General features: G+C 27.0%; 55 protein-coding genes across 55 annotated transcripts in view; 31 read left to right on the top strand and 24 right to left on the bottom strand.

The window, feature by feature from the left end:
• The window catches only part of OCT59_028504 (uncharacterized protein), a gene marked incomplete at both ends in the record, with an annotated part of 5,751 nt that extends 260 nt beyond the window's left edge, over positions 1–5,491 (bottom strand). The window contains 6 exons of the mRNA XM_066147334.1: positions 1–837; positions 905–4,357; positions 4,436–4,769; positions 4,843–5,027; positions 5,113–5,185; positions 5,258–5,491. The exon at positions 1–837 is cut by the window's left edge and continues 260 nt beyond it. Coding sequence (XP_065994050.1) covers positions 1–837; positions 905–4,357; positions 4,436–4,769; positions 4,843–5,027; positions 5,113–5,185; positions 5,258–5,491 — 5,116 coding nt within the window. The remainder of the gene's footprint in view (positions 838–904; positions 4,358–4,435; positions 4,770–4,842; positions 5,028–5,112; positions 5,186–5,257) is intronic.
• A 14,530-nt stretch (positions 5,492–20,021) lies between these two features.
• Positions 20,022–21,633, top strand: OCT59_028505 (uncharacterized protein; the record flags this gene model as incomplete). Its single annotated transcript, XM_066147335.1, has 3 exons — positions 20,022–20,275; positions 20,358–20,415; positions 20,686–21,633. 3 exons carry the CDS (start codon positions 20,022–20,024, stop codon positions 21,535–21,537), a joined length of 1,164 nt encoding a protein of 387 aa, XP_065994051.1. The 3' UTR covers positions 21,538–21,633.
• Positions 21,634–22,502: 869 nt separating this feature from the next.
• On the top strand, positions 22,503–24,456 carry OCT59_028506 (uncharacterized protein). The gene has a single exon (XM_025316662.2). The coding sequence runs from the start codon at positions 22,607–22,609 to the stop codon at positions 24,056–24,058; it is 1,452 nt and encodes a 483-aa protein (XP_025179989.2). The 5' UTR covers positions 22,503–22,606; the 3' UTR covers positions 24,059–24,456.
• Positions 24,457–25,849: 1,393 nt separating this feature from the next.
• Positions 25,850–26,377, bottom strand: OCT59_028507 (uncharacterized protein; the record flags this gene model as incomplete). The annotated part of the gene is made up of 3 exons (XM_025308446.2): positions 25,850–25,969; positions 26,058–26,234; positions 26,312–26,377. The coding sequence occupies 3 exons, from the start codon at positions 26,375–26,377 to the stop codon at positions 25,850–25,852; spliced, it is 363 nt and encodes a 120-aa protein (XP_025179988.2).
• Positions 26,378–29,968: 3,591 nt separating this feature from the next.
• Positions 29,969–31,595, top strand: OCT59_028508 (uncharacterized protein; the record flags this gene model as incomplete). The annotated part of the gene is made up of 7 exons (XM_025325690.1): positions 29,969–29,995; positions 30,060–30,450; positions 30,519–30,638; positions 30,700–30,825; positions 30,899–31,000; positions 31,279–31,374; positions 31,441–31,595. 7 exons carry the CDS (start codon positions 29,969–29,971, stop codon positions 31,593–31,595), a joined length of 1,017 nt encoding a protein of 338 aa, XP_025179987.1.
• A 2,943-nt stretch (positions 31,596–34,538) lies between these two features.
• On the bottom strand, positions 34,539–34,883 carry OCT59_028509 (uncharacterized protein; the record flags this gene model as incomplete). Its single annotated transcript, XM_066147336.1, has 1 exon — positions 34,539–34,883. The coding sequence occupies one exon, from the start codon at positions 34,881–34,883 to the stop codon at positions 34,539–34,541; it is 345 nt and encodes a 114-aa protein (XP_065994052.1).
• A 2,136-nt stretch (positions 34,884–37,019) lies between these two features.
• Positions 37,020–37,925, bottom strand: OCT59_028510 (uncharacterized protein; the record flags this gene model as incomplete). Its single annotated transcript, XM_025331933.2, has 2 exons — positions 37,020–37,697; positions 37,782–37,925. 2 exons carry the CDS (start codon positions 37,923–37,925, stop codon positions 37,020–37,022), a joined length of 822 nt encoding a protein of 273 aa, XP_025179986.1.
• An 8,177-nt stretch (positions 37,926–46,102) lies between these two features.
• On the bottom strand, positions 46,103–47,014 carry OCT59_028511 (uncharacterized protein; the record flags this gene model as incomplete). The annotated part of the gene is made up of 3 exons (XM_025316661.2): positions 46,103–46,716; positions 46,801–46,852; positions 46,940–47,014. The coding sequence occupies 3 exons, from the start codon at positions 47,012–47,014 to the stop codon at positions 46,103–46,105; spliced, it is 741 nt and encodes a 246-aa protein (XP_025179985.2).
• A 4,872-nt stretch (positions 47,015–51,886) lies between these two features.
• On the bottom strand, positions 51,887–52,499 carry OCT59_028512 (uncharacterized protein; the record flags this gene model as incomplete). Its single annotated transcript, XM_025316660.2, has 2 exons — positions 51,887–51,955; positions 52,050–52,499. The coding sequence occupies 2 exons, from the start codon at positions 52,497–52,499 to the stop codon at positions 51,887–51,889; spliced, it is 519 nt and encodes a 172-aa protein (XP_025179984.1).
• A 4,263-nt stretch (positions 52,500–56,762) lies between these two features.
• Positions 56,763–60,638, top strand: OCT59_028513 (uncharacterized protein; the record flags this gene model as incomplete). The annotated part of the gene is made up of 6 exons (XM_066147338.1): positions 56,763–56,996; positions 57,070–57,142; positions 57,232–57,404; positions 57,495–57,825; positions 57,901–59,208; positions 59,449–60,638. The coding sequence occupies 6 exons, from the start codon at positions 56,763–56,765 to the stop codon at positions 60,636–60,638; spliced, it is 3,309 nt and encodes a 1,102-aa protein (XP_065994053.1).
• A 5,776-nt stretch (positions 60,639–66,414) lies between these two features.
• Positions 66,415–67,872, bottom strand: OCT59_028514 (uncharacterized protein; the record flags this gene model as incomplete). The annotated part of the gene is made up of 2 exons (XM_025310678.2): positions 66,415–67,637; positions 67,729–67,872. 2 exons carry the CDS (start codon positions 67,870–67,872, stop codon positions 66,843–66,845), a joined length of 939 nt encoding a protein of 312 aa, XP_025179983.1. The 3' UTR covers positions 66,415–66,842.
• A 1,799-nt stretch (positions 67,873–69,671) lies between these two features.
• Positions 69,672–73,357, top strand: OCT59_028515 (uncharacterized protein; the record flags this gene model as incomplete). Its single annotated transcript, XM_066147339.1, has 6 exons — positions 69,672–69,905; positions 70,242–70,314; positions 70,390–70,556; positions 70,635–70,989; positions 71,067–72,317; positions 72,471–73,357. The coding sequence occupies 6 exons, from the start codon at positions 69,672–69,674 to the stop codon at positions 73,355–73,357; spliced, it is 2,967 nt and encodes a 988-aa protein (XP_065994054.1).
• Positions 73,358–75,234: 1,877 nt separating this feature from the next.
• On the bottom strand, positions 75,235–76,109 carry OCT59_028516 (uncharacterized protein; the record flags this gene model as incomplete). Its single annotated transcript, XM_025310677.1, has 3 exons — positions 75,235–75,686; positions 75,776–75,875; positions 75,960–76,109. 3 exons carry the CDS (start codon positions 76,107–76,109, stop codon positions 75,235–75,237), a joined length of 702 nt encoding a protein of 233 aa, XP_025179982.1.
• An 8,303-nt stretch (positions 76,110–84,412) lies between these two features.
• OCT59_028517 (uncharacterized protein) lies at positions 84,413–89,451 on the top strand (the record flags this gene model as incomplete). The annotated part of the gene is made up of 5 exons (XM_066147340.1): positions 84,413–87,983; positions 88,060–88,235; positions 88,317–88,749; positions 88,826–88,885; positions 88,957–89,451. 5 exons carry the CDS (start codon positions 84,413–84,415, stop codon positions 88,965–88,967), a joined length of 4,251 nt encoding a protein of 1,416 aa, XP_065994055.1. The 3' UTR covers positions 88,968–89,451.
• Positions 89,452–93,353: 3,902 nt separating this feature from the next.
• Positions 93,354–97,119, top strand: OCT59_028518 (uncharacterized protein; the record flags this gene model as incomplete). Its single annotated transcript, XM_025316659.2, has 12 exons — positions 93,354–93,365; positions 93,563–93,569; positions 93,750–93,790; positions 94,231–94,262; positions 94,389–94,410; positions 94,755–94,784; positions 94,894–94,900; positions 95,070–96,099; positions 96,182–96,259; positions 96,329–96,403; positions 96,461–96,520; positions 96,605–97,119. The coding sequence occupies 12 exons, from the start codon at positions 93,354–93,356 to the stop codon at positions 96,891–96,893; spliced, it is 1,683 nt and encodes a 560-aa protein (XP_025179980.2). The 3' UTR covers positions 96,894–97,119.
• A 1,700-nt stretch (positions 97,120–98,819) lies between these two features.
• OCT59_028519 (uncharacterized protein) lies at positions 98,820–101,566 on the top strand (the record flags this gene model as incomplete). The annotated part of the gene is made up of 1 exon (XM_066147341.1): positions 98,820–101,566. Exon 1 carries the CDS (start codon positions 98,834–98,836, stop codon positions 101,564–101,566), a length of 2,733 nt encoding a protein of 910 aa, XP_065994056.1. The 5' UTR covers positions 98,820–98,833.
• Positions 101,567–103,596: 2,030 nt separating this feature from the next.
• Positions 103,597–106,184, top strand: OCT59_028520 (uncharacterized protein; the record flags this gene model as incomplete). Its single annotated transcript, XM_066147342.1, has 1 exon — positions 103,597–106,184. One exon carries the CDS (start codon positions 103,597–103,599, stop codon positions 105,922–105,924), a length of 2,328 nt encoding a protein of 775 aa, XP_065994057.1. The 3' UTR covers positions 105,925–106,184.
• An 894-nt stretch (positions 106,185–107,078) lies between these two features.
• Positions 107,079–107,324, top strand: OCT59_028521 (uncharacterized protein; the record flags this gene model as incomplete). Its single annotated transcript, XM_066147343.1, has 1 exon — positions 107,079–107,324. One exon carries the CDS (start codon positions 107,079–107,081, stop codon positions 107,322–107,324), a length of 246 nt encoding a protein of 81 aa, XP_065994058.1.
• A 2,897-nt stretch (positions 107,325–110,221) lies between these two features.
• OCT59_028522 (uncharacterized protein) lies at positions 110,222–111,923 on the bottom strand (the record flags this gene model as incomplete). Its single annotated transcript, XM_066147345.1, has 5 exons — positions 110,222–110,235; positions 110,312–110,350; positions 110,439–110,809; positions 111,089–111,309; positions 111,405–111,923. 5 exons carry the CDS (start codon positions 111,921–111,923, stop codon positions 110,222–110,224), a joined length of 1,164 nt encoding a protein of 387 aa, XP_065994059.1.
• Positions 111,924–113,270: 1,347 nt separating this feature from the next.
• OCT59_028523 (uncharacterized protein) lies at positions 113,271–113,585 on the top strand (the record flags this gene model as incomplete). The annotated part of the gene is made up of 1 exon (XM_025325689.2): positions 113,271–113,585. One exon carries the CDS (start codon positions 113,271–113,273, stop codon positions 113,583–113,585), a length of 315 nt encoding a protein of 104 aa, XP_025179978.2.
• A 2,318-nt stretch (positions 113,586–115,903) lies between these two features.
• OCT59_028524 (uncharacterized protein) lies at positions 115,904–116,779 on the top strand (the record flags this gene model as incomplete). The annotated part of the gene is made up of 1 exon (XM_025310675.1): positions 115,904–116,779. One exon carries the CDS (start codon positions 115,904–115,906, stop codon positions 116,777–116,779), a length of 876 nt encoding a protein of 291 aa, XP_025179977.1.
• A 539-nt stretch (positions 116,780–117,318) lies between these two features.
• OCT59_028525 (uncharacterized protein) lies at positions 117,319–119,039 on the top strand (the record flags this gene model as incomplete). Its single annotated transcript, XM_066147346.1, has 6 exons — positions 117,319–117,335; positions 117,806–117,864; positions 117,954–118,064; positions 118,143–118,202; positions 118,531–118,683; positions 118,918–119,039. 6 exons carry the CDS (start codon positions 117,319–117,321, stop codon positions 119,037–119,039), a joined length of 522 nt encoding a protein of 173 aa, XP_065994060.1.
• OCT59_028526 (uncharacterized protein) lies at positions 118,640–118,993 on the bottom strand (the record flags this gene model as incomplete). The annotated part of the gene is made up of 1 exon (XM_066147347.1): positions 118,640–118,993. The coding sequence occupies one exon, from the start codon at positions 118,991–118,993 to the stop codon at positions 118,640–118,642; it is 354 nt and encodes a 117-aa protein (XP_065994061.1).
• Positions 119,040–119,481: 442 nt separating the features above from the next.
• On the top strand, positions 119,482–120,203 carry OCT59_028527 (uncharacterized protein; the record flags this gene model as incomplete). Its single annotated transcript, XM_066147348.1, has 3 exons — positions 119,482–119,564; positions 119,641–119,712; positions 119,849–120,203. 3 exons carry the CDS (start codon positions 119,482–119,484, stop codon positions 120,201–120,203), a joined length of 510 nt encoding a protein of 169 aa, XP_065994062.1.
• A 1,765-nt stretch (positions 120,204–121,968) lies between these two features.
• OCT59_028528 (uncharacterized protein) lies at positions 121,969–122,715 on the bottom strand (the record flags this gene model as incomplete). Its single annotated transcript, XM_025308912.2, has 2 exons — positions 121,969–122,559; positions 122,656–122,715. The coding sequence occupies 2 exons, from the start codon at positions 122,713–122,715 to the stop codon at positions 121,969–121,971; spliced, it is 651 nt and encodes a 216-aa protein (XP_025179975.2).
• A 2,023-nt stretch (positions 122,716–124,738) lies between these two features.
• Positions 124,739–125,700, top strand: OCT59_028529 (uncharacterized protein; the record flags this gene model as incomplete). Its single annotated transcript, XM_066147349.1, has 4 exons — positions 124,739–124,754; positions 125,123–125,217; positions 125,296–125,303; positions 125,481–125,700. 4 exons carry the CDS (start codon positions 124,739–124,741, stop codon positions 125,698–125,700), a joined length of 339 nt encoding a protein of 112 aa, XP_065994063.1.
• Positions 125,701–129,458: 3,758 nt separating this feature from the next.
• On the top strand, positions 129,459–130,072 carry OCT59_028530 (uncharacterized protein; the record flags this gene model as incomplete). Its single annotated transcript, XM_066147350.1, has 3 exons — positions 129,459–129,665; positions 129,776–129,857; positions 129,963–130,072. The coding sequence occupies 3 exons, from the start codon at positions 129,459–129,461 to the stop codon at positions 130,070–130,072; spliced, it is 399 nt and encodes a 132-aa protein (XP_065994064.1).
• An 819-nt stretch (positions 130,073–130,891) lies between these two features.
• Positions 130,892–131,583, top strand: OCT59_028531 (uncharacterized protein; the record flags this gene model as incomplete). Its single annotated transcript, XM_066147351.1, has 3 exons — positions 130,892–130,948; positions 131,023–131,103; positions 131,335–131,583. 3 exons carry the CDS (start codon positions 130,892–130,894, stop codon positions 131,581–131,583), a joined length of 387 nt encoding a protein of 128 aa, XP_065994065.1.
• A 2,373-nt stretch (positions 131,584–133,956) lies between these two features.
• On the bottom strand, positions 133,957–134,259 carry OCT59_028532 (uncharacterized protein; the record flags this gene model as incomplete). The annotated part of the gene is made up of 1 exon (XM_066147352.1): positions 133,957–134,259. One exon carries the CDS (start codon positions 134,257–134,259, stop codon positions 133,957–133,959), a length of 303 nt encoding a protein of 100 aa, XP_065994066.1.
• Positions 134,260–143,610: 9,351 nt separating this feature from the next.
• On the bottom strand, positions 143,611–144,550 carry OCT59_028533 (uncharacterized protein; the record flags this gene model as incomplete). The annotated part of the gene is made up of 2 exons (XM_025325688.1): positions 143,611–144,200; positions 144,361–144,550. The coding sequence occupies 2 exons, from the start codon at positions 144,548–144,550 to the stop codon at positions 143,611–143,613; spliced, it is 780 nt and encodes a 259-aa protein (XP_025179972.1).
• An 865-nt stretch (positions 144,551–145,415) lies between these two features.
• OCT59_028534 (uncharacterized protein) lies at positions 145,416–148,847 on the bottom strand (the record flags this gene model as incomplete). Its single annotated transcript, XM_066147353.1, has 1 exon — positions 145,416–148,847. One exon carries the CDS (start codon positions 148,845–148,847, stop codon positions 145,416–145,418), a length of 3,432 nt encoding a protein of 1,143 aa, XP_065994067.1.
• A 2,998-nt stretch (positions 148,848–151,845) lies between these two features.
• On the top strand, positions 151,846–154,641 carry OCT59_028535 (uncharacterized protein; the record flags this gene model as incomplete). The annotated part of the gene is made up of 16 exons (XM_066147354.1): positions 151,846–151,878; positions 151,959–152,162; positions 152,234–152,267; positions 152,338–152,473; positions 152,546–152,688; positions 152,753–152,763; positions 152,852–152,930; positions 153,005–153,262; positions 153,329–153,423; positions 153,494–153,522; positions 153,588–153,620; positions 153,691–153,749; positions 153,815–154,085; positions 154,172–154,302; positions 154,370–154,544; positions 154,614–154,641. The coding sequence occupies 16 exons, from the start codon at positions 151,846–151,848 to the stop codon at positions 154,639–154,641; spliced, it is 1,719 nt and encodes a 572-aa protein (XP_065994068.1).
• Positions 154,642–156,523: 1,882 nt separating this feature from the next.
• On the bottom strand, positions 156,524–157,009 carry OCT59_028536 (uncharacterized protein; the record flags this gene model as incomplete). Its single annotated transcript, XM_025325686.2, has 2 exons — positions 156,524–156,786; positions 156,844–157,009. 2 exons carry the CDS (start codon positions 157,007–157,009, stop codon positions 156,524–156,526), a joined length of 429 nt encoding a protein of 142 aa, XP_025179970.2.
• Positions 157,010–157,264: 255 nt separating this feature from the next.
• Positions 157,265–157,702, bottom strand: OCT59_028537 (uncharacterized protein; the record flags this gene model as incomplete). Its single annotated transcript, XM_025325685.1, has 1 exon — positions 157,265–157,702. One exon carries the CDS (start codon positions 157,700–157,702, stop codon positions 157,265–157,267), a length of 438 nt encoding a protein of 145 aa, XP_025179969.1.
• Positions 157,703–161,103: 3,401 nt separating this feature from the next.
• Positions 161,104–165,122, bottom strand: OCT59_028538 (uncharacterized protein; the record flags this gene model as incomplete). The annotated part of the gene is made up of 7 exons (XM_025325684.2): positions 161,104–161,307; positions 161,382–161,531; positions 161,598–161,748; positions 161,823–161,901; positions 161,973–164,609; positions 164,673–165,027; positions 165,102–165,122. The coding sequence occupies 7 exons, from the start codon at positions 165,120–165,122 to the stop codon at positions 161,104–161,106; spliced, it is 3,597 nt and encodes a 1,198-aa protein (XP_025179968.2).
• A 10,824-nt stretch (positions 165,123–175,946) lies between these two features.
• On the top strand, positions 175,947–176,647 carry OCT59_028539 (uncharacterized protein; the record flags this gene model as incomplete). Its single annotated transcript, XM_066147355.1, has 4 exons — positions 175,947–176,172; positions 176,368–176,412; positions 176,483–176,536; positions 176,613–176,647. The coding sequence occupies 4 exons, from the start codon at positions 175,947–175,949 to the stop codon at positions 176,645–176,647; spliced, it is 360 nt and encodes a 119-aa protein (XP_065994069.1).
• A 1,152-nt stretch (positions 176,648–177,799) lies between these two features.
• OCT59_028540 (uncharacterized protein) lies at positions 177,800–178,087 on the bottom strand (the record flags this gene model as incomplete). Its single annotated transcript, XM_066147356.1, has 1 exon — positions 177,800–178,087. The coding sequence occupies one exon, from the start codon at positions 178,085–178,087 to the stop codon at positions 177,800–177,802; it is 288 nt and encodes a 95-aa protein (XP_065994070.1).
• A 1,763-nt stretch (positions 178,088–179,850) lies between these two features.
• On the top strand, positions 179,851–182,376 carry OCT59_028541 (uncharacterized protein; the record flags this gene model as incomplete). The annotated part of the gene is made up of 1 exon (XM_066147357.1): positions 179,851–182,376. The coding sequence occupies one exon, from the start codon at positions 179,851–179,853 to the stop codon at positions 182,374–182,376; it is 2,526 nt and encodes an 841-aa protein (XP_065994071.1).
• An 892-nt stretch (positions 182,377–183,268) lies between these two features.
• Positions 183,269–184,079, top strand: OCT59_028542 (uncharacterized protein; the record flags this gene model as incomplete). Its single annotated transcript, XM_066147358.1, has 3 exons — positions 183,269–183,293; positions 183,370–183,566; positions 183,801–184,079. 3 exons carry the CDS (start codon positions 183,269–183,271, stop codon positions 184,077–184,079), a joined length of 501 nt encoding a protein of 166 aa, XP_065994072.1.
• A 105-nt stretch (positions 184,080–184,184) lies between these two features.
• On the top strand, positions 184,185–184,940 carry OCT59_028543 (uncharacterized protein; the record flags this gene model as incomplete). Its single annotated transcript, XM_066147359.1, has 2 exons — positions 184,185–184,311; positions 184,396–184,940. The coding sequence occupies 2 exons, from the start codon at positions 184,185–184,187 to the stop codon at positions 184,938–184,940; spliced, it is 672 nt and encodes a 223-aa protein (XP_065994073.1).
• Positions 184,941–188,864: 3,924 nt separating this feature from the next.
• On the top strand, positions 188,865–191,199 carry OCT59_028544 (uncharacterized protein; the record flags this gene model as incomplete). The annotated part of the gene is made up of 1 exon (XM_066147360.1): positions 188,865–191,199. The coding sequence occupies exon 1, from the start codon at positions 188,899–188,901 to the stop codon at positions 191,197–191,199; it is 2,301 nt and encodes a 766-aa protein (XP_065994074.1). The 5' UTR covers positions 188,865–188,898.
• Positions 191,200–193,114: 1,915 nt separating this feature from the next.
• On the bottom strand, positions 193,115–194,840 carry OCT59_028545 (uncharacterized protein; the record flags this gene model as incomplete). Its single annotated transcript, XM_066147361.1, has 2 exons — positions 193,115–194,500; positions 194,584–194,840. The coding sequence occupies 2 exons, from the start codon at positions 194,838–194,840 to the stop codon at positions 193,333–193,335; spliced, it is 1,425 nt and encodes a 474-aa protein (XP_065994075.1). The 3' UTR covers positions 193,115–193,332.
• Positions 194,841–198,100: 3,260 nt separating this feature from the next.
• Positions 198,101–199,820, top strand: OCT59_028546 (uncharacterized protein; the record flags this gene model as incomplete). The annotated part of the gene is made up of 3 exons (XM_066147362.1): positions 198,101–198,357; positions 198,437–198,744; positions 198,982–199,820. 3 exons carry the CDS (start codon positions 198,101–198,103, stop codon positions 199,614–199,616), a joined length of 1,200 nt encoding a protein of 399 aa, XP_065994076.1. The 3' UTR covers positions 199,617–199,820.
• A 4,419-nt stretch (positions 199,821–204,239) lies between these two features.
• OCT59_028547 (uncharacterized protein) lies at positions 204,240–205,007 on the bottom strand (the record flags this gene model as incomplete). Its single annotated transcript, XM_025329797.2, has 1 exon — positions 204,240–205,007. The coding sequence occupies one exon, from the start codon at positions 205,005–205,007 to the stop codon at positions 204,240–204,242; it is 768 nt and encodes a 255-aa protein (XP_025179965.2).
• A 2,095-nt stretch (positions 205,008–207,102) lies between these two features.
• Positions 207,103–208,062, bottom strand: OCT59_028548 (uncharacterized protein; the record flags this gene model as incomplete). The annotated part of the gene is made up of 1 exon (XM_025330309.2): positions 207,103–208,062. One exon carries the CDS (start codon positions 208,060–208,062, stop codon positions 207,103–207,105), a length of 960 nt encoding a protein of 319 aa, XP_025179964.1.
• A 6,307-nt stretch (positions 208,063–214,369) lies between these two features.
• On the top strand, positions 214,370–216,611 carry OCT59_028549 (uncharacterized protein; the record flags this gene model as incomplete). Its single annotated transcript, XM_066147363.1, has 11 exons — positions 214,370–214,379; positions 214,703–214,734; positions 215,078–215,113; positions 215,198–215,218; positions 215,299–215,330; positions 215,413–215,443; positions 215,524–215,552; positions 216,019–216,086; positions 216,297–216,328; positions 216,413–216,517; positions 216,606–216,611. The coding sequence occupies 11 exons, from the start codon at positions 214,370–214,372 to the stop codon at positions 216,609–216,611; spliced, it is 402 nt and encodes a 133-aa protein (XP_065994077.1).
• Positions 216,612–217,263: 652 nt separating this feature from the next.
• Positions 217,264–217,808, bottom strand: OCT59_028550 (uncharacterized protein; the record flags this gene model as incomplete). Its single annotated transcript, XM_025331931.2, has 3 exons — positions 217,264–217,511; positions 217,600–217,672; positions 217,752–217,808. The coding sequence occupies 3 exons, from the start codon at positions 217,806–217,808 to the stop codon at positions 217,264–217,266; spliced, it is 378 nt and encodes a 125-aa protein (XP_025179962.1).
• Positions 217,809–220,514: 2,706 nt separating this feature from the next.
• On the top strand, positions 220,515–221,142 carry OCT59_028551 (uncharacterized protein; the record flags this gene model as incomplete). The annotated part of the gene is made up of 4 exons (XM_066147365.1): positions 220,515–220,542; positions 220,618–220,741; positions 220,809–220,870; positions 220,949–221,142. 4 exons carry the CDS (start codon positions 220,515–220,517, stop codon positions 221,140–221,142), a joined length of 408 nt encoding a protein of 135 aa, XP_065994078.1.
• A 2,060-nt stretch (positions 221,143–223,202) lies between these two features.
• Positions 223,203–224,242, top strand: OCT59_028552 (uncharacterized protein; the record flags this gene model as incomplete). The annotated part of the gene is made up of 4 exons (XM_066147366.1): positions 223,203–223,216; positions 223,700–223,767; positions 223,848–223,966; positions 224,057–224,242. 4 exons carry the CDS (start codon positions 223,203–223,205, stop codon positions 224,240–224,242), a joined length of 387 nt encoding a protein of 128 aa, XP_065994079.1.
• A 261-nt stretch (positions 224,243–224,503) lies between these two features.
• Positions 224,504–224,914, top strand: OCT59_028553 (uncharacterized protein; the record flags this gene model as incomplete). Its single annotated transcript, XM_025330307.2, has 1 exon — positions 224,504–224,914. The coding sequence occupies one exon, from the start codon at positions 224,504–224,506 to the stop codon at positions 224,912–224,914; it is 411 nt and encodes a 136-aa protein (XP_025179961.1).
• Positions 224,915–225,115: 201 nt separating this feature from the next.
• Positions 225,116–226,073, top strand: OCT59_028554 (uncharacterized protein; the record flags this gene model as incomplete). The annotated part of the gene is made up of 6 exons (XM_066147367.1): positions 225,116–225,284; positions 225,562–225,597; positions 225,677–225,700; positions 225,779–225,810; positions 225,904–225,944; positions 226,034–226,073. The coding sequence occupies 6 exons, from the start codon at positions 225,116–225,118 to the stop codon at positions 226,071–226,073; spliced, it is 342 nt and encodes a 113-aa protein (XP_065994080.1).
• A 2,084-nt stretch (positions 226,074–228,157) lies between these two features.
• On the top strand, positions 228,158–231,216 carry OCT59_028555 (uncharacterized protein; the record flags this gene model as incomplete). The annotated part of the gene is made up of 14 exons (XM_066147368.1): positions 228,158–228,210; positions 228,372–228,468; positions 228,539–228,616; positions 228,694–228,966; positions 229,042–229,137; positions 229,202–229,286; positions 229,376–229,455; positions 229,522–229,638; positions 229,901–230,011; positions 230,083–230,172; positions 230,240–230,502; positions 230,781–230,885; positions 231,006–231,112; positions 231,197–231,216. The coding sequence occupies 14 exons, from the start codon at positions 228,158–228,160 to the stop codon at positions 231,214–231,216; spliced, it is 1,575 nt and encodes a 524-aa protein (XP_065994081.1).
• Positions 231,217–232,779: 1,563 nt separating this feature from the next.
• OCT59_028556 (uncharacterized protein) lies at positions 232,780–236,577 on the bottom strand (the record flags this gene model as incomplete). Its single annotated transcript, XM_066147369.1, has 5 exons — positions 232,780–235,478; positions 235,556–235,883; positions 235,956–236,128; positions 236,200–236,272; positions 236,344–236,577. The coding sequence occupies 5 exons, from the start codon at positions 236,575–236,577 to the stop codon at positions 232,780–232,782; spliced, it is 3,507 nt and encodes a 1,168-aa protein (XP_065994082.1).
• A 3,766-nt stretch (positions 236,578–240,343) lies between these two features.
• OCT59_028557 (uncharacterized protein) lies at positions 240,344–241,151 on the top strand (the record flags this gene model as incomplete). Its single annotated transcript, XM_066147370.1, has 3 exons — positions 240,344–240,461; positions 240,543–240,755; positions 240,922–241,151. 3 exons carry the CDS (start codon positions 240,344–240,346, stop codon positions 241,149–241,151), a joined length of 561 nt encoding a protein of 186 aa, XP_065994083.1.
• Positions 241,152–241,717: 566 nt separating this feature from the next.
• Positions 241,718–243,301, bottom strand: OCT59_028558 (uncharacterized protein; the record flags this gene model as incomplete). The annotated part of the gene is made up of 1 exon (XM_025325681.1): positions 241,718–243,301. The coding sequence occupies one exon, from the start codon at positions 243,299–243,301 to the stop codon at positions 241,718–241,720; it is 1,584 nt and encodes a 527-aa protein (XP_025179958.1).
• Between the last annotated feature and the right edge of the window lie 492 nt (positions 243,302–243,793).

Here is a 243,793-nt window from a genome sequence, read left to right on the forward strand (position 1 = left end):
CTCCTAATTTATATAATGCCATTTTATTATCATTTTCTGCTGATTTTTGATACCAATAATTAACTTCATTTAAATCTTTTACTATTTCTTCATTTTTATAGATTGATTTAAGACAGTCTAGTACATTACTATTTCCTTTTTCAGCCACTTCGTTATATAATTCAAACCCCCTTTTTCTGTTTATTTTTGTTCCAATTCCGTTTACATAGCAATACCCAAGATGAAATTTTGCATTGATATGTCCCTTTTCGGCTGATTTTTCATATAATTCAAATGCTTTAGTTTTATCTATATCTGTACCTAGTCCTAATTCATAACATATAGCTAAGCTATTATATACATATTCATCTGCTGCTTTCTGGAGCCAATAAACGGCTTTTTTAGGATCCCTTTCAGGTACTTCGCCTTTCATGTATAGATAACCAAGATTAAGTTGCGCTATTTTATCATTTTTTTCAGCTGCTTCTTTATATAATTCAAATGCCTTTGGTTTATTGATTTCTGTTCCAATTCCTTCATCATAACAATAACCAAGACTAACTTGAGCAGGTAAATACCCTTGATCAGCTGCTATTTTATATAATTCAAATGCTTTTTTTTTATTGATTTCTATTCCAATTCCTTCATTATAACATCTGCCTAAATTATATTGTGCTTTATTATATCCACTATCTGCTGCTTTGTTATACCAATAAACAGCTTGTTTTGAATTCTTTCTAGTTCCTTCGCCATTTTCATATAATATTCCTAAATAACTTTGTGCAATTTTATTTTCTTTTTCAGCTGCTATTTTGTATAATTCAAATGCTTTTGTTTTATCAACTTCAGTACCAATGCCTTCACAATAACAATATCCAATTAACTTGAGCATCTAAATATCCTTGTTCAGCAGATTTTTCATAACATTTAAATGCTTTTCTTTCATCTTTTTCTACACCAATTCCATTTTCATAACATCTGCCTAAATTATATTGTGCTTTATTATATCCACTACCTGCTGCTTTGTTATACCAATAAACAGCTTGTTTTAAATTCTTTTCAGTTCTTTCGCCATTTTCATATAATATACCTAAATAATTTTGTGCAATTTTATTTTCTTTTTCAGCTGCTATTTTGCATAATTCAAATGCTTTTGTTTTATCAACTTCAGTACCAATACCTACATAATAACAATATCCAATTTTAACTTGAGCATCTAAACATCCTTGCTCAGCTGATTTCTTATAATATTCAAATGCTTTATTTTCATTTTTTTCAACACCAAATCCATTTTGATAACTTATACCTAGATTATATTGTGCCAATACATTTCCATTTTCTGCTGCTTTGTTAAACCAATAAATGGCTTGTTTTAAATCCTTTTTTATATCTTCACCATTTACATATAAGTAACCTATTTTATTTTGTGCTATACTATCACCTTTTTCTGCAGCTTCTTTATATAATTCAAATGCCATTATTTCATTAACTTTGGTTCCAATTCCTTCATGGTAACAACAACCAAGTTTATGTTGAGCATCTAAATATCCTTGTTCGGCTGATTTCTTATAGTATTCAAAGGCTTTTCTTTCATCTTTTTCTACACCAATTCCATTTTGATAACATGTAGCTAAATTACATTGTGCTACTTCATATCCATTTTCTGCTGCTTCATTATACCAATAAACAGCTTGTTTTGAATTTACTTCTATTCCTTCGCCATACTCATAAGAATATCCTAATGCATTTTGTGCAGCAATATGTCCTCTCTCAGCTGCTTCTTTATATAATTCAAATGCTTTTGTTTTATTAATTTCTGTTCCAATCCCTTTATCATAACAATTTCCAAGTTCAAATTGTGCGCTTAAATATTCTTGTCCAGCTGATTTTTTAAAATATTTAAATGCTTTTTTTTCATTTTTTTCAACATAGCTGTAATGTATGCCTAAGTTATATTGTGCTATCTCATCTCCATGATTTGCTTTTGCATTATTGGTTGTAGTATTAAAATAGCAATATCCAAGCTTAAATTGAACATTTAAATATTCTTCAGCTGAATTTTTAAATTCTCTGGCTTCATTTTTTTTAATTTGATAGTGTCTATCCAAATTATATTGTGCTGTTTCATTTCCACTTTCTGCTGCTTTATTATACCAATAAACAGCTTGTTTTATATCTTTTTTTGTCCCTTCACCTTTTTCATATAAACATCCTAAACAATTTTGTGCCCAACTATTTCCCTTTTCTGCTACTACTTTGTATAATTCAAATGCCTTTGTTTTATTAATTTCTGTCCCAATTCCTTCATCATAACAAAATCCAAGTTGAAATATAGCATCTAAATATCCTCGATCTGCTGATATTTTATAATACTCAAATGCTTTTTTTTCATCTTTTACAACACCATTTCCACCTTCATAACATCTGCCTAAATTATATTGTGCTTTATTATATCCACTATCTGCTGCTTTGTTATACCAATAAACAGCTTGTTTTGAATTTTCTTCTATTCCTTCGCCATACTCATAAAAAGATCCTAATGCATTTTGTGCAGCAATATGTCCTCTCTCAGCTGCTTTTTTATATAGTTCAAATGCTTTTGTTAAATTAAGTTCTGTTCCAATCCCTTTATAATAACAATATGCAAGTTGATCTAATGAATTTAGATTCATATATTTCATTGATATTTTAAAATATTCAAAATCTTTCTGATTACTAATTTTATTATTATTATTAGGTACTAGACATTTTGTACTTTCATTGGCAAGTTTTTCAAATAACTTAAATGCCTTTACCTCATCTTTATCAACTCCTTCTCCAGTTCTATAGTGCAAACCTAATAAATATTGTGCATGTTTATATCCTTTCTCAGCAATTATCTTAACTAACTCATATGCTTTCACTCTATTTGTTTCAGTTCCTAACCCGTATCCATAGTAATAAATAAGCTGAGATTGTGCATTTATGTATTCTTGCTCAGCTGATTTCTTATATAATTCAAATGCTTTTCTTGCGTCTTTTCTCACACCATGTCCCAATTGATAGCATCCACCTAAATTAAATTGTGCAAATTTACATCCATTTGCTGCCGCTTTTTGCAAATAATAAAATGATTTTTCACAATTTGATTTTAATAATATTTTACCAATGTAGTATAATCCAAGTTGGCTTAATCTTTTTGAAAATAATGTTTTGTAAAATCTAATTTTCTTATGCTTGTCTATCTTAGAACTTATTGTTTTGTTATAATAATTTTTAAGATTATTTTTTGCTACAATATTTCCATTATTTGCTGCTTTTTCATACCAATATTTTGCCTGCGTTGTATCCAATTTGGTTCCAATTCCATTATAAAAACAATCTCCAAGTTTTAGTTGAGCATCAACAATTTTTTTATTAGCCAATGTTTTATAATATTTAAATGCTTTAATTTCATTTTTATCGATTCCTCTTCCTAATCTATAGCAGTTTGCAAGATAAAGTTTTGCACTTGTATTACCACTTTTAGCTGCTTTTTTATACCAATAAACTGATTCTACTTCATTATTTATTGATTCATAAAGTTTTCCTAAATAAAATTGGCCAATAATACTTCCATTTTTTGCTGATTCTTGATAGTATTTAAAAGCCAAAGGATGGTCTAAGGTTGTTCCATATCCATCATAATAACATTTGGCAAGATAAACTTTAGCAATCAAACAATTATCATTTGCTGCTTTTGAAAACAGTTCAAATGATTTAATGCTATTTTCTTCTTTTTCATCTACACCAATATTATAATAATAAAATAATCCAAGAAGCCATCCATATTTTGATTCATTTTTATTACTTGATAACCAATCTATAAGATTATTAAAAATTGATTGCAACATCTTTTTGGTAAGTAGTTGTTGAACTTGATCAAAGGTATATAAGAGATTGTTAAAATCTTGATATATTTTTTTAGTAATTATCAGTTGAATTTGATCGTCAAAGGTAATTCCACCATCGTGTTTTGTAATTATATAATCAATTAATCCATCAACTATTGCACCAGATTTCGTCTCGTTCATATCTATAGATTTTTGGTCTAACGTGTCTGACAAGCTTGATAGATTACTTTTAGACTCCATAATATCCGTATGATTTTGTGAACTTGAGTTACTTTCATATATATTATTTTCTAACGATGCAATATGTGAAGTACTAGTAATGTTTAGGTCTTTATTTATATCCACGGTCACATTGCTTGACTTTGAGATTGATCCGTATTTTGCCGATGATGAATAAGTACCTTCATTGAAACTATAACTAGTAATTTCAGAAGGAATGGATTCTTTAAGCGTTAAAATAACTACTTGCATATTTGGACGTTCATTTGATTCATTTTTCCAACATTCTAACCAATTAATAAATAAAATTAATAAACATAATGTATACTAAAATACAGTATTAATCATATAATTTAATTTGTTACCTGTATATAAATCTCTATATTTATCAGGAGTTCCATCAATAACTTTTTCCCTTTTACCATTTATTAAAGATAAACTAAAATTAGCATCATGTTCAATACCTTCACCGGAAAATGGTTTGTGTCCACTTGAAATTTGCCACAATAAAACTCCAACGCTATACACGTCTGATTTTTTATTTAATTTATAATTTTGATCATTGAGTCTCTTCGGATCCACGTAGGGTATTACACCACATATTCTCGATGTGAAACTTGATGTTTCAGTAACTTTTTTTGATAAACCAAAGTCTGCTAATTTAATACTTTTTTGGTGTATAAGTATATTCCCTGAATGCTAAATTGTACAAAAAATTTCATTAATCATATAACATGTTACAATAAAAACAATAATGATTAACATATATTACCAGATCACGATGAACAATATCATTATCATGTAAATATCCTACAGCATTTGCCAGCTGTAACGCTAAACGAAATTTATCATTCCAATCCAGATTATTAAAATTTTTGTCTAAATAAGTATTTAACGTACCACCATTGGCATATTCCAGTACTAATGAATAATTGTTTATATGTTGAGTTGGATCTGCTAAATAATAAATATTTTTATATGCATTTAGTAAGGAAAGTATAAAATTAATTTATTTATTTCATTGCAAATTTTTAATACTTACTGATTTCTATTTTTGTGATTCCATGAAATCGTATGATGTTTCCATAGTCATCAATACTTCTGTGTAACTTTAACTGTTGACGTATTACATAAAGTATTATTAATTATCATTAATTAATTCATAGTACCGACTATTAAATATTTACCTCTTTTATGATTTCTTCAAGAGTTTGTTTATCATTACTAAAAGATTTCAAGGCGAAGAAATGATCATCAGTATTTTTCCAATTAGCACGATTGACTTCTCCATAAGAACCATTTCCTATTGGTCGAATATTTTTGAAGTCTGAATATTCATAATATTTGATATGTTCATCGGCAATTGACCTTTCCAGCCAATCAATATAATTATTTGAATCTTTTAAAGTTTTAACTGTCATGTTTTTATTTATTTATTTTCCGGATTAAAGTTGAATGTGTAAAGTTGGACGTATTTGCGTATTCTTTTATATTCAATGATAGATCGGCGAAAATTTCGTTACGAAATTGGCAAATCTAAATGGTCATTGTTCTTAATAGGAAATCATCGCCTCAAATTATGTTACATTCGTAAAACATAGTACAAAAATGCAAATTAATTTTGGAATATTCCTAACTTCTTATTATTAATAGAATATATAAATTTAGAATATTTTTATTTATAATATAAAATACATAAAAAAAGAAATAAATTCTTTCATCGGTGAGAAAACTCCGCACGCATAATATGTAAACAAATAAAAAAAAAAGGAAATTATAATTAGATTTTTTTTTCTTTTTTTAAAGAAAAATACAATCAAATTTGATACTCTTTCATGAATATGGTAAGTATTACAATAATTATATATAATATTTCGATATTTCGCTGCTGGATTTCAAGAAAAAAAAAAATTATGAATATTGTGCTCAAAAATCGCTAAAATAAGGCATAGTACAACATAAGGATTTTTCTTGATATTTTTTAATTTTCCAAATTATTTTTTTAAAAAAAAATAACGAAATTAACAACTTTAAAAGATTACGAGCCGAAATTCTAAAATTATGCTGAATGATATTTTATCTCATAAATCATAGAATTAAATTAAATAAGAACTAAAATTTGAAAATAAAAATTGAAAGCAAAAATATTTTTTTAACGTTATCTGAACATTAAAAAAAAAAATTTTCATACGTACCATTTCAAAAGTTATTTTAGACATCCTAAATTTATAAAGATCGAAACAGAAGTTTATGCTCTATTTTATTCACAAATATGTATATATATATATATATATATATAATATTATCACTCAAGTATAAATCATTATTGGTATCTTGGTATCTTTTATTTTGTTTTTAATTTATAACTAGCAGCCCGTTGCTTCGCATCGGGTTGTATAAATTGATTGATCGTCATTTTTGATCACACGTTTATCAAATTTAGATCTTTGCTAAAGAATTTATAACGTGGGGGGTCATTTTAATTTTGGGAGAAAATTGCAAAGGTATAATTCCGGCCCAGAATTATACAAATTTCCTTTTCCTGCACATTACAGCATTAGTAATTAGAATGAATTTGCCGATCAAGTGGTCTTAACTATTAAGCATAGATCAGGCGCAAACACATTAATAGATCATATTAAATGTTACACAATATTAGTAATTAATAATGTATGTCTATAAGAAAAACGTAATAGATCAGGTGTTAGAGGCGCAAAAACACATTGGACAATTCAAAGATTATTTATATAGACTAATCTAAACGTTAGTCACACAAACACAATTTTTTAATTATATAGATAAAGAATATTTTACAAATTTTCTTATAAAACGTTATTTGATTTTTTAATCATTTTTTAATAGCAAAAACATTTATTATTATAGATATATTTTTACAATTAGTAGTACAATACTAAACAGCTCTGATTGTTAGATATCTCATAAATTTGATGGCAATTTTTGTTTTAAACGTATCTCTGACAATTCTTAATTGGAAAATCAAGAAAAATGTCTCACAAAACTCGATCATTCATTATAAACAAATAAACACCAAATAAGCAAACAAATAACTATCCGTTTATCCGGTTAGATTGACATCAAGCAACACATAAAAGAATGTGTAGATCCTCATAATGCATTACATAATTCTGGCCCTGAAGAGATAATAGTAAAATGAGTGCGTTATCAGCGGAACGGCCGGATTAACGAACTTGTCTTTTACACTGTTACACGAATTTTTATTTTAAGCTAGACTCAGTTCTAGGGCTCCACTTTTTTCAGGTTACTCAAAAGACCCGGTTTGACCTGAAAAATTTGGGGTTTTGATCCTAATTGGTCCATTGAAAAAAAATTTTTACATCAATAGATTACTTTGTGAATGATCTATTTATTTTGGAAAATTTAATTAGAGAAATTTAATTTAGAAGAATATTGGATGGATCTTGGACATAAATTATTAATTCTTTATTTATTTATTTTTTTTTTGGTAAAATGAGATACTTTCTATAAATTGAAACTTCTTTCCATACTGCAACTTAATACAGGCAACCAGCTATAAACAAGTATAATTTTAAAGTTTCAATTTATAGCAATATTTTGGGATGAAATCGTAAAACCTTTCGTAGGATTCTTTAATATGATGTATTTAATGGTAATCAATTTGTGTAAATATAATAAAATTTTGGTTTTAAAAATTTTTTTTTTAAAACCGAATATATGTTGTCGAAATAATAACTTCAGAGCCGCAGAAACAGATTGTAGGTTAAACTGTCGTTTCATGCGTCTACATAATTTGATCAGATCAGGCCAAGAAAGTAAGTCGTAAAGAACGTAATTTTGCACGCATATGTACTACTTAATAAATACTCATGTTGAATATTTATTACATTTATGTCAAATTTATTCATCTCTTTTTCTTTTATCGATGATGCTGTAAATATTTATTAATATTTTGTGATAATTTGAATAACCAAACAGGGAGAAGGAATTATTTTAAAATACACATCAATCTTCTTTTCTCGTTAAAAAAAGCGATTTTTTCTGACACTACGGTCTATTACCACTTTTTATAAATGTTACATCCAAATTGAACAATAGTCATTCTATATTTTACAGAAAGAATACTAGACGGCTAAGTACTTGGGAGAGAAAAACGATATTTTAATGTAATAGAAATCGAATTATTTAAATAATTGTTTAAAAATTTTGTCAGATAATAACATTTCAATATGTGATCATGGTAGATGAATGACAACTATAAGAGCCATAAAATTGTTGAAGGTAATTTGAATTAATAGATATATTTAACATCAAAGATTATAGAATGTGGAGAAATCAATTAATAAATAGGAAAGTTTTATTTTTATGTCAAATTATAGAACGTGATAAGGTCACACTAGACATTTTTGTGTTGAAATAAATCCATCGTTAATAGGATGAGAACCTAAATTAATAAGAAATTAAAATCGTTAACGTGTAAAGATGATAGTCGAAAATTAAAAGATAATTTTATTTTAATTCAGCAAAATTAAAGAGAATAAAGAGCGAAGAAGAGGGAAATATAAAATATAATAAGAATAAGGTGATTCATACTTAGGACGAAAAATATAAAAGAGAAATCCAAAAGTAAAAATCATGAGGCGATAGTAGCGATAGTAGGGATGGCAACGGTCACGGTCATTAACCGATTATGACCGGTCATGACCGTGACCGATATCGGTCGGTCAAGACTTCTGACCGACCGTTTGACCGATCATTATTAGTCCGGTTTTTGACGTTTCCGCAACATTTTTATTTAAAAAACGTTGCGAAAACGTTTTTTTATTAATAATTTAACGTTTTTCGCAAACGTTTTTAATTAATTTTACAAAAAACGTTGCGAAAACCTTTTTTATTAATAATTTAACGTCTTTCGCAAACGTTTTTAATTAATTTAACAAAAAAACGTTGCGAAAACGTTTTTATTAATAATTTAATTAAAAAAAAAAACGTTTTCGCAACGTTTTTTAATTATTTTAATAGAAAAAAAAACGGTTTCGCACGTTTTTTTAATTGCCTTAATAAAAACGCTGCGAAAATGTTTTTTATAATGATCGGTCAAACCGGTCGGTTAAACGGTCTGTCAAACGGTCAGCCATAGCGATCGGTCAGAACGGTCGGTCGGTCAAAGGTTCTTGACCGGTTATGACCGACCGATGACCGACCATGACCGACCGTTACCATCCCTAGGCGATAGGTACTCATTAATAGTTGATCGTAATTGTTTATTTGAAAATTCTCCATGGTTATTGAAATATAGTGGATGTGGTATAGGGAAAGTGAATGTTTGATCTATTTACCATCAGATGAGGCCCTATAAGAAATATGTATACGGAAAGGATACGTTTTGTATACATTTTTTGTACGTTTCTATAGATTCCGTATACAAATTCCGTATATTTAATAAGCAATTCATTTTTGAACATTTTTTAAAAAAACTAATGTATAAGAAATGTATACGGAAAAAATTAATCATGCGGAATGTATACGGAATTTTTAAACTTAATATTTTTAGAAGATAATTTTACAAAAATCTCGTATCATAACACGAGATCACATGATTGTTTATTGTTTTGTTATGATACGTTTTTTGTTTTTTATATAAACCCTTACTTTGATCTTCCGATCTTCCTTTCTGTCTTTTCTTTCCTTTCTCTTTCTCTTGTCTTATTTTTGTTGTTTTTTCTAAATTTTTCTTCTTTCTTCGTCACCCCCTTTTAAAAATAATTTTTTTTTTTCGTACCTCACTTTAAAAAAATTTTTTTTTCGTCACTCTCCTTTGAAAAAAATTTTTTTTTCGTCACTCCCTTAAAAAAAAATTTTTTCTTTTATTCCCACTCTTCTTTTTTTTTAAAAAATTTCTTCTTTCTATTTCTATTTCCTCTTTATAAAAAATTTTTTATTTTTCTAACTTTGACGTCCTCCCTTTAAAAAAAAAATTTTTTTTTAACTTTCCTAACTTCGTTACCCCTCTTTTTAAAAAAATGTTTTTTTTGGTTTATTCTTTATTCCCCTTTCTTTTTTATTTATATTTAATTTCATAGGCCAGCAGATTTTTTTTTGTGAGAATATTCAGTTTCTTTTTTCTTTTTTGTAGATCAGTTTGGGAGTCCTTTTTTTTTTGTAGGATGATTCAGGATTTTTTTCTTTTTTTAGGTCAGTTCAAATTTTCTTGTTTTTTTTGTAAGTTGGGTTCAGATTCTTTTCTTTTTGTAGGTTGTTTCAGTTTTGTTGCTTCAGAGTCTTCTTTTTTTGTAAGTCAGTTTTGGATTTATTTTGTTGTTTTGGTTTCTTTTCATTAGACGCCTCATAATTCTTTTCTTTTATGTAGGTCAGACATTCTGGAGTTCTCTTTCTTTTTTTGTAGGAATGCTGACCTTTGGTGACTTGGACGATTGCAGATACTATATGGGGGTTTGTTTCCAATTTTTTTTTTTTGTTCTTTTAGGTTGTTTGACTCCAAATGAACCTGAACTTATAGATAATTTTGGTTGCAATAGGTGGTTTTAATAAGGAGGGAATTTTCATAATGTATTTGTACTTTGTTTATTTATTTAATTTAATAAAGTAAAATTAGATTTATGTAAATACAATTATAGTAAACTGTAATACAAATAGTAAATTCAGTGACCAAATCGTATAAATTTCGTGATAAAATCAGTGATCAAATCATGTAAATTCCATATAAATCCCGTGCAAATTCCGTATCCAAACCATATTTTTAGTGATACGGAATTGTGCATTTTTCCGTATCCTATTATGATACGTTATTTCTAAGGAAAAAAAATCGTATAAAAACTTTATAAAAAACGTATCCAATTTTTTTATAGGGAGGTAGCAAGAATATCTTAACGAGGAAGAAAAAAGGAGACGAGAGGACGAAAAAGAAAATCAAACCATACGAGAGTCTTAATAATATAATTATTAAAAATAATTATGTTTTAAATACAGTTTATGAGAATAAAGGAAATACAATAGTTGATGATATGGTAGTTGAGAAATTGTGGTTTGGGTTGAATTATTATGTACAAATTCGAATTTGTAGTATAAGTTGGGAAAATCTAATTAATTTTCGTGAAAATTTTAATGTTCAGATTTTAGAATTGTAGGTGTAACAAGAATCGAGGAGTGATTTGAATATACAGTCGTTTTTTTTATAATGAGATTAAATTCGTGACTAATAAGGTGGAGAAATTTAAATCAACAAATTATATGAAAAATATTAAGGGAGCTATAGTGGGATTAATTTTTTGTCTGATTATTATTCCAGATAATAATAGCGTCAATATAGTTATTAATCATAAGTATATTGCTGTTATTAGACATTTTTTTGAAGAAAGTAGCTCGAGAAGAAATTAGATTATAAAAATCATACGCTGTTAAAATTTTTGAAGCAGCTGATAAAGGAGAAAAAATCAGCAACTACGTTCTTGACGGATGAGGGCGAAGATTTTGGTGTCAAAATGGAAGCAATGAGAAAATAATTGTTTGATGATAAATTGTGTCTTAATGGTATAGGTATAATCTGGAATAGTTTGCTAGTTGACGAATTTAATTTGAAATGAAATAATATTAATAATAGATGGGTATTATAGAAATTGGGCGAAGAATTTATGTAATGAACAATGCGGAGTAGATTTATTTGTTACTAGTATGTTTTATAGTATTAATTGGAAGATATCGTTTAAATTAATAATAAACGAAATAGTAATGGATAAATTTATGACTAGTGGTGATACGGGAATAAGAGAATTTAAATTAACAAATTTTATGCAAACTTTACATTTTATTCAAAAGAAAGGTATTTGGTATTGACTCAAAAACTTGTGGTAGATGTCATATGGATGATGGAACATGGGATCATATTTGGAAATGCTCGAAAATCAGCGTATCAGAGTCAGAAGTAAATAGTTAAAAGGAATTTAAAGATAATTTATCTTTATTAAACATTTTTAATCGGGACAGTCTAAATTATTAAAGTAAAATAAAAAATATTATACTTTTAATAGAAATAATAGTAATAGTTGTATCAAAAGTAATTAATTTTTACGGCCCTGCCACAAGGGACTTCCGAAGAAGCGCACTATGCTCCTCCCAAGAAAATTACGCATAGCACCATGCCGTACCACAACCAACCGGTCCTATCGTAGGACTGCAGCAGAAACTGGTACCTACGAGCTTACTAAAAGTAAGCGCCTATGCTCCAACCCTCGCATAGTACTATACCGCTCCAAAAAAAATTCCCAACCAGCCCTACTGTGAGACTGCAGCAAAGCTGGTACTCACAGGCTTACAAAGTGAGCATGCTATGCTCCCACCCATGCATAGCATCATGCTGCTCCAACTTAAAGTACCCAATAAACTTACCTTTGGCCCTACTCACCCGCACATAGACCCTAATTAAGAAAATATGAGTAAAAGTGGCAAATAATAAATTTGAAAGAAAAACTTAAAAAAAGAAAGTTGTAAGCAATTCGTATTGCTATTCAAGCCTGGGACGAGGTTAATGTTGAAATGATTCATTCATAACTGCTGGTTTCACGCGAAAATCTTCATGATGTAACTGTTGATTTGATAAATAATTCAGAGGATATTCGTTAATGAAAACATGATGCTTACATAAAAATTCAGAAAATTCAGTATAAAAAAATCTGTTATAGATACTTTGCCTAATTAAATATTATACCAAATTTAATTTAATCAAGTTCAGTTTTAACGAGGTTATGAGGTTTTTTTTTCATAGTTTTATAAGGTATTCCGTCCGAGTTCTGATAATAATCAACAAGAATTTTTAAAAAATCCTAAAAAAAATATGCCAAATAGGAGATTTTCTAATTATGAACATAAACAAAAAAGCTGAATATGTATGGAATTCACTGCGAAATCATATAAAATCAAGAGAAGATATATCGATAGCAAGAGAAATAGATAAAGAAGTTGAAAAGGAGTATTGATCTCGCGAATGCATTAATCTCGACCAAAAAAAAGAACTAGAAAGAAAGACCGAAAAAAAGAGAGAAGTCCTAAAAAGAAAGATTGAAAAAAAGAGAAAAGTCCTAAAAAGAAAGACCAAAAAAAAAGAGTGTGAAGTCCTAAAAAGAAAGACCGAAAAAAAAGAGTGTGAAGTTCTAAAAAGAAAGACCAAAAAATAGAGAAGAAAGACTGAAAAGTAAAGAAAGACCGAAAAGTAGAAAAGAAAGACCGAAAAGTAGAGAAGAAAGACCGAAAAATAGAGAAGACCGAAAAATAGAGAAGAGAGAAATAGTTTTGTAAAAATAAAAAAAAGGAAGTGAGTCTTTTTATATTTTTTTGTTATCTAATCAGAATGACTCATGACTTATTTTGAATGACTCATGTACTTTAAGATCCGATTAAATAAATCAATATAAGCTCAGAAGCTCAGATAGTATATGTAACACATGATTACTTTGCCCCGTCTTGATCACACTTATGAGCAGATATTGTTTATTGTTATTATTTTTATAGTACAATGTACGTAATACGAAATAAAATACGTTCATTTACTTTTTTTAAAAAAAGAAAGCTGATGTCATTTTTAAACAAATACACAAGTTTGGAAAAGTTATTAGTTAACTAGAACGCGTATTTCAACGTATTTCTTAATGAAAAAAATCGGCATTATTTTGTATGTTCTATTGCTACAAGGATTCCTTGTAATCAGTACACCCTATTAAAAACAGTGTCATGGTTTTTTATTATGTCTTCAATATCTCACATTATGCAAGTTTATTCAGTATTAAGAGAATTAACAAGAGGCCTTACCAATTATAAATTATATCGGATATGGAAGCCAAAAAAAAACAAGCTAAGATTTTTAAAGTTTGTAACGAATATTTAGATGAATTACGTCCACGAATTTGGTTAGTTCCTTGTGAGGAGGTGATAGAATTTAAGGGTTAGATAGGAAAGATAAAGGGAGATTGCATAGTGTTAGTAATGCTTCAGATAATAATGGGGAAGGAATAGGAAGTTTAATAATACCAAAAAAAATTTTACTATCATTTTTTCAGCCGGTATAATAAAATCTCAGTAGGAATTATCACAAAAACAAGTCATATGGTTTTTCGGAAAAACGTTTCTCCAGATACTCCATCAGCGCTCATCTAAACATGGAGAATGAAATAAAATAATTACGTCTAATAGGATGTCTCCATTTTTATGAATTACTCTGTTCATTTCATTTCAATCTCTTTCATTGTATTCCAGTCGGTTTAGGCGCATTTTTCTTCTTTCCAATTCCATCCATATAAAAAATTTTATCCGTTATTTCTGTAAAAACTCCGTAAAAATAAGCCTTTCACGGATGATATTCACGAAAAATGTAAATAATTCGATAAATTCCGTGATATAAGGTTATTAATTCCGGAAATATGAGCCTTTTATGGAAAAGAGATAGAATATAAAAACGGATTGACTTTTTTTACAGGGCATGTATATGTACATTTTCCTTTGTACCGGTACCAATAGTCCTCTAATTCCCATTAGTTTACCTCTGCATTAACTTTTTCAAGAATTTTTTCATAAAATATATTAACACCATTAAAAATATATGCAAGGAGAATGGGTTGAAGTCGAGTTGCTATTTGAATTATTTCTAGAAGTTGTCTTTATTATTTTGTACTTTGAGAATGAGTTGTTAAGTAAGTTGAGTTTTTGCCAGCATTAAATTGGAATTATTGATTTTAATGCATTTTAAAGTACTTGTCAAGATTTGCAGAGTGGAGCTATAGGATCTCGGTTAATCGGTTATAATTAAGATACATATTTTCTTGTAGATAAAACTATTTATTAATAATATCCTGAAGTTTCTATTTATATTTGGCATTTAGTTTGGTAACAAAATTAATTTTTTTAGCTTTGTATATTAAAATTTCTTTTTTAAATATTTCATTAATATTTTATGAGAGTAAAAGGAAAAAAATTAACAATTATATAATTAAAAATTTATAATGATAACAATAAAATTTTAATATCGTGCCTTATTATTTTTAACAATTTTTATTCATTGTGGTTACATATAATTGGTTGTATTACAACATGGGCTTGGATGGGTCTTGTGGGGCTGTGAAAATATCAGATAAGGAGCAAAACATCTGGAGGTATTATGGGAAGTTTTTTTATAGTAACAAATATCTAACAAGTATTATTATTTTTAGAATAGTAATCAAACTACTCTAATGATTTAAAATTCGAACGAACATTTATTAACCATAAATATCGGTTTGGCTTATCAAAATCACATGTAACCGGCAGCAAATAAATCCGGCTAACATTTTTTGGTGGCGATGCTAAGGTTGTACATAAGATAATTTATTTCCAGTCTGTGGCAGACCGAACCGTAACCAATTTTTTTTAATATTTTTTGTTTGGCTAAAACTGAAAAATTTTTTTCCAATATTTTTTATTTTTTTTCGACTTTCTTTTTCTAATACTGGAATTTTTTTTCACCATTTTTTTACTAATATAGTTTTTTTTTCGGGTTTTTTTTAACTAATTTTTTCAGTTTTTTTTTTAAAACTGATCTTTTTTTTTAAATTTTTCGTTTCAAAATTTTTTAGTTTTTCTTTTTCGACTTGGTCTTTTTTAAACTGATTTTTTTCCCTTTGATAATATATTAAATTTTTTTATATAATTTTTTGAATGATTTTTAGACTTGAATCTAGATCAGAATGACGCTATATTATTACAGTAAGCACCTTTTTTTATTAATAATTTTTTCTAATTATTATTTTGCTAATTTTTTTTCATTCTTTTCACCCTTTAAATTTGGATCAGTTGCTGCGATGTTATATTAAGTGTCTTTTACTAATTTTTTTAATAATATTTTTTTCTAATTATTTTTTTATATTTTTTTTGTTCTTTTACCTTTTATGTTTGGATCAAAGTTAGTGCTATAATATAATAAATATAAATATATAAATTTAGTTAAAATAAATATATTTTTTTACTTAGTAAAAAAGTCTTTAATTCCTACTATCTCGGATTGAATAAAAAAAAAATCTTCCTACTTCGAAAAGTGAACGATTTATTTACTATTTATATTATAATATAATTTGACTATTTGCAGTACAATTTGTTATGTGATTTTATATAAATGTAAATACACAGGCAATCTCGATAAATCGGATCAGTTGGTTCTAGTAAAAATATCCGATATATCAAGACATCCGATATATCGAAAAAATCTCGCCAAACCGGATTTATATAAAAATATATGAAAAATCCGAAATACCAAGAAATCACGTGATTTTTCGTTCAAAATTTTCAAAATTTTATTCAAAAATGAATATGATTTTATTATTATAAAAGAACTATCTGTCATACATTAAAATCAAAATATTCATTTAGTTTACTTTGCCTTTTTTCATTTATATTATCAAAAAAGATCCTTTTTTTCAATTTAATTAAATTTTTCATTTCTAAATTACCAATTTCTAAATCTTTTTGTTGAATATATTTAATTACATTTTCAATGCTATTTAACGCAACTATTGTAGAGATTCCATCTTGCTCCTCTTCCTCTTCAATTTCCCTTTCATTTGTTCCCTTTACAACGTCAACAATTTCTTGTAATGATAATTCCTGTTCAGCAGATGCTCTATTATCAATATTAATATAGTCATTCACAGCTAAAGGATCTACGAATCCTAACTCATCAATTAATGATTGTAATTCATGTCCAATATTATCTTCTTCATAATCGGAATTGTCTGAACATTCAGAATCTTCCATATTATTATTGGGAAGGATCCAGCTTTAGCCCAACTGTTAAGAATTGTTTTTTGAGATACTTTTTTCCAGGCATCAGCAATTAAATTGATTGAATCAAAAATATCAATTGGGGTGGAATGGGGTCTCCCTCTTCATAAAAATCATAAGCTTGAATACGATTTTGACATAGCAATTTGCGATATTGTGCTTTTAAACTATAAATAATGCCTTGATCTAATGGTTGAAGAAATGATGTTGTATTTGGTGGTAAAAAATGAACCTTAACATTTGAAAGACTATTGATGTTCTCAGATTCATGACATCTAGCATTATCTATTAGTAAAATAATATGCCGATTTTCTCTAAGCATTTTGGAATTTAATCTTTCAAGATAATGTTTGAAAATACTTCTTTGCATCTAAGCTTTAGAGTTCCAATAATACCAAACAGGGAGAGATCTTTTTTCAATTCCCTTTAATGCACGTAGTGTTTCATATTTATGAATAAAAACTAAAGGCAATCTTTCATCACCAGAAGCATTACAAGTTGCCAAAATACTAACATGTTCTTTAGGACGTTTTTTACCAAGTACAGGATCGTGTGCTATTGTTTTGGATGGTTCTAAACGCCAAAAAAAGAGCAGTTTCATCACAGTTCCAGATATCTTTCAGTTCATATGCTTGAAGAATTTCTCGTAATTCAGCTCTCATTTGTGGAAGTTCATCAATAGGAGCACTGCCAGCTTCTCCTTTTTTTTTATATGTATGCAAATGCAAATTATTTCTCTGTTTAAAGTTGCTTAATCATCCTGCAGAAACTGAAAAGTTGGTGATATCAAGTAAGTTAGCACACTCTACTGCTTTTTGTTGGATAATAGGCCCATTTATAGTTAAATTTCTTGAAATTTGTTGATCAACCCAATGCTCATTACTTCTTCTAGTTGTGGATAAACACTAGATTTTTCACGAAAATTATTTGCATTTGGTAAAGTGGTATCAATGGAAAGCCGATGTTCTGATCTTTTTAAAATATCAGAAACTGTGCTAGTGGAAATTCCATATTGTGCTGCTAATTGAACACCACTAAGTTTTTGATCTCTTCATTTTTCGCAGAGTTCTTTCTTTTGAGCTAATGTTAAAGATTTCTTCTTTTTATTATTCGTATCTTTGTTTTCTCTCATGCTAAAGTATAGTTTGAAAAAAAAAACAGTGAGAAAAATTGTTTGCCTAATTAATAAATGATTGACATAATTATTTCGGACTCCGAAAAAATTAATACGTCATATCAAGATTTTTTAACTATAGTTGATCTAGAATAAAATCCGATTTACGAAATATTGAGATTTTACTAATATTAAAAGTCCGATATATCAAGACTGTTTTAATATAGATGATTTGGTTCCAGAAGAAAAATCCGAAATAGTGCCAAATCCGGTTTATCGAGGATCCGATTTATCGAGATTGCCTGTGTATTCGTTCGCCTATAATTAAACAAAATTAGAAATAATTAACATTTACAATAAAATTGTTTATATGTTTATTACCAGTATTAAACTGTATTAACCTAATTAAAAAATAATTTTATTATTAATTTTTTTTTAAATAAATCACCCAATATTATTAAACATGTTTTTTTGTATCATGATTTGATTAGTTAGATTGACATTATTTTTTCTATAACTTTTTTAAATTTCCATTTAGATTATGTGTTAACTATAATTGCTATATTTGCAAATCTTATTATTTTTTTTCATTAATACAATGAAAATACCTCGATCTCCTAAATCTATATATTTGAAACTTTAATAAAGGAAGTCCATCAACCTAATCTAGTTGATAATTAACTTTAACAAAGAGCCTAATGTAGAGCCGAATCATCCATTTTTTTAATGTGTCACATGTCAGAAACTATTCATATTTATTACTTTCTTCGTTATTTTCATTATTATAGACATTTTAAAATTTGATGCAACTTTAAAATATAAGAAAATAGACAAGGTAATCCTATGATTCCGAATATATTACGATATCCAAATTTGGAAAGAAATTTTTTATTTGGATAAAAAAGAAAGAATTTTAAAAATATTTTGTTACTTTATATTTTCAAGAATCAGTATACAGGAGGCACGTGAAATATAAATGAATAAAAAAAAAGTAGTTAAAATAGAAAAATAATTGCCACTTTTGTTTATAATATAAAAAATAAAAAGTTATAGCGTATACAAGTCATTAGACTTATTTTTTTTTATTATTAATAATTTTTAACAAAATAAATATTGGTTCTATCTATATTATACTCTATATATTCTATTATTGATTATGGTATGTATATGTATTTACAAACGCATATGCATATGATTCTAAGATTTTAAAAATGATAAATTAAATATTAATAGTTTTTTAGTCCTTAAAAATTATGTTATCCGCAAAACTATAAAAGTTTATCATAGCGTTTATAACCTTCAAAATGCTGTCTCTAAATAAATAATGTTGAATTGTGCAATGTATAGTTGTCTGCGCCTGATCTATTGCGATGAACAAACAATTTGATCGGCACATTCCGTCCATGATGATTACTAATGTGTAAAAAAATTTAACTGCCGTTACTAAACACTTATATTAGTTTAAACCAACTCACTAACTCCGGTGCAAAGCAACGAGCCGCCACTAGTAAATCTATAAAATGAGAATGTTTTCTTAAAAATAGCTCTTAGATCCTAGTACTTAAATTTAGAGTACATTTTTTCATAAATAAATCAAATCAGATTATTAATGATATTCAAAAAATTTTTCAGCGAAATTTTTTTGCGATTTACCAAATACTGAAATATAAGTTTTAAGGAGTTCAACTAATATCGAAAAGTAGTAAAGATATTTCAACTTATATGATTTATAATGTGGAAGACGATTTAGTTTAATTCGTTTGGTGTCGCTACAATATTGGCTCTGATATATACTGTAATTCATGATAACTGTAGAATTTGGGCAAAGTACACGTCTAAATGGACGTCAATCAAAAATAACTCCAATTTTTTTCGTTTTAAATATATAGATCGGCACTGACGTCAACATTATGTAATGACCAAAAAAGGAAAAGACCTTTCATATATAGTTTGGAGTCCTATTGTACAACATTTTAATTTTAACTTTCTTTTTATTTTTAAGAAAAAAAAAGACGAAAAATATGTCTAATCAATTTTTTTCGAAATTAAGTCAAAATTACATTGAATTATTAGAAGACGATGAATATTATGATATTACGATTGAAGTTGGTGAGGACCCTAATGTAAAAATCTTCCGTGCTCATATGAGTATTCTATGTTGCCGTTCTCCGTATTTACGAAGAACTTTGACTTCTAATAAAAAGTATAAAGATAATACTTTAGTTCACATCAAGTTACCAAATATATCACCGGAAATCTTTCAAATTATTTTAAAGTAGGTTTGCATACAAATAATACATTATAATACCAGCAAATTTTATTCATATTTAAATTCAAACTTAACATTTTTAATTTAGATATATTTATGGTGGTATTTTCCCATTGAATGGGCGAGATGATTCAGAAATTATTAAGGTTATGTTGGCTGCGGATGAATTTCTTCTTCAGGAACTTGTTGATTATATACAAAATTATTTAATTGAAAATAAATCCGAATGGATGGAACAGAATTTTGAACTTATTCATCGAACAAGTTTTCAATCAGATTCTTTATTACAACTTCAACAATTTTGTACAGATTTTATGGTGAAATCTCCAGAGAAAATATTCAAATCATTTGATTTCACTTCACTTCCTGAGAAATCTTTAGTTCAACTTATTAAAAGGGACGATTTACAAATGAAGGAGATTGAGGTTTGGGAACATGTATTAAAATGGGGTCTCGCACAAAATCCTACACTCCTTCCAGATCCTAATACTTGGTCAGATGATGATTTCAAAACAATGGCGAATACATTACAACATTGTTTATCTTTAATTAGATTCTTTAGTTTATCATCTAAAGAATTTTTACAAAATGTTCGTCCTTATAAAAACCTTTTAAAACGTAAACTTTACGAAACTTTGTTAAATTTTCATTTGGATCCTGACTTTAATTCAACTGACAATATTTTACTTCCTAGAAATCCTAAAATTGATGGAATTATTGATTCAAAAATTGTAAATAATTTAGATATTATTTCAACAATTTCAAGATCTATTGTTGATGTTAATAGCAAAATTTCACATGTCAGAAAATTTCATTTACCGTACAATTTTCAATTATTATTAAGAGGAAGCCGAGATGGCTTTACTCCTGAAAAATTTCACGAATTATGTGATAATATATCTCATACCGTTACATTTATTAAAGTAAAAGGAACAGATGAAATTCTTGGAGGATATAGTCCGTTAATATGGAGAAGTTCTTTTAGTGGTTGGGGTAGAACTAAAGATAGTTTTATTTTTTCTTTCAAAAATAATGATATCAAAGATGCAATTATTAGTAATATAAAAGATACAGATTGTGCAATATATTATGATAGTAATAGTGGTCCGCGTTTTGGTGATGATATTATCATGCATGCTTCTTGTGGGTATGGCACAGATTACAATGATATTCGTTGTAAAAAGGCGCGTTATGAAAAAAAGATAAAAGATACCGTGCATAATTTTTCCATTGATGATTATGAAGTATTTCAAATAGTAAAGAGATAAATGCAGTATTATCAAATAAGTTGTATAGATCTTATTTGAAATGATACTTTTATTATTTAATATGTTTCACTTAATAAAAATTATATTTGCGAAATCTTTTAACTCGACTTTAAATTAACATTTCATTTATAAATTAACGTTTCATTTGTAAATTAGATTATTATTATACCTAATAAATTATTTCTAAAATTCCATTTAGGAAAAAAAAAATATAATGCTGCATTATAGTGTTACTTATTAAAAGTATTATAATATTTTTTTTCTATATTTCTTTTTATAAACAGAATACTTCGCTAAATTTAAGAAAATACATATATACATTCATTTTTTGTTAGTAACACGTACAGTATTTCTTTATTAGTAATAATAAATAAGATTAAAACAAAGATTAAAACAAACCTTTAAAGTTTGATAACATCGTAAATTCGTTAATGAATCATGATATCGTAATTGTTTCAATTTAGGGCAACACGTCGGGTATGTGTGACAGAAATTTTCTCACATATACGAAAAATTAATAGAATGAATCCTCAATACTAACAAAAACCGGTATTAACCGAAGATATTTACTACTATTACTTTGAAATTACTTTGGGAATTTATTAATTGAAGGGCGCAGTATTATATTTAGTTTAAGTGTATAAAATTTTAAAGTAATATACCGTAATTGTGAAATGTTACATTGTTAAAAGTGTGACATCCGTAATGATGTAAAACTATTCTTGTGTTCATATTTATTTTTAGATTTAGGAAAGGGAATTAAGATTGAGGAATTACTAAACTAAGAAAAGAGACTGAAGATCGAAAAAGAGAAGGTTGATATGTACGAAAATGAGTAAAATTTGAAAAAGTCAAAATTTATTTGATTTTGTCGAAATAAAAAAAAAAAGGAAAATTCAAAACACAGAATTATTTTTACAAAAATCGTTTTAGTATAAAAAGAGAAAATATTTGATTAATGAAAAGGGATTTTGGAGGAAAAACTCTTTCTGCTGATCCTTTGTACCAAAATTTCAGACGAAAGGAAAAATTTAAATTTTTATTATACAAATAAACAATATACATAAAAATGTCGGCAGAAAAGCTAACAAAAGAACAAGAGTTTGTAATAACTCACATAGAAAGCTTTATAAGGAGTTTTGCGGGACTGGAGTTAGAATATTTAGGAGACTTTTACGACGCAGACTCAAAGAACGAGACTTTTAAACTATCAGACGCAGAAGTGAAAAACTTTCCTGAACATACATCTGGATATACACCAGGGAAATTTCCAACGACATATATCTCCAAAAGATGTAAGAATAAGAGGAATACAAATATTCTTTTCGCCTCTATTTTTACTATCAAGTTGGGAGCGGTATACCTCAAAGAAATTTTGGAAAACATTTACCGTGAGAATTTTTCAGAAGGCGCAGCAGACAAACAACCAATTGAACCTACCGATTGGCCACAAGAAAAGCGCAATCTATTACGATCAATTGAAGACAAAGATATTTTTCTGGCAGAGTTCGATGAAAGATTAAAAGAAACAAAAGAGGAATTATCAGCTGCAAATAATCAAATTAGGAAAGATGAAGAACAAATAATATCGCTGAAAAATGATTTAAAGATAGAGAGAGAACGAATAAAATCTCTAGAAAATGAGGTGATTAAGTTAGAAAAATTAGAGAAGAATAAGACAACGAGTGAGATTACTAATTCAAGTAAGCAGAAAAGTAAAGCAAAGACAAATGATCGACGCAGAAAATCCAAAAAAAAGAAATCATCGACACAAGAAATTAAAAAGGGGAAGATCACCGAAATTCCGGTTAAAACAACTTCCGATGATAAATATTTGGATGATCATTTTGCCGCACAATCACGTGATCTGAAATTTTACGACTTTCCTGCTTACTGGAAAGATGAAATGATCTATGAAATGATGAAGAAGGTTGGGTATATAGAAAGACTAGAAGTTAAATGGAATTACAAATACAAAACCATTCGAGCTAGAATTCGCTTAACAAAAGAAATGGAAGAAAAATTTCAACAAGGCGGATCAAATATAGCGCTAACAAAAAACGATCGAATGTATTTTTTCAGGATGTTTGATGCAAAACTAGATAGTTCAGTGATCAAAAGAAGATATGGATGGCAAGCATACAGAAAACTAGATAAAGAAGAAATAGAGAAGAAGGATGATGAAATAATCAAAGACTATAATAAAACCTTCGGTGGTCATTTTGCAAAATTAATCAAAATAAACAAGATCAAATATATTTTGATTTACTTCAACAATGAAAACGATCTAATGAAGGCAATTTATAAGTCAACAATGGAAGAAGATCTAGGAAAAGGTTTAAAAATAAAGTTACAAGACGAACTGATCGGAGAAAAAGGGACGTACAAGCGAACAACAGGTATAAACAGATTTAAAGTACCAGCACAAACAAACAAAAAAGACAAGTTTGTAGATGCTAGATCTGATATTCTTTCAACAATACCAAGAATGAAAGAAGAACACCAAGCACTTGACGACTAAACAATAATTTCAGCGAAAGATTGGACAAAATAAAAAGAAATCAAGCTTGCCAGAAGAGAAGAATAGAAGTAAGGACGAAAAAGATGAGATTAACAAAATAAAAAACGCGTAGTGACAACGCAAGGACAAAGAGAAGATTCTGACGACGAATAAACAAATTTGTCTAGAAATTATTTTACAAAATCAAGGTTTCTTTTCGAATCAAATTTGGATCTACCGAAAATAAGATGACTAAATAGAGAATTTTAGGCGATATTTGAGGATTTTCATAAATAGTATAGTTTCAGATTAGAAATTTTCTTGATGTCAAAAATTTTTTTGAAAATTTTTTATTTTTACAATTTTATCTTTTAAGTATTTTTAGAATTTAGTAAAAGTCTCCTTTGTTTTGAAAATATGAAAATTACAAAAACATAGTAAAAGTAGTATAGTAATGTAGTTTTTTTTTAGGAAAACAATATTAATTTTAAATCAAACACAAAATTTAGTTAGATTTTAAATTTTAATACAGATACGATGACTTAGTTATAGAGAGTAGGAAGATTTTTTTTTCTTTCTTCGCTCTAGGTGCTTTTGTATTTAGTTATCAGATCATTTATGATCGTATATAATTAATAAAGCGCATTACTATTTAAAAAAAAAGGGGGGATTTTGGAGAATTCTAAATTTTTTTTTTAGTATTACATTATTATATTAACCAAGCATTATATTAGTTATTACCCGTGATCCCAAAATGCGGTGCTGTATCACTTCATTAAAAATACGGTGATTTTTTTCTTTAAAATCGTAAATGTGTGACATCCCTTACATTTTTACTATTTTACTATTTTAACTTATAATAAACCGAAATCTGCCATTTCTCTATACTAAATTTACTCATTATAAATAGAAAAAATCATTTGTTTATTCAATTTTATTTAAGAAAAAGTTGGATTTAAAAATTAATTTATTTTAACGAAGCTTATGAGATCAACAATTTGTATATTTATAAGTTGAAATCATTTCTTTTTACATTAACATTCACTTAAAAGATCTTTTAAAAGCATGTCAAACTCCCCCATAAAAATAACCTCTTGTTAATTATATTAAATTAAAATTACGTAGTACAGCAGAAAAATTAAAGTAAATCCATTGATAAAATGAGATGCAATTTTCAAATCATCTACTTTCCAATATGAAAGCGTCACTTGCATGTAACTATCATGTGGCTATTATCACATACTAGGATATCAACAGTATGTCTATTATGATAAACATTTTTTTAATTACCATGGCGCTGTCAAATGTATAGACCGAACAACTGGGCAATAAAAAACTATTATGCTAAAAAAATTTGACCGGTTACACTACCTCCCGTCTTCCAAAATCATTAAATAGTATGTGATTTTTTTTTTACATACTTTTTATAAATTCTTAATTATTATTATAATTTCATATATTTTTATGATATTTAAATTTTATTTTCCTTTTATATATTTAAATAGTTTGATTTTCATTATTATAATTCATTGTATTGATTTTATGACTAGAACGGTCACAATTCACAAATCGTATACCATTCGTGAAAATAAATATAACGACAAATAAAAGAAATTCCAATTTGATTAAATAATGATTTCTGTTTTTATTAATTATTAAATATTATAAACATTCGGCACTCTGACCCGCATTAAATGCCTAATTTTTACTATAAAATATATAAAATACTATATTTTAATATATGATAATTGTTTAATGTGTTATCTTATTATAATAACGCAGTTTAGAGAAAATACAATGTACTCTTTTAATCTATACGACTACAAAATTATGGTTAGTTTGATCGGATGATTCATTTAAATTTCTAACAGCTGCTGCTTCTTTTTCCTTTTTTCTACATGCATAAGCTGAAATTATTAAAGCAGAGTACACCTAATATCATAATAGAAAATAAATATATTTTTAGTTCATAAAAAATAATTTTTTTCTTAAAAAAAAAAAATATTAAATTAATACGTACCGTCAAAAGAACTTCAAAAACAATTTCGTATGGTGCTAATCTACATAAATACGAATTTTGTCCTTTTGCACATCCGAAAACTATTGAATTAATAATTACTGCTATACCTATTATAACTTCAATTACTGTCACGATTAAACCAAATGTAGAGTATAACTTCAACATTCTATACGTTTTCTAAATAAAATTATGTTAAGTTTTAGCTTAATTTCACTCTAAAAAGAGAAAATTCTTTAATTTCTTCCAATACATACCGAAAAAATTACAGCATACAACCCAAATGCTGTTCCGAGCGTGACAAATGCATTAAGGACTATCATTATGATAACAGATGTAAAGGTAATAGAGTATTCCTCTGCTGAAATAATTATTTTATATTCTTTTTAAAAAAAAAAAAAATAATTTTGAGCGAATGATTAAAATAAAGGACTTACAAACTTCTTTTAATTCTTTATCCTGCATATACAGTTTAAGGCTCAAAACTCTGAATATAATTAAGAATAAAGCTACGAACTTTTAAAATGACATAAAAAAAATAAAAAAAATAATTTTGAATGTATTATTAATATAAAATTCAATTGCTATTGAACTTGATAGAAAAAATTGTGGAAATTTACAAGCCAAAATAATGATATAATTATAACACCAGCTTTCAACGGAATGCAGAAACAACATTTAGTTATTTGTAAACCCATTTTTTTTTTATTGTCTGTTATTAGTCGAAATGTATTTTCTTGAGGAATTTTTTTCGAAAATGTTGCATTTATATACCCATATAAATCGAAATAAACTTAATAAACTTCTAAACTTACTACTAGAAAGTAACAATAAAGTATTAACATATGTGAATTGTCTTACAAAAATATCTCGGCCCGAATCGGTCAGTTACAAAGATTACTCCGATAAATCAATAATAAAAAAATTATTTCTTTCAACTTATTATAATTCATTAGATAAATTATTACCTAAAATAGAACAATTTATTAATGCGCATTTAATATTGTTTTAATTTTGATTGAGTTTTCAAATCCACGACTATAAAACTAGATGAGATCTACTAAATTTGGAATTAAAGGAAATGCCAATTGGTAGCTTAATAAACTAATTCTCTTTGAAAACGGAATTTATAATCCTTGTGATTGAGATAATGAAGATCAATTTTAGTAAACAAAGTATATATATGTTAATTGTCAATTATACAGTTATACTCGTAGCCGAAACCCCCCTAGTTTCGACCTAGTTTTGGTTTCGGATTCGGACAGATTAGTCATTTCCCGAAACCAAAACAGGACCCCCGAGCAATACTGAATAGGTAAACGCAAAATAACCATGAAAATCTTTCCTTTTTTAGATAATTTTCGATAATGTTGGTCGGAATTTTATTACTTATTTTAGTGGCTGACTGACATTATTATAATCCCGGCCCTGAAAATGTGTAGGGGCCATAGTACCCGGGTATCTTGCAAATTTCGGAGGTTTGGTCCCCTTATTACGCGAATTTTTACTATTAATAGAGGGTGTTTAAAACTTATAAAATAATTAGGGTATAATTGCACGTCACACAAGATATTTGTTGGATTATTTAAATAATAAATCAACAAAGAATGTGACTTCTCCTTATTCTCTTACACTAATGGTATAATCTATTAAGGACTTAATTAAATTTTTTAGTTAAAAGTTGATCTGTTCTTTAAAGAGGGCATCTTATTAGCAAGATATGGGAATGTTTTGGCTCCAGAACGTGAAGATTTTATACTGAGGTATTAATAACCAAAGAAGTGGATGATAATGAAATTTAAAATTCACAGTTATAACTTTTTTTTATTATAGTAAATAAGTAGTAAATAGTAATTTAATTTTTACAATTTAGCATTTTAGCGCACTAATAATAATAATGCATAAATTTGATAATTAATTAATTAATAAATAATAATATCTGCTGTAATAAAAATAAATGTATGTTATTTATGTTATTAAAAAATGGTTTTGTAATTTTTGGACTTTCAGCCTATATAAAGTTTCGGCAAGGGTTTCGGGATAGCTAAAGTGGGTAAGTGACTCTGCAGCACCATATAGTTTTCTATGAAGTGACCATACAGATGGTGGTTGTATGGTATACTTGTAGTGACCATACATACGGCCCTATGAAAAAAAATTTCTTTAAAATATACTTAAAATGTACTTATATATTTTAAAATATATCTAAAATGTACTTAAAATTTTTAAATGTACTTATAATATACTTAAAATTGCAATTTTAAGTATATTTAAAGTATAAAATTTTATACTTAAATTACATTTAAAATATACTTAATTGCAATTTAAATATAATTTAAGTATAATTTAAGTGCAAAATTTTATACTTTAAATATACTTAAAATTGCAATTTTAAGTATATTTTAAGTATATTTTAAAAATGTTAAGTATATTTTAGGTATATTTTAAAAATATATAAGTATATTTTAAGTATATTTTAAAAAATACATAAGTATATTTTAAGTACATTTTAAAGAATTTTTTTTTTATAGGGCGGTAGTGACCAAATTGGTATACCTCGGCCACTCTTATGCTCATGACTACCTACGGAATAACAGAGACTAGGTAACCTTCGTCTCAACATCCAAACCTACTCACCCGCGATGATGGTTACTTCTGATCTTGTTACAATATTATATAATTATCAGGATTTATTAATTTATTTAATTTATTGTAAAAGTCATGACAAAATATTTTATTAAATTTATTAACACCCTTTTATTAATTAAATAATCAAATACGTTTAATGAAAAAAAATCGGATTTAGGTTCCTTAATTTCTATAAAAAATCAGGTTCTTTTAGGATTCTTTAATTTTTTTTTTTTAATAAATGGGGTTTTTTTTGTTAATAAATTATCTGTTCATATTCAACGTATCAAAATAAATTGATGAGAATCATGCAATAAAAAATTTTTGAACGATATATAATAACAGCGGAAACACCAGGAAATCGGTAAATCTTGATTTGCGAAAAAAAAAAAAATATTCAATCATGAAATCATGAACATTAAAAATCTATTAAGACGCTTTTGGTTAATAAAAATTCCATATTAGGAAACATAACGATCTATGATGTAATGATGTAAAGTCGTACTATCACATGCACGAAACAAAGCAAAAAAAAATGATCAACATGATGAAAAGTTCATGAAAAAATCGTCTTGAAACAATTTAAACATGATGAAGTTATCATGAACCATTGAACCATGATGAAAAATCATGATTTTTTTTTTCAACCTTTTTTAGACTATATCAAATTTCCTGAGCAATTTGGGTACCATAAACAAAGCTGCGGTACAACCAGCAAATTCATTCTTTAACGGTTTAAATCACTTTCTCGGTGTTACGGAGTAATGATTTTTTAAAAAGGGGACCCGTTCACATTATCGACAATCATATTACCGACAATCATTTTACCGACACTCATATTACTGACACTCATTTTACCGACACTCATTTTACTATCAACACTTACAGTATTTATTACTATTTCACTACCCACTTCAGTTATGAAAATTAAAATACATATTTAATATAAAGGAATTTACCATAATATATAAAATAAAAAATTGATTAATATATAAGTATTAGTTATTTGATAGGGGGGTTAGAATATCACCGAACTGCGAAGCAGTTCGGATGATATTTTAACACTCCTATCAAATAACTGTGTTATCCTGCAGCCGCTGATGATCATACTATATTAAACTATTTTTGGTTTAGCGCGTCCTTTTAGCCTTTTTTAAACTATTTCTGCTTATAAATACAATATTAAACTATTTCCAGTTTAACACGACGCGTCTTTTTAACCTTTTTTAAACTACTTCCTCTCTTTTTCTTCATTTATTTATTTCTTTCACTTATATTCAAATAAAATGCCACGATTAGGTTCAAAAAATAAGGTATTATTCATTATTGCTTTATTTTTCTTTCTTTATAATAACATTTTGTATTGTCTTTTTTTAGGAAAAACTAGAAGAGACCACTACTCCAGTAAAAGACAAGGTTGACTTTTATCGTGAATTTTCAAAAGTAAAAAATACAGTTAAGGTAACAGATATACGGATAGGCTTACTAGAGAAGTTTCGAGATGAACAGTTATATATAGGAAAGATTCAGGAAGTGGAATCTGAACAAGATTTAATTGAACAATTATGCTCTTTTTTTGCTAATATGAAGAAGAAAGATGGTGCTGACTATTCTGTTAATTCTATTAGAGCTTCTCTTGCAGCTGTTAATCGTTTTCTTCAAGAAAAATCAAGAATTAAAAATATTGATTTATATAATGATTCTCGTTTTAAAGCTATAAAAGAAGTTGTTGATGGAAAAATTAGATTTTTATCTAAAAATGGGAAAGGTGAAACTAAAGGAGCAGATTCACTAGAAGCTAACGAAATTACCAAATATTAAATCATAGATTATTAGATGGTACCACACCTGAAAGATTATTGAGAAGAGTGTTCTTTATCAATGCAATATATCTATGGCTTCGTGGAGGAGAACATGCATTATTTAATGGAACTGATTTTGTTAAATGTGATGATGGTGGATACAATGTTTTTATTTATTGTTCCAAAAACAACCAACGTGGTCTTACTGAAAATAGGAAAGGCAGACAAATTGGTTTTAGCAAATCATCCAGAAGTTACTCCATTTCTTGATAAATATTTATCATCACGTCCCTATGGTGCAGATCCTGATTTCTACCTTCAGGAAGTTGAAGAAGAATTTGGTAATATATTTAATAGTAATAGTAATATTTATAAATATTTATTAATAAAAATTAATACACTTTATTATTTTAGCTTTGAAAATGGGAATTTGGTATAAACCAAAACACGTAGGATTCAGAAGATTAAATTCATTTTTAAATGAAATTTGCAAAATTACTGGCATTAACTTTAGTGGTAGGAAAATCACTAACCATTCTGGGCGACGTGCACTTATCCAAAATTGTGAAAAAATGGGCATTCCTAAAGAAGAAATAAAATTACTTTCTCGCCACCACTCTGATGCTGGATTATTATCATACACTTTACCTCCCGATGATAAAAAAGATGAGATTATTAGAAAATTTATGGATTAAATTCATGGAAAACCAACTTTAGGTATAGAATTTATTCAATTATCATAATTACTTAATGTTTTAACTAAATATATTAAATATCTGATTTTTATTTATTAGATAAGGCGAAAGTACCAGATATATTAAATGGTCAAGTTTCATATAATGAACAAGTAATTGGAAAAGAAAACAATAATATTAAAACTGCAAAAGAAGGTAATATTTTATTTATTAATATGTTTTATTTTGTAACTTATTAATTTGTCTAATTTATTTTTTTAGTATTTTACGAAAATCAACAAAATTCTCTAAAAAAGCCATTAGATTTAACTGACATAAATCAACAATTAGAAATTTCAATGAATATTGATCAATTTAAAGAGTTATTTAATTGCGGTTTAATTTCCAAGCTTAAAGGAAAGGTTAATTTGTCATAGCAAATTTATTATAAATTAAAATAGTATCTATATTTGCGGTATAATATTTAGTACATGATATTTAGTACATGATATTTATGATATTTAGTATGATATTAAGTATGATATTTAGTACATGGTATTTAGTATTTGAAAAAATATCAATAATAATTATGCTATCGTAGTTTATTTATAGCTTAATAAAAAAATATCAGCACGCATGATCCTATTTGGCTGTAGGATAACAAAATGTAAAATACTATGATATTTATATATACTGATAAAATAACTTAAATTTAATATTCAATTTTATCAATTTTATTTTTTAAAAAATTTATTTCAGCTTCATAATATATTGTACTTAAAATTGTTCTTAATAATTTTTATATAATTTGCTTTTTTTGTAACTTAAAAATAATTATTATTTTGTCGGTAAAATGATTGTCGGTAATATGATTGCCGGTAATGTGAACCAGACCTTTATTTTGAGGTTATGTATTTACAGTATATGTAAATAATACCATGTTTAGTGTCGCAATACATGGAATAAAATATTTAAACCAATTTATCTTTTATCCGTCCTTCATATCTATTATTGATTTTTGAGTGTTAAACTATTCATTAATTTTTGCATAAATTATAATAGTAACAAACTAGATGTAACCCGTCACGTTGCGGCGGGAATGATACTTGCCCATCAAGTAAGAGAGTAATAAAGAGAGTAATAATAACACACATCTCCCATCACTCCTCTTCATCTTCTCATCAATTCTTTACGTCTCCCATCACTCCTTTTTACTTCCCATCACTCTCCCATCACTCCTCTTCGTCTCCCATCACTCCTTTTTACCTCCCATCACTCCTCTCACTTCTTTTCGTTTCCCATCACTACTTTTCATCTCTCATCATGTCCCATTTATCCTTTTTGCTTCCTATCACTTCTCATTACTCTTTTTTTCTCTTTCATCTTCTATTACTTTCCATTACTCCATTGTTATTTCATTTTTTTATTAGCATCTTTTCCTTGGTCATTGTAATTTATTTATCTTTTTATTTATTGTTATTGTTTAAATACAGTGATTTTTTTCTTTAAAATCATAAATGTGTGGCTTAAATTTTAATATTTGCAAATAAAATTTTATCAAATAAGATTATTTTGAATAAATATGCAAAAAAATTTTTTTTATAAATATCTTCGCAATAAAATTTAAGTTTAACCGATCAAAATAGCCAAGTTAAAAAATCAGCCATCAGCCGACTAATAATTTGTACATCATGTGACATATTTGAAAAAAAACCCAGGCGGTGATCGCCCAGGCGACAGTTAGCAATCCTCCCAAAAAAATATTTCACAATCCCCCAAAAATGAATTATAAAAATCTATTGCTATGAAAAAAAATTTCCCCAATTATAACAATCTATTGTCATGAAAAAATCATCCCCAATTATAACAATCTATTGTCATAAAAAAACATTTTTCCATAGACCGATCTATTGTTACAAAAAATAAACAAGTAAATTATTTCAGTCTATTTATATTGAGCCTAAAAAATAATTAGGGAAAATATTACTAATAATAATAAGAATCGGAAAAAAAGGCAATTACCGTGGTGCCACAGCGTCAATCCGATCACCGATCTGAATCTAAATGGTTTAAATGGTTTAAGAATGTGGTTCGGGAAAAAAACTCGATTTGAAAAAAAAAAGCCAATCCGAAAAACGAAAGTGAAAAAAGAATTTTTGGATTGGAAAAAAAACCAACTCGAAAAAAGAAAAAGGTTTTAAAGAATTCGAAAAAAAACCGAAAAAAAAATAACACTAAAGAAAATTTGAAAAAAAAACGAAAAATAAAATTTGGGGGAAAAGAAAAAGGATAAAGAAAGAAATCGGAAAAAAAAGGAACCCGTAAAAAAAAATAAGTACTGAAAAAAATTCTGAAAAAAAAAGGATAATAATCCGGTCCAAAAAGACTGAAAAAAAAAAATTAATAATATGGTCTAAAAAAAGACCGAAAAAAATAATAATATAAAAAAAATCGGTCTTAAAAGACCAAACAATAGGATTATTTATAAAAAAAAAATTTTCAGTTCGGGAAAAAAAACCAAAAAAATTCTCGGGTTGGAAAAAAAACCAAACCGAAAAAGAAAGAGGAAAAAAAAATGAAAATTTTTTAAAAAAAGGAAAAAAAAAGGAAAAAAGGTGGTTCGAAAAAGAAAAGAGGAAAGAACCGAAAGTAAAAGATCGATTCAAAGAAAAAAAAGAGAAAATTAAAAAAAGGGAACTGAAAGAATTTAAATCTGAAAAAAAAATAAATCGGTAATCTAAAAATTCTGATTCAAATTTCATTAACCGGAATTGGATTATTAGATATACAACATTACTTGCTGATCAAGCGGGTCTTAGCTATAAAGAATACGGATCAGCAATTCAAAATTAATTTATACAGGCTAATCTAAACGTTACGATTACACAATGTATTTTTTTAGTTATAGAATATGTGCAAACTTCTAAAAAAATCGTAAATCTTACATTTTTTATAATGTCGGGTGGTAAACTACCTTTTTTGGACACGACCTGCAGCAAAAAATTTTGTAACCTTCATATAATATTTCGAGTCTTTTTATACCTTTATATTATGGGCTTATCTACAGTCACAACCCGATATAACGAAGTAGGCGTCTGGGCCGATCAGACCTTCGTAATAGAATAATTCGGTAACACCATAACAAATTCTTCATTATATTATAACGAAGAATTCGGTATCATATATAGTGAATATTTTTTACATTTTACTAAATATTCGTTAAATTTTTAATAACAAAAATTTTTTATAATAGATTATTTTTTTTTTCATATTTTTAATTAAGCATTTCGAAAAATATCATTTATTGAAAATCGTAAACACTACAAAAAAAAATTATACTATATATGCCGTTAAATTCCTAATTTAACAATGATTTTTGCTCATTTACTTTCGATAAAACTATCAATATTAATTTGCTTTGCAGAAATAAAACGTTGTCTCAAAGCTTCTTTCCTTAACTTCTTAATAAATTTCAATTCCTCCTTTTTCTTATCATAACTATCTTCCTGTTGCTCCAAATATAATATTACCTTATCATAAGTTTCAATTGCTTCACTATGAGTAACGAGAGGTAAGGGGTTCAAAAGTTCTTCCGCTTCCTTTTCTTGATTATCAGGAAGAACAACCTTCAAAATTTCATCATTAGATAAAATTTCTGTAGTAATTTCTGCACTATCATATTGAATATATTCATCGGCAGTAAAAGGGCTTTCAAAATCAAGCATATCAATTAACTCCTGAACCTCTCTTAGTTCCTTTATATGCGTATGATAAACTTGTGCATCAGGGTCATAGTCGTTTATATGAATTTCGTTTTCACTATTATATTTGGGCAAAATATCTGCTTTCAGCCAACAATTTTCAATTGTAGTTGATGTAACATTCTCCCATGCACGTGCAACATATTTGATGCACTTTTTGATGTCGATTTCAACAGGTTTGGTACCATATTCATTATAGTTGTCAAATACTTTAACTCGATTATGTAAATACAACTTCCGGTACTGTGCCTAATAAAAATTAATCATTTTCGTTATATAAAAATCTCATTATCAAATAACAGAAAATAATTAACTCACCTTAAAACTATTAATTATCCCTTGATCGCACGGTTGCAAGTGAGCCGTTGTATTTGGGGGTAAGAATTTTAAAGTGATATTTGTAAGATGTGTTGTTTCATATAGGGCATGACTTGGAGCATTATCAATAAGAAGGAGAATATTTCGACCTTGGTTCCTCATTTTACTGTCAAGCTTTTTAAGATATTGATTCCAAATCGACACTTGCATCCAGCTTTTTGAATTCCAATAATAATCAACTGGAAAAGTTTTTTTATCAAGATTTTTGAGGGCCCGGGGATTTTCATACTTATGTATTAATAATGGAGGCAATTTTTCACTACCAATTGCATTACAGGTAAGTAAAACAGTCACACGGTCTTTTGACTGTTTTGTTCCTGCAGTTGGACCATTAGATATTGTACGACTGGGCCGCATCTTCCAGAATAAACCCGTTTCATCGCAATTAAAAACATCTTTAGGGTCATAATCTTTTAAAGTTTGACGAATATCTTCACGCATTGCTTCAAGATCCTGAAGTGGTGCACTTGCAGCCTCCCCATGCATATTATATTGCTTAAGATTGTGACGCTTTTTAAAATTGTCTACCCACCCGTTTGATCCCTTAAATTTCTCTTCTTTACACAAATAGGCAAACTCTAACGCCTTAGTTGAAAGAATATTATCAGTAATAACAAGACCAGCTTGAAGAGCATTTTCTACCCAAAGAGTTAAAGCATCTTCAATAATAGGAAAAGGTATTTTTTTTTCACGCTTCAAACTAGCTTGATGAGAATTGTCATCTATAGCAAGCCAACGGTCTCTTGCTTTTAAGATATCACTAATCATTCCCTCACTTACATTATATTCTTTAGACAAGTCTATTTGCTTTAAAGAAGGCGTTGATATTTTTTTTAAACATATTTCTTTTTTTTGCGCAGCAGTAAGTGACCTTCGTTTATTTTTAGGGACGACTTCTTGATTTTTAGGGACTTCATTAAGTTGTTTTTTAGGGTTTACTTTTGGCATTTTCTTATAAGGAAACAAAATAAAAATCGCGAAACACGAAACACGAACATCTATCCATTATTAATTTTGTTATAAAGACTAGACAATATGTGAAATTACTATATTGAGAAGAATTTTTGTGTAAAATGAATGTCAAATTATCTTTTATAGTATCGCAAAAACCTTCGTTTTAATTAAAAAAAACTTCGTTGTAAAAAAATTTCGTTACAAAAGGGGTCATTTTTATATGCAAATTTGTATATTGTACTTCGTTAAACGTTATACTGCATTTAATTAATAAAATTCGGTATAATAAATTTTTTTTTATATGTAAAAATCTGTACCCAATTGAAGATCCGTTATATCGTATAATTCGTTTTATCAAAATTCGTTGTAAGGTGAGTTGACTGTATATTGCTTATCTATAGAGAAACTAGTATCAATTGGAAACTGATAAATATACTGCAGCGAGGTTATGAACCAAATTAGCATCATAACTTAAAGCAGTCTTAAAACAGTCATTTTTACTGAAATTATTTGTGAATTTAATGAAAAGAACAAAAGTGATTATTGGAATTTTAAAACTAAACAAAGGAACCGCAGTCTGCAGATACGAATGACTTAATAGCGATATGTAAAAAATTAAAAGTAATTTACTGTAATTTAACTTATCATAAGTAACAAAGATACTTTTAACGCTATTTGATATTTAATAAATGTCCGTTATCAAATGTACTTAATAATTATTCATAATGTTGGCGACGAAAAAATTACAGAAACTTCAAATGATAATTATTATTTCCCCTGATTTTGCATCAATTCTTGTCGTACAATTTGAGTAATATAATCTTTTAAGTTATTATTATCATTATTTTCAGGAATCGTAATTACTTCTTGTCCATGATTATAAGTATTCGTATCATTATGAACCTGGTTCTCATTTACAGAAATTGTAGTTGCCTCTTGTCCATTATTGTAACCCTCCGTATTATTATGACCTGGTACTAATAATATATTTTTATTTTTATTATAATTTTTAAACTTTTTGTATAAAAAGAAGAATCCAATTGTTAATAAGCTGCCACCAATCAGTGAACCTATTATTGCACCAACCATATTTGGAGTATTGCTGGTATTATTATTAGCAGCAGCAGAAGGAGAAGCAGTAGAAGCACTGCCATAAGAAAGAGCAGCAGCAGTAGCAGGAGCAGCACCACCAGGAGGAGCACCCCCGCCGATTAGTATAAGAGTACCTGCCATACCACCAGTTCCAGGTGTACAATGACCAGGAACACCACAAAAGAACCATGTTTTTCCACCAGCAGCATCATATGGAATAGGTATTGTCCATGTCTTAGGTGCCATAAATGCACCATCAGAAGTGAAAGCGTTAGGTTTTTCTGATTTTGCGCAGGCTGTTAACGAATCAGTTTCTATAACGCTATGTTTACCAGAAACCCAAGTGAAGACAACCTAGTAATATATTGAAATTTATCTGAATAAAAATAAATTATTTTAAGACAAAAAAAAAATAAATAAAAAGATTGTTATGCATACATTATCACCAGGTAGGGCCAATATTTTTGCTGGTTCGAAAACATTTTCTCCTTTTGCATTACCAACATTAACCATAACATCAGCTGCATGAACGTATATAATAAGTCCCAAAAGGAATAAATATACAGCAAAATTTTTATTCATTTTGATTGAATTTTTTTTTTGAAGGTATGAGAGAAAATTTTTTATTAAACAAAAATTTTTTATTTTCAATATATTTTCGTTGGAATGTTCTGTAAGGTTAATAAAAAACAAAGAGAAGTGTTATGTTACAATAGGGGTGCATTAGTGGTTGCGCCATGCACTCCCTGTGTGTGCGCGGTTTTATATGATCACGTGAAATTTATTTATACAGTTTACAGTAGGATCATCCACTCTATTAGCATTAGACATTAGTTTAATATTTATATTTGCTTCTAGAGAAAAGATTAATGGATATGTTAGCTGACATTTCTGTTTTCTTATCATTATGGTAGTGCTTTAAAAAAAAATTAAAACTTGAAAACACATAAATGCATGTGTATCAAGTCAATAATTATAAAGTATTTCATGTCAAAAGTTTGAAAGTCTAAGGCACACTGACTTTGACGCCAAAAAAAGTCTGTTACAATTGTTCGTTAAAAAAAAATTCACCCATTTTATTAAATTTGGTATTAAAAGCAATAAAAAAATATATATATTTTTTATTTTACAAAAAGTTCTCTTCCATTTTTTTTTAAAAAAAAAATGAAAAAAAAATTGGTTTTCAACATTTTCTTCGTTGTCTTTACCATTTAAAAGGGCAAAAAAAAAAATTTAATGTCACAAAAACCGAGATGGTTAGTTAATTTGGTTTCACAAAAACGTGATTGAGATTAAGCTCAAACTTTACTAATTGGACCGAACGATATTAGCCCTATCTGTCCTTTATATAAATAATTAAATAGAGTATATAGTAAATTAGTACAGTACAGTAATACAAATTAGTACGAACGCTCAAAAAAAATATTTTAATTTTTCCGTACTCAGACAGACCTTTAAAAATAATTTTCGATTTTCCATACTAATAATTTTACATCGTAACATCATGTGATCAAATTTGCACCTTTCCGGCGTCCCGTTCTTTTTTTATTTTTATCACACCAAGGTGACATCGTTCGACTGGTGATTTGGTTTACAGTTTTTTCTGAATTACTTCCGATTTTAGTATATAGTTTCTTTGTAATTTGTTCTGTAACTTTGTTAGTGTAACTTTGTTCGCTTTGAGAAATAAAAATAAAAATAAAAATAAAAATAAAATCCATAAACTTTTTTTTTGACTAAAAAAATTATTTTCCAGATCGTTTATCCCTGGGCTTTTTTGTTTGAATGCCAATCACAAAGATAAATTAAAACATTATTCACTTTCTTGTGATGTTCTTCTTGGCGGAAAAGTTTAATTTGATTTAATATTTTCTCTTTTATTTCTTGGAGTTGCGCTAGATTGGAGAATTTGTTAATATATGTATATTTTCACTCTTCATTAATTTTTGTTTTCTTCTCCCTTAAATGATCCCAACGTCAGAGTTTGGTTTTTCAGTTTGGATTTTTGCTTCGACTTCTACCGTTTTTATAAAAATCTTCAAAAACAATTCTTCATGGAAGAAATAACTTCTTGTCAATTCGACTAATCAAAGGATAAATGAACAATTGACAATTTAAGTTGAGCAGCCAATTTAATTACCTTGAGGATAATGTTTGATACGAAAATTTAAAGTACGAAAATATTTTAAACTTTCGTACGTACTAGTATAATTTTTATTGGATTGATTAAACGTACGTACAATCAAAATATGAGGGCGTACGACCAAACTTGCATCAACGTACAGTACTACTTTACTTATTGTCTAATTAAATAGATCTATTATACTGTACATTAAAGATAAATTAGATATATATTTTTATCTTAATACTTAAATAATAGTGTTTCGGAGGGTTCTTACTATTTTATTTATTAATGAATTTTGAAAAGAAAAAAGTAAATAAATAAATAAATAAACATAAATAAAAAAAAAATTAACAAAATGTACTTTATATTAAAATAATATTCGTTAAACAATGTACAGTACTTCCGGAAAATTCCATATATTTATAATAAGGTTTAAAAATTTTTTCATTTATTTTTCAGATATGATTAAGAATGATACTAATATCTACCAAGAATTTGCAAATACGTAGATATTACTCTTACTATAAAAAAAATTCAATTAAAAGTTTCGTTATTACGATTTATTAGTAACCGTTACTTTTTATATATTTTGTTCTAATTTTAAATTATTGTACCTTGAAATATAAATTATGTATTAAAAATCACAACACTTTAACTTATTGTAAAAAAAAATTTATTTGACTAACTAGGTAGTTTCGTATAATAGGTACTGCAGTTGCGTTGATGAGTAGCCGATGTTTAGTGTTAAGAATTAACATTAACAGGATGAGTTTTGGTCATCATTAAAATAATTAATTGAATTGATACACTTCGAAAAGTTGCTTATTAGTTAGCCAGTACATTTATCTATAGATCATTTATGAAAATGATGTTTTTTAAAATTCGCTGTTCGCCACGAAACATAAATTTATAGCTTTACCTATATTAAATGGTAAAGAGAAGAAATTAGTTTTGATAAAACTTCTGTCAAATATAGCAAGTTTATAAAGATGAACGAAAAAAAAGAAGGGGATAAAGAAGAGCCAAAATAAAAATGATGATGAGAAATGTAAAAAAGTAAGGGGAATGAAAATAAACAAATAAAAGTAAATGGAATGAAGAGGAACAAAGATTAATAATAAAAAACTACTACTCATGAAAAAAAAGAAAACTAGTTAATATCGTTTAAAGCAGAAATAATAAAGGATACAAAGGAAAAACGCGAAAAATAGGAAAAATGACAAAACAACAAAATAACCACCTTAAGAACCACGTATTGTCATGTGATTAGAGGGCGAATAATTTACCATAACTTTTTTCTAATAGGATAATATATTATAAATGTTACTATCTATTTTTAAATTGTCATAATTATAATATTTGTTAATTGATCAAATATTTCTAGTTTCATTAAATTTATTAATAAATATTGAAATTTATTAATACATTGGATTAATACTTTATTATTGTAATAAATATGATATGATATAATGTAACTATTTAAATAATAAAAGAAGAAATTTATACTGTGTATTTAAATTTTTTAACACTAATACAAGTTGAATCAAAAGAGATTTTATAATGACTTTTTTATTTTTACTCCAATAATTATTAAAGGATTAATTATTGCTTCTGTTGTAAAATGTGAATTTGCAGTACTTTTTAGCTAGTTCAATTATCAATACATTTTTTGTATAAAATTGTAAACATTAAGCTATAATTTGAGATCCATTTCATGTGTTCAGAGAACCATTTGATAAATAATACACTTGGTATAATGTCATTGTTGATTATTTTTCAATAAAAAGAAAATTTCTTTAGGCCAGACAAATTGGATTTACTGTTTAACAAGAGTTTTTATTAAAAAAAAAATTCTTTCTTTTTTTTTATAGGTTCGGGTGGGCTTCCGAAGAACGAAAACCTAAAGATAAAGATTCGTAAGTACGAATCTTTATATATTTTTTATTTTTATTTTTTTTTATCATTTTGGAACGGTTTACTAACCGTTCCTTTCTTTTTTTTATAGGTTTGGGCGGGCTTTTGTGTGGAAAAACCAAGATTCGTACTTATTAACTATCAAATTTTGAAAATATGAGGTGTAGAAATAGTATGTTTTGGTTTTGGAGTTTGCATTAAAGAAGTTTTTTGATTTTGTATAGCTGATTATATAGCAGCAGGAAGTGAAATATAATTAAAAAAAGATCTATAATACTGCTAACAAACATTAATATTAATAATTAAGAAATTTATTTTGGATAATTTAAATTGATCAAACAAAATTTGTCTTTTATATCTTCCTCACTTAAGTGATTTCAACTGCATTTCTTGAAATATTATGTTGATCAACTAAAGATAATGGAGATTTTATAGAGAGGGATATTTTATAAAAAATTTTTTTTTTGTATCTATATAAATCAAAATATTTGAGGGAGGGGAGTGGGAATATTAAAAAAACATTGATAAATTTTACTATTATTGATGTATGTCTATATTATATGTAGAGTTATACTGAGAATGCAAGTATCTCAAGAATTTTTGTCATTACTTTATTCTTTTGATTATTAAACTTTATCACATAATCTTGTGATAAAGTTCTTAATATTTCTTTTATTTCAGCATAGTGTATGGAAAAATTTTGGTAAATATTAGATATTATAATAATAAACTTTAGAAATTTTGAGAGGTTTTCTCAAACAGAAAATCAAATTGGTCCAGCCTTATTAAAGCCTTTTTAACATATAAAATCATTATAATAGCAAAGTATTAAACATAATATGTAAGAGTATATGAAAATGATTTCATATAATCCATTCTTGAACTTTGTATCACCTTCCACCTCATGCCCTGTTCCTCCATTCATCAACAATCCTAAAAATGTTAATACTAATAATTTTTTTTTATATCAATAATGAAACTGATAGCAGAATCCTATTATAATAATCATCATTTCTATTCCATCTTTGCTGGTCATGCCATTGAGCTAATTCTGAAGGATGATGTCGATGGTGGTGGGCATTTGAGTAGTATTTTGCAAATTAATATCAATTAAAATCAGATTTAAAGGTTTGTAGAAAGAAAGTATATGAGTGAGTTATTTAAGCAAAAAATCTTACAAAACATACTCTCTTTTATGAGTTTTTCTGCACATGCTCAAGAAATATGCTTTTGCCTCATTGTACACAAGACAATTGTAATTCTGCTGTTAATATAAATGGAGTAGCTTGAAGAGTTGTGACAGGTGAAGTAGTTGAAGCAAATTAAAAGAAGTTTTGAGGATGTATATACTTTTTGCCTTAACATGCAGAATTATTGTTACAAAAATATTTCTTCATAAATAATATATTTTTTTTAAAAACAAAATTAATAATATTTTCCACCTTCCTTCCAGCCTTTTTATTTTTGAAAAAAAAACTATAATTGGGAAGAGTGTCATTGTGTACTTTTATTGAAAAATAATTAATTATCAATTATATCACATAACAGTTTATAATGATTTATAATTCACTTAAATTTTATGCACCGTGGAAATATAATAATTAAACTTATCACAAAACTTCTCATGATTAATCGACAGTATTTGACTAAAATGTGAATTTATTTATATGTAGCTTTACTTGTTAATCATTATTGAAGGTCTGAATTGGTTAAAATTTTTTTGGTTATTAATCTTTTTTAATCGCAGCTTACTAGCCAGTTTATGCTGCAAATTTATCAAAGGAAAAAATTTTTTTACGATTTTTTTTATTAAATATAAAATTAATTTTTAAAAAAAAATTGAAAATTCGCAGCCATCCACTAAATATATAAATCATTTATTCAAAGTACCAACTGATATATCAACATTATTATTATATTGTATAAGGAAAATTCATGATCATGGTTATATTAGTCATGCGGCATAAAATTTACCGAAGTGTACACGAAACAATCTTATAACATGTTTTCGCCTGAGTAATTTGATGACTATACATCCATGTGGTAATATATACAATTATATTGTTAGCGTTTTATTAATATTTCTCTTTTCCCCTTTTTTGTAATATAATGGTAATATATATTTAAAAAAATATTGTGAAATACAATATGATCTAACTATCAAAGTAAATTCATTAAATCATTGACTCCCCTAATAAAATTATATACTTTATATATAGAATAATAAAAGTTGTTTATTGGATTTTGATCTTCCTTCTCTACTTATAAAATGAAAATATTACTGTACAAATACAGTACCTATTATTTATGTTGAAAAGCAAGTTTTTGTGGTTACATAATTTTGCAAATATTAGTTTTCAAATAATGAAATACTGCAAGCAACGATAATTATTCAGTTCGTACTATTTGTATTTCGTCATGTTATCAAATTGATGTAATGAAAGAAGGTTGGAACCGATTTTGGAATACCGGATTTCTTGATTTGGTGTTGTGGTTCCGATCAACCGATTATATTTAAACAAGTTCAAACCGACTAACTGGTTAAATTAAACTTGGTTAAACCGATTAACGATCAACTTTTTTTCCGATTAAATTTTTTTTATTTTTATTTTTTTTTTTAATTAAAATTATTTAAAATATATATAGTGTTATGTTATTACATAAATATATATAAGCAAATGAAATTAGTGAATAAATTACAAGCGTCAGTGTCAAATAATAATTTAATAAGATTAGCCAATAAGAAAAATTCTTGTAAATTTTCTGATGATATCAGATTTATATCAACATTTTAACATTAAAATGAGTAGTTACAATTTTCATAATATTTATGTAACAATATTAGCTAGTAATTCTCTACTTTCTTCCTATTCTGTATTGGTTTTATGCATTTTAAAATGTAATACTAGACATAAAAAGAATAATTTCTATGAAGTAACCGTTGAAAGGTTTTCAAGGTATATTCTAGATTCTACTAGACGAATTAGGAAAAAAATTTTGGTTATTAAAATTATAAATGTTATTATTTATAATCTGAATCCAGTAAATAGTGATGATAATGGAGTACATATTCCTCCTAAGTCCTAGTTCTAATCCTAGTAATATTAATCTTAAATCAATTACAATTAAATATTATAAAGTAACATCCCATTTACATACTACTGGACTCATGTCCTATAAATATTTTTTTTTATTCATTTATTCAATAAACAAATATGATATTAAAACTCATATATCATTTTATATAATGTTTATAGCATACTGATACATTGGCTTTTTTTTTTTTAATTTAAAAAATTGAATTTAATAATATAGCCATGGCTGATTAGATTGAATGAAATAAAATATTTCATATAATATTACATAATTTTTTTTCATAATTATCTTTCATATTAATTAAAATATTATCCATTTATTTCATTTTTTTATTTTATTTTAAGTGTATGATATGGATCATGAAGTTGTGTGATAAAAATTCTCATGTATGGTATTTTTCTACTTCTTTCTATTCAACTATTTCTATTTTTTTTTTTAATAATAAATTTCAATTAATTTATATTACAGCTGTTTGCAAAAATAATGAATCACCCGATTCATTGAAGCTTCATTACTCAGTTATACGGATCGGCATAATTTTGGCCAATTTATAATTCCGGCCAAAATTAACGTATGTAGATCATTTCTTTTTCTAAAGTTTGTAACCATTATTAATCATCAAACCGCTAGCTAAAATAGCTTGTACAAAAAAAATGCATTTTGGCTGAACCTGTGTGACGACTATGACGTAGAAACAATAACTTTTTTAACTTAATCTATCTGCTATTTATAAAGTACATTTCCTCGAATACTTTTCTGGTAAAAACTCGGTAATAATTATATAAATTAATATTAAAAGTTTAAAATTAATTAATACCCAAAAATAATCAAATTATTTATGGCTTAACAGTTAAATGAGATACTTATAGTACGAATCAATATTCAAATCAGTTCAAATAATTAAATGACGTTTAAAAGGTAGGTTTTTATTATTTCAATTGGCTAAATGAATTTACTTATATAATTAACAAAAATGCTTTTTAACACTTGTCTACGAAAAAAAAAAAATTTTTTTCTTTCTCCGAAAAGAGCGATTTACTCTGATTTTATTAAAATCTATACGCTTCCATAATTTAACGGTATAAAAGATTACATTTCAAACATCTCTAATATATGAAATATACTTTTATAATTTCACTTGATGTTTCAAAATTTATGTCGTCTGAAATTACTACGTTAATCACGTGATGCTATCAAAATGTCAAAATTTGCATCATCGTTCTCTTATTGCATAAGTATTAGTAAATTATGACAACAAAAGTAAAGAAAATAAAGTTCTACTTAATTTAAAGTTTTTAAACATGTATTATTGTTATATCTTTTTCATTGATCCCACTAAACTGAGAGAATCTATCCGATATTTTGATGCCTACGAAGAGCATCATAGCATCATGAATAGTAACCGAAGTCAGGAATCGAGTCATATTTAGTTTCATACCCAATTGTAGATAAATTTACAATTAAAAGAAAACAAGAAAAATGTACAGTGAAAAATGGTAAAATTTAAATATAACTATGATATGATACTATGAAAATAAGTGGTAAATTTTAAATATAACCATGTCTAAAATCTAAATCCTTTTCTATATATAAATAAATATTCTCCATTAAAATTAACTCCATATTATTTATTTTGATTTTTACGACTTACTAGGTAATATAATTTTTTTAAGCCACTAGTATCATTATTTTTAGAAATTGAAATTGATTCTTCTCGTCCGTTATTAGACTGATTAGCTTCCTGTTCATTATAAACTTCTATATTACTATCGCCATGATACTCATTATTATTTTCGGACATCACATAGTTTCCTGGTATTAATATTACATCTTGATTATTCCTATTGTCTTCTGGTACTAACATTTTATCTTTATTGGTTTTATTTCTTTTATATAAAAAGACACTTCCTATTGTTAATAAGATACCACCAAACAGTCCACCTATTATCGCGCCAATCGTTGATGCCTTATTATCGGTATTCTTATTATCAGGGCCATTAATTCCGTCTGAAGAAACTTTACCAGCTTTACCAGGACCAGTTTTGCCAGGAGCATTAGGATTCCTAATTATAAGGGTACCTTCCATACCACCAAAACCAGGTGTACAATGACCAGGAACACCACAGTAAAACCGTCTTTTTCCAGCAACGTCAACTGGTAAAGTCCATTGTTTAGGTGCCATGAATGCACCACCAGAAGTGAAAGCGTCAGACCTTGATGACATTGAGCATATTTTTGCTGCGATGTAAAAAAAAAATAAAATTATGCATATTATATAATAAAATTTGTAATAATAGCCGTAATAATAGTTGTAACAAATACCTGCATCGGATTCTATAATACTATGTTTACCGGTTTTCCAAGTAAAGACAATCTAATAATTTATTAAAATTTATCTGAGTTGATATAAATTATTTTTAGGACAAAGAAAAAAATAAAAAGGTTGTTATACTGTACATACGTTATCACCAACGGTGGCCAATACGACGTTTGGGATGAAAGCATTTTTTCCTTTTGGACCACCAACCTCAACCATTATATCAGCTGCATAGGCGTATATTATAATTCCTAAAAGGAATAAATATATAGAAAGTGTTTTATTCATTTAATAATTTTTTTTTCTTATTATTTTTTTTTTTTGAAGGGTGCGAAGTGAAAGTTTTTTATTTTATTTATGAATGTGTAGATCCTTTTTATTTGAGGCGTTGAATAATAATTCCGGCCTAAAGAGCCTAAAGAGCTAATAATAGTAAATTTAGTATCTTATTAACTAATTATATTTTATTTTATTGGACAAATGTGTAACGCCCCTGCATCAAATAATTAATTAGTGCGAAAATCGCGTGATTTACCGCAGTTAAATACAGTATATGATGAATTGATGACCGAATTCACCAAACCAAAAAAGATTTTGATTCTGTGTACATTATTAATAATATATTAGTAATTTTTTTTTTAAATGTTTAATACTATGATCTTGTTGCGAAGAAAAAGAGTTATAGAAAAAATTACTCTACTCTATTTAATTATTTTTAATAAAAATTTTATAAAATGTTTTTTATCCTTTTTTTTTTAAAAAAAAAAAATTGTTAAATCTTCAAAAAAGTTCTCTCGTTAGGGGGATTGACGTCAAAGCAGGAATTCAAAATATAGCGTGGTACAAGATTTGACATGTAATTACAACATGTGACAATATAATCCTTTTTTCAACATCTTTTTTTTTTTAAGGATAATAATGAAACTTTAATATTTCTCCTAATCAGATTTAGACTATAAGAAATGATTAATTAACTAAATTTGGGAAATAAATTATAAGAATATTTTTATTTAAATTCGTGATCAATTAAGACTAAATATTTGATCGATTCAAATATGGTCGATAGAAATTTGGTTAACTGATCATAAGTTTTTATTTCCTTTATAAGTTCATCAATTTGTAACCGAATCGTATAATTTTTACTGGATATTCTTTAAACCTTTTTTATCCAAATATTATAAAGTATTTTATATAAAATTCAAAAATCTTTCAAATCCGTCATGAAATGTTTTTTTTCATTCTATTTATAGTTATACTTAAATGTCTAGTATACTAAAAAGTTGTGCATTACAATAAGAAGTAGTGCGCCAAAATACTTATATCATAGTAGGATTAGATCAAAAAATTCGTACGGCGCTGCAAAAAATGTGAGTTATAAAGCAAGACTTGAACAATTTAATGGATTAAATAGCTTTCTAGAACAAATTGTTCAGTCATTTGAGTTTCTCTCATACAGTGAATTGCGAAAAATTGGTGGTTTATAACATAAAATTGATTTAAATAAAAAAAGAAAAATATATTCATTTACTATGAAATAAAGATAACAATATGTTTTATTTTCTTTATATTTAATATATTTTTTTTTAAAAAAAAAGATTAATTTGTCACTTTTCTTGTAATAACTTTAAAAGTGCAACAAATACTCTTAAAATTTAATAATCATTTTTTGACTAAATTTTGTTATTTAGCTAGCTGTACCATATAATTAAGTACCTGTTCGATATTTATAATGGTCCCGTGAGTAATATCAAGCAATCTGATTGGCCTCTTAAGTATTCTTTCTAATTCTGCTCATATGTAATATAATCTGAGCATCTTTAGTTTATATATACAGTACTTCAAAATTAAAAAAAAATTAAAAATGAATATATTTTTATTGATATATATAAACTTATCTATATTGAGTTATTATATTCCTTAACTGTTAAATATATAAATATTAAATAGGCATAACTAATTATAAAATAGAAATAAAATGTTATCATAAAAGATTAAGAGTAATATCAATGAAAGTGTATAATATATCGATCGTATCGTTTATAATTATTTATAAAAATTCTAATAATCTCTTTGTTTCGATTTCTTTCTTGTATTTTTATAAAATCAAACGATTAGCCCTGTAAAAAAAAAATGTCCGGAAATTGTAGCTAAAAACATCCGGAAAATATCCATGTGTCCGGAAAACGTCCAGAAAATTGCAATATTCCGGACACTTTCTGGACGCTGGGTCTAAACCCTCCTAGACATTTTCTGGACATTTTCTGGAAAATGGAAATTTTCCAACGTCCAGAATATTGCAATATTCCGGACATATTCCAGACAAATAAACATTTTCTGGACGTTTTTAGCTACAATTTCCGGACATTCTTTTTTTATAGGGTAGGCCACACAAATTCGAATTTTCGGTTCACTTCACCCGGCCGGGTCACTTTTTCAAATTTCAATAAAAAAAAGTTTATATATAAAAAATTTATCATTTGATCAGGACGTAATTTTATTAGCGGGTAAGTTTATCACGCGGCTGAGAATTTCTAGAGCGAAAATAAATTCCTCCCTTTTAAAAGTCAACCAATCAAATGTCACGATTTTATATATAAACTTTTTTTACTAATAAACAATAAACTCCGGGTCCCCGGGTTGATTTTAAATTTCAATGTTACGTGAACCGAAAAATTGAATTTGTGTGGCCTTATATGATCAGAATATTGTGAATGTTCAACTTTTTTTTTTGTCAATCAACTCCATACAACACATCATCGGAAATTGGTAATTTTTTATTACTATGCTTCTCTTTAAAAATGGTTTGCGAAAATTTTTCTGTTAATTCTTCGTTAACCATATTTGCTGTTGTCAGCGAAATTTTAACTTTCGACTTGTTCGTTATGTACAGTACATTATTAGCAGAAGAACAAATCTTAGATTGAGAAATATTTTTTTATTAAATCATTATAATTGATTTCTTACATAAATAGAAGACTTTCTTTTTTTCTTGTTAATATAAATTTTAATTTGTGAATGTATCAACGTACTGTACATATGTGTACCAGTTCTTTCAGTAACGGGTTTTAAGTTATATCCTTCACGACCAATTAATTATTAATTTCAATATGATGAGAAATTGGAATGGACAAGTTTTCATTTGCTTTTTCATTTTGTAAAGAAATAAAGGCTTTAGATATTTTCAAACGACAATAGTCAATCAAAAGGTACATATTTATAACGAAAATTGTCCCACAAAGACATTATGATCATCACACAACATAACAGATAATGTTTTTGTTAATATATTAAACGTTATTGTTACCAGTTTAGAAAAATTAATAATTTCCAGATACATCTTACAATAACAAAAAAATCAATGACTATGTATGAAATCTTTCACGCTTTTATTGCCATTTGAGGTAAAAAAAAAACCAAAAAAAAAAAAAGTACAAAAGAAACAGGATAAAATCCTGAATATGTACGGAAAATGCCCTATAAAACACATTTAGTCCGTAAATTCTTTTTATTTTCAGAATTTTTTTTGGGAATTGATTTGTGTTTTAGGTTAAATCCTTCATGAACGTAAAGTTTATAAAAATAAATTTCTTTATTCGTGAATAAAGACTTTGTTCTCATTACTTCAAACGCTTTCTTACGTTATGAGATCGACACAATTACAGTACTGCTGATCATTTTATTTCTACGAAGTTGCGCTAACTTTTTTAGGGGTTTGAAAGGGAAGGTATGTTAAATGAAGCTATTTGTTGGAAGCAAGCCCATTTAAATATATGAACTTAAGAAGTAAAACCGGTCAAATAAAATTTAGATCTTTGTAACATAAATTTTTTTAAAAAAATGCAGTCACCGGCTTTTATTTTATGCATGTAAAAATCAAAAAACCTAATAATATGAAAATTTTTTGTGATTTTATAATAAAAAACTTTTTACATTTTTCAAAAATTTGACGCAGACAGGGTTACAACTTACAAGAATCTAAAGATTTAATTTTTTCGTCCTAAGATTATTATAATTGCCAAGTTCTTTCATCAATCCTCTAGTTATCAGATATCTTCTAATTTTGTAGAATCAACACTACACTCATCACTTCCAACCCGCTAATAAATGAGGCTCTTTACAAATCACCAAGACAAGTAAGTCCCCGAAGGGTATGATTCCTTGGAATGCACGATCAACTATATTATAAAAAAAATCTCAATTGATAATGTTTTATATATAACTTGACATACTTTTGATTTACAATGACAATATAAGTTAAAATTTTAATATTACAATAATGCAAATTAAATATAATGATGATAATTTCTATAATGTAATAATGATAACGCAAATGTTTAACGATCCCGCATTTGAGAAAAAAAGCATATAAAGATTAAGATTAACAAAGTTACGAGGCATTTCTTGCATTAATAATAAAATTCCTAAAAAATTAGACCTCAAAGGTAGAAAAACTACTTTCACTCTTACAGTTCAAATTGCAAAATAACTTCCTAGTAAATATAAAAAAAGGCTTCGTAACTTTGCAAATATGGATTGGAGAAACTTTATAAGTGTGAAAATATTTGAGAAAGAAGAAGTTATTCGATCTATGCATCTAAAAAAAACGGGCCATTTTTTATAATAATTTATTATGAAAATTTCGTTTATCAAATTTAAACTCTAAAAATATTAACTATGTAAAATATTAGGTAACTTGATATACTTTTGATTTACATAGTTGACCGCGCACTCCAAAGATTCCTGTCAATCGCCAGGAATTCGAATTGTAGAAAACAAGGATCAACTGCCAAGATTTCTATCTATATTTAAAGAAAAAGTTCAAATTGAAATTTGGAAATCTCTGGTAATTTAGAAAAGATATGTATATTTTGTATCGCAAGTTTCATGAATTCTTTATTAAGAAAAAACATAATCCTGTTTACAAGAAAAAAAATATGTTGTATATATATATACTCTAATAATAATGAATTTTATTCTTTTCTATAAACTATTTTTTTAAAAAAAAAAATGCATAATTGATAGTAAAATAATGAAAAAATATATATATAATTGATAATAAATAAAATTAAATGAAAAAAGAAAAAAAATGGATTAAGTAGATCGATTGTAATTCGTCTGATTTACAGGAACATTTCTTCTAATGTTTTTCTTATTTTGTGACTAAATATTTATCAGAGAAGGTGAAAAATATTTTATATTAAAAAAAATTTATCAAATAAAAATATTAACAAATTTATATATTTTTGTAACTTACTTGTCGTGCTTTGGTCGCATTCGGCATTCTTCGTTTAAATCCTTTTCTTTTTTCTTTCAGATCATTATCTTTATGGTTGCTTGATGTTGTATGTTGATGATTACCATTATCTGAAATTCTACTATTTTTTTTCTCTTTTTCTATATCTTTTTTTCGATTTCTTATTTCAATATCTTCTAGTAACTTGTCTATTTGACATATCGCTTTATCGATCCACTCCCAAAGCGAAATATTTTCATCTTTATATTTATAATCTTTATTTATTTTAATTTCAATTTGTCGAGGGTTTACTTCTGTATTAATGTAAATGCATGTACCAGTCCCTTTTTCAATGGGTTTTATGTTACGTCCTCCACGACCAATTAATTTACCAACTTCAACATTTTCGGAAATTTCCATAGTGGTTGAAATAGTTGAGTATCTGATGGAATTTTGCATTTTTGTTTCCATTTTTATGAAGAATTTAAAGATGATATAATGTTGTATTTTTTTTATTATTATTATTAAAAAAAAGGGAGGAAAAAAAAATATGTATTATTTTTTTTTTGAATTTTTTTTTGAAAAATGCAAACTCAAAAAAGGAGAGTATTTATAATTTAGCAGTTTTATTGCGAAGTTATGTTACTTATGTATAAAACAAAAACACATCGTAAAATCATTTTATTAACATAAAACCACTAACAAAATTTTTATATTTGTTATTATTTTAACAAAACCATTTTTTAATTAACAAAACCATTTTTTAATTATAAACAAAGACAATGTTTTTGATGACGAGCCATGAAAAAAGAATCTATTTTTAAATCATGTTTTTATTATAAAAGGTTTTTATTCTCTTTTAAGCATGCATGAAAAGAATGTTATTAAAGGATATTCGTTAATATAATTGATAGTCAAGACTATCACAAAAAAAGGGATAGCTGGATACCTTTGTCTGGATCACCCGGTCTTGCTCCACAAATTGTGTTATTCAAAGAAATGTTTTTGTTATCAATTGCCTACTGCGCTATTAACTATCAATTATTCATAAAAAATTAATAATTAAAATGTTCAATATTATATACTAGTTATTGGATAAGAGATATCGGTCGAAGACCGATATCCCCCATCCAATAATTGAGTTATAGTTCGGTCATTAGGAATACTGCGGCGATTTATAGGAATTAATGCTACTAATAACGATTTCAATATTGGATGACTCAGGAATATGCGGGATTTTTAGATAGTCAAGAATTCCCTTTAACTCTGGTAATAGAAACGTGAAGCCATTTGTATTATTATGTGAAAATATCGTCGTTCACCACAATAAATTATTGCATCTTATGTATAACTATTTTATGAAACTATTCAAAAAAATTACGAGCACATCAGAAATATAGTCGTAGACGGACATGGTCGAATCAATCATTTTTTTATTCTTTTTTTAAAAAAAAAAAAAATTTAAAATCTAAACTGTAAACATGCGGAAAATCTTCTACGATTTTACCATAAATTCGGTCTTATCTATTTTCATAATAAACAAGATGGTGTCATCATACAAAACTCGGCTGAAAGCTCTAAAACATAATGTTAAAAGTATAAATATTTGTATAATTTTCGTGAAAAATAAAATTTGCTTAGATATATCTTTTAAAAATTAGAAATAAAGCAAACTATCTGATAGCAATAGATATAATAGATATTAATAAAATTATGAAAATTTGAAAGTAATATAGAGGATAATGAATAAAATAAAGTGAAATTTGTGTATTATTTGTTGATAATGAACTGAACCAAGAAATCTATTAAAGAATATTTTTTTTAAAAAAATAACTGTTTAAATTAAATGCGATCTTTGCTTAATTTTAGTCCAATTTTTGGAACCGTAATCATGAAATAACGTACAAGAAATAAAGATCACACTTAAAGTCCGTGTAGTATCGATACTTGACAAACAATAATATCCTACCCTTTTTGCAATTTTCTTAATTAAGGCCACACAAATTCGATTTTTCGGTTCACTTCACCCGGCCGGGTCACTTTTTAAGTTTATCACGTGATCAATACGTAATTTTATTGGCGGGTAAGTTTATCACGTGGCTGAGAACTTCCGGAGCGAGAATAAATTCTTTAATTACCCTCTCCTCTAAAAGTCAACCAATCAATGACACGATTTATATATAAACTTTTTTTTATTAATAAACAATAAACCCCGGGTCCCCGCCTCGTGAACCGAAAAATTGAATTTGTGTGGCCTAAGCAATATTTTTTTTTCAACAAAATAAAATATTCATAAAAAATTAACTAAAATATTTTTGAACACAGTTTCACTTATATGAAATTTTGTGCTAATAGTATAATTATAAATATTTTTTTTTTTTAAAAAAAGTGAAATTATAAAAGCAATTTTTCATCAGCAGCAAAATTCTAGCGAAAGTTGGATAAATTCCTAAAAAAAAAGCAGTAAGAATTTGAAAAGATCATCTATCCTAAACATGTCATTTTTTGTTACACAAAGTAATATATAAGACGCAGTAAGACTTCCCCAATTTCCCCAGTATCACCGTAGAAAAATGTCACATTCACGTGATCGTTTTTTATTCATCACAACCGTCACACCCCACTGCTCTATAAGTATCTGAGGGACTTAGTTTTTTTCGAGTAGGCAAAACCTTATTCATCACCCCTTATTCGTCACTGTTTATTTTCACGTGTTAGTGCATAACGCCGTAATGCGGGCCAAATGTGACATTTTTCTACGGTGATACTGGGGAAGTTGACTTCCCCAGTATCACCGAACGGATCATATATCACGATCTATTTACATCATCATGAACTGCGCTTCGTTAATTTTTCTCATGAACACTACTAACGAGATTAATTATTCCGAATAAAAGAATAAAAGAATTAACCAATCAATTAAGTAAGTTTGGGTTTTCAAAAATGACGACGATATAAATAGCGACTCTAAGAAATTTTTTTAAAAAAAAGATTTTAAACGTAAAATATATACAATATAAAAACACGTATGAAGCAGAAATTATAGTGAAAGGATGTTTTTTTTTCGGTTTGATATTGAACATTTTTTATTTAGGAACATACAGTATATTGAAATTGCGCCGCATATCGGCCCTTCCGAAAATTTTTGAGGCGTAGTAAATTTTCAAGCCACATCAATCGAAGGTTGAGGTGAAAGGAATTTAACAAAAAAAAATGGCCAGAATTAATGTTAATTTTGGCCCGAATTAAATGTTATAATTCATTTAAAAAATTATGGCCTAATTTTCTTCTAATTTTAACCTAAATTATATGTTGGAAAAAAAAATTGAAAAAGAGGCTTACAATAATCTCAAAAGTCTCATATCATATTCATTAATCGAGTTTAGTGTTGCACAGATGATGATTGGCGTGATTATCAAAGTTCAAACGCAAACGGGATCCGGAACCCGGAACCCGGAAACCCTAACCCGGCCCGGACCCGGATCCGGGCTGGCAAATTTTCTTCAAAATTCACACGGGCCGGGTCCGGGCCGGCACATGAATTTTCGTCAAACCCGGATTTTCGTAATTCTGGCCAAAATTAAGTTAGCCGATTTTTTTGTTTTTATAGTACAACAAAATGATAAAAGTCCGGGTCCGGTCCGGGCCGGGTTTTTGATATATTACAGCAAATTTCAAAATATACGGGACACTTGAGAAATTTGATTGTCGGGTTGTCGGGTAGCCGGGTTACTCGGCAGTAGGTTGTTTATTAGAAAAGTATAAATAACACGTGACGAGTATAATGAATAGTAGTATATCAGATTATATAATAACCTACTGCCGAGTAACCCGGCTACCCGACAACCCGACAATCAAATTTCTCAAGTGTCCCGTATATTTTGAAATTTGCTGTAAGTCCGGGCCGGGTTGTAAAATAGTGGTCAATGCAGACCTCTAGTTCAAACACTGTTCAAACACGTAATTAAAATTTTTTTTTGCCTAAAATTACGTAAAATATAAAAGATCAGAGTCATGTATATATAATCAATCGGTCTATAGGCATAATTCAGTGTCAAAGTGAAATAGATAAAAAAAGGGAACTATTATGAAACCAATTTACTCAATTTTTTTTCTCTAACAAAAAAGTACCAAATCGCGTATATATAATGAAAAAAAATTTTCGATATTTGTTCAAAATAATCGATAATTAAACAAAAAAAAAAAGATTTATTTTTCGCCGTTTTTGTGTAATGATTTACGAGACGACAGTACTAATTTCGTAAATAAAACAAGAAATAGTTTCCTTGGTCGTCATAATAGTTTATATTATTGTTCACTCGGTTAGGAATATGCGGGATTTTAATGACCGATATTTTTATGAGACATCCAATATTGAAAACGTTATTAGTAATATTAATTCCTATTGGCCACACAATGATTGAACTATAACTCAGTTATTGGATGGGATAACTCTCCCCTAATAAATCTTGTTTCTTATATTTCTACATTTATTATTAATTTCACCAGTATAGTAGGTCCGGATGATCATATTTCTCGATTTCCCAGAATATCACTCGCAATTAATTTATGCATGTTAATTATGTACATAAAATTTTATTGATGGTGCAAAACAATAAATTTTGTTTAAAATTGATGTACAAACTCAATAAGTTACCATATTATTTTTTTGTCGATCGATTATTAAATATAAAAGAATAATTTCAATCTTAAATTAGAAAATAATAAAAAAAAATGTCAAAAAAACCCATCTTAAAAGATTCAAACCGTTATATTGAATGGTTAGAAAAATCAATTATCGATGAATATATAAACTACTATGAATATTCAGACTTCAAAAATATTCTACCAATAGGAAGTGGTTCTTATGGAAATGTCAATCGTGCTAATTGGAAAAATACTGGTCATTTCTTCGCTTTGAAATCTTTTAGTGATGACAAACAAACTTTTAAAGAAATCACAAAAGAGGTAATCATAATCAATAAAATATTTAAATTTATTATTCAAAATACTAATAATACTTTTATGATATGTGCCGCAGTTAAAGTTACATCGAAGTGTTGATGTACATGAAAATATCATACGACTATGTGGAATCACAAAGGTAGAAACCGGTAAGTATTTAAAAACTTATATAATGTAATGAACACTTTTTCTTATAAATAATTAATTGTAATAAAATAATAAATATTGATTTGATTAGACGAAATTCAAAAATATTCTTTAGTCTTAGAATATGCTGATAGCGGTACGTTAAATACTTACTTAGGCAAACATTTTAATGAACTGAGCTATAAGGATAAATTCCACCTAGCATTACAACTAGCTAGTGCTGTAGAATTTTTACATGCTAATGATATTATTCATCGTGACCTGGTAAGAATATTTTTTTAAAAAAATTTTTGTTTATTTTAATATATATTAATATATAAAGAGATTAACACAATTAATTATTGTAAATTGAAGCATGGAAATAATATACTTATACATCAGAAGAATATTAAATTAGCAGACTTCGGTTTATCAAAAAAAATTGTTGAAGCATCAAGTAATATATCAAAATTATTTGGCGTAATGCCCTACGTGGACCCAAAAAGTTTCGATGACAAAGAAAATTATAAATTAAATAAAAAATCTGATGTATATAGCATTGGAATTTTATTGTGGCAAATTTCAAGTGGATATAGACCTTTTAGTGAAGTTAATTATGGTCCAAGTTTAATGTTATCTATATTAAATGGTAAAAGAGAAAAAATCATTGATGGAACTCCCATTGAATATGGTGACTTATATACAGGTAAATAATTAAATAGTAAATATAATATTTCGATATAAATAACATGAATATTAATTTTATTTACTGATTGATTAGCATGTTGGAAATATGAACCAAATGAACGCCCAAATATACAAGAAGTTGTTTTAACACTTAAATCAATTATTTCTCCTGAAATTATTATTTACAAAGTCAATGACGACAAAAAGAGTTCTGTTTCATTGGGAAAATATAAACCAAATTCAGAATCAAGCAAGGTAACAATGGATATAAATCACGATTTAAGCCTCAATAATAGTTTAATATTAAATACTATGCTAAATCTAAATACTACTATGTCAAATAACATTACATCTTTCAGCATTAATTTATATGAAAGTAGTAATGTATGTGAAAATAGCACAAGTTCACAAAATCGGTTAGATAGTCCAATTAGTCCATCATCAATTGCATCAGCTGATCAAACATCGAGTAATCTACTTGGGTCGATATATGACGCAGTCGCTGATAAGTTAATTAATTATATAATTAAGAAACATGATGGAGGAATGACTTTTGATCAAGTTCAACAAAATTTTGATGATATAGTATTACAATTAGATCAAAATTTAAGTAACTTTATAGATTGGTTATCACAGAATCAAGATAAACCACAATTTAATTGGTTTCTTGGATTATTTTATTATTATATTATTGTTACAGCAGAAGAAAATTGTAGCATTAAAGCATTTGAATTATTTTCAAAAGCAGCAAATAATAATTGTTCAATCGCTCAAGTTTATCTTGCAAAATGTTATTATGATGGATATGGTATTAATTGTGATAAAAAGTTGGCATTTGATTGGTACAAAAAATCTGCAAATAATAAAAGTATTATCGGAAAATTTTATCTAGGATATTGTTATGAATTTGGTATTGGAACCATGAATAATGAAAATGAATCAGCTTATTGGTATAATGAAGCAGCTAGAAGTGGAAATACAACTGCAAAACTTTATCTTGCTAATTATTATAAATTAGGAAAAGGAATTGATAAAGATGAAATTAAGGCATTTAAATATTATAAAATATTAGCAAAACTGGAAATTTCTGATGCACAATTTGAGCTTGGTAATTGTTTTTATAATGGAATTGGAACAAAAGTTGATAAAATGCAAGCAAAATATTGGTATGAAAAAGCAGGAAAGAATGGAAATATTATAACAAAAAATATTTTTAGTGATAAAATTGGAACAAAAAATACTAATAGAGAAAAAATTTATAATATATTATTTTCAAAAAAGTTGAGTCGACTTGGATTATATTATGTAGGAAAAATATTATTTAAAACAAATTATGAAAAATCATTTTATTATCTACAAAAAGCAGCAGGAAATGGATGTAAATTTGCACAATTTAATTTAGGTAAATGTTATCAAATAGGAACAGGTGTAAGAAAAGATACAAGAAAAGCCTTTGAATTATACAAAAAAGCGGCTAGAAAAGGATATATAAATGCACAATTTCAACTCGTTTATTGTTATGATTTTGGATATGGAACCGAAATAAACAAAGTAAAAGCATTTGAATTGGTTAAAACGCTAGCTAAAAAAGAAGATAATGATGCATTATATTTGTTAAGTATGCATTATGCATTTGGAATAGGGGTTGATGCGGATAAGAAGAAAGCTTTTGAATTATTTAAAGAATTGGCAGAAAATGAAAATAAGATTAACAAATATTTATCTGGTGATAAAGGAATCTTAATAAATAAAGTACATGATTGGTACTCTCGAATATTAAATGAAGAAAAATACATGAATGCAAAAATTTTGCTTGGTATTTCTTATAAATATGGATATGGAACTGAGTTAAATATTAAAAAAGCATTTGATATATTTAGAAAAGTGGGAAAAGATGGAAATGCCATTGCACAATTTTATTTGGGAAATCTTTATATTGAGGATAATAATGAAGCAAAAGCTTTTGAATGTTATAAAAAATCAGCTGATAAAGGATTTATGGAATCTCAACTTCAAATTGGAAAATGTTATTCTAAAGGAATTGGAACAGAAACTGACAAAGTAAAGGCTATTGAATTAATTTTAGAATCAGCTAAAAAAGCAAAAAATGGTTGTGCACAAAATTATTTAGGAGAATTATATGAATTAGGTAGGGATGTAAATAAGGATTTAAAACAAGCTGCTTACTGGTATTGCAAAGCGGCAGAAAATGGATGTATGATAGCAGATTATAATTTGGGTAAATGTTATGAAAATGGAAATGGTGTAAAAAAAGATGAAATAAAAGCATTTGAATATTATAAGAAATCGGCAGATCAAGATTATTTGGTTGCACAATTCAAACTTGGAAATTGTTATCTTAATAAAATTGGAACAGAAGTTGATAAGACAAAGGCATTTGAGTCATATAAAAAAGCATCTGATCAAGGGTATTTATGTGCTCAATACAAACTTGGAAATTGTTATCTTAATGGAATTGGAACAGAAGTTGATAAAGCAAAGGCATTTGAGCTATATAAAAGAGCAATTGATAAAGGGCATAAAGTTTCACAAGATAATTTAGAATTATTATATGAGAATAGTGAAGGTTCAGAAATAAATTCGGAAAAAGACGTCTACCAGCATATCAAAGCAACAGAAAATAGAAATGAAATAGCACAAGATGATTTATGTGCATGTTACGAATCAGAAAATGGTGTAGATGAAATTGAAACACTTGAAGAAGCTAATTTTCAACTTGGATATTATCCCTATAAAAAAGGAATGTCCGGAAAATGTCTGCGAAAATGTCCAGAAAATGTCCATATATATTTGAGTATGTCCGGAAAATAACCAGATTTTGCCCTGAAAAATAATTGAGCACCTGCGCAAAATTTCATGTCCGTAATATGTCCAAAAAATTTTTATTAATTTTCATGTACAGAAAATGTCTAGAAATTGTACAGAATTTTTTTCCTGAAAATTTTGATATGAAAAATGTCAAGAATATGTATAGGAATACAAACTCTAGACAAGTTCCGGACAAATTCAGAAAATATCTTGTAAATAAATGAATTATTAAACTTCTTTTAAATTAGCATTGTTCATTGCATCGGTGATAATTGCATAAACAACTACTGCAGTTTATTAAAGTTGATCTTTCGAAACTTCATTTTTATTTTTTTTTTATAATGAAGTTTTGAAAATTTTAGTTTGAAACATTTTTATTCAGCCCTATAAAAAATTATATACGGAAATGAGACGTTTTGTATACATTTTATATATGATTTTAAAAATTCCGTATCACAATTCCGTATATTTCATAAGTAATTCATTTTTTGAAGATTTTTTAAAAAATTAATGTATACGGAATGAATATTGTGTATACGGAATTTATACTGAATTTTTAAACTTAATAATTTTATTATTCCGCATTTCCATTCCGTATACTTTCCGTATCATAAAATGTGACCACGTGATTGTTTATTGTTATGATCTGTGATACGTTTTTTATTTATTTAGATCACCGATCTTTTTTTTATTATCTGTTATTCCTGCTTTCCCCCTTTTCTTTTCCTCTTTTTCTTTTATATTTACCCACTTCTTTTTTTATCCCTTTTTATCTCACTCCTTTTTTTATTCCACTTCGTGCTTTTGTTTTAAAAAAAATATTTTTTTTTCTTATAGATTCCACCTCATTCCCTCTTTTTTAAAAAATTATTTTTTTTTATATCACTTCGTTCCCTTTGTTTTTTTTTAAAAAAAAAATTTTCTCATTTATTTCCACCTTATTGTTATTGTCTTCTTCCTTATTAGAAGTTTTTTAAAAAAATTTTTATAATTTTTTGGATTTTTTGGTTTCCCTCTTTTTTGTAGGCGGTCTGATTTCTTTTCTTGTAGGATGACGTGTAGGACGCTAGGACTTCTTCTTTTTTTATGACACTGAGCTTTTTTTTTTATAGGAATGTTGCCTCTTGGAGACTCAGACTTTCTGTATATATTAAATAGAGGGAAATGATATTAATTAGAAATGTAGTAACATTTCTTCTTTTTTTAGGTTGCTGGACTTTTGGAGACTTAGATGAGCCTGAGATACTGTAGGTACTATATAGGAAGGAGTTTGAGTAAAAGTAACGTTCTTTACATTTCTTTTTATTTTGTTTTTCAGGTCGTCAGACTCCTGAAAAGTCAAACCTGGACTTAGGTCTAATTCTATAAACTTTTAAATTGGGTTTTTATTTGCATAAAAGTAACATATTAACATTTCTTTTTTGTATATTTTATAAGAACAGGTTTTTCCTTAGGACTACTTCAAATATCTTATAGAAACGTTGGTATGCATTTCATTTTTATTTTAATAAAGATTTTTGGGAGGGAATGTTTCATATTTGTATTTTATTTATTTTTATTTTATTTAATAAAGTACTAGTAAATAATAGTAATTTAAGCAGTAAATTCAGTAACCAAATCATTATAAATTTTGTGACTAAACCATGTAAATTCAGTAACAAAATCAGTGTAAATTCCGTGATAAAATCGTGCAAATGATACGTTTTTGTGATATGGAATTGTGCATTTTTCCGTATTCTCTCATGATATGTTATTTCTAAGGAAAAAAAATCTTATAAAAACTTTATAAAAAACGTATCCAGTTTTTTTATAGGGCAGCAAGCAAGTTTGATCTTTATGATAAAAAAATTTAAGAAATTTATGTTTCAAAAGTTTTGATAAAAACTTTTTTATAAATTTTAGTTTTTTATAATATAAAGTTTTGGTCTTTTGAAACTCTTTTAAACATTCTTTTTATCGCAATTTTCGAATTACTGAGAACAGTTTAAAGAGGAAAATAAAATAAAAAAAATGATTTTTTTCAAAAACCCACGAAAACAGTAAATTTTATTGCATTTTTAGATAGAGAAGGTGCGATTATAACCTGAAAATGTTAATTTTAGAGCAGAAAACTTAATTTTTCGGTAAGTTTGCATATAAGCGACTTTTGAGATTTTGTGTAACCTAAAAGTTCTCTATAAGTAAACTTACCAAGAGTTGGATTTTTCATCCTAAAATCAAGGTTTTCATGTTATAATTGCACCTCCTTCCAAAAATACAATAAAATTTACTGTTTTCGTGGGTTTTTGAAAAAAATCATTTTTTTTATTTTATTTTCCTATTTAAACTGTTTTCAGTAATTCGAAAATTGCGATAAAAAAAAATTTTTATCAAATTTTCTTGAAACATTTTTTTAAAAATTTCTTTAATTTACAAAATAAAAAAATCCCACCTTTTCCTTCCAGTTTCTCAGCTTCTTTTAAAAAATTAAATGGATAGAAAATTCAATATTTATGATATTATTACTCTTAGATTCATCTAAGCAAGATGAAGCCAATGAGATATAAATTATTAGTTTCTAATTATTAGATTATAGGATAACTCAAGTAATATTTTATACTACGTTTTCATCAATAATAATATAAAAAAAATGTTACGAAACGTTTTTTTATATTAAAACAAACGTTTTACAACGTTTTTTATTAATACTAATATAAAAAAATGTTACAAAACGTTTTTTTATATTAAAACACAGAAAAAAACGTTTTTATCAATACTAATATAAAAAAAGTTACAAAACGTAATTTTATATTAAAACACTCAGAAAAAAAATGTTTCGCAACGTTTTTTATCAATAATAATATAACAGTCAGAGGAAATGTTTTTTTATACTATGTTTATTATAACAAAATTTTTGATATAATATTGACTTTCAGTTAAATATCAAGTACATGATTTAAAATTGGCTAAAAGTTTATTAAATTTCTTTAAATTGCCAATTATTAAATCGTAATTCTGGCCAAAAATTTCTTAATGCTGGCCAATTTTATAATGCCGGCCTAAATTTTGTTAATTTCAAAAATTTTAATCAAGAATAACATTATGTTTATATAATGTAACATTTTTCTTGATATATGTTTTATTATTTATAGAGTTCTTAAAATATTTTTATAACTTTTAAATATTAAAAATTTTAGTCTATATACATAACTGATAATATTCTTTTTAGCGTTATTTTATCATTAGTATCAAAAGTCTTTAAAGCGAAAAAACCATCAATATTTTTTCATTTAGCACGAACGACACTCCCATATGAACCGCTTCCTAACGGTTCCAAATTTTTAAATTCTGAATAATTAGTAGTTGATGTGTTCATCAGCAATTGATTTTTCTAACCAATCAATATAAATATTATGATTCTTTAGGGTCATTTCTTTGACATTCTTGGCAATAGTTTTTATCAGAGTATTTTCTAAAGTGAAGCAAATAAAAATGCATGTGTAACTTGCACCACTATAAGAAATTCGTATTAAACTTAAGGAAATTAGTAAAATTTTATTAATGGCTTAGTAAGGTACATAAAATGTAAATGACTATCTAAATTAACGCCAATCCAATATGACTATCCGCTAGACTGTGACTAAAATTAGTCTAGGAGTTAAAAGAAAAATATCTGAATTGCATTCAAACTATTATCTGATCCTATCATATGCTCTACTCGTCATGCCTTCAAACATTGATATAGCACCTCCTAAATCACCGGACTCTCTCAAAATAGAAAAATCACCAAGTCACCAAATGTTAATCAATTTTCCAACGCTCCCTACCCAAAGAAAGATTGAAAAAGAGAAAAGTCATAAGTAATAACCCAAGAAAATCCCAGTTAAAACTGCGAAGAGATGTCTGCTTGGTGTCTTTTCCCTACTCAAGCAAGAAAATGAAAAATTCACTAGTCCAAAACTAATGACAACTAGTCAATTTTTTTCAAAATTCAAAAACATATACTTTTATGTGTTTTACATAAGCTTAAAAAATAAAAGGAAAGAAGCTACTTCAAATAAAGGAGAAAAAATGTATGTTTTATAAAGTTTATAAAGAGAGAATAGCTAAAGTCTTCTTGTAAAAAAAGCACTTTTGCGCAAAGCTTTAAAGTTAAATTTTCTTCTCGAGATCTACTACTTTTATTTATTTGTCACGGCATTAAGAAAACTGATTTCATCAAATCATAACCGAATTTGTAAATTTGTAATTTTATTTCGATTATCGCCGTTTTCAAATTTCAATTTGGCGGCTTGTCGATCAGTTATAATAAAAAGACCGAAAACTCGTAATTTTGTTGAAACTGTACAAAGCATCACGTTTCACATATGAACATATAAAATATTTTGATATTGAGGTGTTCTGTCATTATACTATATTAAGAGGACCCGAAAAATACATAAAAAGATCACATTTGGGTTTGCTTAAAATTTTCATGAAAAACTTGCCTTTTTTAGATAGTGCCGGCCTCAATTTTATTGTCTGTTTTGGATACTGGCCAGCATTATTATAATTCCGGCCCTGAAAAGTGGCTTATTTTAGGCCAAAATCTTGCCGATCATTTATGACCTCCTTATGTATTTTTTGGGGTCCTATCATCAAGTCCTATAGTAAAATTTACTATGGAATTTTAATCAGTATTAAACTATGTAGTAATATAGTTTAAATCAGCTTATAAGAAATCTCTCACTAAATAGGTGCATTTTTTATATACCTAAATAAAATTGAAACTCTCTCTTATTCTCATTTCAAATTCATAAAGGTGTTCCAAATACTTATCTTTTTTATAAAATATCTTGCTTTTTTTAAAAAAAATAAAAAAGAATCCATTTTTATAATAAAAAAATTGGTACCTTTGAGCATAGTTTCATAGGAAAAAAATTTTTCTACAAAAAAATGAGGTATTTCAAGTTTCTTAAAGTTATCATGTAGTTGGTTAAACTTTTAGTATTACATAAATGTTATCGCCGTTTTTAAAATGGTGTACGCAGTTTATTTGTGACTGTATATTCGAATACCAATATTCGCCCGGTTTTCATCCGTTTTTTGTCCATATTTCGTCCGGTTTTCGTCGTTCGGTTTTCGGGTTTCTTTTTTTTATTCAAATTTAACTGCGTACATCATTTTGAAAACGGCGATAATTAGTTGATAATACACCCTAATAATTCATGTTAAAATAGCAATGTTCTCTTATACAAAAATGATCTTTACACATATGAAAATGCATTTTGGGCTGAACCTGTAGTCAGACTTGAAATGTTAATATTTGACTTAATCTGTATACTGTAAATCTCCCCAAATACTTAACTCGGTAATAATCGTGTAAATTTATATATAATAATACGAATATAAATAATTTAATCATTGCTCTTAACGGCTTAAATAAAAACAAAAAAAAAATACTTATGGTACGAACCAATTTTCAAAATCAATCAAATAATCTGTACATTTAAAGGTAGTTTTATTATTTCAATTGATTATTATTATAAACTTAATAGAAAAAAATGCTTTTAACATTTGTCTGCAAAACAAATTTCTCCTAAAAAGAACGATTTAATTAAATCTCTACATTTCAAAGTAAAATTCTTAATTTAACGATATAAAAAATTATTAAGATTATTGTAAGAAGCATAGTAATATATGAAATAAACTTTTATAATTTTACTTGATTTTTCAAAATTTATGACCGAACTCTATCGAACTTACTACGTTAATCACATGATATTGTCAAAATTTTTTAAGCAGATCATTGTTTTTCTTCAAAGTTCTTAACAATTATTTTTGAAAGACTTTAATCGTATTGTTCCCTTATTATATAAGTATTGGTAAGTTATGTGATAACTAAAAAACACAACGATAATACAACAAGAGAAAAAAAAATAAAGAAAATAAAGTTCTACTTAATTTAAAGTTTTTTTTTCAATATGCATTGTTTCTATATCCTTTCATTGATCACACCAAACTGAGAGAATCTATTCGATATTTTGATGCCTACGAAGAGCATCAGGAATAGTAACCGGAGTCAGAAATCAAGTCATATCGCCCAATTGTAAATAAATTATAATCAAAAGAAAACAAAAAAAAGTGTTCAGTAAAGTTAAATATAACTATGATACATGTCTAAATTCTATTTTATATCTAATAAATATCCTCTTTTAAATTAAATAAATTATTATTAATTATATTAATTTATTTTGGATTTTGCTTCATTTCTTGTCTTACGATTTGAGTAATATAATTTTTTAAGCTAGCAGCATCATTATTTTCAGGAATTGAAATTGCTTCTTGTCCATGATTTGCTTCCTGTCCGTGATTAGCCTCTCGTCCACGATTAGCTTCTTGTCCATAATTTGCCTCTTGTTCATGATTAGCTTCCTGTTCATCATTGTAAACTTCTGTATTACTATCGCTATGAAACTTATTTTTATTTTCGTACATCTCATTGTTTCCTGGTATTAATATTATACCTTCATTATTCCTATGGTCTCCTGGTATTAACATTATATCTTTATTGGTTTTATTTCTTTTAAACATTTTATATAAAAAGAAACTTCCTATTGTTAATAAGATACCACCAATCAGTGCGCCTATTATCGCGCCAACCAAAACTGGCGTATTATTGGTATTATTATCAGAAGAAGGAACAGCTTTACCAAGATTAGGAGGATTAGGGGTAACTTTAGGATTAGGAGCAACTTTACCAGGATTAGGAGCAACTTTACCGGGATTAGTAGTAGGAGCTTTAACAGAGGAATCGTCAATTATAATAGTACCATGCATGTCATCAAGAGTACAATGACCGGGAACTCCACAGTAAAACCATGTTTTTCCAACAATATCATCTGATAAAGATAAAGTCCATGTCTTAGGTGCCATGAATGCACCACCAGAAGTAAAAGCGTTAGGTTTTAATGATTTTATGCATGATTTTGCTGCATCGGATTCGATAACGCTATGTTTACCGGATATCCAAGTAAAGACAATCTAATAATTTATTAAAGTTTATCTGAATAAATATAAATTATTTAAATTATTTTAAGATAAAGAAACAAAATAAAAAGATTGTTATACATACATTATCACCAACGGAGGCAGATACGATTTTTGGGGAGAAAATATTTTCTCCATTTGGGCCACCAACATTAACATTGATGTCAATCGCATGAACGTATGTAATAATTCCTAAAAGGAATAAGTATACAGTAAGAGTTTTATTCATTTTATTTTAATTTTTTTTTTTAAATTTTTTAGGTGCAAAGTGAAAGTAAATTTTTTTTTTAAAAAAAGTAAGGATCTCAAACGTGAGTTTTGCAATTTAACATGTAGATCCTTTTATTGGAAAGATTAGTAATAGTATGGTCAATCTCTTTGTTAGTTAATTATATCTTATTCGATGAAACAAAATAAAAAATTAAAGTCGTGTAACACCCCTGCATCAAATAATATTTAGCGCGAAAATCGCGTGATTTACCGCAGTTGCAATATAAGTTAATTGACCAGTCAAAAAAAATTTTGAAGATTTTTTGTATATATATATATATTAATAACTTTTTTAATAAAATTTAATATTATGACCTGTAGAAACGAACTGTGGCAAAGGCTACGCTATTATATTTGATTATTTTAATAAAAAAAAAATTTTATGAAAACTTTTCTATCATTTTTTTTTAGAAAAAAATTATTCAAAAAATTTTTTTTTTTTTTTAGGAAAGCGTGATACAAGATTGACGTCAATAGCAACTTTGAAACTTAAATAACTTAACTAAATAAATAGTCAATAGAAATTATGAAACAAAGATCATAATTACTATTGGCTAATTTATCATGTTTATTTATAGATTTTAGGAGTTTTAACCATGCTATAACATAATATCCTTCCTAATTAGATTTAACTAATATTTTAAAAATATATGTTCTTATTTTATTTTATAAATGCAGGGTTTGATTGGAAGATCATTTAGAAATTAATTGCTGCTGATCCGAATATGATCGATAGAAATTCTTTATTTCCTTTATAGATAAGTTCATCAATTTGTAACCAAATCGCATAATCCAAATATTTAAAATATTTTTTATAAAAAATTCAAAATCCTACAAATCCGCTAAAAAATCGTAAGACATATGAAATCTTTTTTTTTCCTCCAAACTATGTGATTAAATTTTTATTGCACCTATCTTAGCTAACTTACGTCATTAAATGACGTACGCTTTCTAAATTTTTTATGATGATAATTATTTGTTGATAGATATAATTTAAAAATTTATTTTTCTATTAAACTTGATAACCAATTTTCATTTTCTTTATGATTTAATTATTATTTCAGAAATTTTTTTCCGTTACTATCGGGGTAGAGGAGATTTACGTCATAATCTATCTAATTAAAAAAATTGTCATATTTAGATTACCCATATAAATAATATGAATTGTGTAACATTCAAAAGTGTGATATTCTTAGATCGTCACGTGACCACAAAATCAACGAAAAATTCAAACCGCCATATGAATTTTGTTATATACACACTTAAAAAGAAGATAAATATACACTCAATTTATGTATTAAAATATTTGATTCTGGAATGTACTGTGTATAATAAATAAATTAAATAGGGCCCCAGACTTTTTAACGGATATTTTTAAGTGAGTTTTGAAAAAATATTGAGCGAAGCAAAAAAAAAAAATGATCATCTTTTTTTCCATATGCAGTATAACGTAATACACTCTACCCTAAATCAAATTTTGTCAATTTTAAAATGACATGCCTCTGTTAACTCCGAAAAATAAAACATTTAGGGAAACGATATGATGTCATATATCATCAAAATTTTATTTGTTTTGCGGGTACAAAATTGTTTTACAAATATCCTTTATTAATTATCCATTAATGTCAAGTCGTACTATGACAATGGAGTACGTAGCACTAAAAACGTAGCACCCGATATATTAAATGCAATTTCGCCGATCAATAACGGTGCACATTCTTCTAAATTCCGTTAAGTGAATATTAAACTATTGTCAAAATGTCAAATAAGACCGACCTTAAAAAATCAAAGGATTATATTAAATGGTTAGAAAAATCAATTTCTAACGAATATTTCAATTTTCACGATTATTCAGAATTTAGTAATTTAAGCCCGATAGGAAGTGGCTCATATGGAAGTGTCGTTCGTGCTAATTGGAAAGATACTGATAAATTTTTCGCTTTGAAAACTTTTAACCATGATAAAATCACGTTAAAAGAAGTTGTCAACGAGGTAATTTATAATATTCTTAACTATAGTTGGGTGCCGAAACATTTCGGCATATAGCAATTGCCGAAACTATTGCCGAAATCCCAAACTATTAGACCATTACTAAATCTAGATATAGATTAAATTTTCAATAAAATTAGGATTTTGGAAATGGCTTAGGATATTAGCAATGGGTTTAGGTTTTCAGATTTGGCAACTATATATACTAAAAGCTGAACTACTTTCAGTATATGGTCAATAAATTTCGGCATATGAAGAGTTTCGGCACCCAACTATATAATCTTAACATAATACTTTTGTGCATATCCTAATTAAATAATATTCAAAAATTCTTTATAGATAAAATTACAAAAAAAAGTAGATTTTCATGACAATATTTTACGACTATGTGGAATTACAAAGATAGAAGCTGGTGAGTTGCTTGGTTTTAATAATATTGTTAGTACGATTTTATTTTTTAACATATTGTCTTGATATGGGTATACAGAGAAAAAATATTCTTTAGTTCTGGAATACGCCGACAGTGGTACTTTAAAGACTTATTTAAGTAATCATTTTAATGAACTATTTTGGGATGATAAATATCAATTAGCATTTCAGTTAGCAAGTGCTGTTGAATATATACATAATTTTGATATTATTCATCGTGATTTGGTAATATATTAAAATTTTGAAATTTATTTTATTGATAATTTGATAATTCAAAAATTAACACTTTTTTTTAAATTAAAGCATGCAAATAATATACTTATACATCAGAAAAATATTAAGATAGCGGATTTTGGTTTGTCAAAAAAAATTGCTGAATCCAGTAGTATGTCAGAAGTGTTTGGCGTTATCCCTTATGTGGATCCAAAAAGTTTTAATAATCAATATAATAATTGTAATAAAAGTAAAAATTATAAATTAAATAAAAAGTCTGATGTGTATAGCGTAGGAGTTTTAATGTGGCAAATTTCAAGTGGACGTCGACCATTTTATGCAAATGATGTGAAATATGATATAGGTCTGGCTTTAGCTATACAAAAAGGTGAAAGAGAAAACATCATCGATGGAACTCCCGTTGAATATAGTAGAATATACACAGGTAATTGCTGTATATTTTTCTTCATTTAATAGAATATTATTAAGAATATTAATATATATATATTATTTATTTAATAGAATGTTGGAAACATGAGCCAGATGAACGTCCAAATATGCAAGAAGTTGTTTCAATTCTTAGATCAATAATTCTCCTTGACCAACATCATATAATTGAAGATTATAATGATAATAATATTAAAGAAAAGGAAGATAGTTTGTTGCGAAAATCTTTAGATAGTATAAATGATGATTTATTCTTGGATAATATATTAGATGCCATTAATTATGGAGATACAAGTTTACGATCTATTCAATCAACCATTATTGATGATGATTCTATTCAGACAAAATCAAGAAATTCATTTGATTCAACATTCATTAATAACATTAATAATATCTTTGTTGATAAATTAATTTCAGTTATTATCAAAAAACATGATTCAGGTTATACTTTTGATCAAATCCAAGAACTAATTAATCAGAAAATATTACAATTGAATCAAATTACAAATAACCTTGTAAAATGGTTTAAGGAAAATCAAGATAAATCAAAATATATTTGGTTTTTCGGATTATTTTATTATTATGATATCGAAATAGAAGAAAATAATAGTATTAAAGCATTTGAATTGTTTTCAAAAGCAGCAGATGATAATTATTCAATAGCTCAAGTTTATCTTGCTAAATGTTATAATGATGGATATGGAATTGAAGAAAATAAAAATCTAGCATTTAATTTGTACCAAAAAGCTGCAGAAAATGGAAGTATTATTGGGCAATTTTATTTAGGATATTGCTATGAATTTAACATCGGAACTGAAAAAAATGAAAATAAATTTATTGAATGGTATCAAAAGGCAACTAATAATAAAAATACAATTGCAAAACTTTATCTTGCAAACTGCTACAAATTAGGAAAAGGAATAAAAAAAGATGAACTTAAAGCATTTGAATATTACAAAGAATTAGCAGAAATTAAGATAGCTGATGCTCAATATCAACTTGGAGATTGTTTTTATTATGGAATTGGGACAAAATCAGATAAGAACCAAGCACTATACTGGTATGAAAATGCAATAAATAATGGAAATATCATTGCAAAACACATTCTTGAGCAAAAGTATAATAAAATAATTGATATTAAGAAAACCAAAAGTATAGAAATTAAAATTCATAAGACAATATATTTTGAAGGATTAAGACAAATTGGAATTAATAATTATAATAGCCAAAATTATAAAAAAGCACTTTATTATTTTCAAAAGGCAGCAGAAAATGGAAATAAATTTGCATTATGTAATTTGGGTAATTGTTATAAAAATGGTGAAGGTATTGAACAAAATAAAAGAAAAGCTTTTAAACTATACCAAAAATCAGCTGAGCAAGGGCATATAAATGCACAATTTGAACTTGGATATTGTTATGATAGAGGGGTTGGAACTATTATTAATAAAACTAAAGCATTTGAATTATACAAAATAGCAGCAGAAAAGGGTGATAAATCAGCACAAAATAATCTTGGTGTTTTGTATGAGAATGGTGAAGTCACAGAAAGAGATCTGGAAAAAGCTATTAAGTGGTATAATAAAGCAGCAGAAAATGGACGTGAAATACCGCAATATAATCTAGGTAGATGCTATCAATCTGGAATAGGTGTAATAAAGGATGAAGTCAAAGCTTTTGAATATTATAAGAGATCAGCTGAAAAAGAGTATTTAGACGCGCAATTTCAACTTGGATATTGTTATGATAAAGGTATTGGAACTAAAGTCAACAAAATAAAAGCAAATGAATTATATGTAAAAGTGTTTGAATTATCTAAAATAAAAGCTAAAGATGAGGATAGTCAGGGACAATTTTATTTAGGTTATTTATATTATTATGGTTATGGGAAAAAGAAGGATCTAGAAAAATCTATTTATTGGTACAAAAAAGCAGCAGAAAATAGATATGATGAAGCACAATATTATCTAGGTGAATGTTATGAACTAGGAGTCGGTGTAGATAAAGATGAAAGTAAAGCTTTTGAACTTTATAAGAAATCAGCTGAAGATGGACTTATAGTGGCAAAATTTGCACTCGGATATTGTTATGTAAATGGTATTGGAACTGAAATTAATAAAAGAATAGGATTTGAGCTATACGATGAAGCAGCCGGTAAAGACGGTAATATACAAAATAATTTTGGTGAAAATAATGTAGAAATAACAAACGAATTAGATAAAGTAAATTACTGGTATCATAAGGCCGCGGAAAATGATAATAAATTTGCGTTATATAAATTAGGTGAAATTTATGAATTGGGAAAAGGCGTTTATTTCAATGAAACAAGAGCATTGGAATTTTATAAAAAATCAGCTGATCAATGATTATACATCGGTTTTGATACCGATATTAATGAAAAGGCTGCTAGAGAAAATGTCAATGCTTATAATATATATACTGTATATACAACAAATTATATAGTACCAGCTGAAATATAATTTATTTTTTAAATTATTATCTATAAAATAGATAAAAAATGATTCTCATTTGAAAAATTAAAAAAAATTCAAGAAACTTATAATCTTTTTATAACGACACATTCTATTATATTTGCTTTATATTTTATTCAGTAAATTTCTTAATTGCGCATAAATTCTTTTTAAAAAATTTGACATGAATTATTATAGACTTTAAACAGTTATTTAATGGCAAATTATTCTTTAAATTGTTTATGTTGTTCTAATAATTATATCCTACAGGTTGCAGTGATTCGGCGGAACTACATTCTTTCTATATTATATTACTTAATGTATAAATATTAAATCTAGTTGAAAAAATTTTATAATATTCAAATAAAATTAAAAAAATTTTTTTAATCGTGAAATAAAAGAAATAAAGTACAAAAATACATGTAAAAATAATAAAACGAATTATTTTTTTTGGATATGTTGGAACTTTTTTTAATTCTCTGATTTTTCCTTTTTCTTCTTTTTCTTGACGATTCTTTCATTAATTTATTAAATTTATGTTTGTATTTACTAAACGTTCAATTTTATAATGAAAATATGTGAATAGATATGTGTAAATTGTTATATGATTATAATTTTATATCATTATGACGCAATAAATCATAAATCAATATATACCAAGAATTTAAATATAAATCTGTCTCTTAATGACTTGCGTAATGAACAAATTACCTAATACTAAGCATGAAATGTCAATTAACAAATTATAGCAATATGTTAACATTTACAAGATAAATGTAAGTAGTAGTAGTAGTTACTATAGCTTTTAATTATTAATTAATGTAGCCTAGATATTTATGCGACTTGATGACTTAACATTGAGTTAGCTCCCTACAATTAATTTCCTGTTTAATGTTAACTGCATTTTTATAGTACTAAGAACACCGAAACCGTAGTTGAACAGCTATGAACATATACTGTATGTTTTTATATACTGAGGAGTGAGAATACACCATTAGAACTGATGTAATAGAATACGAAATCACAAATTGCGGTTTGTGGAACAAAAATATTTTGATTACAGTTTATTTCAGCCACGTGAACATACTGTAAATCTTTTAAGATTTTTAATATATTTATTTATTTGTATCTGTTGTTATTCTAAAAATCAAAATCAAAATAAAAATATTTATTTGACTACTGTTAAAAGTTGATACAAATCGAGAAAAAAATATATTCTTTCTGTTCTTTCTTTCAAAAGGACATGTCCGAAATTATAAAATTTTATGCGATGCTATACTTAGCTTATTAATAACTGCGGTGGATAATTTTTCCGTATAAGAATTAGTTTAATTTTCAGCTATATATATAATAGTAATAGCGTCAGTCACACGTGACCATGCTATTATTATGGTAAATTGATAATAGATTATGGTAAATTGGTAATAGTATATAAAAAGTATAATTAAACTGTAAAACTTATTAAAGGATTGATATTTAGCCGATAATAAAAACAGTCATTAACAAAAAATATTGGTCCGTCAAAATCCGCATGATCCAATAGTTAAGTAAAAAAAAAAGTTTATTTATTTGATCTTATCTAAATAAATTAATTATGTCTAAATTGTATTAAAATTAATTTTAAGATAAACATTCCTAAACATTTAAGCTATATTAATATAAAAATGTTATTTAATGTATTAATCAAAATTTTGTGGTTGTAAGTCTGCTCAGAAACGAATTATGTATTAATATTTATGATCACACATCATAAAATACAATAACACTGCTTACTAATAAACTTCATTTGAACTATGCTCTTTTTGGTTTTGCATCATTTCTTTTCTTACAATTTGGACAATATAATTTTGCAAAGCGTCATTTTCAGAAATTGGAATCGTCTCTTGTCCATGATTGTAAACTTTCGTATTTTCTGAAATTGAAACTGCCTCCTGTCCGGGATTGTATACTTTTTCTGTATCTTGATTTTCACTCTTATTTATTTGTTTAGAATCATGATAATTATTTCTATTGCTATCTGGGATGAGTATAATATTATTTTTATTAAACCTTTTGTATAAAAAGTAGCTAACCGCTGTTAATAAACTAACACCGGTTAATAATCCTATTGCTTCTCCAACTATAATTGGTGTATTGTTCGTATTATTTGTTGCTTGTAGCCTTAATAGGATTATTTGGAATAATAGAATTGGGAGATATTTTATTAGTTCCATACATGCCTTCCCTACAATGTGTAGAAACACCACAATAGAACCATATTTCTTCAGTAGCGTTTAATTTGGACGGTCATTGTATTAGGTGCCTCAAATATACCATTTGAAGCGAAAGCATTAGGCTTCGATGATTTTATGCAAGTTCCTGTTAGATTAGATTCGATTACGTTATGTGCTCCACTAATCCACTTAAAGATGATCTATAACGAAAAATATGTAAATAATTTAATTATTATCTTTTTAAATTAAAAAAAAAAAAGTAAAAGGACTATTGTTATACATACTTTATCACCAACTTTGGCATATGCAGTTTGTGGGTCAAAAATATTTTCTCCATTTGGACCACCAACCTTAACTAACACATCATCCGCATAAACGTATGTACATGTAATAAGTCCAAAAAAAAGTAAATAGATAGCGAAAGTTTTATTCATATTAACTCGATTTTATGGGTATGAATTGAAAGGATAAAATTTTTCTAGTATTTTATATTTCCAAAGAATAAGATTATTTTTTGGTATTATGTTTCATTTTTTCTTTATTATAAGAGATCTGACGGATGATCCGATCTCAATCCGCCATCTGATCCGTTAAAAAATGCTCGTCTGATCTATGTATTACACGAGGATATAAAATAGCAGCTGAAAAGGGTATATTATTGCAAAAAATTACCTTGATTTGTTGCATGAAATATAAAAGAGCTAGCTTTTAATGGTACAGACAGAAAATTAAATTTATCATTGTTATATAGTAACATATGATAAATAAACGTATATTTTAAATGTTTTCATTTTAATAAATGGTTCAAAAAATATAATTAACAATGAATAATAAAAAATGGCCAATGACAATAACATAGTGTTGAGGAGAAAAAAAAGCAGCATTTTTCTTAAGATATTATAATAATAAAAAATGTTTTATTACTTTTATAATAAGATCATTTAACAAATTATTCTTTTATAGTTTTTATTATTTTATTATCGCAGTTTTCAGAATTCTGTGTACGTTGTGATTACTGAATGATTATAATTACAGGGACGATTACAGGACAACATTGTCCGATTTTTGTCCGATAAATCGTCCTGTAATCTAATAATTTTTTTATCAGATGATTTATAGGTGGGTAGCACAATTTTGAAAAGCACGATAATTAATAAATATCTGTTTTTCGTGTTTTTCGTTAAAATTTGAGAAAAGCTAATAATATATGGATGTTTTTATACTTGTTAAATAATTCTACTTGACTAAAGAGTTAGTAATATTAAAAAATCTATAAAAAACACGTGTATAAAACATTTAAATGTATAATAATATTCCATACTTAAACTTTCAAAATATATTTTTTTTTTTTTAATTACTTTAGAATTTTTTTATTGTTTTAGTAAAATTTTTAAAAATGTTGTTAAAATAGAAAAATGGTAAAGAATAACCAAATTAATAAAGCTGATCGCGCGTCGCCACACAAACCAATCGTCACATTTCAGACGTGCTAATAAATAGACCATATTACATAAGAAAAAAGTTATAAATGTTACAAATTTTACAAAAATGAAAAATAAGCTTCAAAATATTGATTACAAAACTTCAAGTGTTCAAAATTGAAGCCAAAAGGAATCTACAAAAAGAACCAGTATTCAACGCTATATTGAAGCTAGTTAGTTGGATTTTACAAGAAGAAAGTGAATACCAGAGCCCGGCTGAAAACCCAAAGGGAGGTTATTATAAAGCAAACTGAAACAAAAGTGGAAAAAATGAATATTAAATTCAACATACCTGACTTTTTGAAGAACCGATCCAGTTGAAACCTAAAGAAAAGAAAGAAAATACATATTGGTATTAAATAAAAAAGTAAAATTACAAATAAAAAACTGAACTTATCGACCTTAATAAAGAATCTAGCTGAAAGTAGCTGACCAAACCCTAAAGAAACAGGTTATTAGTATAAAGGAATTGCAAAGAATGATGAACTTGTCTGTTTTCTTTCTTAAAGGAAATTGCCCAACTGAGTTTCCAAAAAAAATATAAAGCTTATTTTATTGAGGAAAAAAAAGATATTTTCATTTTTTACTTATTGATCTTTTATCAAAATGATATATTCAAAAAAGAAATGAGGCACTACTTTTTTTTTTAAAAAAAAAAGTAACGAAAAGAGCATATTTTTTTTTATTGTCAGGTTTATTAGTAAAGCACAAAAGCGGTTTTTAATTAAAATGTAATGTAAAGTGCCGTAACTGATAACCTATAAAAGGCGCAGTAGGTTTCTTTTAACGAATTTTTCAATTATTGCAAAAAAAAAAATACTTATATATTATTTATAATAATCTAATAGCGGCACGTAGTGCCGCGTTAGACTATTATATAGTTTAAGTCTTCCAATAATAATATTATCGGTTTGGCGGGCCAATAATTTTATGATTATGCTACTAATACATAGTAATTGTTTTATTATAAAATTTCCATATTTATTTATTTTTTTTTTTAAAAAAAGTTTCGAAAAATAGCTTAAATTTGTTCAATATTGGTAAATAAATCTATGATGAAATTATACTTGCACTAGATATAGTACAGTAAACTTAGTTGGATAGAAAGTTTCTTTTTTACAAATATTATAATTATTATCTTATTATTATTAAAATTCAGGGACCCGATATCTGGTGTATTTTGAAAATTTATAAAGGTTTTTATAGTAAGAATCTTTATTATATCTTTTAGAGATTTACTATAAATCACAACTTTTTAAATAAAAACACGAATCATAGCAAATGATTAAATAATTCAGGTAATTAAGAAATTTCATAAATTTATCTATTTTTAAAGCTCACTAGATTTAATTATTTTATTACTTTATTTATGTTGGCTATGTTAAATTTTTTGTAAAAATAGAAGTTATATTAACCAACATAAATCCAACGTTAACTTTGCTATGATGACTTTTTAAATTTCATGTGTTAGTCAAAACGTTTTATTCAACAGAGAAAGAGGAATCTTATAATATGTACTGTATATATGATACTGATGAATAAAAGATTTGTTCATGATAAGCAGATAAACTATTTTCAAAAAATAAAAAAATCTTGTCAACTATAAATGTTATAATTTGGTTAGTTTTAATTTGGTTAGTTTTGTGTGTCAATATTTTTACGTTTAAATGTTTTACAGAATACCTAAGACCGCAAAGTTCGATATACTATTTATAAATATTTCTTCTATTTTCTCATTTTCAAATTTCGTTGACATCTGAATAATTAATATATTTAAATATGAATAACTGAAGATATGGGGATGGCCAAAAATGACGTCATTTCTTGTTGTCACACATTTCTATTTTTAGCCACTTGTAGTTAATATAATTCTGGCCAGAATTGTTTTAATTTTGCATGATGATGACATCATTGACATGGGGGATTAAAAATCATAAAATTTAAATTACATCATTTCTGGCCATCCCCAAGCTTAAACTTCCCAGTCTTTTGCCATCGATTAATTTATTATTGAGAATTTTTTTAATACTTTCCCATTTTACATTAAAATTTGATTTCGTTAAATTCAAATATTCACCTATTATATATATATATTTTTTTCTTAAAAAAAAAAAAAATTGCACTGCATTTCTTTCCTTTGAGTACATATCAATAGTGCTTCGACCCAGATGAAAACCGTCATCCGGATTACACAAAAAAAAATCCAGATTATATCCGGATTGACCCGGATTTTGAATCCGGATCAGATAATCCGGATAGAAACCGGAAACCGGATTGGATTTACAAATGATCGGCAATAATTCTGGCCAGAATTCATAACGCCTGCCAGAATTACAAATTGTGTAACATTAAATTTTCATGCCAGCCGATAAAAAATTTTTTGCCCGGTGGCTAAACTATTTTTCTGGTGTCACGTGATGTTAATTTCGGCCAGAATTAACAAATTTGGCCAAAATTATCCAAGACCACGAAATTTACATAATTCCAATTTCATTAAATACTTTTATTTAAAACAACTTCTTTTAAACAAGATATTTTTATATACAGCTAAAGATTACTATAAATAGATGTGTTGGGTTAGTAAGGTAATTTTTTAAGGATTTGTTTCTTCTTTCAAAAATTAAAGAATCATTTGAATCAAATTATATAACACTAGTTTTAATTTTTTAAAAAAGTTGTTATAATTATATAAATTTATAATATTGAACAATTTTTCATTTAAAACAATAATTATTATTTTGTTGTAACAAAAATAATATAAAGTTTTTTTTCTTTTGAACGTTTGAATGTAAAATCTAAAATTATTTGTTATTTGTTAATGTATAAATTTAAATAAACAAATCTGATACAAACTTCAATAAATAAATTATAATTGAAAAATCTTCTTAAACTTACTGTATTAAAAAGTTTAATATAACAAATATAAATTTAATAAATTTTAATAAAAAAAATTGGTATTAGGCGCAAAAATAATTAGCCATAATATCATTTAGATATAGATCTTTATGGATCAGCAAAATTATTATCAATAAAAAAAAAAATAATAAAAATTTCATCCGGATTCCGGGTCAAACCGGATATTTTTCATCCGGTTTATAATCCGGATGAAAACCGTGAAAATCCAGATATCCGAAAAAAAAAAATCCGGATCAATCCGGATTGATTCGGATACGGGTCGAGGCACTACATATCAAAAATACCTAGAACCACAGATCGCCTATTATACTATACTAATTCCATAAAAGCTGATATAATACGAATTATTGTCATTTTCTGCAGCTTTATAATCAATTTTCTTCATTTTTATTATTATTATTTTTTTAATATTCAAAATTAAAATGATAATAAATTTACAGATTATATTTTATTTTCTCATTATGTAAAAATATCTGATTCGTTTATAAGATTTCAGATTTCATAATGAAACTTTCTTTTAACGAAGTAGATGAATTTCAGCTTATTATTTATTTATCATTATTCCCTATAAAAAATTTTATCCGTTATTTCTGTAAAAACTTCGTAAAGATGAGCCTTCATGAATCATTCAAGGAAAATCGGAAAATGTAAATAATTTGATAAATTCCGTAATATAAAGCTATTAATTCCGGAAATATGAGCCTTTTACGGAAAAAAAGACGGAATATAAAAAGTGGATCAACTTTTTTTACAGGGATTTAATCTTAAACCATATTAATATTCACATTTTTTTGGAATGCTTTTCTTCAACCCAAATTTTTATAACACGCATATTTTTAAAATCTTTATAACTAAATTTATTATTATGTGGCGCAGCCTTTTTGAATTTTCTTAGTTACACCGGGATATTTGTTTTAACTATACGAAATAAATTTTACATTCATTTACTTCTGGCGCTGAAATCATACTATAAAAGTTTAAATTGAATATTTTGCTCTCTCCTCCCACTGATATTACTGTCCGTCTCTGCCAGAAGTTGGTGAAGAAAAGTATGATTTTAACTTTGAAGCTTTGTAAAGTATTTTTGTTACAAGAAGACTTTAAATATACTCTCTTTATAAATTTTATAAAACATATATTTTTCTCCTTCGTTTGAAGTAGCTTCTTTCCCTTTATTTTTTAAGCTTATGAAAACATATAAAAGTATATGCTTTTGAGATTTGAAAAAAGATCGACTAGTATACATTAGTTTTGAAATTTGAACCAGTGAACTTTTCATTTTCTTGCTTGTGTAGGGAAAGACACCAAGCAGACATCTTTTTGACACCTCAAGCTTTTACCTTCGCAGTCTTAACCGGGATTTTCTTGGGTTATAACTTATGACTTTTCTCTTTTCTAGTTATTTCTCGCTTTTCTATTTTTTTATATTTTCTTACTTTCTTTTGGGGTAGGCAGTTGGAAAATTGATTAACATTTGGTGACTTGGTGATTTTTCTATTTTGAGAGAGTCCGGTGATTTAGGGAGTACTGTACCAATGATGATGATGATGATCAGTTTTTATATAATAGGATAATAGTTTATAGTTAAATGAATGCAATTTGGATATTTTTCTTTAAACTCCTTTTTGGAATCAGGCTAATTTTAGTTACAGTATAGGAATAGTCATATTGGATTGGCGTTAATTTAGATAGTCATTTACATTTTACGTACCAACACTATGCCTTACTAAACTTTAATAAAATTTTACTAATTTCCTTTGAGTTTTTTATAGTTGTACAAGTTACACATGCATTTTTATTTGCTTAATAAAGCTTCACTTTAAAAAATACTCTGATAAAAACTATTTCCAAGAGTGTCAAATGAATCGAAAGAAACTGACCCTAAAGAATCAAATATTTATATTGTTTGGTTAGAAAAATCAGTTGCTGATGAACACATCAACTACTATAATTATTCAGAATTTAAAAATTTGGAACCGTTAGGAAGTGGTTCATATACTGATGGTTTTTCGCTGTAAAGACTTTCAATACTAATGATAAAATAACGCTAAAAGAAGTTGTTAATGAAGTATATTATGTATAACAATATAATTTGAACCTTATTAATTCTTATTTTTATTAATCTTCTTGAATTTTTATAGTTTTTATTTATTTATATATTTATTTACTAAAATTCTTTACTGATAAGATTACAAAAAAAAGTAGTTGTTCGTGAAAATATTTTACGAATCTATGGAATTACAAGAAGTGAAACTGACAAGTATTAACATAAATATTATTATACTTATACATGATATAATTACTTATTTTCTTTGTGTATTATATTTAGATAAAACATATTCGTTAGTTTTAGAATATGCTGATAGTAGTACATTAAAAACTTACTTAAGGAAGAAAATTAATGAACTCATTTCAACTAGCTAGTACTATACTTGCCGCCCATTTAAAATCCCCTCCCATCCCCTCCCATCCCCTCCCCTCCCAGCCCATATCCCATCCCATCCCAAATCCCATCCCTCCCATCCCATCCCAAATCCCAATCCCAAATCCCATCTCATCCCAAATCCCAAATCCCATCCCAAATCCCAAATACTTGTGTAACATTTCTCCCATTGGCCAATTATCACGTGACGTTACACAAACTCCAAAAAAGGAAATTTTGCCTCCCGCAAAAAATGGGCGGATTTGGTTTCACAAGTATTCCAAAAAAGGAAATTTCTATGCCGATCACATAATTCCGGCCGTAATATTTTAGTTTTCGAAGTCTAATGTTAATTCAGGTCAGAATTTAGTTTAAATCCTTATCCTACATACCCCAATTTTTAAGAGATTTACCGATCAGATTTTAATGAAATTTATATCATTGGATTTGTCTCGATGCAAGGAATTTAATGGAAGTGAAATTATATTCCCAACATTAATATTGACTAAGTTATTATAAAAAATGTATTTTATAATATATATTATTAAATAACATGTATAAAGCAAGCAATAATTGGTTACTTTTAATATAAAAAGTTTTTAAAATATATTTATTCAATTTATTATTTTATATTTTTTATTACAATTTAACTTTGAATTAACTTAAACCTATCTATTAATTCATCAAAAAAAGTTTGATTATTTATTTCTAATATATATAATTTGATAGATATTATTATTATTGCATAAATATTTAATAAAATAATATTTACAAACCAGGAATTAATTAACTGTTAATCTAAAAAAACAATATCAGCAGATATCATCAAAATTATTAATTCAAATAAAATAATCAATATATTACTGAATACTAACTGCTAACATGTTACTTTCAAATAATATATAGTATAAAAATACATTTTTTATAATAAATCAGTCAATATTAATTTTAGAAATATGATTTCACTACCATTTAATTCCTTGCATTAAGACGAATCCAAAGATATAAATTTCATTAAAATCTGATCAGTAAATCTCTTAAAAATTGGGTTTGTAGGATAAGGATTTAAACCTTTATAATTTGTAATTCCGGCCGGAGTTAAAATATAAACTTCGTAAATCTGTTCGGGATCTTAATTTTGCTCATATTCTGGTAATGGATGCAATGCTGGCCAGAATTATATGATCGGCGTAAAAATTTCCTTTTTTGGAATACTTGTGAAACCAAAATCTCAATTTTTGCGGGAAGCAAAATTTCCTTTTTTGGGAATTTGTGTAACGTCACGTGATAATTGACCAATGAGATTATTTGGGATAAGGGATGGGATAAGGGATATGGGATATGGGTGGGATTGGGATTTGGGATTGGGATGGGATTTTGGCAAATGGGAGGGGATTTTGGCAAAAGGGATGGGATATGGGATGGGATGGGATAGGGGATTCTCCCATCCCATTTAATATGGGTGGCAAGTATAGCTAGTACAGTTGCATTTTTATATGAAAATAATATTATCTGTTATTCACCGCGATCTGGTATAGTTAACATTTTTAAAAAAATATATTAATTTTTTTTAATGTGCTGAATAAATTTTCTTATTTTAACCTTTTTATATAATTTTTTTTTTTAACCAAATTCAAAACATTATTGGCCAAGTTTTAAAAACTAATTATTAAGCGTTAAATGATCGGCAGTTATTTATTGGACAATTAGAACATTTGTCGAATATCATGTGATCGCTGATCAACTTTTTTTTGTGCGACATCCATTTTTAATCAACACATCTATTACACAAACTTGTGACCTCCTGCAATGTAATAACGCCCACAAACATAACTTGTGACTTAAATAGTTTTTTTATTCATAGAGAAGCCCCAGGTTTACTTTGTAATATTTTGTAAGCAAAAAAAAAAAGTTAAAAATGTCTGAACAAAATGAAACTGAATTATTTCATCAAAATAAAAAAGAAGCAGAAAATGGTAATAAAGCGGCTATGTATTGGTGGGCTGAATGTTATGATTATGGAGAAGGAACAGAAAAGAATTTAGAAAAAGCATTCTATTGGTATCAAAAAGCAGCAGAAAATGGTAATGAAGATGCAATGAATATGTTAGCCAATGGGTATTACAATGGAGAGGGAACAGAAAAGAATTTAAAAAAAGCCTTCTATTGGTATCAAAAAGCAGCAGAAAATGGTAATGAAGATGCAATGAATATGTTAGCCAATGGGTATTACAATGGAAAAGGAACAGAAAAGAATTTAGAAAAAGCCTTCTATTGGTATCAAAAAGCAGCAGAAAATGATAATGATGCAATGAATATGTTAGCCATATGTTATGACAATGGAGAAGGAATAGAAAAGAATTTAAAAAAAGCCTTCTATTGGTATCAAAAAGCAGCAGAAAATGGTAATGAAGTTGCAATGAGTAATTTGGCCAATAGATATTATTTTGGAGAAGGAATAGAAAAGAATTTAGAAAAAGCCTTCTATTGGTATCAAAAAGCAGCAGAAAATGGTAATGAAGATGCAATGAATAATTTAGCCAATAGTTATTATAATGGAAAAGGAACAGAAAAGAATTTAGAAAAAACCTTCTATTGGTATCAAAAAGCAGCAGAAAATGATAATGAGATTGCAATGAATATGTTAGCCAATGGGTATTACAATGGAGAGGGAACAGAAAAGAATTTAAAAAAAGCCTTCTATTGGTATCAAAAAGCAGCAGAAAATGGTAATGAAGTTGCAATGAGTAATTTGGCCAATAGATATTATTTTGGAGAAGGAACAGAAAAGAATTTAGAAAAAGCCTTCTATTGGTATCAAAAAGCAGCAGAAAATGATAATGAGATTGCAATGAATAATTTAGCCAATAGTTATTACAATGGAGAGGGAACAGAAAAGAATTTAGAAAAAGCCTTCTATTGGTATCAAAAAGCAGCAGAAAATGGTAATGAAGATGCAATGAATAATTTAGCCAATAGTTATTATAATGGAAAAGGAACAGAAAAGAATTTAGAAAAAACCTTCTATTGGTATCAAAAAGCAGCAGAAAATGATAATGAGATTGCAATGAATATGTTAGCCAATGGGTATTACAATGGAGAGGGAACAGAAAAGAATTTAAAAAAAGCCTTCTATTGGTATCAAAAAGCAGCAGAAAATGGTAATGAAGTTGCAATGAGTAATTTGGCCAATAGATATTATTTTGGAGAAGGAACAGAAAAGAATTTAGAAAAAGCCTTCTATTGGTATCAAAAAGCAGCAGAAAATGATAATGAGATTGCAATGAATAATTTAGCCAATAGTTATTACAATGGAGAGGGAACAGAAAAGAATTTAGAAAAAGCCTTCTATTGGTATCAAAAAGCAGCAGAAAATGATAATGATGCAATGAATATGTTAGCCAATGGGTATTACAATGGAGAGGGAACAGAAAAGAATTTAAAAAAAGCCTTCTATTGGTATCAAAAAGCAGCAGAAAATGATAATGAGATTGCAATGAATATGTTAGCCAATGGGTATTACAATGGAGAGGGAACAGAAAAGAATTTAAAAAAAGCCTTCTATTGGTATCAAAAAGCAGCAGAAAATGGTAATGAAGTTGCAATGAATAATTTGGCCAATAGATATTATTTTGGAGAAGGAATAGAAAAGAATTTAGAAAAAGCCTTCTATTGGTATCAAAAAGCAGCAGAAAATGATAATGAGATTGCAATGAATAATTTAGCCATATGTTATGACAATGGAGAAGGAATAGAAAAGAATTTAGAAAAAGCCTTCTATTGGTATCAAAAAGCAGCAGAAAATGGTAATGAAGTTGCAATGAATAGTTTAGCCATATGTTATGACAATGGAGAAGAAATAGAAAAGAATTTAGAAAAAGCCTTCTATTGGTATCAAAAAGCAGCAGAAAATGATAATGAGATTGCAATGAATATGTTAGCCAATGGGTATTACAATGAAGAGGGAACAGAAAAGAATTTAAAAAAAGCCTTCTATTGGTATCAAAAAGCAGCAGAAAATGGTAATGAAGTTGCAATGAGTAATTTGGCCAATAGATATTATTTTGGAGAAGGAACAGAAAAGAATTTAGAAAAAGCCTTCTATTGGTATCAAAAAGCAGCAGAAAATGATAATGAGATTGCAATGAATAATTTAGCCAATAGTTATTACAATGGAGAGGGAACAGAAAAGAATTTAAAAAAAGCCTTTTATTGGTATCAAAAAGCAGCAGAAAATGATAATGATGCAATGAATATGTTAGCCAATGGGTATTACAATGGAGAGGGAACAGAAAAGAATTTAGAAAAAGCCTTCCATTGGTATCAAAAAGCAGCAGAAAATGATAATGAGATTGCAATGAATATGTTAGCCAATGGGTATTACAATGGAGAGGGAACAGAAAAGAATTTAAAAAAAGCCTTCTATTGGTATCAAAAAGCAGCAGAAAATGGTAATGAAGTTGCAATGAATAATTTGGCCAATAGATATTATAATGGAGAAGGAATAGAAAAGAATTTAGAAAAAGCCTTCTATTGGTATCAAAAAGCGGCAGAAAATGGTAATGAAGATGCAATGAATAGTTTAGCCATATGTTATGACAATGGAGAAGGAATAGAAAAGAATTTAGAAAAAGCCTTCTATTGGTATCAAAAAGCAGCAGAAAATGATAATGAGATTGCAATGAATAATTTAGCCATATGTTATTATAATGGAGAAGGAATAGAAAAGAATTTAGAAAAAGCCTTCTATTGGTATCAAAAAGCAGCAGAAAATGATAATGAGATTGCAATGAATAATTTAGCCATATGTTATTATAATGGAGAAGGAATAGAAAAGAATTTAGAAAAAGCCTTCTATTGGTATCAAAAAGCAGCAGAAAATGGTAATGAAGATGCAATGAATAGTTTAGCCATATGTTATGACAATGGAGAAGGAATAGAAAAGAATTTAGAAAAAGCCTTCCATTGGTATCAAAAAGCAGCAGAAAATGGAGATAAAGAAGCACAATTTAATTTAGGTGTTTGTTATGAAGAAGGAATCAGTATTGAAAAAGATGAAGTTAAAGCCTCTTATTGGTATCAAGAAGCAGCTCAACAAAGATTTAATAATGCACAATATAAACTTGGATTTCTTTATAAAATTGGCAAAGGAGTAGTAAAAGATTTGGAAAAATCTATCTATTGGTTTAAAAAAGCAGAAGAAAGTACTTTAAATGCAACTGAGTGGATTGAAAATGCATTAAAATATGAAAAAGTTAAATTTATATCTTATGAAGAGCTAAAAAATGCAGAACCACTTCATGAAGGAGGATTTGGGCAAATAGAAAAAGCAACTTGGACCAAAATTAATAATTATGTTATTTGCAAAAAATTGAAAAATACAAATTATATTAAGAATGATTTGTTGGATGCATTTATTCATGAATTAAAAATGCACCTGCACCTTAATTATAGCGATAGAATTATACGTTGCTTTGGTATTAGTTTAGGTAATTTGAAATATTTTATATTGCATTTTTTACATTTATTTTACTTTTTTTTTAATTTCATACAATTTTTTTTTAGATCGAAAAACAAATGAATATCTTCTTATAATGCAATATGCTAATGATGGAGATCTTCAAAGTTATCTTAAAGTAAATTTCAAGAACTTGACTTGGAATGATAAGAAAAAATTAGCATTTCAAATTGCAGATGGATTGAATTGCTTGCATAATGAAAATATTCTGCACAGAGATCTTGTAAGTATTAGTATTTATTATTTAATATCATTATAGTACCAAGTAAATAATAGTGTATTTATATAATTTACTTTATTTTAGCATTCTAAGAATATAGTTATTCATGAAAATAACGCTAAAATTACGGACTTCGGTATTTCAAAAAATCAAAATAATCAAACTTCAACAGCCTATATTGGCAATTTTGGTGTTGTTGCTTATATGGAACCAAAACGTCTTATAAATCCAAAATTTCCATATACTAAATCTTCAGACATTTATAGCTTCGGTGTATTAATGTGGGAAATTTCTAGTGGATGTACTCCATTTAAAGATTGTTATGGAAATGGCCTCGGTATTTCTATTTATAATGGTGCTCGTGAGGATACAATTCCTGGGACTCCTGAAGAATATGAAATACTCTATAAAAATTGTTGGAATAAAGAACCTGAAGAAAGACCAACTATTAATAAAATATTGGATGAATTTAAAACAATGGGTTTAGGAAATATTGTCACAAGCAATTTAGTTAAAGGTATCATATTTATTTTATTCCTTTATCTTTTATCTATATTGATAATATTGAGAATAAAATGGTATATTTATTATAGATTTAGATAATTTAACTTTGGAATCGCAGACCAGTGATCAACTCAATCCAGATTTCTGTAGTAAGTTAATTCTTTACTTATTAAGCTAAGATATTTATATTGAACTAATATTTATATTTTATTATATTTAGTTGATGACTGAAACAATATATAATCTAAAGATTTGAATGATTGTATAATTAAAGATATAAATAATTAGGTATTTATAGTAACATACGTATATAATGAAAAATTAATTTTGCAAATTAATTATGTGAAATCAATTTTATTTATTTAATTATTTAGATATTAAAAAAAATGAAATTAACTAATTATTAAAAGATTCATAGTTTTGACATGATAAATTTGTTTTTTTATTTTATTCTTTTTAGATTTATTTAAATGGCTAGAGTATTAAAGTATTTACAAATTTCTTAGTTTGTAATTTAAATAATTCTTTTTTTTTATAGCTTATTCGAATATCAAATATTTATATTCACTTTTACTATTTTACTTAGAATTATTTAAACACTGAGACTAGAGCAGTAAATATTTTACAAAGTTTCTAAGTATGTAATTAAAATAAATCTTTTTTTCTATAACTCTTCCAATTATTAAATTTAAGTCATCAAATAATAATATTAAGTATATAAAATCATTACCAATGTATGAAATTAAATTAAATGTAAAATTTTTTATAGCTGATCGTATTTAATTTATATTGTTAACTTTTATTTTTAAATATTTTTCTGATGCATTAATCAAAGTCTGCTAACTATATTCTATTTTGATGCATAAGGACATTTGTGCATGTTGAAATGAATATACAGTATATACAGTATTAATTTATTGCTTAAAAAAACAAAATGTACAATAATTATTATGTTATCAAATCACAATAAATAATTCTCTCATTACACAAACATTTTACAGCACTTGTAAGTTGGGCACTAATTTATATTTATTGTTCCATTCAAGTTTATTAAATTTTTTTTTTAAAGTAGGATTGTAATGATCCTACTCCGTAAATAATAAATATTTGTTTTCCATTTTTGAAATCCATAAAATCAGATGCTTGCATGGAATCAATATCACATTGTATTTCTAAATATATTTTATCCCGTTAATAATTTCATTAATAATTAAATTAAATGGATATTTTAAAACCATAACAGTATCAGAATCTTTATGATTTGCATGAATAACATTTCTAAAAGGCCTATTACTTATTTTTCTTTATTACATAATCATAATATTTAATGTAATTACCTGATATTGCTATTTATAACCAATCAATGTAAAGGTCCATTTGTTCTTCAGTTGGAATTGATATTTTGCATGCATCAAACCTTTGATGATAAAATATTGTTTTACTGTTATCAACCAGAAAGTATATAATGTAATATTTAATTACACATTCTTTTACTTAACTCCATGTTTTTTACAAGATAACCATGTTACAATTGTTACATGTTACCAATACTGCTCATCAAAAAATGTATTAAAGGATTAACAAACTGCAGAAACTCTGCACATGATTTCTACACAATAGCAAAAAGTATCTTCAGATTAGAAAAAGGATCCATGCAATTTAAACTTTCAGAAGTTCCTTTCTCGTAATGAAAATACTATAAAAAAATCTAGAATGTTTGTCAACGTCAAAAAATTTGCAGAAATAACGAAGACCCTAAACATCTATCAAGCAAAAATTAAAATTAGAGACTTTTCATCTTCATAGAAGTTTGTACCATTAAATAACTTTCTTCAATCGTTTGTAAATTGTGATGTATTAATTCGAGATTTAAGACACATAAACGGTTTTTTCTTTGATGTTGCTAAACGTGAATTCCAAATTTCAATTCGTTTCTAAATCGATTATGTCATTATTACTTCGTTCTATACGTTTCGTCTTATTACCACTGGAACACACTCGAGAGATTTGATAAATTTTTTAACTTTATGTACTTAATAAATATATATTAAATGTGCGATGAAACGTCCCTTATAATTATTAATCGATGAAATCATAAAAATCATCTTAAAATCATCAAACAATCGTGATTAGATATAATAACTAACGATGAATGATACGTAACATTCGGAGAAAATCCATATTGGAAAAAAAAATAAAAAATAAAAAAAGTATATATAAATAAGGAATGAGTATGATTTAGTATGATAAAGATATTTTTTAACATACTTTAAAATATATTTTAATTAAAAGTTTAATTAATTAAACAGTCGGTTGCGCTTACTCCATGCCCGCTATTTATTAAAATAGAATCATTTATTCATGATGTGATCGATTATGTTATTTTTTAACGACCGTTGTACATTATTTTTTCACAATTTTTACTTAATAAAGGAAAGTGTTTAGAAATGTTGATTTTTGGCTTTTCAAAATATTAATAAAATAAGTTCAATATAATTAATTAGTTATTATTTTTTTTTAACCGCAGTACATTTATAAGTTTATTAAAAATGATAAACTACCTATATTCTACTCTAACATTATTAACTTACTTATAAACCACTCGTCATTCTTGTAATAGAACCCCACGTGTACGCTAAGTATGAAACGAGCATTCTTAGCAAAATCGCCCTACAGTCTGCGCCTGGTAGACCAAGAGACCCACTAATTAATTATTTTAGTTTCCAATTTTTAACAAGATTCGATACTATATAAATATAGAATAAAATATATCGAGAATAAAGAAAAATACTAATCTAATATCACTAATAAAATAACAAAAATAATGAAACATAAAAACAATAAAAAGAAATTATTAGAAACCATTCTTTATAGAGAAAAACTCAGTAAAGGTCATTTAATTTAACTAAGAAAATCATGTAAAAAAAATAAAAATGAGTTGTCATTCATAATCGGAACTTTTATAACTTTTATTGTCAAATTAATAAAAAAAAAAATTACAAATTTACTTATTTTATTTTACCGAAAAAAAGATTTAATAATTAGCCTCTTAGTCCTTAGAGAAAATTCCAGAATTCAGAATTTTCCATATCATAAAAAAAAATTCCGCGAAGCTGTATTATAGATGTTATTATTTGAGTGCACTTGGGAAATAGGTTGGTTAGTATCGAAGGATTGTTGTTGAATATTATTTTGTTGATAAACGATAGTGAATCTGTTGTTGAATTAGAGATTGTACATTATGATGATGCAGCAAAAGGTAATCTGGAATACGATTAGGGAACTATTTCCAGTTTGATATTACCTCTGTTTTTAGAAAAAGAATTGTTTCCGGGATTACGAAATGTGAAATGATGTAAATTAATTTGTGAAAAAGCGAAATCATTAATTATAATTTTTTAGTAAATTTACTCCTTTTTTTACAAGTCTTTTAGTCCCCGATTTTAACAATTACTCATCCTTTTTGAACATCTTTTTTTTTCTTTGAAGAAAGATTTTTTAAAAAAATTCAAATAACTCAATTATATATGAAGAAAAAAAATAAAATATATATATACTAATATACAGTGTATAAATTACATGGTTTAAGATTATTTTTTTTTTCGTTGCGCAAACGCAATCTTTTTACTGAACGGTAAAGACTAAAGAGTAAAATATTTTATAAAATTTCTACACAGTGAAATTCGGTATAATGGAACCATCCGTTCCATTAGTAAAATTTGTCAAAAATCCGTTATATCAAGAATTCCGATATATAAATTAACTATACGTTATGATAATCCCCAATTCCGATATATTAAGATTTTACTTATGATCCGTTACATCGAGGTTCCGGTATATTGAATTTCACTGTGGTTTCTTCTAGAAAAAAAGAATTTAACACAATATATTGAATCAACACTTGAGAAATATCTCTTACTGCAGTACTGCACGATGATACTTTATAAAATAAAAGGGTATTACGGCGCAGCAGGGTAACTTATTACGTATTTAATACATATTGATTAATTAAATATACTTCTGAATTGTAACTATTAAAAAAAAATTATCACGTAACATTATCAACTACAAAATTAAAGATACTGTATTAATGTTTTACGGTGTAAATATTTTGAGGATATAATGAAGACGGTTAAAGGTTTGATTATAACTTTTAAAAATTGGGAATTGCAAAAAAATGTCATTATATAATAACCAGAGTTGGTTTGAAATTTATGGAAGAATCTTTGGATTTGTGTACATAAATTTTAAAGACGACATTATGTTGTGGTGTCAATTAGTAAGCGATGAAGCAAGAACCAATCAATATTAATAGACTGAACAATAAATTATCATAAGATTTGTCAAGTCGATCATTAATAACCGATTATCCTGATTTTGGTTATATATTGTACTGTCGTCCAACATATAAATATGCAGTATTAAATTTCTTAATATCGAAATGATCATCTCGAACTAAAAAATTGAAAATTGAAATACCCAAAGTAGAAATGAGAACCCAATTAACAATAATATAAATAATTTTTAATAAACTATTTAATATCTCGATGAATTCAATGATGATTGCATATATTTTAGCCTTTTTTTTACAATGAGGTAACCAACTATAGTAACTCAATGTTTAAATTGGTTAGTCTCCTTTCACAGGCTAGGTCGATCAGGATAAATTACATCATTACATATGCATGAGAAAAAATTTTCTTCCTTTCCTCTCTCTTTTCTTTACGACAATCTCATCGAAATTTTTTATCATTTAAAAAGATTCTTTTCTTTAATAAATAATAATTTATTTTGAGTTCATGAAAATTCTAGGAAATAAGAAATAGGAAATAGGTGAATTTTTTTTTATTGATTTTGTCATTTTTAATATAATCTAAAAATTTAATAATCCTTTACATAACGATACTGTACGCTCCATAAAAATTTTTATTTTATTTTCTGGTAACAGATTCGCTTTGAAATTATTAAAGAGAGTTGACAATTTATTAATAATTATATTTTCTTTTTTCTCAGGGTTTGATGAAGAATATATAACTATAAGTGACATTTCTAGGGTCGTTTGATGTTTAATGTAATTTAAAAAATTATATCATTAACTGAATCTATAAACGGAGATCTTATAGATGATTCATTTTATTTGGAAAGTGAACTTTCCAAATAGATGTAAGCGATGATGCCAGCATTTATGACATTTATGTAGTGGGATAATCGCTAAATTTAATTTAATTTAATTTATGTTACGACATATTATTTGATATATGTCGATAAGTTAGGAGGAATATTGTTGTTAATAATTTTTAATTGACAATATTGTTAAATCTTACTATCAGTTAAGTATTGAACAATTTAGTTTTTTTTCTCTTATCTTATGTCGGTTCAACGAAGCGATATCGTCGACGTTGATTAATGAACCGAAAATAAAATTTATATAATTTAACAATTATTGATCATTGTTTTTATGTTCTTGTAACTTCAATTGTTAAAAGTCAATTAGAGGCTATATGAACATGAATTAGTTAAAAGAAGGTAATCTATATAGAAAAATTATTGTATTGATTTTTCTTTTGTTTAAAAAAAAAATATATATATATACAGTATATTAATTTTTTCTTATATTAACCTTTTTTTTCTTCTTCCAATCGACCCTTATAGTCTTTTATCGATTATGTGTAAGGTATTTCCTCGTAATAATATTCTATGAATACGGTCAATTAGATTATATGATCATAATAATTTGAATATATTATACTAAAAGAAATTAGGCTGAATTATAAAGTTTAATGGTGATGGCGGGTTTGATTTATTTACTTTCATAATAGTACATGAGTATTACAAAAATTTTATTGTTTATTTATGAGAATGAACTCTAAAAGACGCGTCTTTTTCTCCAATCTGGGGCTATTGATGCCTTTTATTAAAAAAAAAAAATAAATGAATAAAAAATTTAAAAGTACTTGATATTAAATAAAATGTTATGATTAATGAGAAACTTTTTTAATTATTAATTTTAAAAAATAGCTTTTTTATTTCAACCATTTGAAGATGCAAGTGCAAATCAAAAAATTTTTAGGACTATCTTTCGAGTCAAATGCTACGCCATATCACGCGGAAACACGTGTTTGAAAACCATAATAATTCTCGTGGCTTAGACCCTTAGACCACAAGTGCGTAGTATTCCAAGTTTTTTTCCCCTAAAAAAAAAATCTTTTTGTCTTTTTTTTTTATCGTTACCCCTTACAAGTTTTTTCTTCTCTTTTTTACAAATCTTGTTTCCACCTTGTAACTTTCTTTTTTATTACTATTATTACTTTTTGCTTTCCAATTTCAAACCAGACTTTTTTATTATTTTCGTGATGACGTCAAAAACTTCAGAGTCCGCAATTGATACCGCTATTACCGCTAAAGAAGATGAACTAATAAGATATTTACATATCTTAGATACGTTAGCTTATGATTCTTTAGCAGCCCAACTTCAATATTTTGAGAAGGAAATTCGAAATCAAGCACCTTCCATAATTAAACATTTGAAATGGGTTGCGTCAAAAAAATATATGTGCTTTTATGAGGTCAAAAAATCTTTATTAAAATCTGGCGATTTTATAGACATTAACAAGCTTAAAATATCAAACAAAAATAAACTATCTAATTTAGTAAGACGTTCAAACATAACTCATTTTTTCAATTTGTTATTTGCAAATTTTGATCCCGCTGTGCCGGATCTCCAAAAAGTAGATATTAAATCTTTCTTTAAATACGTCGTACCACCAAATTTGATGCAATCTGAAAAAATCTGGGATCAAGATCTTAACTTGAGAGTACAAATATATATTTCTATACTTAACAAGAATCCTCAAAAAAATTTGTGCAATATTATGTTTCCAGTCGTTATTGAAGGTGGTCCACCAATGTATAAGGAAACATATATGAAAGTTCGTAATATTGTCAACAGTTGTTCCGAAGATGTGGACAAGTTGACAAAAGAGTTTAAATGGGGAAAATTTGTCGAGGAGATGTTCAAAGATTTATCCAAAATAATTAATGAAGTAAATAAATTTGAGATACCTTTATTGTATAAGTATACTTCGGACGAGGCTTCACATATACCATCATCTAGTTCAGAAAATATCGCTATTGTTGAAGACGCATCACGAAAAGAAATTGATAGTAATGCAAAGAAACGTAGATTAGCTGATATTGAAAGAGATGATTTTTTTTCTGATAACCTAGGCGATTCTTTTACAAGAAGAGAAGAAATGGTACAAAAGATGTCTACCGTTAACATTAATGGTAATCAATCAGTAGAGCGTACTCAAAGCGATTTATTACTTAATAACGATGGTGAATCACATACTTTCACTCCAAGGTGAGTTAAATTTTAATTTTAAAGTCCCCTTTTGATTTTTTTTTTCTACATTTACATTTTTTGATTAATTATCAATATTAAGTCGAAGAACAACAAGGAGTGAACGTAATAATAAGTCAAACAGTAGTAACCGAAGTAACCGAAGGGCAACAATTCCTAAGTACGAAAATTGTTTATTTAATCAATTAATATATAGTCCTAAATTTAAATTATCTTTTTTTTTTTTTAGGCGAAAAACAATAGAGCGTTCATCAAGTTCTTTGACGAGTATGATTGTGGATCAGCCTGAAGCAGTAGATGATAGGTAAGTTAAATGTTTATCTTTGCTCGAAGATTAATATCTAACGTATGATTATTCCAGGCGAACGTCATCAGAAGAATCGTCTGTAGAGCGAAGTCCAGAAGTTGAAAATAATTCCAGGTTGGTTATGATTTATTATTTCATTATATTATTGATTTTCTATTCATATCATAATCAGCTAATTCAATACCTTTTTTTTTTTAGGAAAAAGAGCAAGAGAAGAGTAGTAGTAGATAATTCTGACAATTCTGATTACGAAGAAACTACAAGATCGAAACGAACTAAGTGGACTGATGAAGAATTGGATGCACTTGAAGAAGGTATGCGTCAATATGGAAAGCAATGGGCAGCTATAAAGAAGAATTATGGAGAAAAAGGACAAGTCCTCGAGAATCGATCTGCAGGTCAGCTGAAAGATAAGGCACGTAGCGAACAAACTCGACGAAAAAGAGAAAATATTGATACTGGTGTCTTTGCGATCATAGATCTCTAATTTTTTTCAAAAATATCTATATCAGATATATACTACATATACTGTATGTACAAAAAAAATCGAACTTTATATATAAATGAAAAATTTAGAACTTATTTTTTTTTTCATGTTTAAGAAAAATTTATAGTTATAGTTATAAATGTAAAATTACTTAGCTTAGTAAAATTTCTCAAACAGAAAAAAATCAATTAATAAATGACTTTATTAAAGATTATTTTTGAATAGGAAATATTGTAATACCGAAAATCCCTTGGATTATCTTTTAGTGAATGCTTAGTAAATATTTTTTATTATACAAATTGGATATTTTTATAATAAATAAAAGAGAAACTTAGGAAGTGATATAATATTAAAATCACTAAATATTTAAAATAAAATAAAAGTTTAACAGTTTTTTTTTTTATTCACGAGTACGATGATTATTGAATAGGAGTTAAAAATTGTATATAGATTTTCTTATTTATTAAATTTAGAAAGGATGAAAAATCTTGAATCTTTTCCGAAAATACCTACAATCACGTAATATTACGAAAGATTTTAAACGTAATACTTGAAACAATGAAACATCAACCACACGATCACATAGTAACATTTCAAATCATCTACAGTATATATTCAGTGCAAGGAGTTTTTTGTACTTTACATTTCGCTTAATTAACGCAACCGCAAGTGTTTCATTTTACTTTATCATCTAATATGATCATCAAATAATCGTTATACCATATTTATTTCGATAAGTACCACCACAATTCAATTTCTTTTCGAAAATCTTAAATCTTTAAAAGATTTTCGGTAAAATTGATGGCATACAGGTATTATTTAATGGAATAATTTTTTTTTTAAAAAAAAAAAAAATTTTACTCATTTTCCCTCCTTTTAAAATTAGTATATTCAAATAAAACAAGAATCAAGGAAATTAAAAGAATTATCCTCAACATCCGATAATGCGACAATCACATCAAGAAGAATCTTGATTTAGCAAAATCATCAATTGAAATCTATGTATAGTCCCGGTAATTATTTGTATTAAAAAAAGAAACTTTTAAAATCTGACAGCCTTATAACTAGTTAGAGTGGTCAGCCATTAATTACATTATTCATACTTGATTACCAATTTTATTATTTTAAAGGATTTGGTGTATTTGGTGTATAGAAACTTAAAGTTGATGGTTTGCAGAATCACGTGCTTGAGAAAAGCTGATTTATATATCACGTGTTTATAACATTAATTCTTCGATATATAAATTATTTATTCGTCATCACAATGTTTTCTGATGAATTTCAGTATTTAGTTTTAAAATTACTAAATATATTTTATTCTCGTTCACACAAACGAATATTACATGGCGATGTTTGTTTTATATCGCTGAACTTGGAAAAAAATTCTTGGCTGAGTACAAATGTTTGTAGCACGTAAATAATATCCTCAATTCATTGAATAATAAACCATACTCTATACAAGTTTATTGCGGAAAAGAAATTCATTCTTTCACTCTTTTTTTTACAAAACGACTTTTCGTTTGTATAATGTTTAAAAATATTACAAATATTAATTATGCCGAATATATTAAGTATATTACAAAATTATCTGTAACTTTTTTAATAAGGATTATTAAGGATATAAAAAATCTATATTATTTGTATTATTAAATCTAAATTTAATTGGTTATATAACTAATATAAAGTTTTGACGCCTAAGGTATAATCTAGTCAAATAAAAATCGTTATGCATAATTTTTGTAATCGGCATGACTTTTTTTTGTGTCACTATTATTTTTAGAAAATTGGTAATAATTTTTTTTTTTAGGTAAGCATCGATCACTTCCATTTGGAGTTTTATTTTTTCGGGACGTGAAACGTCAAACGAGTAAAGAAAAACGCCTTTAATTTTTTTTGAACTACATTTAACAAAAAAAATTCTCCTTTACCTTAATAACGCGATGTCATTAAATAATATTTTAAAAGATGATGAAGAATTTTTAAAAGAATTTTTAAAAGAATTTTATCGTCAAATTATAAAGATAGAATATTATCCTAAATTTGAAAATATTTTATTAGAATGGACAAAAGATTATCTTAATAATAATGAAAAAGATTTTGAAATGATTTTAAGTTTGATGAAAAATCATAAAGAAAATGAAAATTGGTTTTCAAGTTTAATTGGATTTTTTTATATAAATAATAATAATATTATTATAAAAGGTCAAAATGAAGAAGAAGATGATGATGATGATAAAAATACAAATAATAATATTATTATTGATGATAATAAAATTTTAAAATTATATTTATCATCAATTAATAATTATTATAATAATAATAAGAATAAAAAATTGATTTCTATTTATCAATTACTTAATATTATTATTTCAAAATATTTATTATCAATTCATTATTATAAAGATATAATTTTTGATAAAAAAAAGAATTTGATTGATGAAAAAGAAGAATTAAATGTATTATCATATGATCAATTTGAAAATTTTAATGGATTGGAAATAAATTTATTTAAGGATGAAATAAATCTTATGGAAAATTATTTTAAATCTATGATAAATGATGATGATGATGATGATAAAGATTTTAATGAAAATCAATTAGATTATATTAAAAGAAAAGAATTAGAAGAATTAAATAATTTAGGATATTGTTATCAATTTGGATTTGGAATTAAAAAAAATGAATTTAAAGCATTTGAATTTTATTTTAAATCTTCAGAAGGTGGAAATTCTAATGCAAAAAATAATTTAGGTTATTGTTATCAATATGGAATTGGAATAACAAAAGATGAAAAGAAAGCATTTGAATCATATTTTAAAGCTTCTAATGAAGGAAATTCACGTGCACAATATAATTTAGGTATTTGTTATCAAAATGGAATAGGAATAAATAAAGATGATAAGAAAGCTCTTGTATATTATATTAAATCTGCAAAGTCTGGATATTCAATTGCACAAAATAAACTAGGTAATTATTATTTAAATGAAATTGAAACAGGAAAAGATTTAGAAAAGGCTATTTATTGGTTCATCGAAGCTGCAGAAAATGGAAATAAATTTGCTCAATATAATTTAGGTAATCTTTATAAAAATGGTGATGGTGTAAATAAAGATGAAAGAAAAGCTTTTAAATATTATAAAAAATCTGCCAATCAAGAATATTTAGATGCTATATTTGAACTTGGATATTGTTATGAAAAAGGAATTGGAATTGATATTAATATATTAAAGGCAATTAAATTATACAAAATTGCTGCTGAAAAAGAACATATTATTGCACAATGTAATCTTGGTATTTTATATGAAGATATAGAAGATATCGAATGTACTATTTATTGGTATACTAAAGCAGCAGAAAATGGGTGTAAAATAGCACAATATAATTTAGCTTATTATTATAGAACTGGAAAAGAAGTTGAAAAGGATGATATTAAAGCATTTGAATATTATAAAAAATCGGCTGATCAAGGATATGTGGACGCTCAATTTGAACTTGGATGTTATTATTATGGAGGAATCGGAACTGAAGTTAATAAAGTAAAAGCATTTGAGTTATATAAAAAAGCAGCTGATAATAGTCATAAAGTTGCACAATATAATATTGGAATTTTATATAAATTAGGTGAAGGTATAGAAAAAAATAAAATCAAAACTTTTGAATATTATAAGAAATCAGCTGATCAAGAATATCCGAGTGCTCAATTTGAACTTGGAAATTGTTACTATGAAGGAATTGGAACTGAAGTTAATAAAGTAAAAGCATTTGAATTATATGAAAGAGCAGCTGATTATGGTCATAAAGTTGCACAATATAATCTTGGGTTCTTATATAAAAATGGTGAAGGTATTGAAAAAGATGAAAGAAAAGCATTTGAATATTATAAAAAATCAGCTAATCAAGGTTATTTAAATGCCATAAGTAAACTTGGATATTGTTATTCTAATGGTATAGGAACTGAAGTTAATAAAGTAAAAGCATTTGAATTATATAGTATAGCAGCTAAGGCAGGGCATAATCATGCTCGAAATAGCTTGGGACTCGCATATGAAAATGGTGAAGGAACTGAAAAGAGTCTAGAACAAGCTTTTTGTTGGTTTAAGAAGGCAGCAGATGATGGATATGAAGTAGCACAATGTAATTTAGGTGAATATTATGAATTAGGGAATTTCGTAGATAAGGATGAAATTAAAGCATTTGAACTTTATAAAAAATCAGCTGAAAGTGGACATATAAGTGCAAAGTTTCAACTTGGGTATTTTTATGTAAATGGAATTGGAACTGAAATTAATAAAGAAAAAGGATTTGAATTATATAATGAGGCAGCTGGCAATAACTACCAAGAAAATTTTGAAGAAATAGTAAATGATTTAGATAAGGTTAATTATTGGTATCATAAAGCTGCAGAAAAAAATGATAATAAATATGCATTATATAAATTAGGTGAGATTTATGAATTAGGAAAGGGCGTTTGGGAAAATAAAGTTAGAGCATTTGAATTTTATAAAAAATCAGCTAATCTAGGATTTGCTGATGCTCAATTTAAACTTGGATACTGTTATGAAAATGGTGTTGGGACTGATATGAATAAAGAAAAGGCATTTGGCTTATATAAGATGGCTGCAGAAGGAGGAAATATTTTTGCACAAAAAAGTCTTGCGTATTTATATGAATGAACATAGTGATAGTGAAGGGACTAACAAAAATATAGAAATTGCTATTTATTAGTACGACGAAGCTGTAGAAAATTGATATTTAGACGTTAAAGAGAATCTATTCTTTTGAACAAATAGTTAGTATATTTTATACTTTTAATAAACGTTATTCATTCTATTCTATTGTTATTGTTTTAACATTTTTACAATTAATAAATATGTTATTTATTGTTTAATAACATTGAGGTTTTGAAAATAATTTCCAATTGGTGATTCAAAATCATAAGTACCCTATAAAAAAATTCCGATAAATGATCATTTTTCTAGTTTTTATTCTGAAGAAACTCAAACACGTGATAATTTTTCTGAAAAATTTTTTATAGGGGTAACGTTATTAAATATTTATAGGGTTTATTATCCATTGAATGTTTGGTATAAATAGAATAAACATCACATACTGTATGTATATTCAAAAGTTATGTTAATTTGTTTACTATTTATTTCTTTGAAGTCATTTTAAATTACAGCAATATATACAATGGTAAATATTGAGCAAGCTTCTGATTGAATCAGGATCCATGTATAGTTAGATCGATACTCCCTAAAACTTAAAATTGTACAACCGTATGATGAGAAATTTCGTAAAATGATTTATAATATTAAATCTCTACTTAGATACCGATTTACGGCTAAAAGTTAGAAACTAATTACTTGGTAATGAATATAATAAGAAAACTTTCTCCATACGTTTTAAAAAACATTTAACCGACTTGCTTACCTTGGAAGCTGACGGCCTGTAATCGTTGCCCCAGATACAATCAAATGTAATAAAATTTCAAAGAACTCAGTAAGAAATTTCTACGCTTGAGGATTTTTACCTAACTATTGCCTTTCATTATACAGCTTTATACTGACAGATATGACACAATTATTCGAACTCTTCAAACAGTGGAATCACAATTTTCTTTCAAATTAAGTTGCAACCCGCACGCCGTATCAACCAACAAACAGCACATACAATTACTATCATTACGATCATATCAAACAATTTTCCAAACTCAATATGAACGTTACATACTGAATTTCTTTGACGTCTTCGAACTTTCTTTATAGTGAAACAGGATTTCTATTTGGAATTTCGATTTATCTTTCCACTCTGTACATGATATTCTATAAATCGTCTGGTGCCACGCATTCCTTAGAGTAATCGTTTATTTTAAAGAGCCAGTCTGTTTTTAGTGGTTATTGTTTTAATTGTTATTGTTTAATAGGTTAAATTAGCATAGTTTAATTTTAGTGATTGGCTTTTCTTTTTAGCTTATTTTTTTTTGTAATTATCAATATTTACTCTTCTATATAAAATAAGATAACAAAAATATTATCGGTCATGTCAAAGTACTAAGGTAAATACTTATCGACGTGCGATATATTACGTTTTCCGTTCATCTCTTTCTATTTCAACAGATATGTGGGCTTAATTATCAAATTATTGGTTATTAATGAAGTTTTCATTTCACACGTTCTTGTGGCAGCTATTTTCAATGTATTAGTGATAATGAAGTATTGTTGCATTCATTAGAATAATAAAATAGGGCCCATAATATGTGTATACATTTAAATTGGACAAAATTAATACTAGTTTTCCTGATCACTAATTCTAGTTATCGCCTTATCGGCTATTCAAAAACTCTTTTGGGCGTACAGTATGATATCTTATTTATATTTATTAGATATGATGCCTTTATTAATGATACAAATAATACTAAAAGATTTCGCTCAAGATCTAATACTTTTTAAACAGAAGCTTATTACTGTATGATGTAATTTTGATACACAGGCGCATATATTTAATATACGAGTGTAACACAAAATTATTTACGCCAGACCAATACAATCATTACAAAAAAAGGCAACAAGCGGATTGCTGATCTCATTACCCGATTTATTTTTTCTTTGTAACGAATATAAAGTCAACTTCTATTCTATTTCTTTTTTTTAAAAAAAAAATTTTGATTACAAAAACTCCTCAAAAAAAAAAAAAAAAAAAAAAAATGTCTTTTAGTAACACTATAACAAAAGGTGATGAAAATTTTTTAAAAGAATTTTTAAAAGATTTTTATCGTCAGGTTATAAAGATAAAATATTATCCTAAATTTGAAAATATTTTAACGGAATGGACGAAAGATTATTTTAATAATAATGAAAAAAATCCTGAAATAATTTTAAAATTAATGGAAGAACATGAAGAAAGTGATAATTGGTTTTCAAGTTTAATAGGATTTTTTTATAATCATAATATAGGTTATGTTGTTAAAGAAAAAAAATCTTTAAAATTATATTTATTATCAATTAATAATTATAAAAATAAAAAGTTAATTTCTAGTATGTATCAATTACTTAATATTATTATTGCGAAATATTTAATATCAATTCATTATTATAAAGATATTATTTGTAATAAGAAGAATTTAATTGAAAAAGAATTGAATGTAATGACATATAACCAGTTTGAAGTTTTTAATGGATTGGAAATAAATTTGTGTAAAGATGAGATAAATACTATGGAAAAATACTTTGAATTACTGGATAATAATGGTTTTAATGAAAATCAAATAGATTATACTAAAAAGAAAGAATTGGAAGAACTAAATAATTTAGGTTACTGCTATCAATTTGGAATGGGAAAAAATAAGGATAGTTTTAAAGCGTTTGAATATTATTTAAAATCGGCAGAAGGGGAAAATTCTGATGCATTAAATAATTTAGGTTATTGTTATCAAAATGGAATTGGAATAACAAATGATGAAAATAAAGCATTTGAATTGTATTTTAAAGCTGCTAATAAGGGAAATTTACGTGCGCAATATAATTTAGGCGTTTGTTATCAAAATGGAATAGGAATTATTAAAGATGATAAGAAAGCTCTTGAATATTATATTAAATCTACTAAGGATGGATATTCAATTGCACAAAATAAACTAGGTAATTATTATTTAAATGAAATTGAAACAGGAAAAGATTTAGAAAAGGCTATTTATTGGTTTATCGAAGCTGCAGAAAATGGAAATAAATTTGCTCAATATAATTTAGGTAATCTTTATAAAAATGGGGATTGTGTAAATAAAGATGAAAGAAAAGCATTTGAATATTATAAAAAATCAGCCAACCAAGAATATTTGGATGCTCAATTTGAACTTGGATATTGTTATGATAATGGAATTGGAGTTGAAATTAATAAATTAAAAGCGCTAAAGTTTTATAAAATTGCTGCTGTAAAAGGACATGTTATTGCACAAAATAATCTTGCAAGTTTATATGAAAGTGGAGATATTTTAGAAGTAAATTATGAAAAAGCCATTTACTGGTATACTAAAGCAGCAGAAAATGGGCATAAAATAGCACAATATGAATTATTTTGTTTCTATAAATTTGGTACATCAGTTGAACAAAATGAAGTTAAAGCATTTGAATACTGTAAAAATTCAGCTGAGCAAGGGTATTTAGAAGCTCAATTTGAACTTGGATATTGTTATGATAAAGGGATTGGGGTTGAAGTTGATGTGTCAAGAGCATATGAGCTATATAAAATAGCAGCTAAAAAAGGGCATAAGATTGCACAAAATAATCTTGGTGTTTTATATTTTTTAGGTGAAGGGACGGAAAAAAATGTGGAAAAAAGTTTATATTGGTTTAATAAGGCAGCAGAAAATGGATGTAAATTTGCACAATATAATTTAGGTGAATGTTATGAGTTAGGAAATGGTGCGAATAAAGATGAAATTAAAGCATTTGAATATTATAAGAAATCAACTGAAAACGGACATATGGAAGCAAAATTTCAACTCGGATATTGTTATGTAAATGGTATTGGAACAGAAATTAATATAGAAAAAGGATTTGAATTATATAATGAGGCAGCTGGTGGTGATTTCCAAGATAATTTTGATGAAATAGAATATGATTTAGATAAAATTAATTATTGGTATCATAAAGCTGCAGAAAATGATAATAAATATGCATTATGTAAATTAGGGGAATTTCATGAACTAGGAAAGGGTATTGGTGAAAATAAAATTAGAGCATGTGAATTTTATAAAAAATCAGCCGATCAGGGATTTGCTGACGCTCAATATAAAGTTGGATATTATTATGAGAAAGGAATTGGAATTGATGATATTAATAAAGAAAAGGCATTTGAATTATATAAGATGGCTGCAGAAGGAGGGAATATTTTTGCACAAAAAAGTCTTGCATATTTATATGAACATGGTGAAGGGACTAATAAAAATATAGGAAATTCTATTTATTGGTACAACAAAGCTGTAGAAAATGGATATTTAGACGTTGTTATAGAGAATCTAGATACTATTTTCGAATAATAATTAATCTTTATTATTATTGATAAGTCGATAGATAGATAGTACATTTTATACATAATAGACATCGCTATTTATTCTATTCTACGTAAAGTCACATGCTTTACTGCGTTTAACGTATTTAAATGTTACAGGCATATCTTGGTTATGAAAGTAAGTCGTAATTTTGCCACAAGGAAGGCCTAACTTATATAAAAAGCATGTAAATTTAAAAACTTTTTCATATGTTAAAATAAATTTATTTTATTTTAATATATATATATATATATTAATACAGCTAAAAAGTTTTATATATAAAAAACCCAACCCAATTATTTTAGCAACGAGGCAACGAAAATTCAAGTTTTCCCGTCGGATTTTGTGTAGCTTGTCATTCAATTCTTCATTTGTTAAAGAAATTAAAAATAAAGTTTTAAAATGATTTTTCCCAATTTTTTAATTTGCCTTCATTGAACGAAATTGTGTCACTACAGATTTGCATAATTATCACCAATCACCAATCAACTAATCTTTTAAATTATTTTCTAGAATGGGCGTACAAATTATTATCCCAAACGTTTTGTAATTATTTTTGGTATTACCTGCATTATTGATAATGTACACTAGTTGCTTTTTATTTTGTGTCACAAAATCACAAAATCATCGACAGATGGCAACCTCACATGACTCTGAATCCGATATCTTTTAAACCCTGACAATCTACTTTTTTATTATTTAGTTTCTTCTCTTTGAAAAAAAAAGGTTTTTTTTCTTTTCCTTTTTTTTTTGTCTTGAAAGTACGGTAGAAATTCCTGTATCAAAAAAAAAAGAAATATTTTTTTTTTGATTCAGTTCTCACTTTAAATAAATTTTTTTATATACTGTAAGTTATCCAAATAATTTTGATTAACACGCAAAAAAAAAATTTTTTTTATCCTACTTTAATGTCTAAACTTTATTTTTAAATTATTTTCTCCTATTATTATTTCCATTAGTTTCTTTCTATTAGTATTAAAGAAAAAATGTCTGATATAGATTCCGTTGCCACGATGAATCATAAATAACAACAAATAAGTGTAACCAATACAGAATACATTTCTTGCGACTTTTCAGGTGCAACATCTTACGCACCTAGCAATTATGAAGAATCATTTGTTACTCAGTCATTGTTCTCAATTATGAGAACAAAAATGGCCTCAGTTATAAGGACAAAAATGTCCTCAGTTATAAGGACAAAAGTGTCCTCAAATTATAAGGACAAAAATGTCCTCAATTACATGAACAAAAATGTCCTCAAAGTTGCAAGGACAAAATATACACAAATTTACAAGGACAACAATGTCCTCAAAATTATGAGGACAAAAATGTCCTCAAGTTACAAGGACAAAAATGCCCTCAAGTTACAAGAACAACAATGTCCTTAATTACTAGGATAAAATTGTCCTCAAGTTACAAGGACAGAAATGTCCATAAATTATGAGGACAAAAATGTCCGCGCTTATAAGGTCACATGAACACTGCTTAATATTGGCCAATAAAAACCGTGGTTTTCATAGAGGATATAACCTATGCATTTGAGACGCGATGAATAAGGTTATATGATACTTATATCCTTTGCCGATCAGGCAAATGGGGTGCCAAATTGATGGTACCGACTTTTTTGTTTTTGTGTTAATTGCAGTGCGACTCTAAAGAAAAGAATTTAAATAGTTTTTTTTTACGTAGTTTATTATAATATACGTAATATACGTTCAGATATGTATACATATATATAAAGAGACTTTTTTGAATAAAAGTATTTTACTGCTTTATTATAAAAAAATATGTTAAAAAATATAAATATTTATACATCGATAAAAATAGTAATAACTAGATGTGGCTTTGTAAGGGTCATAATAACTATTTTTTCTTGAGTATGCTTATTTATTTTTAGAAACAAGAGAGTGAGAGAGGATTTATTTGATTTAGAACCAAAAAAAAAATGACACAAAAAAAAGTGATGAGTTTATCAATTATTTTTTTTTTTAATTTAATATTTCAATATTTAGTCATTTTAATTAAAGCAACGTCTCAGCATCATACTGTAATTACTGTCTGTATATGATTTTTTTCATTTATGGCCCGATTTGGAATAACATTAGCAGAATGGATTGTTTAATGAAATATGGTTTGTCACCTGATTCAATTATACTGTATATGGCTGACTTATCTGACTAATGTGAGAAAAAAAGATTGTTAAAAACGTATTTATACTTTTTTTTCTTAAATCAGATCTTAGCCAAAACCTTTCATGCATATGTACATTTGATTGTCCTATTAGAAATTTTCGTTTATTAATAAGAAAAACTAAACCTTTTCATTAGCAAAAATCCAATCAAAAATTTCATTAACCGGAACTGATTTAGCCACGAAAATTTTCATCGAAATTATTCTAACCATAAATAAATATAGAATAGATCACTCATAAAAAAAACTGATTTGTCACCATGTTACACATGATCTGCGCACATTGATTATCCACACCTTTCTTTTCTAAAAAAATTATTAACATGTCATATCGACAACAAAATAAGGTTTGTAAAGGATGTATTATTAGAGGAATCACCAAATTTAAATCATTGGAAAAGATTAATGATGACATTAGAGCACAAAACATCGCCAAACCAACCTAGAACTTGGAGATATTTGAATCATAACACAATGTATTGGACATAATACATATTGTAGTATTTTTAACAATACTTGTAATGTATAAGAACAAAAGCTATTTAGTTAACAAGTCAATTATTATAGTGAAAGTAAGTAAAATGTAGTACCTTAATAGTTTGTTATAATATATAATAATATTAAAGTACATAAAATAAGCTTTTTAATTTTTTGCCAATAAAGAAATAAATACATACAAATGGTTTCACGATCGAAGTATAATTACCAATACAAAAAAATTTCTAGTTAATAGCAAAAATTTCCAGGTTTAATTATATAACTTACTTATATTTTGTTCTATATATTTTTCATTCTAGAATAACGTAAATTTATGACTATTCATAATTATGAAAATAATCCTCATTGATCAGACGCAGGTATGTCATGGTTTCATATTACACAAATCAAAAAACTATTTAAATAACTATTCTAAACATCCGCAGTCCGATCTTAAAAAAGTTCTTTTCTTTTTCTTTTGGATGTTTTTTTTTAAATAAAATAAAAATGTTTAATCGTTTTAATTTTCAAAATAGTCATAAAATTATTTTGATTTCATATGTATCTCGTATATGGCTATTTTACGTAAGATAAAATAAAAAAAAATTTAAATCAATTGGCTGGATAATTTAATGGCTATACAATAATACGAATTACCTATAAAATTATTTGATGATCAGAAATGATCTAACAAAACGTAAATTTTATTTTATTGTTAAAAAAAACCTATTATTTTTAAAATTAAACCATATAATTTACTTTATTCAGTTATTAATTGTTAATAGAAACTAGTACAGACCTGAGAATTTATTTCATTAAAATTTAAAAAAAAAGACTGCAATTTATATATTTATTTAGTTTATTTGTTTAAACAATACAATTAAAATTACTAAAGGGACAAAGTCCTACTGCATATGGCAGTAAAATTCTAATTACCGGTATCTATCAAAGTTTTTCCAACATTGCAAAACACTCATATTATCAACATATAAATCAACTTTATTATCATCAGCAGGAAGTATAATTACCACCACTACAATTGTTACTAGTTCCAACTCGAACACGTTAAACGAATTTTCTATATTTGCTTTAAATTTATTTAACATATTTGTTCTTCACAATTGTTTACCATTCCCCCTAGTGTTTTTAGTTTTCACCTAATTAATTTACTAATCACCATGTTTCAACCGTCAAATATCTAATTAGTGGATCATCTCACCCGATCCAACCTGAACTAAAAATTTGGGCCAGGTCATAATAGGTTTTTGACCTACTTTTGGGTTGAGTAACTTATAAAAATGTAACAAAGTAAAAATTACATTGTATTTTATATTATGTTAATCTTATTATAACAAACTACATACAATTCATTGTATTTATTTTTCATATAATTTTATAAATACTTTATTTAATACTATTATAAAAATGTAAATAACTCCACAAGTATTAAGTATACTATTATAAAATTAATATTCTAATAGTTTTAAACCTACTGAACAACTTTTACTTAATTATAAAAAATATATTTCAATAAAATATCATACTGTAGTAATGTTAAAGAAAATAAATAGTAAATAATAAAGAAATTTATATCCAAGATCCCTTTCCTTTCTTTAATTCAGTTACTTTTATCTATAAGTGAAAAATAAATTATTAAATAATATTATTAATAAAATAAATTATGTAAAAAGTTAATGTATATAAGTACCTAGGTCTAGTTTAGTAAAATCTATTGCTTCTATTGATTCTATAATATATAAAAAAAAATAATTATATACATCAATAAAAATATTTAAGAAATGATTTTTGTAAAGTTAAATTAGGAAATTAATTACCTGAATATTCTCCAAATAAATTATCATCATCCTTATTATCAATAGCATTTTTTGGTTCTGGAAGATTTTTAAAATCTAAAAGCCTACTCATGTAAACTGCTTGAGGATTTGTAGTATATGAAAGAGTAGGTCCATTATATAATAATGAAGAGGAAGTTAACTTCTCATTAATTTTATATGCTTCTTCAATTTGCCTTTTGATTTCAGGTTCACCATAAACCCATGATTTACTCCATAAATTGCGTAATAAATTTTCTAATTCACTTGCTTTAGGTCGTTTTAAAGGATCAGCATCCCAACATTGTTTAATTATGTTTAAAATTAATTGAGGAATTTTATAATTTGATTTTGGCCTAAGTCCTTGACAAATGCTAATAGTTAAGAATTTATCATGAGCAATATCATGATAAGGAGGAAGCCCTGTACAGACTTCATATGCAATAATTCCAAATCCATATATATCACTTTCTTGAGTATATTCTTTTCCTCTTAAAACTTCTGGTGCTACATAAGGTAATACCCCATATAGTTCTTTACATTCATTTTGGGATGGTTTTACATTTACTGGTCGACATAATCCTAAATCAGTAATTAAAGTAGTTGTGTCTTCTTTTAATATATTACCACAATGAAAATCACGATGAATTAACCCGCTTTCATGAATATATTTGAGGTTTCGTGAAAGATCTTGTAAAATATTCAACTTTTCATCCCATTTTGTTGAATTAAAACTATTATTTAAATGTTGTCTTAAACTACCATTTATTACATATGCCATTACTATTATAAAATTTCTAGATTCTGGATCTTTAGTAATGCCAAAACAGTGTGCTATACGACTTGTCGTTGGAATCATAATATGGTTTTCAATCTAAAAAAGAATCCATAATAATAATTATTAATAGACGGTTTAACATTTATAAATAGGACAATATCTTGAAATTACTATATTAATAAGTAACTAACTTCTCTTAAAAAATCGGATGTAATATCTTGAGAATTATGTAAACATTTTAAAACAACTGGAAAATCCTTATATTTCCTAAACCAATATTTACTTCTTATCCATTTATTATTCTCAAAATCCCATTTATCTATACGTCCATCTTTCCAAATTCCTTTATAAATAGTTCCAAATCCTCCTTTTGCCAAGTATTCAACATTTTCAAATCTATCATATTCAATCCATTCTAAAACGTCTTCAAAATCTTTAGCTTTAAGTTGTACTTTTTGAATAAACTTGTCAACTTCATGATTTCCACTAGTCCAATTTTTAAAATTTTGTTGAAATTTACATTGACACCAATAATAAGAAGCTCTAGGTTGCTTACATTCTTTGCATAAACCATTATTTTTATAACATATTTTTAATTTTTCATTTAATATTACCTTATCAATTAACAAACTTTGTTCTTCAGTTAGTTTCTTATGGACAAAATCTTTTATTTGCTCAAACACATCATCATTGAGCATAAATTCTTCCATAATGTATTAATAAATGTGACTTCAATTTTATATCTAAATGGAGTAAAAAAAATTATTTTTTTTTTAAAAAAAAAAAAAAAAAAAAAGACGGCCTTTTAAAACGTGCACAGCAGCGATTGACAAAATCATTTTTTATTTATTCGTACCCCCACTTTTGTTATTCGTACCCCCTGCAATAAAATCGTCATGTGATTGGACATTTTATTGTTTACTGCGCCATTTGGAAATAAAATAATTAAATAATCATAATTTCCGATGAAAAAATCAAAAACGTTTTTTTAACAAAAAAAAATGTTGGCTCGACGTTTTTCCATTAAAAAAAAAAATAAGAAACGTCGAACACGACATTTTTTCATTAAAAGAAATAAAAATTATTTTTTTAGTTAAAAAACGTCGAACCTGACGTTTTTTCATTAAAAGAAATGGGAAATAAACATTTTTTCATTAAAAAAAAAAATAAAAACTTTTTTTTTGAACTTTTTTCTTAATAATTTGAATATAAAAAGTTTCGGCATTTTTATATATAAAATTTCAAGAAAAAAGCCCAACCATTTTCTTAATAACTTTCGGGTTATCAAATTCATGACCTAGTATATTTGACATATCATATTCATATGTTACGAAGCAACATAGATCGTCGTCACATGTTCTGGTCTTATCACATGACTTTATTCCCGGCATAACTATCAATATGATTAACGTGAAGCTTATACCTAGGGGTTAGATAAATAAAAAATTGAGAGAAGAATTAAATAATGAAAAAAAGATGGAGAATCTTAAGATATTTACGATGAAATATATAGACGAAGTGATGTATTTTGATGATTTAAATCTTTATTGGAAAAAACATTTAATTCCTGGAGGCCTTAGAGCGTTGCGTAAAAGTGTTCTGAATTAATTTGAAAAAATGAAATGCTTAATAGTAGGAAGGTGGAAGATTTGTTTTTATATAATGAATTTGATTTGAATAGAACGCTGAAATTTATTACTAATCGAAATAACTGTACATCATGAGATATTGAAAGTTAAGATGTATGGAGCGTTCATATGAAATTGGAAATTTTTTAAAGGATTTGCTGACATATGAGATCATTTATGGATCTGCGGAAAAAATGAGGTAACGATTAAAGAAGTTATAGAACGTTTGATTAGTGATTTTGAAGAACATTTATTGAATGAAGAAAAGCATGAGAAAGTTAAATTATTACAGAACATAAATTTTAGTTTTTAAAGATTTTATATGAAAAATCAGAAGTTCTGATCGGAAAAGAGAAATATTGGGAATTGATTAGAAGAGTTTATAATTGTAAATTTAATACGATATCAAAAGACAAAGATGAGAAAGAAATGATGAATGAACTTTGGATGTTTTGTTTTGATGCTTTAAAAAAGGAATTTTGGATCAAAAGGTGTAATGAAGTTAACGAGATAGAACAGAGTTTAGGTATTAAAAAATCAGATAAAAGAGTTAGAAAACTTAAAGCTAAAGACATTGAGAGTGAAGATAAAAATTTAGAAAATCAGAAAAAAAAATTAAAAATTGATGCAAAATATAAAAAGAGAGAAAATAATATTAAATTAGTAACAAAAAATAGAATAATTAGTAGGTTCACAGAGGGAAAAGATACGAAAAGTTGGAATTTAATGCCAAAGTTAGTTTAGTTTATATTTTAGATTAGATTAGATAGATTTTAGTATATAGGTATTGTTTGAATACTTTAGTTATAGAGGGTAAATTAATTTTTAATTTGCTTTCTAAGTGTTTTAATGTTTATGTAATCTTTTCTATAAATAAATTAATAAATTAATAAACGCGTTATTTTAAAAAAAAAGGGTTAGATAAATAAAGTATGTATTGATGATTTATGATTTATCAAAAGAACATCTTAATAAAAATAATGTATTTGTGGAATTTATTATTATCAAAAAAAAATTTAATATTGAATAAATAATATTAAAAAGTTATCATTATTAATACCAAAAAAATTACATTGTATCCTATTGTTATTGACGAAAAAAATATAATTTTTTTAAAAAATATTGACCATATCGGAAATCGGAATGAATACTTTGGATCATCCTGGATCACACTTTCAGGACTTTCAATCTAATCATAAAAAGAGTACATAGCTATAATAAGTATTAGTAATCGATAAACAGGCTAATTAATTTTTTTTTTAATTTCAGTAATAAAATAGCAATGATTTGCAATTTGGTATTAATGCTATAATTTACCGGGAACAGAAATATATATATAAGGTCAGGTAATGAAAAAATTTTTTTACTACGCATTTTTTCAGGGCCGGAATTATGATAATGCCAGCAATTGCTATAATAAGAAATATAATTCTGACCGGAATTATCAAAATTATCTAAAAAAGGAAAGATTTTCATATTTTTTTTTTTTTACTAGACCACACTCTAGACCACCCATTACACAATTTAAATTAAATTATTTATACAGGGCAATCTAAATGTTACAGAATTTTTTTATTAGATAGATTTCTCGTAAATGCAGCCTTATGCAGGAAAAAAAATAGCCCGCAAAAAAGGAAATTCAATTTGTAAATCCCGATCGTTTTCGAGGATTTGGATTGGATTGGCATCACCGTACCTACTGCGTCGCTGTGTCCCGGCTAGGTTTATTCGGTAAAATGTTTTTCAGAAAGCAGGGGACGAGTTTTGTTCTTGGGATATATACGACTGGGATCGGAATCTTCAGGGATTCGCTGCTAGGTTTTCGTCATGGAAGTATGTTGGGAATTTATAGTAAAATGTGATAGGATATTGAGATAAGAAATGCGTTAGTCGGTTCTTGTTTGTATTTTGTTTTAGATAGATAGTTAGATACTTTAATTACTTTATGATATTATATTGGGCATGTCGCGTTACGTGCGTGTCTCATACTAATAAAGTTTAATATAAAAAGAAAAAAATTCAAATTTGTAAAATTAGTAGATCACATGATAATCTACCAATTAGTACGAGTGTTATAAATTAAAATAACATATTAAAATGATCTGTCTTATTGATTTTTATTGATCAACAATTAATATGATATCAAATTCGGAAAAAATCTCGAATTTTTTAATATTCGATAACTTTGGCATTTAATTAGGATTCAATAAATATTAAAAAATTTAAAAAATACAAAGAATAACATAATATCTAGCTTTTCCGAAAAAATACTAAAGAAAAAAATTTTATCTTATGGAAATGTTATTCAAGAGTAAATACTTATTATTGTCGAAACTTAAATAATTTTTTATTGGAAAAAGCTTTCTATTACATGATACTTTGGCTGAATTTTTGAAAAAAAAATAGTGAAAAGAATTCAGGTGGGGAATTACATCAATCTTATTTGGAAACTTCTTGAAAAATTCATTTAATAATAGTCAACATTACGATCACAAAAAAAAATAGTAAATTTTACTATATAGTTTTGTCAAACTATGCTGACAGCGCAACCTAATGTTACATGCGCGATCCTCATTCTTAGCACCTTTAATAATATCCCCTATAAAAAAAGTCGATCCGTGTTTTATATTCCATCTTCTTTTTCCGTAGTATTCCCGAAATTAATAACCTTATATCACATTTTCCGTGAATGCCGTGAAAGGTACATTTTTATGAAGCATTTACAGAAATAACGGATAAAATTTTTATAGGGATTGGAGAGTAGTGTGAGATATTCCTTTCTTAGTGATAATAATTAAATTTAAAAAGAAATCAAAAATTTTTTCTTGAATTGATATTCCATTGTCAATTCAAGGATTTACAGTCACAAAAAACCACGAGGTTTTTTTGAGTCACGAGTAAAGAAAAATATAAATATTGAGTTTTTTTTCTTTTTTGCAAAAAAAATAACTTCATAACATTATATATCTGTGAAGACATATTTTATCTTTACTAGTTTTATTTTTTTTATTTCCACTTTTAATAACTTATTTTAACCCTAAATTCTTAACGTTAATTTCAAAATGAATGAAAAATTTATATTTTACATATTGATTGTACTGACAGTCATAACTAATTCAAAATATACGGTTGCAGGTTCTATAATTACTAAAGTATTTGATATCGAAGATACGATTGATTATTGGACACCTGAAAGAATGAGAGATGCAATACCCTTAACAAATAATGAATCTGATAATAATAAACCCAATTTTCGTACTAAAAGAAATCGGTTATTAGTGAAGAAAGCGAACTTTAATCCTTATGTTCCTTATGGAAAATTATTTTTTCATAACACCGGCGATGGTAAAAATTATGCTTGTACTGCTAGTGTAATTAGGACTGACAATGGAAATATCGGGCTTACTGCCGCACATTGTATTTATAATCAAAATAATAATTGGTCTTCAAATATGGTTTTTTGCCCCGGGTTTCAAAATGGTGAATGTCCAGTTGCTATCCCCGTTAAAGGAGGTTCTGTAGAAGTAGTAAATAATAAATATTATTATGATTACGGCATGATTAAATTCAATTACGATCAGGGTAAATTGCAAGACAGAACAGGATGTTTTGACTGGGATACTAATCCGGGAGATACAGTTAATAATATCACTGCAATAGGTTATCCAGTAAATGGTGAAATTGAAAATTGTAAAAAAGATGGAAGTTCCCTTTGCCAATGGAGTGGGAGTTCGTTTAGATCAGGTAGTTTTAGATACGTACCTATAAATACCGGAAGTGGTTCAAGCGGAGGCCCTTGGATTAGAAACTATGACAATAAAACTCAAACAGGCTGGGTAATTGGTAATACAAGCGCTTCATCAAAAGGGTTATCTAATTCACCCATATATGCTCACGACGAATTCACGAAACTAATAAATGAGGCTGTAAAACTTTAAACTAATTAAGACAATAACTTATTTTATTACTATTATCACTAAATACTTACCTAATATAATTTATTACTATTTATTTACTAAATTAATAAACGATTGGTTTACATATAAAATGACAGTTTATTTACTTTGTGCTTCGAGAATTTTATGAACGGATAATTAAATAAAAACTATACAAAATTTTTAAGTTAACATTAATTAACGTACACTTATCGATCAACTAAGTTTCCGTGAATATGATACATTTATGGGAAAAATAACGAAAATATAAGTAACTTCATGCATAGGACATCGAATAACGGAAAAAATTTTTTTATGAGATGAACTTCGGAGTCTCCAAAAGCAAATGAATTATATTACAAATTTTTTTTTTTTTACTTTCTCTAAAAAGAAATGCTTTGTCAACTTCCAACTGACTGCTTTTACATTCATATTAATCAATTGTACTTATTGTAAAATTTCATTCAAAGAAATATTTGGGATTTTAAATATTCTCCAAATGAATCAATAGTGCTCTTATATAGAAACAAAATTTTTATATCATGCAGCATTTTGCAAAGTATTTTCAACTGATGAGATTGTTCGAATAATTAATAATGTCCTTTAAAAATGAAATATCCATTAAAGATAAAAATTACTTGGCAAAAGAAATATTTTTGAATCAAACTACTTGATAATCTTTATAATGTAAATGTTCTAAATTATATAATTTTCATAGATTTTCCTATCGCATTCAGTGGTTATCTTAGACAGGTAACAATGTACCTCGTCCAATATGAAATTTTTAGTCAGTCGATGGAATTATTTTGCTTACACATGCATGTGCCTGTGCGACAAAAAATAGGTGGATCACAAGACAGGATTGTGCGACATATTAATTTTCACATATAATAGAAAAGAAATTATGTATGATAACCTTTGTCTATTTTTTTCCCGAACAAATGTGAGAAAAATGTGAAAGAGTGTCTAGTTGCAACACAGGGCCCACCCTATAAGTTAATAATGACGACAAAACCATATGCTATGAAGGGCTAAGAACTTTGTAATTTCGAGATCGCCAGGCGTTAGTCCAACTTTGAGTCTTTCAGGTAAATGTGAATGTAGGAGTATGTGGAAGTTCAGCCAACTTTCCCGCAAAAAATTAGGTATGTAACGTATTTTATTTATTTTTTTATAGAAAACCTGACTCACACCTCCCAAGAAACATATTCATGTCTTAGTCGAACCGCCCGTGTAAACCGCTCTGCCGTGAACAAGAATTGCTTGTTGGAGAACAAGTCTGTGTATGGTACGTAAGAAATAGTGAAAAGAGTCGAGGGTCGTGTGAAAACTTTATTTTCGGTTCTAACAGGCCATTACAATATAGGCTTTGATGTTGTTGTTAGCCCGAAACGGAAGTCAACCAAGTGGACAGTGAATATCGAACGTACGACTCTCAAAGACCTCAAAGATTACATACGTGAATTGTACACACCACCAGCGCTTGAAAATGATGGAGCAGAACCAAACTTTATGAGTGATGAGATAGATATTCACATAGGAACGATTCTTCATTCCAAGAGATGTTGCAGTTGTTCGTGTCAATTAAATTTACTGTATTTATTGAGACGCCATCAAATCCATTCAGCGACCTTCCCAAAAGTGTGCGAACTCTATGGGCTTAGCGATGACCCGAGTCCAAGTATCGATGTGTACCCCGTTTTTTATGTGGTTGCGTAGAATTAAAAGATGAAATATCTCGAACCGCGGTTAAGAACCTAATGACCGAATTGAAACTTCGTCAAAGATTACTCCACTCGACATGGCATATGAGGCGACGAAATCTATTTATTTTCACTGCTATCTAGCTAGTGGAGTCTCGTTCTATGAGGATGATTTCAAAATCATACCGGAAAAACTTATTGAAGGTCGTAATGGATAAGGAAACCTCGATTGTGCGATAGAGTGTCGATCGACCGGAAGGATGTTTGGTTTAGTAGAATTTAAGAGGGAGGATTTTATGAAGAGATTTACCCAGGGATCTGTACAAATGGAATCGTCATTGACGGGTCGTAAGCGCAAAGCCGAAGAAATAGATGATGGACTAGTTGTGGACAGGGTTACCGACGCAAGAGAATGATACTTTATGGAATATACTTTAGATGAAGTGGGAAAGCCATCGTTTAAGTTATCAGAACCCGCTAGTGCCGTGTATAAAAGTGATAGCATGCAGGTCATGGTTGAAGAAGTTTTAATTGCTGAAGGAGGCGCAGAAGCCAGTTGAAGATTCACAAAGTGGAGTAAAAGAGTAAGGTCAACAGGCGATCTTGCGATAAAATCGATAGGGATAGGCTATTCATAGAGTGAATGCTTAGGATAGAAATGTAGTAACTTCTTCATGTGTTCTGGCGTAGTCCCAATCTTTTATATTTATTTTGCATGTATTAATAAATTTTTTTCTTAGCAAAAAGTGATCGGCATTACAAATTGTAACGCGCACATGATTTTTCATTTTTTGAACATTAGTGTATAAACAGTGTTACCGATCATGACAGTTTAGCAACGGAGCCTGAATTATTGAGGAAACACTTGAAGCCGAGAATGCCGAGATTTCTGAACTTAAAAGAAATTAGTAAAGTTTGCTGAACTTGAGGCTGAGAACGCGAAGTTGAGACAGATTATTAAGGAAAATACTGAGTTCAAAGCTGAAGTAGCAAAATTAAGGCATGATATTGAAGAAATTAAGTTGCAAACCTCTCCTTAATCCTGCCAATCACGAACTTCCCTCGTGTCCAGAGAAAAAGAGAAGGTAAGAGGTATTACCAGAGGTAATGGTATCGAAAACAGACTATGAGATTGAGATTATTTCTAAGGAAATGATTCAGGGATGAGCAGAATACTATTGATGAGACAGAGCCTCGGTTTGACGGAAACCAAAGAAGGCGGATGTGCAAGGTGTATGTTCTATCTCGACGGAATAGCCCGTTAATATACCTAGCCCTGTTGTAAACTAATGTGATAATACCGTGCAAAATGCCTCTCAACCCTCTTCACCATCATGCATGAGCGAGCAGAAGTCATTGGAGGATAAAGCAGTGGATGTTTTCTGGGTGAAGTGCATAAGAGAAGTGTCAGTGATGGGATAAGGCGGAGGAAGCGGGAGAAAAACCTTCGAGAAGATGATTCGATACTGAAGGTATCTTCCCAAATAGAATCGAATACAGAAGCGCTTGTAGCTTCCAAGGATATCCCAGAAGTGTCTATCAACCAAAAAATCACTTATAAACAAAAAATGAAACAAAGCTTGAGAAATGAGCCAGTATCTGCTTGCACCAAAAGCAATTGTTCCTGGGCCAAGATAGTATTTGATATGGAGATTCCCGAATTCTCTTTAGAAACGATTCTAACAGGAATACAGGATCTAGTGAAGTTACAGCGCAAAATATAGTTGATCTATTTAGGGTGGCAATGAAGGTCCGACAAAAGGAAATTCATGCCGGTATTGTTACTACAAGGCGTATGAGGGCCGGATCAAGGATGTCAAGTCTACAAACAACATTGATGATCAATCGGCGAGAACATTGTTATACAACGAGATCACTTGCGTCAGAAAACGTTCACACTATTTATGGGAATTAGAATAGATAGAATCTAAGCAGTTACTTATAGCGCAAGTGCAATTTCAATCTTATTCAGGACATTATAGGATGATTCCCCCAAAGGCCAACAATACAGATGAGGTTACAAATTGTAACGCACACGTGACTGAATTTTCTGAGGTAAGCGGATCAACCGCACTCATTCCATGACCAGGCATTAAAGTCTTAAAGCCTATCCATTGCAAGACAAAATCTTCAAAGTCCATCATGTGAGACGAGTCATATAGAAAATTAGTAGGGTATTATATAGAGTGAGGTCCTAAGGGACTGAATCTTATCGTTTAGGTTGTGTGCTTAGAACAAAAGATCTCGAGGTGGTAGTATAGACCGTTCATGTGAGATCGATCACCTGAAATGCGCAGAGCGCGATATCGAACATCATGCGCAGTAAGTACGTCATCTTAAATTATAATATAAAATAATTAAATTTAAAAAAAATATTTTTGTATTTAATTTATTGTACATATATAGCATTAAAAAGTATTTGCAGTATGTTCCTCCAAACTTTTTAATACTGATTCATTGTTAAAAATGATAAATATATCGGTAATTTTATATTGATTCATTATTCTCGTTATTATTCACAGAATATCGTGAAATAAATTGTAAATACACAATGTATTATTTAATTTGATAATTGCTATGTTATTTTTAAAATTATTATTTATTAAATTTGTAATTATAATCGATGTTAAAATACATATTAAATTCCAAATTGGAATTCAATATTTGTTGAATAAATTATATTCGCATTGCATAATAATTATATTATCTTCATTTACATTTATTTTTTTTATACTACTTATTATAAATTATTTCAGATCATCAAATAATAATAATAATAGAAACATTACAAGTAACTTCCTTATAAGAAAGTTGCGTATCGTTTAAAGTAACAACAAATAATTTTTTTTAATATTATAAATTATTATAATATTAAGATCTTATTATCCAGTATTTTTTCACCACCGCATGGCTTTTGGCCGGCATTACGGCACTAAGAAATTAGCTATATGTTCATGACAAATATGATTTCACACGCTTAAAAAGCCGATATACTATGATCGCGTGATCACGTGGGTGAAAAGTGACGGAAGAGTCGGAAGATGGTTGCTGTTCATCCAAATACGCAAATACAGTCACTGTATATAAAAAATTAAATAAAAATGACAGATAACCAGTTCTGAAATACCAACATGCACTCGAGTTTTCAAAAATGTGAGAAAATTAAATAAAATTAAATATCAGGCATATTTTATTGCATGTGACCCATGTGTTATATGTGTTTACGCCATTGAAATTAATTATTAATTATTTGATTTAAGAAACAACATATTTTTATAATGAAACAAAAATAGCCTCTTTAACCCCTATTTATTATTCCTTTACAAAATTTCATTATCTGAATAATCTGCCATTTAATATGCTTCTGACTTTCTTTGTATTCTTTGTGTATTTCTTTTTAGAAGTCAGAGATCAATGGAACCTCTTTAGTAAATCATAATAAAAAATAATTTTCAATACAACTAAAAAACTAAATCTTTATTAGTTATTTTAAAATTTTCTTGGTTTAACTTTAATAAGTAATTCTTTACAAACTGTAATTAAATCAGAATTATATTTAAGTGGTGCATTTGGATCTGCCATTTCAATGTCATATTTTCTATAAATTAAGGCTAATAAACATTTTAATTCTATCATCGCTAATTTTCTCCCAGGACAGATTCTAATTCCACCTCCAAAAACTGAGAAAGCAGTTTTAACGTGTTGTTTTTCAAGTAAATATTTATTACTTTCATCAATTTTATAAAATCTATCAGGATCGAATTTTTCGGGATCAGTCCAATAATCCTTTCGTTTCATTATTGCACAGTAAAGTATTGAAAACGAAGTTTTTTCTGGCCAACAAAGCCCTCCTATCGTATCTTTTTCAACATTTACACGACCAAGTGAGTAATTTATAGGAAAATGACGGTATACTTCCTTAATAACTGCATCGCAATATTGCAATTTATCGATATCATTATGTGTTATGGGTTTTGTAACATCCTTTCCAAGTACTTCATCGAATTCTTGTCGTAATCGTTGTACCACTTCTGGATGATGTCCAAGATGATATATAATAAAGCAAAATAAATTCGAAACCTAAAAATTTCAAATGAATTTTTTAAGTAAATACGTAGTACATACTGTACATACTGCTGTTTAGTACTATATTTAACAAAATGAAATTTTACTCACGCTATGAGTTCCCCCGCCAACGGCATCAAGTATATTACCCAAAATTTCTTTATCAGTCATCGGTCTTAACAAATCGGCATCAACATCGCCATGTCTCACAATTTCAATATCACGCGGTGTATTTGCGATTATATTTGATGTCAACATATCGTTACGAAGAAGTTGTTCACATGGTGTATTCTCAATTTCAACCCTTCTTTTTTTAATAATTTTATATACTTTTTCGTATAAATAATCTCTATTTTTTAATAAACTAATTGCTTTTCCACGAATAAAAGGAACATAATGACGCATAAATTTATTAAAATAAAAAAAGTAAATGGCTCCTCTTATTAACAATTCAAATGATTGAATAAAATTTTCTGATTCATTGATTTTTCCTTTTTCTTTTTTGTCTAAATCATTACTTTCAGGTACGAGGGTATGATAATAAGAAGTAATAGAATTATTTCTTTCTCCTATCGAAATTTTAAAAATCATATCATTTGTAAACCTATGCATCCATTTTATAAGATCTAATTCATGATTTTCTCCAAGTTTATTCCAATAAGATTCCATTTCACTCCATAATTCATTCGTCCATTCAACAGCTTGATAATTAAAACTTGGGGTCATCATAGCTTGAGTGAAGAATTGACGATTATATTTCCAAGATTTTGGATCAATATTATTAATTATTCCTGTTCCATCTATTCCATATTCTTTAAATCCTTCTGAGACAATATATCTTCTAAATGGATATTTAGTTTTTGTTGAAGGTATATTCATATTTTCAATTAAATCTGTATTACATAATATGATTGTACGTTGTCCCGCTAAATTTATTTCAAACATATCTCCATATTTTTTATGCAACGATATTAACCAATCATTAAATTCATATCCAAATTTTTGATGAATGTTACCAACTATTGGAAGTGGAAATGGGCCAGGTAAAGGATTTAGTCGAGTGAAATAATGATAATAATATCGAGATACGTAGAGAATTATGAAAGTTGTGAAAAGATAAAAAATATCAGAAATTCTGAGTGAAGAAACAATTGTCGATATCATTTTTGAGAAAAAATATTTAAAAAAAAAAAAAGAATTTATAAACCACCTGGAAGAATGCTTCATGCGCATATTTATATGTAAATTCAGATTAATTACACAATAAATAATTTCGTGAATCAACGTCCATTCAAAGGTTTCAGATGATATGCATTGATGATTTATAGTAATTCATTTTTTGTAAATAAAAAAATCATATGCTTTGATGATTTATAGTAATTTGTAAATAAAAAAAATTAAAGTTTCATTCCAAGGTAAACAATAATCTATATCTGGTTTAAAATCAACTATACGAAAAATATTGAATCATTGACTAGCGGATGAACTATTTATCCGATTAATTTATTGGTCGATCATTCATTCATTATTTATTGAGATTGGAAAGATTGGTAAATAAAGAAAATGATACAACTGGGAAAAAGAAAATCTATATTAAGCAAAGTATTAAAATTACTAGTAACCCTCAGTCTATATATCCTTTCAAGCCCCACAATGGAACCGTCTTACTAACCTAAGAGATTGTTGTCACAACTTTTGGTGACAGAAGATTTAACTTTTTAAAATTTTAACAATTAAGAATAGAGTGAGCCATTCCCTGCCTGATTTTCTTTTTAGGATTGAAAGAAAATCCGGGATTTTTTAAAGTTGTAGTATATGGGTCTTCTATAAATAAATGAGGTTGTAAATATTTATGTTTCTAATATGATTATTCCCGATACATTGTATTCCTTGGCATAGTTTGACGATTTTTAGCATTATAATATCCTTTTATTTTCTCTAATGATTTAATAAGCCAAAACGATATTTATGGTTAAAAAATGTTCGTTCAAATTTTAAGTGACTCTTCTTTTAAATATAAGTTTATAAAGAAGAAAAAGAAAAAAAATCGATAATTTAACGTAATTGAAAATGATTATCCAAAATCACATGTAACCGACATGTAATAAATCCGACTACCATTTTTCGGTGTCAATGCTAGGGACGTTCGCAGTTTTGTAATCACGTTTGTCATCTAATAAAATTCTCCTACGACATGCGATTGAGTATTTGTAAGCATTTTAGCACATCGTGGCTGTTTATTTTATGCCACTTCCCAAACAAGGAAGGTTCTAATCACCACTTATTTTTGACGTGAAATTTCCATTTGGAAATCCATTCATTTTCAAATTTCAATTAGCTTGTCAATATCTCCTAGTATCATAGAGGTTTATCATAAAGGTTTATCATAGAGGCTTGTCATAAAGGCTTCTGTATCTTCATGTTCAACTATAAGTAGTTAGAAATATAAATATAGGAATTTTCGCCTTAACTAATTATTAAGGAATTAAGGAATTTCTTTTCACAAAAAAAAAAATTATTCTTACTACGTTAATAAAATCATTTTTAATTATCGCCATTGTCCTTTTACTAATTCTAGTATCATCAATTTTTGCTGATGGTTATAATTACGATGGAGGTCTATCATCTTGGAATGTAAATCCAAAGTGTGGAGGACAAATTTCTAAACAATCGGTACGTTTTTATTTTTTTTAAAAAAAAAGCGCATGAAAAAATGACTACTTTTACACCCAATTATTATAAATAACCTAGAAACCAAGGTAACCAAGGAAGAAACTTATGGAATATTGTTAGCAATTCCAATGTTTTGTATATGTAAAAAATTAAATTCAGTATATCACGTGTGCAGAAAAATGATAATATGCCTTACACTACCTGAATTTCTGATACCGTATATCTTAAAGCTAACTCGTTAATCTTCATGATACATCAAAAAGAATATCAGAACAACTCGGCGAACGTGAAATTCGACCAGTGCAAGATTTCGAACAGCTTAGAAAGCTTATGGTTGCTAGAAAGGCCTTTCTTAATAAACTTAAAGATGAAGGGATGGATCTGTTAGCTTTCATAAGTCCGGGAATAGTCGACGACAAACCTGCAATTATTGTTGTGTTTCCTGATGAAACGTTACAAATCTGTCTACCGGCCAACGTTTGAGGAGTATCCAGTGCTGATTACATACGGAGATATTGGACTAGCTTCTAATCCTCGAGTTTATGGTACTCAAGCCCGGTACTAGCATTGGACGTTTAGAAGTCGTTCTTCCAGGAGAGTACGTAGCTATTTTTGGTGTTATATAACCAAAATTGAAAATAATTCTAAGAATTCTAAGCATATTCGAAGTATTTGTTTGACGAGCTTTGTGCAGTATCATCGAAATGAACAAATTGTGAAAGATATATAATTTTTCAATTGATGTGTCAAATAAAAGAATTACCATAAAAATTCCCTATTTACTATAACATAGTAAAAATAAAAGATAAAAAGTCATTACACAATATTATACATTTTTCATTTAAATCTTTTAACAGAGCAATGCTAACGAAATCATACTCTGTTCTTGTCGTAATATTAAAAATAAAAATAAAAATAAAATTTCAAATTAATATTTTGTAACATAAAAGCTATATGAACTGAGTGAACAGTAGCATGGAATTTTTGTTAAGGTACACCATTGGCTTTTTATCATTTCAGAAAATACAAAAGTCAAGAGCATTTCTTAAAATTTCTTCCAGGTAGTTTAACAATAATTTAGGACTTTATTTTATGATAAAATTTTTTTCTGATATTAAAAATTTTTGGTAAAAGTAAACCCTTTTTTTTGCATATAATGTCAGCTAAACACATAATGTAGGCCAAAATTGTCATAATTCTGGTAACGTTTTTCAAATTTTATGAACCTGATCATCCAAATTTTAAGCAAACCACAAAAATCAATTTCTACATATCCTTTGTTGCATTATTTTATTTTTAAAAAAAAGTTTGTTTATTTTCCTTTATAATTTTTAGTTCTAATTTTTTAGTTACACTTTTCTTTTTCTCTATCAATGTTAAAAGAAATTCAAATAATATAGATTTTAAAAGACAAAATTAAAGTAAGAACAAAAAGAACCTAGATTTAAAAAAACAAGAATAAATGACGAAATTATTATATAATAAAAAATTGTTATCATGATATTGGTTCAATCAATTGTAATCAAAATTCATAAATGTAGAAATATTAAAGGATTCAGCCACAGATATACAAGTATAAATAAAAGCATATAGCACTGCCACCCATTACAGCCTGATACATCGGCACAGGGCGCAAATATACACAAATATTTAGATGCTTAGCTGCACTGCCACCTTTACAGCCTGATACATTGGCGCAAGTATACACAAATATTTAGATGCTTAGTTGCATTACCACCCATTACAGCCTGATACATTGTCACAGTATACACAAATATTTAGTGCTAAATTGCAATCATCTGTCTCTATATATTTGCCACATAATTTTCATTTCAAAGTTTTCTAAATTTTACCTTAAATTACCAAAAAAAAATAATATTTGTTTATTTATATTTACAACTATACTTCTTGACACATTAATAACCATACTCATTGTTCTTATTAAGCAACAATATTTCTTCTTTAGACATACAACTTATTACTGATAATTGTCAGGTATTGACTTTTATTAAGCTAATATTTAAATTACCATACTATATAGATGGAAAGAATTACATTTATATAATCCAATTCTTTTCATATACTTAATACAGAAAACATCAAGATTCATATTACCTACCCAGTAAAAAGTCCTGTACTGAATTCATATTAGGTTTGTATTGAATTTATACATGAGCCCGTTTGGTACGAAAAATTGGACCATAAATGGGATAAAATTAAAATAAATATGGCCAAATTTTATACCGAATGGGCTCATTTCATAATTAGCCTATATTTGGTACAAGAACTTTTTACTGGGCTATATACTATAGTCTTATATAAGTTTATAGACATTCCTGAAAAAAATAGTGGAAGTTAATGATAATTTAGAATTCAAGTTCATATTGAAAATTAATCAAAAGATGAATATATAAGATCTTACTTGTACCAACAACTAGCAATTAGGTTTCAATAGAATCCTTTCTAGAAAATTCACAATCTAAGTTTCTACTACAAAACTGGACTAAGAGCAGTGTTTTCACAAATCAGAAAAGATGGAAAGAAAGGAAAAGGCCAGAAATTACAATATATTTCTGAAGAAGGACTCCTTTTATTTAGGAAATGCAAAAATTAAGCTGGAATAAAGTTACTAAAAATGAAATATCATCCTGCTAATCCACTTTATCTAAATGCAGTAATTAAATAATATAATTTTTAATAACAAGAATGAATCATGTGTATAATTTTTTTAGCAAAAATATTGGGTACACTATCATATAATCCTTCCATTATTGTTACTAGTAAATTCCATCAAATGTATCACTTATATCAGAAAATAACCTCTTGAGAAATCAGCAGATGGAGAATATTTAGAAGTAAACAACACATTACTAGAATATTGCCATGAAAATGACTTGCTTGGAACTATGTCTAATTCTAAGAAAGTGGATATACATTTAATAGTGTTTGCACATGTAAAATATTTACAAAAACATTTCATAATGTAAAATACACTTAAAATTATTTATCTGTTAAAGATGTTATGGAAATCTTTGAAAAATAAAAACTTTTCCTACCATTGAGTTCAGAGTGCAGACTACATAACATATACCTTAATGGTTATTTCATCAAATCACATGATTTATGTGCTTATGCAGGGGGAATTTCCTCTCACCTTCCTTGCTTCTAATTTTTTTTAAAAATGAATAATAACAATAATAATAAAAGTAATAATAATCCACTTCTAATTGTAGCACAGCATCCTTATTTTTAGCACAAAGTAATTGTCCTCATACTTCTAATATGATTAAATTTTTAATGTTATTGTCCCAACAGCATTTCTTTCTACCATTCAATTGTTTGGATTTTTTTTCTTTATTTGATTATCCTTTAAGAAGTTTTACATGATTAGAAAATCTTTTTGTTTTTTTTTGATATTATAATATTTCTTTATCTGCAAATTTTGGTTTCGGGGTCAGAGGAGAAACATATCCTATCTTACATTATATTATTAATCCCAAATACAAGTACAGTCATATTATGAGTTTATGCACAAAAGGAATCATGGTCTTAGATCAAGTTATATCCATTGACTCAGTATAATTGGAAGAGTATAACAATATTAAACAAAGTCTTCAAAACAAATAAGGATGAATTCCATGTTGGTACAAATTCCTCAAAGAAAAACTTCATCCTGATTAAGATCTTTTTTATCTTTTTTATTTCTTTCATCTAACATCATGGTTTACAAAAAGTACAATAACCAGAAAGCCACACCCAAGGAATGTATTAGACTAACTCAAAAAATAAATGTAACTCCCAAAAAAATCATAATAAATGATTTTTTTCTCACAAAACACAAATCAACAACTGGCTTAATATTGACCTTGGAACAAATTTAATCCAAAATTCTCATGTTCAGCATCTGAGGCCTCCATCACCTTCTGATGATATATATCATTACACACAAAGGACCATAATAATAGTTTATTATCTGGGTGAATTTGATCTCAGATGTGGTATATGGACGCTTACTAATTTTCAGCCATTTTCATAATACTACACCTATTATGTATTTAGAACATTGGACAATGGTTCCAAATGATACTACTAAGATTGAGACCTAATATTATTTAACTATGTAATGGATGTCAACTCCATTTCCCATATTTTATAGGTAATAATTCTGCTAAGTATATATTGAAGATTACATCCAAAAAATTTTGAGGTCTTAAAACATTATCCAGCACATCATTAAATCTATGAATAATTCAAAAAAAGAAATATGGGTTGGCCTTCAAGATCTTAGCAAAGCTTATGATCATGTTAATCTTTCATTACTAAAACTGGCTTTTCAAAGGTTACACTTCTTACCCTTTATTGTTAACCTTCTTATTCTATTATTTACTGATCATACCAATTGTGTCATCTTACCAAATGACACTTCCTCACCTATCAAGTACTCTAAGGTATTGATCAAGGTGAAGTAATTAGCCTAATACTATGAATCTGTTATTATGATCCTATGTTTACTCACATTGTGTCTTTAGAAGATAATCTACACATTACTTCAATCAAGAAAATTAACAACATCTACCAACCATCATCAGATACTGAAATCAATTATCCTTCCTCAGTCGTAGGATATCTGGATGATACAAGTTGGTTTGCATTCTCAAAAGAACAATTAGAATACTATTAGAATGCAATTTAAATATTGCCATTTTATGATATGGCTAATATTACAATTATACCATTCATTTCAGAAATAAAGGAATTAGAGAAAGGAAAAGTGATGACTGTCCAAGGACAAGATGCATGGATAATTGCTGGTTTAGGTGTTGTTACGGCAGATTTACCTCAAGGTAACGATTAATCATGACAAATATACTTTACTCACCAACAACCCTTGCTTATGTAACAAAAATATCTAACTTAATGTTACATTAGACAAAACCATCACTATAAAATAGCATCATGTTCTTCATTTGACCGTATTTTAGGCATTTATATTCAGTTAATGCCTTCAACACTCATTCACCTACTATTAGAAAAATCAAACAAATAATTCATCATTTTGCTATACCATGCGATTTAAAAAAATTACCCATGATCATTTAATTTATATTATTAATTGTGTCTTACTCCCTAAATTAGAATACATAAATCAATTCACTATATTCACTTGTTCACAATGTGGCTTTTTACTAGCTCCTATTAAAAAATTATTCAAACACCATTTAAAACTTCCTATTTCTACATATAATAATATTATTTACATTATTCCCTATTATTAATAGTTTTTTTTTTAATCAATTTTATTCTCACGTATTAATAAACGAACATGATTTTTAATACACCTATTTTTAATATTATAAGTTTACAAAAAATTCTTTATACTCAATATGAATATTGGTTACCTCACTTTCTTACTGCTAAAGATCTTAAAAGATTTTTATCTTAAGCTAGACCTTCTTTATTAACATGCCAACTTCATTTACAGTATATAACAAATTTTATATTAATTTTTTACTACTCCAATATTTTAATTCAGTGGTTCTAACCCTATTGTCCTTTATTTTCACAACAATTTTCATTCCCTTGATAATTCTGATATTAATAGTTTAAAATCCAAATGTATTAAAATTGAAAAAATAGGAAAAACAATTAAATTTAATTTGCCAGTAATTACAAGATGGGTTCACATCACATTTGTTTACAATCTATTCTTGCTAGTAAAAAAGCATTACAGGTAAAATCTATATATTATTTTTGAAAAATTTAAAAGTTTAAAAATTATTTATTTATTATATATTTATATTATAGAATGTTGTTTTTGAAAAATGTGTTAGAAAATCAATACCATCATCACTTAATTTCAAACTTATTGATACTGAAGGATTTTGGGTTAATATTGAAGAAATATGTCAATTATTAGAGCCATTTACAAAAATTATATGAGAATTTGAAAGCAATCAACCTAATTTATCATTAGTTTATGATAGGTTTATAATTTTACTAAAATTTTTTTATTTTTAATTTAATACATATATAATAAATAATAAGTAATATTTTTTTATTATAGATTTACAAAGTTAAAAAATGAAATTAAACAGTTAACTAATACTTCTTTAAAAGATATTATTCTTGATAAATGTATATCATCCAGCAATTGTTATTGCTTATTATTTAGATCCAAGATATCATGGTCAAGATTTAACAGATAAATATACTTTTTCAATGATTGCAGAAGAAACATCAAAATTTGTAAATCGGGATTTAAGTGGTCAATTAGTAAAAGAATTATTATGGTATAATAATAAAACAGGACCATTTAATTCTTCAATATTTTGGAAATTAGAAGCAATAGATAATCCAACCAATTGATTGGTGGAATGGATTTCAACAAGAAGTACCAGTTCTTAATAAGTTTGCAGTAAAATTAATGTCAATTCCAGCATTAAATGCTGCTTCAGAAAGAAATTGGTCAAATTTTGGTTTATTTCAAAATATAAAAAGGAATAGATTAACAAGTGAAAGAACTTTTAAATTAGTATCTATATATTCTAATCTTCGTTTAGCTAATGGTCAAAAATTAAATGATAATAATAAAAATGAAGAAAAATTAGGAAATTTAGATGAAATTATAGTAATTGAAGAATCTGAAGAAAGTAATATACATTAAATATTTATAATATAAATTTTATATTATATAAGATTATAGTTTATTTATTTATTTTATTAAAAATTTTATATATTTCATATTTTTTATGTATTATTAAACATTTTATTAATAAATAAATTTTTTTATATTAAATATTATATAATTATATAATAAATTTTAATTATTAAAATTTTACCAATAATATAACTTTTAAAACCAAAAATTGTATGTATTTTTATATACTTTACAAGTTTACTTAAAATATTAAAATAAGTTTTAAAGTAAATTTTAAGAAAAATTAACTTTTTTGATTTTTTTTTCTTTATATAGATAAAATCAAATTTTGGATTTATAACCTTTTTTGGTGCCTTAAATAAACTTGTAGAGCATATAAAAATACATATAAATAATGTGAAAAAAGGTGAAAATATATAAAAAAATATGATAATAATCACATATCTGTATTTAAAAAATATTATTTATATATAAAAAACAATTATTTATCATTTTTAACAGTTAATTTCTAATTAACTACTGGCTTAATTTTTATAAAATTTGATTTATTTAAATCTTTTTAATTCTTGAGAATATTCCTTTCATATTAAGTACATATGATATTAATTATTATTTACGGTATACAAAAATGTGGATTTAATAACAACAATTGAAGAATTGAAGATTTGACATGAAAAAAAAGAAAACATTCTTTATTGTTTTACTAACCTCCATTTTGTATTATTTTGTATTGTTTAAGAAATAAACCATATATAACTATAAGTAATTGGAAATTTATAATGAATAAAATGAACAAGAGGTGACATTTTCTAAGTAAAAAAATATAATCATTAAAATCATTTTACCAATTTTAACTCACGAACACGCTTAAAATATAAAGAAATATCAATAGAATGGATTCTAAAATGATCGTTTGACACATTTTAACATAAAATAAAGACTAAAAAAGTAAAAATATTGAAAAATTCAATCTTACATATATCTTTGAGATTAACAATTTACACTAATTTAAAGAACTTTTATATGTTCACTTTTTTTATCATTTGAACTTACCTAATCAATAATACTCCTTTACTCCTTTGCGTAATATTATGCTATAAGCTATTACAAAAAAAGCACCAATAACAAAACGATTTCAAAAGATATTTAAAAAACCTTTTAAAAAAAATTGTATTGAAAATGACCCCAATTATATTCCAATAATATTTAGTTAAAAATTTGAAATTTTTTTAAAAGTTTGTCTTGTATTCATATTGAAATACTCAAATTATTATTAAGCCCATATGGTATGATATGGTTTTTAATCTATAGCGTACAGACTTGTAAAAAAACCATATGTAAGTAGATTTTCAGTATACAAATAAATAACAATAAGATAAAATATAATCAAAATACAAATAAAAAAAATTTTAATTTCTAATTCTATATTAAAGAGAAATTTACTTTTACACGTTTGCATTTTAATTTGTATATTGCTAATATAAATACTTTTATACCAGTTCTTTCAGGTTTATTAAGAATAAATAATTGCAAAAAGAACATAAGCAGAAGGTTATAGTTACATAATTTATAATAATCTAATTAATTATGAAAGAAACAGCACTAGAATGTTGGCTTCTCTATTCTTAGTCTGTATCAAGGCAGAGCTTTATTTATAATAAACAGAATTACAATAAATTGTTTCTAAATACATATCAAAAATTATTTAATATAAAAATAACTTAAAATATATCAATAATACAAAATAAATTAATAATAAAACATAAAGTCTATAATAAATTTAGGGTGGTCTCTTCACATGTGTTTTATTGAGTTAAAGTAATAACAAGTTTTGCTGAGGATGTATTTTCATGTCATCAGTCTTTTTCACTTTTTTGCATGTGTTTTTTACACTTTATGCATTCCATTTTTCTCATCACTTTACTAAAAGCAGTCATATCAGTTTTTTTTATTCTGACACCCTCTGATAAAGCGTTCCACTTTTCTAACATCATTTTACTAAAAGCAGTCATAAATTTTTTTTATTCTGACACCCTCTGGTAAAGCATTCCATTTCTCTAACATCATTTTACTAAAAGCAGTCATATAAGTTTTTTTATTCTGACACCCTCTGGTAAAGCATTCCATTTTTCTAACATCATTTTACTAAAAGCAGTCAAATAAGTTTTTTTTATTCTGACACCCTCTGATAAAGCGTTCCACTTTTCTAACATCATTTTACTAAAAGCAGTTATATAAATTTTTTTTATTCTGATACCCTCTGGTAAAGCATTCCACTTTTCTAACATCATTTTACTAAAAGCAGTCATATAAGTTTGTTTTATTCTGACACCCTCTGATAAAGCGTTCCATTTTTCTAACATCATTTCACTAAAAGCAGTCATATCAGTTTTTTTATTCTGATAAGGCATTCCATTTTTCTAACCATTCTATATTATATTGAATAGTTAGATCCCATTGAGTCTGGAGGTTATCCTTGTCATTTTCGTCAAGGTCTGGGTTGGCTAAAGCATGTTCGCGGTCTTTTCGTTTTCTGGTAAGGCATTCCATTTCTCTCTTATCATCTTGCTAAAAATGAACATATCAGTCTTTTTCGCCCTCTGGTGATGCATTTTTTAACACCCTCTGGCAAGGCGTTCCACTTTTCTGACATCATTTTACTAAAGGCGGACATCTTAATGTATAGTTTTAAAACTTTATAAAATAATAAAATAGCAATAACTCCTATAATCATTTTAAGATCTTTATCTGTATCCTTCCAGATTTTAGCACATCCTAAAAAAAAAATATTATAAAATTAGTTTATTAAAAGAAGAAAACAACAAATAAAAAAATTAAATAAATAATTTTAAAAATAAATATAAAACATATATTAATCAAACATCTTATTAATTTATAGTATAATCTATTATAAACTCAATAAATTACATTTAAAGCTATTAACTAGGTTTCTTATTTCTATTGAGTAATAAGTTTTTTTTCTCAGTTTTTTTTTAAAAAATTTCAAAGAATAAAAAAAAAAGACTACTGCTTGTATTTAAGTAAAATAATTGCCAAATATTCTTTTAAAAATTCTCTTACCTAACTTAAAATCTTGGTGCAAAACTGATAGGGAGCTGATGGGAGTTTAAAATGAAAATAGTTTTTCGTTATTTGGTCCAAGTAAATTCTTTTATATTTGTATCCATATGGTCATGTAACACAACATTATTTAGTGTGCATTACGATTGTAAAATTTCCTAATTTAGGCTGATTTTGTAATTAATTCCGCATATCCAATCACTCAATTTTGTATCACAGGTGACTAGACTCTGATTTTTCATTGGTTATTATAATGATTTAATATATCAACTATGAAAGCATTTTTTTACATCTTCAATGTTAATTATCATCTCTATAGAATTGATATGAATCCAAACAGATATTTTACAATAAAAATTAAATATTTTCAGCACTATAGCAAAAGTTTTTCAACTATAGTAATTGTAAAAATATATGTTTACCAGTATCCGTTTGAAAATAAGGCATTTATTATCACCAGAACCAGTCATTTTTGCTTTATTAATCTAGCATCTACAACTTATATATAAATTCAGGATAGGAGTTGAAAGCAGCTGCAGTTTGGTATATAATGTGAGAGTTCATTATTATTATAATAAAATTATCATTTATTCATATATTATTATGCATTATGTGTTTTTCCAAGTAAATTGTTAATTGGTTATTTGCATGATACTATGCAAAGATAGCAAGGTGAGGAATATAGGTAGATATTTTGAATTAAATTTGAATTTGAGAAGATTGCCTATTATGATTTTTATTTTTAGCTTTTTTCTAATTTCATTTTTAGGTTTAACAACATCAATTTTTTACAAAGATTTATATTATTTTAAAAGTTATAAACTAATAAATGAAAAAAGGAAATTGTATAATAATCTTTCATATTTTATTGTATGTAGGGAAATGTCTTTAAGAATCAAAGTCTAATCTTCATCATTTCATTCCTCCTTGAATTCAATGATAGAATGTTCATATATAATGTACTTTGGCAGGTTCATTTACATTTGTTTTATATTGGAAATATTCGTGGCTTGAAATTTTATTTTGGTATTTTAAAAGGCACAAAAATATTTTGGGCAATGTAGAGTGATGTACATTTATAAGCCCCATTTTATTGAAAAAGCCACTGCAAAGCAATGTAACGTTCCTGAAACTTTGTGTGGTATTTAAAGTTCTAGGACTGATGATTATATTTGAAATATGAATTCAGTTATAAGAGGCTTTTTAGTCAAGTGCTTGAGCGCTTGTTATAAAAATACAAATAAAAAGCCTTATGTTATACCAATAACAATATCTTACATAAACACAATTGTTTAAGATGATAATTGAATGGCGCAATATGGCTTTTAAAGTGGCTTAATGTTTTATTAAGAATTAATAAAATTTCAGTAATTTTATTGGATGTTCTATTTCTGTAGAATGAACTTAATTTTGATTGATACACTGTGCTTATTTAGAAACTAAATCTATGAAAAATATATATACTTAAATGTACTAAAATAGACTTAAAATACAATTAAAACTATCTGATGAAAAGATAGGAACCAAACATAATGAGTAATATGAGTAATAATAACTTGTAATTAGATAATTAAATAATATTTATTTGTAATAATGTGATATAAAAGATATATGATATAATATACCTATAAGTAATTATTATATATATAATATAATAAGTGTTGAAGAATTTTATATTTTTTAATGTTTTTAATAGAAAGTTTTAAAAACATTTCTAGATATTTTCTTTTTTGTAAATTTCGGGTTCAAGAGCGGAATGCAAAAATACATGGTACATTTCACAATAGGTGTTGTCCTACCATCAAAGTTTTTTTTGATAGATGTATAATAGAATAAGCATAATTCGCATAATAATACAATATGAGTCAAATTGTAGTATCACCAAATTTCAGATTTTTTGATTGATAAAATCATTGATCATCAACAATCAATAAATGTATATTTTATTTAGATTGAGTAAATTTACAAGCAACTTCATATAAAATACTACTTAATGATTAACCAATTGTCCTTATAATATAATCATACGTGGTAATCTTTAATCTATCAAAATTTTGCACTTTTAATATTATACAACCCAAATCACTTCACTTCATCTTTAAAATCAAAACAATTCATCATCATAAGTTTTCGCAAAATTAAATTTTTTAATAGCCAAATACTTAACGGTCTTAACCCTTTTCTTTTTCATAATATATTCATTTATAGAGGGTAAATCACTTTGGTCATTAAATATCAATAATTTCTTAATAAAGGTATTTTGAGAATTCTTTAGAAGCACTTTCAATGTGGTAAAGTTTAAAATGTAAATATTTTAATTTAGAAGGAAGAATTTGTCCTAAATTTTGTATTATTATTGAACTACATTCAGTTCGAATCACCATGGGCTGTACATTAACATTTTCAATTAAATATAATTTTGATAAGTAAACTGACTTCCAATTGTATAAAAATCAAAACTAATTTTATATTTTTACAATATTTCAAATAATAATATTTTTGATGCTTCATAACTGGAATTAAACCTAAAGTTATTGTATTTAAAGTATTTGAACAATTGTATATATTTGATGATAATAATGATTTAAATAAAGATAAATAATTTTTATTTATTAAAATTTTCTTAAGATTTTGACGTAAATGAACTATTGATTGTAATATGGAATTTTTAATTATCCTACATTGATACTATAAAATTTCAAATTTCTAATATTGTGAATTAATTCAAGAATATTATTGATAAATTCGTTACAAAAAATCATTGTATCCTCAATTTCGAGGGTATGTAAATTTACTTCATTTTCAAAAAATATTGTTAATAGTGGTACATATATATTTAACCTATTAATATGACATAGTGAATAAAATAAAATTATATGTATTTAAATATTTTAAAAAACTAAGATAATTGAATAGCGTATTTGAAGGTATGTAATGAATTATCAATAATTTTATATCTATTTAATATCATCATTTAAGTATTAGTTATTTACTAATCTAGTAGTATATAAATGGGTTATCATCCAAAGGATGATGACCCATTTATATACTAAACTAGATCAGTAAATTACTTTTTTATCATCCTAGATATACTAATTGGTCCGCCAGTTTATAACTGGCGGAAAAAATCCTAAATACCAGGTGATTAGTAAATATTAATAACACGATATTTTGATTTTCCCATAATAACGGAATCGTTAAACGACACCATAATCTGTTAACTAAAATGCATGAATGTAAAGTTGAATAATCCTTTTGGAAATATTTTATAATTTTATATGTTAAAAGGGGAGGTATCAAATTGTTGTTATTACGCCGATCTTAGTAAATTTATATTCATTTTCGGGAGTGATTGATTCCGATATTGTCGCACAATTCGTCATATTTTAATATTGTTATGAAGTCGCAGTAACTGATCGATCAAATTCATAAATTCATGGCATAATTGATATTTACAACTGGTGCTCAAGCACAGGTGTCACGTAATAATATATATCACGTAACTTCGAAACTTTTGGTTATTACCTTTGATATTACTATTATGAAAAAAAAAACTCTTTCCGCTTTCCATCATTTTTATTAAATTTCCGCAGTAACTCACCAAAAATAAATAAATAAATAAATATCTACGAGGAGAGAGGATCACGGGGTGGCCTCTGATGGAAAGTACTCCTCTAACTTACCCTCCGACTTTCAGGAAAGATGGACATAATATATCCAGACCTAGACGCTCTCGCCATGTCTGAAAGTCTAAGTTCTGGCCACGGCCTTATTTCTGCTCCGACTTGTAGCCTCTGGATTCCTCAAAAAGAACGTGAAAACCATCGCAATACACCACGCACAATTTTACTACTTAAACCCTGATGGGTTCCCTAAAAAAGGCAGTATATACAAACTTAAACCGCAATATATTGACTTGTGGATTATACAAACTTTTGCCCATACCTTAGACCAGGCCTCTTTGGATCGGCTTAGTCACATGCACAACAACTCAACAAGATAACTTACCCCTTATGAAAATGTACCACGAACATTTTGATACATCATAGCTCGAAATCGAACCGATACATTTACACGCTAACATCGCTGAAATTTCCTATTTGGGGAAATTTTTATACAAAGAAACTTACTTATATTGATTTTATATATAAAAAGCAAAACCTTCCAGAACTTTTCTGTAAACAACCACGTGATAAGTATCATACGAAGATCTCCTCACTATTCGTTGACAGCTCTTACTGAGAAAATCCAACCTAGAATCTAACTACAACCCCATCACAGAGTCACTTACGAAACATCGGTGGCTCTCAGAATACACCCTCTTTCTGTTCCCAGCTTTTTCATTTTATTTCGTGGTGGAAGTTAGTGGGCTTTATATAGCTCTTTTACGTACAATAGCAGTTATAAATGATAGAAAATTTTTTCAGCGTCCGGGTTTATCGTGTCGAGGGTTTTTTTCTTTCTTTTTTTATTTTTTTTCTCTTATGTACAATGCAGGTCATGCCTAGCGTTTGTTTTTTATAAATAACAGGCAATACGATCACTTTTTCGGAGGAGGTTGGGTTTTAACGTTCAGATAGGTATTGTAGTTTAACCTTTTGTAAGGGCTCTATCCTTCAGGCTCGTTGGACCTCCGTCATTGTCTACATGTAAAAAATCAAATAAAATAAAAACATAAATAATATTTAATATTATTCGAAACTTATTGTTATTATAAACTGAGAATCTTTATAATACAATAGACTAATCTTTATTGTTTTGAGTACAACTATTTAACTACATAACTTTACAACCTTGCTAATCTATACAAAGCTAAACTAATACATAACTATCCCAAGTATTCATTTTCTTTGTAACTCAACGAGTTTTATTACGACTGTAAATGGTCAATTATGGTTAAAAAATATTCATTATAATTCGAATGTCGTGATTTGTTAGAAATGAACAAGTTCAAAATAAATCACATTTAATATATTTTACATTTTATAGTGTTAACTCCCCTTTAATCATGAACTCTTGTTGCTTAATAATGTTTATTTGTCATATTTTGTTAGTATTTTGTATATCAATCAATAACAAAAATCAATACTTAAAATAAAAAAATTTTTTTTATTATTATTTTGTAAACAATTAATTCCTCTCTAAAAGGAAATTTATTGAAATTTAAATTTGTAAGTGAAATGAATTGTCTTACACGTACTTTATTATTAAAAAAAGGGTAATAAAAAGGAAAACAACAGATAAAAAAGGAGAATAAGGATTAAGATTATGAAGTTATAGACTTCTAGGATTTGATGGAGTTAATGAAGTATTTAGTAAATCTTATAATTATAATAGGAGACAGACACAAACTAACACAAACCACCGATTTTATTAAGTTGTTAAAAGTTAATTATAATTATTCATATGAATAAAAAGATGTATATAAAGGTAAATACGTCATGATTAGGTAAATAAAAGCTACAATATAACCATACGTATTGATATTGTTGAGTAATTGATTTAATTGATTGCAGATATTGATATCATTTGATCATTGTACAACAAAAAAAATAATATTTATACAGTTCTTTTCTTTTTCTTAATACATATCTCTCCTCCATCTCTTTCATTCCTCCTTCAAACACAACTAAATATTTTTTTTATAAATATTTTCTTTTCAAATAAATATCTAACAAATACCTTTTTTTCACACGCAAATAAATACCTTTTTTTTCACGCGCAAATAAATACAATAAATACCTTTTTTTACGCGCAAGTGAATACCTTTTTTTCACGCGTAAGTAAATATCTTTTTTTCACGCGCAAGAGAAATACCTTTGTTTTCACGCGCAAATAAATACAATAAATACCTTTTTTTTCACGCGAAAGTGAATACCTTTTTTCACGCGTAAGTAAATATCTTTTTTTCACGCGCAAGTAAATACCTTTTTTTTCAAGTACCTTTTTTCACGCGCAAGTAAATACTAAAACGGAAAAAAAGATAGATCAACATCAAGAACTGTATTTACTGCCTTTGGACAACATATGGGTAATGAGTTTCATTAGCTATTAAAAACTTGTTTGTAAGTTTAGACGTTTTGTGGTTCTTGCCAAATTTGGTACCTACTATATTTACGATACTGCAGTTTTATTACTGTTATCATTCTTCCTTTGGTTACGCATCGCGAATATTCACTTGTTTTTCCTTCTCAATAGAGCTTGTATAGGAAGTAATGAATATTCAAAATACCGCCGAACTTACCGCTCTGGAAAACTCTTCTCTTAAAGCCTCTATTCACGCTCCAGCTTCTGGTTCCGTTCTTCTCATTCTCCTGCGGATCCTCTTCTACTACTAGAGCTCCTTCGATAGGGGACTAGCTAACACTAAACGAGGCTAGGTTGAATCATTAAGTGGTAAGTATAATTATAATAGTTCGCCGGATGGACGTATGTGTAGGTGTAACACTGCAGGGTTCACTGAAAGTCTTCCGGATGGTGAACTGTTATGATTGACATAGGGGTTTATGTGCTCGTAGTACGTACCATTTGCTACAGGCTAGTAGCTATCTGCTTCTGTGCACGAAGCCATAGCTACAATGATGCCATATAGGTGATCCCCAAGCTGATCCATATGGAAGGGAAGGCCAGGTTCCCGTTTGAAATGACACATATCTCCTATGCCATGTCACTTACTTAATTATTGTTATTGAATATTATATGAGTCCATTTACCATAGATCCTATGATGGCCACATGGGTGTCCTGGGGTTCCCTGCTTAGGCATAATTAACAGGGTGGTAAACCTCATATGGTATGAGGTGATAGTGACTAAAAAATTTGTAAATTTTGTTCTTTAAAATAGGTGTCTTAACGTTGGCGCCAGTGAAATTCTTACTTCTTATGCAATTATGGCTATTAATCAGGGTAATTCTGAAGGGCAGTTGAAGATGTGAGCTGGGATATAGATTTTTACTCCCATAGACAAATAGAACTTTTCAATTATAGAGTTTTTCTTTTTTTTTTAGTTTTATTTTTGGTTATTTTTCTTTTTATTCTTGTTGTTTTCTTTTTTCTTTTAATTATATATGTAGCTATTTTTTCTTATTCGTTTCTCATTCTGTTTGAGGTTACATTTAATATTGACTTAGTAATATTATGTTATTTGTTAAATATATAGCTTTTTATTTAAATTAATACGTTTTTTACATTCATGATATCTTTATAATTAATTGGATTTGGGGAAAATTTTGTGTATAAATGTATATGAGCGTATGAAGTTATATAGTACGTATATATGATAATAAAGTACACAGACATAATTGTATTTAGTGTAAAAAATATATAAAATTATGATGATCTACTAGCATTAAAAAATATAGTGCCAGTAAAATTTGATAATTCCGGCCAACGGTGATAATCACCCCCGGTGATTTGAAGTAAAAATCTTATTTTTTATCCCACGGTTCCTAATAATAATTCATGATACTTTTTTCTTGATATTCTCACAATGTTTATTAAAAGGTGGATAAAAAGTTTAGTATTGGACAAGAAAATTATTAGTTAAAAAGGTATATTAAAGATTTTTATGGTCGGAACTGTGATATAAAATAGTTATTTCACGGAGTCACTGGAGTATCATGATTTCACAATTCCGCTATAAAATAACTATACTATCCATCAGTATATATTTTTTATGTACATAAGATAATGTATTTTATATTATGAAATATACAATAAAACATGCTAAAGAAAAATATGTTTTGGTTGAACTATGTAAACTTACATTTTTATTTTGAATATTTTCGCTAACAGGGCGTTTTCATTTAACAATTTTATTAAATGCTAGTTAAAACCATAAAAACTTTTAAAAAATGATTATTATTACAAAAATACTATTATTAGAGTTTTCTTAGTCTATAAAAAACTTCTTATCATTAATAAGCTACTAATATATTCCTGTTTAAATTAATTTTAATCGCTATATTTTGAAGCACAACAATCACAAACGAAATTAGAAATGAGACATTAAATCCATCCTTATATAATTTGACAATTTAACAGTAAATAATAATAAATTTAAGTGTAACAAAGACATTTTTTGCATACACAGCGAACATTTGTATTTGCCTTTCAATTTAGATAATACTTTTGCATAATACTTACGATATAGATAGCTATGAGAAATTCTTTGAAATGTTTCTTGTTTTCTGACTTGCTTCTTCAACCACTTTTTCATAATTTGAGGTTATAAATTTCGTAAATACAGAACCTTGATCATGTGAATCAAAGTAATTCATTCAATTTCCTTTCACTGTCATATTGTCTAATGTATCATATAATGTGAACTGGAATCCAAACAGGTACCATCCATCTAAAGAAATTTGATAGTGCAGGCTATGCTTTAATATTTATATTTGTTTATTAGTTGTAGTGATTTTGATTTATTTTTTATTTTTATTTTTATGTTTCAGATGTAACCCAATTGAAGTACAAATTACAAGGACAACATATAAATGAGCCGAAAGTAATTCTATCGCTAACAATCAAACCGCCTACGGAGGCGATGTCTCCTGACCTTGAAGATAAATGAGAAATGGATCAGATCCAAGATCGTCACCAGAACTCACGTGCCAGCCCGGAAAAAAATAAAATATGAGAGCACACATAACAATACTATCTAGTATTTATATAATTTCCTATAATATTATAATTAAAAGAAGAAAATAAATCTATATTATCAAACCAAAAATTATCACGATGAGTGGTCCAAGGCCTTGAATGTAAAAAATTACTGGAAGTCCATCTAATATGGACTTCATTATTATAAAATTCACCCGTGCGACTATACGGGATGGTAGGAATTTGTCTATGAGTATAGGTACGACGCAAGGTTGAATCAGATTGGATGTTATCAGGCGGAGAAGAGTTATCGTTTGAATGGTAACGTCGTCTATAAAATTTCTTTTTGACTTTCGTAATAGAGAGATTCCGTTCCCATTCCTTGACGTGAGCGTTACGACAATTCCAAATTGATAAATCAATTTTTTCCATAATAATGTTCATAAATTTGATAAAAATCGAAAATCGTGATTTTTTATCCGTTATATAATTGTAAAAAATTAACGTTAGGTCACTTGACACCAAATGATGAATTAATAGGTAACAAGGATGGTCGGTAGGTAACGATCCGACAAAATTTACGTCAAATAATCGAGAACTATTAATAGTCTCTTCCAAAGCGTGGTCCTTTTCATTAACATGTTCTTTAATCAAGATTAATATAAAGTTTTTCTTTGTTCACTCAAAATGTGATGTATGTCATCGGTGTGTGCCGGGCATAAGCCCACATGTTCATTGTTATCCTTCATATTTTGCATTCAATACAGGGAATTTTTCCTAAAGGATATAAGCGGGGATAATTACGTTGTTGAATATCAATCGTCGGATATATAAAATTACATTTTTTCAACCTTGCACCTTGTCGTTTTGATAATTTAGCACTACAAGGAGCATCAGTAGGATTGTGGTTTAACCATTCTTTAGTAAAAGTCCAATCGATATCACCATCAATAATCTGTTGTTTTATAGGTGTTAACGAAGTGTTGTTGACCATGGAATTAAAGATCAGTGGTTGAATAACATTTTGGGACCATTTTCTTACGTTGCGACCGATCACGTGCTTATTATTCCACGAGACGATCCCAGGAATTTGTTGATAAAAAAATTTATGGTTAACTATGATGGATCTTTAATATGAGCCCCTGCCTTTGCGAGTGTATCGGCTATGTGCCTATGTTATTATTATCATCATCGCCATGTCCTTTCACTTTGCGTAAGGTGATTAATAAATGTTTTTCCTTAATTAAGAAAAATATTAAATCCCAAATAAGAAAATTAGTTTGTTTCAATTTTTGTCTAGGGCTGATAATTGGTGAATTAAGGAGAGTTTCAAAAACGTTAATACAACTAGCAGAATCCGTATAAATGTTTAAACTACAGTTATATGGTGAAACGATAATAGCTGTTGAAATTCCCATCGCTTCACTTTTCGTAGACGACGGGAAGAAAACGGTTGAACCTTTAAAAGACAATCGTGGCGTATTCGGTTGTAGTGATTTTGATTCATTCAAGTATATTCTCTAGAGACGTTTATCATGTATCACGTGAAATTTAAATATTTATTAAGCAAGGGAGTCGCATAATTTTAATTCAACAGTAAAAAAATTGATTTATTATTAACTTTTAAGTATATAAAATGATGGAAGTTGAAACGAAAAATAATAGATCTTTTACACTAGTCATATTGAATATATAAATAAGTATAATTTATTAACTATGAAAGTTAAAATTATGAATAATTTACAATTGATAAACATCAATACTAGCAACAAACCAAATTAATAAATTACTATATTAATTTTAGTCTTTAATTTAAATCATTTGTTTTAAAGAAATTTCCAATCTTTGACCTCTAAATATTAACCTTCATTCAAACATTCTTGTACTTCTTGTACTTCTTGTACTTCACTTTGTTCGTGCAATAATAATGCAAGACATTTTTCTGCGTCACAATTTCCTCCTTCAGCTGCTGCTTTATATAAATCAAATGCCTTTTCTTTATTAACGTCAACTATAATTCCGTGACAAAAATAATTTCCAATTTTATATTTTCCATTTATACATCCTCTTTCAGCTGCTTGATTATAATAATCAAATGCTCTAGCTTCATTTTTATTAACACTTTTTCCTAATTCATAAATCTCTCCTAATTTAAATAATGCTGATTTATTATCATTTTCTGCTGATTTTTGATACCAATATTTGACTTCATTTAAATCTTTTACTAATTCTTCTTCATTTTCGTAAAATGACTTAAGTAATTCACTATTATTTCCCTTCTCAGTTGCTTCATTATATAACTCAAACCCTTTTTTCTTATTAATTATTGTTCCAATTCCATTTACATAACAATATCCAAGATGAAATAATGCATTTACATATCCTTTTTCAGCTGATTTATTATATAATTCGAATGCTTTGACTTCATTTTTATCAGCGCCTACTCCTAATTCATAACATATAGCTAAGTTGTCACATGCAACTTCATCACCATTTTCTGCCGATTTTTGAAACCAATAAATAGCTCTTTCCAAATTCTTTTCAAATCCCTCGCCCTTTATATATAAATATCCAAGGTTATTTTGAGCAGTTCCATGTCCTTTTTCAGCAGCCATCTCATACAGCTCAAATGCTTTTATTTTATTAACTTCAACTCCAATTCCTTTAAAATAACAATATCCAAGTGCAAATTGAGCATTTAAAAATCCTTTATCAGCTGATTTTTTATAATATTCAAATGCTTTACTTTCATCTTTTTCAACACCTTCTCCATTTTGATAACATCTTCCTAGACTATAGGTTGCTACTTCATTTCCATTTTCTACAGCTCTCATATACCAGTAAATAGCTTTATCTAAATCAATTTTTGTACCTTCACCATATTTATATAAGTTACCAAGATTGTTTTGTGCGTGATTGTTTCCTTTTTCTGCAACAATTTTATATAATTCAAATGCTTTTGCTTTATCAATATCAATTCCAATTCCTTTATCATAACAATATCCGAGTTCAAATTGAGCATATAGATATCCTTGATCAGCTGATTTCTTGTAATACTCAAAAGCTTTTATTTCGTTTTTTTCTATACCATTTCCATTTTGATAACATCTACCTAGATTATATTGTGCTTCCTTGCATTTATTTTCTGCTGCCTTGTCATACCAGTAGATAGCTTTTCCTATATTCTTTTCAGTTCCTTCACCATTCTCATATAACAATCCTAAATTATTTTGTCCTATGATATGTCCTTTTTCAGCAGCTATATTATATAGCTCAAATGCTTTTTCCTTATTAATTTCAATTCCAATTCCATTACTATAACTATATCCAAGTTCAAATTGAGCATCTAAATGTCCTTGATCAGCTGATTTTTCATAATACTCAATTGCTTTTTTTTCATCTTTCTCTACACCATTTCCATCTTGGTAACATCTACCTAAATTATATTGTGCTTCTTTACATTCATTTTCTGCTGCTTTGTCATACCAGTAGATAGCTTTTTCTAAATTCTTTTCAGTTCCTTCACCATATTCAAATAATAATCCTAAATTATTTTGTGCAATAATGGATCCCTTTTCAGCAAGAATATTATATATCTCTAATGCTTTTACTTTATTAACTTCAATTCCAATTCCATTGATATAACAGTATCCTAACTTAAGTTGTGCACTTAAATAATTTTGATCAGCCGATTTTTTATAATATTCAAAAGCTTGTCTTTCATCTTTCTCTACACCATTTCCACCTTGATAACATCTGCCTAAATTATATTGTGCTTCTTTACATTTATTTTTTGCTGCTCTATCATACCAGTAAACAGCTTTTTCTAAATTCTTTTCAGTTCCTTCACCATCTTCATATAATAATCCTAAATTATTTTGTGCTGAATTATTCTCTTTTTCAGCAGCAATCTTATATAATTCAAATGCTTTTGTTTTATTAACTTCTATTCCGATCCCTTTGTCATAACAATAACCAAGTTCAAACTGAGCATCTAAATATCCTTGATCAGCTGATTTTTTATAATATTCAATTGCTTTAACTACATCTTTTTCAACTCCTATTCCAAATTGATAATGACGTCCTAAGTCGTATTGTGCGATTTTATATCCATTTTCTGCAGCTTTGTTAAACCAATAAACTGATTTTTCTAAATCTATTCCTGTACCTTCACCATTTTTATATAAAATTCCAAGATTATATTGAGCAATAGTATGCTCTTTTTTAGCTGCTATATTATATAATTTAAATGCTTTAATTTTATTAATTTCAATACCAATTCCATTATCATAACAACATCCTAATTCAAATTGAGCTTCTAAATATTCTTGATCAGCTGATTTTTTATAGTATTCAAAAGCTTTTTTACTATAATTTTCTACACTTTTATTACTTTTATAATAATTACCTAAATTAAATTGTGCGAATTTATTTCCATTATCTGCTGCTTTACTGTACCAATAAATAGCTTTTTTTAAATCTTTTTTTATTTCAATCTCGTTTTGGTAATAATTACCTAATATATATTGTGCTGGTGAATATTCTCCTTTAGCTGATTTAAGATACCATTCAAAGGCTAATATGTTATCTTTATTGACTCCCATTCCATTTTGATAACAAACACCCAAATTATATTGTGCATGTAAATCACCTTTATTAGCAGCTTTTAAGTACAATTCAAATGCTTTTTTCTCATCTTTTGTTATACCAATTCCATTTTGATAACAATAACCTAAATTATTTTGAGCATCAGAATTTCCACCTTCTGCAGATTTTAAATAAAATTCAAATGCTTTAAATTCATCTTTCTTTTTTCCTACACCATGTTGATAACAATAACCTAAATTATTTAATTCTATTATTAACTTTTTCTTTTCTATTTGAATTTCATTTAAACCTTTATCTTGTGATTGAAAATATTTTTCCATAGTACTTATTTCATCTTTACATATATTTATTTCTAAACCATTAAAATTTTCAACTTGATTATGTGACATTACATGATGTACATTATCAAAATAATCAAAATCTTTTATAATTAAATCTCTCTTATTTAAAATAATATCTTTATAATAATAAAATGATAATAAATATTTTGAAATAATAATATTTAATAATTGATACATAGAAATTAATTTTTTATTCTTATAATAATTATTAATTGATAATAAATATAATTTTAATGATTTATTTTTATCAATGATGATCGTTTCACCTATACCATATTCATAAAAAAATCCTATTAAACTTGTGAACCAATTATTTTCTTTATCTTTATTATGATTTTCCATTAATTTTAGAATTTTTTCAATATTTTTTTCATTAATATTAAAAAAATCTTTTATCCATTCTTTTAAAATATTTTCGAAATTTTTATAATTATTTATTTTTATTATTTGATGATAAAAACCTTTTAAAAATTCTTTTAAAAAAGTTTCGTCATTATTTAATGTCATGATTGTGTTTTTTTTTGAGAAAAATCTTTATGAATAATATATATATATATATTTTTTTTTTGAAAAAAAAAAAATTTGTTAATAATAAAGTCCAGAACTATTTTAAATATTGCGTCATGGGTTATGGGTACACTACATTATCGTATTACGATTACAAAGCAACTTTCAAAAAAGGCACAAATACAATAAAAATGTAGTGTAACAATAGACAGATTCACATAAATTATGCAAACAAACGCAAGCAATCTTTTACTGCTTACTTGCGTCATCTATATAATCTATCTATATAATTAAAAAAAAAGTGTTTGTGTGACTAACGTTTAGATTAGCCTGTATAAATTAATTTTGAATTGCTGATCCATGTTCTTTATAGTTAAGACTCGCTTGATCGGCAAGTCATGTTGTACATCTAATCCAATTCCGGTTAATGAAATTTTAATCGGAATTTTTTAAATACTTTTTTTTTTGGTTTTTTTCCAACCGATCTAAATTTTTTTTCCCTTTTCCTTTTTCGGTTTGGTTTTTTTCTTTCAAACCGAATTTTTTTTCCCGAATACATTCTTTCACTATTTAGGTTTGGATCGATGATCAGATCAATGTTGCGGCGCCATAGCAATTACCTTTTTATTATTAATATCATAATATCATTTTTTTTGTATCAAACTCAATAATAGACTAACATCTATATAATTAAAAAAAAAATTGTCTGACGTTTGGATTAGTCTCTGTATAAATAATTTGAATTGTGTAACTTGAAATCCCATGCCATATAATTAAAACCCGAGACATGCCTCCACCTGATCTATTTATGATCAAAAACTATTCGATTCCAATCAATTAATCCAATTTCAGTTAAATTATTAATTTTTTTTGTCCGATTTTTTTTTTCAAATATTTTTAACTTTTTTTGGTTCCTTTTTTTATAGTAGTTTAGTTTTTTTTTCAATCTGAAAAATTTGGTTTTTCTCATTTTTTTCCCGTTTAGGTTTAATTTTTTTCTCAAACTGAAAAAATTATATTAAATAATTTGGTCTTTTAAGACCAATTTATTTTATTTTTTTTTTCGATCTTTTTTTTTAGACCGTATTGTTATTTTTTTTAAAAAAAATTTTTTTTTTCACTCTTTTGGATCGGATTATTGTCATTTTTTTTCAGAATTTTTTTCGTACTTATTTTTTTTTTTTCGGATTCCTTTTTTTTCAGAAATTTCCCTTTTTTTTAAACTGATTTCTTTCTTTATCCTTTTTCTTCCCCAAATTTTTTTAAATTTTTTTTTTATTATTAAATAAAAAATAAAATATTATATTAAATATATTTACTAAATTATTATTTTTTTAAAAAAAATCAATATAACATATCATCAGATATAGGAAAATTGACCGACGTTGATAGAAAGATGAGTAAGATTTTTTTCAATTAAATTGAACGCTGGATAAATAGTTTGATTTTTCAAATTCATAAAAATCAATCAATTAATTTAATTAATTATAAAATATGTAAAAATATCAATATTTTTTTTGAAGAAATTGTTGATTTAATAATAGATTATTATAACCAAATCCATATCCGAAATTCTCTAAATAACTACCAGATTTTTGAATAAAGATTTTAATTCTGGTTTAGTTAAATTAAGTACCAAAAGAATAATAATAAATGAAATGAATAGATTCTATAAATACATTTAATTATTCAAATATTTTTTTTTAAGTTGGTTATAAGTGCAATATAAAATAAGAAATAATTATTAAGTTAATAATTAATAAAAAAATTAATCAAAAAAATGAGGGTGAATGAAAAAATAAGGAGAGTAAAAGGGAATAAAAGAAACAAAGGGGGAGTGAAAGAAACAAAAGGAACGAAAAAGATCAAGTGGGAATGAAAAAAATGAAAAGAATGGAGGGGAACGAAATGGAGCAAAGGGAATAAAAAAATGAAAGGAACAAAGGGTAGTGTAAAGAGAAGTGGGAATGGAAAATGACAAAGGATAGTGTAAAGGAACGAAAAAGATGAAGTGGGAATGGAATAAAAATGAAAGAAACAAAGGGTAGTGTAAAGAAATGAAAAAGACGAAGGAACGAAGAGGAAATGAAAAACAATGGAAAAAATGAAGGAAGGGAAGAATAAAAAGGGCAAAAGAGATGAAGAGACAAAAAGAAAACAAAAAAATGGAGAAGGGACAAAATGAGATAAAGTAGATTTTTCCCATGTATTCAGGTTAAACCTTATTGACTTCAATTTGAACCTTCTCATACTCTTTCATTATTCTAAAAATTTCAATTTGCTGATCAAAGGTGCGTTGTACATTATACAGTAGTACGACAGTCTCAAAAATAATTATCCAAATTCAGTTAGTTACATAGTAACTAGTGTACATTTGGATCTGTGAGTTTTAATGCTGAAAATAAAATTTATGCTAAAAATTAGAGGTTAATTCAATAATAATATTAATAATCTTACTGATTATAACTGATTAATTAATTTGGTTAATATAAAAAAAAAAATATTAAAAATTTTTTACTCATATGTTTAGGAGTATATCTTTATTCAGTCAAGTCTGGTCGCCTACCTGAGTACAGTCATGTGCATTTTACTGCAGACTCTACAGATTTTGCAGATCCTCAGTCCGGTAAAATTCCAGGAGTCAAGAGTCACATGAATCATCAAATTAATCATAGATTAGATTAATAACATAGCCACATTTTTATTTGCATAATTTTTTATATTTTTTCGCGTTTTCTTCTTTCCTTTTGCGCTATTTTCGTGTTGTTTTCTTTTTTTTCGTGTCTTTTTTCTGAATTTTTTTACACTACCTTTCTACCTTTTCTTAACAAAAATGAGCTGCTCTACACCTCAAATATTAGATGATGTTAGTTATATTTCTTTACCTAATTAAAAGTGTCATGAAATGTTAAACAATAATAAATTTGTTATTATTTTTTTTTTTAGATATCTGCTGAATTGCCTGAATATAGTGGAGATTTTGATCTTGACAAAGAAAATGAAAATATAAATTTAATAACAGATAAAATGAGAGTTGGCGAAATCAGATATTCTGTATTGCCAATGGAATATCCATCAACTTCTGCTGAAGGAATTGCAATAGTATATAACATTGAAACTTGGGATAATTATGAACAAGCATTTAATAATGTAAGCAGTATATTTAAATTGTAATATTATATTTTAAGAAATTGGTAATCATTTGTATTTTTTTTATGCAGATGCAGTACTTTCAAGGTCGTCCCTCTGGAGGAGGTGATACATCTATATGGATGGTGTCCTTTTCTAGGATGCCATGTTAAAAAGTATATTCGTACATGCCAAGGTATAAAGGCATGTGAACATCTTAATGAAGATCTTAGAAATAAAGTTCATACAGAGGTTGATATGGATCAAGACTTTTACCAAACTCCTAGTGAAGCAGCATTAGAACAAAGGACAAAGGAAGCCAAAACATATACGTAAGTATGGATTAATAAAATACATTAGTTAATATAAATGCAAAAATACTTATTTTTACTTTTTTTTATTAGAAAATACCTTGCTACAACTGCTATACATTGTCCATATGATAATGGAAACTGTAAAGGTCATTTTGTTTCTCGAAAACAAACAAGGCAGATATCTTCTGCTACTGAGGAATGGTTTATAGGTTGTAGTAATTGGTGTGATAAGGGTAAGAAAGGTAAACATTATTTTGAAAGACTAAAAAATGATGTTGATCCAGAACTCTTGGGAAGGTTATTTAATGGTGAGAATATAAGTATATCAATATTTCATAAGTTATAATTTTAGTATGCATATTATTTATTTAAATTGCTAATATATATCACTACTAGCTTGTATCTATTGGAGAGATTGGAGAAGCAAATTCATGTAATGTTATTCTTTCGTCCAATTCAAGAAGAAAAACTTGTGGTAAATAAATGTTTTATCAAATATTAAATTTTTTTATTTGATATAATTAAAATTTTCAAATTTTTATTTTTTAGGATTTTTACATCAGCATTCTGATGATAGAATTAAAGAAGGCAGAATTGTTGAACACAAGTGTAAAAATAAATTTTACAAAATTATACCATTGGATTTGAAAAAAACACCATATGTTATACTTATATCAAAAGGTATTCATACTCATCATCCTCCTCCACCAAGTAATGTTCCTTCTGATATTACTGAGAAATTAAAAAAGATGATTGAGGTGGAAAGTGAAGAACTTGTAAATATTACAGCTAGGAAACTTATTTCAGGTAATTCCTAATTATTTTATTATTAATATGATTAACTGTTAATAATATTTAATTTATTTATTAAAGGCAATTTAATAAAAGCTACCTTTGGTAAGGAATATTTACCTCAGGTTCATGCCTCATTGAATAACATGGATAAGTTACGAAGACTTGTGGCAAAGGTTCAAAAAGCACATCATCTATATGGTCAAGGTATTCTTGGCCTTACTTATAACATTTGGAAATGTGAAGAAAATATCTTGGATATGTTCAACAATCAGGTACTATCAATTTTATTTAGTTTTTTTATTAATTATTTGATTAAAAGTTACATTATTTTTTATAGCAACTTTTTCAAATGGGCATATAATGGTTATCTGTATGTCTGAAGTTATGGCACATGCTTGGACAAAACTATAATATTTTGAAATTGATCTTTCATTTAAAAGAGTTCAAGGAGACATCAATGAATTTGAAGTTAATTGCTATGATTCACAACATAATATGAGTAAGTTTAAAAAATTATTTCAAATTAAATATAATTTCTAAGCTAATTGATTATTAATTTTATAGGTTTAACTTATGCACATGTTTTTACTAATATTGCTGATGCAATTGCTTATGAAAGAATGTTTAATGCACTCTTTGATTGGATATATCAGCTAACTGGCAATAAACCACAAATTTATCACATTCATCAAAAAGGATGGAAATGCATTTTGGGTGACTTAGACCAAGCACAAGCCAAAGGACTTGGAATGGCTTTACACAAAATACATAACTCTCTCACATGGGAAGAGCACTTGCTCCATATTTTTAAAAGTTGTCATATTCATTACAATAGGTAAAGTTAATATATTGTATTTATATTTTTATAAACTTATAATATACTGTATTATTTTATTTATAAACTTTATTTTTTTATTTTAGAAATGTAAAAAATAACAAATATTCTTATCAACTTAAGAAATTAATGTATGAATTTCCCAATGCAAGCACTACTGAACGTGTCAATCAAATCTTTGAAGAATTAGAAGCATCAGATGAATCTACTATTAAAGGTTTATAAAGTTTTGAATTGATTAAAATCATCTTGTAATATTAAAAAAAATATAATTCTCTTTTTAGATTGGATTGCATTCTATTCAAAACCTTGGGTACGTGCATCCTTAAATCCTATATATTCATTTATAGCTTTAGATATTTGGCAAAATGCACCAGACAATACCAATGTGGCAGAATCTTGTCATGCCAATTGTAATCGGGATGGAAAAGCATTACCTTTAGAAGCTGCAATATTAAAGTAAGTAATAAATTTATTATACAATAGTTTATTACATATGTAAAGTTGGCTAATTAAACTCATTATTAGAGCTAAAAATTCAATTTATATCTTGTGATATTCACAATTGTTATGGAGTTGCAAAATCTGGTAAAGACCAAGGAGTTGTAGCATGAAGCAAACAATCTGACGAGCTGGTAAAAAATCATTTAGTCTTTCATAATAAAGTATTTTTTGTTATTTTATTTAAATTATAAAATTAATATAAAAAATTCTCTTCCCATCACTTCTTTTCGTCTCCCATCACTCCTCTTCATCTTCTCATCATGCCATATTTCTCCTTTTTGTTAAGGGAGAGATCAACAATTTATATATTTATAAATTGAAGTCGTTTTTTTTTTTTACAATAACTTTCACTTAAAAGATCTTTTTAAAAGTATGTCAAACTCCCCCATGAAAATGACCTCTTGTTTATAATAAAGACTACTATAATCAATTTAAAACATTTAAATTTTAATATATTAATTTATTTTCATTTAGTAATAAAATAATAAAAACATAAGAGAATCTCAATGTTTAATTTTTAGAGAATTAAAAAATTCAAAGAATTAATGAGACTGATTTTGCACGTTGGGTGTGAAAAAAATGATATAACGTTTTTTATCATAAAAAATAAACAAATCTTATATTAATAGTGTCTTTTCTCTCATTTTTCTTTCTCCCTATCATCTTCTCCCCTTCTAATATTTTTAGCTTGATTAGAAAAATATTATTGGAAGTAGCAGTTATACATGATCATGGATACATACACCACAATTTTCATAGTGGGAAACGTTTTATAAGAATTTTTCAGAATCTTTTTGGAAGATTCAAATTATAGTGTTATACCAAAATATGATATATTATTATTACATAATAAATTTTTCGATATTAAAGGAACTCCAAAATCTTATTTGGATTTAATGATAAATGTTGGGATAATTCGCCTATTAATGAAATTATTAATATTATTGAAATTGAAGTGAAGCATTTTATTGTAGCTAAAAGCCTTTATCTGTTATACTGTATATGAATTTTGAAGTTATCTTAATTTGGGTAGGCTAAAAGCCATGTTCGGTCTATGGGAGTATGACAAATAAATTTATTTATTTTTTCTAGTAAAGATTAAAATAAAAATATACATTTTATAATTCGTTAAATAAAATTTATTATACCAAATACTATATACTTATTGTATAGTATTTAGGCAATAACGTGCTGTTTTCGATTGAGGCCATTTGATTGGCTCAGATTGTGCCACGAAGGGATAATCTTACCACACCACCTCGCGTGTTACAAATATTAATAGTGTTGGTTACACTGCATAAAGGATGTGACATTTTATGCAGGTGACAAATAGAGATCAGGCCACAAAAATTTTCTATTTATTTTATTACTAGAAGAGTAGTATGCTAAAACTATTACAAATAAGAGAAAAAACAACATTTACATGTTCATTAACTAATATACGTGTATAGAATTTTAGACATTAATCCCCTACGGGACCTCACCCTTCGAACTATCTATTCAAAAAGCTAGGACTATGCTAACTTTCTAAATGGAAAAAAGAAAAACTAAAAGTAAAACCCGTCCATCCGAAAGTTGAAGAAACCTAAAAAACAATCCAGAAAAAAATTTAAGAATCCGTATTTTTCTTTCGACAAAGTCGCCACTTGTAAATACTGTAAGAAGTGGAATATTTCACACTATTTTAAGTTGTTTTTTGAGTAAAATATATAAAATTGAATGAATAAAAATGTAGATTAAACTACTCGATAAAGGGTATTTGACTCCTAAGGTATAAAAATTTACATATGAATAAAAAATTTATTAGTATTAGTTGACGGTCCAACTACTGAGGAGTCATCAACATTTTCAGTAGAAGGGCGAGGACGTTTATGAGGATGTAAAGAAATGTTTGTTGATGAATTATCAAAACGAGTTGAATTGTGTTTGTTAGGTCAGCGTTCTATGGCTTTAGTATCATCTGATATCCCGTAATGAGTATCGGGAGCTACTTTTTTTAAATTGCTCAAAATTTTATTTAAATTTCTATTGAGATTTTTCTGTTTACGATCATTATTAATGTGGTCAGGATGATTCTTGTTTGCAATATGATGACGTATATATTCATCATATGTATTCTGTATGTGTGTTAAGCACTCTTGATGATGTAAGCGTGAACATAAATGTTTAAAAGTGGTGCCATGATAAGTAGCCTCTGCTGTGTTTCGTTCAATTTTAGCTTTGTATTCAGCATCAACCTCAGCCTGTTATCTACGAGCAATTTCATCAAAGCGTTGTTGTCTTCTGATTCTTCGTTCTAAATTATACATATAGGTGAACCATTCTCGAGATCCAGGTGGGATGTAAATTTCACCTTCAGTGGTAAAAATGTAAATAGGATCTTTTGGGATAATATCACAGTATTTCACTGGTATAAACATATTAGGAATCAGATTATATGTTTCAACCCAAGGGATTGTATCATCAGGAATTTGTGAGGTCAGAGCAATGTGAAGACAGGCATTAAGAAAATTCACGTTCTCCTTAATTATTTTTGAATGTTGATCATTAGTTACGTAGAAAGGTATATGGAATTTGTAGTTGTCTGTGTTCGGCATAACATTAGCCTTCTTGTATAATAAGTGTTTGATGGGTTTGTTGATATACTGTGATTTAACGAATAGGAATCAATATTTTCAGCCTATAGCCAAATAATCTAAGTGTTGAGCAGTACGTTCACGAGGTAATTTCATCTTACTAAAGACGTGATGACAAGCGCGATCAAAACGGTTTTCTTGCCATTTCCACGTGCGGAGATTAGGACTTGGTATCTTTTCAAGATTTGATAATCTTTTTTTGTACATGTGTTTGTTGTGAAATTTGAGGACAGATGAATTGTCCTGAGCATGGTAAGAGGAAATATAGGATATACCTAATCTTTTGGAGAAAATATGTTTTGGTCGTCCAGATAACCATCTAAAATATAACAGGTTAGCATGTGAAGTTTTACTATTTGTAAAATCAGGAGTAGTATCTTTATCTATGTATTCAATTTTAGGTTTGATATTATGAAAAATATTGGTTTTAAAAAATTGTGATTGGTGATTGACGCAAGCACGTCTATCACGTGACATAATAAAAGGAGAAGGAATGTTACATGTATCAGACTTAGAAAAATTGTCTGAATCTAAATGAATATGAGAACAAGGTGTAAAAATTCCAAAATAAAATCTATATTTTTTGTAACTAAAATTAAAAAAAGTTCTAGTGTAAATATTTCTGGTCGTCATCAACGAGCCACGTGATTCAATGATATTAATTCGGTCCAATAATTTGTTTTGAAGCATATTAAAATATTTTTGTTGGACACAGCGGGGTATAACTCTTTGTAGGGAAAAAAAGTGTGTGAGAATACAACTAATTTGGTATTTGTTATTCGGAAAGCCACTCATGTTATTGTAACTAATAGGTTTTGTGTTCATTTGATAATCATTTGTGTGTATCGTTAAGTGAATATTATTGGTGTTCGGGTTATGATCGGCGAGCTCAAAAAAGAAGCTCCTCGATCGACGAATTTCGTATATCTTGTTATAACCTGTTCTATTTGGTTTGGTCACGTGAAATTTTTTCAGGGAGACCTGTAAGGGAGTTTTTGAGAATTTTTTTTCCAAAAAAAAATTTTTGGAAGACATTTATAATAAAATATGGTATTAAAGGATAGTAAAATATTATATTATATTTAAAATATAAAAGTGTAAAAGAAACAAAGGTTTCAAGGGTATAATAGGATGACAGAAGAAATAAAAAAAAAACTCTTGTATAACTACTGGGTTGTATATTACGTTAGGGATGAAAAAAGACGTTGTAACTTGACTGTATAATTCTATTAAAAGTATAAACTTTTACCATATGTACACTACTTGGACAAAAGTAGCAGGAATTCATCATATTTTATTAATTACTCAAAAACATACATATTAATAATACTTGAAATTTTAATATGTAATAACATAGATAATAAAGAATATATATTCAAAATTTCATAGTTCTAGCCTTCATACAACTATGTTAATTAAAAAAAGAAATTTAGTAATTAGCAACAGTATTATTGTTTTTAAAATTTAATTTTCTTTCAATTTTTTATACAATCCATATAAAAACAAAAACTAGAAAAAAGTAATTTGATGTATATATATTAATTAAGAACCTGTACTGCCACATATTAAAATTTCTGGTCTCATTATTATGTATAATTCCAAATAAACTGACAGTATCAGACTATTTGTTTATTTTTATTATATAATATATAGATAATTATTAAAATTTCTTTCTGAGTTTTCTTTAATTAATGTAGTTGTATGAATGCTAGAATAATGAAATTTTGAATATATATTCTGCATTGTCTACGTCATCACATATAAAAATTTCAGGTATTATTATTATGTACATTTTCAAGTAATTAATAAATATGAATTCCCGTTACTTTTGTCCAAGTAGTGTATATACTAGAAGATATGGAGTGACTTATATATATTCACGAGTTGTTGTAAGTTAAAAAAAAAGTACTAGCTAGCAAAAAAAAGTGTAAAAATAACGTCTATTTTGTAATAATAAAAATATTCTACTGCGCCATTTTAATAGAAATTGGGTTTATCGGAAAGAGTTTTTTCACAAAAATTTTCAAGTCGCTGAGATAAATATAAACAACGCGGCCACTGCCATCACGTGACCATGTGACAAATTCATCACCTGTACTACGCGAGGTGGTGTGGTTAGTGTCTCGACCCGTATCCGGATCAATCCGGATTGATCCGGATTTTTTTTTTTTCGGATATCCGGATTTTCACGGTTTTCATCCGGATTATAAACCGGATGAAAAATATCCGGTTTGACCCGAAATCCGGATGAAATTTTTATTATTTTTTTTTTTAATTAATAATGATTTTGCTGATCCATAAAGATCTATATCTAAATTATATTATGGCTAATTATTTTTGCGCCTAATACCAATTTTTTTATTAAAATTTATTAAATTTATATTTGTTATATTAAACTTTTTAATACAGTAAGTTTAAGAAGATTTTTCAATTATAATTTATTTATTGAAGTTTGTATCAGATTTGTTTATTTAAATTTATACATTAACAAATAACAAATAATTTTAGATTTCACATTCAAACGTTCAAAAGAAAAAAAACTTTATATTATTTTTGTTACAACAAAATAATAATTATTGTTTTAAATGAACAATTGTTCAATATTATAAATTTATATAATTATAACAACTTTTTTTAAAAATTAAAACTAGTGTTATATAATTTGATTCAAATGATTCTTTAATTTTTGAAAGAAGAAACAAATCCTTAAAAAATTGCCTTACTAACCCAACACATCTATTTATAGTAATCTTTAGCTGTATATAAAAATATCTTGTTTAAAATTTCATAATTAGTTAATTTACAAAGAAATGTTAAACAATATTCTGAGACAATGCTGAAATAATATGAAATTGTTTTAAAAAAAAGTATTTAATGAAATTGGAATTATGTAAATTTCGTGGTCTTGAATAATTTTGGCCAAATTTGTAATTCTGGCCGAAATTAACATCACGTGACACCAGAAAATAGTTTAGCCACCGGGCAAAAAATTTTTTATCGGCTGGCATGAAATTTAGAGTTACACAATTTGTAATTCTGGCCGGCGTTATGAATTCTGGCCAGAATTATTGCCGATCATTTGTAAATCCAATCCGGTTTCCGGTTTCTATCCAGATTATCTGATCCGGATTCAAAATCCGGGTCAATCCGGATATAATCCGGATTTTTTTTTTGTGTAATCCGAATGACGGTTTTCATCCGGGTCGAAGCACTAGGTGTGGTAAGATTTACCGCCACGAAGTGGTACAATATGACCGATCAAAATGGTTGAGATTGAAAACAGCAAAGTATTGCCTAAAGGCCTATACAATAAGTGTTTTATTATATAGACTCTCACGATCACACTATTCACACTATTAAATCAGTCACGAGTTAATTTATAGTCTATTTGTATAAAAATCTAATTTTATTATGTATTTGTAATGATTTAAACAGTATTCATTTATTATATATATCATCAATAAAGCTATTCAATAAATGTAAAAAAAAATACAGTGTGATCCTATAAGGATATATAATAAAATAATATACAAAACCTTTTGTTTTAGTGATGTTTGTTGTAAATAATAAAACATCTGTTAGATTTAACTAATAAACTTGTTATATTTTAGTTAAAATTTAAATAAACGTTTTACATAATATTCTCACTTGCTATAAAATGGGGTTACTAACATTTTATGAAGTATTTTATACAAATTTTTTTGTATATTTTCCCAGGAGTAAATAGTAAATTTAAAACATGTATCAATTTTAATTTTTTTCAATAAAAAAATTTCCGAAATGAAAGATTTCTTTTATAGATAAAATGGCTCAATTTTAAAAAATTTTCAAAGTATATTGAATAAAACAAAAATGGTAATATTAAGAAAAGTAAATAATTATAAGCTGTTAAGGATAACTTTTAAATCAAGTAAATTTTCCATTTCTTTTCTTGAAAGATACTTGTCTTTGAAAGTTTCTGGAACATTTGAGAAAAATTTACGATAATCTGGTAACAAATAACCCATTAATCTTATGTTGTGAATGTAAGTTATTTTGTCTCGATTATAATTAAATTCTCCAAATCGAACATATTCTATTTGCTATGTGAATAAAAAATAATATTATATTTTGTTCTGAAAGGAAATTAATCTGAATAAGTAATTAAGGAACATACCATTTCAACAGAATTTGTTACAATTTCAATTGAAAGTTTATCATCATAATGTAACGGGCTATGTATTGAAGTCCGATATTCTATCCAACCTAACCCCTCAAGATTTGATACATCTTTATGTCTTAACATATGGACGTCTCGATAGAAAACCTATGATTAAGTTAATATTAATTTAAAATTAAATAAAATAATAGAGATTTTAATTCATTAACTTACGCCATTGGGTGTAAATTTTATAAAGCAATCCTTAGATAATATTTTTTTAACATTCATTTTACAAATGAGTTGATTATTTTTACAAACTTTTAGTATAGGCAAAAACAAATAAAGATTTTCATCTTTAGAAGACAATACCGGACCTGATAAACTTTAATTTTAAAATTATGATTAATTTGTATTCAAGACAATTTGACTTAAAGTATTATTATGAGTAGACTTTACCTGCTTTTATCACCTTCTCGAATTCGATAAAGTCCGGGATACAAATTTGTAAGATTTGAAACAAAATATACTCCATGATCTAATGAGTTTAAGATATTAATTATCATTAACTTAACTAGAAGTTAATAAATAATTTGAATATTTTCTTACTTATATACATATATCTACTAAATACATGGTCAATTCCTAATCTGGTAAGTTCGGATTCAACATAATCTGTATAAACTTGATTACATGACAAAAAATCTGGATGTTCTTCCATAAAATAATCAATAAATTCTATTCCAATATGTTTTAAAAGTGATCTTGCTTCACTATACTTTTTTAATTCAATATAAATTTTGCATCTAATAAACTGTAGAAATTTATCTTCATAAATATTATAGTATTTATCGATTTTTGCTAATATATCGTCTAAATCTTTAGAACTATTTTTATTTAGTAAGTATTCTAGATAAAATAACTGAATCTTTGCTAAAATATTATCAGAATTCAGTAATAATTCTTCATACTTTTTAAATGATATTTTAGCATTGTTATTATCATTCTTTGTATAATACGTAAAACATTTAAGATAATATGCTGAACTATTTAATGGATCTAATTGTATAATTTTATCAAGATCTGATAATACTTTATCATATTCCTCAATAATACAGTATGTAATAGCTCTCCTATTCAAGTTATGAATGTTTTCTGGATCTATAGTATAAGCTTTTGTAAAGTATGATATAGCTTTTCTATATTGTGTCATATTATATAAAATTTCTCCACAATAACATAAAACCAAAGAATCCTCCTTATTGATATTTAATAATTTATTTAATAATCTTGATGTACTTAAATAATCTCCTTCTATTTCATAAGCGTATGCACAATATTTAAGACATAAATAATTATTTGGATCATTTTTTAATGCAATATTATAATTTTTTATAGCTGCTCCTCTATATTCATAATAACCATCATAATAACCATCATTTAATTTATTACGTAATAAGTGACTATTTCCGAGTAATATATATGAGTTATTTATTTTTCTTTTATATCTCATTGACTTATTTAAATAAATTATTGCTTTATCATATTCATTTTGTCTAAAAAATATTTCTCCACAAATAAAATAAGCAACTGGTCTTTTTGGATTTAAATAAATAGCTTCTTTTAAAAATATGTGTGCTTGTTCGTAATTGTTAAGACATCTATAAATATACGCTAAAATACATCTTAAAGAATAACTTTTAGGAAAAAAAATTATAAATTCTTTGCATAAAGATTCAGCTTTTTCATAATTTTTTTCAATTATTTCTTTTATAATATTTTGGTATGTTGGATGTTGTTTTTTTGTAATTCTTGAAAGTACTGGGGATGATATTTTTGAATTTAATTTAGTAATTGAATTCATAAATTTCTTTTTTTTAGTTAATATAAGTTCAGCTTCCGAATTATCTGAATCATCACTATCATATAATTGATCAGAATTTTCTAATTCAATTGAAGGTAAAATATGTCCAGATTCAAAAAATTTTGTATATAAATTTTTATAAATAGAATTTTGCGGTAAATATCTAATATCATTATCTTCAATTTCTTCTCGACAATTAGGACATATTTTTTGCTTCAATTTTTTTAAATTGTTTAATGCTAATATATGTTGGCATTTTAAAATACATAATTGATCTGTTGGTTCACTATTAATTGGACAAGTAATTTCATCTGCTATAACATCTAAAATGTTAGAATTTGATATTTGTTCTTTCTTTAAATATAAATTTTGATTTGAGTTTTTTCCTTTTCCCTCTTTTCCTTTTCCAGTATCATTACTTAGAATTTTTAAATCTTCAAGGTATTTTTCTTTAACAAAAGTTAATAAATTTCTAAATTTTTCTAAAGACTCTTCCAAATTATTTTCACTTAATTTTTGCGTGTATTGATCAAAATCAATTTCAATCATTGAAAAAATTTTATTATCAATATCATATAAATGTAATAATAATTCAATAGATTTAAACTGAATAAAACTGCTTGGTGCTTTATTAAGTGATTCAATTGCTAAATAATAACAAAGACCATATGTTGCTATTCGAGATGATCTTTGAATAAGATTTTGTGCAAGATCTAATATTCCAAACCACAAACTATGTGGTAGTGCTATAGGTTCATTTCCAGCAAGTTCATTTAAAAAGCCTCCAGTATTTTTCAAAGCTTTAACGACTTTATTTGATACTTCATCAAATTTTGTTTGAGAATCTAAAATAGATTTGTCCACAGCATTAACCCATTCTCTTTCCAAAAAGCTCCAAATATATTCCATTAATACTAATTCTCCAAATTTTTTACTTATAATCTTTTCACTTTCAAACCAAATGAAAAGATTATGTTGAATTATTAACATTATTCTCCAATCTACATAATAAGATGCTACTGGATTTTTAAAACTTAAACTCTGACGTACTTGATTAAGCAATGATAAGATTGAACAATTATCATTTGGAAGAGAAACTCCTGTTATTGATAAAATTCCTGGTGTAATATTTAATGCAGCTTTAAGAAAATCTTTAGTCCTTCGTATAATTTCTTGAAACCAAGTCTCATCATCACGTAGACTATGAAGAGTATCTCGCAAATGGATTAATAAAAAATCAATATTATAATTGCGCTTTTTAATAATTTGTTCATCTTGATTATTGTTTTGTTGATTGAATTGATTGAAATTTGGTCTAAAATTATTATCAAGTCCTATTTCGATAACCTGAGTTGTTTTACGGTGAATTTCTGCAAATTTTGCTAAAGAATTATAAACTTTATCTCAAAGTTCTTTACTAAGTACTATTGGTGAAAAACAAATACGTTCTAAGACTGTCACCCAAGTCCTTAAATGTAACTCTAGTCTAGCCATGCTTTCTTTTGAATAATAATTAAAAGAGGTGGAATCAATTAGAGCTTCTAACGAGTTTATTAATGATTGAGATGAAAACTCATTTTGTAAATTTCCAAAAAGTAATTTAAGTGCATACAAATAACTTGGTTTAGTTAGATTTTTTAAAAGTTCTTCTACTTTATCATCTGACGTAGTGAATCCATCCTCTTCTAATTTGAGAAGGATATGATTATTGAGTATATTTTCATGCAAAATCGTTTTATATGAAACAGGGTCATTATTTTCTAAGCTACCAGAAGCAGTATTAGTAGAAGAATTTCCACTCTATTATTATATAAAGTTAGTTTTAATGATATACAATCAATCAAATTTTAATATTGTTTAAAATAATAATTTACCTGACTTGAACTTCCTTCCATATTTTTTTATTACAAAAAAAAGCAAGAAAAAATTTTATTATACTGACCGAATTAAGTAAAATTATAATTAAAATGCAGTACCATCAAGATCTGCATAAACATAATATAAACAGTACCATATTTTTTATTACAAGAAAAAAATTTATTACACCGACCGAATTAAGTAAATTATAATCAAAATATAGTACCATCAAGATCTGCATAAACATAACCTAAACAGTAATGATTATGTATTTGTGTGATTTAAACTAAAACGAACCCCTTTTTTGTATGCCAGGTTCGTGACGCAGAAAATTTTTAAAAAACATCATTAAGGATTTTTTCTTCGACATAAAGTTTTTAAACTTATATTGTAGATGTAATTTCACCTGCTCTGCAAGTTTAATTAGGATTCGGAAGAAGGTTATGAATGCCGATTTTGACTTTATATATAAATGATTGATTCTACCGTCTTTGTCGATCGTTTCCAAAAATGGATTTCGTGAAAGAAAAACTTTTGTTAAATAAGTCAATAATGATATTTAAAATCGCTTTTGTCGCTCTAAGTAAACTTGAAGAGCAGCCAAAATTACAACTCTCTAGTAAATTTTGAAGTTATATGTTATTAAAAAAAAATTTTTCCTTTATGATTTTTGTTGCGCCACAATCTGCTGGCTGCGCCACGAACCTTACACACAAAAAAGGGATGCAATTGTCACTACCGATTTTATACGACTCGTCAAGTAGTAACAGAAATAAAAATGGATAATAATCGATAAAGAAAGATAGGGTAATATTTGATAATGGTGTAAATATAGGTTTATGGTTATGGCGCGCCGATGTGGACAGATTGGTATTTTTTTAATACCAACTCCCGCTATTTAAATAATATCAGCTCATGTATTTTAATATTACTGCAAATGGCAGATTTTTGTCTAAAATGGCAATTTCTTTTTGCATTATTAGACAGATTCATATTTATTTATTACGAACTTTCTCTAATTAAATATTACCAACTCTTGTAATTTTAAAATTGGCAGATATTTTTTCTTCAATAGACAGATTTATATTTTTTATTATCCCCTTTTTTTATTAGCAGATCTTTTTTCTTTACCAGACAGATTTATATTTTTTTATTATTAGCTCTGACGATCATTTATATTCATTAGCAGATCTACTAAATCTCACCGCAGGTGATTTCACCGGTCAAATTATAATTCCAGCCAAATTCAATTGTGTAAGCTAATAAAAAGTTTTTGATTTTTTTTAGTTACAATGTGGTATAAATATTGCACTAATGGATCCGGAAGATATCCGTTTATAAGTAAATATGCAGTTAAATTTGTGTAGCCTCACTGAATAAATCATTTTACTTAAGAAATCTATTTCGTAATGGTCAAAAGTGGTCTATTTGACCTTAAAAGTGGCAAAAGTGACCATCAGCTACCTTAATTGATGGTCAAAAGTGGTCTATTTGACCCTAGAAAGTGGTCATATAGCACAGGAATTTTTCGAAAATTTTCTGTTTGGTTATACTAATAATTGGTAGTTAAAGGCGAGGGCATATTTGACCATCAATTAAGGCAGCTGAAGGTCACGTTTGACCACTTTTAACCATCAATTAAGGTAGCTGATGGTTACATTTGACCACTTTTAAGGCCAAATAGACTACTTTTGACCACCAATTAAGGCAACTGATGGTTATTTGACCATCAATAAGGTCAAGTTTGACCACTTTTAAGGTCAAATAGACCACTTTTGACCATTACGAAATAGATTTCTTAAGTAAAGTGATTTATGCAGTGAGGCTACATAAAATTTAACTGCATATTTGATTATAAATGGGTATCTTCTGAACTCATTGGTGCAATTTTTATACCACATTGTTACTAAAAAAGTCAAAACTTTTTATTAGGTTGCACAATTAACTCCAGCTGGAATTATAATTTGGCCAGAATAAAATCACCTGCGGTAAGGATCACCTGCGGTGAGATTTAGCGAATAAAAATGATCATCAGAGCTAATAATAAAAAAATACAAATGTGTCTATTAAAGAAAAAAGATCTTCTAATGAAAAAAAGGAGGCAATAAAAAAATATAAATCTGTCTATTGAAGAAAAAAGATCTGCCAATTTTAAAATTACAAGAGTTGGTAATATTTAATTAGAGAAATTTGGTATTAAATAAATACAAATCTGTCTAATAATATAAAAAGGAATTGCCATTTTAGGCAAAATCAGTAATTTTAAAATACAAGAGCTAGTATTATTTAAATAGCAGGAGTTGGTATTAATAAAATACCAATCTGTCCACATCGGCGCGCCATATATGGTGTGCAATCGATAATGATCAACAAATATTTATCAATATATCGTGTTTATTAATCAACTAATAACCTCAAGAATAAATAAACTGTATATAACTAAATGATAATAAACGATAAATAATAAAATAGATAGTTAGGAATCGTAAGAAATGGTGTATCTTTATTAATAATTGACAAAAATCGGTAAGAAATCGACCATATTACTGCCTCACTTGGCGCTCTGCTGTAATATTCGTTATTCCTTTACAAGGGTTAATTATCACTAATTATCACTTAACTATTCATCTCCAAAATCGCTCATTCTCCTTTTCTTTAAATCTCTCAAAATTCAGTACATTTTTGTCTATCGTTCAACTCGTCCTTTTGCCAATTAGTCCGCAGTACAAATCGTCCTTTGTACACCTTGTCCCAGTGATGTGGCGGGACAGTGTCCCACAAAATTTCGATGTCCTGTCCAAGTCCAATTTCATTTGTCCCGTCCTGTCCTGTCCAAAATATTGTCCAATTTATTAATATTATATATAAATCATATATATAAATCATATATCCTCTTATAATGAATTTTTGTCCTGGACATCAACAACATCTTGTCCAAGTCCTGGACTGTCCCGTCCTGTCCCATCCAAGGACATGTCCCAGTCCCAGTCACAACACTGCCTTGTCCAAAGTACAAATTGTACTACTAAGCCTCCGATGATCATCCTTCAGCCACTAATTATCTAATCTTCCGATTCCGTTACTTAATCCATTAAGTATATAAATCAAAATAAACTAAAAATAATATAAATAAATAAAAATAAACAATATCTAAACTATATAATAAAATAACCTAAATTAATATAAAAAATTAAACTAAAAAAAATTTTGTAACGCAACTAAAACCATTTGGTAAAAGGGTAGTCCAACATATAACCATAAATTAGTCAAATCTTACCCGAGGTAATGTAGCCCTGACCCAAACGAAAAAGAAGAATATAAGCTGGATCAAGGTTGCCTTCATTGTCCAATATTCCTCACTGCTACCGAACCCTTATTTCAGTGCCACTGTGATGATGTCATAGATTAGTAATGTTTATTACACAAAGTTTTGGCTTTTTTTTTCATTTTAAACGCAAGATGATTAGAAAAAGAGAACTAACGGATTTTGAGCGTGGAAAAGTTATTAGTTTTTACGAAACTGGTGACTCTGTACGAAGTACGAACCATTTCAAAAGAAACAGGCTATGGTAAAACTACTATACATAACATAATAACAAAATATCATATCGGCAGATTTGGCTACTTTGCGTTTAATGCTTAATCTGAAAAATTTTCATAATTTTCGTTGCCCAAAATTGTGTTTGTAATACCAAAAATCACCTGATAGACTATCATTTGACTAAATAATAAGTTGAATGAAATAACTAATACATGTCACGATACAGATATGGGCAAACAAATAGTCCATGAAAAACAGTTGGTCATTTCAATCCAATCGGGTGATTATCTTATGGCATCAAAAAATAAATCATCACTTCGTGAGTACAGCTCAGAAATGGAGAATGATTCATGATAATCGAAATCAAAGAAGAAGATACCCAAAAATACTCCACCCATTTTTTACGATTCTAGTTACATTACTTTTGTTTTCACAGCTATCTTCGGTGAACAAAGAAGATTACTTTGTTTTCGTTACAGATTCTTTACTGTGCAAATTTCTTCATTTATGCCGATATTTACACTAAAAAGAAAAAAGTCTGGTTCACATTGTGCGTAGCATTAGTGGTGTTACATAGAACTAACCTAGTATACGCTTCCAGTGAAGTAACCATTATGTACAGTATTATATAAATTAATTACATATGTTGACTTATTGTTGTACGTAGAAAGTTGTGGTCGCTTCCTTTGAAGAGGAAATCAGGCTGATTAAAGTCTGACATTTCTTGCCTAAGTCAATCTCTTTAAAATGAAAATAAAATCACGTGGTCGTGAAGAATTGAGTTTGCAAATAAAATCGTCGAATGGATATTACATTATTTTTTTTGTAAATGAACACTTTAAAAAATCACGTGAACATTATCGATAGAAAAAACCATTATACGGTTAAAAATAAAGCAATTTAATTTATCAATTATCGTTATGCAAAGATTGATTTTTGTCAAAAAACAAGAATACTACACAAAATATACATTATTAAAAAATAAAACTGTAATGAGTTTATATTACTAGTTAATTTTCACACTGAAATAATACTTAAAGATTTGTTAACAGAAAAAATTATTAGTCAAACCTATTTAGCGAAAGATCCATTCAAAAAATTAGAGAAGTATGTTTAAGAAAAAAGCATATTAATTTATTCAATGTAAGTAATGAAAGAGGGTTCTAAAAGTTCCGTATTAATCAATTGCCACATGGTGATGAAGGCATATAGATATCCCTCAAAAAACGTTCTATCATTTACTGCTTGAGTTCCATTTCGGTCATCTTGTTTGCTAAATCGTTAAAATTAGCAACATTATCAAATACTATTGTAGATGTATTCAAATTTTTCTTTTTGAAGGTGGATAATCATCATCAAATTCATCATTTCTTTGGTGTACGTTATTATTTTTCATTATTGATATGTTCTTGAATAATTTTAATTAAATCTTAAGTTGTGTTACGCGATTTCTTGTGTATGTGATTTCCGATGTTGTATGATGATCCGATGAGATTTCAGTACATTTGTGCACATGTCGATTTCTGACGTTCGTGCCGATTTACGCCGATATACAACTGCAGATTTGTGTACATTAGATTAACTTAATAAATGATATTGGTTTTTTTAATTATATTTACATATGTAGTAGTAGTATAGTTATTTTATTATTGTTTATATTATTTTATGTTATTTATTGTAGGATAATTAGCTCAATAGTAATTAACCGATAGAATTTGTCATTTTGTGCTTTATTAAAGTGGCTTATAATGAACACTTTTTATAATTTAATGCCAATATAACAATATATATACAAACGTAAAATTCTTTTTCACAAATTTGAAAATAATCTTTCTTCTACATACAAAATATAAAAATGAGTTTTAATAGTTAAACTCGAGTAGTATCTGAATTTAACATTTCCGATAAAGATTCTAGTTCCGTAATAATAATTGTTATGACCCAGATAATGGTAAATTTTGGTATAAAGAATGTGTTCCTCGTTGTGTTCTATATTCCAAATGTATGTATAATAAATTATTAAGAAAATGGAGACCGTTAAAATCCATTTGATAACAACACATTCTAAAATTGTTTTCCTAATAAAATACAGAAATTTTTAGATAAAAGATCTCTGTGTAACAAAATAAATTTTTTATTGTTAAATTTATTATTAAAATTTTTTTTTTATATTTAACAGAGCTTTTTAAATAGTTATTATTGTCCAGAGCGAAGCGTAGAGCTATCTCTGGTACGTTCATACACAAATTTGTGTTATCTTTCTTATAAATTATTTCCTTCTTTCCTCTGCACTTTTACGGTCTCCCTCTAAACATAGAAAATATAGATGATCCTACTTTTGCTAAATATATTAAGATTTGTCATTTAAGCAATAATATTTTTTTTTTTAAAAAAAAAGTTTTATTTAATGTAAGGCAAGTATTTTACAGAATTATAGTGATGCCGTTTTACTAAGACCTACGCACAGTAATCGTGATTTGGTAATATTAATTTTGTAAATTTTACTTAAATTTAATCAAATCTTTTTTATGCAATTAAAGCATGGAAGTATTATACTTATATTTGTAGCCGAAACCTTTTCACGTGAGTTTCTCAAACTTAATTTAAGCAAAATCATGATACATAAGAAACTATGAATAGTTTCTAATATAATTAAAGTGCCCGAAACCTCAATCAGACGTCAGAAAAATATTAATTGATGAATTCTGGATTATAAAAGCGTCATTAAGTAATACATCAAAAATACTAGGCGTAACCTTATATTATTAATTCTAATATTTAATTAATACTATTATTGCAAATTACCTATTATCATTAAAAATATTATTGTAGATAAAAAAATCAGTTGGAAAATAGTATGTCACAAGATCACTTTGAATATTATAATGAACTAGAAATAAATTTATGTGAAAACGAGATAAATAAAAGAAATATATTGAATTACCAGATATTAAATTTAATAAAATTCAAATAAATCATGATAAAAAGAAAAGAATTAGGAGAACTAAATAGTTTAGGTTATCATTATTATCAATTTAGTATAGAAACTAGTATAAAAAAAAGTTGTAACTAAAACCAAGAGATTCAAAGTTATTCATCCAAACAAATCCTCATCGTAATGTGTGAGAAAACGGTGTATACATGTGTGATTTGTGTTTACTTGTGTACATGTTTTGGCGAATAATCAAAGATGATACCAAGTGCTTTAAAGGTGAGGCCATTCCAAAAAAATCTGAGTGGAGGAAAATTAAAGAAATGATGGCATATTTACTATCATTCCACACCAGATACTAAAAGTAAAGCGATAACTGGCACGATAAACTGAACGAAAAAAAATATAAAAACTTTTCTAAATATCTTGGTGAATGTTTACTACTGATGATATTGATCTCTGGGTACATTATAATTATTATTTCCCTCAATAAATAATATTTATCGTTCGAGATCAAGTATACTTGAATGAATTTACTGAATTACCGCACCTCAGCGACTGGCCATGACCAATTAATTAGTTGTACAATGTCGAGTTAATTTTAAGATATAATAGGACCGTTATTCCTGAAGAATGAGTCAATATGTTTAATTAATAATATCAAGTTTTGAAATTATGTAAATTAAATATTGACCTTCCGATATCTATCCCCCAATAAAAATAAATACATTTAAAGAACTTGCAAAAGCTCTTAAAACCCATTTCACTTTAAAATATTGCAAGTATATATTATATCAAATGAGTTTCCAATGAAGATAATGCCACCAAATTTATTGCTGACTTTCGTTCACCTTGTCTTAAAGCGATAATTACTAATCTACAAGAAATTAAAAAACATCTTTTGGAAACATATTCATTGAATAAATTCTTTAAACATGAATTTCCAAAGAAAATATCTGGCGTCATATCAATTAATGAATTATACAGTGAGGTCATTTAGATAGTTCAAAGGTAGTCATACATGTAAATTTAATATAAAATTAAAATCTCATAAACTGATAACTTTTTTAATTTAGGAGTAGGTATTAATATAATATCTTTTTATCAAATAATTTTATTCATTAATTAGTTTTATTCATATGACATACAAAAAATTTTTTTTATTATGGAAAGAATTAATAAAATTATGTGAGAACGTATTATAAACTACATTTTTTAGTAATATAGAATGGTTTAACTTACTCAAAAGTATTTCTTTTGATCTCAATCCACAGCACTTGTTTTTTCTATAAATATGACTCATTATTAATTATATGTATATTGTTATGTAATAAAGTATTATGGCAATAAAGTTATCTATTGTTTTATTAGATCTAAAAAAAAAGCCAAAATGACGTCATCTTTCCATAAAAAAAAATGAATAATATTGCCAAACAATTGTATTATGCAAGATATTATTGTAATAAATCTTACTGATACTACTGATGCTGGTTGATATTAAGCTATCAGATAATCAGAACAAAGTATTAAAATAAGCTCAAAAAGAGGCCAGCCAATAGTATCTTGCGTAATAATATAATACAATTTTGAAGTCTATTTTTATTGATCATCATGCAAGTATAAAATTATAAGCTCCGACAACAAAATGATTTTTACAGTAATAGTCAAAAATCATGTAAACAAAGTTTATGGGAAAAAATGATGTAATATTGTAACCAAACTCCCTAAAGAAGTATAACAAGATTATTAGTCACTATGTATCCAAAAGGGTTTTTTAAAAGTATATATATACCCTCAAAATCTCAAACTTCTTTTTTTTTAAAAAAATACACCCTTCTTTCTTTCTTTAAAAAATACACCTTTCTTTTTTTTTTATAAAATACACCTTCTCTTTCTTTTTTTTTAAAAATATACACTTCTCTTTCTTTAAAAATTACACACTTCTTTCCTTCTCTAAAAATACACATTATATTACATATTTTATTATTTTACTCTTAAAAATTATTTTTAAGCAAGACTTTCTGACAGTACAGTCTGAAACTTTGGGAGTTTAGTGTTACTGAAGTTATAAATAAATAAAATAATCTTTATTTATTAAGGTAAGCTTGCGCTCACTGCTTGCATAGTTTTAATGATACTGGTTTACGGATAAAAAAAGCTGAGGAGTAAGATATAAGAGAAACTGGCTTTCTCTTAAGAGGGTTAGCCTATGTACCTGGCTCTTATGGTTGGTGTCATGATATCAGTGGTTTGCCATAGGATTATACAGTGTATTGTACTAGTTCTGGGGTGAACCACTGGTAGCATGATATTAACACTTTCCCTATAAAAAATAAATGTCCGGAAAATGTCTACGAAAATGTCCGGAAATTGTCCAGAATAAATCTGGCATGTCCAGAAATTGTCCGGAAAATGTCTATTTTTTGCTACAAATTTGATACCTAAAATTTTGACATATCCGGACTTTGTCCAGAATATATCCAGAATTTGTCCAGTATAAAAATTTTGGACAAATTCCGGACAGATAAACCTGGACAAATTCCGGACATAGTAAAAATTCAGATAATTTGAACTGGACAAATTCCGGACATGAAAAAATCCTGGACAAATTCTGGACGCTACTTCCAAAAAAGGATAAATTAATTTTGTAAAAAAATGCAAAAAGCACAAGACTGACATTCATAACCTTCTTTGTCATACTAATTAAATTTGCTGAGCAGGCAAAAATACTATATAACTATGATATAAAACTTTAAGTTAAAAGCAATTATAATGATGGTCACCTGTTGATCATCTTTTTGTGCCAAATTTTATGAAAAAATATTTCAGGTCAATTTCCGGACAAATTCTGGACAAAATGAGTGTCCGGAAACGAGTGTGTTTTCGGAACAATTTCCGGACATGGTACCTGGCATTTTCTGGACATTTTCTGGACAATTATTTAGACAAATTTTCCGGACAATTTCTGGACAATTTCCGGACACTTATTTTTTATAGGGTTTTCTGGAAGCTTTTTTTTATGGAGTATGGTGCAAATCATACTAATGTTTTTTTTATCTTGCTTAGATTATCTTAGGTTTACTACAGCATGAATGTATAATATACACAGTACTTCAAAATCTGATGTCTCAAATCTTCAATTCCTCTGGCTCAAAAAATAGGATACTGAGATAGGCATTCCACTAATTTTTTAATTTAACAGCTGAATAATACGAAGAGTATCAAAAATTTTGCTAATAAACAAAAAAGCTAGGTTTGTGAAACTTCAACGTAACACAATGCAAGTCCCATTTTGATAAGTTCTAAGAATTCTGTACAGAATGTACAATAAAAATTGAAATGTCATTTGGAAACATACTTTAACCATATTAGGCATTAAAAAAATCAATTTTATAAACAATGTAGGATCCATTTTGTATCAAACATTAGAAACTTCTATCGGGTATTATATGCAGATTTTTTTTTAATTTTGTAAAAGAATTCATTGTTCAATAAATAAACCATTTTTTATTATAAAAACGTATATATATATAAGCTGTTTCTTTTAAATATATTCAAAAATGAACAAATAAATTAATAGATAAATAATTATGAACCAATTAACAAATCATAATCATAAAATTGACTTTTAACATCAAATGATACATCTTCATTTCAACCAACGCAAACCATAGTCAAATCAAACCATAGTCAAATCAAAGTATAAAAAAGAGAAATGAATGTAATAAAAGAAGGTCACGATTAGATGAAACTCACCAGATTTGTCACGTTTGTTACAAAATGAAGACATTATTTAAACCGAGTGGAAACAAAATTATCGATGATTTCATTAGATTTACACATGTCAACTTAAATTGGAGTTTGTTCCCTATGAACAATTCAAAAATATAGAATTTATTGTTGAGGGAGGATTTAGCAAAATTTATAAAGCAACTTGGGTTGATGGTCCGATTAATTGGGATAATATTGAACGTAAGAGTGATAATATTTCTCGTAAACCTAATTATACAGTAGTTCTCAAAAAAATCAATGATTCTAAAAACATCACGTCTAAGGAATTGAATGAGGTAATGTAAAATAATATGTTTAAATAAATCGTAGATAATTAATAACATAACCTTTTTTATTCTAGCTTAAGATATAGTATGATTTTTACACAAATTGGAATTCACAGCATAATAATTATCAGGTTAAGCGTAGAAGTAATAAGATATCTTACCAAGAAACTCCGCTTAATAGTTACATTTGTAATTATTTTGGTATTACTCAAGACGTAAATACACAAGATTTTATGATTATTATGCAAAATTATGAATTTGGTAATTTAATACATTACCTAAGTAATGATTTTTATAACATTAGATGGTCTAATAAATTGCATAATTTAACATGTATCGCGAATGGACACCAATCATAACAAATGCACCCGAAGGATATATTGAATTAATGAAAGAATGTTGGGATTCTGATCATGTAAAAGACCTACAGCCAATGATATATATAAAAGAATTTGTATATTGGTTAGAAACTAATGAAGAACAAAATAGTAAAAATCAGAATCCAACTAAAATTATAGAATCATCAGATATTGGACTTGTACCAAAAAATAATCCAGGTGCCATTGGCCTTTAAGTAGTATGATTAATTCTGCAATGTCTTTAAGGAGTTCGAGAAGTCAATCTATTAACTTAGAAAAAGTCAAACGAAAATAACGAAAATTTGAAGATAATAATGATGATGGTATGATTTTATTTACAATTTTATAATAAGATTTTAGGGTGTCAATATTTATTAATTAAAATTTATTTAGGTCAAAGCATTAAAAGAAAAAAATTGTATGAAAATGAAAATAATGGTAAAAATTTTTTTATAAATATCAATTTCATAACTTGATTAATTAAAATTAACGTATAATTTTTCTTTAGATTATTTTACAAAATTCATCAAATTAGATATTGATATGAAATTAAGTACTGATGGTATGTAAATATATACTGACTATAATAATTTTTTAATATTAAATTCTAATCTAACGTTCTTAATTTATATTTGCAGAATATATTACCCAGGAATATGATTTTGATATCTAATTTTAATTTTTTAAATGTTTATAGAAAGTTTAATTTTTATTTATCATAAATAATGGATCAGAAACATATTATATTATCAATAAATTATTTTTTTTTTACTCTGTGAAAATATCATTTAGTCTTATTTAGTGTATAATTACTAAATTTTTAGGAAAAGCGTGTCAATTCATTTGACGCTACTTCCAAATGACTAAGGCATATGAGGGAGAATCTATATATTATAAACTGTGAAATCGTTAAAATCCCACCTTCTCGTTGATATTTGAAGAAACATTATGTAAAATTTTCTTTATTCTAGACAGATTCTGAAATCACTGATTTATCTGTATTATAGAAACGTCATGGCAATTTGGATTCATTTATTTTATATTTATTTTATTTATTTTATTTTATGTAAAGCAGGAGAATTACAATGAAAGTCACTACACAATTTTAAAGAATAAAAGAAGCGGACAACATAAAACTTCATCAGAGCGGACCCTCACTAGAGAAATCCATCTGTCCAGCGGGGAACAACTTATATTATTTGCGTCGCCGTTTTATAATAAAACCGTATCGTTATAAATCACGTGGACGCGTGACTTTGGTCACGCACTTATTGTTTGATTCAGAAAAGTTGAACAGATGTAATATTTCAATAAATTTTATTGGTCCGTATATCCTTGAAAAATTTCTCAATGTTTTTCAAAAAAGAAAGAGCAAGATTTTATCTTATAACAAATCGAAGAAATATTTAAAAACTTGAAATTTTTTATAAAAAGTAAAATATTTCATCATCGCATGTATAATTGGGCGTTTCTTTTTTTTGCTGTCCCTTTTGATACTTAAATTCGATTTATACTTAAAATAGAAAATAGATTCATTTGGTTCATATAATGAAATATATTTAATTTTTAACACTTGTAAATACTCAATTTAGAATGATATTTGGCGTTATCGAAATTTACTGCAAGCGCAGCACCTGACTTGTCTTTATTCACTTAAATATAAACGTAACTACATGCCATTATTTTATTAATAATGAAAATAATAAAAAGTAAAATAAAATACAATAAAAAATAAAGGTATAAAATATAAGCAATATAGTGAACTACAAATAAGAAAAAAAAATAAATGTTAATAACATACAGTATATTGAAATTTACAAATTTTCTAGATTTCATGAACATTATAATTATTGTCATAAAATTCAAAATTTTGAGGACTAGATAAAATTTCACTATGTTCAGAAAAGCTAACTGCAGCAGGAACATTCACTTGTTGAGGACAAAAACTATTTGATAAAATATTTTGTTCATTCATAAAATTTAATTCATTATTATCATAATGACAGTCAATTTCTGTAGCAGTTGATATGTGAAAAAATACATTTTTAAGGTAACACAATTTTTTTATCTGACCGTCCTTTATTATAGTAAAATAAAGATGAATTTGAAGCATTTGTATTTTATTTAAATCCAACAGAAGGTGAAATTCTGGTGCACAAAATAGTTTAGGATATTGTTATCTAAATAGAATACCATTTGGATTACTATATTTAAAAGCTGTTGATAAAGGAAATATTAGCAACATGGAATGGAAATAAATAAGAAATTCTCGTATACTATATTAAAAGGCGACAGAAATTAAATAGAATGATAAGAAGCTAGACTACTTAACCCATCCAAGCAATTAAAGCAAATCTAGGAAAGGCCTATCTGCTAAAAGAGAATATTCACCTGTACAAAGTGCATTTGATGACTATTTCCGAGATGGTATTAAAATAGAAAAATTTTGGAAAAGTCTATTTACTGGCATAAAAATCTGTAATACTGTTTTGGTGTAGACTCAATTAAGAAATACTGAAAATAATATAAATGGTTTTTTATTTTTTGTATCAATAAACAATTTTTAAAAATGTTTATTCAGAGTTTCTGAAATTTTACGTTAATATTAAAATTTAATTCTGGTGTAACGTAAAATTTAATTCGGTGGAACTAAAAATTATTTAATAATACTTAAAAAATATTAAAATATATTTATCATTTAAATTATTATTTATAAATACTGTAGAAAATACTTCTTTTTTTATTAAAAAATCCAAATTACTAAATTTAGTTAATGCCAAAATGGTTAATATTTGTACTAAGTCGAGACGACATTGATCGCAAAATGTGATCTTAATCCATTGGTTGCTGAAACGATCAAAAGTCAGCCATACCAATTTACCAATTCATTAAAATCAGCTATAACTGATCAAATTCAAACTATAAAAGTTGTACTCTATTGCAAATAGGTTAATTCACTTTTCGATCCGACCAAATCTTGATCTAGAACTGAACGATGGGCTTCTTTTTTTGTAAATGTCTACGTGATGCATAGACTAATTAGAGAAAACCAGGATTTAAGTCACTTATATTAAATGTTATTTTTTATGGTTAATTCATAACTAAATATTTAGATCGCTTTCACGAATTAATTAATTTACAGATCCATTTGGGCGAGGTCGGCGATTTGAAATAATTATTATCAAAGTGAAAGTTAATAAATAAATTAAGCTCTGATTATCGCTAAATACAGTTATATTAAGACACCATTTACAAATTTTATACGTATTTATTTATATATTAGTATAGTATAGTTTTACTCGTGTGATACTATGATTTATATTTTTATCGAACTTTCATGGATGAGCACTAGGAATGGAATCGGTTCAAAATGAGTCGACTCGAATCGATTCTGGAACCGATCTTAAATCTAAAAGATTCTGGATCTCTTGGGCTTAAAACTACTTTTAACCATAAAAACCGTTCTGAACTTCGAACTGACTTCAAGAATACAAGAACCAACTCAAATTGAGTCATCTGACGATCACACACCAACTATCATTTGAAGGCCAATCAAAATTTTCTGATTGATCATCATCACATGCTCTACTTGTGTCTCCGAACATAGATGACATAGCTCATATTTTTATTTATGTGGAATAATTAGAACCGAGCGACGAACCGATTTCCAGGGTACCATCCCTAATGAGCACATTTCAATCGTTGATTTAATACGTCAAATTTTGGATTGACAATGACCATCTTGTGTAGTACAGATTAGAGGAAGGCGTAATCTAACTTAAATTGTGAAACAATGTACAATTTCCAAACAAATAAAATAATTAAATTTTTCAGGCCGATTCACAAAGACTTTTAAAACTTTTCTAACAAATAATCATGTCTTTAAATAATAATATTATTTCGAAAGAGGATGAAAATTTCTTGAAAGAATTTTTAAAAGATTTTTATCGTCAAGTTATAAGAATAGAATATTTTTTAAAATATGAACATATTTTAAAGGAATGGTTAAAAGATTATTTTAATGATAATAAAAAAAATCCTGAAATAATTTTAAATTTAATGAAAAATCATGAAGAAAGTGAAAATTGGTTTTCAAGTTTAATAGGATTTTTTTATGATCATAATATAGGACATAATAATACCAATTTTATTGATATTGATAAAAATTATTCTTTGAAATTAAATTTGTTATCAATTAATAATAAAGATGGTATTAATTCTATGTATCATTTACTTAATAATATTATTTCAAAATATTTTTTATCATTTTATTATTATAAAGATATTATTTTAGATAAAAAGAATACAATCACGAAGAGGTTGGAAAATCTTTCATATGATCATTTTGAAAATTTTAATGGACTAGAAATAAACTTATGTAAAGATGAAATAAATACTATAGAGAAGTATTATGAATCATTGGCGGATAAAGGTTTTAAACAAAATAAAACGGAATATGATAAAAAGAAAAAATTAATAGAACTAAATAATTTAGGTTACTGCTATCAATTTGGAATAGGAAAAAATAAGGATGAGTTTAAAGCATTTGAATGTTATTTAAAATCGGCAGAAGAGGGAAATTCTAGTGCACAAAATAATTTAGGTTATTGTTATCAAAATGGAATAGGAATAATAAAAAATGAAAATAAATCATTTGAATGGTATTTAAAAGCTGCTGATAAAGAAAATATAAATGCACAATATAATTTGGGCATTTGTTATCAAAATGGAATAGGAACAAACAAAGATGATAAGAAAGCTCTTGAATACTATATTAAATCTGCTAAAGGAGAATATCCAATTGCACAAAATTTGTTGGGTAATTATTATCAAAACGGAATTGGAATGGAAAAAGATTTAGAACAATCTATTTACTGGTATGAAAAAGCAGCAGAAAATGGAAATAAATTCGCACAATATAATTTGGCCAAAATTTATGTAAATGGAGAGAATGGCATAGAAAGAGATGAAAATAAAGCTTTTAAATATTATAAAAAATCAGCTAATCAAGAATATCTGGATGCCCAATTTGAACTTGGATACTGCTATGATGTAGGAATTGGATTTCTTAACAAAATGAAAGCATTTGAACTATATGAAATTGCTGCTAAAAAAGAACACAAAATTGCACAACATAATCTTGGAAATTTGTATAAAAAAATGTTTGACTCAAAAGAAGCAATTTACTGGTATACCAAGGCAGCAGAAAATGGATATAAAATAGCGCAGTATGATTTAGCTTATTGCTATAAACGTGGGATTGGGGTTGCAAAAGATAAAGTTAAGGCATTTCAATATTATAAAAAATCAGCTGATAATGATTATCTAAAGGCCCAATTTGAACTTGGATACTGTTATGATGTAGGAATTGGGACGGAAATTAATAAAATAAAAGCATTTGAATTGTACGAAGTAGCAGCAAAAAAAGGACATACGATTGCACAATATAAACTTGGAGCTTTATATGAAGATGGAAAAAATTTAGAAAAGGCTTTTTACTGGTATAACAAAGCAGCAGAAAAAAGATTTAGTGTAGCACAATATAACTTGGGAAGGTGTTATAAACGTGGAAAAGGAGTTAAAAAGGATGAAAATAAAGCATTTGAATATTACAAGAAATCAGCTGATCAAGGATATCTAAATGCTCAATTTAAGCTTGGATATTGCTACAGCAAGGGAATTGGTACTGAAATTAATAAAACAAAGGCATTTGAGTTATATAAAATAGCAGTTGAGAAAGGATGTAAAACAGCATTATATAATTTAGGCGAATGTTATGAATTAGGAAATGGTGTGAATAAAGATCCGGTTAAAGCATTTGAATGTTTTAAGAAATCAGCTGGAAATGGAAATGTTTATTCGAAATTTCAGCTTGGATATTTTTATGTGAATGGTATTGGTACTGTAGTTAATAAAGAAAAGGGATTTGAATTATATAATGAAGCAGCCGGTAGTAATATTCAAGTTGATTTTATTGAAAATGTTGAAGAATTAGTGAATGATTTAGATAAAGTTAATTATTGGTACCATAAAGCTGCAGAAAATAATAATGGACTTGCATTATATAAGTTGGGCGAATTTCATGAATTAGGAATGGGTGTTTATGAAAATAAAGTTAGAGCATTTGAATTTTATAAAAAATCAGCTGATCAAGGATTTATTGATGCTCAATATAAACTTGGATATTTTTATGAAAAAGGAATTGGTACCGATATTGATATAGCGAGGGCATTTGAATTGTACAGAATAGCCGCAGAAGGAGGAAATGTTGATGCACAAAAAAGTCTTGCATATTTATATGAACAAGACGAAGGGACTGATAAAAATATAGAAAATGCTGTTTATTGGTATAAGAAAGTTGTAGAAGATGTTCAAGAGAAGTTAGATGCTCTTTTAAAGTAAGACGGAATTCAAAATTGATCAAAATAATTTATTTTCTTTAAATTTTGAAATTTTCATTGTAAACTGTAATTTTTTCACTGTCGCTTTTTTATTATTTAAATCCATCATCATTTATAAATTTATGCTATCAAGAAATTAATAAATTAAAAATTTTTTTTTGATTTCTAATTAGAATATTCTAAATATGATTATAGATATAAACCATTTGACCTGTAAATATTATGTTGGCATATGTTAGTATCGTCCACCAAGATATCAGTTATAAATGGTCTACAAATTGAAGATCATGAAAATCATTCCTTTTTGGATAATTCCGGTGGAAAATCTGTTACTTTTTTTTTGGAATTATCGATAACTCAGGCCCTGAATTCAATAATGCGTAATAAATATGAATCATACATAGTACTACTTTAACCATACATAATCATACACATCAACACTATTGCGAATTTATTAATTGTGCCACTTTTGTGACTGTGACTATAAAGTCAGGATTATTTACATCAATGTGTCAGCCTAAGTCATGCTGCCTACAATAAAATATATTACATGTTCTTCATAAATTACTGACAAGTGCATGGTAATATTGACTCATATTAACAAAGAATATGTAATATAGTATTTAATTGTGCATTATTTAATTTGACTAATAATGTACTTCTTATTCACATCAATGTGTCAGTTCAAGTCATGCTGCCTACAATAAAATATATTACATGTTCTTAATTAATTACTGACAAATGCATGGTAATATTGACTCATACAAAAAATACATATATATATAACTAAAATACCCATCAAATTCTTTATTTCTTTACCATTTTAAATATCTTTACCATTTTAAATAATTCATTATTTATCCTACTTTTTTAGTAATTTGAATCTAATCAATATGAGCAACTATCCTGGTCAAAATAGTAAGTCCAATGAAACGTACTTAATTTGTAATATTTACTTTCAAAGATACTTAGTTATTAACCAACTTCTATTTAGTTCTAATTGAATATTTAAAAGAACAAGGTAGTAAATCATCATATTGTGGATTTTTGAAATTTAGCAGTAAATTCATCACTGCTTTGATATCACCTACAGATACATGTGATAGGCTTGATACTATTTGGTTTTATCACTTTCTTTGGGAGGCAAAATCTCTGTTTAATCAGGAAACTTATGTTGTAATAAAAAATAAGGTGAGTCATTTTTTATTTTGCAAAGTTAGGGTAACTCCTAAGTTGGATGCGTTTTGACTTAGGAGAATTACTGATTTTGACATCTTGGTAACCAATCCATAGACCTCATTTTTGGGCACCCTAATTTTGTAGTTGATACAAGTCTGCTAATTCTGGAGGAGGAATTGGCTATGTACCTTCTTTTATCACTAAATAAATATTGATGCACTGCTAATAATTTCTTTCTTATAATAGGTAAATGAAGAACACTTTCGTTGTATAAAGTTTTTGCAAAATTTTTGGCAAAGGATTATTAAGGAACATAAAAAAGAAAATTTAGTCCCTTCTGATAAAACATCTGATATAAAATCATCTGAAATTTCTCAACTGAATAGGATTATTAGGACATATAAAAAAGAAAGTTTAGCTCCTAATGTTACATCTCAGTTAAATGAGACATCTAATATAAAATCATCTGAAATTTCTCAACCGAAAAAATTACTCTTCAAGTTAAACAAAAGGGAAAAAGAGTAAGAGATGATAATATTGATACAGAAAGTTCATCTAATGGTAAGTTATAATATTTAGATTATTTCTTTTTTGCATTATATATATATATAATATTTATATTATTAAATTATGTTTAATGATTATCCATTATTAGAACACTGGAAGAAACAAAGCCAAATTCTAAAACAAAACAAGAATAATTTAGCATATGTCCAAGTTGTTGATAATACGCTTCTTGTTGCTTCAGCATATGAAAGTCTTATTACAAATAATATCATACCTTTTATTAAAATTCTAAAAACTTCTTTACTAACAAGATCACGAATGTCTCTATCATAAGCAAATGAACCTGTACTTCAAGCAATTGTAGAGAATCTTTTGCCATTAAAGTATTGTATTCCAGAACTTTCATTAGTAATCAATGGTAAAAAGCAAAAAGGCTCAGGTCGTTTTGGTTATTCAGATATTTTTATTTTAAGTAGTGAAGGAGATAATAATGTTATTTTAGAATTGAAATATATATCATTAGTTGGACTTATTAATAATTTAAATCAGAAAATTAAGTTTGGTGCAAATGAACTTGAAGATCTAGATAAAATACTTGAAAAGGAAAATGAAGAATCTGTATTAAACAGATCATATACATATTGGTCAAAGGAAGAAAAAAAAACAAATTTGACAACTATAGATGAAATATTAAATAAGGGGTCGAATCAATTAAATTTATATATGAAAACAATTTCAAAAGGAAAAGCTATAAATTATTCTAGCTCAGGAGTATTTGATGAGCGTGTTGAAATAACAAAATCTAAACCTAATAAGTTAACGGGATTTGTTATATTAGTAATTGGTTTTCGTTGCATTTTATGGCGGGAGATCTACTAATGAAGTAACAACTAACTATATATTTAATAAGATTTAAAATATTAATAGTCTAAATTTATTAAGTTTTGAAAACATTAATCTAGATTATGTTATATTCTTTAAATTTAACAAATTTTAATTTTTTATTTTTTTTTTATTCTTTTCTTATTTTTACTTACTAATTGTTTATAGTTTATACTTTATTCCTTCTATTTTCTTTCTGTTGTTTATTAACAATTTACAGTATTAAATATCTTTTATTTTTTTATTATTTATTCTATTCTTTCTATTAAAAGTAGATTGATGCATCAAAAGATGGGGCAGGAATTTGAAGATTTAATTGAAAGTTGCAATTCTATGGAAGCGATTAAATGCCAATTGAAATGTTTCATTTGATCCAATATTCCTTGTTTTTATTTTTTACTATTCTATTCTTTTAATTCTTTTATTTTTTCTTAACAATTTATTAAAATTTTTTCTTTATTTACTACTTTCAATTTATTATTACTATATTTTAAATAATTTATTATTTAGTTATCATATTCATTAACAGTTTGAATCTAATCAATATGAGCAACTATATGGGCAAAATAGTACACAGTGAAATTCGATAAACCGGATCTTCAATAAACCGGATTTGGGCCTAAACCGGACTTTTTTGCTGGAACCAAATCACGTATATTAAAATACTAGGTTCAATATACCGGAGTTTACTAGTAAAAGCTCGATATTCGCTATTACGGATCAATTTTCTAACCAGCTATAGTAAAAAATGATTCGATAAACTGGATCACGTGATCATTAACCAATAAAATTTAAGTAACGTGATGCGTTAAATCTTAATTTTGGCCAGAATTATAAAAATCTTAATTCCGGCTGAAGTTTTGTATTACTTATATATTTAATTAAAATATTTTATATTCATTTTCATGACCTCTATGACTTAAAACTAAGATGAAAAATTTAATTATAGTGTATATTAATTTTATTAGCATGAAAATTTTTTAAAAATTCTGTATAATAGATTTCCAATATATCGAAATTTTTTCGCTAAACCGGATATCCCGATAAACCAGATATTTTTAGTGGAACTGACAGATCCGGTTTATCGAATTTCACTGTGTACTAATCCAATGAAAATTACTTCTAAGAATTCTAAAAAGAAACCACAAGAGACAAAATCTGAGAAGCATAAAAAGCAGAAGAAAGATAAGTCCCATAAAACATCACGATCTAAGGTCTTAGCAGAAATTTTAGATGTTTTACATAAATTAATTTAGGATATACTAGATTTTTTTAGGGTTTAGAATTGTTTTATGTTATAGTTTTATTTTTTTTTTATAGAGAAATATCTTTGAGCTAGTCACCAAAGGATGTACAAATACCAGTAGGATGTTTTATGCATGTGAAAGTATTTGGGCAGGCATGATGGTAGATAGTTCTTTTGAACACATATTCTTAAGTCACCAAGTTTTTTATTAGTTTTTATTCGATCTTGTATTTAAACTAGATTAGTTCAATTTTGTATATTTTTCTTTTATAATAAATTTTTCCTTTGTTAAAAAAAAAAAAAAAAAAATCCAATGAAAATTACTTTAACTTTTAATATTAATCTTTTAATCTATTACCTAGATACTTTACACACTGTAAAATTTTCTTTATTCCTTTTATTCTCTTTCTGTTATACTTATTAACAATTCACAGTATTAAATCCTTTCTAAACTTATATTTTTTTATTCTTTATTCTATTCTTTTTATTTCTTATTGTCTATTAACAAAATCTTTTTAACTTTTTTATGAAATTCCTTTTTTTTTATTTTTTACTATTCTATACTTTTTATTCTTTATTTTAATCAAATAAAAAAAAATCCATATTTTTTCAATTAATTTTTTTTAAAGAATATATTAATACATGTGACCTTATACCAAAACTTTTCAAATTCCATCCTTTAAAATAAATACATAAGTCTTTGTTTATTAAAATTATCTTTTATATATACATTATTAATATATAAAATTATCATATGATTGAACTATAATATTATGTAATTTAAATTCATTTACTTCATCTTTTAAACAAAATAATTCGATTTCATCCCTAGTATAGCCATCTATATCTAAAATAGCCATATGTAAAGTATATAAATATAAAATTTGAGGCTTTCTAGCCGGTACTTTTATAATGCATAAAAAAAAGTGGCGCAAATTCATTCAAAATATTGCCAAATTTTGACTAATTGACAATGCTTAGGAATTGTTTGTAAAATTTCAAGATTTATGTGGAGGAAACATAGATTTCACATGTAATTTTGACTTGTTCAATTTATAAATGGATTTGAGTTTATAAGAATTACATTAAACATTTGGATAAAAAAAAATCAAATCTCAAAGTCCTTTCAATAAAAATTTGATTTGGTTAAAAATTGATCAACTTATCTATGGGGAAAACGCAGATTTCAAATTTACGACACGCAGTTCGAACAGTCATTAGAAATCTTCACAATTATTCAATAAGAAAAATAAAAGCCCAATATCAACTTTCATATACAAAGAATTCTGACTAAACATAATTAATTATCACTTATCACTTAGGAATATCTTTTGAGTCATCATTTATACATTAAACTAAAAATACTATAAGGTATAATGAAAATATTAACTCCTCACCAATTTTACACAGGCTATTTCCTTTAAGAGAAAATGTTTACAGTGAAAACATCATTGTTAGCTAACTAAATAATAATGGCATTATAATTAATACATCAATTAACTTTTTAATTTTAACCGGAAATAAAATCCATTAAATAATATCTTAAAAGTACCTTTTAAAACTATATTAGTAAAAGGTTTATTAAAAATTACGAAATTTACTATACCAAAAATGCTAATTTGACTTCATTGTCATCATATTTTTGTCATCATGTTTTTTTTTATTTACCTATAATTCTGTTCATATTCTTAATTAGTTTTATATGTACAGGCTTATTTATCATTAACTAATAAACAAAGTATTACTTCGCCCTTAAATTATTGGTTACTGTAGAGACCATCCTGCATCCTTACGTGCATGATTTATTAAATCATTGCCACCAGTTGGTATGCATAAAGTAAGTTTTATTAGTCGTTAATGAAAATACGTTCACAAGTTCAAAAGATAAAAATTTGTTAAACAAACGTAAAATACTTTCAAAACCTATTTAAATGAAAATAAAATTCTAAAGGAACCAATTAAATTCAAAATAAAATTTCCCTTTCTAAAATTAATTAAATATTAACTAAACCAATTAAAATAAAAACTTCCAAAAATATCAAACTTAGATTTTCAACGCTCTCTGGATAAATCTACACAATAAATCATCTGATAATTCTACTTTGCCACAGATCACATTGGTTACTCAAATGATATTATTCCGGATCACACTTAAAATGGTAGTTGAGGGTCAATTTCGGACCTCAGTGTGGTCAACTAAATGGTAGTTTAAGGTTAATTCCGGACCGTAGTAAATTTAAAACATTTTACAATTTTATACACCTAAATTAAATTTAATACTGCGCCCAAAAATTAATAATATCACTAGAAAAAGTCGTCCTCCGGGTCAAATCGGTCCATAATGATCGGCTATGTGAATTGATTCATGAACCGATAATTAATAAATTGATATAAATTATTTTTGATATTTCGCCTAAAAAGATCAAACGCAAACCGATTTACGTAATGATCTAAATAATTTTCATAGTGAATTAATAATTAAAAACAATGTTTAAGGAAATGATTTGCTCGAAAAAGGTAATTGTACTTGTGTGATACTATGACTTAATATTTATATGCGCAATGCTTATTTACGTAATGCGGAGCAAGATGTAACGTAACTTAAATTGTGAAACGATCTACAGTTTCACAATTGCGTGCATGAAGTGCGTGAAATGGCAACTTTCTTTTCTTTCAGGCTATCTCTTCAAACTTTTCTAATAGTAAACAATGTCTTTAAATAATAATATTATTATTATTTCGAAAGAGGATGAAAACTTTTTGAAAGAATTTTTAAAAGATTTTTATCGTCAAGTTATAAGAATAGAATATTATTCAAAATATGAACATATTTTAAAGGAATGGATAAAAGATTATTTTAATGATAATGAAAAAAGTCCTGAAATAATTTTAAATTTAATGAAAAATCATGAAGAAAGTGAAAATTGGTTTTCAAGTTTAATAGGATTTTTTTATGAACATAAAAATAATTCTTTGAAATTATATTCGTTATCGATTAATAAAGACGGTATTAATTCTATGTATCATTTACTTAATATTATTATTGCAAAATATTTATTATCATTTTATTATTATAAAGATATTATTATGGGTAAAAAAGGTTCGATTGCAAAGAAATTGGAAAATATGTCGTACGACCACTTTGAATATTTTAATGGATTAAAAATAAATTTACATAAAGATGAGATAGGTACTATAGAGAAGTATTTTGAATCACCAGATAATTTTAATCAAAATCAAATGGAAGATATCAGAAAGAAAAAATTAATTAAATTAAATAATTTAGGTTACTGTTTTCAATTTGGAATAGGAAAAAGCAAGGATGAGTTTAAAGCATTAGAATGTTATTTAAAATCGGCAGAAGGAGGAAATTCTAGTGCACAAAATAATTTAGGTTATTGTTATCAAAATGGGATAGGAATAACAAAAGATGAAAACAAGGCATTTGAATTATATTTAAAAGCTGCTAATGAAGGCGATCTATATGCGCAGTATAATTTAGGTGATTGTTATCAAAATGGAATAGGAACGAACAAAGATGATAAGAAAGCTCTTGAATATTATATTAAATCTGCTAAAGGAGAATATTCGCTTGCACAGAATACGTTAGGTATTTATTATCAATATGGAATCGGAACGGAAAAAGATTTAGAACGATCTATTTATTGGTATAAAAAAGCAGCAGAAAATGGAAATAAAGTCGCACAATACAATATAGGCAAAATTTATGTGAATGGAGAGAATGGTATAGAAAAAGATGAAAATAAAGCTTTTAAATATTATAAAAAATCATCTGATCAAGAATATTTGGATGCCCAATTTGAACTTGGATACTGTTATGATGTAGGAATTGGGACGAAGATTAATAAAATAAAATCAATTGAATTATATAAAATTGCTGCTAAAAAAGAACATAAAATTGCACAATATAATCTTGGAAATGTGTATAGAAACAGGTTTAACCAAAAGGAAGCAATTTACTGGTATACTAAAGCAGCAGAAAATGGACACAGTGGAGCAAAATATAACTTGGGAAGATGTTATAAATTTGGAGAAGGAGTGGAAAAAGATGAAAACAAAGCATTTGAATATTTCAAAGAATCAGCTGATCAAGGATATCTAGATGCTCAATTTGAGCTTGGATATTGCTACGGCTGTGGAATTGGTAGTGAAATTAATAATACAAAAGCATTTGAGTTATATACAATAGCAGCTGATAAAGGACACGTGATTGCACAAAATAACCTTGGACTTTTGTACCATACGGGTAAAGGTACGGAAAAGGATTTAGAAAAAGCTATTTATTGGTATATGAAAGCAGCAGAAAAAGAATATGAAGTAGCATTATATAATTTAGGTGAATGTTATGAATTAGGAAATGGTGTGAATAAAGATCCGGTTAAAGCGTTTGAATATTTTAATAAATCGGCCAAAAAAGGATATAATGATTCGAAATTTCTGCTAGGATATTTTTATGTAAATGGTATTGGAACTGAAGTTAATAAAGAAAAAGGATTTGAATTATATAATAAAGCAGCTGGAAGTAATATACAAGTTGATTTTATCGAAAGTGATGAAGAATTAAAGTATGATTTAGATAAAGTTAATTATTGGTACCATAAAGCTGCAGAAAATGACAATAAATTCGCATTATATAAGTTGGGTAATTTTTATGAATTAGGCATAGGTATTTGTGATAATGAAGTCAGGTCGTTTGAATTTTATAAAAAATCAGCTGATCAAGGATTTAATGCTGCTCAATATAAACTTGGGTATTATTATGAAAAAGGAATTGGCACTGATGTTGATAAAGCGAAGGCGTTCGAGTTATATAAAATAGCAGCAGAAGGAGGAAACACTGATGCACAAATAAACCTTGCATCTTTTTATGAACAAGGTGAAGGGACTGATAAAAATATAGAAAATGCTATTTATTGGTATAAGAAAGTCGTAGAAAATGGATGTTTAGATGTTCAAGAGAAGTTCGATTCTCTTTTACAAAAAATTTAGCCTATTTGATATCTTCAGATATTTATTTTCTATGATTATATGATTACTTAATTTATAAGTAAAAAGAATCGACTTATAATAAAATTTTAGATTGTCATTTTGTATTACACAGTAATAAATTATTTTTTTTTCAATTAATTTAAATAATTTCCGTATTTTATGACAGTTTTATTTAATGAAATTATCAATTTTTATGATGGCTTTATTTATCAATTTCATCATCTTTATAAATCTTTACTATTCTGATCACTAATTGAGGTAGTAATAATCATTTTACTGTTATGATGTTAATCTTCGTTCATTATTAAACTAAGCAGTATTCAATAATAAAACAAGTGAACGGTTCCAATTGAGTCTGGAGCAGCAATTCTATAACTCAACAAACTAGCCTAAAAATAAAAAGAATTAAATCATCTTGTAGTGGCCATTAAGACAGACGAATGATGGTATAGGGAGATCAACCAGCTCAGAATTAACGTTACGCTAGAGAACCATCAAATAATCACGTTTATATATAACTTTAAACTTTCTACTTTCATTGGCTTACTACTTTCGCAAAACAAACATGTATAGATTTCTTATTTTCCCATAGTGTAATCATTTTTTAGAAAATATTTTAACTATTTATTCTTTAATTTAACAGAGTCAGTTATTTTTTGAACGTTCTGAATAATTGCCTTATATAATTTTATTTGTTTTAAATAAAAAGGTTGCTTTCTTTTAACACCATAGAAATTTTAAATTCACAGCCATTTTTAATATGATCCCATCTAATCAAGGTTATATTTAGAAGATAAAAATTATAAACGCGTCCTTCATATCATTCGTTATTTATAAAAAAAAAAATTAAATCAATTATGTGTGTGATTAACAAATTTTAAATTGAAATATTTTTCGTGGGAACATAATTTTTAAAAGTAAAAAAAAAAGGTTCATGGATTATAAATTGTTTATTTTTTTAAACGTTCAAATTTCTTGTCTGATAATATAAATTTATTAAATTTTTTTCCTCTTTTTTATTGAGCTTCGCTTTTTATGTCTTTAAATAACGTAATTGATTTAAATCCCAATACTGACTTCCAATTTCCCAAAAAAATTGAATTTTCATCTTTGATTCCTTTATTAAACAAAAAAAAAAAAGAAAATTTGAGATTCTTATTTTTTTTTAAAAAAAAAATAATGGAAAGCGATCAAAAAACTTCGTGGGTCATTATACATGTACAGTCTCGGGTGAATATTAATTATTTATGATAAACGTAATAAAAATAAACTATACGCGTCTTTTATTATATGTATTCGTTTGCAAAATTGACGCTCATTTAAAAATTTAAACTTAACCATAATGTTTTAATTTTTTTGTGAAAGCTAATCCTACTTCTTGAACTAGTAGCTCTATTGGAAAAAAAGATTTCGCCAAGAAATCAGTGAAGTATGATAATTTCGTGATAAGACGTGATATTTACAAACTGCCATGTTTTACATGTATTTACAAGTAATGCATCGTGATATTACACGTGATACACTTTTTTGTATTATATCAACTTTACCATGGCGACCGGGGTCGCAATTTGTCGCAAATTACATTTTGCCAAAATTTATCTTGTAAAAAATCTTCATTTATATACGAAGAACAAATTCATTTAAATGAAATACGTCATATAAAGGGTTATTTTTGTGCAAGTTATAAAAATAACTTCATTAAACGATATATAAAATTAATTAGTGATATTCAATTGACAAGAACTTTTTCTTATGTTAAAATCGGGTACCATGCTGAAAATTTGTTGTATTGTGAAATTCATTATATCAAAATTCGCTATAAAAATAGTTGATTATTTACTTTTTTACTGTTTCCTGTATTTTTAAAACTTCCTTTATTTAATATACTTTAAATGATTTTCACATTTGATGAGTTAATAAATTATAATTTTGGAACAGTTACACCAACTTAGCTTTTATTTTAATTAACTTAGATCGGTTTATAATATTTATTAATTTATACAAGGATAAAAAAAATATAAAAACTAGCTCCCAACTTAGACTATATAGTAAATATAGTAAGTAGCGAATTCAACCCTTTTATGTTCTTTATAAATGTTTTTCAAAGAGTATGAATGATAGAGAAGTAAATTTTCAATCACAACTAACTTGAAATACTTCACATTCCTTTATATCGAAATTACCTTCAGTTTTTCTAATCGATTTTTCATAAGAAGATTTTGAACAATAATTATAATTATCATCATCATCAAATTCCCATGTAATAAGATCACTTCTACCAAATGATGGACCATAAAAAGAGCAATTACATATAGCATCTTTTTCATCCACTACACGGCTTAAAATATAATTTTCAATTCTATCATTGGTAAAAGAAAATATAAAACTATCTTTAGTAATTCCAAAGCTTTCATCAGATCTCCATTCGATTGGATTATAACCCCCAAGAATTTCGTTACTATCTTCCACTTTAATAATTGTAACTGTACGAGATATATGATCACAAATTTCGTGAAATTTTTTTGATGAATGTCCATCACGGGATGCGCGAAATAATAATTTGAATTCATATGATGAAGTTAACTTATCTGTAATTTCTAATCTATTGATCCACTTTAGGATTAACTCAGCATGTTGAGATGTAATAATTTTTGAATCAACAGTTTTTAACCCAATTTCTTTAGTTATTTGAGATTTTGATTTGTCGATTGGCTTACTATCAGGATTTGAAAGGGTTAAAAAAGCTTTTAATAAATCCGTACATAATTCTTCAGGTAAAATTTCTTTATAAGGAAATACTTTGTCAACAAATTCTTTAGAAGTTAAATTGTAAAATTTAATAAAAGGGATACATTGTTGTAAGGTATTCTTTAAAGTATTAAAATTATCTTTTGAAAAATTTGTGATATCAGAAGGAAGTTCAGGATTTTGAGCAAGTCCCCATTTAAGTACGTTTTCCCAAATTTGAATTTCGCTTATTTGAAGATTATCATTTTGAATAATTGAAATCAAAAGTTTTTCTGGAATTGAAGAGAAATTTAATGATTTAAATATCTTAATTGGCTCTTTAGATACTAAATTAATACAATATTTTTGAAGTTCCGAGAATGAATCATTTTCAAAACTTGTTTGATAAACGAAATTAAAATTATTCTCCATCCAGTTTACTTTGTTTTCGATCAAAAAAAATTGTAAATATAAAACTAATTCCTGAATACTAAGTTCATTAGCGGCAACTAGGACCTTAATTATATCCGAATTATCATAATCATTTAAAGAAAGTTTTCCACCATAAATATACCTAAAATAAAAAAAATATACAGTATATATACATTATTAATAAAATCAATAAAAAAAGAATAACCTAAATATCATTTGTTTTACCTTAAAATTATTTGAAAAATTTCAGGTGAAATATTTGATAATTTGATATGTGTCAAAGTTCCATCATTTTTCTTTTTATTAGTTGACAAAATTCTTCGCAAGTAAGGAGAACGATAATGTAAAATAACCATGTGAGCACGGAAGACCTTTACGTAAGGGTCATTACCAACTTCAATAGTAATATCATAATATTCTTCATCATTTAATATTTCAAGTAAATTTCGTGATAATTTTGGTAAAAGTTTATTATCCTCCATGTTTTATAATTTCGGCGGCGGAAAGAAAAAGAATTATTCTAAATTTGTTAAATGTTCGGCCTTATATATTTGAACGACATTATTTTACGCCACATATACTATAATGATCTAGCATGTTAGTATTGATCGGCGTTGATCGACTTGATCGTAAACAATTATAACGTAATAGAGCATCTGGTATTTTGATAAGAATAATTATATAATTTTCCTGTAAAATTATTAATTACCAATATTAGCTATCACGGTTTTAGTTTTTCTACAATTACAGTAATAACGAAACTTTAAGATATATTATTTAGAGTAAATTTATTCATCGCACGTGCGATGCATCGCCACTTTCCTTTTTTGTAAATTATTTAGGTTGATCAACCTGCTTATACATCGCCACCCCCCTTAAAATGGCAATGATAAACATAAAAATTTGCATCGCACGTGCGATAAATAAATTATTTCTATTATTTATTATTCACGTAAAAATTTGAATAAAGGTATAAAAAATAAATCTAAAAAAGAAATTAGATAAGAATTCATAGAAATTCTTAAATCCAACATTAAAAAAAATCTTTAAAATAAAATCTTTAAAATATAATTTGTTGAATTAATTATTCGTCGTTTAACGGTCATTCTTGATTAAATTCAGTTATTAATACGAAACAACAAGGATTGGGATGAAAGATAAAAGGAAGAATAATTTTGAATTTGATTATTTATTTCTTGACGGATTTAATTAGAAAGTTGTAATAATAACTTTTTGGACCAATGAACAATTGAACAATTGGACGATTGAACTATTCATATATAACAATTTAGTTTGAAGATTTAGAAGAATCAAAAATAATCAATTTAAGCTTGAAATAAAATTGTTGGATTAATAATATTAATGAATTAACTCAAAAAGTACCGGGACTATAAGCATCTTGGAATAGACTATCTCCAATTAGTCCAAGTCCAATAGTCCAAATTTTTCAATTGGACTCTCATATAGGGATTGGAATCGATTCCCAGTATTAGAATCGATTCTAAAATCGATTAATCGCGATTAATCGTTTCGCAAATACCGATTTTTTTTTATACTATTTATAATAGGTGTGTTTAAACACATATCACGTGATTACAAAAAATTACAGTGATCGACGAACAAATTTCCTTTTTTGGAAATTTGTACAACCTTGTGCGATAGCAACCTGAATTTTATTGGGAGATAAAATTTCCTTTTTAGGAAGTTTGTGTTCCGTCACGTGATTCGCGGGCGGAATTATGAATTTGGCCAAAATTAACTATTATGAACAAATAATAATTTACGGTCAAATTAACGAAACTGCGCCACAATAAGTAGATTCGATTTTTATTCGAGATTCGATTTAAAATCGATTCTTATCGATTTTCGATAGTTTCGATTTTAATCGAATCTTTTCCGATCCCTACTCTCATAACTGGTTTAAAGTAAACTATTATGTGCCGTGTCATGGTAATTGGAATTGTAAAATTCTCGACTTTAAAATAATTTTTAATTTAAACGTAACAAATGATAAAAGGACAGATAAATTATAATTTTGATCGTTTAAATAATTCAATATGTTGAGAAAAAAATATCTTTTTTTTATAGACTATTTAAATTAACTACAATTATCTCGTGGACTTTTCATTATATCGGGCGTTCACTGTTGATAAAGATTAGATAAATAATATCATATTATTTAAATTGTGATTATATGAATAGAAATGAGACAAAGAACACACATGCCTGATTAACCGCTAAAGGAATGTGGCTTTGATATTCAAATGAAAATCATGACATAGGACTTTACGCCTTTAGCAGATCATTTTCGTTTTAAATAATCGTAATAATAATTGTACAAAATCTAATCTCATCATTTGAAAATAATATTTAAAGCGGCAGTATTCTCCTTCCTTCTACAAATCGTAGATGTATATAATGTGTGAGTAAAATTGGTCGTTGAATCACTTGAGATTTTGATATGAGTTCTAACTTGCCTAATATTCTCCTATGCGTGCGTAGACTATAAACTAATTAAAATTTATTTATTATTATTTATTATTAGGCTGCTATTGCTGTGGAAGTACTGGCAAAACGTATGGGATAGTTGTCGCTGTATCGCGAGATTTGGTGAAGGCGCCATAAGATATAAAGAAGCTTGTGAAAATTGCAGAAAATGTTACGCTCATTGCAATTGTAGTAAGTAATAATTCTCAAATTTCTCAATTTTATAAGTTATTTTTATTATCATCAAAATCTCAAAGTGATTCAATGACCTGAATTATGGCACATTAAAAACTATTATAACGTATACGGTAACGTAATTTTATCGCTACTTTTGAATTTAAAATACTTTTTTTAAGGTTGAACTAATTTGTTGGTTTATAACGTTAATGAATGAAATTATTGGAACTTGTCTACACAATGTCAAAAAATATACATTAATCCATTATAAATTTATAGTCAAAATATTGTAGAAGCGAATTTAAAAATTAATATAATTAATAGTCCGGTCGTTCGGAATACTGCTACAATCAAAAGTAGTATACTAACTTGGTTATTAAAATCTTGAGTCACTTTTACTTACGCCAAAATAAACATTGTCTGATTAAGTGATTTAAATATGAATTTTATAGATTTATAAATTATTATATTTTTTATAAATAAAAGGAACATCATAATACGTAAATTTAATTATTACGGTTTTCAAATTAGTGGATACGAATAAATTTTATAATCTCGTGGAAATAAGAAAATTCTCTTGTATTTTTTTTTTCCTTTTTTAGACGGAGGAGGTACAATTACCACTATCACCTAAAAATCTAATTTTGGGATGAAAAACTCGTTTACTTTATTTAAAGAATATTCACGTTTACATAATATTTACGATATTTCAAAAAATTATGGATTATGAGCGAAGGATAATACCAAATTTTATGTCATGTTATTTCAATGTGTATTATTAGTAAATAGTAATATTAGTTATGAAAATCATAAATATCTTGAACATGTGACAATTATCTTTTTTGTATTTTTTTATACCTTTTTTATGATTTCATTATTTAACGCAGTAAACCAATATTTATACGCAGCAACGAGACACGATGCAGGAGGTTTTAACCAAATTTATTTTAGTCCATAATTTAGTATATAATGTTATGTTGCACAAAGTACAATGGCAATTATATAAGGTCTAACATTTACGCATTTGGATTAATACTTTACTTTTCTTTTCTCTTACGTCAAAAAATTTATAAAAAAAATGGATGACAATAAACTTTTACCAAAATTATCACAAAATTTACTTGAAATTTTAAATGATGAAGAATATTATGATATTACTATTGAAGTTGGTAATGACCCTTATGTAAAGGTCTTTCGTGCACACATGGTCATTTTATATTATCGTTCCTCTTACTTGCGAAGAATTCTATCAACGAATAAAAAGAAAAGTGATGGAACTTTGTCTCATATTAAATTATCAAATATTTTACCAGAAATCTTTCAAATAATTTTAAGGTAATTAATTTTTAAAGAAGGAGCTTAAATAAATTTTTATTTTAATAATATTTAATTTAAGAATATTTCTTTATTTCAGGTATATATACGGTGGAAAACTTTCTTTGAATGAATATGATACTTTAGACTTAATTAAAGTTTTAGTTGCCGCTAGCGTACTTAATCTTCAAGAATTAATCACATATTTACAATTTTATTTGATTGAAAATAAAACAAATTGGATGGAACAAAATTTTAATTTGATATATCAAACAAGTTTTGAGAATGATTCTTTCTTAGAACTTCAAAAATATTGTACTGATTTAATTTCTAAAGGACCAGATAAGATATTTAATTCTTTAAATTTTTCTTCAATCCCAGAAAAACTTTTAGTTACAATTATTCAAAGTGATAATCGTCAAATGAGTGAAATTCAAATTTGGGAAAATGTTCTTAAATGGGGTCTTGCTCAAAATCCTGACCTTCCTTCTGACCTTACAAACTTTTCAAAAGATGATTTCAAAAGTTTAAGGAATACCTTACAACAATGTATTCCTTTTATTAAATTTTATAATTTAACTTCTAAAGAATTTTTAGAAAATGTATTACCTTATGAAAAATTATTTCCCAAAAATTTATATAAAGATTTATTAAAAGCTTTTTTAAGTCTTTCAGATCCTAATAGCAAACCAGTTGATAAATCGGAATATGATATAATTGATGAAAATAAGAGAACTATTGATTCAAAAATTATAACTTATCAACATATTGAATTAATCTCAAAATGGATCGATAGATTAGAAATCACGGACAAGTTGGCTTCTTCGTATGAATTTAAATTATTATTTCGCGCATCTCGTGATGGACATTCACGAGATAAATTTCATGAAATTTGCGATAATAAACCTCGCACAGTAACATGTGTTAAAGTGAAAGACAGTAACGAAATTCTTGGGGGGTATAATCCAAATGTATGGAAATCAGATAAATTAGATAAAAGTTACGACCGTAACGGCACTAATAAAGATAATTTTATATTTTCTTTTAGCAATGATAAAATTGGTAATTATATTTTAAGTCGTGTAACGAATGGGAATTATGCTACAATAAATAATCCTCATTATGGTCCATCATTTGGTGGAGGTGATCTTACTATTTGGGGTTATAATACTTGGAATAAGGAGTATTGTTGTAGTATAAAAACACATTATGAAACATCGATTAGAATTACTGAAGGCTTCTTTGATATAGAAGAATGTGAAGTGTTTCAAATTGTGTAGGAAAATTAATAGCGATGAGTTTTTTTGAATTACTACTACTCATTTTAATTAAAATATAATTATTAATAAAGCTTAGTATTGATATATTTGTTTAATTGATTATATATATTATATATATATTTATTTAATAATCTTGTTAAATTAAGAAGAATAACTTTAGCAATACAGAAACAATAAAAAATAAACTTACCTTTTCCTATTTACCAAATAATCGTATTTAGAATTTAAATAAAGTTGAAAAAAAAGTAAATAAAATATATTCGGGAAAATAAAATCGTCTGAAAAACTTATTCTTTTTTACGGTAAGCAAAATTTTCTCCTTCTATTTTCTTTTTAATTTGCACACCATAATATAAATTTTCGTGATTGAATATTTTCGAAAATTTATTTTGAATACTAAACAAACTAATGAATATCATTTACCATAAAGGATAATCTTGAAATTTTTCTGTATGTCATTCTATTCAATTTTAATTACAGTAATATGAATCGGTTATGAAAGATTAAGTGAGTTTCAATTCCGATGAATAAAATCTGGAAGCCCAAAACATCTTTTTTCTATAGGGTTACGCTGATTTATCAATTATCATTGATGGAGTATTAGAAGAGATCGTTCAAGCACGTCAGTCATATGGATCGTAACATAACCATCTCGTCCAAAAATTTGAAAATATGAAAAAAGAGATCGTTCCTCATATGCATCACCAGGATCCCGGATAGAAATCTTCCAAATAAACTTCGGCTCATTTTCGCATTATTCTTGCCTAATTTATTGTTACACAGTTGGAGACTCCTCAATATTTGAAGGTTTGTGTAATCCACAAGGAGAACATTTTGAATTATCGCTGGAGATCTTTCTTTTGCTTGTTGAATAGTTTTCTTTATTTATTACGACTCTTTGAAGGACAATATGATAATTAAGTAAGCGAAGAGTGCTTGCTCAAACTATAATCGTGATCTTTATTTAAATTGATCGTAATGATTGAGTATCATTAGGCTATCACATTTAGGGAGACACTTGAGAACTCCATTAGAAAAAGTATTTTATATCAAGAGTTAATACGAAATCTAAATACGTGCTACTCATGAGTCTTCCCATTAACTCATTAACTAATTTTACTTAATAAATTTTTTATTATTTAGCTTGAATGTAGAATTATTTGTAATTTAAAACTTTAGCTTAATTTGGAGCTGTTCTAATTGATGTAATTTACTTTCAAATTATAAGTTAACATTAGGTATTCTTATGTCGAACCAAATTTAACATAGCACAAATAGGGAAGTTAGAATTATAGTTTATACTGGCCGGAATTAACCTAATTTTAAATTAAATTGTGTTTAAGAACTTTCTTAAGACTTAAGCGGAATTCTGATGCGAAACTTTTATGTCATTGTTTGAACGAACAACATAATAAATTGGAAACATGAAATTCAAATACTGTACAACCAACTTCCGTCAAATGTATAAGAAATTTTTCTATCTAACTTGTGTTCACTTTTTAATAATAATGTGAGTCTGTGATTCATTCATGTTTGTTTTGGATCCTATAACAAGTAGTATATAATGATGACCAGACCCAATCTAATGTTTAAAGATACGAATATTAAAAACTTTTAAGTATTTTTAATCAATAATTGAAATATTCATTATTTGAATTTACCAAGATAAAATATAAAAATATTTAATAGTCATGACATGGTACAAACAAATAAATAAGAATTGCTTAGCCAGTTAATTAATAGAGTAATTAATTTAAAAATAAGTAATTAATTAATATTGACCTAATAAGTAATAATAAATAATCTTTTTGTACTTTTTACGCTTCAAGAAAATTTTGAGATAATTTTAGTAAAAAATTTATTATTTTCGTATTAAACATTTAAACCCACACCACTATATGACACTCCCTTATTAGTATGACTTGTAAATTAAAATGTTAAAACGAACGTTTTGATCCAAATAACATAAGTAATACTTTTTATTTTATCCCTATTGTCGTTATTCTCATCATCATAATTATTAATTTCTCCTCCTTCAGCAAAAGTTGCTTCAATTGTTTGATAAATTAACATATAACATGTTAAAGTTGTTCAATAATAATATTAAAATTTGTTACAGTAAATACAATATTTTTCGATTTCCAAATGCACCTACAAAAAGATTATTATTATAAAAAGGTTAAACTATAATGTGATTTAACCTTTGTTCAGGATTTTTTTTTTATTTTTTTTGTATGTAGGATAACAATGTTAAGAAAAAGCAATCCAAGAAAATAATCTTTATATATACGTGAACTTTGGATAAACCGATTATACGTCACTTCTTTATTCAATATTCTAAAATAATTTGACACATTTAGTTTTGGTTTACAAAAATTGCGGAATAGAGTATTCTTATATTTTTATTTTATCAACAAAATTTTAAGTATACAACAAAAAAATTTCCAAGTCCCCAGAATACATATAAAAAAAATGAAAAAGAGAGGGCGTGACACGGATCACAAAAGGGTAGAATAAATTGTCATAAATAGTAAATATTGATATTCTACAAGAATTGCAAAAATAGGACTAAACTTCTAAAGTATTAATTTGTTGATTGGTATTATTTTAAAATCATCCTCATGTGACAGTATGGCCTAATAAGAAAGACCTTAAATAAACAGACTATGATTTCGAGCAACAATACAAAAAGAAGTTACAAGTACGTTTGCAGAAATTTTTTAAGTATGTTTGAGACAAGTTTGAGTGGTACGGCACCCAAGAGGTGATTAAATGAAATTTAATCCAGATATCTCTATAAACAATTTTAAGACATTCTTTTTCATAAAGTGTCCGGCGGTATTTCATGAAATATCGGAAAAATGATAAAATGTGCATATTGTCCGGAATTTTTTCACACGAGAAACACAAAAAAAAAATTAGGACATATTTATGACATGGTATTCTGGACAAATAAAACCGGATAAATTCCAGACACAAAATTCTGGACTATACTGGACAAATAAAACGAACAACATATACTGGATAATAAAATCACACAAGAAAACTTCCTGATGAACACAGTGTCCTGAATCTTTCATGTTGTACGTATCAAATGACCGAGACAAATTCTGGACACCATTTTTTTAGGGTATATGGTCGAAGTAAACTAACTTTTATTTTTGGAAATGTGTATGCTATATTCGTGGCAAATGGTTGCTTGTAGGGATAAAAAAAGTGACTTGTATAATTTAAAAGTAAATTTATTAGAAAACTTCAGTTTCTCCTGCTAATTATGAAGTAATTTTGAAAAAGTCAAAATTTACTTACTACTGGGGAGCCAGATTGAATAATAACTTTAATGTTATTAAATGGATAATGAAATAAAGTATTAATTTAAATACCAGCCAATAGATTAATCTTAAGAGAATTTATCAAATAATATAATACAGCAGAATAATAAATCTAATGTAAAAATGATTACTTTTTTTGATTTAAAAGAATATTTAAGTTCTCTTGATCCATTTTCTAAAACATTCTTATACCAATAAATAGCATATTCAATATTCTTGTCAATTCCTTCGCCTTTTTCATATATAAATATGCAAGATTTTTTTGTACATTGAGATTTCCCTATTGCAGCCGTTTAAATGCTTTTACTTTATTAATGTCAGTTCATAAAGATATCCAAGTTTATATTGAGTATCACAACTTTGCAAAAAATCCTAAATTTTGTATTAGAATTTTAATATGAATATAATAATAGTCTATTAAAAGCATAATAAAAAAGCTATTATATAAAATTACAAATATAGGTTTAAAATAGGTCGTAATAAAGGTTTATAAATCGTCTAAAAATATTTTTCTAGATTTTGCAATATGTTTATGCAAATATTATATTACGTTTATATTACTAATGTATGGTTTTATAATTCTACGTTTAGGCTTATGTCTAATATAGGAAAAATTAAGGCTTTTCAGACGAAATAAAGTACATTTATTATATCAAGCTTAATAATCAAAAAGCTCTTTATAACTTTATAAATAATTTTGAATTGTGTAACATGAAAACATGTGATATGTCTGCGCCTGATTTATTCCGTGTTTATTATCGTAGGATAGAAAACAAGTCCTCCATTTTCCCTATTTTATTATTTGTACCTTGTAACGCAAAGGTTATTTAAGTAAATAAATTATTTTATTTTTATATAGGTACTCCGTGAAGTTCCCATCCAAAGATCTTCAAAACACTTGCAATAAATACTCTTTTTTGGTCATGATCTACTCATACGTTTATTGGGTGAAATTTAAATAATCATTAATCATTAATCATTATTGAGTACCTTTGGGTCTTATTTATAGTTAATTAATATAATTTAAAAAAATTTGTAATGCAAAATGAAAATTTTTTTTAATGAATGAATTTATGACAAAAAATCAATAATCCCCAACGACTAATTTAAAAAATTCACAGCCACAGTAAAATTGTTTATTGGGCCACGCAAATTCGATTTTTCGGTTCACGTCACCCGGCCGGGTCACTTTTTCAAATTTCAATAAAAAAAATTTTATATATAAAAATTTTATCACGTGACTACGATATGCAATTTTATTGATGCGTTAAGCTTTATTGAATTATTACAACTAATTAGTTTCAACATTTTTTTGTTTACTTGATTTTACAAATTTCTTTTCTTTTCTTTTTCTCTTTTTATTTTCGTCTGACATACTATCACAGTCTTCACAATATGGAAAATATTCACCATGATTAGTATTGTGTTCTTCACATTCTACACCACAATTAAAGCAAAGGACTTCTTTAAATAATCTACTTGAATAATATGGAATTTCAATAGGACTATTACATGTTAAAGTGTTATTAACTTTAACAATAGAGAATAATTTCTTCATAGAATCATTTGTGTCATTAGAAGCTATGTCATAAAAACTATCACCACATGTATATTGAATTTCGTCTAAAAATCTTGCCAGTTCTTCACTTTCTTGTAAAGCTAACTTTGATTTTGAATAAATTACACGCCATTTATCACATTCCCCACATTGAATAAGAGTGCCTACATTTTTACAACATTGTGCACTAGGTTTAAACCCCATCTCATTATTTGAATTTTTTTTATCTTTTAATGAGGGCCTATATTCTTCTGATGTTTCCTGACCATACAATTCTTCAAAGCTTTTATATTTTTTACCATCCAAAGATGGAATTGGATCAGGAAAGTTATGAACTTTGAGCCAAGTTTCAGAATCACATCTTACGGGTTTACATATATGGCAATCTAACGATCCACACTTTTTAATTTCAAAAAAATAATGTCGTGATCTATAACAATGGTTGTAAAATTCCAAAAATTTAATTTTATTTTGAATACTTCTTTTTGAATTATCTTCCATTGTTAAAAGATTATCAATTGAAAGAAGCGAATTCCATAATGTAGTCATTTCTTCATCAAAGGCTGCTTTAAAAGTACCAAATTGTTCTCCCTTCAATTCAAGTCTCTTAATTAAATTTTCCATTAATTCAAGAGTAGGTTGTAAACTATTTAATAGTTGTTCTTTTAATTGTGGTTCTTCTTCAGCTTTATTTCGGATATCATCCATTGAATTACAATATTTCATAATCTCTTCAAACTCTTCATCCATTTCTGCTCTCATTAATCCTATACACTGTAATCCTAGATTTAAAATAGACATTATACGTTCTACAGGATTTTTCCAGGAATGTCCTGGTGGTGTACGCACTGCTATCAATAAATCTAAATCTGGTGTAATAAATAAAGCAATTAAAGAAAGTTGGACTCTTAAATAATTAACACGATGATCAGGGCCACCATCTGTGTAAATTAATAAAAATGGATTTTGCTGTTTATCATTTGCAAGTAAATTATACAATTCTGAATTATGTCGCATTGGACTAGATGGTTGAAAAATTGGATCTTTTAACCCTGCATAAACTTTACCTTGATAGAAAGAATCTTCTATATTCATTGGTATATCACGAAACATTGTAACACTAGGAATAATTCCACATTTCGTAAAATCATGATTACTAACAACAAAAGACTTATTGCATGAAACTATTACTTGTTTTCCTCTTTCAACGGCAGCAACTGGATAGCCAGGTTCTCCAACCTTACATCTGTGTTTGTCATCCATAAAAACCAACCATGAATAATCCTTAAAAGTAATAGCTAATTCTTTCAGATATAGAAATAATGCTGAAGCATAATGACTGTCAATATGATTACATCGTAATTGTCTACTTTGTACCATAAATTTAGCATCTAATTTCCCAGTATATTTCAAACTTGATAGGTAAGTTGGATTACGTGGCCAAAATTGTAATCTTACCCATTGTTCTGATGGTATCTCTGTATCTGGTGGACATAAATTTGTTACTTGTTGGCGCAAATCACGTATTGAAATGGCTTGTGCTAAATGTTGAATTGTATCATGTCTTCTTTCATCCACCGCCAATATAGTTTCATTTACAGTATTTTCAAAATATTTTTGTGCATAACTCCAAAAAGTGTCAAATTTATTTGTCAAACCTCCATTAAGATGCCTAAGATCTGAAATAAATTCTGGATCACCTAATTCAATCATTATATCAACCCTTTCATCTACTTTTTGAGAAGCTGAATTCTCAGATGCAGAAAAATCACCAAGTAGATCAGAAATAATATGACGAAGTCTTGATTTTTCGCATTTTCATACGTGTAGTTCAAAATTTTCAATTAATTCTTTTTTCATTGCTCAGGTATGAAATATTTTCAATTGGGCTTTTAATTTTGTTCGGATCTTATAGTTTTTGTTAACTATTTCTGTCTCATTAGCATTTGGATTAATCTTCCATATATATACTGCATTTTGTGCCGAACCATGATGGTACTTATACAACCCAACTTTAAATAAAAAAGCCATATTCAATCCTTCAATAAACCTATGCCTTCTCATTCTTTCATTAGGACTAGGGATGCCAATGGTCGGTTCGGTTCGGTTTCGGTTTTAAAACCGCAGTTTTCAGCTGAAACCGAACTGACCGCAAAACTGACCGATAAAACCGAATTGCAAAACCGATCGCAAAATTACTGCAAAATTGAATGAACTAATGTTAGAAAGTGTTAATTATAATTTTATTTGATAATATTCCTTAAAATTATAATTTTTTTTACGATAATAATGTCAATTTTGCGATTTTTTCAGCGGAACGAAAAATCACGTGATCGACGCATAAAAAATTTTCTTATTATTTCAAAAATAAGAATACTATATATATAAATAAACACCAAAATCATAATTTTTAATAGTATTCTCAATATAATAAACATTCTTTTCTTTTGGAATATATGATTAACTGATCGGTTTTTTTGTCGGTTTTTTTATATATAAAACCGACGGTTAACCGGTCGGTCTTGGACTGAAACCGAACCGTTACCGAACCGATAAAAACTGGTTATAATCGGTTATAACCGAACTTTTGGCATCCCTAATTAGGACAAAACTCATTCACATTAACAGGCTCCCAAAATTCTACTTCTTCTAATTTATTAGTTAAAGAACAATATTTATTTATATTTGCTGGATTATGCCAAATATTGGCTGAATAAATTTCCATAGACCCTGCTTCCATTTCGTCAACTATAGGAATTAATGAATTTTTTATTTCCTTACTTCGAATTTGTTGATGTTCTAAATATTCTGAATATTTAGCCAGGATTTCACCAAACTTAGCTAAAGATTCTTTTAGCCAGTTAAACCTACTTTGTTGCATCCAATTTAATTCAACATAATTAAGTATTTTTTTGCTTTGTTGAGTTAATTCTTCATAACTAAATTTTGGTCTTGAGCTTTTATAGTTTTCTGGAAATGATCTTCCAAAAAATTCATAAAAAGTTACAGGAATCTTAAACTTTTGATCCAATGTTTCTACAGAACGACTATCGACGTACCATAGCGCACTTGCCAAATCTGTTATGAATTTTTTTCCAATACTATCTGCAGCATCCTTTCCTTTCCATCCGCCACCATTATTTTTAACCCAATTAGATAAATCTAATCGCAACTTTTCCAATGCATTCCTTGGAGAGTCGTTAAATTCTGGAACAAACAGATCATTTGAACTAGCTTTTAAAATATCAAAAGCACTAATAGGATTAGAAATCCTATGAGATATCATTTCCTGTGATATGAGATAAAAATGTGCATAAATTCCATATTGAAGTGAAGCTTCCCAAGCAATGCATTGTGCTGAAATTTTTTCTCCAACTGATGTTTTTGATGGACTAAACTTCACTTCAAACTCTGCATCCCACCAATCGGGTGATAAATATAAGATCGATATATCTCCAAAAAAATCTTTTATTTTTATTTCTTTTTCAACAGGTAATCCTTCCCAATCTTTCAAAATTACAGATTTGTAACTTACTCGCATATGTATAATAGGCATCTTGGCTTTAAAAAAAAACTTAAGAGTGAAAAAAAAAATTGATTATCTTTAAAGGGGCAATTAATTACGATAATCACATTAAAATTGGCCAATCAGAAGTCATGGTTTTACATATAAAATTTTTTTAATAATAAAATATAAACCCCAGGTCCCCAGGTCGATTTTAAATTTCAATGTTACGTAAACCGAAAAATCGAATTTGTGTGGCCTTATTATTATTTAGGAAATATGAACTACAGTTATTATTATGAAAAAATATACATTTAAGGAATAATTTGGCAAAAATCCTAATTAATAATAACAAATAAAAATAAATAATTGTGTGAAAAAAAAACAAAAAAAATTTTTTTTTTACACATGAATTTTATTTAATCGATAAACCTCCAGTGCAACGACATTATAATTTTATAATTTTTCATTACCTTATTAGGAAAATATTGAGGCTTAATGAGCTGCAGTTATAAGATCTACTTGTAGTACGTTTAAGGAATAACTTCTAATTAACATAAGCCCCAGTGACTAATTAGCAATAACAATATAATTGTTCGTTACCTTCTTAGGAAATATTAAGGCTTAATCACCTTAGACCACAGTTATTACAATATCTTATTATACTCATTTATTCAAATGATGTAAATATGTGTGAGGTAAATTTTTTTTTCAAAACCCCATGAAGTGAACAAGATAATATTTTTTTTGCAAGTTAAAAATTAAATATACATTATGGAGTTGAGCAGCACATTGGGTATTGAAGAATTTGGAAGTTGGCTGTGGAAATGTTTAAGATTTAAAATATATATACGTGTGGTATGAGTATGTTAGTGAGAAAAAAAAGAAAAATAAAAATTTTTACTCTTTAATTACTCTTAAACAAAAAAGAATATGTCCGTGAAAATCTCTATGATGTGTTACATTCACAATTTCACTGAACAGCTTACCCAGAAGTTTACAGTGAAGGAAATGACGGCTGTTGCAAGATTGAATGATGATGATGTGACGAGAGTAAAGGCCTTCATTCTGGTAGATCCAAATATTCCAAAGATTTTACTACCCTATAAAAAAGAAATGTCCGGAAATTGTATCTGAAAATGTCCAGGTGCATCCAAAAATTGTCCGGAAATTGTCCAGATATTGCAGGATTTAGGACAAAAATCAATTTTCTGAATGTTTGATTGTCCGGAATTTGCCTAGAGAAATGTCCAGAATTTTTGATCATCCGGAATTTGTCCTAAAAAATGTCTGAATATCCGGAATTCGCCCAGAAAAAATGTCCTGAATTTTTTGATGTCCAGAATTCACCCGAAAAAAATGTCCAGAATTTTTATTCCCCTAAAAACCAATCAGTACGCTGGCCAGATGTACTTATTTTGGCCTTTCTTTGATTCAAGCACTTTTCATTTATTATTAGTATTGAGTTTATTTAATTTTCATTTTGTGTTTGATCTAATTATATTTTAATATTATTTAATATTTTATTGTGGGTTTATATTTAAACACACCTGCGTTTGAACGCACCCCCATAGTATAAGTCAAAAATGAAGTTTTAAACTCTTTTACCAAAGGTAAGTAAAGTTGTAGGGGAGACAAAAATACACATATAACGTGAGTTTATTTATAAGTGTATAAGGTATAAATTGCGTTTATTCAAAAAAATCAGAAATTCTCCGTTATCACGTGATAAAATGATCAGCATTTTTATTATATAAAAATTTCAAAACGCAGGCGCGTTCAAATTTTAATCCCTTTTATTTTATGTATTTATAAAAAATTGTATTTCAAAAAAAAATCTTTTTTTACAGTATTTTTTTTTATATTTCATTATTTTCAAATTCATTATTTAATTCTTCTTTATCTATAATATAATAAACCTGATTAATTTTAATAAATCCTACACAGTGATCAATAGCACATACGTCAATAAACTCATGTGGCCCATATCCTGAAAATGATAAAAGTCCTATATTATCCACTTCAACCTCATTTGTCCAATGAATATATGCTAACATATGTGTTTCTTCTTCAAATTCATAAGCTAAATAATATTCTATGTTTCCAAAAAATGCTTTTGATATAAATTCTGGCGTTCTTCTTGGAAAATTAGTCCATTTATCTACTTCCATTATTGCCTATTAATATTATTAAATAAATTTAATAAATAAAAAAATGCCAATGTATTTGTCAAACTGTTTACGAACCATAACTGAATAGTTAATTCTAGCCCAGTCATGATTTCTCCTAATCCATTTTGAACCAATATAAAGATTATCTTTTGTTTGTAATCGTCCATATTTTATTCCTGATGGAGAAAAAGACTACATAATAAATTATTAGATTATTAATAATTTTAATAATAATATTTACAATTAAATAATTTACCTTAAGTGTTTTGTTTGTGACATTATAAAAAACAGAGAAATGATCTTTTATTTTTTTCAATTCTGTTTGACTAAGAGTGTATTTCTTTAATGGAAAATAGAATTTTTCATCTGTATTTTGTTTAGAAAATACATGATGTGAATATTGATTAGGTAGTTGTGGTGGTGGAAAAATATTTGTATAAATTGTATGATAATATTGTAAATGATTAAGTAATTCCCAAATATGAATATTATTAATTAAATTTCTATAAGGATGAAGTCTTGATCGCACTAATGGAAGGAGCATTCCACAAATACGTTCAATTGGGAACTGCCATGTAGCCCAACATGGACCAGTATTTCTGATGCTTTCAGAAATGTGCAAAATATAATGAAAGCATAGTTTCATTGTACTTAAACGTTCTTTTATACCACGGTAATATTCCCTATTAAAAAAGACTTAATGTTAGAGAATTAAACCCTTATTAAAATTTAAAATATAATATTTACATTTCATAATAATTATAAAATAATCGAAATAGTAACTGGATATTATTTAATTCTTCATCAGTTAAAGTTGACTTTTGACATAAACAAACAGCTTTAACAAAGTAAGCCCATCCTTCATAATGCTTTTTTGGCATTCTTCCTTTTAATAATGGTAAAGAATACATGGTTATCCAAGCTGCCCATTCTTCAGCTTTATAACCATTGTGATGATGAATTATATTGCGAGGTGATCTGCCAAGATATGTTGGAATCATTTTCTGAAAACTATTCATCTCATTGCCTATTTCATTCCATTGAGTTTGACTAAGTATATAATCACCATTATTTTGGTTACCATTCTTTGGAAAAAAATTTCCTATCCAAAATTGAAACATATAACCTGCGATATTCTCAAATATCAAATGCATGATGTCAATTGGGAATGAGTCTGGAAAACATGTTGCTTGTAAATCAAACAATATACTGCGTCCTTTTATTCCTAATATATAATAAAAATTAACAAGTATTTTGATATTAATTATTTGCAATATAATTAGTTAGATTTATAATTACCAAATTCTACTTCTAATTTATGTCGTTCTTTATTTGAATTTGCTCTAACCAATTGCTGAATTCGCTCTTTAAACTGTTCATGATTTCGTATAGGTAAATTATCAGGATCATATTGATTATTGCTTTCTTCTCCTATAGGTGCCATTGTTGGAAAATATACATGATTCATATAAATACCACGAATATCACAATATCTACATCCCTTGTATGAATTATGTCCCGTGAGATTCATAAGTTTTGTTACCCCTGGAGTATCCCCAGACCAGGATATAACATGTGCACGTAATAAAAAGGTCTCATTTTTAAATCCATCATAACAACTAATACCATCTGCAAATTATAAAAATAAATAGTATTAATATTCTAATTTACTAAGAATAATAATAAACAAAAATAACATACCTTCTAAATCCTTTAGTTCATTAACTATTGGATACATAAATGAATTGAAAATTTTAGGTTCTTTTGGGCCTGGAATTATTGATGTTATCATAAGATTTTCTTTTTTAACACGATTTTGTGGACATATATTTGCATTAATCATAAGAACAACCCAACAATCGTCTGTTTTTTGACGAAAAATTTGGTATCCATCCACTGCTCCAATTAAAGCTACATCTCTTTCATCATCAAAAAATCCATGCAACAAAAGTTCTTGATATCTTTTACCATCAAATATATCCCCGATTTTAAAATCTTTATTATTATTGTAAGTATAATTTGCACGATATCTCAACTCCTTTGAACGTTCAGGATTTTGATATTGGATTATAAGGCTATCTTTTATTGAAAAATAGGCCATCTGGTATCGTGAAATGCGTTTTTTATTCTCTGATATATTCTGGAATCTCGGCTCTTTGCAATATTCACATTGAATATTATCTTTAAATTGTCCAGTATACGCACAGCATGAGTTAACACACATATCAATCCATATTGGCTTTAAGTTTACAATAGATTTTAGAACTTTTTGAACTTGATACTGACTTATATTACCTCCATTAACTGCCAACATAGTTTGTTGAAAAGCTTCATCTGTCAAATTGCAACGTGACTTGACATTAAATAATCTCAAAGCACAAGCCATTTCATCTGATAATTGTACATCAACTATATTTAAAATAGTTAATAAATCTTGATTATAATAATTAACTATTCAATTATTTGACATAATACTTACTATTTACGTTATTATCAGAAAATTCACTTGAATCAGAAATCTCATCTTCAGATTCAACAGATTCAAAAAATTCATTTACGCGTTCAACAGATTCATCTAAATCCAAAAATTCATTTGTATATTCAACAAATTCATTTGTATCTAAAAACTCATTTACGGATTCAGCAGGTTCACTTGAGTTAAAATCAATACCAGGGTTCGTTAAAAAGTCTTCATTTGTATAAGACATTTCAGCCAGTTCACTCTCAGACCTTTAAACAATATACAGTTAAAATTAGACTGAAAAAATAGCCTTCTCAAAGCAAATAATTTACCTTTTTAAGCTGTTAGCAATAGGAATACCAGTAGTAGGTACTAGACCACTTGAACTTGATGTATCTAAAAATATATCTGAGGAGGCTATATCTAAATTTTGCTCTTTTATTCTATGCCTCCATAAGGTAGTATGGTGAAGAAATTTTCCACCTGCTACTGGACACTCATTTTTACAAGCAGAGCAACTACAAAGTTCCTTAGACATTAGAAATTGTAAAATTAAAACACAAGTACACAATGATAAGTTACATAACGCATTACTTTTTATTATAAATTGATCATGCTGTAGCACCATAACAAACCTTAAATGATATGCATTATCCGATCAGCAGATCATCTTTTTTTATTTTATTTTCACTCTCTAAAAATTTTATAATTTAAAAATATCTATCTATCTTAAAAAAAAAACCATTTACTTATTTAAAAAATGAAATAAAAAAAATTCTTTTTTATATTTAGAGACAACAGAGACAAGGAAACTAGAAATTTGGTAAAAGGCTTCCTTAAACTTTCACATTTCTTTATGAACCGTTGCTAACGTTTTGTTTTATTCTTTAGAATTCGGCTTCTTTGGATGTAGGGTATTGTTTTTATGTAGTTTCTATGAAACTAACTTTAAGAAACGTTTGCTAACGTTCCTTTCTTTTCTTTAGGTTTCTACAGACTATTCAAAACACGTAGCCATGGATTTTCTTTCATTGTTTCTTTGAAATTAGCTTTAAAAAACGTTTACTAACAGTTTTTTTCTTTTTTTGTAGATACCTAAGTAACACTTGCCAATCTAAATACCCAAACTATTAAACACCACAGCTATGTATATCTGACAATGGAACCAATAAAACAACATCAGATAATAAAAAGTAAAAGCAGAACAAGATATAGGAGAAATTAATTGCTATAATAAACGACAACCACAGCAAGGGAGCAACGACTACAGGTCCAGCTAAAGTAGGGATATTATATAAAGTAAGTTTTTCAAAAGTTAAAGTAGAGAGACATCAGGTGATAATATGCATTGAGCGATCGTTAGTATATATATTCACTGGTCGAATGAAAGGATCAGGTAAACTTGGTTAATTTAGTATATACAGTGGCCTGCCAAAAGTGACCGACCACCTAAAAATTAATGACATCAGTTATTTTCATTAATAATTTTTATATTTATTTTAAAATTAGAAATATAAAAACCTATTTTAAAGTATTTTTATACTTAATTAATAATAAAATTATGTATAAATATCTAATTTTAATGTAAAAAAAAAATTAACTTTTTAACCAGAGCAGCTAGAGCAAAATAGATAGCAAAAATCGATTTTTCAACTAAAAATTAGCTTATTTTCAAAAAATCAGAAAGTTTTAATCAGCAGTTCTTGGAAAAATCTGCTTTTAAATCATGAATTTTGGTGAAATTTTATAATTTTTATATGTAGATCATCAATTTTGCCGATTTTTAGGAGGGGATTTCTCAGCAATTACTAATCAAATTTTTCTGATTTTTTGAAAATAAGCTAATTTTTAGTTGAAAAATCGATTTTTGCTATCTATTTTGCTCTAGCTGCTCTGGTTAAAAAGTCAATTTTTTTTTTCACATTAAAATTAGATATTTATACACAATTTTATTATTAATTAAGTATAAAAATACTTTTTAAAATAGGTTTTTATATTTCTAATTTTAAAATAAATATAAAAATTATTAATGAAAATAACTGATTTTATTAATTTTTAGGTGGTCGGTTACTTTTGGCAGGCCACTGTACAGTATATTAAGGACACTTTAAGCATCCCATTATATTTTAATATATTCCTGATGAATTTATTTTTATTGTGTATTTTTTATATAATTAAATAAATAATATTTTTTTAATGTACTTATGGCGCTATTTATTAATCAACTTTTATATTAATACAAAAACATAATTAAGTAAAGGCCACCCATCCAGCCTGCAGATGCGAGCATTAATCAAATCAAATAAATAAGAGTAAGTAAAAATAAAAATAAAATAATAATAAACATAATATTTTAAAAACAATTTCTTACTTCTTCGGTCAGTCTTCTCCTTTGGAATTCGGCTTAAACGGCTTAGGACGTTCGTTTTTCTAGGAAACACCTTCCTGGAACTGGAATTTCGGCTTGAAGGTAAATTAGAGGAGGGATTTCATTCTTTTTGTTTTTTTTTTATTTAATTATTTTTCTAACGTTCCTCTTTATTCTTTTTTGTAGATTTCGGCTTCCGGATATTGGGTAAGTGTGTGGGAGCGCGTTCTTTACGAATTTACTTTGAAGAAACGTACTAACGTTTCTTTTTTAATTCTTTTTTGTAGATTTCGGCTTCCCGGGTTCTTTGGGATATTGGGTAAGTGTGTGGGAGCGCGTTCTTTACGAATTTACTTTGAAGAAACGTACTAACGTTTCTTTTTTTTTATTCTTTTTTGTAGATTTTGGCTTCCCGGTTCTTTGGGATATTGGGTAAGTGTGTGGGAGCGTGTTTTTTTGGAATTTATTTTGAAGAAACGTACTAACGTTTCTTTTTTTATTCTTTTTTGTAGATTTCGGCTTCCCGGGTTCTGGATATTGGGTAAGTGTTGGGTGTGCATTATTTACGAATTTACTTTGAAGAAACGTACTAACGTTTCTTTTTTTATTCTTTTTTGTAGATTTCGGCTTCCCGGGTTCTTTGGGATATTGGGTAAGTGTGTGGGAGCTCGTTCTTTTGGGATTTACTTTGAAGAAACGTACTAACGTTTCTTTTTTTATTCTTTTTTGTAGATTTCGGCTTCCCGGGTTCTTTGGGATATTGGGTAAGTGTGTAGGGTGGTTTATTTACGAATTTACTTTGAAGAAACGTACTAACGTTTCTTTTTTTATTCTTTTTTGTAGATTTTGGCTTTCCGGGTTCTTTTGGATTCTTTTTTTACAGGTATCGGTAAATTGAGCTTCCTGTATCCTGAGACGATAGGATCAGTAAGTTTCGAAATAGTTTATTTTGAAACTTTTTTTTTATTTTGAAGATGCTAACCATTTCTCCTTTTGTCTATTTGTAGGTCTCTTCGATTTTTGGGTCAACTTCTTTCATTTTATTCAGTTCATCCAACATGCAATACAATTAGGGGTAAGTTTCGAAGCTCAACTGAACCTTGAAACTCAAATTTTTTTTATTTCTCTTTTAGAAATGTTAATCAACATTTCTTGTTGCTTTTTTTTTTGTAGGATCCAGAATTGGTTATATGGGGTTTCGAAGGTATATACAGTACCTTCGAATTTTTTATTTTTTTTTTTAATGAAACATTTTTACTAATGGTTTCATTTTTTTCTTTTGTAGGTCCAAGACGCGACTGGATTCCTATTTCGAAGGTATATATATACCTTCGAATTTTACTTTTTTTTTTATTTTTAACGAAAAGTTTTTACTAACATTATCATTTTTTTCTTTTGTAGGTCCAAGATGCCCATTTAGAAACTTTGACTTTAACTTCAGGACTCAGAATCTGGATTCAGAATTTTTTCTTGTGGATTTATTTAACTATGGCTGATTTTATTCTTGTAAGTTTTTAAAGATGGATTTGGGCTTTATTTTCTTTTTTCTTTAGGTGTAGCGAATTTAGCGCTGACTGGAATTTTTTTATTTTAGACTTAACATGGATTTTCTTTGGGTGCGACGAATTTGGAACAATTGGACTTGTTTTTTGGAACAGACTTGAACTTAGTTTCGAATGACCATTCTTCGGCAAGTATGAATTTGGGATAATTTCTTATTTAACATTTCATTAATTTTTTTTTTCTTGATGACATTTTTCAGGTTCCGGCAAGATTTCTTCTTTTTGAAATATGGGAAGTATGATTGTTATGGTTTATGATTGTTATGGTTAATTAGTAGCTTAGAATAGGAACTTTACTATTACTTAATGACTTATTTACGACTCGAAAATAAAATTTTACTATAACTTTAATACAATTATACTATTTAATTACTATCTACATAATATGACTTTAATATGCATTTAATACAATTTGACTATAACTTAAATATACATTTAATATAACTTGACTATAACTTTAACATAACTTTACGATTTCTACAATTTTTGTATGACCAGGTGATGATCTCCTTAATATACATCAACTTTATACATACGATCAACTTAAGCTTATCGTGATGATGTGAAACCATATCGTGGCCAAATCTTGGATATAAGGTCTACAATAAATTTTCGACTTAGTCACGATATGGTTTCGATTATAAAAATTTCTGCAATGTATTTCTTAAGAATAAAAACATATATATTGGTTTATACTCTATCTGGGTTGTCTCGACTCCCCTGATTTTTCACAACACGCTTTTTGTTTTCATTCAAATCTTCGTCCTCTATATCCACAACTTTATCATCTTTCGCGATTGCACTTGATGCCATTGCTGATTCTTCGATTTCATTAATTCTATTACTAAAATTTGTATTCAAGCTGTTGTATTCTTCATTTTCTTCTTTACTTCTTGGTATTGTCAAAATCAAAGGTATTTTGGGACTTGTTAGTGCGCCTTCAAATTGTTCGTCCTTTGATAAAGAATGTGCACTATCATCGTGTTGTCTTTGTATTTCGCAATTTTGTTAGATTTCCGTTCTTACCTATAATCTCATCTTGACTTTTCATCTCTAATTCTTGTCCATCTCTTCTTCCATCATTGATTTGTATATTGCTCTCATTAGGTTTTGTTCGTTGGTAAAATACATCAAGATATATTTCAATTTGTTAACTTTGATGATTTTGGTGAAATGACCTCTGAATTTTTTGATATAAGATTTAATAATCGTATACTCTGTTTTTCCAATTTCATTCTTGTTTAATTTCTTTATCGCTTGCCAAACTCGAAGCTGATACCCAAAAAAGAAATAAAAAAAAAATAAAAAGATTATATTTTTTAATAAAAAAAGTTTCGAAAAAATGAAACTTTCGAAACTTACCGATCCAGCATTAAGGGTCAATACCTAAAAAAAGAAATAAAAAAAAATCAGAATAATTTTTTAAAAAACTAAATAAAGTTTTGAAACTTTCAAACTTACCAATCCAAAAAGCTGATATCTACAAAAAAACTTTTTTTAAACTTCTGTTAAGAGTTAAAAAAAGATTATCATTCAGCACACAAACCATAATTGACTAGTCCGATCAGCCAATTCTTCGTTTTGACTAGTTGATTTTACCAATTGGTCAAAAATATGCCGATTCATATGACCAATATTAAATTATTTTTTTTGAATTAATATTCTTCAACTAATATTTAAGAATATTTCTGGTTTATATCCGATTTGTAATGACTACCGGTAGCTCCTTATTTTACACAAATTTACTCTAATTGGCAATCATGCCAGTTGAACAATGTTTTACCTGTGATAAAAATCTCATGGATGATGTTTGATGAACATTTTTCCCGTTGAGGTTTCAGAAGTTTGGTTAGTTTACTGTTTTTTCATTTGTAACTTTACAAACATCTGTTCCTTTTCTTTTTAGGTTTCAGGTGATGATTTTTTGTTAGTTTTCATTTCGTTTTGACTTTTTTTTTCTTTTTGTCTTCTTTTGCTAACTTTCATCTTTCTTAATATACAAATATTGGAATTGCAATATTAATACATTATATTGTGTTTTATTAATAAATTAATTAAATTAAATTACATTTAAGAATCATAAATAAAATATAAAAATCAGAATTTTAAATAAATAAAGGCATTAATTTGCCGATTTCAATTGATTGATTTGTCAGCCAATTTAAAATTTGGACGAAATGGATTGACTATTCAAAAAATTTTATCTGGAAATTGATAAACATTTTTGAGCAATTGCCATGTTATACAAGCAGATTTGTTTACATTTTGCAAATTTTATGGTAAAAATCAGCAGCATAGCCACTGGTCACATCAGGAATGTGAAACTCCAAATCACGTTATTTTTGCAATGAACTATTAATGCATTGCAATACAGCGTGTGTTTAATCAATTAAAAATATATTTTTTATTTTGAAAAGTTACTTTGCTAATTTAACCGAAATAAGTTGTTAAAAATAATATTTTTGAAGACTAAAAATAAATGAAACCCACTAATATGAAATTGAAACAAAGAAACTAAAAAAAAACCTACTCTCTGGAGTTCCAAGAATTTTCATTAAAACCAGTATAAAAAAACCCATCTTTTAAAATTCGAATTCTATACTAAAAAATACCTCATATAATTATTATTAATATATCTTAAATAGTTAAAAAGAGTCAGATGGTATGACAATTCCTTGAATGTAACCTGTCTTTTTAAACCCAGGTATAAAAAAATATGTGTTCTTTAGATTTTCTGATCAAATTAGTATACCATCAAATGAGAAGTATATAATATAAAAAGTATAGTCTAATACATTTAATGTTTGAATGAACAGTGCGCAGCTCAGCGTGTGACACTGAATTTTATGGTGTGTACAAATAATATTTTGGTAACATAACAAAAATATTAAATTTATTTGATATTAAAAATGATTGAAAATTATCATTACTGATTAAGAAATGCTCACGTTACATAATTCAATTAATTTATACAGATAAATCTTTTATAAATAAAATAGTTTTTTTTAAATAATTTTACATTATATAAATTTGTCTACCAAAAATTAAGTGGGTTTTTTATTATGTGGTTTACTGCTCTGGATTTTACAGTAGAAGGATATTTAGAAAATCAAATTAATAATAAATTGTTTTTATTCTGGCTGATGAAATTTTACAAGTTTACAGTATAGTTGATCACATGTGATATATTCGCTAGGAAGCAATATGACTAATCCATTAAGTTAATATCTTCAGTTTAACAAGTTTTTTAATTACAAAAAATATTGAATAAACCTGATGATTATGGTTAATCTAAATCTCCCAAATTTTTTTTTTTTTTTTAATAAATCGCCACATATTTTATTTATTAGTCTTGTTATAAAGCGAGTTTTATGTTGCAAAAATATGCTTATCAGTTATCATTTCTTTAAGTAGAAATTAGCCACTTTTAATATTGCACTAAAAAGGTAAAGCCAAATATTTTTTTTATAAGCCTAAAAATATACGTTACAAAAAAGCAGATTATCAATTGTCATTTCTTTAAGCCATTTTTAATATTGCATTAAAAAGGTAAAGCCAAATATTTTTTTATAAGCCAGAAATAGGCTTATTACTAAAAAAGGCTTATATCACTGGTTTAACTAAAGGGAATAGCTTAAAAAGTATAAGATTAAAATTAATGACAAAGCTTAGTTTGAAAAATAGAAACGTTTTTGTTTACTGTATTTTTATTATAAAAATGATGTATTTTTTCCCTAAACAAAAATTTGAAAAAAATTGCATGAATTTTTCAAGTAATTTTACCATATTTTGTTATAAAAATGATGTATTTTTTCCTAAATAAAAAAACTGTACGAAATCAATCTGAAATAACTTTACCGTATTCTATCATAAAAAAAAAAAAAAAAAATAATAATATAAGTAAATCAAAAAAATATGGATGTATTTACAATTCTTTCGCGATGTCAGGAAGTGATATTCACGAGAAAGGTATTTGAAATATATGTTCTGTTATAAAATATGTAATTTTTCTTAAATAAAAAATTATGAATTTTCCTATACCAGACAAAAAAATATTGCGTGATATTCATGAAATTAGTATAAAGGCTATTAAGGAAGTACATACAACAACCGTAAGAACTTGTGAAAAATTACTTTCCTCTTCGTCCTCCTCCTCCTCATCTACTATGTAAATATTTTTTAATTATTATTTAATTTTTATATTTCAAATGCTAATTTTTTTCAATAATTACTAGTTTATCTCAAACTAAATCAATAAATACAGTATTAAAATGCTCTACTTCTAAATTAATTTCAAGTAAAATTTCACATTATTTAATCCATTTATTAAATATTTATTTAAATTTAAATTAAATTATTAATAAACTTTATATAGAAACGTCAGAAGTAGAAGATCCAAAAAGCGATAAATGTACGTATTGCTTTAAAAGAGGTCATTGGCTGAAGGATTGCCAAGAAATTCCTGATAGATACAAAAGTTGCTGTTTCAAGTGTTGGAGGTCAGATTCGCACAAAATCACCGAATGCCCATCAATTACTAATAAACAACCTCTGTGGTTAAAGAAATAAGGTAAATTTTAGAATAATTAGTAATTGGATATTTTAACAGTTAACAAATATTAATTCTTAATTTTTTTTTTATTTCGAATTCACAATTTTTTTCAATCTCAGGTTTCTCTCTATTTCTCTCTATTTCTCTCTATCTCTCTAAAACACTCCATCTCAATTTTTTTCCGATTTTTATTTTTTTTGAACTTCGTCCTCCGAACGACAATTTTTTTTTTGTAATTTTTTTTTGATTTATAATCAATTTTTTTTTCATTTTTATCAGTAGGATGCTGATAATATATAATTTTGGCGGTGTCCAAAATTTTTTTTCATTTATATCAGTAGGATGCTGATAATATATAATTTTGGCGGTGTCCAAAATTTTTTTTTTTCATTTATATCAGTAGGATGCTGATAATATATAATTTTGGCGGTGTCCAAAATTATTTTTTTCATTTATATCAGTAGGATGCTGATAATATATAATTTTGGCGGTGTCCAAAATTTTTTTTTTACAATTTCTAATAAATAAAATATTTTTCAAATAAATAAATTTTACACAAATAAGTTTTCCGATTGATAAACTAAGACGTGATCGTTAAGAAAATTCATATAATGATCTGATTAGGGATAATTGAAAATATGGCAGGTTTTTATATTACATAAATTAAAAATTTTGAATAGTTGTTTGTTGGAATCGAACCAACTGGAACAAACATTCCAAACCATTAACAACAAGTATTATAAGGAATGAATACCGAAAGCAAACATTAATAAAACATCTCTAAAAAAAAATAAAATTTCAAAATGATTCATTCTGCTATCCAGAAAATTGAAGACCAGATCTACAAAAAAATAAGAAAACATTAGAAAACGTTTTCTAAAGAAAGAAAAAGTTTCAAAATGATCAGAATTTAACGCTTATCGCCCAATAAATGAAAACCAGAACCTATAAAAAGAAAAAGGATACGTTAATAAAATGATTTCCTAAAAAAGAAATTAAAGGAACGATAATTAAGTTTCATTTTAAAACTTACCATCAACTGTTACCCAATAATCAAAACTCTGAAATCTACAAAAAATAAAAAGAAATATCAGTATGTTTCTTAAAACTAATGGTGAACTCCATTCCCCCCTAAAAAAAATTTACCATTAGCGGATTAAATTCAACCTTTTGGTGAAACCAATACACCTGCAAAAATAATAAAAGAAATGTTAATACGTTTTTCTAAGTAATATTAAAAAACTCTTTCTCAACGGACATTTTCAAGGCCAGAGTTCATTCCTATAAAATAAATAAAAAAGGACGTTATAAACCGTTTCTAATAACAAAAAAAGCAAAAAAAAAATAAGTTTTGCAACAAAATGTTGCGAAACTTACCGAATCCAAATTCAAGTTTGACAACGGGACTACAAAAAATAAGAAAAAGAAATATTAGAATGTTTCTAAATCAAAAGTGTTCAAATGTGAAGCTGAAAGACCCACAAAAGAAAGAATAAGAAATGTTAGTAATGTTTCTTAAAAATAAAAGGCAAAAGTTCTAAAGCAAAAGACTTCGAAACTTACCATTTCCAAACCATTCAAACGTGAAGCCAAAAGACCTACAAAAGAGAAAATAAAGAACGTTAGTAACATTTCTTAAAAAACAAAAGTTTTGAAGCAAAAGGTTTTGAAATCTATCATTTCTGAATCGTCCAAATGCGAAACTGAAATCTACAAAAGAGAAAACAAGAAACGTTAGTAAAGTTCACTAATGTTCCTTAAATCCCCATTTTTTTAATTTTTACCTTCCATTGAATCTGATCCGTTCTCTATTTATTATCCAAGACGTCCAGATAGGTACCTACAAATAAAAAAAAGGAACGTTAATAAATTTCCTAACATTCAGCTTCTCGCGCCTAATTCTCACCTAATTCATGAGATTCTGGCTCCAAAAGTGGTGTTTCCATTCGTCCCTAGTCCGGTAGCACCTATAACTTTCTTGGTATTTGTTTTATTAACCGAAATAAATAATATATAAAACAAAGAAAAAAAAATATATATATATATATATAAATAAATTCAGTTTAAGATAACCAAAATGCAAAATCCAAAGTAAAACTAACTATTTCTTTTTTTTTAATTCTTCTTGTTACTGTTGTAAAGCTTTTTTTCTATATTGTAACTCTTTTGCTTTTATTTCCTCCAGTACCTTATTAAAGGTCTTTCCAGCTAGGTTCAGAAAAAAAATTTTTTATGAAAAATAAAAAATGCGGATAGGGGTATATAAGAAATTTGTGTCATACAGGCGGTACTGCCCATTTCTGAGTTTTAACCTTACCATTTTAAGATGTAGCTTTTGTTTCTTTATTTATATTGTATATAATCAATCACAAAAAAAAAAAAAAAATTCGGTCACGAAGAATCGGCTGATCGGACTAGTCAATTATGGTTTGTGTGCCGAATGATAATCTTTTAGAAGCTTTAAAAAGTTTAAACTTTTTTTTTTCTTCTTTTTTGTAGATATCGGCTTTTTGGATCAGAAACTTTTTTTTAATTTTTTATTTAAAAAAAATTTGATTTTTTTTCTTTTTTTAGATGTCAGCCTTTTCTTTGGGCTTTTCGAGGCAGGGGTGTATTTTTTTTCTTCCTTTGGATTTGGATCGGTAAATTTTGAATCAAAACTTACCCTTTTTTTTTAAAAAAAAAATATTACTCTTTTTGGTATCGGTTCCTTATGATGCAGGTTATGATGTTAGTGATTCTAACGCTTTTGCCGTGTATGATCAATATGGAATGCATCCACAATATTCCCAATTCTGTCCTGATTATGGTGCTGGTTATCCTGGATCACTCCTCTCCAAGGTCAAGCTTCACCGTCTCTACCTCCACAGCCTTTGAGTCCTTATTTTGCTGCTACGGTGCGATTTAACAATACAATGGGAAGTTTCGAAGGGAATCGATCGCAATGCTAAACGTTCGATAAATGAATCAAATAAGAGATCTTTGATAGTCATTGAAGATACAACGTCTACTTCCGATAATGTAGAGATATACAATGATCCACCAAGGGACACACAAACTTCACGATATCATATCCCTACACAAGAGAGCGGTTTTGATTTGCCCTTACCAGAATGAAAGATCAAGCGCTTCTTTTTGCAAAAAAATACTTCTTGTATCTTTGAGCATACAATCTTTAGAGAGCATTAAGTTGTATTTTAGGATGAGCGGGTAGAATTAAGTTGTGAAGGGGCAGCTTTAGATCTTGGATTTGGTGAGTTTTGATTAGAAACTTACATTTTTATTTGTATTTTTTTTTTTTAAATTCTTCTCTTTTTTACAAGGTAATTCATACGAGTTACTTCCAAGACGTGGCTAAATATAATTATACTTTCAAGTATGGAAAACTGGTGCGTTTTGGAAAAAAGTTGGTATATTTCAAAGACAAAACTCAACTGGACGCAGCAATCACTTTGGATGGAGAAGGATAAAGACCACGGCTGGACTATTCATGGAAAGGGTCTTAACGGTGCAAATTTGGAACTCTCGGAAGGGGGAACTGGAAGTGCTCTCGTAAGCTCTCGTCCATCGAGCAAACACAGAAGTAGATCTTCAACTCAAAAGTTGAAAGAGAATGTAACGCTAGGGACTGTAGACGTGAAAGACACGAAAAAGGTAGTAGATACGATAAATAAGTTTAGACAAAATGTGTTGGATGAAAGTTTTCCACAATTCGTATCGAACCCAATAAAAGAGTACGCTTTCCCGGAACAAGTGGTAGAGATAGTTAAAAACTTCAGAGATGGATAAAGAAAAAAGCCCAGAAAACCAACCGATGGTCCACAACACGACACCAAAATTGGATTTTACGGTAGAGGATAAAGAAATGAAAGAATGGATGGACTTTTTCGAGTTTAATGAACTAAAAGTTATGAATAAATCGGAGGAAAAGAAAAGTATAAAGCAAGTCACTCCAGTAGAAATACACGAATATAATACCGTTAACGCTTCATGCTTGACAAGGAAGATTGTGTAAAAGAAGGTAAGAAGCGAATTATCGGTAAGCAAGGGGATAGAAGTAAAGTGGAGGATGAAGAAGGCAGGGAAGAGCGGAAAACATTTAGAAGTAGAGGTAAATCGAAGTCGAGAAATCTTAGAGGTAGAAGAGCTAGAGGTAGAGGTAGAGGAAGAAGATATTAGTCGCAGGTATAATTATGAGAGTTTTTTTTTTTTCATATAGTAAATAGCACTTTGGTTACGTTAGTCGTTACTTCGCTTGAAATGTGAAGTTTTGGTATGGAGAGATTTAGTATAGAAATTGTTTTTTTGTACTAAATTTCAATGTATTTTTAGTTTTTTTTAACAAGTATTATGGTGATCTACATTTTACGAATAAAATAAAAATGTGTTTACAAAAAAAAAAATAAATAAATAAATTCTTCTCTTTTTTTTTGTAGGTATCAGTTTCTTCAGCTTTGGAATTTGGATTGCCGGTATAATAAGTTTTGATTTAAAACTTCAAAACTTACATATTTTCTTTAATTTTTTTATTAGTTTTTACTTTTTTTGTAGGTATCAGTTTCTTTCTTTTTTTTTGTAGGTATTCAGATTTTTTGGCGTTAGACTACTTATTTCTCGACGTTGAACGGCACTTTGGACTTTTTTCTTTTGTAGGTCAGCGTCTTGGAGTAGTCTCTCTTGGAATGGTAAGTGTCTTTTTGGTGGGTATGGTGATGTTAATGGCATTATGAAATTATACTAACGCCATTTTTCTTATTTAAAAAAATTTTTTATTATAGGACCTTCAGAACACTTCGGAACCAAAGAAACTCCCTGAAAGGTATTTATTAAAAGTAGGAGGGGAGTTTTTTTTAAATTGAACACTAGTAAGCTTTATTAACATTCTGCTTTCTTTTTTTTTTATTGTAGGACCTATAAAACGGCCAGAAAAGAAGTGGAGATGGTTTAAATTGGAAATAATATTAGTAAATAATACTAATGTATTTCTTTCTTTTGTATGTTTCAGTAGGTTTTATTGGATAGATAGTATATACATATGGGTAATTTTAGGATTTATCAAATTAGTAAATTAGTTTATTGATAAATTGTATTTTAAATTATTGATAATAAATATAATATTTGTAATCAATTCAAATAATCGGTACATTTCTATTAAACAATTAATTACAATTGGAAGGTTCTATAATATATAAACTAAAAAATTAATAGCAATCGGAGATACTGATAATCAATTTGACAAATCAGTTATTTATTTTTTAATATTATAATTGGTTATGTTCTGATTTGACCATCAATATTCTCCCAACCGGCATCCGATCAGCGCCAAATAAGGATGACTATTGGCATCCGATTGGATGTTGATTTGCCAACATTTGACCTGTGTAATACTATTAAACTATATTGCTGATATATCATATCATTTGATCTGTGAAATTTATTAATAATAATTAAATTTAACATTTTGCGCATGTATAAAATCAATAATAAGATAATAAGAATTTTAAAAATTTAGCAATGCGCACATTTTTTTAATATGCGACCTTGTATTATATTAAAAAAACTGCAAAACATTTCGCAGTTTTTGCAAGTTTCACAATTTTCATTTTTTTTTAGTTTTTGAGAAACGTTTCAATTAGTTTCTCATATGTCAGCTGGCTAAACCTCTAGGTTTCGCCCAGCAACCTTACTTGCCAGTTCAAAATGACATAGTCCAAAACAACCAATATTGCCATGATATCTCCTGACCCGATATTCCATCATTCGACCGGTGCATATTGGTTCTCTACAAAAAGAAAAATGAAATGTTAAAATGTTTCTTTAAGTAAAATCCCAATCAAATCTTCTATAGCAACATACCCAAGTTCTCCAAGCAATGTTGCTCTAACCTGTACCTTTCAAAGTGTTCAGGTAGGAGGTATCTACGGTTAAAAAAATGAAAGAAACGTTAGTAAAGGTCCTACTAACATCCCCTAACTCCCAATTCCCAGTGCCTACCTTTCATTCAGAATCCAAAGACAATATCTTTGTTCAGACGTTCAAGTAGGTACATACAAAAGAAAAAAAGACAGAAGAAATGCTAATAAAGTTTATTAACATTCCCTAAATCACTCCCTGGTTCCCACCTTCCATTGAAACCGATCTCAAGTTCTGAAGTCAAATATCCAAGGCGTCTGGTAAGTTACCTACAAAATAAAAAGAAATCAAAAGGAACATTAGTAAAATTATACTAATGTTCCTTAAATTCTGCTCTCAACGCTCAACTCCCACCTAATTGAGATTTTGGCTTCAAAGTGGTATTCTTATTCCAATTATATTTGTCCATATTCTGGTAGTATTTAAAACTTTTCTTTAAAAAATTATTTTTTTTCGCCTTTTCTTTTCCACCGGCTTAAAAAAAATGAAAAAAGAAAAAAATGTTTTTTTTTAAAAAAAGATCGAAAGATTTATCAATCTCAAATGGGGATAAGTTTTTATATCCACTGTTAAAAAGTCCAAAATATGAAACTGGTATTTTATTAAATCAAAGATTGATCTTTACCAAATCAGAAAAGATATGTATCATATTACGTCATACTGTAATTATATTAAAGAACAATCGCGTATCGCATAACTGAAATTTTTTGTTTATGAATTATGAAATACTACTGCTAATAGTTTCCTGAATCCTGACAAGGAGCCTAACAAGCTGATAAGTACTGATAGCATAAAAATTTACATTTGATATTTTTCTTTGTGCTTTATTTAGTAAATCATGATACGTGTCATGATATATGATATGATTTGTGATCAACAATTTATTTGTTTGTAATACCATTCTCAATCTCCGATTATAAATAATGAATAATTTATTTACTTGTCTGTTACATGATTTTTTTTCTCATCAGATAATTTATTTTTTACGTTTTTGACACATAACGTGCATAACATGCAGTAACATGACTTTGTTTTTATAAATCTATAAGTCTCGCGTTATATTGTTTCTCTCAGGCTTTACTTTTACCTGTTTAGCTGTTTATTTTAATGCTCAAAACAATGAAAAAACGAAGTGGAAATATTAAAGGAAAAGCTGAACAACCTTTAGTCAGGTAAATGCGAACCGAAGAAGAGCCTAGACAATTAGCCATTACAAAATTACCAATAATACCAATTGCAGAAACTTTTAGTCAGGGTAGATATTTTCTTATTTGTAACTATAAGAGTTATCTAACTGTTATCTAACTGTTATCTAACTATGAATTGTAAATAGTTTTCTATTAATAGAGGTGCAGACATCTATAGCTTCAAGAATATTAGACTTACAAAATGAGCTGCAATTATTGCAAAAGAATTTGCATGAACAAAATGTATGATATTTGCATTTGAAAAATAATTTTAAATATCACAATAATTTTCACTAATTTTATTATTATAAAGGACTTGACAAACACAATGAATCCTTTATCTAGAAGAACTTCATTAATCTCGTTGGATTCAATGTCTCAATTAGAAAGTGTAATTATATTTAGATATTACCAAATACTTAATTTTTTTATTTAACTTTTAATAATAATTTTAAATATCAATGGCAGGCTCCTTTATCTAGATCCTCATTATCTTCACACACTCACTCAAAATCTCAACCCCAAATATCTCCACAAAGACCAGCATCGCAAACATATTCTCAACCTCAATTGCCGTCATTACAAGATCATTTGACTCATAATTTAAATGATTTAGAATCATTAAAAATTTCTCAGTCAGCTAAAATTGATAATACTGTTATAATGAAACCGCCAAAAAATCAGTCAAAAAAAGTTTGTGGAGCATTAAATTTACCAACACCAGTATATAAAGCATATCGGGTTAGTGAAAATTGTTGATCTTTATATTAACCTATTTCATACCATATTACTTATATTAATAATCCTATTATCTAGGGAAATCTCCGTGATCTTATTAAAGCTGGATTATTAGATCTAAATTCTACTTGGAAAAAGCAGGATACAAAACAAGTTCTGCGATTAATCAATAAGGTGATAAACAGAATTCAAGTTGGAGTGTGTTAAGGTTTATTTATTTATAATAATCAATTATTAGTTCAAAGCAAAAAACCCTTCCTTTCCAAAAACTGCAAACAATTGGGCTATTAAAGAAATGGCACGTGGAATTATCAATAATAGACGTAAGTAAATGTTCCACAAAAAAAGAATATATATTTTTTTGAATTTTTTAGCTTGACTTGATAATCAAAAACATATTTTGTTGTTTCAGGAGAATATCATAGTTCAGCAAAAAAGAAAAGACGAGAAAATCGGCAGTTTGAACGTACTCAACAAAAAGCATCCAATAAAGTTAGTTAATTCAATCTTTTAATTTGTTTGGTCATTATTCAACAATTTGTTTTATTATTTTAATAGGTTTTTGCTAAAGACTTGCCTGAAAATAAAAGGCCAGAAAAAGAATCAAATAAAGAAAATGACGACGAAATATTAACACAATCTGAATATGCTCAACAAAAAATGTCCAGCAATAAGGTAATAAAAAAAATAAAAAAAGATTTTTTTTAATTAACCAATGTCTTTTCATTAAAAAAAAAAATAATAAAGTTTTTTTTTAATTAAAAACGTCGAACCCGACGTCTTTTCATTAAAAAAAAAAAATAATAAAGTTTTTTTTAATTAAAAACGTCGAACCCGACGTCTTTTCATTAAAAAAAAAAAAGTTTTAATATTACACAATCTTTAATTTCATTTGGTTTATTATTTAAACCATTTGGTTTATTATTTTAATATATAGAATTCTGTTAAAGACTTGCTTAAAGACAAAAGGACAGAAAAAAAATTAAAAGAAAATGAAGGTGAAATATTTAAACAGTCTGAATATGTTCAAAAAATAGTCAACAATAAGGTAATGTTTAACATAGCCTTTAATTTCATTCAGTTCATTATTGTAACTATTTTGTTTATTGCTTTTAATAGGTTTCTGCTGAAGATTTTATGCCTAGAGACTCTGATTCTGATTCTGATTTTTATGAACAACAATTTAAATATGGCCCAGAAGGTGGAGAGGTAATTTAATTGAATTCATTATAAGTATTATTAATATATATGTTTAAATCTATTGATTTTTTACTAGTCTAGTACACGTGCACAATATTTAAAACCACTAAGTCATAATCCAATTGAAGAGGAATCTTATAATTCATATCAGGAATCAGAAGTCTCGGAATCAGAAGTCTCAGAAGTCTTGGAATCGGGAGTTGAGTTTGAGTCATCAGCCAACTTGTATAATCCAATAAAAAGACCTGCGAAAAAACCCCTGAAACAGCCTGAACAACCTGTGAAAAGATCTGTGGAAAAATGTGTGAAGAAATCAATAGAAAAACCCCAGAACAATTTGTAAGAAAATCTGCAAAAAAGCCAACGAAACGACCCCTGGAACAACCTGAACAACCTGTGAAAAAATCTGCAAAAAAGCCAACGAAATGACCCCTGGAACAACCTGAACAACCCAAACAACCTGTGAAAAAGCCCATGAAATAACTCCCGGGACAACTTGAAAAACACGTGAAAAAATTGGTGGAGAAACCTGTGGAACAACTTGCGAAAAAACCTGTGAAACAATCCGCAAAACAACCCTCAGAACAGCCCCCATTAAAAAACAAAAAAAGATTCAGATTCACTGAATCTGAACAGCAATCATCAAAGTATTTTTGTGAGCCTGATGGTAATCATCCAAAAAGAAAATCTGCTAGGTTAGCCGCCAAAGAACAAGCCGGTAAGTAAAATTTTACAAAATGTTTATTATTATAATAGCATAATATTCGATTAATATATATATTTTTTTATTTATTATATTCAGCAGTATATTGCAATAAATAATTATTAAAAAACAAAAAAAGATTCAGATTCACTGAATCTGAACAGCAATCATCAAAGAATTTTTGTGAGCCTGATGGTAATCATCCAAAAAGAAAATCTGCTAGGTTAGCCGCCAAAGAACAAGCCGGTAAGTAAAATTTTACAAAATGTTTATTATTATAATAGCATAATATTCGATTAATATATATATTTTTTTATTTATTATATACAGCAGTGAAATGGCAGTATTAGATAACTAATTTCACTAGTTCTCATTTATAATCCTATAAATAAAGTTAGATATTGTCTTATAAATTCTACATAGTCTGATTTTTTTTTAATAAATAATATTGATAAAAGTAAGACCATACGATACATAAAAATAAGACCGTATAATACAAATAATATTGATAAAAGTAAGACCGTACGATACAAATAATATTGATAAAAACCGGACGAAATCCGTTTGTCAAAATTGGGCAAATGATGGACATATCCGTGACAGAAACCGGACGAATTCCTTATTTATGAACGTCCGGAATATTGCAATATTCTGGACGTTTGTAGATCCTGTTTTTGTCCGGAAAATGTAGACAGACAATTTCTAATCAAAAACCGGACATTTTTTTTTTATAGGGCTAATGGCCATGTGATTTTCTTAAAAGAAAAGTTCATTGCTTGTACCAGTTGGTATAGTGTATGTATCATTTTGCGTGTGTCCTTCATTTCACGGTCAATAAAAATTGTTGATTGATTAATGTTTTTTTTTCTTATAAATTATAAACATCAAAGGTTAATGCAATGCCCATCAAGTTGATTGATAATATGGGGTTTGATGATATGCCCATGATTGGTTTAAATGTCATAATTATGGGACTAACTACCAAGATAGTCAGAAATGTTGATAACTAATTGTCATGCATGCATCCGAACAACTCGCTTATGGCTCAAGGCATATGCAATGGGATGATTGGTGTGATCACAGATGTGGACCCTCAAAATGAATGTACATAAGTTACTTTCTCTGTGGAAGGATCCATAGTTGATGTGGACATATACAAGCACACCCACTATTTTGAAGCTCAATGGATTTAATTGCCGTCATACTCAGTTCCCTTCAGTTTGCAAAACTGCTTTGCCCTCACTGTACACAAATACAAGGATTGATCTTGCCAAGGGTCTGCCTAACTTTGGATGGAAATATAAAGCACCTGGACAAGTGTATGTCACCCTTAGTAGTAGGTGTACGATGTGGAATAATATTGATATATCCCACCTTGATGCTTTAGCGTATATGACTGATTGGAATGTCATTTGAAGTATCAGAGGTTGACCAACATCTCTATCTCAAATCCTTACCTTTTTACTGATTGTGCTGATTTTGACATATACACACATATTTCATATAATTTTGATTTCAATTATTACATTATTTATTTTTTTAATCATATTTATTTAAAATGTGCAATATTTGTTAGCCATGTAAAATAAGACATATAATAAATATATTTATAGGATCAAATTATAATCAATATTCAATAGTTTATTAATTTAATAAAAAAAAAAACTCTATTGCATCTTTTCCAGAGAATTTAAATTACAACAAAATCAATTCCTTAAAATTAATTTTTAATTCATTTGTCGATAATATAAAATAATATATAATATTATGATATCTAAAAATGTTAAATCTATCATAAAACAAACTCCTTGACACGTATATGTATGAGTTTAAAATAGTTAAAATTGGTGGCAACAAAGTTTACCTGGTATTTAATATGTTGGGACTAATTCAAGTCAAATAGATAAATAGGATTAATTTTTAATTTCTTGTTGATTTAAAAGAACATCTAAATTCTCTTGAACATCTAAACATCCTGATTCTACAACCTTTTTATACCAATAAATAGCGATTTCTACATTTTGTTCAGTCCCTTCACCTTGTTCATATAAGTATGCAAGACTTATTTGCGCATCAATGTTTCCTCCTTCTGCTGCTATTTTATATATCTCAAATGCCTTTACTTTATCAATATCAGTTCCAATTCCTTTTTCATAAGACTGTCCAAGTTTATATTGAGCGTCAATAAATCCTTGATCAGCTGATTTTCTATAAAACTCAAATGCTCTAACTTTATTTTCCAAAACACCTTTACCCAATTCATATAGTTCGCCTAATTTATATAATGTAAGTTTATTGTCATCTTCTGCAGCTTTGTGATACCAATAATTAACCTTATCTAAATCATTTGCCATTTCTTCAAAATTATCTTTGAAGTTACTGCCAGCTGCCTTATTATATAATTCAAACCCTTTTTCTCTATCAACTTCAGTTCCAATACCATTTATATAGCAATATCCAAGGTAAAATTTAGATTCCTCATCTCCATCTTCGGCTGATTTCTTAAAATATTCAAATGCTTTAATTAGATCTTTATTCACACCATTTCCTAATTCATAACATTCACCTAAATTATATAATGCTGTTTTACATCCACCCTCTGCTGCTTTGTTATACCAATCAATAGCTTTTTCTAAATCTTTCTCAATTCCTTTACCACATTCATATAAATAACCAAGGTTAGTTTGTGCAAGAACATACTCTTTTTCAGCTGCTATTTTATATAATTCAAATGCTTTTGTTTTGTTGATTTCTGTTCCAATACCTTCATCATAACAATATCCAAGTTGATATTGAGCATCTACATCTCCTTTTTCTGCTGCTATTTTATAATATTCAAATGCCTTCTTTTCATTTTTTTCCACTCCTATTCCTTCTTTATAATTAATACCTAAATTATATTGTGCTTCCATACTTCCATTTTCTGCTGCCTTATTATACCAGTAAATAGCAATTTCTAAATTCATTTCTGTACCTTCATCACGCTCATATGATACTCCTAAATTATTTTGTGCTGCCATATTTCCATTTTCTGCTGCCTTATTATACCAGTAAATAGCAATTTCTAAATTTATTTCTGTACCTTCCCCACACATATATAATACTCCTAAATTATTTTGTGCTAAATTATTTCCTTTTTCTGCTGCTATTTTATAATATTCAAATGCTTTTGTTTTGTTGATTTCTGTTCCAATACCTTCGTCATAACAATATCCAAGTTGATATTGAGCATTTACATCTCCTTTTTCTGCTGCTATTTTATAATATTCAAATGCCTTCTTTTCATTTTTTTCCACTCCTATTCCATCTATATAACAATTGCCCAAATTATATTGTGCTATTTTGCTTCCATTTTCTGCTGCTTTTTGGAAGTAATAGAATGACCTTTCATAATTTGATTTTAATAATAACTTTCCAACATAATAAAAACCAAGTTGACTTAAACTTTTGTGAAATAATATTTTATAAAATTTAGTTTTTTTAGAACTGTCTATTTTAATTTCTACTTTTTTATTGTAATAGTTCTTGAGATTTTTTTTTGCTATTATACTTCCATTTTTTGTTGCTTTTTCATACCAACATTTTGCTTGTATCTTATCTATCTTTGTTCCAATTCCTTTATAAAAACAATTGCCAACATATAATTGAGCATCAGCAATTTCATGCTTAGCTAAGCTTTCATAATTTTTAAATGCTATAGTCTCATTTTTTTCAACTCCTATTCCTAATCTATAACAATGTGCAAGATAAAGTTTTGCAGTGGTATTTCCATTTTTGGTTGCTGAATTATACCAGTAAAATGATTCTTTTACATTTTGAGTAATTCCAATACCATATTCATAACAATTGCCTAAATAAAATTTCCCAATAATACTTCCATTTTCCACAGATTTTCGATACCAATGAAATGCCAACTTTTTATCTTTTTCAGTCCCATATCCATCATAATAGCATTTAGCAAGATATACTTGTGCAATTGGATAATTAGCATTTGCTGCTTTTGAAAACAATTCAAATGCTTTAATGACATTTTCTCCTACACCAATATTATAATAATAAAATAATCCAAGAAACCAAATATATTGTGTTTTATCCCGATTATTTAATAACCATTTTATAAGTTGATCCGTAGCTTGATTTATTTGTAACATATGTTTAATTATTAATTGTTTAGCTTGATCAAATGTAGTACCTCTATCATGTTTTTTAATTATATAACTAATTAACTTATCGGCAAACACTCCATGTATTGACTCAATTAGATTAACTGATGATAGGGAAGATTGATCTGATGAAATTGATGAGCTATGTAATTGATTTTGTGAATTTGTCCTACTTTCACATGTATTAATATTTAATGATGCAATATATGACATAGTATTTAGATTTGATATAGTATTTAATATTAAACTATTATCAATATTTAGATCTTTGTTTATATCCATGATTACCTTGCTTGATTCTGAATTTGATTTATATTTTTCCAATGAAAAAGAATTTTTTTTGTATTCATTGAAGTTACAAATAATTATTTCGGAAGAAACAGTTGCTTTAAGTGTTAAAAAAATTTCTCGCATATTTGGGCGCTCATTTGGTTCATGTTTCCAACATTCTAATGAATCAGTAAATAAAATTAATATTCACGATATATTGACATACTAGTACTAAATTATATTATATAATTATTACCTGTATATAAGTTACAATATTCAACGGGAGTTCCATTAATAATCTCTTCTCTTTTACCATTTAATATAGACAACATTAAACTTGGGCCATAATTAACTTCACGAAAAGGTTTATGTCCACTTGAAATTTGCCATAATAAAACTCCGATACTATATACATCAGATTTTTTATTTAATTTATATTTTTCTTTATCGTCGAAACTTTTTGGGTCCACATAAGGTATTACGCCAAGTACTTTTGATGCTGACGACGCTTCAACAATTTTTTTTGATAAACCGAAGTCTGCTACTTTAATATTTTTCTGATGTATGAGTATATTGTTTCCATGCTTTAATTACATAAAAAAAAAATTAAAGTCTATGTCATAGTAAACAAGTTTAAATAAGAAAAAAATTATTACCAAGTCACGATGAATAATATCTTCTTCATGTAAAAATTCTATAGCACTAGCCAGCTGCGACGCTAAGTGATATTTGTCATTCCAATCAAGTTCACTAAAATACTCGTTTAAATAAGTATTTAATGTGCCGCTATCAGCGTATTCCAAAACGAAAGAATACTTTTGGTTTACGTCTAAATAAAAAAAAAAATTTTAATAGAAGGAAACGGTTTATTACGTAATATATAATATATTTAATACCTACCGAATTCCATCTTTGTGATTCCATATAACCGTATAATATTTTCATGATAATCAATATTTCGGTGTAATTTTAACTATATAAAATTGATCTTAGTTATTATCCAATAAAAGTTTTTTAAAAATATTTATTGTATACAACATATACCTCTTTTAAAACTTCTTTAAGAGTTTGTTTGTCATTAACAAAAGATTTTAAAGCGAAATAACGATTGGAGTTTTTCCAATTAACACGAGAAACATTTCCGTAGGAACCATTTCCTATCTGTTGAATATTTTTGAAGTCTGAATATTCATATAATTTGATGTTTTCATCGGCAATTGATCTCTCTAACCAGTTAATATAGTAATTTAAATCTTTTGTTTTGAAATCTTTTGACATTTTCTTTTTTTTTTCTTTATCAAAGTTCGGTATTTAAATGATTTGCGTCTTGTAAATCATTTCTTATTTTGTGTATTTTTTTTCTTTTGATTGTAACAAAAATATTCACATGATCATCTGCACAACAACAGTGTAACATTTTCTTACCATATAACTGTAACTTTCGCATAAACCATAAATGATTCATGCACGCTTTTTGAAATTATTGAAACAAGATTAAAAAAATTGGTGATTGCATAATAGAACATCTTTACCATATTTTTTTTTTTTTTTTTTTTTTTTTTAAATAGTAACGCGTTTATTAATTATTTGAATTTATAAAATAAATTACATAATTAAAATTAAACACCTAGAGCTTGAAAAATTCAAACCCTATAACTAAGTATTTATCGAACTATAACTAAATCTATCGTAAAAATTAAAAATTTCACACTATATCTAAATATCACTAAACTATATCTAAACTAGATCGTTCGTTAATTTGATTGTTGTACTTTGCTAACAACCTAAAATTTTATAAATGTATTGTAAAATTATTGTCACAATAAATTGTGTACAAACCATGATAAGATACTTGTTATTGGGTTTGTAGGGACATTGTACAATATGCTTCTATTACAAATTTTGATATTAATTTATTGATATGTAGTAAGATTGATTACAAAAATATATAGTGGAAAAGCGTTGTAAAATTAATTATAAAATGGAAATTGTAAATAGATCGTAAGATAAATATTAAAAATTTATTATAAAACGATTTGTTATACATGTAATGTAAATTTAAATAATAAAAATAAATTGTGTAATTAATTATAAAATATATATATATGTGTGTAATGAATAGGAATAAGGCAATTTAAGAATCATAAACTCTCGTAGCCACGCTCAATTAAGGAAATGTATTACTAGACCTATGCTAAAGATGACTTTAGCAAGGCTTTCTTTGTGAATTAAAGAAATTTCATACACCTTGCCAGCTGGTGGGAAAGCCTATGATTTTAACCCAAATCTCCAAATCCCAAATCCCCAAACATCTAGAGACCTGAATCATCTAAAAAAAAGAGGAAATTGAAATGTTGTAAAATATTTCATTGAAATGCATAATTAGAACAGAGTCTCACACTCTCACCAAATTTTCCATGTGTTCAAGCCAACCAACTGAAAAGAAAAGATGATGAATGTTAGTGACTATTCGCTAAAAGAAAAAATTTGAAGAAAAAAGTTAAATAACTTACAAAGTTCGCGTCTAAAGAAGCCAATTGTCTAAAAAAAAGAAAAAAGAAAGTTAGTATTTGTTTGTTAAAGTAAATAACTTAGTAAAAAAAAAATATATCTTACCAAAATTCTGCATCTAAACATTCAAAGAACTAAAGATCTATCTCATTTATAGGTTAGCATTTCATTAAAATTAAACACACTGTAATCTGCATCTCTAAAGATATCCAAAGAAGAAGCCATCTAAAAAAAGAGAAAAAACAAAATGTTAGCAAATGTTTTGTTAAAAAAATAATTAAAAAATAACCATTTCTACCAAATTCCCACACGTCCAAGAATTAAGCCATCTAAAAAAAGGAAATCGAAATGTCAGTATTATGTTTCAATAAAAATAATTCAGTACTAAAAAAAATGGATTATTTTTTTTTATAACTTCAATAAAAATACATACAATACCGTAAAATAATATCTTGTTATCAATATTTTTAACATACTCTAAATTTTTAAACACATGTTTAATTGCTGAACCTTTGTTAAGAAAGAAAAAGCTTGTAGGGAAATATCAAGTCCTAAAGAAATCCACCTAAAAAAAGTAAAAATCAAAATGTTAGTAAATGTTTCGTTAAAAGAATAATTTAAAAGAAAAATAAAATTCCTACCAAAATCTTATGAATTAGCCTAAAGACCAAAGACTGCATACCTAGTTGTCTAAAAAAAAAAGAAAAAAAGAACTAAGAAACTATTCAATAAAAACAATTGAAGAAAAAAAAAATATGAACTTACTGAAATGTAGTGTCAGGAAGATTGAGAGAACCACTTAAATATAAAGAATATTTAAATGGAAAGTACAGGAAAAAAGGACAGGAAGAGGGAAAGAAAGGACAAAGGAAAGGTTAAGAGAAAAGGAAATGAAATAGGATAAAATGATAAAGGATTTGAAATTAAAGGTACAGTGGTAAAAGTTAAAAAAAAAGTTGTTCATCATATTTATTAATTTTAATCACATGATACATGTGAAATATGGCCGATATTAACTAAAAAAAAAGCAACCTGTCAGTAAACATTTCATTATTTGATTTAAAGTAAGAAAAAAAATCCCCTCAGTTCTCCTTACCGAATTCTCACGCGTTCAGATACCAGAAGACTGGCCGTCCACAAAAAGAAGGAAAAAGTAAAACGTTAGAATTATTTCGTTTGAAAGAGTTATTTATATCAATTCCCTTACTGACTTTTCCACATATCCGAGTATTCCAAGGAACCAATCATCTGCAAAACAAAATAAATGAAATATTATTGATCGTTTTGTTAAAAAAATAAAAATAAAAATCTCCACAGAATTTTTCATGCATCCAAGTACCTTAAAGAATTGATTATCTACAAAAATGAAAAAATTGAAATGTCAGAAACATTTCGTTAAAAGAATTATTTACTTAAAGAATAGAACTCTTCATATCAAATTTTCCACATGTTCAAATAACTTAAGAACCGGCCTCTACAAAATGAAAAAAATTGAAATGTTAGAAATGTCTCATTTAAAGAAATAAATTTAAAATAAATAATTCTTGTAATCTCCTACCAAATGCTACGTGTCTAAAAAAAGCATAAAATCAAAATGTTAAAAAAGAATATTTTCTGATTTTACTACTATGCGTCCCAAAGACCTCAACTAAAAAAAATTTTAAGTCCTCCTACTAAAATTTCATGCGTTCAAAGGCCTGGCCATCTAGAAAAAAATAAAAATAGATAGAAGCATTTTGTATTGTAAAATAAATAATTATGAAAAAAATCTTCCCACCATATTCCTATATGTTTAAATATCCATAGAACCAAACCATCTAAAAAAATTAAGAAACAAGCCATTAAAAATCGTTCATTAAAATAAAACAAAAAAATAAATCTTGACAAACTTACCAAAATGTCACATCCAGGAACTGTAAAAAAAAATCGAAACATAGAAACATTTCATTATCTTGCATGATGTGATTTTCAACCTTTTTTTAAATCAAGTACAAAATAGGAAATAATAAGGAAATAGAGAAATGGAAATAGGAGAAATGGAAAAAAAGAAAAGGGAAAATTTTTGCTGAAAAAATAAAATATAACCAATTAATAGATAAGCTTCGTTAAAATGAATAAAAAGAAGTTAAAAAAGCTTAAAAAAAAGATCTGCAAACTGAAAAAAAAAAATAGAAAATAGTGTAGAAATAATTAATTATTTTTTTTTTTTACTTTTTTTTACGAATATGTAATGATATAATATATGAAATAAATAAATACAAATTAAAGTAACTAGTATCAGTTGGCATCATCTTACATAAAATATATCATGCAGGTCACGTCACACAGATCTTGTTAATTATATTTATTAACAATTATATATATTATTAATAACAATTGGTTGTTAATAAAGTGACTGCGGTATAAAAATAGTCTAAATTAGTTTAATAATTTTATTTATAAAGTCTATTAAAATTCGCCTTGTTAAAAAATTATTTTATTTTATTTTTTTTTTTACTCCCTATTTTTACAACTTTGCATTTGTTTTCTAACAATGGTAAGAATAACTCATTCAAAATCATACAACAGTAATAAAACAAACAATACTACGAGTAAAAATAAAACTATGCATAAACGTCAAAGAATATCAAACAGTACTATTGAGGAATCCAGTAAGATATTAATTTATTAATTTCTTTTCCATGATTTTATATGATGATCTAACTTTAATAACCTGAGCAGGAAAAAAAAAGGAAATTCGTCCAACCTGTCTGGTGAAAGTTTTGATGATGCAGATAATGCACGCAATGATCTACTTGATGATCCACCTCTTGATGAATTTATTATGGATATTAATACTCCTCATAACAGTACCTCTTTTAATAATGAATCTCTTGAGGAATCGGACAAATCACCTATCAAAAAGTCAAATTCAAATGTAACTGATAAATCAGAAAATGCCTTTTGTATTACAAACCTAATATTAACTTAAGAGATGAATTATCTGAATCACAATCTCGCAGTACTTCATTTAACAATATCATTTCTACTGGTGATTCTGCATCACATAATAAAAATTCAGAATACTATACGTATAAAAGAACTGTATGACCAACATTTTAAAATGTGTAGATGAACCACTTCTTACAAATGCTTCAGCTTTAAATGAGGTCAAGACACTTGATTATATCACACATGATCTCATACTTCCTCACTATAATCAAACCAATTTCACAAATGAAATAAATTTTAATGCACTGGAAGCTTCTACAAGCTATAGAAATGGACGTGGACATGAACACGAACGTGAATGTGGATATATTTATGGATATGGACGTGGAGGATTTGGCAGAAGACATTGAAGTAACTCATATTCAGTTTTCTATGTACTTCATGATGTAATTCACGATGTAATATAATTTAATACTTGAAAAATCACAGGTATTTAATGCTACTACTGCATGTTGTGCATAAAAATTTGTATTTAATTATGAATCAAACATTATATTAAAAAATTTTATACTATAGGTGTGAAAGTAAGAAAGAGTGTGTGAAAAGTTATTAGTAAGGAATATTTTAGTCTGACCGCCAGCGGATAAGTGAATGAAACACTAACATTATGTTAGGAACCTCCTTAATGAGCCAAATTAAGGAGAAGTAATTCATCATCTTAAAGTGCGTGGTTAATCAGGTTAAAATACTTACTATTAGCTGTCAATGAAAAATAACAATATAGTAGTTATATGGTTATATGTATGACAACCCATTGTAATATATATTGTGTAATGTATAAGTAAAAAAAAATTGTTTAAAATCGTAAGATGATTTATTTAAATATAATTGTGGCTATATAAATTACAAGTGCTTGTGTATTAATATATACTTGACAATTTATAATCCAAAACTATTGTACAATTCATTATAGAATTTAAATATATTGTACAATACTTGTACAAGTATCGTACAATACATTACGTAAAATTTTAGTTGTTAGCAAAGTATTCCAAGATTTAGCTATATTAATACCTTCTGTGATTAATCCTTTCATCTTGTCTAACGTTACTAAGCTAATCCGTCTATTTATATTTGTATTTTTTTCTTTTTTAACTAAATTTTCTTTTGTTTTTTGTTTTTTTTTAGTTTTTCCTGGTATTATATCCGTTTCAGTATCATCTTCTACTGTATTATCGTTTACATCTCTTTTTCTTCTAAGATCTATTTTTTTAATTTGTTCTCTTTCTTCTAATCTTTTAATTTCTTCGCATCGTGGAATCCATATTCGTTTCTTGATCTCGTCGTACGTGAACATCCAAAGCTTTTTGATTAGATCTTTAACTTTTTTCTCTTTAGATAGATCATTGAATTTATTATTATAAATCCCTCTTAATAATTCCCATTTTCTGCTTTTCCTTAACAAAATATTTGAAGGACTTTCTATTATATTAATAAATTCACAGTTGTAGTTTTTTAAAATTTCTAATTCTTCATTTTGATTAGAGTTAGCCAAAACTTTTTTGAAATTATATGGTGATTCTCGTATGATTTCGTCAATTGATATATCGTTATCTTCACATATCCATATGTGTTCCCAATCTTCCTGGAAGATTTTCCCACATCTTATACATTTATCTGTATCTATTTTATTCGTGTTTCTTTTGAATAAAGTGTTATATGTGGGCAGTTCTTTAAGTAAATTTTTGATTCTGTATGAGCGTTCTATCGTATCTCTATCACCACATTGTCTTTGCGAAAATTTAACTCTATTACTAATAAATTCAAGACTTGTGATCCAGTCAAATTCGTTTCTATAGTTGTATATAAATAGATCTTCTAACCTCTCGCTGTTTAAAATTTCATTTTTCCAAATTGCTAATGTAACTGCTTTCCTCCAAACTCGGAACCCTCCTGTTATTAATTTGTTATTCCAAATTAAATTATATTCATTCGTAATTAAACCTTCATCTATCAATTCAAAATTATATTTTATCTTATCTATCTTATTATTCTTTAACATTTCCTGCATCTCTTCTCTTTTTTCTTTTATAATTCTCTGTATTTTCTCTTTACCTTCGATTAATTCGATGTTATTTGTTTCTAAAAAATTTTCTAAGAATAAAAGCTCTAAATAATAGTCACTATCTATCTTTTTCCTGTTGCTAAAATTGTTAATAAATTCAATTATTAGTCTATTGACTTTCTCGTTTATTCCCAAAATTAATTCGCTATTCTCACTAATTGTCATAATTCCTAGAATTATACATTTAAGAATAATTTTAAATTCATTTTCGTTATAACATTCATAGCTCGCTAGTAATATCAATTCCTCGCTCTCATTTTCTTCGTAATTCAGTTCAAATATTTTCCATATTACGTTATATCGATAAACTCTTTTACCTTTATTGTTAATTTCCCATTTCTTTTTGTTTGTATCAATTAGTAGACAAAATCTTCGTTTTGTTATTGAAGTCAAATTATCTTCTTCTTCGAAAATACTATTTTTGATTATAGTCATCGGGCTGGATGTGGGTCTCGCTACCGCTCCACCCACCTCGGCCTCACGGCCTCACAGTACCTATATGGCCCCTACGGGGCTCAGGAATCCCCATATATCCGCCACAATATGGGACAACATCTGGAACAAATATATATACCAAATAACTAGAAAACAATAGAAAAGGAAGCAAAAACGGATATAATGAGAGGGTTGTCCCAGATGTGGCAGATGTGGCAGATGTTTCAGAAAAAATATGAGAGGACATCCCCCCAGAAAAAGTTTTATTTTTACCCCCCAGATCTGCCACATCCGGAACATCTGGAACAAGTCAGGATTCCGTCTATTCATCTGTTGGAAGCAGTAAGACAGCAAACCAGGTACTTTACAGAAACCTTCAATTTTCATAAATATGATAAACATATAATTGTTAGATAGCAGTCATATTTTCGATATATAAAAAAAATATTTTAGTACATGTTATATAATTATGAGATGATCAACAGATGTATA

Source organism: Rhizophagus irregularis, chromosome 8 (genome assembly GCF_026210795.1).
Source record: "Rhizophagus irregularis chromosome 8, complete sequence".
Taxonomy (NCBI): domain Eukaryota; kingdom Fungi; phylum Glomeromycota; class Glomeromycetes; order Glomerales; family Glomeraceae; genus Rhizophagus; species Rhizophagus irregularis.

Excerpts from the sequence above, each read along its gene's own strand:
- OCT59_028506 (XM_025316662.2), top strand. The coding sequence starts at position 22,607 with ATGTCGGCAGAAAAGCTAACAAAAGAACAAGAGTTTGTAATAACTCAC.